Raw genomic sequence first — 288,358 nt, forward strand, 5'->3', positions numbered from 1 at the left:
TACTATTGTCCTTGCTTCATATTGACCCCGGCTTGCTGACTACTCTCCTGCTCTGCGTTTGGTACCTCGTACACTCCTGGTTTGACTCGGCTTGTTCTCTCCTCTTGTTGCTCACGGTGTTGCCGTGGGCAACTGCCCCTTGCTCCCCCTAGCTCTGTCTACCCTTGTCTGTTTGTCTTTCGTGCACTTATTGAGCGTAGGGACCGTCGCCCAGTTGTACCCCGTCGCCTAGGGCGGGTCGTTGCAAGTAGGCAGGGACTGAGTGGCGGGTAGATTAGGGCTCACTTGTCTGTCTCCCCACCCCTGTCATTACAGGTTTATAGTCACTTCAGGGATATATCAGCTACCATCCAACAAGCTAGACATACTACTATGTACTACGGTTATTAATGTAAAACATCTAGAAACATCTAAACAAACAATAAGACAAAATCAACTATTATATTTATTCCCTCTATATTTACACATGCTTTACAGTTACTGAAAAGAATTGTTATTTTGCTCCATCACTTTTAAAAAAAACAATCGAAAGCAAAATTATATGTATCAAAAGAGTGGATTTATAATATATCACTACGAACTTAGACCTTAAATTTTCCATGACGTATTAAAATTAAATTTGCAGTCGCGTGGCTTGGCTGCCGGAGTGAATGGCTGCTTGAGAGCTCGGCTCCTCGTTGCATCAGCGGCCCACAGCGACATACCACCGCCAAACACCCTACTGGCACCTACCTGTGCCCCTGATCGTATCCCACTACATCCAGGATGCCTAGGAAACAAAAATCGGCGGCCTAACCGGCCAAAATCCCGGACTTCTATCTCCCCCACAGCTGCCCAGTAGATCAAGATGGCGCTGGAGGGAGCCTGCGCGCAGGATCCCTGACGTCCGACCCGGGCTCACCATCCTCCCTCACCTCTGCTCCTCCTCGACGCAGTAGCTCGGTCCCTGCTCTGCCACTGACGGGAGCAGCAACAAGCCCGCAGAGCCCGACACAGCTTGCACAGGCGGACATCTCCGCGCCGGAGCTCCGGAGTCGCCATCTTGGCACAGCTACATGGGGCACCTCCTCACAGCCCTCCTCTCCTTGCAGCTCCAGACGCCCTGTAACATAGGCTCTGTGCCGATCTCCTCCTCTCCTCGTCAAGGACCAGGTAGGGCTTACTAGCACTGTGACACCTGACCCTCCAGCACCAGGAGACACACTTGCTAATGCACCCTCCTCCACTGACCCTATCACTGAGCACACGCTCAAAAGCATGTTGCAGGCCCTACAGCACTCCATGCATTCTGGGTTTGCCCAGCTGCTTAAACCCCTATCTGACTCACTGCAGGCAGTAGAAGACAGAGTCCAACATGTGGAATCGAAGATGGGGGTGCTCACTACATCCCATAACGAGCTCATTGATGCTCACTATTGATCTTGAAACAGATCTCTCTCATTTACAAGCTAAGGTAGCTGATTTGGAGGATAGATCACGTCGGAACAACGTTAAATTCAGAGGGGTTCCTGAGGACGTTGCTACCAAAGATTTAACCCCTTATATAAAGGATTTCATAAAAGCTCTACTTCCCGATTGCTCCCCCAGGGACCTTATCATTGATAGAGCACATAGGCTTCCAAAGCCGAAGCACTTGTCCGACAATGTACCGCGGGACGTGCTAGCCCGCTTTCATTTCTACCACATTAAGGACTCGTTCATGTCTGCATCTAGGAAGAAAGAAGCGTCCCCCGCGCAATACCGGATGGTCTCCGTCTATGCAGATCTTTCGGCGGCCACTCTGCAACTACGGCGGCAATTTGCGCCCATCACCTCTGCACTCAGAGATGATAAAATTCTCTACAGATGGGGATTTCCTGTACGCCTGCTCGTCCGCAAGAACGACTCCTTACACGTCATCAAATCCGTACAAGATGGCATCTCTCTTCTTCATCTGTGGAATATTCGGGTCATATTGATGGAGAATACGCCGAAAGCTGCTCCCCCTCCTGTTGCGGAGAAATGGCACATGGTTCGTTCACGCAATCGTCCATGGCATTGAGGTGGCTTGCTTACTAGGATGCACTGCCGTTCACTGTACCGGTCTTCAAGATGACTGTTTTCCCCCATTATTGTCCTGAACACAGCCGGTGTTCAGACACATTTCCTTTAATGTACATTTTTCTTTTGTTTTGGTTTGTCCTGTTTTGCCACATATATCTGCAGACCTGCCGAGGTAGCTATATGTTTTTCCATAATGTCTTTTCCTTGATGATATCTGAAATGCATTGGTATGTACTCCTGATCGGCCAATTCGATACACGGTTATTTTCATGTGTCCGCAGGCAACAGCACACCTTACATAGTCATGGCGCTTAAATTTGCTTCCATTAACGTTAATGGCTTGAATAACCCATATAAACGCTCTACTATGTGGAAAGAAGCCCTTAGACTCTCCTGTGACGTCCTCTGTGTTCAAGAGACGCATCTATTAAAAAAGGATGCCGTTCGCCTGAAACATCCTGCATTCCCCCACATTTTTCAATCTCATCACTCAACCAAAACTAGGGGTGTGCTGTTGGCTGTGAAAAATGCGGTCGCTTTCCAAATGTCTGAATTATTAACTGATCCCAATGGCCGATATATTATTTTGCGGTGTTCTATTAATAACGTCCAATATACCATAGTTACAATATACACCCCTAACCGTCACCAATTGAAGTTCTTACACAAGATGACACGCCTAATTTCTAAACACAAACAGGGTAGATTGATCTTGTGTGGGGACTTCAATTCTATAATGGACGCGGAGCTGGACTCCACCTCACAATCCCGTCATTCACATGCTGTCATAGGTGATTTGTTCTGGAAGGAAGAAATACACGACATTTGGCGCATGCAACACAGCTCGGAGAGGGATTTCACTCATCACTCTCATGTGCATAATAGCTATGCCAGATTAGACATGTTCCTAGTAGACAAGGAGTCTATCTTCCTAGTTGAGTCCACGACTATTGGTGACGTCTGCTGGTCAGACCACGCTCCTCTCACCCTGACTCTCAAAGAAGCACACAATGCCCCGCCTACATACCTGTGGAGGGCTAGCCCCTTTCTCCTCTCCCATCCCACACATAGAAAGACCGTGGGGACCGAACTGGCGGAGTATTTTGCAAATAATGACACACCAGACGTCGGAATTGCAGCCCTATGGAACGCTCACAAGGCCTATATTAGAGGCACCTTTATCAGATTGGGTCATATGGATAAAAAACAGAGGGTAGCGGAGATCTTGGGCCTGACGGAGGAAAACCGATGCTTAGACGCAAAAAACAAATCTGCTCCCACAGACGCCCAAGCTTCTCAGCTCCTACTTCTAAGACAACGTCTCAGATTGTGTCTGCTTTCAGAGTATGAAAAATCACTTAGAAAAACGAAGGCGAAATATTATTCCCAAAATAATAAGGCAGGGAAACTATTAGCGGCGCGCCTCAAACTCCAACAACAGAAATCCAGAATACCGTACCTCCTGAACCCTCAGTCTCAAGCTAAAATTGTAGATCCTAGGGACATAGCTGAACAGTTCCGTAAATACTACTCCTCCTTGTATAATATTAGAGATGACCCTTTTGTCGCGCGGCCAATCCCCTCTGATATACAGGGCTTCCTCCAATCTGCCTCTCTACCCAGTCTCTCTCCAGCGCAACTTCAGAAATTAAACGCCCCTATCACCGAACCGGAAATTTTAAAAATTATACAATCCCTTCCACAGGGGAAAGCCCCTGGTCCTGACGAACTCACTACCTTATATTATAAAAACTTTGCTACCCAACTGGTTCCATACTTGAGTAGATTTTTCCAACAAGCCATGGCCTGTGGTTCATTCCCTAGGGAAAATCAAGCGGCACTAATTGTTACACTACCCAAACCAGGGAAAGCCACTGACGCACCTCAAAACTTCCGGCCTATCTCATTGCTTAATGCCGATCTTAAACTCTACGCAAAGTTGATAGTCAATAGACTCACTCCTATGTTAGCCACCCTGATAAGCAGTGACCAAGTCGGTTTCATCAAAGGCAGACAAGCATCCGACAACACCCGTCGTGTCTTGAACCTATTACACCATCTTGAAACATCTAAAGAGCCGGCGACACTTTTAGCACTGGACGCGGAAAAGGCGTTTGACCGTATTAATTTGGCATATGCTTTTTCGACCTTACAAACAATGGGGTTGGATGGTGGCATCTTGACTGCTATTCAGGCTCTGTACTCTGCCCCGTCGGTCAGAGTGTACACCAATGGTGTCCTCTCTCGGGATTTTGATATCTCTAATGGCTCTCGTCAGGGCTGTCCCCTGTCCCCAATAATATTCATCCTCTCTATGGAACCCCTGGCTCAGCACATCAAAAAACATAGCTTAATTCATGGTATAATAGTAGTGCATACCATCTCACTGTATGCGGATGATATTATCTTGTCCCTTTCTCAGCCTGTTAGTTCACTTGAATCAGTTATGGATGTTATTAAATCCTTTGGTAAACTCTCCTATTATAAGCTGAACACCCAGAAATCCCAGATGCTACCCCTACACTTAGACTCCGATACATTGTACTTTCTGAAATCAAAATACCCATTTGACTAGAGAGTAGATGGTATTCAATACTTAGGCATTACCATCTCACCCTCCTTCCCCGACCTATACAAAGTCAACTATGAACCTCTACTTCAATCCATACATGCAGAATCTGACAGACTTCTCCAACACGACACGTCATGGATAGCATGCATAGCGGCGTATAAAATGCTTCTTTTACCTAGACTATTATACCTATTTTGCACCCTCCCAATCAGCTTGCCCTCCAAGTTCTTCGTGGCGGCACAAAAAACACTATCCCGCTTTGTTTGGTCTGGATGTAAACCCAGAACCTCCCGACACATCTTGTCTCGTGACAAAAAGTTAGGTGGACTGAGTGTCCCAAACATACATAGCTACTATACTGCCACCCTAGTGGCACAGATTATGGATTGGTGGCATGATGATCAAGATATCCATTGGCTCCAAATTGAATCATCATACATATCTCCGATAAGCTTAAAAACCGCCTTGTTTTTGACCTTCTGGGATATTCCGTCAATTCACTCAATATCTCCACTAACTCAGGCGACTCCACAGTGTTGGTCCTACTTGCACCGCACATCTACTGAACAAATCCCACTATTAAAGTCGTACATCCCCATTGATATTTTTTCACTGATTGTTCCCAACTTACCACTGTCTTCATGGTCCCTGAAAGGCATTACTACTGTATCTCACTTGTTTAAAGATAATTGCTTCGTGAGCTTTGAACATCTCGTGTCTCTATACGCTATTCCTGTCTCAGATTTCTTTAAATACCTCCAGATTAGAGATTGTGCTACGACTTATAATAATTTTGATGCTGTATGTCTTTTTAAAATGTTTGGGTATCTTTCTAAACGTAGCAAGGGCCTGAGATTTGTGTATAACTTACTACACTCACACTCACTCTTCCCCAAAACACATCCCATGCGGTCCTGGGAGAGAGAATTGAACTGCTCTTTTTCAGAAGAAGCCTGGGTGTCTGCGTTTAAATTAATTTACAAAGCATTACCCTGTATCTAACACATAGAAGCTGCTATGAAGACCTCACTACGGTGGTATTACACCCCTGATAGACTACACAAAATGTTCCCTGAGTCATCACCTTTATGTTGGAGAAGCTGTGGCCACATTGGCACTCTTTATCATACGCTGTGGGCATGCCCTACACTTATTCCGTATTGGTCTCAGGTTTTTGACCTTGTGTCCACAGTCTCCAAATGTCATATTACACAGTCCCCCCAGATGGCCCTGTTATTTATAGATATGGATTCAATACCTGTAGCGCTACGATGCTTGATTTGCAAAATCTTGGTCATGGCCAAACTGGTGGTGACTCGCCATTGGAAGGAGATCGCTGCCCCGCTATTAGGAGAACTGATTACACTTATCAATACGACATATGCATATGAAAAAATCATCTCCTTGGGTAACTCCTCGTTCCACAAATTCTCAACAATATGGAATCCATGGTCAACTAGTGTGTACTACAACGCATAACACGATTGTTCATTTGGCCTCGAGGTCACTTTCTCTCCCCAGTACGGGGTATCGAGATCTACCAAGATGATATATGTGGCTTACATGTTCTTCTTTGCCTGTTTATTCTTTTTCTGTTCTTTTTCATGTTATGATGCAATGACATCTCTCCAGTCACGACTGCCTGAACTCTTGCTCTCTTTGTAGAGATGATTGATTGTACCGATGATATCGCAATGTTTAAATGCGAAAATGTTGTTCTGTTTTCTTGCAAAAACGAATAAAAAACGATTGAAACTAAAATTTAATTTGCAAACATTTCTCATAGGGACAAATACGTATGTATATATACAGTGAAGGAAATAAGTATTTGATCCCTTGCTGATTTTGTAAGTTTGCCCACTGTCAAAGTCATGAACAGTCTAGAATGTTTAGGCTAGGTTAATTTTACCAGTGAGAGATAGATTATATTTAAAAAAAAACAGAAAATCACATAGTCAAAATTATATATATTTATTTGCATTTTGCACAGAGAAATAAGTATTTGATCCCCTACCAACCATTAAGAGTTCAGCCTCCTCCAGACCAGTTACACGCTCCAAATCAACTTGGTGCCTGCATTAAAGACAGCTGTCTTAAATGGTCACCTGTAAAAGACTCCTGTCCACAGACTCAATTAATCAGTCTGACTCTAACCTCTACAAAATGGGCAAGACCAAAGATCTTTCTTAGGCCTCATTTACACGAACGTATTATACGCGCGTGCGACGCGCGTGCTTTGCACGCATGTCGTACGCACCTATATTAGTCAATGGGGCTGTTTAGACGATGCGTGAATTGCGCTCATTGCGTGTGCGCAGAAAAAAACTCACGACATGTTCTATAATCGTGCGTTTTTCGCGCACTCACGCACCCATTGAAGTCAATGGGTGCGTGAAAACCACGCATGCCGCACGGAAGCACTTCCGTGCGAACTGCGTGATTCGCGCAAGAGCTGTCAAACTCCTGAATGTAAACAGAAAAGCACCACGTGCTTTTCTGTTTACAAACATCCAAACGGAGTGTCAAATTCGAGATGAGCGCCCCGAACTTCACCGGGTTCTGACAAACTCGTTTTGACCGAAACCGGTAAAAAATGTTCGGGTACGCGACGTCAGGAGACAGTCACTGTCCACGGTGCTGAAAGCGTTAAACTGGTTCAGCACCATGGACAGTGACTTCCGCTCCGAAAATCCATGAACCTGTAAAAAAAAAAAGACGTTCTGACTTACCGATAACTCCGGTCCGACCTCCCGGGATGACAGTTCAGTCAAAGTGACAGCTGCAGCCAATCACAGGCCAAGCACAGGCTGCAGCCAATCACAGGCTGCAGCGGTCTCATGGACTGCGGCGTCATCCTGGGAGGTGGGGCCGGATGACAAGAGAGGGACGCGTCACCAAGGCAACGGCCGGGAGCCCGGACTGGGGGAAGCAGGAAGTTCTTGGTAAGTATGAAAGTCTTTTTTTATTCACAGGTTGGTGTATATTGTGTTCGGCATTCACTGTCGAGGGTGCTGAAAGAGTTACTGCCGATCAGTTAACTCTTTCAGCACCTTGGACAGTGACGGGCGTCGACTAGCCTCATCAATATGATGGCGGCTGCGCGAAAATCACGCAGCCGCGCATCATACACGGATGACACACGGAGCTGCCAAGTGCCTTTTGCGCGCGCAAAACGCAGCGTTTTTTGCGCGCGCAAAACGCACACGCTCGTGTAAATGAGGCCTAAGGGTATGTTCACACGGCCTATTTACGGACGTAATTCGGCCGTTTTTGCCCCGAATTACGCCCGAAAATAGCGCCTCAATAGCGCTGACAAACATCTGCCCATTGAAAGCAATGGGCAGACGTTTGTCTGTTCACACGAGGCGTATATTTACGCGCCGCTGTCAAATGACGGCGCGTAAATAGACGCCCGCGTCAAAGAAGTGACCTGTCACTTCTTTGGCCGTAATTGGAGCCGCTATTCATTGACTCCAATGAATAGCAGCGCTAATTACGGCCGTAATTGACGCGGCGTTCAAGCGCCTGCACATGCCGGTACGGCTGAAATTACGGGGATGTTTTCAGGCTGAAACATCCCCGTAATTTCAGCCGTTACGGACCCCCGCCGTGTGAACATACCCTAAGGCCTCATTTACACGAGCGTAATATACGCGCGTGCGACGCACGTGCTTTTCACGCGTGTCGTACGCACCTATATTACTCTATGGGGCAGTGCAGACGATGCGTGAATTTTGTGCAGCGCGAGTGCGTTGCGTAAAACTCACGACATGTTCTATAATCGTGCGTTTTTCGCGCATCACGCACCCATTGAAGTCAATGGGTCCGTGAAAACCACGAAGGTCGCACGGAAGCACTTCCGTGCGAACTGCATGATTCGCGCAAGAGCTGTCAAACTGAATGTAAACAGAAAAGCACCACGTGCTTTTCTGTTTACAAACATCCGAACGGAGTGTCTTAGACATGAGCGAACCGAACTTTACCGGGTTCGGCCGAACTCGTTTTGACAGAACTCGGCAGGAGACAGTCACTGTGCAGGGTGCTGAAAGAGTTAAACTGGTTCAGCACCCTGGACAGTGAGTTCTGATTCCAATATACATGAACGTGTAAAAAAAAAAAAGTTCTGACTTACCGATAACTCCCGGCTTCTTCCTCCAGTCTGACCTCCCGGGATGACAATTCAGTCCAAGTAACAGCTGCAGCCAATCACAATCCAAGCATAGGCTGCAGCGGTCACATGGACTGCCGCGTCATCCAGGGAGGTGGGGCCAGATGTCAAGAGAGGCACGTCACCAAGGACGCGTCACCAAGGACGCGTCACCAAGATAACGGCCGGGAAGTTCCCGGTAAGTACGAACCTCTTTTTTTTCAAACAGTTTACTCGATATGGTGATCGGAATGCACTGTCGAGGGTGCTGAAAGAGTTACTGCCGATCAGTTAACTCTTTCAGCACCATGGACAGTGACTGACGTCGACTAGCCTCATCTCTATGATGGCGGCTGCGCGAAAATCACGCAGCCCCGCATCATACACGGATGACACACGGAGCTGTCAAGTGCCTTTTGCGCACGCAAAACGCTGCGTTTTTTGCGCGCGCAAAACGCACACGCTCGTGTAAATGAGGCCTAAGGATGTCAGGGACAAGATCATAGACCTGCACAAGGCTGGAATGGGCTACAAAACCATAAGTAAGATGCTGGCTGTTGGTGCAATAGTAAGAAAATGGAAGACATACAAAATGACTGTCAATCGACATCGATCTGGGGCTCCATGCAAAATCTCACCTCGTGGGGTATCCTTGATCCTGAGGAAGGTGAGAGCTCAGCCGAAAACTACACGGGGGGAACTTGTTAATGATCTCAAGGCAGCTGGGACCACAGTCACGAAGAAAACCATTGGTAACACATTACGCCGTAATGGATTAAAATCCTGCAGTGCCTTTGATAAAGAAAAAAAAAATCCTGCAGTGCCCGCAAGGTCCCCCTGCTCAAGAAGGCACATGTACAGGCCCGTCTGAAGTTTGCAAATGAACATCTGGATGATTCTGAGAGTGATTGGGAGAAGGTGCTGTGGTCAGATGAGACTAAAATTGAGCTCTTTGGCATTAACTCAACTCGCCGTATTTGGAGGAAGAGAAATGCTGCCTATGACCCAAAGAACACTGTCCCCACTGTCAAGCATGGAGGTGGAAACATTATGTTTTGGGGGTGTTTCTCTGCTAAGGGCACAGGACTACTTCACCGCATCAATGGGAGAATGGATGGAGCCATGTACCGTCAAATCCTGAGTGACAACCTCCTTCCCTCCACCAGGACATTAAAAATGGCTCGTGGCTGGGTCTTCCAGCATGACAATGACCCAAAACATAGAGCCAAGGCAACAAGGGAGTAGCTAAAAAAGAAGCACATTAAGGTCATGTAGTGGCCTAGCCAGTCTCCAGACCTTAATCCCATCGAAAACGTATGTAGGGATCTGAAGATCCGAGTTGCCAAGCGACAGCCTCGAAATCTTAATGATTTACAGATGATCTGCAAAGAGGAGTGGGCCAAAATTCCATCTAACATGTGTGCAAACCTCATCATCAACTACAAAAAACATCTGACTTCTGTGATTGCCAACAAGGGTTTTGCCACCAAGTATTAAGTCTTGTTTGCCAAAGGGGTCAAATACTTATTTCTCTGTGCACAATGCAAATAAATATATATAATTTTGACAATGTGATTTTCAGTTTTTTTTTTTTATATAATCTATCTCTCACTGGTAAAATTAACCTAGCCTAAAAATTCTAGACTGTTCATGTCTTTGACAGTGGGCAAACTTACAAAATCAGCAAGGGATCAAATACTTATTTCCTTCACTGTATTCACAAGTCACTTTCTCATAAACTCGTAGATGTCCTAGTTGACCCGGGTGGTCGGTATGTGTTTCTTAAATTGTCAATTCGGAATAAGCTGTTCACCTTGGCTAATTTGTACCTCCCCAATCAGGATCAGGCTCGGGTGTGCTGCGCGTATTTGTGGAAATTAAAGGAGTTCACGGAGGGAGTTTTAATTGTGGGCGGTGATTTTAACCTGACATTCGATTCCAGACTTGACACCTCCTCGGGCAGGTCTGCTGTTCCTAAGTCCCACTTGGGAGCCCTGAAGACTGTGATGCATTCCATGCAATTGATTGACGTGTGGAGGATTCTGCATCCTCAGGTAAGAGAATATACTTACTTCTCCCCGCTACACAATATGTACAGTCGGCTGGACGCCTTTCTTGTTAGCCACCATTTGCTTACCTGGCATCCTACTTCTGAAGTGGGCCCTATGGTTTGGTCGGATCATGCCCCCGTATTTCTGTCACTTACATTTCCTAGCTCGGTACCCAATTTCCAGTCTTGGAAACTTAATGATAATTTACTGCGTGACTCAGTGTGTGCGTGTCAGCCCTTAAGGACTCGCTTACCGGCTTTTTTGAGGTTCATGCGCATGAACCCACTCCATTACCATTACAGTGGGAGGCGCTGAAATGTGTGGTCAGAGGAGTCCTCATACAACATGGGGCATGTTTGAAGCGGGAAAAAGGGATAGCTATTGCGCGGCTCCTTACTCAGATACGGGAACTGGAATCCTGTCATAAGCGCGTTCTTTCCTCACAGATTTTTGCGGAACTTACTACAGCGAGAAAATCATTACGTTCTCTAATAGACCAGTCACACGCTCGGTTCAGGGACCGGATGCGAAAGCACTCTTACGAATTTGCTGACAAATGTGGCATGTCTCTTGCACGGATACTGCATACTCGCACACAGGTGTCGTACATCCCTAAAATTACATCTCCCTCGGGCGGTGAGGTTCATGATCCGGTGGGCATCACTGATTGCTTCAGACAATATTACTCGGCCTTGTATAATCTTAAAGGTCATTTTCAGGATATGCAGGCGGATGCGTTGCGGGATAAAATAGACCGTTATGTGCACGACACTGCGTTGCCGTCCTTGGGGGACGGGGAGGCTTTGGGACTTGAGGAGGATATTTTGGAAACGGAAGTGGAGCGTGCTATTGGAGACTCTCACTTGGGAAAAAGTCCAGGACCCGATGGGTTTAATAATAAATTCTACAAGACATTTAAAGATCAACTGGCTCCATTCTTGACGAAAGTTTTTAATTCCGTGTCTTCCTCGTGTCCCTTTGCACCTCAGTTCCTTGAGGCCCATATTACCCTTCTACCAAAACTGGGCAAGGATCCGACGTCGTGCGCAAATTTCCGACCAATAACGTTGATAAATGTGGAAGTTAAGATTTTCGCGAAGTTGCTTGCCTCTCGACTCTCGCCGTTCTTACCTGACCTGATCACGGATGACCAGGTGGGGTTTGAACGTGGTAGAGAAGCGCGGGATAACACTAATAAGACCCTTCTTTTAACATCATACTGCCAAACCCGTAAGATACCGATGTGTTTACTCTTGGTCGATGCTGAAAAGGCTTTTGACAGGGTGCATTGGGTGTTTCTCCGCAGTGTCCTGACACAGGTTGGCCTTGGCGCCACTATGGTGGATAGGATTATGGCATTATATCATGGGCCTACGGCCCGTGTTCAAGTTAATGGTTTGTTATCTGACTTTTTGTCTATTACTAATGGTACGAGGCAGGGGTGTCCACTCTCACCTCTACTTTATATTTTGGTCATGGAACACCTGGCCGTGGCACTGCGGAGCAACCCTAATATCAATGGCGTATGTGTAGGCGCACACCATCACAAACTGGCGCTTTATGCTGATGATCTCCTTGTGTTCATTACAACTCCCATGATTTCCTTGCCATCTTTGACTGGGGAATATGAGCGATTTGGTCATTTGAGTAATTTTAAAGTCAATTACTCTAAATCGGAGGCATTGAATATATCTCTCGATACTACTCTAGCCGCTCATCTCACTCGGGTCTTCCCGTTTAAGTGGCAATCTAAATCTCTAAAATATTTGGGGGTGTATATCCCCACACAACAACCGGATTTGTTTGCCTTGAATTACACGCCCATTCTGCAGCGTACCTTGAGGGATCTAATGTCGTATGGCGGGAACCGCATGTCGTGGTTTGGGCGCATTAACGCGGTTAAAATGGATATTCTGCCCAAATTCCTATACATATTCCAGACCGTCCCTATTATGGTACCCACGAGTTTCTTCCAAACCTTGCATAGGGCCATAACTAAATTTGTATGGGGCCCCTCTAAGCCTCGTATTCGTTTTGCTGTCCTTAGTCGGCCAAAAGTGGAGGGGGGCGCGGGTTTGTCGGATTTTAAACGCTACCATCAAGCTGCGGTCCTCATGCGATTGGTAGACTGGTTCCGCTCAGGTGCGGGTAAGCAATGGGTGCGCATTGAGAAGGCTATGTCTCCCCTAGCACTGTCGTCTCTGCCTTGGTTGTCTGTTCTCCAGCGACCTTCATCTTCTCTGCCTTCCCTCACACGTCAGTTTCTTGTAGTCTGGGAGCAGATCATTGCTACGTTGGACCTTGTTCACCGTCTAGGTCCTCTGACTCCTCTTTTTTGATGACCCTTCCTTCCCTCCGGCGGTGGGTGTGGACACATTCCTCTGTTGGGAGAGACAGGATGGTGGTTATTTGGCTAAGACTCTTACACCTGAGGATGCAATTTTGTCGCAGACTGTTGTCTCTGAGGCCTGCCCGGGGAGACGTTCAATATGGTGGTCCTATTTTCAGTTGCGCTCATATCTTTCTTCCATGGGCAATTGTCTTGTGTTGCTGCAGGATAAGACTCCTCTGGAACACTATTTGTTGTTGACTTCTGCTCCTTCTCATGTGCTGTCCTATTTACATGGGATCCTCCTACCTAAATACGATTGCTCTCAGTTGACATTCACTACAGCATGGGACGAGGAACTGGGGATTCGACATTCTGCAGAGGAGTGGGGCACTTCTTTCTTCCTGGCACACAAGTTACCGACCTCGTGTTTCGCTCAGGAAAAAAATTATAAGATACTCACCAGATGGCACCGCTGTCCTGCCTTGCTGCATAGGATATTTCCTAATGTATCTGATGAGTGTTGGAGGTGTGGGGAGGATCCTGGAACTATGCTGCACATTTGGTGGGACTGTCCCAAGCTCCGTCCCTTTTGGGAAACATTTTTTGATCTTGGTAACAAACTTTTTCATACTGAGGTCCAGACTTCGGCCTCCATTGGCTTACTTTCCATGGTTCCTGGATCACTCCCACACCTCAAAAAGGGTGTCTTTCGGAATTTTTGACCGCAGCAAGAACGGTGATCCCTCGTCATTGGAAGTCCAGTACTGTGCCTTCTTTGAAGGAATGGGTAACGGAGGTGAACGGGATTATGAGGATGGAGGAGTTGATGTCCGCTGATCGGGGCAAATCTGAGCTCTTTGTCCGCACTTGGGCAGTGTGGTCTGGATTCCGGGGTGGTACTGATCTACCTCTCTGTCTGGATGGCCTCTTTTAAAACGCTTATATAGCCAACTTTTGTGTGCTATGTCCGTATGTGTTTCCCTTTGTCGTCTTGTGTCTGTATAAGTCTTAAGTTGTAATGTGTACCTGTATGTGACAATTCTTAACCAATTGTGGGGACTGGTTTCCCTAAATATTGCACTAATTCTGTTACACACATGGTACTGTTATTCTCATTGCATCTCTTATTTAGCCTATATCTGCTGGCTGGGAGGCTACCTCCTACTGCTGTTTCTATGTTTCTGTAATTTTTATGCGATATTGAAGTTATTATATTGCATTGCGTGCAAAGTTTTGCAAATTTATGAAACAATGTGTATGCTATGTTATATTTTTATATTTTCAAAAAAAAAATCTTTGATAAAGAAAAAAAAAAAAAAAAAACTTCACACCCACCAGATACCCCAAAGGTGCCGATGGGCTGCCATAGGCATGTTGTGGTGCAGCCCTTTAAGGGTAAGGTAACATGTACTAATTGTCTAACAGAGGATATAGTGGTGCAACTGAGTGGGTAAGACGATAGTAAAAAAACATAAATAGATCTGGTACAAAGATAGAGATAAGAATAAGGGAATAGAATGCTAAACTGTAATGCTAGATATATAAAAAAATTGAAAAAAATACAGTTTCTACGAAACTTAATACAGAATAGAATACTTGTGTCTACAATGGGTGAGTCTTTTCCATCCAGTGAAATCTTTTCGCATAGATTTCTAAACAAAGAAGAAAAGTCGATTAGAAAAAAAATCATTCATATGTCAACATACGTCAAAACCTATGAGAGAAAAATGAGAACCCATAATAAGAACAACAGGGTAAGTCACCCAAACCCAGCACCACCCAGTTTGAAATCGGTATTCAGGCCATATGGTCTGATGGTATTTATTCTAAAGATCCATTGAAATTCTCTCTTTTTGAGAGAAGCCACACTATCTCCACCCTGTCTCAGTGGGGTATTGTAACCTATGATTCGGAAACTAAGTTATTTGTCTGTATGCCCTAGTTCAATTAAATGTTTAGGGCCAATCTCTAATTTCTGATAGTAAACCGATGGTTGTTAAGTCTGGTTTTGAGTTCAAGTGTAGTCTCCCCCACATAACAAAGTTTGCAGGGGCTTTCAAATAAGTAAATGACAAAAGAGTCACAGGTGAGATGGTGTTTAATGTGGAGCGCTCTACCTGTAATGGGCTGAGAGAAGGTGTTCTACCTAATAATAAAAGTGCAGTTGACGCAGGATAGACAAGGATAGCAGCCAGTCCTGTGTGTACCTATACGTTGCTGTCCTAAAGGTTTCCCAGATTCAATGGTCATTTAATCCAACTTGTCTCTGAGGTTTGTAGAACGTGAGTAGGAAAAAAATGGGGGAGTGCCAAATTCTCTGACATGTCTAAGATTACTGTGAATGATGGGCCAGTGTTTCCGAATGATCTGCAATACCTGAAGACTCTGTCCACTGTAGGTGGAAACGAAGGGAACTCTACTGTCAGTTGTAGTAGTGGTCGAATCCAATGAGGTGTTGGTGAGGAGTGTTTCTCTAGGTACATTCTTCACTCTTTTCAGATTGGAGTCAATGATTTGCCCTGGGTATCCTCCCTGTCTGAACCTGTTACCCATCTCCGTTAGTCTTAATTCTGATGTTGGTTTGTTATCTACTATATGTTTAACTCGTAATAATTGACTATACGGTAAGGAGCGCACCATGCTTCTGGGGCTGCAACTGTCAAATTTAAGTAAATTATTTACATCAGTGGCTTAGACAAAGAGATCGGTTAAGAGGCGTTAGACCTCTATCCGCACCGTGGTGTCCAGTAACACAATGGTCTTCTCAGTCCACAAGGGTGAATTTCACACTAGGGTATATGGTGTTGAGAAAGTCATGGAAGGCAGATAGTTCGCCTATGGAACCTGTCCAGATGAGGAAGATGTTGTCAATGTAACACCACCGTTTAAGTACCTTAACAAAGTAAGGAGACACATATAAGTGTTTAGACTCCAACACAGCCATGTAGGTGTTGGCATACATGGGCGCCACGTTGGAGCCCATCTCAGTGCCCCGTTGTTGCATTTAGAAGAGATCTCTGAAAATAAAATAGTTATAATAAAGTAATAGAGAAAGAAAAAAGAGACTGCATTCATCTGAATACTGACTATTATGTAGGCAGTGATCTATGGCATCCAGGCCCCTCTGATGGTCAATGGACGTATATAAGCTGACCACCTCAAAAGATGCTAGTATGGCCACTTGTGGAATAGTGACATCACAGAGCTTGGAGAGAAATTCTCCTGTGTCCCTAATGACCGATGGAGTGTCACGCTGCGGGGTGTGGATGTCACGATGCGGGGTGTGGACCCACTGGGCCGTACCGCGTAGCGGGGATGGCAGCTGGCCAAACCGGAAGGTACACAGTTCAATGGCTCAGCGAGAGTACCAGAGGCAATCGTAGGCAGTGGCGAGGCGGACACGTCCAGAACCAGGCGGTGGGAAGTCATTCGGTGAGGCGTAGCAGGGTAGCGTAGACTGTAGCACAGCACGGCAGGTAGCACAGCACGGCAATAGCACTAGGTAGCACGGAAACAGGATACGGGATACGGAATACAGGAATACAGGAGCAAGGTGCACTGGGAGGCTGGAAGACACTGGGAGACCATAAGCAAGACGAACAACAGGAAAACTAACAACGCTCTGGCAAAGGGCAAGAGGGCAGAGCCCTTTTTATAACCCAGGGCATCCTGGGCCAGATTACAGTTTTTACAAACCTTTAAGGCCGTGCACGCGCGGGAGCGCGCACCCACCGGAGACACTCGGAATCCGGAAGAGAGTGCCGGTGCCTGACTGGGGGACGACGCTGCAGGCAGGTAAGCTGTCCATGGCCACGGCCGTCGGGGTTAACGACCGATCGACGGGCCGTGGCCATAGACGTTACAGTATCCCCCCTCTTACGCCCCCTCTTCTTGGGACCAGAGCGAGAGAGAAACTTCCTCACAAGAACAGGGGCATCGATGTTCTCCTCTGGCTCCCAAGACCTCTCTTCTGGGCCGAACCCCCTCCAGTCCACCAAATAAAATGTCCTTCCTCCCACCTTCTTGGTAGCCAGAATCTCCTTTACCTCGAAAGTCCCAGATGGGCCGGCAGGAACCACTGTGGGACTAGGAGTCCTGGAGTAGCGGTTCAGGCCCACCGGTTTTAGCAGGGAGACGTGAAAGGAGTTAGGAATCCTGAGAGTGGGGGGGAGCCGCAGCTTGTAGGATACCGGGTTAATTTGTAGCAGGACTTCAAAGGGACCAAGGAACCTCGGGGCAAATTTGCATGACGGCACCTTCAGCCGGATATTCCTAGAGGACAGCCAGACTTTAGTCCCTGGAAGGAACTGCGGAGGCGCCCGTCTTCTTGTGTCTGCCTTTCTCTTCATGCGGTCCACCGCCAAGAGGATAGAAGAGCGGGTCTGTTGCCATATCTGTAGAAAGTCCCTGAAGGTGGAGTCGGCTGCAGGCACCTGGGACATTGTAGAAACAGGAAGAGGTATACGAGGATGTTGGCCGTAGATGATGAAAAATGGACTGGATGTGGTCGACTCACTGGTGTGGTTGTTATAGGAGAACTCTGCCCACGGGAGCAACTGCACCCAATCATCATGGCGCCTGGACACAAAGTGACGTAGGTAGTTCTCCATAATCTGGTTAACTCTCTCGACTTGCCCATTGGACTGGGGATGGTAGGCCGAAGAGAAGTCCAATTTCACACCAAGCAGCCCGCAGAGTGCTCTCCAAAACTTTGAGGTAAACTGGACACCTCTGTCCGAGACAATATGCAGGGGCAATCCGTGCAGACAGAAGATGTGCTGTATGAAGAGGTCAGCCAACCGCGTAGCAGACGGCAGAGCGGTCAACGGGATGAAGTGAGCCATTTTGGAAAATCGATCCACCACCACCCAGATCACACTGCAACTCGCAGAAGGAGGAAGATCCGTGACGAAGTCCATAGCGACATGTTGCCACGGGGCAACGGGCACAGGCAGTGGTTGGAGCAAGCCCGCAGGTCTGGAGTGAGCAACTTTATTTGCTGCACAGACTGTGCACGAGGAGACAAAGTCCATGACATCTTTGGGCAGCGTGGGCCACCAGAACTGACGGGTGATTAAATCTTGGGTCTTACGAGCACCCGCGTGACCTGCCAGCTTAGAGTTGTGACCCCAGTGAAGAATTCTTCCTCGGTCAGCCAGACGCACAAAAGTCCTACCCGGAGGAATGTCTCTGACTTGCAGGGGATTCACAGAGAAGATACAGGATGGGTCAATGATATTCTGTGGAGATTCCATGGCGTCCTCGGTTTCGAAAGATCTAGACAAGGCATCGGCCCTCACATTCTTGTCGGCGGGACGGTAGTGGAGTACGAACCGGAACCGAGCAAAGAACAACGACCACCTGGCTTGACGAGGATTCAACCGCTGGGCCGTCTGTATGTAGGTCAAATTCTTGTGATCCGTGAAGATCAGGATAGGGTGAACCGCGCCTTCCAGTAGGTGTCTCCACTTCTGCAGAGCCAGTTTGATGGCCAGTAACTCCCGGTCCCCAATCGAGTAGTTACGCTCTGCGGGAGAAAACAGCTTGGAATAGTAACCACATACCACGGCCTTGCCTTTCGGTCTTTTCTGGAACAACAGTGCACCAGCACCCACCGAGGAGGCGTCCACCTCTAACGAAAACTGTAAGGACACGTCCGGATGGTGCAGAATGGAGGCAGATGTGAAGGCTTTCTTTAAGGATTCAAATGCGGCTTCAGCCTCCGGGGTCCACAACTTGGCATTCATACCTTTCTTAGTGAGGGTGTTGAGATAGGTGCTGTCAAAGATGAGAAGTTGGGGATGAAGAGTCGGTAGAAGTTGGCGAATCCTAGAAAGCGTTGGATGGCCCTTAAGCCTTCGGGGCGTGGCCACTCCAGGACGGCCTTTACCTTCTGGGGATCCATCTTGAGACCCTGATCTGAGATAATATAGCCCAGGAAGGATAGAGACTTCTTCTCGAACACACACTTCTCCAATTTGGCGTAAAGTCGATTCTCTCTTAGACGGAGCAACACCTGGCGGACATGACTTCGATGAGTTACTGGGTCTGGGGAAAAAATCAGAATGTCATCGAGATACACCACAACACAAACATACAGGAGATCACGAAAAATGTCATTGACAAATTCTTGGAATACTGCGGGAGCGTTACACAGGCCGAAGGGCATGACTAAGTATTCGTAATGCCCATCACGAGTATTAAAGGCAGTCTTCCACTCGTCACCTTGACGAATCCGGATCAGATTATAGGCCCCCCGCAGGTCCAGTTTAGAAAAAAATTTTGCCCCCCGTATGCGATCAAACAGTTCCGAAATTAAAGGCAGAGGGTACCTGTTCTTCACCGTGATCTGGTTTAGGCCTCGGTAGTCGATACAAGGTCGTAATGATCCATCTTTCTTTTTAACAAAGAAGAACCCTGCTGCGGCCGGGGATGAAGATTTACGAATGAAACCCCTCTCCAGGTTCTCCTTGATGTAAGCCGACATGGATTGGGTCTCTGGCAAGGAGAGAGGATACACTCTACCACGAGGAGGAGACGATTCCGGAACCAGGTCGATTGGGCAGTCATATGCCCGGTGTGGCGGCAAGGTCTCGGCCTCCATTTTATTGAAGACATCGCCGAACATAGAGAAACAGAGGGGCAAACCTGCCAACGACTGAAGAGGAGCGGGCTGTGGCGACTGGATGTGACTCAGACAGCGGTCAAGACACTTCGGGCCCCACTGGAGAACCTCTCCAGAGTTCCAATCCAGGACGGGGGCATGCAGACGAAGCCAAGGTAACCCCAACAGCACGGGGTTGACGGCCTTGGATAGGACGAACAGAGAAATGATCTCAGCATGAAGGGCTCCCACTTGGAGTTTCAACGGCTTGGTTATGGACACAACTGGGTCTGGTAATGGCAGTCCATCTACCGAGGCAACGATCAACGGCCTTTCAAGCGGAATAGTGGGCAACTGTAGGAGATCCACAAGATCCTGGCAGATGAAGTTGGCTGCAGAGCCGGAGTCCAGATATGCGGAGACCTGATGAGACCTCTCGCCAGCAATAATGGTTACAGGAATAAATAGTTTGGAGGAGAGTTCTTGCTTTAATGTGTTGACGCCCAGGGTTGTCTCTCCAACCAAGCCTAGGCGCTGGGGTTTTTTAGCTTGTGAGGACACAGACGCACGACGTGGCCAGCGAGGCCGCAATATAAGCACAGTCCAGAGGTGCGCCTGCGCTGTTTCTCCTGGACCGATAATTTTAGTCGGTCAACTTGCATCGGAACCTCAGGCAAAGCGATAGAAGCAGGCAAGAGGGGTTGCTGAAAGTTGGGCGCCAGTCTAGGACGCCGGCGCTCCTGACGAACTTCATGGGATCTCTCCCTCAGCCTTATGTCAACCCGAGTGGCAAGCAGAATCAAGTCGTCCAACGCGGGAGGCAGGTCTCGAGCAGCCAGTTCGTCCTTGATCTCGGGCGACAGACCATGCCAATAGGATGCCACAAATGCCTCATTGTTCCAGGATAGCTCTCCTGCCAGAGTCCGGAACTGAATAGTATACTCGCCCACGGAGTTGTCCTCTTGGCGAAGGTTGAAGATGGCGGTGGCGGCTGATGAGACTCGTCCTGGTTCCTCAAAAACGGTTCGGAAAATTCGTGCGAACTCCTGAAAGTCTCGGGTCTCGGGTCCCTGACGTTCCCAGATAGGGTTAGCCCATGCCAGGGCCTTGCCGGTCAGGAGGGAGATGATAAATGCGATCTTGGCTCCATCTGACGGAAATGCCCGAGAGTGCAGGGTAAAATGAATGTGGCATTGGTTCAGGAACCCTCGACAAGCACTGGCGTCTCCATCGAACCGAGAGGGCAATGGCAGCGAGAACCGAGGGTCCGTACAGGAACTGCCAGGAGGAGCAACAGGAGGGTCGGCTTGAGGAACTTGCACAGAAGCAGGAATGGAGGCAACTAGCGTCCCTAGCTGCTGCGCCATAGAGTCCACGGCCACGAGGAGCTGGTCCTGCCTAGCTCGGAGATCCAGCAGATCCGCCTGCATGGCTTGGGAGGGTGACAAGCCCTTGAATTGGCCAGCGGGGTCCATGGCCAGAGCGTACTGTCACGCTGCGGGGTGTGGATGTCACGATGCGGGGTGTGGACCCACTGGGCCGTACCGCGTAGCGGGGATGGCAGCTGGCCAAACCGGAAGGTACACAGTTCAATGGTTCAGCGAGAGTACCTGAGGCAATCGTAGGCAGTGGCGAGGCGGACACGTCCAGAACCAGGCGGTGGGAAGTCGTTCGGTGAGGCGTAGCAGGGTAGCGTAGACTGTAGCACAGCACGGCAGGTAGCACAGCACGGCAATAGCACTAGGTAGCACGGAAACAGGATACGGGATACGGAATACAGGAGCAAGGTACACTGGGAGGCTGGAAGACACTGGGAGACCATAAGCAAGACGAACAACGGGAAAACTAACAACGCTCTGGCAAAGGGCAAGAGGGCAGAGCCCTTTTTATAGCCCAGGGCATCCTGGGCCAGATTACAGTTTTTACAAAAACGCGCGCACTGGCCCTTTAAGGCCGTGCACGCGGGGGCGCGCGCACCCGCCGGAGACACTCGGAATGCGGAAGAGAGTGCCGGCGCCTGACTGGGGGACGACGCTGCAGGCAGGTAAGCTGTCCATGGCCACGGCCGTCGGGGTTAACGACCGATCAACGGGCCGTGGCCATAGACGTTACATGGAGTATATGTGGCAAAATTCCTGAACTTCTTGTCCAGAAAGATCGCTACATTAGAAAAAAATCGAGCCCACCCCCGAAACAATTGGGCATCTTGGTTGTTTATCCAAGGTTTTGTGGATCTTGGGCAATACATATAGGGTTGTTGTCACCGGGTGATCTATTAGTAGGAATTTGAGTAAGGCGTCATCGATCAGATCTTCAGCCCTAGCTTTAGTCAAGACTGTTTTCTACTTTCTAGAAATGTCATATGACATATGGCCTGAATTTCAAATGTTGACATATGAGTGATTTCTCGTATGTTGACATATGAGTGATTTAAAAAAAAAATTAATCTTATTTTCTTCTCTCTTTTTTGTTTAGAAACATATACGAAAGGATTTCACTGGATGGAAAAGACTCCAATGGAGACACACGTAGTCTATTCTGTATGAAGTTTCGTAGTTACTTTTTTTTTCCTCAATTTTTTATGTCTAGCATTACAGTTTGGCATTCTATTCCTTTAGGCATCATGCACACGACCGTAGTGGTGTGCACGGCCGTGATTTTTGGCCTTGGACGGCCACAGAGGCAAGGAGCTGTTAATCAAAATTAAGGAGGCGGGGTTAACTCGAAAAGGCTTCAGGAATGAAGATATGACTCTTTTCAAACGAAGATATGACTCTTTTATGCTAATTAGCATACGGCACGGGAACACACAAAACTGAATACTAAAGGTACAGAGCCTACTTAGAAGATAGTTATAGGTTACATAAAAATGATTTTTCACCCACTTCTAACAGGAACTGCTGGTTTAATAGGTGAAATTCTGGTGACAGGTTTCCTCTAAGGCCATTAAGCCCAAGCAGATAGCCTTTGTATCAAGGAGGGGTGTCCTTGGTCCTGTGTCTGCCAGTCACCTGAACAAGCCAGTCACCTTGCCAGCCTGACCTGTAACTGATTCTGCGCCTCTCAGCAGTGAAAATAATTGTTAATACAGTAACTAAGTTGTGCCTCCCAGAGTGGGAAGAACTGTATCTATTGTGTATGGCCAAAGTTGTATATATTTGGAAGTACAAGTAAAGTTTGCAAGTTTAGCTCTCTAAAGTCTCTATTACACCGGCCGGTTACTCCGATTGCTCATCCCCATACATTACTATCATGTCGGCAGCGCGTCTCCCTGTTTACACAGGCGGATGTGCTACCGACAACGATAATATTTAACTTTTTCAAAACGATACGATCAGCAGATGAAAAAACAGATAGATCCTTCAAAATGAATGTTTGAATTGCACAACTGAGCTGCTATCAAAGAAATAAAAGACTAAATTGCATAAAAAAATTTGAAGTATCTCTCATATTAGCCTGGAAGGCAAATGCCTGGAATCAATGGAGTGCTGCCAATAATATGTGGTTTCTGTGGCAAAAACCACTGCCCTAAAAAGATATCTCAAAACAGCAGTGTAGTTAATGAGGTTTTATTAAATCCTGATTATAACACTGGGGATTATCCTGCGGCTAGACAAAGAACAATGCAAAGCAATTTTATGTCACTGATGTTTTCTCTAAACTCTTACGGGGTTTATTAAAAAAAAAGTAAATGGTAAAAGAGCATTTGTTAACTATTTTTGACAGCAAGCCGGTCAATTGTAACATAATAATCAGGGTTTAGGACAGCATCATATGAAGCACTCATGTGCCTTCTCTCAGATTCCAAAGTGTGCTGCTAACATCTTACATATTGGAGGAATTTATTAACATTTCTACCGCAGTTTTATGCAGATAGGTTACCTTTAAGATACAATGTACCATCACTTACAAGAAGGCTGTCCTTTAGGTTTAGTAAGCAGGGGCAGTACCCCGTGCATCCCGGGCCCCACACTTGCTGCCGTCATCTCAATATTCATAGCATCACTGCTTCTTTGGCTTCGGGCGCAGCTCTGAATCCTGACGCCGTTCAGTGTCAGGATGTTGTATTCACGGCGCAGGTAACGTTCTGACGCTAAATGGCTTCAGCACCCATGGCTGGGCCACCAGAGGCGAAGAGGACCCGACTAAGGAGAGGGGAGTGTAAGGGTATGTTCACAAGGGCTATGTAAAAGTCCCGAAAAACGGCTGAAAAATCGTATGCAGGACGCCTACAAACACCTGCCCATTAATTTCAATGGGAAATACTGCGTTCTGTTCCAACGGGGCATTATTTTATGCCTCTTTTTCAAATAACGGAGCGTAAAAAGATGCCCCGAAAAAAGAAGTGCAATAAATGCAAGTTGCTTAAAAAACGGCTGAAAATCAGGGGCTGTTTTCCCTTGAAAACAGCTCTGTATTTTCAGCCGTTTTTTGTTAAGCGTGTGAACATACCCTGAGGGTATGTTCACACGGGATATTTTCAGCCATTTTTTGGGCTGTAAACGCCCTGAAAAACTGCTAAAAATGCGGGGCTGAACGCCTCCAAACATCTGCCCATTGATTTCAACGGGAAAAACGGCATTCCTTTCCCACAGGGCATGTCACTTCTTGAGCCGTATTTGGAGCTGTTTTTCATTGACTCCATTGAAAAACTGCTCCAAAAACGTCCTTAAAAAACGCCGCAAAAAACGGCTGAAAATCAGGAGCTGTTTTCCCTTGAAAACAGCTCAATATTTTCTGCCGTTTTTTGTTAAGCGTGTGAACATACCCTAAGTATATGGGATCGTGCACATGACCTGGTTTTTGTGGCCGCATATTTATCTACATTTTTGTGTATAAATTGCAGACCCATTCATTTCAATGGCCCCATGCACACGACCGTGCTTTTATGAATCCGGGCTCAGGACAAGTCATTATATGGTCCGCAGTTGAGGCATTGATTTGCCAATAGAAGTCTATGGGACCGTGGAAATTGCGGATGGCATACGGGTTGCCGTCCGTGTGTATCCGCAATTGCGGATAGGTTGCCTAGCGACTCCAGAGACTTTCCCAGTTGTAGACATGAGGCTGAGGAGAATCATTTTATGCACAGCACAGAACAAACCACAGTGTAGAAGCATGTTACTGGCTGTTGTACAGGAAAAGCAGCTAATTAGCCTGGTGCATCACTGACCATGAATTTGGGACAAGCGCCATGGTGGTTACTCTATGAAGAGGAGTGGGAGAAGACGACAAGGGCACCATGAAAAATCATGTAACATGGTGCCCTTGTAAAGATGACAAGGGCACCATGTAAGTATCACCTGATACCTATGTCCCTTCACTCTTTGCAGCCTGTTGTTTTTTTAATGTGATTTTAATACTCTTTTTTTTTCCTCTAGTGGATGAAATAAAAACCAGATGCCGGCACCAGGTCTATTGCGAACTGAAGGAGAAGAGGAAGAGTAGGGACGGGTGCAAGGCAAAGCGCTTCTACCTGTACACCCAACATCTGATGTTCCTTACAGATGTTATGGAAGTTGGCCCGTAAGTATACATTACATATACTTGTCCAGTGACGAATGAGGCTATGCTATATACCAAGGGTCCCCCTGGTACCTCGTATACTTCCATCCATTTCTGCTATGTGGATTGTGTGTAGTTAGGGCCTATTGTGATGCATCGAGCTACGCTCCGTACCAGGGACCCCCCTGGTACCTAACATACTTCCATCCTTCTATTTCTGCTATGTGGATTGCTTGTAGTTAGGGCCTATTGTGACACATGGGACTATGATACATACCAGGGACATACATACAATGAACATAGCAGAAATAGAGGGATGGAAGTATGCTAGGTACCATTGGGGTCCCTGGTACTTAGCATAGCTCCATGCATCACAATAGGCCCTAACTACACATAATCCCCATAGCAGAAATAGTTCCTTGCATACGTTCATCCGTCTATTTCTGATATGTGGATTGTGTGTAGTTAGGGCCTATTGTGACACATGGGACTATGCTACGTACCAGGGACCCCCCCCCCCCTCCTACCTAGCATACTTCCATCTGTATATTTTTGCTATGTGGATTGTGTGTACTGAGGGCCTATTGTGATGCATGGAGCTATGCTACGTACCAGGGACCCCTCTGCTAACTAGCATACTTCTATCCGTCTATTTCTGCTATGTGGATTATGTGTAGTTAGGGCCTATTGTGATGCATGGAGCTATGCTAAGTACTAGGGACCCCAATGGTACCTAGCATACTTCCATCCCTCTATTTCTGCTATGTTCATTGTGTGTAGTTAGGGCCTACTTCAAGATCATATGTATCCAAGACAGGGTCCCGCTCCTGCCAGCGGTCTCCACCACCGGGTCCTGTACCTTGTTCCGCTGTCTCTTCCCCCACGAGGCCTCCGATGTCCTCTGATGTCTTCTGCTCGCGGCCACTGGATTCCTAGTGTGAGGATTGTGCTATGTGGATTGTGTGTAGTGAAGGCCTATTGTTGCTATGTACTAGGGACCCCTCTGCTAACTAGCATACTTCCATCCTTATAGTTCTGCTATGTGGATTGTGTGTAGTGAAGGTCTATTGTTGCTACGTACCAGGGACCCCTCTGCTAACTAGCATACTTCCATCCTTATATTTCTGCTATATGGATTGTGTGTAGTTAGGGCCTATTGTGACATATGGAGCTATGCTACGTACCAGGGACCCCAATGGTACATAGCATGCTTCCATCCGTCTAGTTCTGCTATGTTCATTGTGTGTAGTTAGGGCCTACTTCAAGATCATATGTATCCAAGACAAGGTTCCGCTCCTGCCAGCAGCCTTCACCTTCGGGTCCTGTACCTTGCTCGGCGGTCTCTTCCTCCACGAGGCCTCCGACGTCCTCTGCTCGCGGCCACCGGATCCCTAGTGCTTGCGCCCGGGCTGTGTCTTAAAGGGCTGGCGCTCCCAATAAAAAAATGACCCAATCACCCCTGCTGCTCCCCATGACTATTTAAGGCACCTCTACCATCTCCCAGGTGCCTGAGCAATTTTGGAACTTAGAGTTATCCTGCAAAGGTTCCTCCATGCACCTGATCCTGTCCGCTATTACTTTCAGTTATCAGTCTGTATCCAGTTGTTCGTTACCAGTCTGTATCCAGTGATCTGCTACGTCTGTATCCAGTGATCCACTATCAGTCTGTATCCAGTGAACCGCTATCATTCTGTATCCAGTGATCCACTACCAGTCTGTATCCAGTAGTCCGGCACCAGCCTGCATCCCCTGTCTGCCTGCTTCCAGTTACTTGCCACCTGCCTTTATCCAGCTGCCAGCTACCTGTGTTCCGCTGTCTGCATCCACCATCTACCTGTGCCTGTCTAGCACCTATCTTGCCATCAGCTACACCGTCGGGACCACCTCAAGAGGTAGCGACCTGGCAGTCTCCCTGCGAAGACCAAATCCCTGTATATGGGTTAAAGGGTGAAGACCCGGGAGGCTGCTTAGACAACACCCTTAGAGGTGGCTCTAAGCCAATCCGGCAGGGTAGCGCAGTGGATCCACAAACCTGCTGGTCATTACACAGAGTTTAGAAACATTAATTATTTTTATTTTTTCACTACATAAAACACAGGACAATCTTTAGCAGACAGAGGTGGCCGGGGTGAACCTAGCCCCTCTGCTGCCTGAGGCGAACTATAAAAAGGTGCCCCCCCCCCCAATCTATCAGAGTTTTCTCATTACTGGCTTTACACATCAAACACGCAATATATAAAAAAAATGTAAATAGGAAAACATTTGTTGTTTATTTGTAAAGTGCTGTTTAATGTATAGAAAAGATTTAAAGAACTCTTTTTACTATATTACTTTAGTATCATAGATCAGCAACGCAGCATTAACACTGAAAATGGTTTAACATCTTCTATGCCCCCTTTTTATTACCTAATTGACTTATGATTTTTAACCGAGTTCAGTGGCCCGGCGTGGACGGCATGATGCAGTGACGTCATCGTGCCGGGCAGTTGACATAATCAGCGTGCTCCCGATCTCTTGTAGGCCTCAGGCCTAAACCAGGCTGTGGCCTACAAGAGCAAACGGCGGAGCAGGGGTTTCTATTGTGGCAAATTATTTATTTTTTTACATTTTATACTGCTAACTTTTTTTTGGTGGGTTCCGCTGGACCGTTTGGACTACGTCGTAGATTCATTGGACTACTTCAATGATCTACTTTAAAAAAAAAAAATTGTGAAAGAGGGTTGCATGGGGTGGTTTTGATTTCAATAAAAAAAAATTCTTATGTCTGTTTTTTTTAAATACTTTATTATGGCCTTAGTAATGGTAGCTGTCTGATTGACAGCGTTCAATTACTAAGGCTGGGGCTTAGCATTAGCCAGTAAAAAGGCTATCACTAACCCCTATTATTACCCCGATTCCCACTGCCGCCAGGGATACCGGGAAGAGTCGAGTACGATTCAGTGCCCTTCCCACCCTGGGGATGCTAGGCTGCAGCTGCTTTATTGTATCTGACTGGTTATGAAAAATTGGGGAAACCCCTCGTCATTTTTTAAAAATAAATTGAAAAAATAATTACGTGAGATCCCCTCCATTTTTCATAGCCAGCCAGATACAATAAAGCAGCAGCAGCAGCCTAGCATTACCAGGGTGGGAAGGGCCATGGTTTTTGTCCCTTCCTAGCCTGATAGTACCAGCCTGCGGCCACCCAAGTACCCTTCACTTCAGATGGTCGGGTGCTGGATCGTACCCAGCTCTTCCCGATACTCCTGGTGGCGGTGGGTACCAGGGTAATAATAGGGGTTAGTGATGGCCTTATTACTGGCTAACACTAAGCCCCTTCTTAGTAATGAACACTCTCAATCAGACAGCAGCCATTACTAAGGCGGTAATGAAGTATTAAAAAACAGAGACATAAAGAAATGTATTTTATTGAAATGACAACACTTCCACCCAATCCATTTTAACCATTTTAATAAAAAAAAAAGAAAAAAAGCTTAAATCAGCGAAGTAGTCCAACGAATCTACGATGTAGTCCAAATGGTCCAGCGGAACCTGCAAAACAAAAATTAGCAGTATGAAAAATAAAAATAAAGTTGGCTGCCCCCACAGACATATGAATAAATAGCTACCTTCGGGAACATATTAAAATAATTAGAAAAATTAGACCCATAAAATAAAACATATCAAATAAAAAATAAATAATTATAACACCTTTCTTTTAAAGAGAACCTTTCACCTCCCCATACATGTACAGCTGAGTGCAGCATGTAATGGGGAGGGCCGCACAAACTCTGGGGCACTTTACATTTTTTTCCTAGCCTCCTTCGTTATTTAGATATCGGTGCTGTAATATTTGGCGCCCGATATTTAAATAACCCCCTGAACTGTCAATGGGGAGGTAATTGGCAAGGGGGCGTGTAACATCTCTGTGACACTGTACAATCACTACAGACAGTTTCAGAGCAAGAGCTGGACAGAGAGCGCGTGCGCGCAGCTCCGCCACCACTAAGGAACAGAAGAAGAGTGTGAATTCGTCTTCTTCTGTTTCATGGCATCGGAGCAGTGCGCGCACGCACGCTCTCACTCTTTAGCTCTCGGCAGACAAGGACGACAAGACTGATCTCTCACCTGAGATCACAGTCTTGTACTTGCCTGCCGAGAGCTGAAGAGTGAGAGCGTGTGCACGCGCACATGCTCTCCTCTCTCCAGCTCTTGTTGTTGACATTGTCCGTAGCTGATTGGACAGTGTCACAGCGATGTTACACGCCCCCTTGCCAATTACCGCCCCGTTGGCAGTTCATGGGGTTATTTAAATATCGGCGCCAAACATAACGGCACCGATATCTAAGTAAGGAAAGAGGGTAGGAAAAAAAATGTAAAGTGCCCCAGAGTTTGTGCAGCCCTGACCATTACATGCTGCACTCAAATGCAAATTTGTGGGCAGGTGAAAGATTCTCTTTAAAGTGTAACAACTTTTTAAAAAACTTTTGACATGTCAGACGTTTTGATCAGTGGGGTCCGAACACTGAGACCCCCCACTAGTCGCTAAAACGAAGCAGCAGAAGTGCTCGGGTGAGCAGTGTGCCGCTTCAATTCTGTTTGGCTTTCCTTGGAGCAGTGTACGGGCTCAATAGAAAGTCTAGGAGTCCGTACACCGCTCACTCAGCTGAAAGTCGATCATAAATGAAGCGGCACAGCGCTCACCCGAGCACTTCTGCTGCTTCGTTTTAGCGATCGGTGGGGGCCTCAGTGCTCGGTCCCCCACCGATGAAAACTTTGGACATGTCACTATGATATATAAAGATATCTATTAATGCGATTGGTGCAAGTTTTAATTACTTTTTATTGAAAATGATTTGTACTTTTTGAGATACAACTGCTTTGTATCCTGTATACAGAGCAGCTGTATATAACGCTGAGACCTGAATCCATTAGGTCGCCTATTACCGATCACATCTAAGTTATGAACTTAGATGTGATCGGTAACAGCCCGATCCTGCAGGACCCGCTGACCTGACGGATACATGATACAGCGCTATATACATTATATATTTATTTTAATTAGCGGGGGCAGGTTTATGGGGAAGGATTAGGGCCTGTTCACATCAGCGTTGGCTTTCCGTTCCGGGGTTCCGTGGGAGGTTTCCGTCGGGTGAACCTCGCAACGGAAAGTCAAACTGAAACCACAGCTTCCGTTTCAGTCACCATTGAAATCAATGGTGACGGAAACATTGCTAATGGTTTCCGTTCGTCACCATTCCGGCAGGTTTCAGTTTTTGTGACGGAATCAATAGCGCAGTCGACTGCGCTAATGGTGACGGAAACGGAAGCTGTGGTTTCAGTTTGACTTTCCGTTGCGGGGTTACCTCCGACGGAACCCCAGAACGGAAAGCCAATGCTGATGTGAACAGGCCCTAAGGCTTCTTTCACACTAGCATTAATATACGTTTACCGCTCTTCCGTCAGAGGAAGAGAGGATCAATACGTTAAACGGAAAGCAACGGCTCCATTAGAATTACCATTGCTTTCAATGGTAATTCTTTTGTATCAGTTGCTTTCTGTTTGTCTCCGTTCGCTAAGTTTCCGTTTTTTTTAAAAGAAACAAAAGTGAAGTCTGCAGAACTTTTATTTCCGTTCAAAAGAACGGAAACCTAGCGAACGGAGACAAACGGAAAGCAACTGATACAAAATAATTACCATTGAAAGCAATGGTAATTCTAATGGAGCCGTTGCTTTCCATTTAACGTATTGATCCTCTCTTCCTCTGACAGAAGAGAGGTAAACGTATATTAATGCTAGTGTGAACAAAGCCCAATACAAGTAAGATATTAATAATGAAAAAAAAAAACAAAAAAAAAAAACCCAGCTGTGCTTTGAACCTCCAACCTCCATATGTAAGGCAGACAAGCTAACCACTACACTATAGAAAGCTTCATAGTCAACACCTGTGAAACTGTAGTAGTTGAGGGTTTATTAAACGACAGGCACTATCACTCTATCCTGTTTCTCTGCTGCGTGTGTGTGTGGTGACTGGTCAGAGACTCACAGTCAGACTGAATGCCGCAGCTGCTGCATACAGTGTGCACTGGGAGTGACTGTGAGACTCACCAGTCACAGCTCTGCTTGTAGCTTTCCCACGCTAATTAAGCACAGGAAAGCTACAAAGCCAGGAGTATACTGCAGGGGGGGGGGGGTCTGGGCATTTTACTGACAGCAGAGGGCTCTATAGGGGGGAATTATCCCCCAACCATAGAGCCCTGACTAGTTACTCTATACTGAAAGGTTAGGGGGGTCTGAGCATCTGACTGACTGCTCTAAAGGGGGGGGCAGAATCCCCCCCTATAGAGCTCTCTGCAGTCAGACGCTCAGACCCTCCCCCACCTACACTAATCCTTCCATTATAGTGATTTGAGGGCTCTATGGGATGGATTATTGCAGCCCCATAGAGCCCTCTGCTGTTGGTAAAATCCCCAGACTCCCCCTTGCAGTATACTCACGTCACGGGTCCCTGTCCCAGCAAGGCAGGAACTTACCTCGTGCTGCTCGTCGCTCCTCCTGCAGACTTGCTCCTCTCTGGCTGCATGCGCTGTGTACAGCGTCACAGAGGAGGAGGAGTGTTTCAGACGTTCGGCACGTCTGCTATGTATGTGCGTCTGCATGGCCCCTCCCCCTGGTCCAGTCCGTCCCGGGCTGAAAATGCCGCCCCCCCCCCCCCGGTTTGGGTAGGTGGTGCCGCCTGAGGCCGTCGGCTCACCTGGCCTCATGGCAGATGCGGCACTGAGAGGTGGACTCGGACGAGACACAGCTGGAAGCTGGCTTATGAAGCCGCGATCTCCAACTACAGACTCCACACCTAGCAGCCTGCCATTGTCCACTGCAGAGATCAACCCTGCCTTCTTACATGAACCGGCAGATGATACACTGCCCTCGAGACCACCTGCGCGTTGCAGAGTTCGTAATGTGCCACCCACACATTCTCTCTGGATTCCAGTGTTCAGATCGACGCACAGGTGTTGGAACATGGCCCCTATGCTCACTACTCCGGCTACCTGCTCCCACAACATGCGCAGGGTTTGTTACGTGCCATTAATTTTTTGATTTATAAAAGAGTTTTATTTATTATATTATATTTTGTTTGAAAATAGTTTTTTCACATATAAAGCATAAAAATTATTTTTTCTCTTTTTTGGTGGGTGTGTAGATCTAGGACTTCCATACTGGTTCTGTTCCAGAGGGATGGTTGACATCAGCATGTACTGCTGCAGCTCACCGTCAAACAAAGCATCGTGAATCCAGCAGAAGTTGTGGAGGATGACACTGGCTTGTCCGTTATCCAGACTAATCTGCAGAGTGGACTGGAATACCCGCCACTTGCTGCTGAGAATGCCAAAGGCACACTCCACATGCAACGAAGAAAGATCTAGGCAGCACATCCGAAAAAAGGAGCTTTTTATTCAGCCATGCAACGTTTCAGCTCCTCACAGCTTTTCTCAAGCATAATACAATGCATCAAGTGACCACTATTTAAAGTGCATAACATCATTTGCAATTATCAAACAATTAATACATAAATAAGTGCAAATACAATAATATACTAAGAGATATTCCATACATTATATATCAAAATGTTTAAAATACAATGTATAATAGATACATACATGTGATATCAAAAAGGTGTCAATAATCAACGTGAGATATTAGGGATAGTATAAACGATCAATCCAAAACATATGTGTATTAATTAAAAAATTATTACATCCCGAAGGTCCGACTCACCCCTCGTGGTACCCAGCGTCCACACATTACTACTGCGCATGTCACAGGTACTGCAGCCCAATCAACGATTATGATGTGAGTGGGCATAGACGCAATGCCCATGCGCTAAAGACATCATGCACACATGCTCCATGTCGCCCAGAGTACTAAGGCTTCCGTATTGAGAAAGGGAAAAGCCCTTAACTTGATCGCTCCGTGGGATATATGCACCAAAGGATGAAAAAGTACCGCTTATTCAAAGCAGCAGCCTTAACACTACTAGTGATATTTATGGATCTGGTGATAGATTGATGACAAACCTATATACCAAGCCAACTGATTGCAACAACATTCTTCAGTTTGACATTCTACCACATGTTAGGCTTAGAAACAGGGCCCATGTGTGATACTGTGACACAGCGTCGTGATGTCATGACACGAGAAGACGTCAGGACACCCGTTGTGCTCGGGATCGAGGAGGGTAAGTAAATTGTTATTACTATAGTAACAGGGGCCTGTGTATTTTATTACATAGGCCCCAGTTACTATAGTAACTGTTTATAGTAGGGGGACCGCGGGCCCCCTAGCTTCGGGGCCCAGTCGCAATTGCGACCGCTGCGCCCCGTATAGCTCCATTATGTGGCATTCGCCCCGGGATCCGTGCCAAAGATCCGAGATTTGGGTCCCGAAAGCCGAGTGCTAGTGACGCCACAGCGTGGTGCCAATAGGCAAAGGGGACAACTACGGTTATACTATCTGTGCCAGGGAGATATAGTGGCAACAGGCAAAGGGAATAATTACGGTTATACTATCTGTACCAGGGTGACATGGTGGCAATAGGCAAAGGGGATAACTACAGTTATACTATCTGTACCACGGTGACATGGCAGAAATGGGCAAAGGGAATATTATGTGTTCTTACCTGAGGGTGACGATTAGCCGTTTCTCCGGAGTGCTGCACTGTCACATGATGGTGTCCTGGAAGTTGAATCCGGAACGCAGGTCTGACAGTAGACGGTCAAAGGCGGAGATTGACAGACGGAAGTAGCTGTGGAACTTGTCCGTGTGCTGCTGCAGGTCAGTGTAGAGGGTGTGGAAATTACCCTTCCTCCGCTGTTGGGAGATGATGGGGTGAACCCTATACCTCCTCCTCCTCCTTCTCTTCTTCTCCCAGCATTGGTGCTTGCTTTCTGAATCGTCAAGAGAGGAGCCACGACAGTAGATCATCAACCACAGGATCGCAGGTCATCTTTGCAGTGAAGGAATCGCCAGAAACCAGTTATATGAGCAGAGGAATCAGACAGAGCTGTCAACAAAGTAAAAACGCAAGAGAAAATGTTGCCACAGCGATCATGTGAACTACTCAGGGGGGTGGCACTACCAGTGACATCATTTCCAGCCTTCCGCAATTTTTGGCGAATCATTGAATACTGATGACACACGGATGGATAGCGGAAGGTTTTCCACAGACATTTGCTCTACGATCATGTGCATGGGGCCTATGTCGGCTGCGGCCTTGCATCTAATCCTATCACGTGTGATACTGTCTGCTGGGGCCCTGTATCTAAGCCTGTTATTTGTGATGCTGTCTGCTGGGGCCCTGTATCTAAGCCTATAATATGTGATACTGCCTGCTGGGTTAATGTATCTAAGCCTATCATGTGTGATAATGTCTTCTCTGCCCTGTATCTAAGCCTATCATGTGTGATACTGTCTACTGGGCCCTGTATCTAAGCCGATTATGTGTGATACTCTCGGCTGGTGTCCTGTATGTAAGCCTATCATGTGTGATGCTGTCTGCTGGGGCCCTGTATCTGAGCCTATCATATTTAATACATTCTGGATGTCTCATTTGATGTGATCACTAGGCCCGGATCATCTGAAATCACCTGTTAAAGGGTTTCACTCGTGCGGCAAATATTCCTTTTGCCCCTTGATGCCCACAGTCAAGAGGTTTACTAATCCTATTGATGGGAAGTCATATGACATTAAATAATTTCTTAACTGTCAAAGTAGTGGGGTCATATATGTGGTTAGATGTCCTTGCCCTAAACTATGTCGGTAAGACCTTGCAGGAACTGAGGAGGAGAGTGTCCAAACACCTGAGTACCATCAATCACAAGGAAGATACCACTCTCTCAAGACATATACATAGGTTTCATGATGGTAATCCAAAGTCGCTCGAATTTTGGGGTATTGCACAGATAAAGCTAGGTCCTAGGGCTGGTAATTTAGACCGCAAACTCCTACAGGAGGAGGCACGGTGGATTCACCGTTTGAGCACCATGACCCCCCTGGGGCTTAATGAAGGATTCACCTTCAGTGCTTTTCTATAACTTTATTGATCATCTCTTGTTCGCTATATATGGATTTCTAAAATTTATCTTGGAGTAATTCTCAGTTTCATCAATTGATCTGCCTTATATACCTATCTACTAATGCCTCTTATAATGGAGGGGCTGGACTTCGTTACATTACACCAGACATATATATTTACTAGTTCCTGATTTGACCATATTTTTAGCATGGCGGCTTTTTATCCTCATTTTCCTTCCCCCCTCTGTATAGGGTGTGGGTTTTATTCTATTTCATTTAATCATCTTTCTCTTTGGTATGGGGGTTGATGTGCCGGTTCTGTCTTTATATATACTTACCTTAGAACCATAGCGGTGGCTCGGGCTTGCACTAAGTCCAAAATTACGCTGACTGCGCCTGCGCCGAGACGTTCTGTCTCTGCTATACAGCAGATTTTTTCTAAGTTCTCCTTTTCCCGCTCTGCGCATGCGCGCATTTCCATCTATCTACCATTTAGACTATTTCCGTAATTGCTAACAGTACGCATGCGCGGTCCCTTACTCGTCATTGGCTTTTGCCACGCCATTCGCTATAGGACCATCCGTCTCTTCTGACGGCTGTACACTCTCGATCCATCCTATTGGCTGTTTGCTCCGACACACCCCCCTGCACTTACGTCATCATACACTCCCTTAAGAGGATTCGTTTTTTCGCCTCGCCGCCATTAGCCCCGTGTACCCCTGAGGACGCTACTAGTTAGCGAAACATGTCGGGGGGGCTCTGTTTGTTTTAATTCCTGCCTAAGCCGAATCTACTGCCTCATTACTTAGCCAATTTAACTTACTAATGCTACCTATTACGGCCCTCATGGTTGTTGACACAGTGCTGCATTTGTATCTGCAGTTCACATTCATGTCCGGCTTCTGGCAGTGACAATTTTGATAACATATATGTGGTCTGTCTTGTTCTGCTATACGTAGCATAATAAAATATAGTTCTTATTGTATTTTGGGGTAGTTGGGAAAAAAGGGTTTGTTTGCCTGCAGGCATTCTTTCTGTTCACTAGGCCCGGATGGCACCTAAAGAGAATAGAAAAAGGACGCACGCACAGATTTTGTGAAGGGAATATTGGTGACTCAGTAAAGACAAGGTAAGTTAAAAAATACCATGTCCTGGAGTGACACGCAGATATTTGTTGACTGCAGGAGGGGGGGCACCATTAACCCTTGCCCTGAGCCTCATAAAGTCTAAAGACAGCCCTACTTCCAAGTTATGATTCCCATCATGTTTTAATGCCATTCCAGGAATGCTTAGAACAAAACATATTCTAGATGCCCAGTTTAATGATTAGAAGGGAAGTACTGCAGAAGTTCAGCTGCGCCAAGACTGTGAGTATGACATGAATAAATGTCATACTGCAAAGTCATTGAAATCTAAACAGGACTTACGGTATCTCGCTTTTGATTTGTATGTATAATAGATCTCTCATTTCAACCAAACTATCAAATAAAAACTAGAGAAGTGACAGCTTAATCTCTCTGGAAACTGATGAAAAATATGATGAGCTTGATGGAAATAGGATGCCGGTACTAGTATTAATTTTCACCAGACAAATGCATGAATAATTATGCTTACAGTGATAAATGTGATATATTTTGGGATGTCCTTCAAAAAGAAACACACAGCTGTTATTTTAACCAATATACAGAATATAAACTAAATTGTAGGTTTAGGCCCCATGCACACAAACGTGTTTTTGCGGCCGCAATTCACCCACAAATCTGTGGGTGAATTGCGGTCCCATTCATTTTTATGGGCCCATGCACATGACCGTGGTTTCCACGGTCTGTGCATTGTCCAGGAGCCTGGACCGCAAAAAGATAGGACGTCTTATTACGGCTGTGTTTTGCAGTCCAGGCTCATAGAAATGAATGCACGCGGTCATATGCACGGCCCGAGATTTGCTGGCGGCCCGTGGGTGACACTCCGCAGCCGCCGGAGCCCAAAATCATGGCCGTGCACACCACTACAGTCGTGTGAATCATGGCCGTGCACACCTCTACAGTCGTGTGCATGAGGCCTTAGAATATTTTCCAGCCGAGTTGATTTGCTGCTTACAGTTGAATGGGCAAAGAAAAGTAGCTGTACATAACTGTATCAAGTGGGTAGTTTCTAGTATGTGGTCACTTTGAATTCTACATATCACAAACATGGTAGTACAGGGACTACAGGAAGACGAAGCATGACAGGGCATGATGAGAAATCTAATAAAGGGTACTTCTTTATATACATGATGAAGCAGTTGGAAACACCAGTTCTTAAAGGCTATGTAAATCTTTGAAGACTTTTTTTTTTAAATAAAACAATGTATCATAGTGTTTAGTGTAACTTTGTAATTGTTTCTTTTAAATAATTTTAACTTTTTCTGAATACAGATTCTACGTATGTATCCTGATTAGATAGAAGCTGTATCTTGCGCTGAAACCCGAATCCGTCAGGCCAGTGTGACTGACGACTTCGGTGACAGCGGGTTTCTGACACACAGGATACAGCCGCAGCATGTCAATTGTGGTTGCGGAATCGCCGCTATTTTGTTGCGGGTTTTCCCCATTGAATTCAACAACAGTCAGGTGCTGCGACTTTTGGAACGGAATCGCAGCGATTACGCCGCAAAAATCGAAGCTTAGAAAAACAACAATACCTTATACTTAACTATGACTTTCTGCAGGCCGGCCTCCTGGGATGATGTTTTATCCCATGTGACCGCCACTGCAGCCAATCACAGGCTGCACCAGCCTTCTGGGATGAAACATCAGTCCATGAGGCTAAATGCTGCAGTTTTCCGCAGCGGACATACCGGACGTAAAACTGCACCACAATTTAGTGCGGTTTTTCGCCTGGAATTCCATACGGCCACCAGGGCAGATACGCTGTGTACCCTTACACAGCGTATCTGCCCCGTGTGAACTTAGCATTATAGTTGGTTATTAAAGCTGATAAAAGGGGGCGCATGCGCGAAGCTCAAGAGACAGGACGCACCTGATGTGAGCTTCGCTCTGGCAGCACAGATAAAGCCGTCTCAGCGCTGTTTTCAACAGCTCCACAGCAGCTAAATTGTCCGGTAAGGCTCACTATGACCCGGGCGAACAGATCCAAGCCCAGAGGACCGGCGACTACAGCCCCTTCCCAAACAATACCGGAGATCTTCCGCACAACGAGGCAATCCATCATGGCCAACCAGGCCGCGGCTCATACCAGTGAGAGCCCTTCTCTGATGGAATCATCTCCAACCCCCTTGCCTCCAGCAGCAACGACCCACACTGACACGGATGATTTATTCAGCAATATTGCAAAAGTATTCCAAACTGAACTCTCACAAGCGGTGGCAGAATTTTCCCGCCAAATCCATGATGTGGGACAGAGAGTCTCTGACATGGAGACTAGAGCGGGCGACATGGCAGACGCTTTGAACTCAGACCGCAGGGATATAGACTCCCATGCTGCTCAATTGGAGACACTAGAACTTAAATTGGAGGATCTAGAGAATAGATCTTGGAGGGGGAACCTACGGGTCAGGGGACTGCCGGAGAACATTGTGGACTTGGAATCAACTCTTACCACACTTTTCCGCACTCTTGTGAGTCATGCTGACGCCGCACTATTTAGACTGGACAGGATCCACAGAGCCTTGACCCGACCGAGGAACCAAGGTCTGCCGAGAGATGTGATACTGAAGTTTCACTATCCAAAGGTCAGAGATAAAATCCTTATGGCAGCTCGGAAACCTTTCGCCTTTACCGGGAATGCCACCCTCTGTCCACCTATATGCAGATCTAGCACCCTCTACACTGCAACGTAGAAGAGACATGCGAGAAGTCACGCAAGCTCTACAAAAGGCACAAGTCCGATACCGGTGGGGCTTCCCTTTTTCGCTCAACTTTCAAGTGAACAACAGAACCTATGCCGTTAGTGGCAGAAGTGTGCACAGGAGCACTATCTGCTTACTGAATTCTCTAAAAAAATTTGTACACGTTACTTGTTTGCTAAGTTTCCCCCTTCACATTTCAGCCACAAAATTTTCAAGTCGCTTATACACAATCTACTGTATACCCAGTATATTTCATGTTTGTATACATACCTTGGAAGGTGCCACTCCTATCCTTATAGCACTTACCATTTCTCCATTATGTGTAGAGTACTAAGTACTAAGAGTACTAAGTCATAATGTTCGGGGACTTAACACCCCGCAAAAGAGGAGGAAAGCATTCCTTTCATATCTTAAGCAGAACCCCGATGTTATTAGTTTACAGGAATCCCACTTCACGCCCACTTCCCACCCCAAATTTTTTCATCCCAGGTATACCACTTTTTATTCCTCCACCTTCCTATCTAAGTCTCGGGGAGTGGTCACTTTAATTAGGAATACCTTCCCTTTCCAAGTGACTGAAACTAGACTTGATCCCCAAGGCAGGTTTGTGATCCTACTCGGATTGCTGTATGATACTGTATTATGTATTGTGAATTCATATGCTCCGAATGATGACCCAATTCTGTTTTTTTAATGTTTACATGATGTCTTACTCACACTACCGTACCAACATTTAATATGGAGTGGGGATTTTAACTTTGTATTAAACACCACACTGGATCGATCCTTGACTGCCCCCTACAGACGCCCACATCGTCAATCTGCTTTGCTTACTAAAGTTATGGGTTCTCTATCTATTGCTGATACTTGGAGGGAACATAACGGATCGAGGTGGGGTTATACCTATTTCTCCCCAGCCCATCGCCTATATATGATTTTTGCTGCTAACTCCCTTCCCTTCTTGGCTTACTCTAGACATGAACTATCTGCCTGGTCTGACCATGATATAGGCCTTGCAGAATTTGATTTCTCCAAAAGGGAGACTTAATGAATCCCTGTTATCCAACCCTACTATCCAGTCACAGATGCAGACTGAGCTCTCTCAATACTTTGTAGATAATGTCACTCCTGATGTTAATTCTCATACTGTATGGCTTGCTCATAAAGCATTTATAAGGGGTAAGATAATAGGATTAGCTTCTTAGTGTAAAAAAGAACGCTCGCAGGCTCAGACTGCCCTTGAAGCCAAGCTTGCCAGTTTAGTAACTGCCAACCAACGATGTCCCTCCTTTTATCTTATTCGTGTTATTAAAGATACCAAACTTCAGATTGATGTTATTAACCCACAGGGCAGAAAAGGCTCTTCGCTAGACACAATCGAAATACTACAAATGGACTAATAAACCTGATAAACTTATGGCCCAGCAACTAAAGACTCGACAAAGAATTAATCAGGTGTTTCGTATTCAGTCACGCCCAGGACAGACCACTTCTAATCCAGATCGTATCCACGCTGCCTTTGCCACTTTTTACCAATCTCTGTATGCTAATCCCTCTCCTCCTCTGAGACTGCGGTGGGGGATTTTCTGGCTGCTATCAATATCCCTCAACTGTCCCAAACCGATATTAATGCACTAAACATTGAGATTTCTATTGAGGAAATCGATGTCACAATTAAAGGGTTAAAATTAGGAAAAGCCCCGGGACCAGATGGGTTCACAGCTCTATACTATAAAAAAAATTCTCAACAGTTAGCTCCCCATATTTTGAATTATTGTACCGATTTAATGAGGGGCCAGCCCATGCCTACCGAGTTCCTCTCCGCGATGATAACAGTTATTCCAAAATCTAAAAAGGATCCCTTGATGCGGGGTAACTATAGACCGATCTCCCTACTCAAAATAGACAACAAAATATTCACTTCGATTCTGGCCCAGCGGTTGAACAGGTTTCTATCTCAACTAGTTCATAGAGAGCAGGTGGGTTTTATCCCGGAACGAGAACCCCTGATAATGTTAGGAGAATCCTTTACAACATTCACTCCGCTAATACCTCTAGGTCCCAAACAGTCCTTCTCGCTTTAGATATCGAAAAGGCATTTGATAGCCTTTCATGGGAATACCTCTTTAAAGTTTTGGAAAAAGTAGGTATCAAGGGTCTTCGTATAAATCAATCCAAGTCAGAGACCCTTTTTTGCAACGTCCCACCTTCTTAACGAAAACTCTTGGAACTAAATTTAGGTTTTCACACACAAAAATATTGCCTTCCCTACTTAGGTACAGTGAAGGAAATAAGTATTTGATCCCTTGCTGATTTTGTAAGTTTGCCCACTGTCAAAGTCATGAACAGTCTAGAATTTTTAGGCTAGGTTAATTTTACCAGTGAGAGATAGATTATATTTTTTAAAAAAAACAGAAAATCACATTGTCAAAATGATATATATTTATTTGCATTGTGCACAGAGAAATAAGTATTTGATCCCTTTGGCAAACAAGACTTAATACTTGGTGGCAAAACCCTTGTTGGCAAACACAACAGTCAGACGTTTTTTGTAGTTGATGATGAGGTTTGCACACATGTTAGATGTTTGCAGATCATCTGTAAATCATTAAGATTTCGAGGCTGTCGCTTGGCAACTCGGATCTTCAGCTTCCTCCATAAGTTTTCGATGGGATTAAGGTCTGGAGACTGGCTAGGCCACTCCATGACCTTAATGTGCTTCTTTTTGAGCCACTCCTTTGTTGCCTTGGCTGTATGTTTCGGGTCATTGTCATGCTGGAAGACCCAGCCACGAGCCATTTTTAATGTCCTGGTGGAGGGAAGGAGGTTGTCACTCAGGATTTGACTGTACATGGCTCCATCCATTCTCCCATTGATGCAGTGAAGTAGTCCAGTGCCCTTAGCAGAGAAACACCCCCAAAATATAACGTTTCCACCTCCATGCTTGACAGTGGGGACGGTGTTCTTTGGGTCATAGGCAGCATTTCTCTTCCTCCAAACACGGCGAGTTGAGTTAATGCCAAAGAGCTAAATTTTAGTCTCATCTGACCACAGCACCTTCTCCCAATCACTCTCAGAATCATCCAGATGTTCATTTGCAAACTTCAGATGGGCCTGTACATGTGCCTTCTTGAGCAGGGGGACCTTGCGGGCACTGCAGGATTTTAATCCATTACGGCGTAATGTGTTACCAATGGTTTTCTTGGTGACTGTGGTCCCAGCTGCCTTGAGATCATTAACAAGTTCCCCCGTGTAGTTTTTCGGCTGAGCTCTCACCTTCCTGAGGATCAAGGATACCCCACGAGGTGAGATTTTGCATGGAGCCCCAGATCGATGTCGATTGAAAGTCATTTTGTATGTCTTCCATTTTCTTACTATTGCACCAACAGTTGTCTCCTTCTCACCCAGCGTCTTACTTATGGTTTTGTAGCCCATTCCAGCCTTGTGCAGGTCTATTGATCTTGTCCCTGACATCCTTAGAAAGCTCTTTGGTCTTGCCCATGTTGTAGAGGTAAGGGTATGTTCACACGGCCAAATTTCAGACGTATACGAGGCGTATTATGCCTCGTTTTACGTCTGAAAATACGGCTCCAATACGTCGGCAAACATCTGCCCATTCATTTGAATGGGTATGCCGACGTACTGTGCAGACGACCTGTTATTTACGCGTCGTCGTTTGACAGCTGTCAAACGACGACGCGTAAAAATACAGCCTCGTCAAAAGAAGTGCAGGACACTTCTTTGGACGTTTTTGGAGCTGTTTTCTCATAGACTCCAATGAAAACAGCTCCAAAAACGGACGTGAAAAACGCCGCGAAAAATGCGAGTTGGTAAAAAAACGTCTGAAAAGCAGGGTCTGTTTTCCCTTGAAAACAGCTCTGGATTTTCAGACGTTTTTGTTGACTACGTGTGAACATACCCTTAGAGTCAGACTGATTAATTGAGTCTGTGGACAGGAGTCTTTTATACAGGTGACCATGTAAGACAGCTGTCTTTAATGCAGGCACCAAGTTGATTTGGAGCGTGTAACTGGTCTGGAGGAGGCTGAACTCTTAATGGTTGGTAGGGGATCAAATACTTATTTCTCTGTGCACAATGCAAATAAATATATATAATTTTGACTATGTTATTTTTTTTATATAATCTATCTCTCACTGGTAAAATTAACCTAGCCTAAAAATTCTAGACTGTTCATGACTTTGACAGTGGGCAAACTTACAAAATCAGCAAGGGATCAAATACTTATTTCCTTCACTGTATATCCCTAACTCCCACCCTTGATACCCTATATAAATGTAACTATCCTCCGTTGTTTAAGGCCATTAGGGCTGACCTAGCTAAGTGGGCCAAACTACCAATTTCCAGGGTAGGTAGAATTAACACCATTAAAATGGTTACCCTTCCCAGACTGCTTTATTTATTTAGATCCCTTCCCATCCCCTTCAGAAGGGAGAGCTACAGGCCCTGCAAAAGGACATTTTTAAAATTATATGCAACAATAAACGCCCCAGAATATCGACACATATAATGTTGTTCCATAGGAAATCTGGAGGTCTCTCAGTCTCCAATCTGCTCAAATATTATAAGGCAGCTAGAATAGCCCAACTATTGTTAACATATCTTCCCCCTGGTAAGGCGCCACTCTGGGTGTCCTTGGAAATGGCCCAATTTGCCCCATATTCTTGGGGAGCACTAATGTGGATGGTTTCACGCCTGCCGACTGCCCTGAAGAATCTTTCTCTCCTCTCATACCATTCTTTACTCCTATGGCGCCTGGTCAGATTTAAGCATAGTCTCCAATCCCGTCACTCCCTGATGACATCTGTATTTGGGAACCCAGGGTTCCCCTCAGGTCTGTAGTGCTCCAATTTTCACTGGTGGTCCTCTAAGCAACTGAACAGAGTTCATGACTTCGTTAGGGAGGGACTATTGATATCATACGCTAATTTTAACGCCACCTTTAACCCTCCGACATCTGAACAATACCGGGCCATCCAATTGTTCTCTTTTTTGCAACAGTTGGTTCCTGCCCAAGTAGATTTGTCCTACACCACTGTAGAAAAAACATTACTCTACTCACCCTCTCGAATAGGTTTATTGTCTATGTTATACAGTATTCTTAATACACCACCTCCCGATGCTAAACTAGCATATATGCAGAAATGGGAGGAAGACATGGGTGCCAGATTCTTCCCTGCACAATGGAGACAGTACTGTGACACGATAAGTAAGGGTAGCTGGCAGGTATCACTGGTAGAGACATCAATGAAATTGTTGCATAGGGCATATTATGTCCCAGCGCCTCCACGCCATCTATCCTACGATCTCTGCCGGTTGTTGTAGAGGCTGTACCTCTGAGGGTACTATGTACTACACATGGTGGTCCTGCCGCCGAGTATCAACCTTCAGGACAGAAGTCTGTACTTTAATCTCCGACATATGTCAGTTTACAGTCTCGAAAAACAACTACCCACGTGCTTATTGGGGGCTATCCCTCCCCGGATGCCTAACTCCAAATTTAAGGTTGCCCAATATATATTATTGGCAGCTCGAATTTACATAGCTTCGCAGTGGTATACTGTAGGTCTTGATTTCTCTGCGGTTATTAACAGAATTAATCGTATAGCTATATATCAGAAGTTAGAGGCTATAAGGATGGACTCATTTCAACTCTATCGTACGGTGTGGGACCCATGGCTTTCCTCCTCTCATGCACCTGACTTTCAATATACCATTACATTGTAAATATTTTGTTTCCTTATATCTTTATGCAAGTGTGATGTGATTTATTGATACAGAGATACTTGGTTCTTTCTGGATTTAAGTGACTACAAGTGGATGTTAATAACATGGCTCTGGTTTTATGTCATATTTTCTTGTCTATTTTTTATTCATATGTCCCTCCCCATCCCCTTTCCCCTGTATCACTACCCTCATTTTGTAACAACTCCACCTCATTCCATCCCCCTGATTAGGGACTGTTACTTTTTTTTTTGTTATGTTTGTATGCTTATTCTTTAACCCCTTCCCGCCGCAGCCCTTTTTCAGATTTTCATTTTCAATTTTTCCTCCGCACATTCCAAAAGCTATAACTTCTTAATTTTTCAGTCGATATAGTCCTATGAGGGCTTGATTTTTGCGGGACGAGTTGTAGTTTTTCGTAGCACCATTTATTTTGCCATATAATGAACTAGGAAACGGGAAAAAGTTATTTGTGGGTAGAAAATGAAAAAAACAGCGATTCCTCCATGGTTTTTTGTGCGCCGTTTTTACGGAATTCACTGTGCAATTACTCCTCACGGATTTAGATCTAGCCACTTGCCTGTCGAATTATCTTTCTATTACTTGGAAGCGATCGAAAAATCTGCGTGATCTTTTGACTTCTAGTCACTATATCTCTAAGACCCAAATGAGTCCATTTGGTAGTCATGGTCCACCCATGCACTTCTCCATGCTACTTCCTCCCATTACCCAAAGGTCAAGAGGGCAATTCCAACAGGCCAATTTTTAAGAGCTCGGCGTATCTGCTCTAACATGAGTAAATTTGAATATCAAGCTTCAGATATGTCAGCACGTTTTCGTGATCGTGGATATAATCAGAGGGATATAAGACGTGGGTATCTCAGAGCTAAACAAACACCACGTGAGGGATTACTGGTAAGTAAACCCAAGTCCAAAGAGATTTTTGATCATCATGTTAGATTTATTACAACTTTCAACTCTCAATGGGTTGAAATTCGTAAAATCATGCAGAAGCATTGGAACGTACTCCTCACGGATTTAGATCTAGCCACTTGCCTGTCAAATTATCCTTCTATTACTTGGAGGCGATCGAAAAATCTGCGTGATCTTTTGACTTCTAGTCACTATATCTCTAAGACCCAAATGAGTGCATTTGGTAGTCGTGGTCCACCCTGGGGATCATTTAATTGTGGCAGTTGTGCTGCCTGCAAATTTATTACACGCTCATCCTCTTTTTATGACTCCAAAAAAGATCGGGAATATAAGATTGTGTTTAACATAACCTGTAAAACGGAGGCCGTGATCTATTTTGCAACATGTCCTTGTGAATGACCAGCAGGCCTTTTAAGACACGTGTACTTGAGCATGTTAGTAAGATCCGTACAGCAAGTAATACCAAAGATGTTGACCAGCTACAACCGATTGCCAGACATTTCTATCTACACCATTCCTGTGACCCTAGTGGTATAAGATTTTGGGGGCATTGATAGGGTTAATTTGGGCTGTAGGGGTGGGGATATTCGCAAAGCCCTCCTGAAAAAAGAAATGAAGTGGATTACTTTGCTAAATACCACTACACCTTTTGTTCTCAATGAGGCCACTAGCTTCAAACCTTTTTTATGATTGTTACAAGTAGGGCGAATTTTAGTTTTGGGGGATTGTTTATGTACTGTTAATATTCTAATTCTATTTCTGTTATATTCTAGTGTCTCTGATGTTATTGTTTATCCTGTGTGATGTACGTCCTTCTTTATGAAGATTGCGAGTGACCATCATTCTTGGACATGCTGCTTAGTGCTGTGCTTTCTTTTTGTTTTTTGCTTTTTGTTCTGTTTTGGTTTTGTTTTTGTTTTTGTGTTTTGTTTGTTTGTTTTTTGTCTTATTATCTTTTATTTCTATTACTGTTTATTATTATTTTTTATTACCTTTCAATATTCACAATTTTTCATTTTTTGCTTGTTTTGTTTTATTTTATTTATTTATTTTTCTAAAATTTATAATCATTTTTTATTAATTTTATTATTTTTTCTATTAATTTATTTTATGTTTATATTTATTTTTATTTGTTTGTATATTATATATTTTTTACTTTCATATTTATGTATGCATTACATATATGTTTGTTTTGGCCCCCTTTAACGCCTCTTTTCAGGCGTTATCATATGTTTGTATATTTTAGAGCACTTTAATGCATTTCAGTAATTATTTATATTTTATTTCTATGTATATATATACATACATTTTTTCACTTATTTTCTCTGTCTATTTTTATTCAGTCTTATTGAATCATACATATCTTTTTGGTCACTTTTTATCGCACTTATATTATATTTTTTCACGTCTGTGTTCATATATTTATTTTGTGTCACACTTTGCATACATTCATATCTTGTGTATTTATTTATTTTAATTATTTATTTCATTATTTAAGTTTTATGCATTATATGTAACTTCAATATTGATCTATTATGTACTGACTAGATATTCTATCTACATATGTTCTATTGATTTAAATTTTTTTCATTATTTGATTATTCTATGTATGGCTTTTACTTTCATGTTATATATGTACTGTTGTATAAGTACTTTTATTTTTTATATTTATTAATATAAAATTATTTATTATTTTTGTTGGGTAATCCATCCACTATGCAGTATTATCCTATTCAGTGTGTATATATATACTACAGCTTTACCTATTCCTCGATGGTCCCTGCGCTCTATGTGCACAGACGCTCATTTGCGCATGCGCTGTGGGCACTGCATCCCGGAGTGCCAGATCTGGTTGTTCACGTTACTATGGTGACGTGCGTTTCAGCAAATGAGACGCATCGTCACGACGTGGACACTTTGGCGCTTCCTGGTGATGCAGTGTCTGCATCATGGCTACTGAGCGCCGCCCTGGACGTGCATTCCACAGGTGCCACCAATGAATCGGACATTGCTACTAATATATAAACCCCGTCGAGGTGTCTCTGTGCCATCTCTCCACGTCCCGTGCTTCCATCATGTCCATAGGTATATCTGCTCTCATATTCATCTGTTTTACGTATATCTGTGAATTGGTCTGCATATGCGCTGCTTATTTGTAGCGGTTATTTTTGCTATGCATATATTTGCATTGGGCAGCATTCCTGTCACAGATTTAACTTAATATATATATATTTCTTCCATATTCTATTGGTATTTATATTATACTTGTGTGCATGGCATGTTAGTATTGGGACGTGTTTTGAGTTTGGTTTTTTCCTGTTTTCCCTTATGGTATATTGTCATCTGTACCTGACTGCTATTCCTCCTGATATATGATCTAGTATTGTTGTTGTATGTATTATTACAATACCATGAATTGTTATTTAATAATAAAGATGTATACTTTTTACTATCCATGGTAGTTATTTTCATATTATACCGGGACGTTATGTCCCTTGCGCTTTGTAGGTTGCTCACTGTGCAATTAAAACAACATGTTAACTTTATTCTGTGGGTCAATATGATTACGGCGATACTAAATATACAGGGTGGGCCATTTATATGGATACACCTAAATAAAATGGGAATGGTTGGTGATATTAACTTCCTGTTTGTGGCCCATTAGTATATGGGAGGGGGGAAACTTTTCAAGCTGGGTGTTGACCATGGCGGCCATTTTGAAGTCAGACATTTTGGATCCAACTTTAGTTTTTTCAATGGGAAGAGGGTCATGTGACACATCAAACTTATCGAGAATTTCACAAGAAAAACAATGGTGTGCTTGGTTTTAACGTTACTTTATTCTTTCATGAGTTATTTACAAGTTTCTGACCACTTATAAAATGTGTTCAAAGTGCTGCCCATTGTGTTGGATTGTCAATGCAACCCTCTTCTCCCACTCTTCACATACTGATAACACTGCAGAAGAAATGCTAGCACAGGCTTCCAGTATCCGTAGTTTCAGTTCCTGCACATTTCGTATCTCCACAGCATAGACAATTGCCTTAAGATGACCCCAAAGATAAAAGTCTAAGGGGGTCAGATCGGGAGACCTAGGGGGCCATTCAACTGGCCCACGACGACCAATCCACTTTCCAGGAAACTGTTCATCTAGGAATGCTCGGACCTGACACCCATAATGACATAAATAACTAATGAAAGAATAAAGTAACGTTAAAACCAAGCACACCATTGTTTTTCTTGTGAAATTCTTGATAAGTTTGATGTGTCACATGACCCTCTTCCCATTGAAAAAACTAAAGTTGGATACAAAATGGCCGACTTCAAAATGGCCGCCATGGTTAACACCCAGCTTGAAAAGTTTCCCCCCTCCCATATACTAATGTGCCACAAACAGGAAGTTAATATCACCAACCATTCCCATTTTATTTAGGTGTATCCATATAAATGGCCCACCCTGTATATTGTTTTTTCTATATTTTACAACTTTTACAAGTAAAAACCTAAGTGTAAAAAAGAAAATTTATTTTGTGTCGCCAAATTCCGAGAGCTATAACTTTTTTATTTTTCAGTCGATTAAGTAGTATGAGGGATTATTTTTTGCGGGATAACCTGTAGTTTTTAGTAATACCATATTGGTGTACATGCGACATTTTCATTTCAGTAGTTTTTATTGATATTTGTAAGAAAACAAGATAACAATATTGCATACAAACATTGCAATGTCATCAGAACAGCAAAAACATCTCTACACAAAGAGTAAGGGCATGACCACACATGGCGGAATTCCTCCGCAACTGTCCGCATCAATGCCGCACCTAATCCGGGTTGCGGATTACGGCTGCGGATCTGCACAAAATGTGCAGAAAATTGATGCGGACTAGCTGCTGCGGACTGCGGGAAAAGTGCTTCCCTTCTCCCTATCAGTGCAGGATAGAGAGAAGGGACAGCACTTTCCCTAGTGAAAGTAAAAGAAATTCATACTTACCGGCCGTTGTCTTTATGACGCGTCCCTCCTTCGGCATCCAGCCCGACCTCCCTGGATGACGCTCCAGTCCATGTGACCGCTGCAGCCTGTGCTTGGCCTGTGATTGGCTGCAGCCGTCACTTACTCTGAAACGTCATCCTGGGAGGCCGGACTGGAGACAGAAACAGGGAGTTCTCGGTAAGTACGAACTTCATTTTTTTTTACAGATACATGTATATTGAGATCGGTAGTCACTGTCCCGGGTGCAGAAACAGTTACTGCCGATCGCTTAACTCTTTCAGCACCCTGGACAGTGACTATTTACTGACGTCTCCTAGCAACGCTCCCGTCATTACGGGAGCCCCATTGACTTCCTCAGTCTGGCTGTAGACCTAGAAATACATAGGTCCAGCCAGAATGAAGAAATGTCAAGTAAAAAAAGCAAGACGCATCCGCAGCACACATGACATGTGCATGACAGCTGCGGACTTCATTGCGGAACTTTGAATCTCCATTGAAGTCAATGGAGAAATTCCGCCATGAGTCCGCCACTGCTCCGCAACAGACAGAGCATGCTGCGGACACCAAATTCCGCTCCGCAGCCTATGCTCCGCAGCGGAATTGTACGCATCGTGTAAACGAACACTGCGAAATTAAAGTGAAAGTCAATGTAGAAACGGCTCCGCTGCGGATTAACGCTGCGGAGTGTCCGCAGCGGAATTTAAGTGCAATTCCGCCATGTGTGAACCCGCCCTAAGTGTTAAGGTAGTCGCGGTTGGAGAGACGTCATGGTATCACAACAAAGAAAAAGGAATAAATAAAAAGAAAACATTAATATCGACCTAGCAGACTGTCATTCCCCATACCGGGGAGTAATAGGGACTACATGCGACGTTTTGATCACTTTTTATCATTTTTTGTGGGAGATGAGGTGACCAAAAAAAAAATAGAGATTCTGGCGTTTACAATTTTTTTTTTTACGGCGTTCACCGTGCGGGTTAAATAATGACATATTGTAATAGTTCAGACTTTTACGGACACGGCGATACCAATTATTTTTATTTATTTACTATGCTCTAGGGGGAAAATGGGAAAAGGTTTTTTTTTTACTTTAAATTTTTTTTTTACATAAACAAAGAACTTTATTTAACTCATTTTTACTTTTTTTATTAGTCCCCCTAGGGGACTTCAACCAGTGATCGTTAGATCGCTTGCACGATATACTGCAATACTAATGTATTGCAGTATATCGTGATTCCAACAGGCATCTATGAAGCCCTGCCAGAGGCAGGGCTTAATAGGTGCACAAAGATGGCGGACCTGGGGGCCTTCATTAGGCACCCAGGCAGCCATAGCAACCATCGCCCCCCCCCCCGCGCGATTGCATTGCGGGGGGCGCGATGAGCTATTAGGGGGGTCGCTCCCCTCTTTCTAACGTTTTAAATACTGCGATCGCTATTGACCGCAGCATTTAACGAGTTAAACTAGCGGGATCACGCCCGAGCGCGATGCCGCTCGTTACTCTGAAGTGTCGGCTGTAACAAACAGCTGACACCGGCATCGTATGGAGCGGGTTCACTCCGTGAGCCCGTTCCATACATCCCCTACCCAACTTTGGCGTATGGATACGTCAAATGTCGGGAAGGTGCTAACTTTTTATACCAATAAATACCTTTTGAAACTAAAGCTGATAAAAACTTTGTTTTAGCTGATGAAAATACAATTTATCTAAACAGAAGTATCCGATTTACATATTGTTGCTTATTAGGACCTTGAACATTGCTTCCCGTCTTTTGTCTTTGTGACGCGGCCATATTTTTAGTTTTTTTCATCCCCTGTTTGGGCGGGTTCACACATAGCGGAATTTCACTTAAATTCCGCTGCGGACACTCCGCAGCGTTAATCCGCAGCGGAGCCGTTTCTCCATTGACTTTCACTTTAAATTAGCAGTGTTCGTTTACACGATGCGTACAATTCCGCTGCGGAGCATAGGCTGCGGAGCGGAATTTGGTGTCCGCAGCATGCTCTGTCTGTTGCGGAGCAGTGGCGGACTCATGGCGGAATTTCTCCATTGACTTCAATGGAGATTCAAAGTTCCGCAATGAAGTCCGCAGCTGTCATGCACATGTCATGTGTGCTGCGGATACGTCTTGCTTTTTTAACTTGACATTTCTTCATTCTGGCTGGACCTATGTATTTCTAGGTCTACAGCCAGACTGAGGAAGTCAATGGGGCTCCCGTAATGACGGGAGCGTTGCTAGGAGACGTCTGTAAATAGTCACTGTCCAGGGTGCTGAAAGAGTTAAGCGATCGGCAGTAACTGTTTCTGCACCCGGGACAGTGACTACCGATCCCAATATACATGTATCTGTAAAAAAACATATAAGTTCATACTTACCGAGAACTCCCTGCGTCTGTCTCCAGTCCGGCCTCCCAGGATGACGTTTCAGTGTAAGTGACGGCTGCAGCCAATCACAGGCAAAGCACAGGCTGCAGCGGTCACATGGACTGGCGCGTCATCCAGGGAGGTCGGGCTGGATGCCGAAAGAGGGACGCGTCACCAAGACAACGGCCGGTAAGTATGAAAATCGTTTCCTTTCACTAGGGAAAGTGCTGTCCCTTCTCTCTATCCTGCACTGATAGGGAGAAGGGAAGCACTTTTCCCGCAGTCTGCAGCAGCTAGTCCGCATCAATGTACTGCACATTTTGTGCAGATCCGCTGCAGAATCTGCAACGCAGATTCTGTGCGGCATCGATGCGGACAGTTGCGGAGGAATTCCGCCATGTGTGGTCATGCCCTTTCTGAGAGCTATAACTTTTTTATTTGTTCATTGACATAGCCATATTAGGGCTTGAGGTACATATAGCTTATTGCTTAACGTTTGATAACTCTTTCTGGGAGGAAAGGAAAGAAAATTTCCAGCCTTTCTACCATTTTTTTTTTTTGCGGTTTAAATTTACCAGTAAATCGTGCACCTTAAAAGAGTTAACTGTAGGTCGGTATGATTACGGCAATACCAAATATCTAGAGTTTTTTATGTCTTACTACTTAAAAAAATATAATTGGATATATAACGGAAAAAATAATTGTTTCTATGTTGTTGCATTCCAAGAGCCATAATGTTTTAATCCTTCTGTCAGTGTAGACGTATGTGGGCTTGTTGTTTGCGGAATGAGTCATTTTTAAAATAAAACTATTTTGGGGTACATAGAATTACAGTATGGGGGACATATTTTCTAAAGAGACACAATAATACACAGTGATAAAATCAGAGATCAATCAAGTAAAAGACTTCAATATTATGTTTATTCAAAATTAGCTTTTTTTTTTCTAGCTTGTGGTACAGCTGTGAGAGGTCTGCTGCAAGGTTGTCATCCAGCTAGGGTAACACCCTGGCACTTTTTTTGGTTGGCAAAGCCCTATTCCAAAAAGGCCCCCTGACAATTTAAACTGTATCCATGTCCTAAGTACGCGAATCCAGTTATACACTATGGCGGAGCAGAATGCTGATGGCTCCCTGCCCCGCCATTCGCTCTCGTAGGCCACTTCAGGAGAGTAGAGGCCTTTAGCCTGAGTTCATTTCATTGTGGAAACAAGGTCAGGTACTCATTTTATTTTTTGCGGGCACCCTTACTGTGTTGGGGCTTACTTAGGGAGTACTATTACTATATGTGGGAAGGGGCACTAGTATTGTGTTTGGTCTTACTTATGGGGCACAATTAATATGTGGGGGAATTAAAAGGACACTTCTACGGTGTTGGGGCTTACTTAGGGGGCACTGATACTAGGTAGGGGCACTAAAGGGACGATTCTACTATATGTAGAGCACTAAGGGGGCACTTTTACTAAGTATGGGTAGCTAAGTTGACACTTTTATTTAGTGGGGCAGTATTACTGTGTGTGGGACACTTTTACTAATAAACAGGGGGCACCATGACTGTTTAGGAGCAGTAAGGGGGCATTATTACTGTGTAGGGGCAATAGAGGTAATTACTGTGTAAGGGCAGTAAGGAAGCATTATTATTATGTGGGTGCACAACACGGCGCACTATTACTGTGTTGGGGCACTATAACTGTGTTGATGCCACAAAGGGGAACTATTACTGTATAGGACAACAAGATGGGTACATTACTGTCTACGGCACTATTACCGTCTGTATATTTCTGAAGAACAGTATTTGGGGGCACTTTACTACACAGCAGATACTGGGGAAGGCAGCAAGTTGTTACTGTAAAAGGGACAGCAGGATGGGAAGTTTGTGCAGAGGGTGGGGGAGCGTGCTGGAAAAGCGAGGAACCAAAAATAAGTTATAGTCAAAAGAAGTCATCAAGGAGATGTGTGCTGGATGGAGAAGAAAAGTAAACAACACCTGTGAGTCACTGGAAGTAGCTGTACTGTATTCACTTATATGATCTGCAGAGCGCCTGTGTAGAACTGGTATCTACCACTACAGTATATGGTCACTGTATGGTGGTAATATGGGTCTTTGTACAATGTTTTTTATTCAGTAACATTATGATGGTGTTATTATTCAGACACTATGTGGTGGTAATATTTGGTCATAATGTGGCAATATTATTTGGCCATTGTATGGTGGTATTTTATGGTAATTGTATTACTGTATTATTTAGAAGTATACTACCATACATAGATGAGATTTTCTGACAGGGGAAATTATTTGGAGTGAAGGACTGATGTATCTAAGGATACAGGTTTCAGGCCCCACAGAACTGATTTTCATTACAAAGTAATATCCAGGGATAGTTTACTACTGAGCCGGTGTATCAAACCTATCGTTTTATAAAAGTTGTCTTCGTTATATATCTTCAGACATTATAAAGTTGTCTTTGTTATATATCTTCAGACATTATAAGTTCTCTTCATGACACATCTTCAGACATTATATATAGCCCTGGTATTTTGTTTTAAAAATGTTTAGGTTGACATCCCTGGTATGCTGCATTATATCTACAAATCTCAGGCATACGGTTTACAAGGTTATAAAAGGAGACTGAGTGATCATTGATCTGATAACATTATGTTAAGTGAGTGAAGCAGTAAATGAACACAGATGGAAGCAAATGGATAGTTCAGTGAAGTCAGGTCCCTTTAGATTCCCGCTGCGAAAGTAGTGATGTTATTGATAATCAACTGACAAACTGGAGACTTCATTTATGTGGCATTTATTTTGTACTACCCTACACCAATGCATGGGCAAAAATGGAATATAAAACTTCTCATCATCGTTTTGCATTTCTATATTAAATTATTAAAAGATGTTCTTATCAACTTATTAGTGTCACTTACGCTATAAAGAGCATCTAGTACAGTGGTCTCAAGCACGCGGCCCGCGGGCCGCATGCGGCCCCTGGGGCTGTCATCTGCGGCCCGCGGAACACAGAGCCGCTAGTATCGGCTCTGCTCCGAGACTCTGGAATTCCCTGACATCGCTGTCCACATATAAACAGCGATGTCTGGGGCTTCCCCAGAGCCGGAGTCCCGAGCAGAGCGCTGGTGTCGGCTCTGCTCCGGGACTCTGTGGAATTCCCTGACATCGCTGCCCATATATGGACAGTGTGTCAGGGTCTTGCCCAGAGCGGAGCAGAGCGCTGGTGTCTGCTCTGCTCCTGGACTCTGTGGAATTCCCTGACATCGCTGTCCACATATGAACAGCGATGTCTGGGGCTTCCCCAGAGCCGGAGTCCCGAGCAGAGCGCTGGTGTCGGCTCTGCTCCAGGACTCTGTGGAATTCCCTGACATCGCTGCCCATATATGGACAGTGTGTCAGGGTCTTGCCCAGAGCGGAGCAGAGCGCTGGTGTCGGCTTTGCTCCTGGACTCTGTGGAATTCCCTGACATCGCTGTCCACATACGAACAGCGATGTCTGGGGCTTCCCCAGAGCCGGAGTCCCGAGCAGAGCGCTGTTGTCGGCTCTGCTCCGGGACTCTGTGGAATTCCCTGACATCGCTGCCCATATATGGACAGTGTGTCAGGGTCTTGCCCAGAGCGGAGCAGAGCGCTGGTGTCGGCTCTGCTCCTGGACTCTGCGGAATTCCCTGACATCGCTGTCCACATATGAACAGCGATGTCTGGGGCTTCCCCAGAGCCGGAGTCCCGAGCAGAGCGCTGGTGTCGGCTCTGCTCCAGGACTCTGTGGAATTCCCTGACATCGCTGCCCATATATGGACAGTGTGTCAGGGTCTTGCCCAGAGCGGAGCAGAGCGCTGGCGTCGGCTCTGCTCCTGGACTCTGTGGAATTCCCTGACATCGCTGTCCACATATGAACAGCGATGTCTGGGGCTTCCCCAGAGCCGGAGTCCCGAGCAGAGCGCTGGTGTCGGCTCTGCTCAGGGACACTGTGGAATTCCCTGACATCGCTGCCCATATATGGACAGTGTGTCAGGGTCTTCCCCAGAGCGGAGTCCCTGGCAGAGCGCTATTATCGGCTCTGCTCCGGGACTCTGGGGAAGCCTCTGACATCGCTGTCCATACATCGACAATGATGTCAGGGGCTTCCCCAGAGCAGGAGTCCCAGTGATGTCGGGAGCACAGCTGGAGTCCCATGAAGAGCCGACTAGCGCTCTGCCTGGGACTCCAGCTCTGGGCAAGCCCCTGACATCACTGGGGCAGCGTCTACAGAGGGCACTGGGGCAGCCTCTACAGAGGGCACTGGGGCAGCCTCTACGGAGGGCACTGGGGCAGCCTCTACGGAGGGCACTGGGGCAGCCTCTACGGAGGGCACTGGGGCAGCCTCTACAGAGGGCACTGGGGCAGCCTCTACAGAGGGCACTGGGGCAGCCTCTACAGAGGGCACTGGGGCAGCCTCTACAGAGGGCACTGTGGCAGTCTCTACAGAGGGCACTGTGGCAGCCTCTACAGAGGGCACTGTGGCAGTCTCTACAGAGGGCACTGTGGCAGCCTCTACAGAGGGCACTGTGGCAGCCTCTACTGAGGGCACTGTGGCAGCCTCTACTGAGGGCACTGTGGCAGCCTCTACAGAGGGCACTGTGGCAGCCTCTACAGAGGGCACTGTGGCAGCCTCTACAGAGGGCACTGTGGCAGCCTCTACAGAGGGCACTGTGGCAGCCTCTACAGAGGGCACTGTGGCAGCCTCTACAGAGGGCACTGTGGCGTTATCTACAAGTGGGTGTGTGACAGTATCTGAAGAGGACACTGGCATTATCTAGGGGTGTGTTGCATTATCTACAGAGGGCACTGTGGCCTTATCTACAGAGGGCACTGTGGCCTTATCTACAGAGGGCACTGTGGCCTTATCTACAGAGGGCACTGTGGCCTTATCTACAGCGGGCACTGTGGCCTTATATACAGAGGGCACTGTGGCCTTATCTAGGGGTGTGTTGCATTATCCACAGAGGGCACTTTGGCAGCCTCTACAGAGGGCACTTTGGCAGCCTCTACAGAGGGCACTTTGGCAGCCTCTACAGAGGGCACTGTGGCAGCCTCTACAGAGGGCACTGGGGCAGCCTCTACAGAGGGCACTGTGGCAGCCTCTACAGAGGGCACTGTGGCAGCCTCTACAGAGGGCACTGTGGCAGCCTCTATAGAGGGCACTGTGGTGTTATCTACAAGTGGGTGTGTGACAGTATCTGAAGAGGACACTGGCATTATCTAGGGGTGTGTTGCATTATCTACAGAGGGCACTGTGGCCTTATCTACAGAGGGCACTGTGGCCTTATCTACAGAGGGCACTGTGGCCTCATCTACAGAGGGCACTGTGGCCTTATCTACAGAGGGCTCTGTGGCCTTATCTACAGAGGGCACTGTGGCATTATCTACAGAGGGCACTGTGGCCTTATCTACAGAGGGCACTGTGGCCTTATCTAGGAGTGTGTTGCATTATCCACAGAGGGCACTGCGGCAGCATCCACAGAGGGCACTGCGGCACTATCTAAAAAGGGGCTGCCCAATCTTGACATGTGTGCTAACTGAGCCGCCGGACTGCATTTAGCGACACTTAAACTGGAAAGCTGGATTGTTGAAATAAGCACGTGGAGAAATATCTCAAATTTTAAACCTAGCGCTATTATTATAGTAATGTAGTATTATTATTATTATAGTAATATAGTGTTATAGTAGTTCAAATAACTAATTGATTAACAATAATTTTGTATTGTATCAAATTTGAAAGTAATGCGGCCCGTCAACTTCCCATTTTTTCTATATGCGGCCCACTTACCCGGCCGAGTTTGAGACCCCTGATCTAGTATATACACACCTAGTATGTATGCATCTGGACAGCATGGTGGCTCAGTGATTGGCACTATTGCCTTGCAGCGCTGGGGTCCTGGGGTCAAATCCAACCAAAAGACAACATCTCCATGGAGTTTGTATGTTCTCCCCATGCTTGTGTGGGTTTTCTCTGGGTACACTGGTTTCCTTCCAAAACCATACTGATAGGGAATTTAGATTGTGAGCCTCAATGGGGACAGTAAGTGAGGACCTCTGTGCAGGACATGTTGGTGCTATATAAGTAAAATATATAAATGTTGTAATGGTAATATTACATAGCTAGCGATGTCATGTACCCTGGATTGCTGAAGTGGCAGAATGAATAGTGTGTAATAGCTGCAATATAAAAAATTTTCAAAAACTATTTGGAATGGTGATTTCTTGTAAAACAGGATTTGCAATTATTTCATAAGGAAAACATTAATAATGGCCTAGCAATAGCCTTTCAATATGTCAATCATGATATACCTCACCATATGGGCTAATGTACTTGAGCATCAAAGTCATTTTTTAATGATGGATTTTCAATGGAGCTAAAGGTAAAATTGGAATCACCTCAGTGAATGACACTATGACAAGGGACGTAGGTGCCTTAAAGTTGTTGTGCAAACTTATTCAAAATCCCTACAATCACCGACTCTGGCAATGGATGATTTGGTAGCGAGGCTACAGAGGAACAGTCCCAAGGTGAGGGGATTGCCAGACTCTACCCCTTCCACCTATCTGAGACCCTCAAAGCCTTGTTTTCTCAAACTGAGCAACACAGAGCCTCCTAATATTATCATTGAGAACAATTTCTACATACCCAGAACAAGTATAGCAGACCCTAATAGGCACTGTAACATCATCTATAGACTACAGAATACTAAACTCAGAGACAAACTCTCGGTTGCAGCCTGGTCTTCTGATGCTATCACCTTACAGTGGAGCACAGTGTCCCTCTTTCCTAACTTGCCCAGGCAGATTCTACAACTTTGCTCAGATCTCAAGCCTCTACTTGCAAAGCTACAGTTGAAAGGTATTACCTATTAAAGGGGATCTCCATTTTCCCTAACTGCTACTTAAATTGTATGTCCCCCATACTACTTTTGACCTACAGGGATTCTGTTCAGAAATGAACCTTGCCTTACTGGTGCTCTTTAATAAACAATCTTGCCACTCCTTCATTGCTGTCCCCTGAGGACACCTGGACTGTGGAACTTCACCCATCTAACAGGGAATACTTCCCTGCATTGACAACCCTATATGGACCCTACCTTAAAGAGGCTCTGTCACCAGATTTTGCAACCCCTATCTGCTATTGCAGCAGATAGACGCTGCAATGTAGATTACAGTAACGTTTTTATTTTTAAAAAACGAGCATTTTTGGCCAAGTTATGACCATTTTTGTATTTATGCAAATGAAGCTTGCGAAAGTCCAAGTGGGCGTGTTTAAAGTAAAAGTCCAAGTGGGCGTGTATTATGTGCGTACATCGGGGCGTTTTTACTACTTTTACTAGCTGGGCGTTCTGACGAGAAGTATCATCCACTTCTCTTCAGAACGCCCAGCTTCTGGCAGTGCACAGACACACAGCGTGTTCTCGAGAGATCACGCTGTGACGTCACTCACAGGTCCTGCATCGTGTCGGCCACATTGGCACCAGAGGCTACAGTTGATTCTGCAGCAGCATCAGCGTTTGCAGGTAAGTAGCTACATCGACTTACCTACAAACGCTGATGCTGCTGCAGAATCAACTGTAGCCGATGTGGCCGACACGATGCAGGACCTGTGAGTGACGTCACAGCGTGATCTCTCGAGAACACGCTGTGTGTCTGTGCACTGCCAGAAGCTGGGCGTTCTGAAGAGAAGTGGATGATACTTCTCGTCAGAACGCCCAGCTAGTAAAAGTAGTAAAAACGCCCCGATGTACGCACATAATACACGCCCACTTGGACTTTTACTTTAAACACGCCCACTTGGACTTTTGCAAGCCTCATTTGCATAAATACAAAAATGGTCATAACTTGGCCAAAAATGCTTGTTTTTAAAAAATAAAAACGTTACTGTAATCTACATTGCAGCGCCGATCTGCTGCAATAGCAGATAGGGGTTGCAAAATCTGGTGACAGAGCCTCTTTAAGGGAGTGAATGCCTCTACCTGTTTACTGGTTTCTGATTTTATTACGAACTCACCTGCTTGTGCCTATATATGATGATATTCCGTTTTTTTCATGCCCGATAGATTGATATTTGCTTAGCGATGTGTGAGCTGCGCTATTATTCTCAAGATGCCACCTTCTATTGTCCCCCACGTAGGTCCCAAGAGATTTCTCTGCCTATGTGTATGCCGCATTTAGTTCCCCCATGCATATTGTTAGCTGATTTTTGAATGCTGTTGCCAATACTCAGACATTATTACCTAATATTATCATTGGCTCTATGTGGGCTGTTGACCTTTTTCGTTTTCTGTTGTCTTCAAGTAAAGGATGCTTTGTTAATGTATTTGATTTTTTGTTACCTTACCTGGGTACTCTGATATGTTGTCACAAGTATCTGCCTGTTTTTGCATGCTTATTTTTGATGTCCTAGCTTACTAAAAAATTTTTGTACTGCTTGGAAAACGTCAATAAAAACATAATAATAAAAAAAATAAATTATGGAGAGTATACACATGAATCATAATAAGTGTTTGTGGTGTGGCAAAGTTACATTCAGGTTTATTATCAGTTTAGTAGCTTTAAAGTAATGAGTACATTGTAATACAGCCCCCTAGTGTATTCAGATAAAAGAAACAATATGATTGGCTGCTTTAATATTTTAATAATTATATGACATTGTATTTTCTATGGCAATAGGAGTACCAAAACCTACAACAATAAAAAACAATAATACATGTGCTACAAAATATGTGAGATATCCTGTAACATATTAGCAGTTTTTTCATAGCATGGATACATGTATTATTAATAAGAATACCAAGCATAAAAAATATGGTTTAAAAATACCCCCATCCAATAATTAGTATGGTACATACAGATTGTGCCAATAAGCAGCCATGCATAGTGTGTATATAGCAGCCATTAAAATTCTACCATCACTTAATGATAATGATAACAGAATTCCAAATAAAACAGAAATAAAGGAAAGTATATTCCCTGTGCAGAACATTAGAAAGCATATGTGCAAACAGGAGTCACATAAATGGCCTGACATTTGTTTTCTTATGTACAATATAAATATATTTTAATGTTTGCTGAACCTTGCTGGTGCCTGCAAAGTTAGAGACCACTGTATGAGGAAGATGTCCTTCAAAGTTTGCAGAATTGCAAAATAAACGTGAGAATAATTATATTTAAAAAATGTTTGCTCGTTTCCCATGATGTTTATTTGAACAATTTTGTAAAAGAAAAAATGTTTTTGTAAAACAAACATAAAACCGTATCTGTCAAAACATACCCATTGCTTTCAAAGGGCCAAACATATGTCATTTTGGCATATGTTTTGTGCAATACAAGGCAATATAGTAGTGCTTTACACTATTGTTTAAGCTAAGATACATAGACACAACGTATATGTTTTTTTTAATGGAAGTTAATAGAAAATTTGCGGACCTATACTATACTTTCAAAAAGATTGTATGAGAGGGGCATAACAAAAAACTTTAATCTGCCTTTTTTCTCACAATCATAATAGCTATTTATTTTAACAAAAAAAATCTATGAATGTTACCACGTTACCGGCACTTAAAAAAATAAATAAAAGCCTTTTAGTAAGGGCCTGTTCACATCAGCGTTCAGGTTCCGTTCTCCTGTTCCGTTCAACCTTTCCATCAGAGGAACAGATGAACGGAAAGCCGAATGGAAACGAGTGCCTCCGTTTGCATTACCATTGATTTCAATGGTAATGATTCAGTTTTCCGTTCCGTAAAGTTTCGGTTTCTGTCACGGGAAAACTTGTGCAGTCGACAGCACTATTGTAGTGGTGAAAAAAACGGAAATTTACGGAACGGAAACAAACTAAAACTGAAGCATTAGGGCTTATTCACACGTAGAGGAATTGATGCATATTTTCAGTCCGGAATTGCGAACGGAAAATACGCAGCAGAATAAAGTAGCAGCAAAGTGGGTGAGATTTAACCAATCTCATCCATATGCTGCGTAAAATTTCCGACCAGAAATTGACCTGCGGCGCGTATTTTTCGGACCACAGCATGTCAATTCCTGATGCGGAAAGTGGACTGAATAGCTGCGTTTTTTTTAGAGGAGATGTCACTATTTCCTAGCTTTTTGAAAAAGGCAGGAAAATATGCACCATTTTCTTCAGTCAAAAACGCAGGAAATGGTGCATATTTGCTGCAGCGGAAAGTCTGTTACTTTCAACAAAATTGCTGCAGAAATGTGTGGACATGCCATTACCATTGAAATCAACAGTAATGCAAACGGAAGCAATAGTTTCCATTTATCTGACGGAAAGGTTGAAAGGAACAGATAAACGTAACCTGAACGCTGATGTGAACGGGGCCTAAGCCAGTAGAGTAAATAAGTACATGAGATGGTATGATATAATTTCCTAGTTAAAAACTACTGAAGGGGAAACCACTTATTTTAGAAAATGCAACATTCTGGCTGTTATGTGATAACATGATGTGAGGTAGTAAAGGCTGCTAACAAGATGTCATTATTGTATTACAATTAACCATATATCCATTGAAAATGTCTAATGAATGTAAATCTTATCAGATATGGCCCCAGGCAGGTGTGTCATAATTTGCATCCTGAGCCACCAGTAGTAATCCATGGGATTATAGCGAGTATATGGATTTGGGGCAGTGAGGGCATGGGTGACATCATTAATGACAGGGGAGGTGTCTGTTGAGCCACTATTACAATATGTATGCATCCTGGCAATTTTCTCATCAAAGTACTTTCTTCCATAATCATTCTTTACAGTTTCTGGCAAATCTTTCCACATTTTATCGCCAATTGCTTTAATTTTTTCTGGGCTGTATAGGCTGGTGGCTGCGATGAAATTCCCTGGTTCAACCACACTCACCTTCACTCCAAGGGGGTGCATCTCATAACGCAAACAATCAGAGAAAGCTTCTACCCCAAACTTGGTGATGCAATAAGGAGAACGAGCAGGGTTTGACATACGACCCAACATACTGCTTATATTGACTACACGGCCTGTAATAATACATGTTCAAAAAAATCATATTATAGTGAATTTCAACATGGAATCTTATTATTTTATATTAACTAGATGACAAACTGAATTGAACTCTGCACTGTATTGACTGTGGGTATTCATAGGCGACGACTAATACCATAACGGTGGAAATGGGCTTAAAATGTCTCTACTCTCCCTGGTAGTGCCACACAGCTCCTCCTCCCAGGAAGTGCCACACAGTCCTCTTCCCAGGTAGTGCGACACAGCCCATCCTCCCAGGTAGTGCCGCACAGCCCCTCCACCCAGGTAGTGCCACACAGTCCCTCCCCCCAGATAGTGCCACACAGCCCCCCCCCCTCCCTGGTAGTGCCACACAGCGCCCCTCCCTGTAGGTAGCGCCTTTGGGGCTCAATCTAGGAGTGGAATCCCCAACCAGAGCATTGTCGACGCTCTGGCCGGGGATTCCGCTGCAGGAGGAGCCCCTGGCGTCTCTGACCATATATGGGCAGTGATGCCAGGGGCAACCCCAGAGCCATAGTTCCGGGCAGAGCGCTACTAGCGCTGCTCCTGACATCACTGTCCATATATGGATAGTGATGTCAGGGGCAATACCAGAGCCAAAGTCCCGGGCAGAGCGCTACTAGAACTCTGCCTGGGACACTGCTCTGCTCCTGACATCACTGTCCATATATAGTGATGTCAGGGGCTTCCCCAGAGATAGGTTCCCGGAGCAGAGCCGCTTCTAGCGCTCTGCCTGGGGCTCTTTCTCTCCTCCTGGCATCACTGTCCATATATGGACAGTCATCACTGTCCATATACGGACAGTGATGTCCGGGGCAACCCCAGAGCCGGAGTACCGGGCAGAGCACTATTAGCACTCAGCCTGGGAGTATGTAGCCTAGTAAATGGCAGAGTAGGGAGCTACTCTGATCATAAAGTAATTGCACTTCCTAGCTATATGCCATCATTTTATAACATGGGAATAACCTTTTTAAGAAAGTAACAGGCAAAAATTTTTGGACCTAAAAACAACACGATTACATAGAAACATAGAGGTTAAAAACACTTTAGGAACACTAAACCTAGAAATTGATGATGACAGGAAACCATAGATATATTTGCCCCAAATGTATTTCAGTCTGCTGGATTTTCTACATATTCCTAAAACAAACAGTCTTGTAGAAATACTGCAGAGAACACAGGGGTTAGACACCTACTGAAAAAATACATTTTTAGCTGGGGAACGTCTGAGGTGGTGGGGCTTACTAAAGGGGCGGGACTTAACAATATTTTTGTCCTACTGCAGAGGGTAGAGGCTCCTGCTCCAGCCAGTAGTCTTACAGCCAGATACAGAACTGTGAGGAGGAAGGGGGGCACGGCTAATCTCCTGGGACACACAGAGGAGATTTCTTTAGCAGTACAATTCATAATGTCCCTAATGAAGTGTTACCTTTAGCTCTGCGAATGAGTGGGAGACAGGCTTTGGTAGTTCGGACAGTGCCCCATAGATTCACTTCAGCAACTTCTTTGTAGGTTTCCATACTGGTGAACTCTACTTCTCCAAATGTAGATATTCCAGCATTGTTTACAATGCCCCATAATCCTGAATAAAAGCAAATAAGATGTTTGACGTGCACAAGTAAATTCCTCAATCTCATATGTGCAGAGGGAGGATGATCTAAGAAAAACTAGGTCGTGAATTAATGTACACGCATTGCAAGGTATGGCCTAACAGAGACTCATACTTAATGGCTCTGGGGGCCTTTGTTAGCAGCAACCAATCAGATTGTTTCTTTCATTTTCAAAAGGCCCGCTGAAAAATTAGAGCTTGAACTTGATTGCTTCTTTCATTTTCAAAAGGCCCGCTGAAAAATGAGAGCTTGAACTTGATTGGTTATTATGGGCAACTTCTCCACTTTTCCTTTGCACCAGTTAAGATAAATCTCCCTCAAAGTCTTGATGGATACTATCTGGCCAGAAGATCCACTTCATTGACTATCAAATTAATGCAATTCTGTTTTTGATTGGAACTTCAACATTACAAGAATGTATATACTGTACTGTGTGCACTGTATATGTACATTATCATACACTCACCGTTTTCTGGGTCTTTTAAATTTTCTTTTATAATTTCCACAGCTTTATCTACTTCTTCCTGCTTCACAACATTCAACTGTACTGTCTTCATCCTGTTACTATTCATGTTGTCCAGCTCCTTTACACCAGCATCTCCCTTGTCCTATGGTTGCAATATTATGAGCTGCAGTTAGAACTAGGTACACTGGAGCTTCTTTATGAACACGAGAGTCAAAGAAAATCTGCAGGTGCTATACACGGCAACCAATCAGGACAAAGTTATTTGACATGCACTAAAAAGATGGTCTCTATAATTGAATTTTATCCTATGGAAAAACCTATCATTTTCTGTGCACTAGCATTTCTAAATAGCCATTAATTAATATTTTATGTATCCAAATTTACTATTGCTAATGAAAAAAATTTTTTTTTAAAAAGCACAATAAGCAGTAATTTTTGTAAGGGTGCGTTCACATATATCAGTTGCATCAGCATCAGTTTTTTTTTGTCTCTCAAGTGATTACAACTGATACAAAAATGTTTTACTTGCCATCAGGCTTTTTCACAATTTTTACTACAAAACCATGAGTTGTCGTCATCAGTTTTTACCATCCTTTTTTAACATCAGTTTTTACCACAGTGGTCCACCAAAAAGGTTGTCTTGGGTCTGTAAATGTGGCAATTTTATCAGAGTGGTGCATAGCTTGTGATAGATTGGATACATGATAGATTAGATACTTGTTGTGTACCATGTTAGGGCTCTCCTCTGCTACGGCCTCAGCGCTACACTGAAGTCTGACACGCACATTGTAATGTCACGTGTGTAATATTCAGTGCAGCGCCAGGGCCAGCGCCGAGACAGAGAGCCCAGAAGGCAGCTGCTGTCCACTGACCTCAGATCAGATCTTCGACGTAGCCTTGTGAGCCTGCAAAGATGCCAAAACACTAGCCCTAACTTCGGGGAGTAGCTAGTTTTTGGCGCTTTACAGCTACCCAATCCCATCCCACATTTCCTACCCACACCACACAGGGATTGTTGTTGTTTCTATTCACACAACGGCGTTCGGGTGTCGGCCATTAAAAACGGAAGTCTAGGTCAGTTTTTGACGGACGTTTTGCATTTGTTTTGTATCCATTCTGTGTTTTCCATTTCTACTAATTTTTAAAAACAGATGAATTTCAGGTGCCCTCTGTAGATAATGCCGCAGTGCCCTCTGTGTATAGTGCCACACACCCCCTGTAGATAATGCCACAGTGCCCTCTGTATATAGTGCCACACCCCCTATAGATAATGCCACAGTGCCCTCTTTAGATAGTGCCACACACCCCTATATATAGTGCCACAACCCCCTGTAGATAAGGCTGCAGTGCCCTCTGTAGATAATGCCGCAGTGCCCTCTGTATATAGTGCCACAGACCCCCTGTAGATAATGCCAGTGTCCTCTGTATAGTATATAGTGCCACACCCCCCTGAAGATAATGGCGCCGTGCCCTCTGCAGATACTAACACACAACCCCTGTAGATAATGCCGCAATGCCCTCTGTATATAATACCACAGTACCCACTGTAAATAATGTCACACAGCCCCCCAGTAGATTGTGCCACACAACGCCCCATGTAGATAGCGCCTCCCCCACTGTTTATAGCGCTACCCTCTTCCCCTGTAGATAGTGCTAACTGAAGCTTCCTCTAGCAGAAGATTCCCTGGCCAGAGCATTGCCCACGTTGTGGCCGGCGATTCCCTTCAGGAGAAGGCCCTGACGTCACTGTCCATATATGGACAGTGACGTCAGGGGCTCCTCCTGGAGGGAATCCCCGGCCACAGCGTCGGCAATCCAGTGGCCAGGGATTATGTTCAGGGAGTAACCCCTGACATCACTGTTCATTTATGGACGTTGGCGTTAGGGGTTACTCCCTGAAAATAATCCCCGGCCACAACATATATGCACAGTGACGTCGGTGGCTACTCCTAGAGCGGAATCCCGATGCCGACTCTGGCCTGGGATTCTGCTCTAGGAGGAGCCCTTGACGTCAATGTCCATATATGGACAATAACCTCAGGGGTTTCCTCTTGGAGCGGAATCCCCAGCCAGATCATCGGCAATGGGGATTCCGCTCAATCAGTAGCCACTGACGTCACTGCCCATATATGGACAGTGATGTCACGGGCTTCCCCGAGCACATCACTTAAAAATTAGCCGGAGGGAAACTGACGAAAAGGAAATTGACATGAGCAACGGACATATGTGAATGGCCCCTGTAAAAACACACATCAACAATGACATGTTAAATTGATAGTGACTAGTGACATTTTTAGATGTATAGAACAGTCACAGAAATTCCTGCAACAAATCTGCCATGTGTGAACATATCCTATGGCTGGATTTACGTATTGAGCATTTGTTGCAGATTTTGATGCAGTTTATTTTTAACCAAAGCCAGAAGTTTATCCAGGAGGAAGGAGAAGCATAAATTTTTCCTTTATATCTCCCACTGCTTTTGAAAACATCAAAATCTGCTACAAATACACTATGTGTGAATCCAGCCTTACTGTGACATACCTTTAAAAGACATCCTGCAAACACAGTGAATCCTTTGCCATGGAGATGCTTAGCCAATGAAAATCCAAATCCTGAATCACAGCCCGTGACCAACACTGACTTATTGCCCTGCAAAGATTAAATAAATATCCGCATGTAGAAATAGCCAACATCTTTCAGTTAACGTTGTGCCAGAAAAAACTAATATAAAATAATTGGAAATAAGTAAAAAGTCACAAATTAATCCAAACTCGAGTCAAATAACGGTAAAATTAGTATGCAGCTGACCACATGTTGACTGTGTGGAGAGTTTGTATTCTGTTCGATATTTTCAAATCAGTTGAAATTTCAAGTGCAGTAATATCTAAAATAATTTAGAATGCTACACGTTTTTCTGTTTCGTCATAGGAGGACAAAAACGAAATTCAATGTTGTTATGGATCCGACAAATGATGGACACCAACAGCGCTTGAAGGACCCCATTAACTTTAATGGGTTCTGTCATGGTGTTCGTCATTTTACGAGAAAATACAGCGCAGCATGTTGCATTATTTTTCCGTCATTTTTTATAGAATCTGCGAAGGAGGGTCTGTCACAGATGTGATCACAGCCTAAATACTATACACATAGTAAAAGTATAAATGAAGAACCTGGGACAATTCAGTCTATGAGTTATATAAAAAGAACAAAATGTGAAACAAACCACTTTTCTGGGAAACATAAAAGTAGAGGATATAGATATGTTACATAGTTAGTACATTTGAAAAAAGTCACATGTCCATCAAGTTCAACCAAGGGATGGGAAAAGGGAAGGTAATAATTTGTACACATAGGAGCTAATACTTTTTTGTTCTAGGAAATTATCTAACCCTTTTTTAAAGCCATCTACTGTCCCTGCTGTGACCAGCTCCTGCGGTGACTATTCCATAGATTCACCGTTCTCACGGTAAAGAAGGCTTGTCGCCTCTGCAGCTTGAACCTTTTTTTCTCCAGACGGAGGGAGTGCCCCCTTGTTTTTTGAGTGGGTTTTACATGGGACAGGATTTCACCATATTTTTTGTATGTGTCATTAATATATTTATATAAGTTAATCTTGTCCCTCCTTAGTCCTCTTTTTCAAGGCTAAATAGGTTTAATTATTTTAATCTTTCCTCATAACTTAAATTCTCCATGCCCCTTATTAGCTTCGTTGTTCTTCTTTTTTCCAACTCCTTTCTATGAACTGGAGCCCAGAACTGAACTGCATATTCTAGATGAGGCCTCACTAATGCTTTGTAAAGTGGTAATATTACATCCCTGTCCCGCGAGTCCATGCCTCTTTTAACCCATTCCCGACATTTGACGTATACATACGCCATAGTCGGGTAGGGGAAGTATGGAACGGGCTCACAGAGTATGTTACAGCCGACACTTCAGAGTAACGAGTGGGATAGCACTCGAGCGCGATCCCGCGGTCAATAGCGACCACGGCATTTAAATCGTTAGAAAGAGGGGGGCGACGCCCTCTAACAGCTCATCACGCCCCCTGCAATGAAATCGCAGGGTGGTGCCGATGGTTGCTATGGCTGCCTGGGGGCCTTCACCTTTGTGCACCTATTAAGCGCTTTATAGAAGTCTGTCAGAATCACGATATACTGCAATACATTAGTATTGCAATATATAGTACAAGTGATCTAACGATTGCTGGTTGAAGTCCCCTATGGGTACTAATAAAAAAAGTTAAATTTGTAAAGTAAAGTGTTTTTTATGTAAAAAAAAATATATATATATTAAAAGTGAAAAAAAACAAAAACCTTTTCCCATTTTCCCTAGAGCATGGTAAAAAAAATAAAATAAACATAATTGGTATTGCCGCATCCATAAAAGTCTTCACTATTACAATATATCATTATTTAACCCACACGGTGTACGCCATAAAAATAAATAAATATGGAGAACGCCAGAATCGCTATTTTTTGGTCACCTCAACTCCCACAAAAAGTGAAATAAAAAGTGATCAAAACGTTGCATTTACACCAAAATGGTATCATTAAAAACTACAGTTTATCCCGCAAAAAATAAGCCCTCATACCACTTAAATAAATAAAAAAGTTATGGCTCTCAGAATTTGGCGACACAAAATAAATGTTATTTTTTACACTTAGGTTTTTACTTGTAAGGGTATGTTCACACGGCTTAGCAAAATACATCTGAAAATACGGAGCTGTTTTCAGGCGAAAACAGCTCCTGATTTTCAGACGTTTTTGTAGCAACTCGCGTTTTTACGTATTTTACGGACGTTATTGGAGATGTTTTTAAATGGAGTCAATGAAAAACGGCTCCAAAAACGTCCCAAGAAGTGACATACACTTCTTTTTCACGTGCGTCTTTTTACGCGCCGTATTTTGACAGCGACGCGTAAAATAACACCTTGTGGGAACAGAACACCGTAAAACCCATTGAAATCAATGGGCATATGTTTGTAGGTGTTTGGAGCCGTTTTTTCAGGCGTAATTCGAGACGTAAAACGCCCGAATTACGTCTGAAAACAGTGCGTGTGAACATACCCTTAAAGTAGTAAAATATAGAAAAAACAATATATATTTGGTATCGCCTTAATCGTATTGACCCGCAGAATAAAGTTAACATGTTGTTTTATTTGCATGGAGGAATCGCAGTTTTTTTCATTTTCTACCCCACAAATAACTTTTTCCCGTTTTCTAGTACATTATATGGCATTATATGGCTACGAAAACCTACAACTCGTCCCGCAAAAATTAAGCCCTCATAGGACTATATCGACGGTAAAATAAAAAAGTTATGGCTTTTGGAAGGTGGGGAGGAAAAACGAAAATGAAAATCTGAAAAATGGCTGCGGAGGGAAGGGGTTAAAACACGACACTATCTTGCTGGCCTTTGAAGCAGCTGATTGACACTGCATGCTGTTATTTAGTTTATGATTTACAAGTACACCCAGATCCTTCTCAACAAGTGACTCCCCCAGTGTAGCTCCCCCTAGGACATATGATGCATGCAGGTTGTTCGTACCCAGGTGCATAACTTGACATTTATCTACATTAAACCTCATTTGCCAAGTGGACCCCCAAACACTTAGGGCTTATTTAGACGAACGTGTAATACGTCCGTTCAACGCCTTGCACGGACCTATGTTAGTCTATGGGGCTGTGCAGACTGTCTGTGAGTTTCACGTAGCGTGTGTCCGCTGCGTAAAACTCATGACATGTCCTATATTTGTGCATTGTTCGCGCATCACGCACCCATTGAAGTCAATGGGTGCGTGAAAATCACGAGCAGCACACGGAAGCACTTTCGTGTGACGCGCGTGATTCGCGCAACAGCAGTCAAAACTATGATTGAAAACAGAAAAGTACCGTATATGTCGGCGTATAAGACGACTGGGCGTATAAGACGACCCCCAACTTTTACCCTTAAAATATAGAATTTAAGATATACTCACCATTTCGTGCAGGAGCGCTTCACTATGGCCATCGGCGGCAGGACCCAGGACTCTCTGTCTCTTTGAACTCGCGCATGCGCAGATAGGCTGCTTCATCGCGCGAGATCTGAGAGGCAGGGAATGAGAGGAAAGGGCGGGCCAGAGGATCTTACAGAGATGTTCCCTGGCGGCTAATACCGGCTTCCCTCAGATCCGTGGCGGATTCCGTGCATCCCGGGAGCCTGTGTACCGGACTGCAGGCTCACAAGGTAACACACAACCTGTGTGTAGACAATATGTAGACTAGGGATGTAACGATACCAGAATTTGGACTTCGATACCGATACTTCGTTTAGTATTGCGATTTCGATACCAATTTCGATACTTTTGCCAACAGTAATAAAAAAAAAATTCTTCCGTTTTCTGATGTGAGGCGCGACGTGTGATGAATTTTGAACGCGCCTCACATTAATAGTAATTAATCCCATCATGTTTCTCAGTCATAATGGGTTAATGTGTGAGGTACATGATGGGGTTAATTACTATTAATGTGAGGAACATGGAGGGTAAATTCATCGCACCTCGCGCCTCACATTAATAAGTGAATGAAAGCCGTGTTTATTTCATTTTTTTACAGCGTACACATCATAAATGATGCAAAAACATTGTTGTCCGCGCCATTACTGAATGTGTGTATTTTATGTATTGAGACTTATTTTAATGTTTATTGTAAAAAAGGTGAAGGTGTATTTTTTTTTAAATTTAACAATACTTTGTTTTTACTTTATTTTTAAACTTTAATGTACTGACATATATCAGATATGTGCCAGTACATTAGCCTGTGGACAGATAGCACACAGGCAGTTGTTAGGACATACTTGGGTATGTCCTAACAACATGAAATATGGTAAGACAGCCCTGGGGTCCGTCAATAGACCCTGGGCTGTCTGCCCATATATGGTATGGCCCTCGATCGCGTCACAGGAATTCCCTGTGACGCGATCCAGGGGCATCCCCCCCTTCTCACTTTCCCCTGAATGCTGCAGTCAGCTGTGATCGCAGCATTCAGGGGAATAACGGCGGAGATGAGCGGTTTCTCTGATCTCCGCCGTTATAGAGCGGGGCTGCGGCTGTGTAATACAGCCATTGCCCCGCTCCTGACAGGAAGTGCGCGCGCGGTCAGCATGAGGTGATGCGGCCGGCGCTGCACTAATGAGCGGCAGTTCAGGCACTGAAGACAGAACATGGGGGTGTTTTGTAGCGCGCCCGCCATGTTCTGTCTCCAGTGCCGCCGCTCATTAGTGCAGCGCTGGCCGCATTGCATCATCCTGACCCCGCGAACTTATCATGACTCAGGAGCGGGGCTGTGGCTGCATTACACAGCCGCAGCCCCGCTCTCATAGTCATGTGTACTATACTGAGCTGTGCGGCTGCAACGTGCATCCCTAATGTAGACAATATCCGGCATATAAGACGACCCCACACTTTTGACATTTTTTTAAGGGTGTAAAAAGTCGTCTTGTACGCCGATATATACGGTACCATGTGCTTTTCTGTTTACAAACATACAAACAGAATGTCATAATGATGGCGGCTGCGCGAAAATCACGCAGCCACGCATCATACGAGGGTGACACACGGAGCTGTTAAGTACCTTTTGCGCGCGCAAAACGCACACGCTCGTGTAAATCTGGCCTTAGTTTGTTTAAATCAGCTTGCAATTCACAAACATCTTCCATAGTCTGAACTATATTGCATAGCTTGGTGTCATCTGCAAAAATAGAAATAGTGCTATTAATCCCATCCTCTATATCATTAAGTTGGATAATAGTGGACCCAGCACGGAACCCTGGGATACACCACTCATAACCGGGGACCATTCAGAGTAGGAATCATTGACCACAACTCTCTGGATACGGTCCTTGAGCCAATTCTCAATCCAATTACAAACTATACTATCTAAACCTATAGTCCTTAACCGGTTAAGGACTAGGCTGTTTTACAGCTAAATGACCAGAGCAAATTTCACAATTTTGCTATGCGCTTCTTTAGATGACTATAACTCTGCAGGTGAATAAAGTTCATCTTTGAATTTTACACTCTTTTTAAAGGACAGATAGGGCTTTGTTTTAGTGGCATTTGTCAGTATATATCATTTTTATTTTTTTCTCTAAAGTGGGCAAAATTGGAAAAAAATGCAAGAATTTAACAATTGCGTCAGTTTAGGCTAGTATTTTTCACACACGGTATAGACCACGGCCAAAATTCATCTCCTTTCACGTTCTTCCACTTCTCCCGTGCATGGGGATACCAAATATGTGTGCCTTATTCGCTGTGCGGGCATGTGCCAGGGCTTGGCATAAAAGGAGGCTTTTTGGCCTTTTCGGTCAAGGAATTTTGCATTTGATTTTATAGCAGCATACTGTTTTCTGGGGGGTGTAATGCTGCTGAAACATTAGAATCACCACATAAAATTACTTCATTCACACAAGTAGACCCCACAAGGTTTCCTTCAAGGGGTTTATCATATTTTTAGACAGTCCAGTTTTCTTCTGAAAGTTTCTTGAATAAGATGGAACAAAATAAAATTACCTTTTTTTTTTAACAAATGCGTCAGTTTATGCTAGCTTTTTCACACACAAAATGGACCACGGACAAAATTCATCGCATTTCACATTCTTCCACTTCTCCCGTGCATGGGGATACCAAATATGTGTGCTTTATTCACGGGCATGTGCCAGGGCTTGGCATAAAAGGAGGCTTTTTGGCCTTTTCGGTCCAGGAATTTTGCATTTGATTTTAGAGCCGCATACTGTTTTCTGGGGGGCGTAATGCTGCTGAAACATTAGAAACACCCCATAAATGACTTCATTCACACAAGTAGACCCCACAAGGTTTCCTTCAAGGGGTTTATCATATTTTTAGACAGTCCAGTTTTCTTCTGAAAGTTTCTTGAATAAGATGGATCAAAATAAAATTAGCAATTTTTTGGCAAATGCGTCAGTTTATACCAGCATTTTTCACACACAGCATAGACCACGGCCAAAATTAATCTCCGTTCACATTCTGCCACTTCTCCCGTGCACGGGGATACCAAATATGTGGCCTTATTTATCACATAGAGATGTAGGAGGGCGGAGGATAGAAGAAGATTATTTCACAAATCGCTTTTTTTCAAAGCTGGTTTTACAAAACTCAACAGAGTTTCTATAATACTTCCAAAATATCTGCTCTTGAAGCAGAAATCCCAAAATATTCATCTAGGGGTATAATGGGAATTTATTTTTTGGGGTTTTCTAAAATAAGAAATTTCAGGTTAATGCAAATGGAGCTCTCCAGCAGATGAACTTTAGAAAACATCAAACATGACATCCACGCCCCACCCATTCCCTCCCCCACCCTTGGAGTAAAATCAGGGGAAAAATAAAAACGTAATGTAGGGCAAATATATTTTCAACAAATTAACTAAAATCTAATAATTCAGAACAGTGTGGTATTTTTTAAAACATGGCTCAATGCACAGGCCTGGTTGCGAGGGACATGAGGGACAAAAATATCGGGAATCTTTGCGGTGCCCGTCTTTTCTGCAGACGCGGCACTTTTTCTGGGGGTTGCTTCTGGTTGCTGTTGGGGGAATCCGACTGATGAAGTGTCTTTCAGTCAGTCGCGTGACATCCTCAGACTGGGGGCATTCTCGGGTGTCCTGAACATCAAAAATGAGGCCTTCAATAATTTTTTCCTGGAAATCCAGGTATGTGTCTCTGCCTCTGTTTTTTTTATACAGCACAAATGAGTTGTGGATGGCCACCTGTAACAAATAAATGGCCACCTTTTTGTACCAGGTTTTAGTTTTGCGTTTTACTAAATAGGGCTGTAAAACCTGGTCGCTTAAATCCACCCCCCCCCCATGTACTTGTTATATTCGGACACGCTCACTGGTTTGTGCTTGTCCGATGTTGCCCCTCTTTCCCTCACTGCCACTGTTCCTGCGGTATGAATCGTGCTTAGCACATACACGTCTTTGCGATCCCTGAACTTGACCGCCAGCAATTCTTCAGATGCATAAGCACAGGAGTCCCCCTTTACCATGCGCTTCCCCACTAATTGCTGTGGAAAACCAATTCGGTTTTTGCGCATGGTACCACATGCCCCAGTCCTTGCAGCATGCAAATGCCTAAACAGGGGCACACTCGAATAAAAATTATCACAGTACAGGTGGTACCCCTTGTGAAGTAGAGGCTGCATTATCTCCCACACGATCTTACTGCTGGTGGAAAGATCAGGGGGGCATCCAGGAACATTTATTGTGCGGTCCCGCCCTTCATAAATTCTGAAGGCGGTGGTATATCCTGACCCGCTTTCACACAATTTGTAGAGCTTAACGCCATATCTTGCCCTTTTTGAAGGTAGATATTGGCGAAAGCTAAGTCTGCCATGAAAGTTGAGGAGGGATTCGTCCACACTTACATTCTGCTCAGGGGTGTAGAGTTGCAGAAATAAATTATTCAGGGAATTTATTAGCGGTCTTATTTTGAACAACCGATCCCGGTTTGCATCGGTACTTGGGGGGGCCTGTGCGTTGTCATTGAAGTGGAGGAACCTCATTATTGTCTCATAACGAGACCTAGGCATTACTGCAGAATATACTGGGGTGGCTTGGGCGGGTCTTGTTGACCAGTAAGACCTAATGGAGGGCTTTTTGACAATACCCATATTTAGTGTGAGCCCCAAAAAAATTTTTAATTCCTGCAAATTGGTGGGCGTCCAATCTCTGGCATGGGTGGATGAAGGTTTCTGCCTTATATATTGCGTGGCATATAAATTTGTTTCGTGGACAATCTGATTTAGGATGTCGTCCGTTATAAATAAATGGAAGTAATCCATTTGGACAAAATTTGTATTGTCCACGGTTATGCCAGGAGTGGCCGTAAATCCGTGGATTCTAGGCCCAAAAGATGGGGCAGGTGCCCATACAAGAGCCTGGACTGGAGGGACCAGGCTGTCCCGTGCTACAGCGCTACTTGGCCCTGCGCTTTCATGTTCTGCAGTTTCGACTGCATCAGGGACAACGTCCCCTGAAGATGAACCTGAAGTGACGCTGTCATCGTCACTACCTAAAACAGGTTCCATCTCGGACGCCATCTCTGATGCGGTCTCCGACTCAGACCACAGCATGGCGTATGCCTCCTCGGCGCTAAACAACTTCCTCGCCATAACGTAACTAACACTAACACAACAAATTTTTTTTTTTTTTATAAAACACACAAACTAACTGCTATATATATCTACACTACCGCTAACAAAAAAATAAACCGCTATTGCTATATATATTATATATATGTGGATATATATATAATTATATACTCCCTACCTGCCTATTCTAATAGAATAAAAGAAAGAAAGGTAGATAGATAGAAAAAAAGATAGATGGATAGATAGATTGTATAGATAGATAGAAATCTATCTATACAGAGAATGTTTTATGAGTGTAACTGTATTTTTTTGTAACTGTAACTGTAATCTTCTGGCAGCAATTCTCCCGAGTCTCTTCTTCTCCTCAAACTGAAACAATGTTTGAGGAGAAGAAAAGAGGCAGGAGATTTACTGCCAGAAAAGTCAAAATAAAACAAATGTGGTCGCTGTGATAGGTTTTCACAGCGACCACATGATCAGGGACCATCAGATTGGTCCCTGATACTCTGCCCAGTGCCCAGAGCTGTTGGTAACAGCGTGGGCACAGGGCTGTGTGCACGCGATCGCGTGCACACTGTTTTATAAGCAGGAATGCATGTGATCGCTGTGATTGGTTGTCACAGCGACCACATGTTCAGGGACCATCAGATTGGTCCCTGATACTCTGCCCAGTGCCCAGAGCTGTTGGTAACAGCGAGGGCACAGGGCTGTGTGCACGCGATCGCGTGCACACTGTTTTCTATGCAGAAATGCATGTGATCGCTGTGATTGGTTGTCACAGCGATCACATGTTCAGGGGCCAAAAGATTGACCCCTGACATTCTGCCCAGTGCCCATGGCTGTTAGCAACAGCCAGGGCATAGAGCTGTGTGCACGCGATCGCGCGTGCACAGTCTCTGAAGTGCAGCCGTATATATACTATACGCCGGACTTTAGAGACCCTGACCGCTGGCCGTATATTTACGGCCAGCGGTCGGGAACCTGTTAATTTACCCATTAGATGTCTATGAGGGACAGTCTCAAATGCCTTTGCAAAGTCCAAAAACACTATATCCACAGCGGCCCCTCTGTCTAGGCTTCTGCTCACCTCTTCATAAAAATATGTTTGACTTTATTTCGATGTACTATAAGAACATACCCATTCTGGTTGACTTGCATAGGAGCAGTTTGTAGATGTCACAACTGAAGACAACTTCTGCAGAAATCTGAAATTTAAAAAAGATACATTACTAGCATCCATAAAATACATTCAGGTGAAATACTAAAAATGTGCACAGGACCTTATTTTTTGCATGAAAAAATATAACTAGATCATTTAAATAGGATACTCTGGGTTTTTACATTTGTTTCACTAAATATATTTACATGACCTGTAAAATGTTTTTGTGTACAATTTTATGTTCTTTACCATAAATTTAAAGAAAACCTGTCGCAGCTGCATATCATTTTACTGGACACACATAACATAAATAAAGGCGGTGCTCACAGGTACAGTTAAAGAGGCTCTGTCACCAGATTTTGCAACCCCTATCTGCTATTGCAGCAGATAGGCGCCGCAATGTAGATTACAGTAACGTTTTTATTTTTAAAAAACGAGCATTTTTGGCCAAGTTATGACCATTTTTGTAGTTATGCAAATGAGGCTTGCAAAAGTCCAAGTGGGTGTGTTTAAAAGTAAAAGTCCAAGTGGGCGTGTATTATGTGCGTACATCGGGGCGTTTTTAATACTTTTACTAGCTGGGCGCTCTGAAGAGAAGTATCATCCACTTCTCTTCAGAACGCCCAGCTTCTGACAGTGCAGATCTGTGACGTCACTCACAGGTCCTGCATCTGCACTGTCAGAAGCTGGGCGTTCTGAAGAGAAGAGGATGATACTTCTCTTCAGAGCGCCCAGCTAGTAAAAGTATTAAACACGCCCCGATGTACGCACATAATACACGCCCACTTGGACTTTTACTTTTAAACACACCCACTTGGACTTTTGCAAGCCTCATTTGCATAACTACAAAAATGGTCATAACTTGGCCAAAAATGCTCGTTTTTTAAAAATAAAAACGTTACTGTAATCTACATTGCAGCGCCTATCTGCTGCAATAGCAGATAGGGGTTGCAAAATCTGGTGACAGAGCCTCTTTAAGCATTTGCTCATTCAGTCGGAGCACTTGCCGAGCTTGGGACTGCCCTCAAGGCACTTGCGAGCTCATTTGAATACACGTTCAAACTTTTTTTTCTCTGCACGGCTCAGGCTATATTCTCACGAGTCACAGATTTGCACACGTAAAAAACTAATTGATAATTGATGCATGAAACACGGCTGTGCATCGTGGTTTTCACACATTCATTGACTGCAATGAGTGACTAGGTGCGTGAAAACGCACCAATATATGACATGCAGTGACTTTTACGCAACGGATACTCGCTGCAAGAAAACTCACGCATGTGTGAATAGCCCCAGTGAAATCAATAGGTCCGTGTGCTGTGCGTTGTTTCAAAGCACAGCACACGGACGAGAATCACGCTCGCGTCTGAATGAGCCCTATGACTATCTGCGGCCACCAATGTTTGCACAAGTTTAAGTCCCCTAACCGGCGCTAGTATTGCTTAGAAGCGAGAAAGCATCTCACAGACTCCCTTTGAAGAGGAGCTGTCGTGTCCCCAGAAATGTTAATCTGCTGCCATACCTGTATTGCTCCATGTCCACTGATTCCAGCGCCGATTATTTGAAGGCTTCAGAGACAGCGGGTCCTGCATGGATCAAGCTGTCACTGAACCCGCCAGTGCCACTGACCTGATGTATACAGGTTTCATCACAGGATACAGCTGCTCTGTATGCAGAATACAAACCAGCTGTATCTGAAAAAGTAAAATACATTTTTATTAAAATGTAATTACAAAGTTGCACCAATCACACTGATACACATTTTTATTGAAAATAAATAAATATTGTTTTCAAAGGTGTACATAGCCTTTAAAGTTCATAGTCAAATATAAAATGTACTACATACACTGAACTTTGGTTTGAGGCGTTTTTGTTGCGTTTTATGGTCAGTACAGTTTTTTTCAAAATGGAGCATGTAGCATTTTTTCTGGTGGTTTTCCCAATAGGCTTCTATATAGAACTTTATCGCGGTTTTGTGCCGGTTCCGTCGCGTTTTTCACGTCAAAATCAGCGCCCAAAACAAGATACGGGAACTGGGCCTAAGCGAAAGACTACTATGTGTCCTCTCTTTTGTATCCACTTTTGTATTTGGCTAAAAAACAACTGCAATAAAATCTGCATGTGTGATTCTAGCCTAAAATTAATAGTGGTAGCTCATAGCATTAGGGAACCTGTGCACTCCCCAATGTGAATGGGGGAAAGTGGTGATGGGTCCTGTTTAAAAGTTATATAAGAAGGTCTAATAATTTGTTATCTACTGTTGTACAGATAGTTAAATAAACACATTAATATGTGAAAAGCTGAAGCATTAACACCATAGTTAGACATTATTCCAGGCTGTTCACCTACTGCTAGCTGCTAGGCAAACTGACCTTTGAATTGTATATTCTGTATTAGTTTACACATAAAGAAGCCAATAGATTCAACTCACGCAAGAGTTAGGGCACGTTCAGAAGTGGCAGAATTTTTCCGCTGCAAATGTCGGTGCAGATTCGGGGCATTTACACAAAGAATCTGCACCGACATTTGCATATTTGACAGGTAATTCAGACGTTGCAGATATCACAGCCAGAGATTTTGCATTGCAAAGGCTGAAATCTGCAGTGAAATTCCGCTTCTTCTCCGCAACATAATGTGCATGATAGGAGGGAAAATTCTGCGTGGCAGCCTAAATTCCGCACAGTCATCTCCGCAACGACTGAACTAAGTTTCCTAAAAATGTATAGAAACAAATGTAAAAAACGGCTGCTGCAGAATTCCACTGCCGACTGCCCGCAGCGGAATTCAATAACAATTCCGCCACGTCTGAATGTGCCCTTAGGGTATGTGCACACGTAGTGTTTTCAGCCGTTTTTCCCGAAAAACGGCTCTGAAAAATGGGAAGCAAAACGCCTACAAACATCTGCCCATTCATTTTAATGGGAAATATGGCGTTCTGTTCCGATGGGGCGTTTTTTTACACTTCGTTTTCCAAAAATGGCACGTAAAAAGACGCCAGCAAAGTACATGCCACTTCTTGGGACGTTTTTGGAGACGTATTTTCAGTCGTTTTTGGTAAAGCGTGTGAACATACCCTTAGGGTAAGTTCACACGGCTTATTTTCGGTCGTTTTTCGGGCCATAAACGACCGAAAAATCGGAACCGGAACACCTCCAAACATCTGCCCATTGATTTCAATGGGAAATACGGTGTTCTGGTCCGACGGGCCGTCTTTTTACGCAGCCGTTTTTAAGAATGGCTTCCCTTGAAAACATCTTCGTATTTTCAGACATTTTTTGAAAAGGCATGTGAACATAGCCATAGGGTATGTGCACACACAAAATCAAAAACGTCTGAGAATACAGAGCTGTTTTCAAGGGAAAACAGCTCCTTATTTCCATTCGTTTTTTAAGCCACTCGCGTCAATGAAAAACGGCTCCAAAAACGGCTCAAGTAACATGCACTTCTTTATCGCGGGCATCTTTTTACGCGCCGTTTCTTGAAATTGAGACGTAAAAAAATGCCCCGTCGGAAAAGAACGCCGTATTTCCCAGATGGGCAGATGTTTGTAGGCGTTCTGCTTCCATTTATTCTGGTTGTTTTTTGAAGCGTAAACGCCAAGAAATAAGCCTGAAAACTCTAAGGGTATGTTCACACGCCTTATTTTCGTCAGTTTTATGGGACGTAAACGCCCCGAAAAACGGCTAAAGAAACAGAAGTTGAACGCCTCCAAACATCTGCCTATTGATTTCAATGGGAAAAACGGCGTTTCGTTCAAACGGGGCATTTTTTTACGCGCCCATTTGAAAAAACGGTGCGTAAAAAAACGCCCTGTAAAAAGAAGTGCATATCACTTCTTGAGCCATTTTTAATTGGGTCAATAGAAAAACAACTCCAAAAATGGAGGGGCGTAATTGGAGCCAATTGACTCCAATAAAAACCAGCTCCAATTACGTTCGTAAAAGACGCCGCGAAAAACGCATGCACTTGTCAAAACGTCTGAAATTCAGGAGCTGTTTTCGCCTGAAAACAGCTCCGTAATTTCAGACGTAATTGGCGTTGCCGTGTGAACATACCCTAAAACTGCTGTCAATCATTATTTAAACCAGTGTCTGTTTCTTCACTGTTTCGGACCTGATGAAGATGCCGATTCGGCGTTGAAACGCGTAGTCCTTATCAATAAATAGATTTTTAAACAAAAAATTCTCCATGATCGCAGCATTTAAGGTGTTTGCAGGTCATCAGCACCCCAGCAAGGAAATTGCCAGGGTGCCGCTGGCTGCAATGGCAACCGGAGACCTAATAGTGGCCTCCCGATCTGCCTAGTACGGAAGCCTTTCAGGACCCACACGGAGGCGGGCCTAAAGGTTTCCGTAGCCGCCATCAGCGGTAGATGAAAGCTGCATGTTAAAGCTGACATCCACCTGTAACGGCAGGAACCGGAGCTAGCTCCGATTCTTGCCATTAACCCCTTAGATGGAGCGATCTTAGTGGTTGGCTGATCGGCAGCCCTGCGCTGCGATCTCAGGGCTGCGGACTGCTGCTATGGCAACAGGAGGCCTAACAATGGCCTCCTGTTTTGCAATTACGGAAGCCGATTAGGCCCCGCCCGGAGGCTTGCTGCCAGTGAATGACCGACAAGTCTAATACATTCCACTACATAGGTAATGCAATGTATTATAAAAAAAATCAGATAGTTGGACCTTCAAGTCCTCTAGTGGGACTAAAAAAAAAGTGTAAAAAAGTGTAAAAAAAAGTTGTAAAAAAATAACAAAACTTTCAAGTAATAAAATAAAACACCCTTTTGCTTAATAAAGTCATTTATTATTTAAAAAAGACACGCCAGGACCGTAATAGCCTGAACTCTAAAAATATTATGTTATTTCTTCCACGTGGTGAACGGCGTAAAAAAACCTTAAAAAACAATGCCAGAATTTCCATTTTTTGCTCTACAAAAATTGAAATAAAAAGTGATCAAAAAGTCGCTTGTATCCAAAAATGGTACCTATAAAATCTATAGCTCGTCTCGCAAAAAACAAGCCCTCATATAGCTGTGTCGACGAAAAAATGTAAAAGTTAGGGCATGACCAGACGTGGCGTATTTCTTCCGCCACTGTCCGCATCAATGCCGCACATAATCTGCGTTGCAGATTCTGTTGCGGCTCTGTCTAAAATGGGCATTAAATTGATGCGGACTAGTCGTTGCGTATTGTGGTGAAAGTACTTACCTTCTCTCTATCAGTGCAGGATAGAGAGAAGGGACAGACCTTTCCCTAGTAAAAGTAAAAGAAATTCATACTTACCCGGCTGTTGTCTTGGTCATGCGTCCCTCTTTCAACATCCAGCCCGACCTCCCTGGATGACGCAGCAGTCCATGTGACCGCTGCAGCCTGTGATTGGCTGTAGCCATCACTTGGACTGAAACGTCATCCCGGGAGGCCGGACTGGAGGAAGAAGCAGGGAGTTCTCGGTAATCTATATTGTGATCTATATTGTGATCGGTAGTCACTGTCCAGGGTGCTGAAACAGTTACTGCCGATCGTTTAACTCTTTCAGCACCCTGGACAGTGACTATCTCCTGACGTCGCCTAGCAACGCTCCCGTAATTACGGGTGCCCCATTGACTTCTATGGGCCTGCCCGTTCCGTAATAACGGCCCGTGATTACGGGCGTTTTTACGTTAGTGTGCATGGGGCCTCAGTCTGGCTGTAGACCTAGAAATAAATAGGTCCAGCCAGAATGAAGAAATATCATGTTCGTAAAACAAATACGCTACGCAACACACATAACATCTGCGTACTTCATTGCGGAATTTTGACTCTCAATTGAAGTCAATGGAGAAATTCTGCAATGAGTCTGCAACAAGTCCGCTACACGTCCGCAACAGCCAGTGTATGCTGCGGACACCAAATTCTGCACCGCAGCCTATGATCCGCAGCAGAGTTTTCCGCAACGTGTAAACGAACCTAGCTAAAAAGCTGTGGAAAGCAATGGAGAAACGTGTACTCTGCGGATTTCCGCAGCGGAATTCCAGAGCAATTCCGCCACGTCTGGTCATGCCCTTATGGTTCTCATAACATTGCGAAAGAAAAAATACATAATTTTTACAAAAGTAATTTTATTGTGCAAAAAGTTGTAAAACATAAAAAGGCGCTATAAATTTGGTAACACCGGAATCGTACTGACCCGCAGAATAAACTTAACATGTAATTCATAACGCATGGTGAACACTGTATATATATAAAAAAAAACTATGGCAGAATTGCTGTTTTTTGGTCACCTTTCCTCCCAAAATATAGGGTAAAAAGTGATCAAAAAGTCGCATGCAGCCCCAAAATGCTGCCAATAAAAACAGCCCTCATACCACTACGTCTATGAAAAAATAAAATTGGTTAACACTCCAATAAGTCAGGAAAGAAAAATATGCAGTAATGCCGGCCCGAGGGGAACATTGATTCTGTTTCAAGCGGCGATTTATCAAGGCCCTAAAATTAGGGAACCAGGAAGGGGAGGACTCAAACATATCTGCTGGAAGAGAGGGTGCCCGTATTATACCAGGAAAACATTCCCAGCAAAATTCCCCAAACTGCAAAGGAGCAGAGTGTGGACCAAAAGGGGGATAAGGAAGGACACCATTTATCAGTGCGACATCGGCCTGTGCAGAAATGATTGCTTCACAGCATAACAAATATCTATGGATTATTTTATTGTTTTTTTACCCCATTATTATACCACCTGACTATGCCCCTGATGAGCTCTGTCCAGTTTACATGTACCTGCACATTATAAACTAAATACCAGTAATACCGCAAACAAATCTACTACCAAGCAAAATCCATGCTCCAAAACCCAAATGGTGCTGCCTCCCAACTGAGTCTTACAGTGCGTCCAAAGAGCTGTTTACTTCCACATATACAGCATCGCCAAACCCGGGAGAACCCTTTTATAACATTTTGGGGCGTGTGTCTCCAGTGGCACAAGCTGGGCATAACATATTTGCCACTGAAATGGCAAATCTAGGGAAAAATTAAAATTTTTACTTTGCACCATCCGCAGCGCATTCATTTATGGAAAAGACCTGTGGGGTGAAAATGCTCACTACACCCCTTAATAAATGCCCTGAGGTGTAAAGCGGTCACTTCTCAGGGGTTTCTTTTATTATTTCACATCAGAGCCCTGCAATTGTGAACCAATATTTTGTAAATCGACAAATTAGGTCTCAATTTCACATGGTACTCTTTCACTCCTGAGCCCTGTCAAATGTCCAGGCAAAAATAGGGCCACATGTAGGGTGTTTCTAAAACCGGCAAACACCGCATAATAATTAGAGAGCTGTCTTGTTATGGTGGCACAAGCTGGGCACCGCATATCTATGGAAAAATTCCCATTTTCACTCTGCAACATCAATTGCAGACTAATTTCTGAAAAACACCTGCGGGGTTAACATGCGGGGTTAACATGCTCACTACAGGTGAATACCTTGAGGGGTGTCGTTTCCAGAATAGGGTCACTTCTGGGGGATTTCCACTGTTTTGGTCCCACAGGGGCTTTTCAAATGCGACACAGTGCCCAGAAACCAATTCTGCAAAATCTGCGCTCCAAAAGCCAAATGGCACTCCTTCCCTTCTGAGCCCTACTGTGTGCCCAAACAGCAGTTTATGGCCACATATGGGGTATTGCACGTCCAAATTCTAATAAAATCTATGAAACACCTGTGGGGTCAAAATGCTCACTACACCCCTAGACACATTCCTTGTGTGTGTAGTTTCCAAAATGGAGTCTTTTTTGGGGTGTTTCCTTTGTTTTGGCATGTAAATGTATTCTAATAAAAAGAAGGCCCCAAAATCCACTAGGTGCTCCTTTGCTTCTGAGGCCTGTGCCAGGGGCGTAGCTAGGGGGGGGGCAGGCGGGGCATGTGCCCCGGGCGCAACCCGGAGGATAGGGAAGGGGGGGCGCCGAAGAGCAGCTGATCGCTGCTGACAGGTGCCCCGTATGTCGGACACCTGCAGCAGCTTAGGAAGAGCCAGGACATTACGGCGTTCTGACTGGGGTCTGTGACGGCCAGGTAGTGGACCAGTCCAGTCACCTGACCTCACGTCAGTGACATGAGGTCAGATGACTCAGGTCAGGGGACAGGTCCACTCCCGTGCTGCAGCCTCCCTGCATCTGCTTCTACTCTGTGCTCTGCCGAGAAGCAGAGGAGGAAGCTCCGCCCACAGCCCGTCCTGACCTGTCAGCAAGGAGACATGGTGAGTGTGTGTGTAGTGTGTAATGTGTGTGTGTGTGTGTGTGTGTGTGTGTGTGTGTGTGTGTGCGTGCGTCTGTCTGTCTCTGTCTGTGTCTCTGCCTGTGTTTGTCTCTTACATCTACTACATTATCTGTACTCAGAGAGTTATCACTGTGTTATCTGTGGTTTTACATAGGACTGCAGGTAACATCTACTACATTATCTGTACTGTGTGCTAAATTACAATCTCAGCTCTGCTACACAGTACAGATAATGTAGTAGATGTTACCTGCAGTCCTATGTAACACCACAGATAACACATAGTGCTAAATTACAATCTCAGCTCTGCTACAATGTGTTATCCGTGGTGTTACATAGGACTGCAGGCAACAGCTACTACATTATCTGTACTCAGAGAGTTATCTCTGTGTTATCTGTGGTGTTACATAGGACTGCAGGTAACATCTACTACATTATCTGTACTGTGTGCTAAATTACAATATCAGCTCAGCTACACAGTACAGATAATGTAGTAGATGTTACCTGCAGTCCTATGTAACACCACAGATAACACAGAGATAACTCTCTGAGTACAGATAATGTAGTAGCTGTTGCCTGCAGTCCTATGTAACACCACGGATAACACATTGTAGTAGAGCTGAGATTGTAATTTAGCACAATGTGTTATCTGTGGTGTTACATAGGACTGCAGGCAACAGTTACTACATTATCTGTAATCAGTTGTCACTGTGTTATCTGTGGTGTTACATAGGACTGCAGGTAACATCTACTACATTATCTGTACTCAGAGAGTTATCACTGTGTTATCTGTGTTGTTACATAGGACTGCAGGTAACATCAACTACATTATCTGTACTCAGAGAGTTATCACTGTGTTATCTGTAGTGTTACATAGGACTGCAGGTAACATCTACTACATTATCTGTACTCAGAGAGTTATCACTGTGTTATCTGTGTTGTTACATAGGACTGCAGGTAACATCTACTACATTATCTGTGCTGTGTACATATGTGCCTGTGTGCGTATTTATGGGTCTGTTTGTGAATGTGTCTTTGTTCTTCTATATTTGTGCTTTTTATGTATTTGTATATGTTCCTGTCTGTGTATTTATCTGCCGGTGTGTGTGTGTGCATATATATATATATATGTATATATATATATATATATGTGTCTGTACGTCTATATATTTACCTGTATGTATATATTCCAGAATGTGTGTATGTATATTTGCATGTATGTCTAAATATCTGTCTTTATGTATGTACAGTATATATGTTCCAGCGTGTCCATATATGTGGTTCATTTTTGGTTTGTGCAGGGGGCGGCAATAGAGAGTCCCTCACAGGGCGCCATCCAACCTAAGGCCGGCCCTGGCTGTCACCGACCCTAGTCAGAAGAAACTCTGCCGCTGCCTGCGCCGCATGACCTCCTCGGCTCCTCCGGTAAGTCACACCAGGCAGAGCGGAGAGTGGTAGCGGTAGGCTACCGCTCACCTGTCTGTTCACAGTGTGGCGCTAAGTACAAGGGGTGGGAGTGTGGCGCTATGTAAAAGGGGGGGATGTGGCACTATTTACAAGGGGGGGGAGTGTGGCGCTATTTACAAAGGGGCAGCGGGCTGTGTGTGGCACTATCTACAAGGAGGGGGAGTGTGCTGCTATCTACAAGGGGGGAAGCCGGCTGTGTGTGGCACTATCTACAAGGGGGGGGAGTGTGCCGCTATCTACTAGGGGGAGGCGGGCTGTGTGTGGCACTATCTACAAGGGGGGCTGTGTGTGGCACTATCTACAAGGGGGGCTGTGTGTGGCACTATCTACAGGGGGCTGTGTGTGGCACTATCTACAAGAGAGGGACTGTGTGGCGCTATCTACAGGGGGCTGTGTGGCCTCTTTAATTTATTTTCTTTTAATTTATTTTTATGTTAATTACATTATAGAACTATATTGCTTGTAAAATGTAGAAATGCTTTTATACTCGAGTTACATTAAAAAAATTGTGAAAAAAAATTACATCTCATTGATTGGTAGGGATAGAAAACATGGCGAGGGGGAAGGAGATGTCGGGAAATAAGTTGGGGGGGGGGCGCCAATCTGAATCTTTGCCCTGGGTGCAGGAGAACCTAGCTACGCTTCTGCCTGTGCTTCAGTAAATTAGCACACTAGGGCCAAAAGTGGGATATTTCTAAAAACTGCAGAATCTGGGCAATAAATATTGAGTTGTGCTTCTCTGGTAAAACCTTCTGTGTTACAGAAAAAAAAATTGATTAAATATCAATTTCTGAAAAAAAATAATTTATTTGTAAATTTCACCTCCACTTTGCTTTAATTCTTGTGAAACGCCTAAAGGGTTAAGAAACTTTCTAAATGCTGTTTTGAATACTTTGAGGAATGCAGTTTGTAAAATGGGGTGACTTATGGGGGTTTGTATTGTATAGGCCCCTCAAAGTCACTTCCCAACTGAACTGTAAAAATAGCTTTTTGAAATTTTCTTGAAAATGTGAGAAATCTCAGCTGAAGTTCTAAACCTTGTAAGGTCCAAGAATAGGATGTTCAAAAAAACGATGCAAACATAAAGTAGACATATAGGAAATGTTAATTAGCAACTTTTTTTATGTGGTATTACTAATTTTTTACAAGCTGATGCATTTAAATTGAGAAAAATGCAAATTTTTGCAATTCTTCGCTAAATTTTGGTGTTTTTCACAATTAAATACCGAATGTATCGACCAAATTTTACCACCAACTTAAAGTACGATGTGTCACGAGAAAACAATCTCAGAATCTCTTGGATAGATAAAAGCATTCCAAAGTTATTACCACATAAATTGACCCGTCAGATTTGAAAAATAAGGCTCTGTCAGGAAGGCCAAAAGTGGAAGGGATTGAATGTGTTTAATTAATGTATAATATGTGACCTGATGAATAAATCAATAATAGCTATCCAAAAATCACTCAACGTTTGTGTATGTTATCTAGCTATCTATGTTATACAATTATCTATATGGTAAAGGAATTTTTCTCCTTGCATTTACTGTTACACTATAGGGTTGCACGATTCATCGAAACTTCGATATTGTTTCGGTGCTGTGCACCCTGAAACGGTTCAATACCGTTATTTCATGTATTTCGATACTAAGCTGTGTGGCCGCACAGCTTAGTATAGTAATACATGCATGTAGTTAGAGTGGGCTGTGGTTGTGTGGTACAGCCATTGCCCCGCTCCTGAGTCCTGATCAGTGTGATGTGACCAGCGCTGCACTAATGAGCGGCGGCACTAAAGACAGAACATGGCGGCCGCACACTGAAAAACACCCCCATGTTCTGTCTTCCGTGACTGCGCCGCTGCTCATTCCTCATCACCTCATGCTGACCGCATGTGCACTTGATGTCAGGAGCAGGGCAATGGCTGTATTACACAGTCGCAGTCCCGCTGTAAAGGCAGAGATCAGAGAAACCTCTCATCTCCGCCACCATTCCCCTGATGACCGCAACATTCAAGGGGTAAATGAGAAGGGGGGATGCCCTTTGGATCGCGTCACGGGGAATCCCTATGAGGCGATCGAGGGACATACCATATATGGGCAGACGGCCCAGGGTCCATTGAAGGACCCCAGGGCTGTCTGACCATATTTCCTGTTGTTAGGGCATACTGAGGTATGTCCTAACAGCTGCCTGTGTACTATCATTATATAGATATATACCAATACATTAAAGTTAAAAAAAATAAAAGTAAAAAAAATAATAATGTTAAATAAAAAAAACAACACATTTTTTACATAAAATATACACATAGGTTCTGTATCGTCGCGACCATAATAACACATTTATAGCGTCATTCATGTTTACTCTGTTATAAAATAAAAAAGGCATGAGGTATTATGAATTTTGAACCTCCATGTGCCTCACATTAATAGTAAGTAACCCCATCATGTTCCTCACACACTAACCTCAGATATGGACAGTGTTACAGCAAAAGCGAGCAGAGAGTGTGCGCGCCCGCGCGCACGCTCTCTCTCTTCAGCTGAACTGGCAAGGGGCGTGTCTCTGCTACGGACAGTGTAAGCGCTCTCCAGTTCTTTCACTGTCCGTAGCAGTGACACGCCCCCTTGCCAGTTCGGCAGACAAAGTACAAGACTGATCTCTCACAAGAGCTGAAGAGATGAGAGCGCGCATGCGCGCTCTCCTCTCCACAGCTCTTTACACTGTCCGTAGCAGTGACACACGCCCCCTTGGACAGTGTCACAGTGTCACAGCCATAGTAACACGCCCCCTTGACAGTACACGCCCCGTTGATTGTTCAGGGGGTTATTTAAATATCGGGCGCCAAATATAACGGCACCGATATGTAAATAACGGAGGGAGGTAGAATTTTTTTTTAAAGTGCCCCAGAGTTTGTGCAGCCACCCACATTACATGCTGCACTCAGCTGCACATGTATGGGGACGTGAAAGGTTCTCTTTAAATACAATCTAAATGTAATCTGTTAAAAGTGCAATGTAAGTTCTAATAAGCATTGACTTGCAGTTTCGAAGAACATGTCTTGAGAGTATTTTCCGTTTCACAGCAGAAAGCATGTGTATGGCCAGGTTAAATATTAGAAATTTACACCATTGCTGGCAGTAAAGTATTCTGTTACATACCTTGCATTATTAGCATAGTCCCTGAAGTGCAGTGTCCTTGTGGGAATATTGAAGCAGATCCTGGCAGACAGCATTCTCTATCAGTAACTTTCACCTTGACTCCTATAAAAGATATAAAGGCCTCTCCTTTATCTGATCTAGATACAGTTACTGCTCAGTAGCACATAGGTTCCAGCAAGAAGATTCTACTGAAGAGGCAATTCAGTCTATTAAGCTTATCATTGATCGATAATTATTTGATAAGTTCTCGTGCTGTGGTAGCGTTCACCTCAGCTTGTTAATATTATTATTTATCGATAATTATTTGATAGGTTCTCGTGCTGTGGTAACGTTCACCTCAGCTTGTTAATATTATTATTTATCGATAATTATTTAATAGGCTCTCGTGCTGTGGTAACGTTCACCTCAGCTTGTTAATATTATTATTTATCGATAATTATTTGATAGGTTCTCGTGCTGTGGTAACATTCACCTCAGCTTGTTAATATAATTATTTATCGATAATTATTTGATAGGTTCTCGTGCTGTGGTAACGTTCACCTCAGCTTGTTAATATTATTATTTATCGATAATTATTTGATAGGCTCTCGTGCTGTGGTAACGTTCACCTCAGCTTCTTAATATTATTATTTATCATTAATTATTTGATACGTTCTCGTGCTGTGGTAGCGTTCACCTCAGCTTGGTAATATTATTATTTATCATTAATTATTTGATAAGTTCTCGTGCTGTGGTAACGTTCACCTCAGCTTCTTAATATTATTATTTATCATTAATTATTTGATAAGTTCTCGTGCTGTGGTAACGTTCACCTCAGCTTGTTAATATTATTATTTATCATTAATTATTTGATAAGTTCTCGTGCTGTGGTAGCGTTCACCTCAGCTTAGTAATATTATTATTTATCGATAATTATTTAATAGGTTCTCGTGCTGTGGTAACGTTCACCTCAGCTTGTTAATATTATTATTTATAATTAATTATTTGATAGGTTCTCGCGCTGTGGTAGCGTTCACCTCAGCTTCTTAATATTATTATTTATCATTAATTATTTGATAAGGTCTCGTGCTGTGGTAACGTTCACCTCAGCTTGTTAATATTATTATTTATCATTAATTATTTGATAAGTTCTCGTGCTGTGGTAACGTTCACCTCAGCTTGTTAATATTATTATTTATCATTAATTATTTGATAAGTTCTCGTGCTATGGTAACGTTCACCTCAGCTTGTTAATATTATTATTTATCATTAATTATTTGATAAGTTCTCGTGCTGTGGTAGCGTTCACCTCAGCTTGGTAATATGATTATTTATCGATAATTATTTGATAGGTTCTCGTGCTGTGGTAACGTTCACCTCAGCTTGTTAATATTATTATTTATCATTAATTATTTGATAGGTTCTCGTGCTGTGGTAACGTTCACCTCAGCTTGTTAATATTATTATTTATCATTAATTATTTGATAAGTTCTCGTGCTATGGTAACGTTCACCTCAGCTTGTTAATATTATTATTTATCATTAATTATTTGATAAGTTCTCGTGCTGTGGTAGCGTTCACCTCAGCTTGGTAATATGATTATTTATCGATAATTATTTGATAGGTTCTCGTGCTGTGGTAACGTTCACCTCAGCTTCTTAATATTATTATTTATCATTAATTATTTGATAAGTTCTCGTGCTGTGGTAGCGTTCACCTCAGCTTGGTAATATTATTATTTATCGATAATTATTTAATAGGTTCTCGTGCTGTGGTAACGTTCACCTCAGCTTATTAATATTATTATTTATAATTAATTATTTGATAGGTTCTCGTGCTGTGGTAACGTTCACCTCAGCTTCTTAATATTATTATTTATCATTAATTATTTGATAAGGTCTCGTGCTGTGGTAACGTTCACCTCAGCTTGTTAATATTATTATTTATCATTAATTATTTGATAAGTTCTCATGCTATGGTAACGTTCACCTCAGCTTGTTAATATTATTATTTATCATTAATTATTTGATAAGTTCTCGTGCTGTGGTAGCGTTCACCTCAGCTTGGTAATATGATTATTTATCGATAATTATTTGATAGGTTCTCGTGCTGTGGTAACGTTCACCTCAGCTTGTTAATATTATTATTTATCGATAATTATTTGATAGGTTCTCGTGCTGTGGTAACGTTCACCTCAGCTTGTTAATATTATTATTTATCGATAATTATTTAATAGGCTCTCGTGCTATGGTAACGTTCACCTCAGCTTGTTAATATAATTAATCGATAATTATTTGATAGGTTCTCGTGCTGTGGTAACGTTCACCTCAGCTTGTTAATATTATTATTTATCGATAATTATTTAATAGGCTCTCGTGCTGTGGTAACGTTCACCTCAGCTTGTTAATATTATTATTTATCGATAATTATTTAATAGCCTCTCGTGCTGTGGTAACGTTTACCTCAGCTTGTTAATATTATTATTTATCATTAATTATTTGATAGGTTCTCGTGCTGTGGTAACGTTCACCTCAGCTTGTTAATATTATTATTTATCATTAATTATTTGATAGGCTCTCGTGCTATGGTAACGTTGACATCAGCTTGTTAATATTATTATTTATCATTAATTATTTGATAGGCTCTCGTGCTGTGGTAGCGTTCACCTCAGCTTGTTAATATTATTATTTATCGATAATTATTTAATAGTTTTAACCTATAGTAATTAGATTATCCCTAAAAGTGTTAGTATTATTTATTTTAAAAAAAAGAGAGATGAAAATCCCCTCAAGTTGACATGATGACTAAAATGCTAACAGTAAAAAGCATGAAGCAGCTGTGCCAGTTCTACGTGGTGAGGGTATATACTGTCATTTTATTGTATAGTTCAGTCAGCCAGTGGCCACTTCTCACATCATGTATGATTAAGGAATGGAAAGATCGATCACGGATCGCCAGCCACGTCGTGATACTGACCATGTGTAGGAATGCTACAAGAACCAGGAGGCTCAGTAATGGAGGCTTAGGAATGGAGGCTGCTGAAGTACAGTACATGTGTCATAAGTACAGTATATATCAATGCAGAGTTACCACACACCTAACATGGACGTATTACAGCCCTGCACCTAGAAGGTATATAGCGGGATGTACAGTTATGGATAGGTCTCCATACAAACCTGACCGTGCCAAGGCTGCAGCTTCAACCTGTCCTTGAAGTCCACAGTGGCGGGTGCCAGTTTTAGAGGAGAGGGGCAGCCCTCGGAAGTGATCTGCTGTGTCCCTGGCTCCTCCTCTCTGTATAATAAGCTCAGGCAGCAGCTACAGCCTGGATGTGAGAGGAAGACCAGAGAGATGGCACTGCCCGCTGCCAGCCTGAGGAAAGTCTTGTTAGTGCTTCTATCTCTGGGGCTCACGCTGGCTCTGGGTTTGCTGCTCCCACAGGCGCTAAAGCTGCTCTTCACATTTTTGGGGTTCCCCTGTGATAATGCCTCACATGCCATTGTCTTGGTGTACTTTGTGTTCTTGCTGTTTGTGGCCATGCCATCCTTACCAAGGGGCACTGTACCAGTGAGTAATACCATCACTCATATTGTTGTCTCCTATACAAGCAGCCAGTTTCTTCTCAGATTGTATATTGTGATGATTTAGTGGTGGGCTTTGTTTACAGAATACTTGGTACATGATCCATATATCTACAGAATACATACACAATTCTTGGGGATTACACTTATAGAACCTCTGTGTTGGTATCTGTATATAGTTAGATCTGTATGTGATGTGTTAAGTGTTCCTGGAAATGATATATATAGCAGTGAATAAATATATATATATATATATATCTATTGCTAGAGTTGTACAGTTCATACAATACGTAATGTCAATGCCAGGCATCATTTGTGATCAGATCTTTAGGATTAGAGTGGTATGCTCAGTTCTACATAGAGTGTGGGTGGCATGTGTCATCAGATTCGCTCATATGAACCGGACCAGGGTTAAATCGGTCTGTTATTGTAGATCAAAGTCCTCAAAGTGTCCTGCAAAATTGACAAAATGTGGTGCGCTATAAAAAAAGCTGTTTGGATGTAGCGCCAGTTTTGTCATTGCGCTTAATACCCTTTTTTTTTTTTGGAGTGCCACACATTGACATATATGCCCAAATGGTTTTAGTTGCAAAATTACATTTTCACATCAGGGATCACAAATTAATTCTCTGCGCTACGGTTGTATTTAGCTGGTCATGGACATGTCATTGACAACAGAAAAGTCAGCCATAAATTTGGCCAGTTTCTACAGTCCTACTGCGGACTCTGATCAGAAGTTATAAGAGAGTATCCACACGCTCATTATTTGTGTTTGGTTATATGTCAATTTATAGCTATCCACCGTCAGTACTATTTGTCCATCTGACCACTGTTTAAGGCTGGGTTCAGACACCCTATTTACGGACGTAATTCGGGTGTTTTAGCCGCGAATTACGTCCGAAAATACGGCTCCAAAGCGTCGGCACACATCTGCCCATTCATTTGAATGGGCTTTACGATGTTCTGTGCCGACGGTAATTTTTTTTACGCGCCGCTGTCAAAAGACGGCGCGTAAAAAAGGACGCCCGCGTCAAAGAAGTGCCTGTCACTTCTTGAGACGTAATTGGAGCCGTTTTCCATTGACTCCATGAAAAAACAGCTCCAATTATGTCCGTAATGGACGCAGCGAAAAGCGCCTGCACTTGCCATTACGTCTGAAATTCCGGAGCTGTTTTCTCCTGAAAACAGCTCCGTAATTTCAGCCGTAACGGAGGCTGTCGTGTGAATATACAACAGTGATTTGCTCAATTCAAATTAAAAACATGAAATATTCTATAAATATGCTCTTATAATTGTGGTGCCATTTTTTTAAGAGCTGGAGATGCTCACCTTTAGGCCTCATTCACACGACAGGGTTTCCCGGCCAGGTGCCGGCCGTTCATAAATCATCCGGCACCCGGCTGCATTAGGAATAATAGACCCCTAATGGGGCTATTCACACAACCGATTTTTTGACGGCCGGGAAAACCGGCCGTCAAAAAATAGGACAAGCTCTATTTTCGGCCGTTTACCCGGCCGCCCGGCTTCCATAGAAGTCTATGGGGCCGGGTAATACACGGCCATCACCGGAATGTGTCCCGAGTGATGGCCGGGTTTTCCGTCGCTTGCGCTCTATCTCCTGCTCCTCACAGTGCAGAGTGCATGTGAGGACGAGGAGTTTATGCCATTCGGACGAATGGCTGTACGCTGTACACTGTGTGGCAGGGCCGGGGTGTACAGCAGGTGGAGGGAGCACTGCGCTGGCTCCCTTCCCCTGCTTGTTTTAAAAGCGCCCTGGCCCGGCGACAACTTCCATGGCACCGCTAGCAGCTGCTGCTGCTACTACTGTAGCGACGCCACTATAGCAGAGCAGGGAGGTATCTCCCCGCTCTGCTATGTGCTAGCCCCACTTTAGCTCCTTGAAGGAGCGGAATCCCCGTGTTTTCGGGGATTCCGCTCCTGGACAGAGCGCTTGATGTCTCTGTCCATATCTGGGCAGTGACATCAGGGGAAACTGGTGAAGCGGAATCCCCGAACACATGGGGATTCCTCTTCAGGAGTTGCCACTGATGTCACTGTCCAGTTCTGCCCGGCCCGGAAGGGATGCAAAACTTTATGCAAACCGGCCGGGCAAAATGGCCGATTTTACCGGCCGACACTCGGGCTCGGGCGGGACCCTGTCGTGTGAACCCAGCCTTAGGACAAATTTACATGTCACAATATTTTCAACCCCCACCTGTTACAACCCTAAAACATTTAGGGCTTGTTCACACACAACGGAATTGTCAATTCCGTTAAAAAACGCAGACATTCCGCAGCGGTGTTTTTCACAATGTTAGGAGATGGAGATGTCTCCTCTGAAAAACGCAGCAATTCTGGCCACTTTCCGAAGCAGAAATTAACATGCTGCGATCCGAAAAATACACACTGCAGGTCAATTTCTGCTCAAAGTTTTTACACGGCATGTGGATTAGATTTGTTAAATCTCACCCACTATGCTGCTACTGTATTCTGCTGCGTTTTTTACGTCCGAAATTCTGCATCTTTGCCCTGGGGACGCTGCATATCCATACATTACATGGACAGCCCATTGAACACTTTCTGACAGGCTTCCTTACAGATTACAGTTATTTTCTGGGGTTCTCCACAGTGGGTCGCCCTGTGATAAACTCATAGGAAGCCAAAAATGTGGTTGTCACAGCACCGGAGAAAGATGTAAAAATACTGGGTGCAAGCTCAGAGGGACCCAATCCAAAGTCCCACAGCAGGTATCCACAGACAAAATAGAGACGAGGCAGCATTTAAAAATACATAGAGAAAGGTCTGACTGGACTGAAACGTTGCACTGGTGGGTGACTAAATCCCTATATATTTTGGAAGTGCTGCCTCGTCTCTATTTTGTCTGTGGAAACTCATAGGTAGGGGACCCTTAAAGCAAAAAGAGATTTTTCAAAGTGGACAACCCATTTAAGTAAAAGTGCGGGCAGCCAATAATATAGGGATCAATAATCTCTAAAAAGTTGTAGATTCAACAAAGATATGACTTACAGAAACTAGCTTCTTTAAAGAGGACCTGTCACTAGGTCATATAAGTTGAGCTTGTTTACTGACCTGAATAGCGTTGTCTCCCGGATTCCAGCGCTGTTTGTTTTTTTTCTTGGACCTCCTCCCCATTCCAGAGATATGGTCCACTGTTGTGTAGGCTCCCTATATGCTCATTTGCTGTAGTTAACCAACAGGGCATAAACTGCCTTCAAGCCACCTCGCGCTGATTGGTCAGCATCAGAGGCAGGGAAGCTAGCTCCACCCCGTTGGCTAACTACATCAAATTAGCATATAGAAAGTCAACAGAACAGTGGACTATATTTCTGGAACGGGGGTGTCCAGGAAAAAAAGAAAAACAGCCCTTTAACCAGAGAGACAGTGTGTCATGCCCATGGCCGCGGGCCGTCAGGCTCACTCACCTCCTGACACCTGCAGCCATGGAACTGTGAGCGCTAGTCCCCATCTCCTCCTCAGGAGACACCAGCGCTCACTTCCAATTCTTCCGGCCGGGTCGCGCACGCTCTTATAGGGTCAGCGCACACACCAGAAATTAGTACAAAATTAGCCCATGAGCACCCTGGACTATAAGAGGGGCCCGGCCCCTTCCTGCCTTGCCTGAGCCTTGTTGTCGATACCCTAGTCTGTCTATGCAAATGGCCTCCTAAGTGTTTTCCAGTTCCCAGTGTTTCCCGATCCTGCTACCTGTAACCTGTATCCCGTGTAATCCCGGTCAAGTGCCGTGCTGAGCTAAAGTCGTGCTGTGCTGAGTACCACGCCTGTCCTGCTACGCCACGCCTGGCGCCTGGCTGCTGCCTAGTCCCAATCCCAGAACTATAGACTGTGTCCTGTTGGCCAGCTACCATACCGTCAAGGCGGTACGGCCCAGTGGGTCCATGTACCCAACGTGACATAGTGCTATTCAGTTTGTATATATGTTTTAATGCCAGTGGCAGAGTGCAACGTTTTGGTCTAGGCGACCTTCTTCATCCTTGTCAAAGTAAGCGCCATGAGACAGCGGCCAACCGCTATTACTTTGACAAGCGCTCGTCCATGCAGTCTAACTAGCACGGCACTTAATGCCAGTGGCAGAGTGCAACGTTTTGGTCTAGGCGACCTTCTTCATCCTTGTCAAAGTAAGCGCCATGAGACAGCGGCCAACCGCTATTACTTTGACAAGCGCTCGTCCATGCAGTCTAACTAGCACGGCACAGTGCCTGAAGAAGGTTGCCTAGACCGAAACATTGCAATCTGCCACTGGCATTAAAAACAAAATAAAAATTACTTTTATTTCAAATTGGTGTTCCGGATACTCTTTTCTTACAGTGCTATTCAGGTCAGTTAATTAGTTCAACTTATATGACCTTGTGACAGGTCCTCTTTAACAATGAAGATAGGATATTTCACCATTTGTAAGCATGTTGGAAAATCATATCAATAGGCTCTGATCACATCTGCGACAGAGGCTCCATTAGGAGCCTCAGTCGTAGATACCGTCGCTTTGGCTGGACATAATAGCACAGCATGCTGTGCTATTTTGTCCGGCAAAATGGCAGACACCACGACATAAACCTAACAGAACCCATTAAAGTCTGGATTCTGATTGGTTTCCACAATGCAACGGATCCGGCAGCTCCGGTTTTTCGTTGTTCTGCTCCTGTGGCGGAGCAGAATAATTAAAAGCCCTGACGCAGATGTAAAAGACAAATTTTTGTCAGTTTTTTTTCACAATTCTTTTTCCATTCCTTATGGTCAATTACCAAAACAACACAGAAAAAAATTGTAAGAAAAATTTAATAAAAGCATCATTAATGATGCGATCAGAAAACAACCATGATAATTCTGTTTGCTGGAAAATCTTGCACCACGCATCAGGTCAGGATAGCTCAGAGTTTCTTTTCGTGAATGCATTTTGTATGCATTGTATACAGTAAATTACATGATCATTTGCTTTAAACTGTGTGTTCACTGCTATAGTATCATGGTATGATACTGATGTTATTTTCTCTTTGTGTCTCCCAGACTCAAGGCAAGGCGGTGATGATCACAGGCTGTGACTCAGGTTTTGGATTGGCCTTGGCAAAACATTTATATGAATTAGGGTTTATAGTATTTTCAGGTTGTTTATTAAAGGTGAGTTACTAACATCCTACGCTGAAATCTTGCAAAATTATTTATACAGTGAAACTGCCCCAGGAGACCACCTATTTATAAGAGGACCACCCCATAAAGACTGGATTTTTATGTGATGATTTAGCTATTATAGTATATGTATAGTGGCCCACTTTAAAAATACCTCCTTTCATTCTCTCTGTAGACCACATTTTTTGAAAAGGGAACCCTTTGTAAAGCTCGCATGCATTGCTTTCTTGACCCTTCTCCACGCTACTGGGCCATGAAATTAAATGCAACATAGGACAACATGGTACCAGCTATCTGGATCTGAATTACTTGCTTCCTCCCTACCACCAGTGTGTCCCCTGATTAAATGCAGCGCAGGGGAGCAGGTAAGCTGTATGTGCCGCTGACGACATGCAGTAGGTAATCAGAGCTCTGCCTGCCCATTAAGCTGCAGCACAGTCTGCCACTAGCTGTTGAGGAACAAGCCATCGTTTGGATTAAAACCAGTTAGCCATGTTGGGTAGATTGTAAATAAGAGGGGAGGCTATGCTAGGGACTGAGGACAGGGAAGCAAGCCATGCTGGGGACTGAGAAGGCGGTAGCCATTTTGCGGACTAAGAAGGGTGAAACCATGTTGGGGACTGAGAAGGGTGAAGTCATGCGGGGACTGGGAATGGTGAAGTCATGCTGGGGACTGAGAAGGGTGAAGTCATGCGGGGACTGGGAATGGTGAAGTCATGCTGGGGACAGAGAAGGGTGAAGTCATGCTGGGGACTGAGAAGGGGGAAGTCATGCTGGGGACTGATGAGCTGATACAGGACAATACTTTACAGATTCAGGGACTTCGCTACTGTATGCTATATGACATGATTTGGGGGTGTTTCATCATTTTGTGTGTTTTTTTATGTTTGCAGATTGAATGAAACACTTTAACCTACATTCTGTATACTTTTTTCTTTGAGAAGACCCAGGGCAATGGGGGAGATTTATTATGACTGGTGTTTCATTGGCCAGTCTTAATATAAAGATCAATGGAGTAAGATGCGCCTAGTTTATTAAGCGTCGCATGCCGCCTCTTAATAAATGAGGTGCATCTCTGGCCATTTGTGCGCTAGAAATTCAAACCTATTCCAGCTACCAGTCTCTAGTAAATTTGTCAGGCTGCGGTTGGCCCAGTCCCTTTCCGCTAAGTTAGGCCCAATTTTCAAAAAAGTTGCGTGAGCAGCAGAATTGGCACAAAATTGAAATTGCAACTATTGTGCCGTTTGCAACTTTTCTACGCCAGAATAAGTTAGTAAATTTCCCACATAATTTTGTGATTTTGTGATTGTCTCAACGAGATTTCACTGTATAATAAATACAGTATTATGGCACAGTGAACTTCTTTGTTCCTTTTGGCACTACTGGGTTCATGTCTCTTGTGGCATATCTAAATACTAAGTACCTTTGCAGATGTTTTGCCATATACGGGCTAGGGCAACTTGAGGAGTACTACTACATTGGCATTGTGCCACCTTGTCAAGCATGATACATACTCTATTGCGTCTTGCTATATATTTTCATTGTAAGTAGTGAGAGCAGAGTTCCATGGGAGATTAGTGTGTAGTATGTAGATTTTGTCATGCATCCATTTAATTAGACATCATAGACTTAACAATAGTTTGATGAGAAAACTGCTGGAGCAGCAAAAAATAACATGAGGCTTAGTAAAGTTGCTAGACTGGTAATCAGAAGAAGCTTTGTAAAGGCCTCAACACAGATTATTGCAATGTTTTCTGGGAATTATAAATCCTGCATTCGGTAGTGCTTATCCCTTTGCTTACCATAGGGCAAGTCTTTCATTTGGAGAAAATAAATGCTTATTTATAACCAGGGGAATATCTGAAATGTCATGAAACTTTTAGGGTAAAAGTAAATACTGCGGATTTTCCGCAACACATTTTATTGCGAAAAATCCGCAGCATAACACAGTAGCAGCAAAGTGGATGAGATTTGAAGAAATCTCATCCACAAGCTGTGTAAATGATGAGCGGAAAAAACGCTCAGGGATTGACCTGTGGGGAATTTTTTTAATCCGCAGCATGTCAATTGTATCTGTGTATTTGTGTTGCGGGTTTTCCCCGTTAAATTCAATGGGTATGTAAAACCCGCAACAAATAGCAGATGTTGCGTTTTTTTTGCGGCGAAAAAGCTAAGATTCTACCGCAAAATTCACAACTTAGAAAAAATTCTTATACTTACCCGGAATTCTGTGCTTCTTCGTCCAGGCCGGCCTCCTGGGTTGACGTTTCATCCAATGTGACCGCTACAGCCAAAAACAGGTTGCAGCGGTCACATGGTTAAAACGTCATCCTGGGATCCGGTCTGCAGGGTAAGCATGTGTTTTAGGATTTTTTTTAACGTGCAGTTTTCCACAGCGGACATTCCGGCCGAAAAACTGCATCACAATTTGGTGCGGTTTTTCGTCCGAAATTCCCTGCGCGCCGCCAGGGCGATACGCTGTGTACCTTTACGCAGCGTCTTGGCCGCCAATAGGACAGTATTAGGGGCCCGGCCACATGGCTGAAAAAAAGAGTCCCGTCCGACTCGCGATTTATCATCTATCTATCTATCATCTATATATTATCTATTTATCTATCTCATATAGATTGATAGATAGTATAGTTTTAGGCTGGGGCTACATGGCAACTTTGGCAGTGACACAGGCCAAATATTACTATGTTCTGTAAGTAACATAGTAATGGCAAGTAACGACAGTGAATGTGGTCAGTTTACTTGCGATGTAGGCTACTGGACAAGTCAATTTTTGGCCATGGTACCTGTGTCGTGGCCATAGTCGTCGTGCAGCCCTAGCCTAGAACTATACTGTATATCAATATATATATGAGATAGACAGATAGATAATAGATAGATATATATTCGTTAGATAGATAGATTATATATCTATTTAAATAGCGATTATTATTTTTTGTGTTTTACAAATAAAGATTATTATTATTTATATCTACCTATCTCTTTAGCTATCTCTTTCATATCATATATATTGATGTACTGTACAGTTTTAGACTGGGGCTCTCCAATCTCGCGAGATCACTCTGTGCAGTGAAAGAAGCTGGGCTGGAACAATGAGAAGTGTATGAAGCTGATTAGTCACTGATTGGTCAGCCTCATACACTCCTCTGTCTGTACAACACCCACTTGGTAATCAGTAAAAACACGCCCAGTTGTCTATTAAGAAACTAATTAGCATAAATCTAAAATTGCTCATAACTCAAAAATGATAGTTTTTCAAAATAAAAACCACTGTTGTTATCTACATTACAGCGCCGATCAGATTATGTAGGAGATAGGGCCCTTATAATCTGGTGACAGAGCCTCTTTAAGGACAGCATAGTGTATGGGCACGTCCACTCTACCAATAGCCCAAATAAGATAAACACATATTGTGCTGTCCAGCTAAAAGCAGCTAGCAAAGAATAAAGTACACTCTCAGTTATGAGTCCGCATTATTCATGAGGGAAACCTGAAGTTACCTGATTTTTTGTTTAGAAGTTATACTTAAATTTTGTGCCAACAGTGTTTATTTATTTTTTTATGCGTTTTGGGGCAACTGAGACCGCATGCAAAGCTATGTGCATGGAGCCTGTACAGTTGCACACAGAGTCCTGCATTTTGGAGCTGTATACTAGAGACAGAAATACATAAAGAAACCAGGTGACACACTAAGCTGGTTACAGCATGACAAAAGGTTTTTCAGTTTAACCTAGTATAAACCTAAAGTCTTTTTTTAATTAGTCTAGAAATACTAATGACAGCAGCACAGTAACTAACAGAATGCAAGGTGACACTTGAATTATATAATTTTTCAAATAGATTTTTATTTTATTTTTTTACAAAACATATGACAACAAAGCAATACAGTCCAACCCCCCTCCTAACCAGTCATGCCCATAGACCATGATGTATAACATCTATATAGACTTGCAGTCTAATGCTTTAATGGCTATGTACACATTTACATTTTTTTTTGTTTTGTCTTTTACTAAAACAATATATTATAGTGTTAAACCCCTTAAGGACAAAGACAATTTTTGTTTTTTCAATTTAGTTTTTTCTTACCCGCCTTCCAAAAGCCATAATGTTTTTCTTTTTTCGTCGACTTAGCCATATGAGGGCTTGTTCTTTTTGCAGGACAAGTTGTAGTTTTTCATGGCACTATTTACTATACATATAATGTACTAGGAAATGGGAAAAAATTATTCGTTGGGTAAAACTGGCAAAAAACAGTGATTATGCCATTTTGGGGGGGGGGGTAGTTTTTACGGCGTCCATCAGGCGGTAAAAACGACATGTTCACTTTATTCTATGGGGTTTAAGATTACGGCAATACCAAATTTATCTGTTTTTTAATGTTTTAACACTTTTATAAAAAACAAACTATTTGCTAGAAAAAATTATTCTGAACGCTATAACTTTTTTATTTTTCCGCTGATTGAGTGGTGTGCTGGCTAATTTTTTGCGGGTCAAGCTTTAGTTTTTACTGGTACCATTTTGGGGTACATGTGACTTTTTGATCACTTTTTATTCCATTTTGTTGGGGAGCTAATGTGACCAAAAAACATCAATTTGGATGCTTTATATGTTTCACCGTACGGGTTAAACAACGTTATATTGTAATAGTTCGTACTTTTACGGACGCGGCCCCACGAGTTCTGTTTACTTTTTTTTTTAACATTACTTTAGGAAAACTTTTAATTTATTTTTTTACTAAAATAGAGTGAAAAACACGGCGCCACATGTGCGTATCAAATGCGATATAAATTAGCAAAAATGCCCATAAATGCTCACCTATGAGGATGTGAATTACCAGCATGTAGTTGCAATACAAAGCTGCTGCCGAACCCAACGCAAATCTCCAAGGAGATGCCAAAAGTAACGATAAAAGATAAAACACGGGATATTGAGGCGCTGCTTAGTAAAATTAAAATAATACATTTATTTCAACAGTAGTAGAACAATTGCTACTACTGTTCAAATAAATTTATTATTTTCATTTTACTAAGCAGCGCCTCAATATCCCGTTTTTTATCTTTTATCGTTAATTAATTTTTTTGGAACATTAAAAAAACCTTTATTCAATAGTATTTTTTTTATTTTATTATTCCCCCGAGGGGACTTGAACCACGGATCGTTGGATTGCTTTGATTATATGCTGCAATACTAATGTATTGTAGTATATTGTGTTTCTAAGGGTATGTGCACACGATAACGACCATTACGTCTGAAATTACGGAGCTGTTTTCAGGAGAAAACCTCCTGCATTTCAGACGTAATTGCATGTACTCGCGTTTTGCAAGGCGTCAATTACGGCCGTAATTTGGAGCTGTTCTTCATTGGATTCAATGAAAAACGGCTCAAATTACACCCAAGAAGTGTCCTTCACTTCTTTGCCGAGGCAGTCATTTTACACGTCGTCTTTTGACAGCGACGCGTAAAATTAAAGGTAGTCGGCACAGTACGTCGGCAAACCCATTGAAAGCAATGGGCAGATGTTTGCAGACATATTGAAGCCGTCTTTTCAGGCGTAAATCGAGGCGTAAAACGCCTCGTTTACGCCTGAAAATAGGTCGTGTGAACCCAGCCTTACAGTCTACTATGAAGACCTACGGCAGGGCTTCACAGGAGTACAAAGTTGGCAGACCTGGGGGCTTTCACTAGGCCCCCAGGTTGCAATGAGGACCATCAGCACCACGCGACTGCATCGCAGGGGGCTGATAGCACGTGGGAGGGGGCAGCCCCTACATTCTAACGATGCAGATACCACGGTCACGATTGACCACGGCATCTAAGGGGTTAAATGTGTGGAATCAATATGATCTTTGATTCCGCCCATCGTTGTGAGGTGTCGGTTGTATTACACAACCGTCACCCGCTAAGGCCTCATTTACACGAGCGTGTGTGTTTTGCACACGCAAAAAACGCGGCGTTTTGCGCAAGCAAAAAACGCACCGTTTTGCGTGCGCAAAGGGCACTTAACAGCTGCGTGTGTCATTATGTTTGTAAACAGAAAAGCACGTGGTTCTTTTCTGTTTACATTCAGAGTTTGACAGCTGTTGCGCGAATCACGATGTTCGCACGGAAGCGCTTCTGTGTGACATGCATGGTTTTCACGCACCCATTGACTTCAATGGGTGCGTGATGCGCGAAAAACGGCGAATTATAGAACATGTCGTGAGTTTTACGCAGCGGACTCACGCTGCGCACAACTCACGGACTGTCTGCACTGCCCCATAGAGTAATATAGGTGCGTACGAGACGCGTGAAAAGCACGCGCGTATATTACGCTCGTGTAAATGATGCCTAAGTATGGAGCGAGCTCAGCCCGTGAGCCCGCTCCAACCTTCCCCTTGACGGCTGCCACGTAAATGTACGTGGCTTGTCGGTAAGGGGTTAATGCAACTTTGTCATTTTGTTTTATTTAAAAAAAATATATACTTTTTGAAATATAGCTTCTCAGTATACTGGACAGATAGAAGCTGTATCTTGTGCTGAAACCAGAATTCGTCCGTCAGTTAACTTAGATGTGATCGATAACAGCTGGACCCGCTGTTACAGAAGTCGTCAGTCCCGCTGACCTGACGGATTCACATAGAAGCTGTATCTCAAAATATAAATAAAAATTTAAAAAAAACAATTACAAAGTTGTACAAGACACTAATAAAAAATTTTTGCTGAAAAATAAAAATATTCTAATTTGTACACAGCCTTTATTATTCTAAGCGCATTTCTCAATCAAGAAAGATATAAAATCATCAGGAACATTGAAACAACTCCTTAGCCAATCAATACTGAGTACCCATCCTAACATCGTGCAAAACCTTTCATTTCTCAGGGTATACAGGAGACAAAGCGCAATCTCCACTCATGACTGTACATATCCACACGAGAGATCCATTTAATAAAAGTTACCTAATTCATTACATAGTAGCACTAGAAGAGGAGCCACCAGCCGGTAACATCCCACCCCTAATTGCTTCATAATAGTCTAGTTCTTGTAAGGAATCGTCCACACGCTGTGGAATTGCCGGCCGGAATTTCGTATGGAGAAAACGCAGCAGAATACAGTAGCAGCATAGTGGATGAGATTTAACAAATCTCATCCACATGCTGCGTAAAAATTCTGAGCAGAAATTGACCTGCGGTGTGGATTTTTCGTACCGCAGCATGTCAATTCGTGCTGCGGAAAATGGCTAGAATTGCTGCGTAATGTCTGCGTTTTCAACGGAATTGCTATAGAAATTTTCTGCAACAATTCCGTTGTGTGTGGACAAGCCCTTAGATTTAGGGGCGCTAAGGCTGAACTGTCAAACCAAGGTGACCATAGCTACTCAAATTGATGTACAATGTCCCTTTTCAAAAGAACATATTTTTTCAATCCTAATATGACATTAACTTTAGCCAAATATTTGGCCATTGTAGACGGATCAGGGGCCTGCCAGTGATATGGAATATGTTTACGTGCTTGATAGCATAGTCGTAGAATGGGCAGTAGGTAACTCTCCTGTACAGTCAGTTCGTTAGCATAACCTAGTAGACATCAATTGGATCAAGAAAGACATGACTTTTAGGGTATGTTCACACGAGGGCGTCCGTTACGGCTGAAATTACGGGGATGTTTCAGCCTGAAAACATCCCCGTAATTTCAGCCGTAACGGCATGTGCAGGCGCTTGAACGCCGCGTCAATTACGGTCGTAATTGGCGCTGCTATTCATTGGAGTCAATGAATAACGGCTCCAATTACGGCCAAAGAAGTGACAGGTCACTTCTTTGACGCGGGCGTCTATTTACGCGCCGTCATTTGACAGCGGCGCGTAAATTACACCTCGTGTGAACAGACAAACGTCTGCCCATTGCTTTCAATGGGCAGATGTTTGTCAGCGCTATTGAGGCGCTATTTTCGGACGTAATTCGGGGCAAAAACGCCCGAATTACGTCCGTAAATAGGCCGTGTGAACATACCCTAATAGTACGAATTTATGAGCTTCACATATTTCCTCCAAAACTTTCTTGTGGCATCACTGTCTAGTTTTTTCTTTTTATTATATGCACTTTTGTTATGTACTTATGATGGTCTTTTCAACATTTGTATTTCCAGGACAAAAATGGTGAAGGTGCTCAGGAGCTGGAAAGATTTCATTGTAATCGTATGAAAGTGCTACAGCTGAATGTCTGCAGTGAAGAAGAAGTTAACCAGGCTGTTGAGTTTGTGAAGAAAAACCTGGAAGACCCTAATAAAGGTACATTCAAATTTCTTAGCACAAACACTTTGGAGTACAGAGTATTTCTTGAACAGCAATCTTGTGTTCAGGCTGTATTTTTTACAGCGATGCATAGTCTGTATATAGCCTTCTGACTACAGACTACCATAAAATTGTCAGGTGCTGGAGTTTTGAAATTCAGTAGAACAGAAGATCACATTCCTTCAGATCATTTTATGTAATTAATGGGGTTCTCCCATAATCCACAGGATAGGTGATAAATATATCATATATAGGTCATTAAAAGCAAAAGAGGTCGTCTGCTAACACTCAAATAATACACCGCAAAACGATCCACCTTAGGGACTGTACTCCCTTCAACTCCAGCTTGCAGTAAAGGTGTAAGTGATCTTACTCTAGCAGTGCAGAGAAATATGTTTCTCAGGCCAAACCTCCTCCCACTGTTTTCTCCGTTCTGATAAAAACAACAACAACCGAGTCTGCCCGATTCCTTCAGCTCCACACTGTAGCCTCTCACTGCAACATAGTTTAAAATGGCCCAAACATAGTGTGACTCCGCAACTTCAGATGAAACAAGGCAGTTTCAATTATACTCACAAACATGAATAAAAACAGTGCTTTTTCATAACAATGTCAGCAGCACGCCTCACATGGACCCAACCCTGGGTTTTGCCTTAACAGCTTCCTTCTGGGGCATGCCACCTTGACACCTGATGAAAAACATGACTGATATATTTCATGTCAAAAGAGAAAAAAAGGGATTCATCATACCTGATCATAACGGATCACAACGGATTTCTCATACCGTAGCTACTGTAAAAACGGAAATCATTACGTAAGTGTGAACAGAGTTAGTTTGTCCAATTACGTTTAAGCCTGTGAAAAGGGGAGGACTATGTAAAGAAATGGATGTAATGCCATGAATTGCCAACGGTTCATGCAATATTTTTCCTAAACCCATTGAATTAAAGAGGTTGTCAGGGCATGGATCGGTTTTTCATACTGATGACCTATCCACAGAATCAGATATTACATGGTGACAAACTAAATACCAATTCAAACAAGAGGGATGAGGGCCCTGTTCACAAGAGCTTGCAATCTATGAAAGCTTGACCATAAAGTTCATTCTCAGCTTTATTTTATTTCTTTGCAGGATTGTGGGGTCTTGTCAATAATGCTGGTATCTCTACATTTGGAGACGTAGAATTCACAAGCCTAGACACGTATAAAGAAATAGCAGAAGTGAACCTGTGGGGAACAATAAGAGTCACAAAGGCATTCTTACCATTGGTGCGTCAACATAAAGGTAAGTCACAGCACACTGTCACCAACAGAAAGAGAAACCGAGTACTCTGCACCATCTGTTGTGTTTGGCACTCTACGTAAGGCCTTATTCACACGAACGTGTAATACGTCCGTGTGACGGCCGGTAAAACAACGGCCGTCACACGGACCTAGGTAATTCAAGGGGGCCGTTCACATGGCCGTTGTTTCAGCGGACCGTGTGAAGGGTTCGTGAGAAAATAGGACATGTCCTGTTTTTTTGAGCTTCACGCATCCCTGCATAGACTCTAGTCTGCAGCGTACAGCAACTATTACACAAAGAACTATTATACATCAAAGATCTGCCCATTTAACCCCTTAGTTCCTGAGGTGAATTGCGACTGCGGCATCTAAGGTGTTAGAATGAGGGAGCGGCTCCCTCTGACGTGCCATTGCCCCCCTCCCCCCGCAACGCGATCGTGCGATGAGGTTCTTAGCCCACATTTTGATCAAGCTCTGTGAGACCACCTGCCACGGTAGGTAGGTGCTTTTGACGGAAGACAGCATGGGCACTTTGACTAGTCTGCAGCTCTACAGGCCCCAAACACCACAAGCTGCAGTGCACTATGGGGGGAATTTAGCAATTTTTCTACGCCGGAAATCTGCTCCAGTTTTCACTCTGGCCAGGGACAGTCCATGGTCGAGCCAGGCCCCGTACCACTGTCCCCTCCCATGATCGGACATTAAAGTAAATGAAAAAACTAATTTACTCACCTCACCACTTTGCTTTTCCCCCAATCTCCTCAGGCTCCCACATTAGGCTGCAGTGCATACAAGGTCCTGACGCCAAGTAGTATCAGGGCCTTATATGCGACGCAGCACAAAACATCCTGAGGCTGAAGAGATATGGGAGGGAGAAGCAGAGCGGTAAGGTGAGTAATATTTTTTTATTTTATATTCGATCGAGGAAAGAGATGGGCCGAGCAGTGCGACCACGATTGCAAGGCAATCCGAAACACACGACACATTTATTAAAAGGCGTTTGCATCTTACTCCAGCAAACTGTATATCAAGACTGTCGTATAAAACGCCAGTCTTAATAAATCTGCCACATCTTTTTATACTATTGTTATTTTTGAGATTTCTGAATAAACATTTTGTATTTAGAGATTAAGAGGATTAACTTGCACTATTGATTTTGTGGACTATATCTCCTTGGTTATAGGATCTATACAGTTTGGGGTTGTAGTTTAATTTGTCACAAGTTTGTGCCAAATTTATAACGTGAGGGTGACTTTTTCTACTACAGACTACTGTAAATTATTATACTACATTATAATATTTTAGTTATTTTGTGCCATTTCTGCAACATTTCAGGGTCCATTGAAGCATGCTCTAACATATAGAACTTAAATACAATTGGCGCACCTCAGGTAGTCCACTTTTATATTTGTTGTAGGACTTATTTTAAATTTAGGACATGCATTTTTATATCATGGTGAGCCATTTTATGAAATTGAACATTTTTTTTCTTAGAAACAGTGAAAAGATCTGTACAATACATTCAGTGACATCAGTTACTGACTCTCGTGGGTTGACTGAAAGCGTATTTTAATCATCCCAGCTGGAAGTAAAAGGTTGGTGGGTGTAAGACATTTCGTTATAAAGAACATGCTTTCATCACAAACCTGTCTCCCAAAAATAGAACCATTACACAACCAAAGTATTTTAAGCCTTTAAATGTCAAGCTTTGTAAGATTTAAAGGATTAATTTATTCATAAGTTCTCTTAAGTTCATTATAAAATTAATAAAATTAGGTTGTGGATTAATCAAAGATAATATACAATTGGCCATGAAACATATTTGCTGGTGGAGTATTGGTAGTGTGTCTAAAAATTAGATGCCAGTGTGAAACCATTTTTTTAACCACTTAGAAATAAATATAGATGTGTACAATATATTATGTAACCATAGGTAATTTGAAAATCTGTTTCCTTTTATTTTCTAAACCTGTACCAAAGAAGGAATTGCACTTGCACAGCAAATTTTTTTAAAAATATATAAAAGCTTTATTTAGAGCCAAATATTTACACTTGTGTAGCATAAGAAATTTGAAAATATCTAAAACCAATATATAAATCTCTACATGAGGCCATCCATGGTGGGATGAAACCCTGATGGACACCGTTGTGCTTCCGTTTCCGTTCCGGGCCGTGTTTCCGTTTTTAACGGCCGATTTTGACTTGTTTTGCATCCGTTTTTTGCCCTGTCCATTTTAAAAGCGGATGAGTTTCAATTGTCAATCTTTTGCCACACACTGCCCTCTGTAGATAATGCCACACAGCCCCTTGTAGATACTGCCAAAGCCCCCTATAGATAATGCCACACACTGCCCTCTGTAGATACTGCCACAGCCCCCCTATAGATAATGCCATACACTGCCCTCTGTAGATAATGCCACACAGCCCCCTGTAGATACTGCCACAGCCCCTCTATAGATAATGCCACACACTGCCCTCTGTAGATAATGCCATACAGCCCCCTGTAGATATTGCCACAGCCCCCTGTAGATAACGCCACACACTGCCCTCTGTAGATAATGCCACAGCCGCCCCTAGATATTGCCACAGCCCCCCTGTAGATAATGCCACACACTGCCCTCTGTAAATAATGCCACACAACCCCTTGTAGAGATTGCCACAGCCACCCTGTAGATAATGCCACCCAGCACCCTGTCGGTAGGTCCACACAGCCCCCCTGTAGGTAGTGCCACACAGCCCCCCTGTAGGTAGTGCCACACAGCCCCCTGTACATAGAACCTCGTAGATGGCACCCCCCAATCCTGTAGATAGCGCCACTGTAGCAGTGACGTCAGGGACTTCTCCTGGAGAGGTCATCTACTCCTGAAGCGGAATCACTGGCCACAGTGGCCCGTCGGCCGGTGATACCACTCCAGAAGAAGTCCCTGACTTCACTGTCCATATATGGACAGTGAAGTCAGGGACTTCTCCTCGAGCGGAATCACTGGCCGCTGTGGCCGGGGATTCCGCTAAAGGAGTAGCGGACTGCTCCAGGAGAAGTCCCTGACATCACTGTCCATATATGGACCGTGACGTCAGGGACTTCTCCTGGAGCGGAATCCCCGGCCACAGCTTCGGCAATGCTGTGGACGGGGATTAGGGATTCCGCTCCTATAGGGAGCCAAAAATATCTCCTCCTCCTCCTCACATGCACTTCGCACTGTGTGGAGGAGAAGAGAGCGAGCGAGTGGAAGAAAGCACGGTCGACACTCGGATCACATCCAAGTAACAGCCGTGCTTTACACGGCCCCATAGACTTCTATGGGTGCTGTGCGGTCGGGAGAACGGCCCAAAATAGGGCATGTTCCGTTTTTTGACGGCCCAGTTTACCGTGCTCTCAAAAAATTGGCCTTGTGAATAGCCCCATTTGGGGTCTATTGTTCCTACTGTGGCTGTGCGACGGCCGTTCAAAAAACGTCCGTCAGACGGCCGAGAATCCCTGTAGTGTGAATAGGGTTTAAGAGATCACATCAATGGTAAATTTACACATTTTAGAAAGATGGCTAGTTTAAGACCATAGTATCTTAAGACCATATATCCAGAAGGTATTTTGGATTCCAAGACGAGCCCTTAAATACTTGTTTTCTTAATGTATACACGAGACAACCTGCAACATTTAGAAACCTCTTATTATCTATTACTAACTCCTTTAAATGGCTTATAATTTTAAAACTAGCTTCTAATATCTTTAAAGAGGTTGTCTCAAGAAGTTCACCCCTTCCTATATACCCTATTATACCCTGACATATTGACATCATAGAGGAGGGTCATCAGCTTGGGACCCACCATCTATTAGCCAGCAGAGGGCCGCTCCGAAAGAGCAGATTCCACAATGGCCTCCTGCAGATTTCCCCGGCAATATAATATAAAGCAGGGATGCACAAACTTTTCTGGTCTGATGGCCACATTATCAGATTGTACCATTCACAAGGACCGCACTTGGGAGTTCGGGTTACACTGATGGAACTCCCCGCTTTAGGCCATGTTGCAGAAACAGACGTGGGTTTCACAACTCCCGTATACTACAATGGAGACAGACACACACAAGTACTGCCACATTTCCAACTCCTCTCCTCTCTTTAGTGCCAATAAGTGCCTGATATATGGTGGTCCCAGTGATGGAATAAGACATTATGGCATAGACTCTGAATATGCCATAAATGTCTCAGGTGGGAATACCCCTTTAAAGGAGCACTCAGGGTGAAACTGATGCATTGTGAGAGGAAAGCGCATGGCACAGGCATTCAAAGAAAACTGAAGAGAGAATATCAGTCATACACTGCTCACTCAGGCCTGCACTAGACACGACGTAGTAACAGTTTTGCCTAGATTGCTTCTTTAAATTGATAAGAATAAAACTCGTACAGCCCCACATCAAAGTGCCAGACACACAGTGCCCCTTCATAACAGTGCCAGACACACAGTGCTCCACCATACAATACCAGCCACACAGCCTTCACTATTAATGGCAGCCAGACAGTACCCATTAGTACTTACCTGTCCCTGCTCCCGAGCTGGTGACGTTCCTCTTTTCTCTGACATGGGAAATACGTGAGCATTTATCAGACAAAAGCAAGCATGTTTGTGTCTCAAAGGTTGGGGGCCACACAAAATGGCACGAACCCCTGATATAGAGGTATTCATATGGAGGTGAAATGGCAAAGCTTCTAATGTAGTATTTAGGATAGATTGAAAGAAACCGTTTCCACACACAATATTTAAATAATAAATTCTGTTCACCAAGTTTTAGTCATTACTATGGGTAAAAGATACCAGCGTCTTATCAATTTATGACGGTTGTAAAAGTGCAGATTGCATTTCCGAGGATTTTCCTTGGGTATAGGAAGTATTTTACTAGAGGCTCGTTTACACTGGCCAAAGTTTCACTAGTTTCCAAGCATCGGGTAACGCCAGCAGCAGGTCCTGCTCCTGCCGGCGGTTCCTGTTGCCGGGTCTCATGCCTCCTCCGGTGGCCTGTCCCTCCCCTAGGCCACCAGCGTCTGCTGGTGTCCTCTGCTCGCGGCCTAATGTCCTTAATGCGCGCGCATTGCGGCCTTCTCTTAAAGGGCCACCGCGCAAAATTCTAAATTCATTTATCCAATCCCTGTTGCCATCCAGGACTATTTAAGGCACCTCCACTATCCACCTGGTGCCTGAGCAACATTGGAACAACCTAGTTGTATCCTGCGGAGGTTCCTGTGTGCATCTGATTCCAGTTCACTATTACTATCTGTTGTCAGCCTGTATCCAGTCAACTGCTGCTAGCCTGTTTCCAGTCCGCTATTGCTGCCTGTTGCAAGCCAAAATCCAGTCATCCCTTACCAGCCTGTAACCAGTCCGATATTGCTGCCTGTTGTCAGACAGTGTCCAGTTGTCCACTGTCTGCCAGTTTCCAGCTACCTGCCTGTGTCCGGCTGTCCGCTATCTGCCTGTGTCCAGTAATCTGCTATCAACCAGTGTCCAGCAATCTGCTATCAGCTTCCATTCAGCTGCCCGCTGTCAGTCTGCGTCCTGCTGTCGTTGTCAAGCCTGAAATTTCCACCCATCAAGTTACCATCTGCCAGTGCCGGTTCTAGTCCGCTTGGCCAGCAGCTACTCCGCCGGGACTACATGAAGCGAAGACCAGATCCCTATATAGGGGTTAAAGGGTGGACTGGGGAGGCTACTTAGATAACTCTCTTTAAGGGTCCACAACCTGCTGGTCATAACAAATCGTAACAATCATTGGCCAATTTAAATAAAGAAAAAGGTCAGTGATATATGATAAAACATTTTTTTATCATTGGTCTGTGAAACAGGTATAAACATTCCTCATGGTGTCTCATACATCGGGTCCTGGTGCAGCAATACTTCAGTAACAGGTCCATTTTCCTCACATTTCCCAGGAATTTCTTCAGAACTTCACAGATAAATAGTGTCCTTCAGTAGTCAAGTGATGGTATCCCAACTCTCCTATTCACTGGCCCATAGGATATGCTGCATTCAGCTTTTACATACATTTCAGATAGCTGTTGGACAAAATCCTCTGGCAGCAGCTTATCTTCTTGCAAACAAATGGATTCTAACAAACCAACCCTTCTCTCCCCACGTCATCAGGGGAGAGCTGGGACACCGCCATACACGTTAAATGGTCGACCAGTCTTGCCTAAATCAGCGGATTCCGCAGATCTTTGTGTTCTCAAACAATTGTTTATGCAAAACACAACACCATATAATATAATTAACGGCAAAATTAAACACTGACAATAATGCAACACCACTTTCAGACAACTGGAGGAGGTCATTTTTAACTTGCCATGTACCTGGCCATTCACCTTAGGGTCTATTCACTCTGCAGTGAGTAGTAGTGTGAATCAAATCTGTGCCACGTAACATTGACGTGAAAGGGGGAAAACACAGCAAAAATCTGACAACTAGGGCATGGTATGGTCTAAAATTTTAAAAAAACAACACATTTTTAAAGGGGTTTGCCCATCTTGGACATTTATGGCATATCCACAGGATGTTTTCGTAACTCCTGACCATCTAATGAGGAAGTGGCCAGGAGGCAGCGGGAGACGAGATATTTAAAACAGGGTTTAGGTGTCCCCGTTCTACAGATAGGTGTGGGTCCCATCGGTGGGTCCCGCCACTGGCGTAGCTATAGGGGTCACAGCGGTCGCAATTGCGACCGGGCCCCGAAGCCAGGGGGGCCCACAGCCCCCCGCACCACATCAATAAAAAGTTACTATAGTAACTCGGGCCGCGGGCCCCTGTTACTATAGTAACAGACTGTACTTACCCTCCTGGTTCCGGATCGCAGCGGAGGTCCTGACGTCAAGCGCTGTGCACAGCGCATGACGTCACAGCGCTATGCGCCGCGCACAGCATCGAGACGACAGAACTACTGCCGCGGCTGAAGAGGAAGGTAAGATTAGCCCTGACTGGTGGGGTCCGACTCCCGGGACCCGCCAGTCAGCTGTTTTGAAGGGGCCGCAGCACTCGTACGAGAGCTGCCCCCCTTCATTCCGGTCACATTGTGAATCGGTGTCGGCAATTCACAGTGTGAGCTAGTAGTGAAATAAAGGGGAAGCAGCTCTCGTACGAGTGCTGTGGCCCCTTCAAAACAGCTGATTGGCGGGTCCCAGGAGACGGACCCCGGACACATCAGCTATTGATGGCCTATCCTGAGGATAGGCCATCAATGTTTAGGGACTGCACAACCCCTAAGCCTACGATGTAGCAGGCTTAGGGGGTCCATGAGACAGGATCACAGATTGTGTGATGCTGTCTGCTGGGCCCTGTATCTAAGCCAATCACATGGTAGGCTTAGATACATGGCCCATGTGTGATCCTGTCTGATGGGCCCTGTATCTAAGCCTACCACACTGTAGGTTTAGATACAGGGCCCCAGCACACAGTAATCTTATACTGTATAAGATTACTGTCTGCTGGACCCTGTATCTAAGCCTACGTTGTGGTAGGCTTAGATACAGGGTCCCACAGACAGTATCACACATGGGCCCTGTATCTAAGCCTAACACATGTGTTACTAATCGTTTTTTTGGTGTGTTTTCTTACAGGTTCGGTCGTTGGACTACGTCGGATTCCAGGACTACTTCGATGACGGCTTTTTTTTTATTATCAATAAAATGGTTAATGAGGGTTGTGTGGGTTTTTTTTTTATTTCAATAAAATATTTTTTCTATGTCTTTGTGTTTTTTTTAAACTATATTACTACCGCCTTAGTAATGGCCGCCGGCTGATTGACAGCATCCATTGCTAAGGCGGGGCTTAGTGTTAGCCGGTGCAGAGGCTAACACTAACCCCCTTTATTACCCCGGTACCCACCGCCACCAGGGGTGCTGGGAAGAGCCGGGTACGATCCAGTACCTGACCATCTGTAGTGATGGCCGGCCACCGGGGCGGCCGCAGGCTGGTAGTATCAGGAGGGGAAAGGCCAGATACAGTGGCCCTTCCCACCCTGGTAATGCTAGGCTGCTGCTGCTTTATTGTATCTGGCTGGTTATGAAAAATGGGGGGGACCTCACGTAATTTAAAAAAAAATAATAATAATTTGAAAGAACAATGTGGGGTCCCCCCCAATTTTCATAACCAGCCAGATACAACACAGCAGCAGCAGGCAGCATTACCAGGGTGGGAAGGACCACTGTTTTTGGCCTTCTCCAGCCTAATACTACCAGCCTGCGGCCGCCCTGGTACCTGACCGTCACTACAGATGGTCGGGTACTGGTTCATACCCGTCTCTTCCCAGTACCCCTGGTGGCGGTGGGTACCGGGGTAATAATGGGGGTTAGTGTTGGCCTCTGCACCTGCTAACATTAAGCCCCACCTTAGTAATGGAGGTTGTCAATCAGCCAGCGGCCATTACTAAGGCGGTGATAATAAAGTTTAAAAAGATACAAGCACATAGAAAAAATATTTTATTGAAATAAAAAAACACAACCCTCATTAACCATTTTATTGAGAATAAAAAAAACGCCGTCATTGAAGTCCTCGAATCCGAAGTAGTCCAACAACCGAACCTGTAAAAAAAACACAAAGACACAAAAATAATCAGTAACACATAAAGAAGCAAAATTATTATTCTTACCTTTCCTGGGTCCAGCGCTGGAGCCGCAATGTCAGCGAGATGAGCCCTGTATCTAATCCAATCATGTGTGATACTGTCTGCTGGGTCCTGTATCTAATCCTATCATGTGTGATACTGTCTGCTGGGCCCTATATCTAATCCTATTATGTGTGATACTGTCTGCTGAGCCACTGTATCTAATCCTATCATGTGTGATACTGTCTGCTGGGCCCTATATCTAATCCAATCATGTGTGATACTGTCTGCTAAGGCACTGTATCTAATCCTATCATGTGTGATACTGTCTGCTGGGCCCTATATCTAATCCAATCATGTGTGATACTGTCTGCTGGGCCCTATCTCTTTTTTTTTAATCAAACAAGTTTTTATTGATAATACAACATCTGTTATACAGCCTTTACATTTATTACAGTACTTTACAGAAAACAAATAGAAATAACATAACATCACTTAAGTAATGCAAAATTTCTTCAAGTGCTTTATGGCATGTATACAACATCTTTGGTTACCCCGTCACCTATTTTTCCCCCCAACTGAACTACCCCCCTCCCTTGCAGTACCCCTTCTCTTTCCTAATTTTTCAACCACTCCTCCTCCATGTCATGGGTCCTATCTCTAATCCTATCATGTGTGATACTGTCTGCTGGGCCCTATATCTAATCCAATCATGTGTGATACTGTCTGCTAAGCCACTGTATCTAATCCTATCATGTGTGATACTGTCTGCTGGGCCCTATATCTAATCCAATCATGTGTGATACTGTCTGCTGGGCCCTATCTCTAATCCTATCATGTGTGATACTGTCTGCTGAGCCGCTGTATCTAATCCTATCATGTGTGATACTGCCTTCCGAGCCACTGTATCTAATCCGATCATGTGTGATACTGACTTCTCAGCCACTGTATCTAATCCTATCATGTGTGGTACTGTCTGCTGAGCCACTGTATCTAATCCTATCATGTGTGATACTGTCTGCTGAGTCATTGTATCTAATCCTATCATGTGTGATACTGTCTGCTGGGCCACTGCATCTAATCCTATCATGTGTGATACTGTCTGCTCAGCCACTGTATCTAATCCTATCATGTGTGATACTGTCTGCCCAGCCACTGTATCTAATCCTATCATGTGTGATACTGTCTGCTCAGCCACTGTATCTAATCCTATCATGTGTGATACTATCTGCTGAGCCAATGTATATAATCCTATCCATAGTTTATAGGGTCGTAGTGCTATAGATATGCTATGCTGTCTCCTATACACACTTTTTTTTTTTGGGCCGACACATATGTATTGGGGCTATTTCCCCTGACATTTTAAGCCCTGAGGGTATGTTCACACGGCAGCGTCCGTTACGGCTGAAATTACGGTACCTTTTGACAGCGGCGCGTAAAAAAAATGACCGTCGGCACAGAACATCGTAAAGCCTATTCAAATGAATGGGCTGATGTATGCCGACGCTTTTGAGCCGCATTTTAGGACGTCATTCAATGCTAAAACGCCCGAATTACGTCCGTAAATAGTGTGTGTGAACCCAGCATTAGTGACGCCCCGGCTGCTAGTGCTGCATTGTTGGGTCACTTAGGAGACCCAGCGATGCAGCTGAAAGCTGCGGACCGTCGGCCATGAGGAGTTTGCGGGGGGGGGACCAATAAGAACTTTAGCATTGGGGCCCATGAGCCTTTAGCTACGCCCCTGGGTCCCGCATCTATCTGACATTTAAGGCATAAACTGTGGATATGCCATAAATGTACTAGATGTGAAAACCCCTTTAAAAATGTGTTTTTTAGGATTTTTAACCATACCATGCCTTACTTGTCGCATTTTTGCTGTGTTTTTCCCCTTTTATCTCAATGTTATGTGGCACAGCTTTGATTCACACTACAAAGCTAGGTGTGAAAGCCTGAAAAGCATGTAGGGCAAGAAAATCCAACTCTGCAGACATATTTTCAGAATAGGTTGCAGTGAGGCGTGTGATGCATTAGCCATCTATAGTTGGATCCAATGCTTTATACCACTCTTCCCTGTTTGATCCTGGTTTTGCCAGAAATACACATGAAGCAAGCACATTGTTCTACACCACAACTGCTGGTGTGTGACTACGGCCGGATAAGGGCCATTCTGATGACCTTTATACTAACATTCAAATTAATGGCAATTTGCTTAGAATTTTGTGTCAGATTTTCGGTATCAGAAATAAGCTGTGTCAGTACAAGATTACTGACTTCACCAATGTGATCTTTTCACATGTATCTGCGACAAATCAGAAGATCGTTTTGACTGGATTTCTTCTTTAAACTCTATGTGCAACTGGGTATAAATGTACAGTCAGAGGCGAAACTAGGAAAGACTGGGACCCATAGCAAACTCTTGGCTGGACCCCACCCCCAGGTGCCACAAGCAGCCCCCCTTATAGATAGTGCCCCCTGTAGAATGTTCCATAGAGCCCCCCTGTAGACAGTGCTATACAGCCCGCCTATAGACAGTGTCACACCCCACTTGTAGATATCGCCCCTCACCTCCCCCTTGTAGATAGTGGCATACAGACCCCCCCTGTAGATATCACGATAAAGCCCCCCTGTATATAGCGCTATACAGCTCCCACTGTATATAGTACCACACAGCCCCCCTTAGTAGATAGTGCCGCACAGCCCCCCCTTAGTAGGTAGTGCCACACACGAACCCCTGTAGATTGCGCCACACACAGGCCCCTGTAGATATTTTTTTGACTGCTGGTCATGCATAATGTGTAGAGCCATCTTAAGCCCTTAACGACATCCAACGTATGGGTACGTCGTTGTCGCTAGGTACTTAACGCAATCCAACGTATGGGTACGTTGGAGCGTTAAGTGGTCACTGTGTCTAAAGACATGGTGACAGTGTAAAGATGGCTGCTGTCCCTGAACTGACCGACCAATCACATCGATCGCCGATGGCCCAGGGGGGTTGGCGCACCCCACCTCCCCGCATCAGCGATCGCTCTGATTGGTCGGTCAGTTCAGACCGGCCAATCGCGTCTTTTTGCTGCTATAACCTATCACTGTGCCGTAGGGCACAGTGATACGGTGGGGATTGGTGCTGTCTAGGACGGCACCAATCCCTGCCATGTACTTGTAAGGCAGTAGTGATGGTGCCACCCGATCGCTACCATTGGTTGGTCTGCAAAGACCGACCAATCATAGCCATGGCGGGCATTTCAAACACCCTGCACCAGCTCTGCCCACCTCATTCCGGTTTGGAATGGTGAGCAGAGCTGGTGTGTGAGTCTGTGAACCGAATACTTACCGTTGCTGAGGCCTTCTGTGCTGCGATCGTCATCTTCTTCATCTTGCTGTGTGATCACTCACTGTGATCATCATCATCAACTGTGCTGCTGCTGGTTTTTTTTTTAGCAGCAGCAACACTAGTGATTCCTGAATTTCCCTTTCCCAGTCCCTGTCCTAATTTTTTGACGCAGGTTTATTTCTAGTCCTATTTTTACTGCACCATCTTTTTATGTGCGCCCTGTATCCACTGAGTGCTGAGTCTATAATCAGCATCGGTGGTAATTTGTTGACGCAGGTTTTTTTGGGCCTTTTTTTATAGTAAAAAAGTATAAAAAAAAGTTAACCTCTTAATGCCGAAGGACGGATATATCCGTCCTCAGCAGCTGCTAGTTCGCGCAGGAGGACGGATATATCTGTCCTGTGATCGCGTGGGTACTGACAGTGTACACACGCGATCAGCGGCAGGAGCACGGCTGTTATACACAGCCTGGCTCCTGCTGCAACTGCCGGAATCGAAGCGCGCTCCGATTCCGGCAGTTTAACCCATTAAATGCCGCTGTCAATAGTGACAGCGGCATCTAATGTGTTTGACAGAGGGAGGGAGCTCCCTCTGTCACCCGATCGGCGCCCCCGCAAACAAATCGCGGGTCGCCGTCGGGTTTCCATGACAGCCGGGGGTCTAACAAAGACTCCCAGGTCTGTCTTCCGCAACTGCCTGTTAGGCGATGCCGTAGGCATGTCCTAACAGGTTGCCTGTCAGTTTTACACTGACAGGCAATAATGCTTTGGTATACTAAGTATACCAAAGAATTATATATGCGATCGGCACATCGCATAGTGAAGTCCCCTGGTGGGACTAAAAAAAAGTATGTCAATCAGTTAAATAAAGTTTGTTAAAAAAAAAAAATTACAGTGAAAATCAAATAAAACTACTTTTTTTGCCCAAAAAGTGGTTTTATTTAGTAAAAGTGTCAAAACAAATAACACATACACATATATGGTATCCCCGCGATCGTAACAACTTGACCAATAAAATGAACACATTAATTAAACCGCCGGATGAACGGCGTCCAAAAAAAACGCAAAAAAACAACGGCAAAATTCGCTCTTTTCTCCCATTCCTCCCATAAAATATTAAATAAAAATTAATCTATAAGTCCTATGTACCCCAAAATAGTACTAATGAAAACTACACATTGGCCCGCAAAAATCAAGCCCACATACGGACACATCAACGGAAAAATAAAAACGTTACGGCTCTTGGAATGCGGCGATGCAAAAACAAGTAATTTTTTTCTAAAAGGCTTTTTATTGTGCAAACGTAGAAAAAACATATAAAACCTTTACATATTTGGTATCCCCATAATCGTGCTGACCCATAGAATAAAGTTAACATGTTATTTACGCTGCATAGTAAACGGCGTAAATTTATAACGTGAAAATCAATGCTGGAATAGCTGCTTATTTTCAATACTCTCCTAAAATAAAGTTAATAAAAGTTAATCAATATGTTATAAGCATCTAAAAATGGTACAATTACAAAATACAACTCGTCCCGCAAAAAACAAGCCCTTATACGGCGATGTCGACGGAATAAAAAAAAAATTATGACCCTTGGAATGCGACCGTGAGAAAACAAAAAATAATCCTTGGTCATTAACGTGCAAAATGGCCCGGTCATTAAGGGGTTAAATAAAATATAGTTAGGTGTAGCTAGTACCTGCATAGGTAGAACGTTAGGGTAGCGGTAGCTTAGGTGTAGCTAGTACCTGCATAGGTAGGACGTTAAGGTAGCGGTAGTTTAGGGGTAGCTAGTACCTGCACAGGTAGGGCGTTAGGGTAGCGGACATATAGGTTAGCGTCCGTTTTATAATTTAAAAAATTACATAACATTTTAGGTAGTTTTAGCTATACAAATTGTCTAAAGGTAGTGTTAATTTCTTATACTACAGTTTCTTTTCTAAAATATAGTGCTACATTTAGTGTCAGTGGTTACTCTAGCTTTATAGTTTTAGTCTAAATTTACTGCAGTATAATTTTTATACTACAGTTTTTTTAGCACTAATATATAGCGTTATAGATTTAGCGTCAGTTAGTGACGGACATTCAGTTTTTCTTATTGAAGTTCGTTCACTAAATTTTAAATAGCGTAATTTTATAGTTTTAGTCTAAATTTACTGGCGTATACTTTTTATACTACAGTTTTCTCTAGCACTAATATATAGCGTTACAGATTTTTTAAAATCAAATACTTTTTATTGGTCATTTTCAACAAGTACAGTAACACACTAAAGTAACCTCCCACCAATGCCCCCCCCCCCCCCCACCCTCACTACTCAACCAAGCAGCCAGAAATAACAAGAAGGAAAGGACCATTACATGGACACAGGAAGTACTCACCACGCAGGGCAGATATATATACAGTTACAGTATGTATCACAAAACCATTAGCTCCACATTTGTCAGAGGGCAACTTAGCATATACCAGCATGGAGACATACCTTGCCCCAGAGATTCCTCCAAACAGCCATTTACGTTATTACCCATGAACACATTTACAGCAGGCCTCCATTATCCCCCTACACACTAGGAACCCTAAATACTAGGTTTAGGAACCCTAAATACTTAACAATAGAAATGTACCTCCCCAAGAATTTGGCATATACATAGCACATTACCCAACCTACCTAAACAACAAGGAAAGGAGCAGCAACAACCCCTCCTACCCCTTTGCCCCTCCTAGGAAAAAGACCCCAGAGGATCAAAAGGGAAAATACAACCACAGTACGTTGCACTGAAAATAAATCAAACAAACAAATGAAGGCAGTCAGACAGGCCAGAATTCACCAAATGCCGGATAAGAAAAATCACCCCAGGGACACATCTCAAGTGTCAGGAGGCACCATCTCGAAGCGAAGTTGTCCTTCATGTTGTTCCAGCCATTGCAAGGCATCTTTAGGATCCTCAGAGAAATGGGTACCGCCTGGAGCCGCCACTCGAAGTTTTGCGGGAAACAACATTGAGTAAACCACCTTAGATTTAGGCCTCGAATTACACCTGAAAAAACGCCCCTAATACGCCTACAAACATCTGCCCATTGCTTTCAATGGGCTTTACGCTGTTCTGCTCCCACGAGGTGTCATTTTACGCGTCGCTGTCAAAATACGGCGCGTAAAAAAAGACGCCCGCGAAAAAGAAGTGCATGTCACTAATTGAGCCGTTTTTGGAGCCATTTTTCATTGACTCCATTGAGAAACAGCTCCAAAAACGGCCGTAAAATACGCCGCGAAAAACGCGAGTTGATACAAAAACGTCTGAAAATCAGGAGCTGTTTTCGCCTGAAAACAGCTCTGTATTTTCAGACGTTTTTGGTCACTGCGTGTGAACATACCCTAAGCATGTCGTCCTCCAGGGTCGAGGTTCTAGCCTCCACCCCAGTGGTCCACTCAGAAATCTTGTGAACGTCCTGTCTGAGGACAGATAATTCTTGCCTCATTCCCCCCATCTGTATTGACTGTGGGCTGATGGCAGTATTACATTTAGAGATGGCTGTAATCACATCTCACAGCGTGGGCTCACCTGCAGCCACACCAGGGCTCACATGTTTCTCAGGGGATGAGTGTTGCAGAGGCAACGGCGCCATGACTGTATCAGCAGTGTCCTCCTCAGAAGACAGCTTTGCTGCGTTCGAGCCCCCCTGTAGGTTATTCTGGGGCCAGGCAGACGATCCCACTGCCTCCATGCTGCCAGTCCTGGCATATTTCTTCAAGCGGTCTGCGACATCCGCCCCTCTCTGCGCTGAGGTCCTTGACCTCCTTTCCCGCTCAGCGCCATCTTGAAAATCGGCCGTGAGCCCGGCTTTCATGGGGGTTTTAACTCCTTTCCGCGGCATACCGGAGAAACAAAAATATATGCCCAGGCTCAGCGTGTGCCAAGGGAGACCACTCTGTGCAAGAGAGGTACCGTTGTCGCCAATAATGCAGTTCAATTGTGGATAATTGTACGGAGTGGAGGCAGGAGATCAGAAGCGTGCGCCCTACTCCATGCACAGTGAGGCCACGCCACTAGCGTTACAGATTTAGCGTTAGTCAGTGACGGACATTCAGTTTGTTTTACTGAAGTTCGTTCACTAAATTTTACATAGCGTAGTTTTATAGTTTTAGCCTAAATTTACTGCAGTAGTTTTTATACTACTTTTTTTTTTTTTAGCAGATTCAACGTCACTAAATTTTAGTTAGTGTCATCTAGTCAGGAAATTCTTTACAGTTTTATAGTGCCATCATTTTTTGTTACTGAAGTTTGTTCAGTAAATTTTTTATAATTCCATTTTTTTTCTAAACTTTTATTTTCTTTCTTTCTGCTCTTTTTTTTTTTTTTATTCAGCAATTTTGAAATACACGTGTAAAAGCACAACACACACAAACCCCTGTGTAAAAATAAAGTCAGTGTTACATATGTTCAAGCACTACACACCCCATAATAAAAAATCTCAAAGGGTCTATTCAGCAGAGGAGGCATACGCCATCCTGGCCTCTGACACTGATTCCGCCAGCGAGGGAGAAGAGGAATTCGCCCCATACTTTTGTCCTCCTCATCATCATCCAGTGATGAGGAACCCCCGCAAAGGCGAGCCAGAACATCAGCTGAGGCAACCCCCAGATAAGTGAACCCGTGTGGGACCCACCCCCTGAGAATTATGAGCTTCAGATTCCCGAATTCATAGGCAGCTCAGGAACTCATTTTGAGACTGAAGGATTTAGTGAATTTAATGGTGGCCCAGACCAATTTATATGCCCAGTAATTTATTGCCCAGAACCCCACGTCATCATATGCTAGACCCTTTAAGTGGACCCCTGTAGATGCAGCGTTGATGCTCAAATTTTTGGGGCCTTGTGCTGCATATGGGGCTAGTCAAGAAGCCACAGATCAGGCAATACTGGAGTACAGATGTTTTGTACAACACCCCAATTTACCGCATGGCAATGCCCCGAACTTGCTTTGAAGCTATTCTTAAATTTTTGCATTATAATAATAATGATGCACAGTGCCTGCCCCGTGATGACCCCACATTTGACCGCCTATTCAAAATCAGGCCAGTAATTAACCATTTCTGCACCAAATTTCAAGAAGCGTATACCCCCCAAAAGAACATTGTAATAGACGAGTCCCTTGTACATTTTAAGGGTAGGCTAAAATTCCGCCAATACCTGCCCAGTAAGAGGGCAAGGTATTGGATAAAAATGTACAAACTGTGCAAGAGTAGCTCAGGGTGCACCTACAAACAGTGGCGTAACTACCGCCGTAGCAGCCGTAGCGGCTGCTACGGGGCCCGCGGCATGAGGGGGCCCGTGTCGCCCGCCGGCACGGGCCCCCACCATGGCCGGAGGCTCCGCTAGCAGCCGCTATGGCTGCTACAGCGCGACGCCACTGAACACTACGGCAGAGCAGGGAGGTATCTCCCCGCTCTGCCATTAAACAAAAGACATGTATCCCCTATCCACAGGATAGGGGATACATGAGTGATCGCTGCCAGCGATAGGGAGAACGGGGGACTGAAAGTCCCCTGAAGTTCTCCATCACAAACCTCGGACTTCCGGGGTCTGTGTCGGCAGCTCCGTAGAAATGAATGGAGCGCCGGTCGCGCTTGTGCGCATGCGTGACCAGCGCTCCTTTCATTTTTATTGAGCTGCGCAGACGCCGGAAGTCAGAGGTTAGTGATGGAGAACTTCAGGGGACTTTCGGTCCCCTGTTCTCCCTATCAATGCCAGCGATCGATCACACATGTATCCCCTATCCTGTGGATAGGGGATGCATGTTATTTGTAGGACACACTATAGGTTGCATTTTTTTGGGGGGTTGGGGACGCTGTATGGCGTTCCCTACAGGGGGGGCTGTATGGCGTTCCCTACAGGGGGGGCTGTATGGCGTTCCCTACAGGGGGGGCGCTGTATGGCGTTCCCTGCAGGGGGGGCTGTATGGCGTTCCCTACAGGGGGGGCTGTATGGCGTTCCCTGCAGGGGGGCTGTATGGCGTTCCCTGCAGGGGGGGCTGTATGGCGTTCCCTGCAGGGGGGGCTGTATGGCGTTCCCTGCAGGAGGGCTGTATGGCGTTCCCTGCAGGGGGGCTGTATGGCGTTCCCTGCAGGGGGGGGCTGTATGGCGTTCCCTGCAGGGGGGGGCTGTATGGTGTTTCCTACAGGGGGGCTGTATGGTGTTTCCTACAGGGGGGGCTGTATGGCGTTCCCTACAGGGGGGGGCTGTATGGCGTTTCCTACAGTGGGGGCTGTATGGCGTTCCATACAGTGGGGGCTGTATGGCGTTAGGGCCATACAGCCCCCACTGTAGATAGCGCCATACAGTCCCCTCTGTAGATAACATCACACAGCCCCCCCTGTAGATTACGCCATACAGCCCCCCTGTAGATAACGCCATACAGCCCCCCCTGTAGATAACGCCATACAGCCCCCCCTGTAGATAACGCCATACAGTCCTCCCTGTAGATAACGCCATTCAACCCCCCCTGCAGGGAACGCCATACAGTCCCCCCTGTAGATAACGCCATACAGCCCCCCCTGTTGATAACGCCATACAGCCCCCCTGTAGATAACGCCATACTGTCTTCCCTGTAGTTAACGCCATACAGCCCCCCCTGTAGATAACGCCATACAGTCCTCCCTGTAGCTAACGCCATACAGCCCCCCTTTAGATAACGCCATACAGCCCCCCTGTAGATAACGCCATACAGTCCCCCCTGTAGATAACGCCATACAGTCCTCCCTGTAGATAACGCCATACAGACCCCCTGTAGATAACGCCATACAGCCCCCACTGTAGATAACGCCATACAGCCCCCCCTGTAGATAACGACATACAGTCCCCCCTGTAGATAACGCCATACAGTCCCCACCAAAGGATAACGCCATACAGCCCCCTCTGTAGATATCTACAAAGGGGGCTGTATGGCGTTATCTACAGGGGGGGCTGTATGGCGCTATCTACAGTGGGGGCTGTATGGCGCTATCTACAGGGGGGCTGTATGGCGTTATCTACAGGGGGGGCTGTAAAAAAGGCACTATCTATAAGGGGGTGGGGTTGTGTGACACCCAAGGGAGTCAAAAGTTTGCTATGGGGCCCAGTCTTTCCTAGTTACGCCCCTGCCTACAAGTTTTGGGTTTATGAAGGGAAGGACTCCAGGATTGAACCCCCAGAATGCCCCCCTGTCCTGGGAGTTGGTGGGAAAATAGTGTGGGATTTGGTGCACCCACTGCTGGACCAGGGTTATCAACTTTACGTGGATAACTTCTACACCAGCATCCCACTATTTGAATGCCTCTCCAACAAAAATACTGCTGCCTGCGGCACGGTGCGCAAAAACCAGGGAGGCCTCCCTAAAACACTGCTTGGCCAACGTGTCAGAAGGGGTGAGAGCAGGGCATTATGTAGCGAGAACGTGTTGTTCGTCAAGTATAAGGACAAGAGTGGTCCTTCTCTTGACCACAATACATGGGAACGGCAGAGCCCCTGTCCCTGTACGAGGTACCACAATAGTGACCCACAAGCCAGATTGCATCGTGGGCTATAACAAGTACATGGGAGGGGTTGATCTCTCAGATCAAGTGCTAAAGCCCTATGGTGCCATGAGAAAAACAAGGGTGTGGTACAAAAAGGTGGCCGTGCACATGGTATAGATGGCAATGTATAACGCTTACATGCTATCGAAATGTGCAGGCCGGAAAGGGTCATTCCTTAATTTTCAGGAGGAGATTATGGAGGTGCTTGTGTTTGAAAACTAGGCAGGGGAGGGCCCAAGCACATCTGCTGAAAGTGAGGGCGGCCGTATTGTACCAGGGCAACACTTTGCCGGCATCGTTCCCCAAACTGCAAAGAAGGGAAGATCCCAAAAAAGGTGCAGAGTGTGTAGCAAAAGGGGCATAAGAAGTGACACCACTTATCAGTGCGACACCTGCCCCGAAAAACCTGGCCTGTGCATAAAGGATTGCTTCAAGGCTTACCACACATCTATGAATTATTAAATTTATTATTCATGTACCCTTTTATTATACTCTGATTTGTTCTTCACAACATACACATGCCCCCACATTATATATTGAAATATCAGTAAATATGGCCTAATTCAAATAAATTCAGACAAAAAACCTGTGGAGTCAAAATGCTAACTATACCCTTAGATAAGTTCCTTGAGGGGTATAGTCTCCTAAGTGGGATCAGTTTTGGGGTGTTCCCACTGTTTTGGTCCCTCAGGGGCAAACCATTCCAGCTAAATTTGAGCTCCAAAAGTCAAATGGTGCTCTTCCCCTTCTGAGACCTGCCGTGTGTCCAAACAGCCGTTTATGACCACATATGGATTATTGTTTTACTCAGGAGAAACTGCTCTACAAATGTTGTGGCACTTTTTCTGCTTTAGTTCTCGTGGAAATGAAAACATATTAGCTAAACCTACATTTTATTGAAAAAAATTTAGATTTTCATTTTCACGGCCTACTTCCAATAATTTCTGAAAAAAACCTGTGGGGTCAAAATGCTAACTATACCGTTAGATAAGTTCCTTGAGGGTGTAGTTTCCTAAATGAAGTCACTTTTGGGGGTTTCCACTGTTTTGTCCCCTCAGGGGCTTTGCAAATTCAACATGGCCTCAGCAAACCATTCCAGCTAAATTTGAGCTCCAAAAGTCAAATGGCGCTCTTCCCCTTCTGAGCCCTGCCGTGTGTCCAAATAGCCGTTTATGACCACATATGGATTATTGTTTTACTCAGGAGAAACTGCTCTACAAATGTTGTGGCACTTTTTCTGCTTTAGTTCTCGTGGAAATGAAAACATATTAGCTAAACCTACATTTTATTGAAAAAAAATTAGATTTTCATTTTCACGGCCTACTTCCAATAATTTCTGAAAAAAACCTGTGGGGTTAAAATGCTAACTATACCCTTAGATAATTTCCTTGAGGGGTGTAGCTTCCTAAATGGGGTCACTTTTGGGGGGTTTCAACCGTTTTGGCACCACAAGACCTCTTCAAACCTGACATGGTGCCTAAAATATATTCTAATAAAAAGGAGGCCCCTAAATCCACTAAGCGCTCTTTTGCTTCTGAGGCCTGTGCTTTAGTCCATTACCACTCTAGGGCCACATCTCAGAATCGCTTAGATAGGTGAAAGCATTCCGAAGTTATTACCACATAAAGTGACACGTTAGTTTTGAAAAAAAATGGCCTGGTCAATAAGGCGAAAACAGGCTGTGTCCTTAAGGGGTTAAAGGGAAGCTGTCATGATGAACTTATGGGTGGAATGTGTTTCTTTATGGGAAAAAAGTTGCACGTGACCTTGCGATCCTCACAAGTGGTCTTACATGGTCAGATTTCTTGGATTGGTCACAAGGTCACCTGCAACTTTTTTTCCCATTTGTAAAATGCAATAAAATTGCGGTGTAAGTAGCAGTAATTCCAAAATTTTATTGTGACTAGCAGCGTCGCAGTGGAACCCTAGCCTAATTGTAAACAGCACACTCTACTCTAAATAATGTTTAGGTATTGTGTAAATTGCATCAAATAACTTAAATATACATTTAGTTTAAAAAACAATTTAACTTATGCATAAAAACAGAAAAGTTTCAGCTTTACCTGTAGCCATAATGACTGTCATCAGATAGTCTGAATCCTGCAGGTGAAACATCAGTAAGGTGTAAATTGTATTGCAGTACTTTGGATATGACCTATTATGGGATGCAATTTCACAGTGTGATAACATGGCATCCTGCCACACAGCATATAACCCAAAATTAGCTTTAGTATATAAAAAGTTGGCATTTTAAATGTGTTACTTCCATCAACATAAAAGGCAACATCCAGATGATATAAGTCTCTAATAGAACTATGTGTGGTTGCCTTGTCAAGCAGAAACTAAAAAAGGTGCTTTAATTGATCCATCATTTTTCTTTTTTGTGACAAAAAATATTTGTTTATATCCCCTTTAAGGCAGAGTGGTATGCATGGCAAGCATGCTTGGAAGAATGGGTACTCCATCTCGATCTAGCTACTGTGTATCCAAATATGGAGTAGAAGCCTTTTCAGACTGCCTAAGACAAGAGATGTATAAGTGGGGAGTGAAAGTCATTACCATTGAGCCTGGAAACTTTGTAGCTGCTACTGGCATATTTACCAAAGAGGGAGTGGAAAGACGAGGACAAGACATGTGGGAGCAAGCTTCAGAAACTGTACAAGCCGATTATGGGAAAGGTAATTTTTCTCAGCAGGTTGCTAGAATGAAAGCCTTTGTCTGCTCTGGTGTGAAGGACATGACTCCTGTTGTTAATGTAATAACAGATGCTCTGAGTTCTAAATACCCATACACACGATACAATCCAATGGACACCTACTGCTGGATTAAGCTTCAGGTTATGTCTCACCTACCTGCTGCCATTGCAGACCGGATTTATATTTAATATCGAAGAAAAAAGAATTCAGGTATCAATTGTGCAAATGCAAGCTGCTGTCACAAGCAGGAACCTCTATTCTTTAAAGATACAACTGGTATGACAGTTGTCTTCTTAGCTTTGACATTCAATAGTGATCCAATGGTGTAGATATAAATACTTTACCAATTGATTCAAAATATCTATGTCCGCCAGTGAGGTACCTGATGGAAAACACTAACATTTAAAACGCAATGTATCATTATACAAATAATGAAGGGATTGTCCAGTATTGGAAAAAACATGGTTGCTTTCTTGCAGAAACAGCGCAGCACCTGTCCATGGGTTGTGTGTGGTATTGTAGCTCACCTCCATTGAAGTGAATGGGGCTGATCTGTAATATCACATACAACCTGTGGACAGGTGTGGCTTACTTTTTGGAAGCAAGTAGCCATGTTTTTTTTACAATTCTGACCAACCCCTTTAGCTGTAAAACTGTAAGGGTATGTTAACACGGCTTATTTTCGGCCATTTTTCACGCCGTAAGCGGCCGAAAAACTGACGAAATATCGGAAGCAGAACTTCTTCAAACATCTGCCCATTGATTTCAATGGGAAAAACGGCGTTCTGTTCTAACGGGGCGTTTTTTCACGCGGCCGTTTTGAAAATCGGCCAGCTTAAAAAACGCCCCAGAAAAAGAAGTGCATGTCACTTCTTGAGACGTTTTTGGAGCCGTTTTTCATTGACTCTATAGAAAAACAGCTGTAAAAAAACGCTAGTTAATTAAAAAACGGCTGAAAATCAGGAGCTGTTTTCCCTTGAAAACAGCTCCGTATTTTCAGACGTTTTTTGCTAAGCGTATGAACATACCCCTAGGGTATGTTCACACGGCTTATTTTCGGCTGTATTTCATGCCGTAAACGGCCGAAAAGTCGGAGGCAGAACTCCTCCAAACATCTGCCCATTGATTTCAATGGGAAAAACGTTCTGTTCTAAAGGGGAGTTTTTTTATGCGGCCGTTTGGAAAATCGGCCGCCTTAAAAAATGCCCCTGAAAATGAAGTGCATGTCACTTCTTGAGCCGTTTTTGGAGCCGTTTTTCATTGACTCTATAGAAAAACAGCTCCAAAAACGGCCGTAAAAAACGCTAGTTAATTAAAAAACAGCTGAAAATCAGGAGCTGTTTTCCCTTGAAAACAGCTCCGTATTTTCAGACGTTTTTTGCTAAGCGTATGAACACAGCTTATTTTCAGCTGTTTTTCGGGCCGTAAACGGCCGAAAAATCGGAGGCAGAACGCCACTAAACATCTGGCCATTCATTTCAATGGGAAAAATAGCGTTCTGTTCCGCCGGGGCATTTTTTTTAAAAACGGCCGTGTAAAAAAACGCCCGCAAAAAAGAAGTGCATGTCACTTCTTGAGCCGTTTTTGGAGCTGTTTTTCATTGTCTCCATTGTAAAACAGCTCCAAAAATGGCCGTAAAAAACGCAGCGAAAGACGCGAGTTGCTAAAAAAACGTCTGAAAATCAGGAGCTGTTTTCCCTTGAAAACAGCTCCGTATTTTCAGAAGTTTTTTGGTAAGTGTGTGAACATACCCTAATTGTCTCCAGCTACAGCATCTGCCTGGTAAGGCACATATCTCTATCATTACTGAGGCTTCCTATCGAATGTAAGGGGCCAACTAATTGTGAAATGTGAAATAGTAAAAGGTGGAGGAGCCATTAATCAAAGCACAAAAAATAATGTTTGCAGGACCTCTGCATTGATACAGGTGTACTCATGTACGAACCAAGTGACACTTTCCAAGTGCCCTTACTTATTTAGCAGGTTTACTAACAGGTGGAATGATCAGGATATTGTTTTTTGCTTTTTCACGTATGTAAAATGAATAGCAGGTTGAACCTGTTGGAACTTTTTTAACAACCTCACACAAATCTCAAGCCATATAATTTATTCTACATAAAATGTCATTAGAGATTTTAACAAATTTTGGTGTCTTTCAATAAAAAACAAATATATCAAGACAATCACTGGTGTTTATTATAGCAACCAACTGGATGTCACTTCAATCTGCTTCTGTGCCTTGTTTCTTATTGCTATATATTGTTATTGAATAGCCAACCACTTGATAATGATGAAATGTAAGTTTATTATACTGTATACATTTTATTTACCAGGATTTCGAAGATCATACCTAGTTTGAGCTAATAATCTTGGCCACCAGATGTATTTCAGATGCATCTTTGTGGGTTATAAAAGCATTATTAACCCCCTCACGACTGCCATACGGCTATATACGTTCTAACTGCCGATTCCCCGCGCAGTTAGCACGTGTATAAACGTTGACAGCCTGGAATGGGTTTAATGAGTGCGATGCTGCTTCAGTGTGAGCAGCGCTGCACTCTCATTTCGGCCGGGGCTTTGAGAGCCACGGAATACACCCCCCCCCCCACTGTACATAGTGCCACCCACAACCCCATTTAGGCAGCGCAAAACCCTCTGTAAATAGCGCCACCTAAGCTCTCTCCAGCATCGGAATCCCCACCTAGGGGGAGCCCCCGTCTTCTCTCCATCCCCACTGTAGATAGTGCCACCCCCCCCTGCAGATAGCAACCCCCCTCGCTGTAGATAGCATCACACCCCCCACTGTAGATAGCGCCACCTGAACTGACTCTAGGAGCGGAATCCCCGGTATCAGATCGCACTGGCCGGAGATTCCGCTTCTAGAGAGCCCCTGATGTTACTGTCCATTTGGACAGTGACGTTAGTGGCTCTCTCTAGGAGCGGAATAACCGGCCGGCACTCTACGGAATGAATAGCGTAGTCGATTACGCTATTGATTCTGTCAAAACGACGGAACCCTTGCACAACTGAAACAAACGGAAATCATTGGCACCGGATCCGTCACCATTGAAATCAATGGTGATGGAAACGGCAACCTGTGCTTTCATGTTGTGTCAGTCGCGGTACCGTTCCGATGGAAAGCTCAGACGCTAGTGCAGATGTGAACGAAGCCTAACAAGCACAGGAATATACTATAAATGTGTCTCTTCCCGTGGAAGTCTTCTTTCTTCTGATCTTCTCAGACTCTATGGGTCTCTGGTGCAGGGAAAGACGGGGGATATTTGTGCCCCTCAACTCCAATGATCTATTACCATGGTGACTTTACTACTTTCCCTGGTTGACAAAAGAACAGGCCCTAAAGAATAATCTGTCCCCGCCCCTTTAGAACTTTGGTGGTCTGTCAGTCCTTTCTCCGTATTCTGTATACCATACATCTCTCACATGGGATATTACCCTTGTTAGCTGGAAAAAAAAAAAATGTAAATAATTTGATAAAGATCTTCAGGATCCTCTTTTCCTATTAATTCATCAAGAACGTCACCATATACTACATAAATACAATGCATTCTGAAAGTCTTCAGACCCTTTAAATTTTTTCACATTTTGTTATGTTGAGCCCTTGTGCTAAAATTTAAAAAATTAAGTTTTTCCCCATCATTCTGCACTCAGTAGCCCATAATGACAAAGTGAAAACAGAATGTTAGTAATCTTTGCTCATTTATTGAAAAGGAAAAACTAAAATATTGCATTGACATTCAGTATTCAGACCGGGTATTCAGTACTTAGTTGAAGCACCTTTGGCAGCGATAACAGCCTTCAGTCCCCTTGGGTATGAAGCGACAAGATTTGCACACCTGCATTTGGGGATTTTGTGCCATTCTTCTCTGTAGAGTCTCTCAAGCTCTGTCAGGTAGGATGGGGACCACCTGTGGTCAGCCAGTATCAGGTCTCTCCAAAAATGTTCGAATGGGGTCGAGTCAGGGCTCTGGCTGGGCCACTCAAGGACATTCACAGAGTTGTTCCTAAGCCACTCCTGTGTTGTTTTGGATGTGTTCTTAGGGTCATTGTCACAGTCTGAGATCCAGGGCACTCTGGATCAGGTTTTCATTAAGAATATCTCTATACTTTGCTCCATTCATCTTTCCCTCAACCCGGACCAGTCTCCCTGTCCCAGCTACTGAAAAACACCCCCACAGCATGATGCTGCCACCACTATGCTTCACTGTAGGGATTGTATTCGGCAGGTGATGAGCAGTGATGGTTGACCTTCTGGAAGTTTCTCCCATCTGCACACATGATCTTTGGAGCAAAGCCGGAGTGACCATTGGGTTTTTGGTCACCTCTCTTACGAAGGCCCTTCTCCCCTGATTACTTAGTTTGCTCTTCCAGCTCTAGGAAGAGTCCTGGTTGTTCCAAACATCTTCCATTTAAGAATTATGGAGGCCTCTTGGCTCCTGGGAGCTGTTAGTGCAGCATACATTTTTTTGTACCCTTCTCCAGATCTGTGACTCTACGCACTCCTGTCTCTGAGCTCTACAGGCAGTTCTTTCCTCCTCATGGCTTGGTTTTGCTCTGATATGCATTGTCAGTTATAAGACCTTATATTGACAGGGGTGTGTCTTCCCAAATCATGTATAATCAAATGAATTTACCACTGGTGGACTCCAATCAAGGTGTAGAAACATTTCAAAGATGATCTAGAGAAATGGGAGGGCCCAAGAGCTAAATTTCAAGTGTCATAGCAAAGGGTCTGAATACCTATGTCCATACGAAATGTACGTTTTTCTCTTTTAATAAATTTGCAAACATTTCTAAAATTCTGTTTTCACTTTGTTATTATGGGTTATTGAGTGCAGAATGATGGGGAAAAACTTGAACTGTTTTTTATTCTAGCACAAGGCCTCAACATAACAAAGTGAAAAAAATGAAAGGGTCTGAAGACTTTCCGAATGCACTGCACATCAGATATAGGTACATGAACACAAATTACACTATACTAGCTTAAATCCTTCTCACTATCAGAACCCTTCCAATCGATCTTTCCAGTTTTCAGATGTAAGCATGGTTCTGACCTATGTTGATTCACATTTTTCTGTGTTCTGTTGGACCCTAAAGGCAGTCTACCTCAAATTCATTTGTGCTATGACTGCACCAGCACTCTCTTGGTTTTGAAACACTTAAATACAGACCCACTCCATGTTTGCCGCAGAAATACTTTTGAGAGATCCACATTGTGAAAGAAATTAACTAACTCCACCATTTTAACCGATGTTCTATCTTCCATTTTGACCTCAATATAAAATTGATGGTTAGTGTATTAATATGTTTTTGCTGTATAAGAGAATCTTTGCTGGATAACAAAAAAGTTTACTTGACAAGAATACGAGTCTCTTATTCCAAATAAGGAAAAAGCAGAGGACTCAAGACCACACATTCTACACCCCTCTATACAGAAGACAAAAGACAAGAAGAGATGACTACATAAAATTAAACCTAGATAATTAATTTCTAGAAAATATTGCAATGGCAAGAAAATATTCTGAATGTAATGTTTTTTGTTTTGAGCAAACTCAAGAGAAAATATGACAGCTGATACGTAAATGTCCATCCTAAAAATAATAATAAAGTGCCTCCTATTGCATGGAGGAGAGCATTTGCCATTACATCCAAAGTGACACCCTTATGTCACTTCTCTGTAAATCCTTTTCTTAAGAAAATAAATATAAATTAATCTGGAGCAATTGTTTGACATTAAATTATCCACAACAATTCTGGTGCCGAAGCCTGGGAACCGAAAGCGGCTGAAAAGAAACCAGAACGGGAACCAAGGACAGGAGACCGAACTGGCGCCATCAAACAGGTGAGAAACTTTTTTTCTCATTCTCTCTCTCTTCCTTTGGTCCCTAGTCCCTCTGTTCTCTGTCGTGAGTACAGTCCAGAAGAACCTCAAACCGTTGTTAAATGTACTAACCTCTTTTTGAGATGTATGTGTGAGTAAATGAGGATGTTAGTGCATGCCACATCAGAGTGAAAGAGGCCTTTATGGCGGAGTGATTGAAACTGCCTCAAGATGCACCTCTACGGAGAAAGCATGGTGGGGCAGTGCAGTGATAAGTAAGAGGACCCTTCCGTACCATTGGTATTCCAAAGAAAGGTGTATATCAAGAATGGCAGAGCCAAATGAGAAAGCAGTTTGGAGTAGAGTCTTTTAGGAGGCAACAAAGAGCCCAAGTTGTCTTTATAGTAGGGATCATAACAGAATAGATACTTTAACCCCTTAGTGACCAAGCTTGTTTGGACCTTAATGACCAAGCCAAATTTGTCAAATCTGGTATGTGTGACTTTATCAGAGAATAACTCTGTGAAAGTTTTGAATATCCAAGTAATTCTGACATTTTTTTCGTCACATGTTGTACTTTATTTTAGTGGTAAAAGTAGACTGATACGATTTGCGGAAATAACTTGAAAAATTTAAGAAATTTTGTAAAAATTATCATTTTTCCCTATTTTTAACTGCAATATGTCACATATGTACACACATACTGTACAATTTTTTTTATTAAATATATATTTCCATCTCTTTACTCTATTTTGGCAGCACTTTTGAAAAAAAATAATAATTTTTGAGCAATTTAGAGGACTTACAAGTTAAGTAATAATTTTATAAATTTTGTAGTACATTTTGTTTTCCTGCACCAAGCCAGGTTTTCATAGGCTCATAGGTGTCAGAATGGTGGAAACCCCCACAAGTGACCCCATTTTGAAAACTAGACCCCTTAAGGTATTTATTAAGGGGTGTTGTAAGTATTTTGACCCCACAGTTTTTTTGTAAGAATTCATGCAAAGCAGGCATAAAAAAATATAATTTAACTTTTTTCATAAAAGTATCACTTTGAAGACCGATTTCTTTGTAAAGCGACCATGAGAATGAAGAAACACACCCAAAAATCTATCACCCTGTTTCTCCTGTTTTCAAAAATGCCCCCATTGTGACCCTAATGCGTTGCCTGGACACACGACAGGGCCCGAAAGGGAGGGAGCACCCGGAGGCTTTCAGGACTCATATTTTGCTTGAAAATGTTTTAGGCCCCACTGTACATTTGGAGAGGTTTTGAACTACCAGAACGATAGAAACTCCCCATAAACGACCCCATTTAGAAAACTAGACCCCTTAAGGTATTTATCTAGGGGTGTAGTGAGTATTTTGACCCCACAGTTTTTTGCTAAATTTAATGCATAGCAGGTGAAAAAAAATAAAAATTCACTTTTGTAATAAAAGTATCACTTTGAAGACCGATTTCTGTGTAAAGCGACTATGAGAATGAAGAAACACACGCCAAAATCTATCACCCTGTTTCTCCTGTTTTTAAAAATGCCCCCATTGTGACCCTAATGCGTTGCCTGGACACACGACAGGGCCCGAAAGGGAGGGAGCACCCAGAGGCTTTCAGGACTCATATTTTGCTTGAAAATGTTTTAGGCCCCACTGTACATTTGGAGAGGTTTTGAACTACCAGAACGATAGAAACTCCCCATAAACGACCCCATTTAGAAAACTAGACCCCTTAAGGTATTTATCTAGGGGTGTAGTGAGTATTTTGACCCCACAGTTTTTTGCTAAATTTAATGCATAGCAGGTGAAAAAAAAATAGAAATTCACTTTTTTCATAAAAGTATCACTTTGAAGACCGATTTCTGTGTAAAGCGACCATAAGAATGAAGAAACACACCCCAAAATCTATCACCCTGTTTCTCCTGTTTTCAAAAATGCCCCCATTGTGACTCTAATGCATTGCCTGGACACACAGCAGGGCTTGAAAGGAAGGGAGCACCCAGAGGCTTTCAGAACTCATATTTTGCTTGAAAATGTTTTAGGCCCCACTGTATATTTGGAGAGGTTTTGAACTACCAGAACGATAGAAACTCCCCATAAACGACCCCATTTAGAAAACTAGACCCCTTAAGGTATTTATCTAGGGGTGTAGTGAGTATTTTGACCCCACAGTGTTTTGCTAAATTTAATGCATAGCAGGTGAAAAAAAATAAAAATTCACTTTTTTAATAAAAGTATCACTTTGAAGACCGATTTCTGTGTAAAGCGACTATAAGAATGAAGAAACACACGCCAAAATCTATCACCCTGTTTCTCCTGTTTTCAAAAATTCCCCCATTGTGACCCTAATGTGTTGCCTGGACACACAGCAGGGCCCGAAAGAAAGGGAGCACCCGGAGGCTTTCAGGACTCCTATTTTGCTTGAAAATGTTTTAGGCCCCACTGTACATTTGGAGAGGTTTTGAACTACCAGAACGATAGAAACTCCCCATAAACGACCCCATTTAGAAAACTAGACCCCTTAAGGTATTTATCTAGGGGTGTAGTGAGTATTTTGACCCCACAGTTTTTTGCTAAATTTAATGCATAGCAGGTGAAAAAAAATAAAAATTTACTTTTTTCATAAAAGTATCACTTTGAAGACCGATTTCTGTGTAAAGCGACCATAAGAATGAAGAAACACACCCCAAAATCTATCACCCTGTTTCTCCTGTTTTCAAAAATGCCCCCATTGTGACTCTAATGCATTGCCTGGACACACAGCAGGGCTTGAAAGGAAGGGAGCACCCAGAGGCTTTCAGGACTCATATTTTGCTTGAAAATGTTTTAGGCCCCACTGTATATTTGGAGAGGTTTTGAACTACCAGAACGATAGAAACTCCCCATAAACGACCCCATTTAGAAAACTAGACCCCTTAAGGTATTTATCTAGGGGTGTAGTGAGTATTTTGACCCCACAGTTTTTTGCTAAATTTAATGCATAGCAGGTGAAAAAAAATAAAAATTCCCTTTTTTAATAAAAGTATCACTTTGAAGACCGATTTCTGTGTAAAGCGATTATAAGAATGAAGAAACACACGCCAAAATCTATCACCCTGTTTCTCCTGTTTTCAAAAATGCCCCCATTGTGACCCTAATGTGTTGCCTGGACACACAGCAGGGCCCGAAAGAAAGGGAGCACCCGGTGGCTTTCAGGACTCCTATTTTGCTTGAAATTGTTTTAGGCCCCACTGTACATTTGGAGAGGTTTTGAACTACCAGAACGATAGAAACTCCCCATAAACGACCCCATTTAGAAAACTAGACCCCTTAAGGTATTTATCTAGCGGTGTAGTGAGTATTTTGACCCCACAGTTTTTTGCTAAATTTAATGCATAGCTGGTGAAATAAAATAAAAAAAACACTTTTTATATAAAAGTATCACTTTGAAGACCGATTTCTTTGTAAAGCGAACATGAAAATGAAGAAACACACCCCAAAATCTATCACCCTGTTTCTCCTGTTTTCAAAAATACTCTCATTGTTGCCATAATCTGCTTATTAGACCTGTGGCTGGGCCAAAAAGAGAGGGAGCACCCTTTGGCTTTCAGGGCACAATTGAATAAATTCTAGGCCCCATATCATGCATTTAGAGGCATTGAGCTGCCTGAACAAAAAAAAAACACGCAGAAATGACCCCATTTTAAAAACTAAACCCCTAAAGGTATTCATCTAGTGGTGTAGTGGGCATGCGGACCAAAAATTTTTTAAATGAGGAAATAATGGGTATCATTTCAGACACTATGGGTATATAATGTTTTCTTCAAGCTTTTATTACGTTTCCACATGAAATAGAGGAGACGTGGTAGAAGGTTATTTTGTTAGAAATACGCCACATTAATAAATTTGTGCGGCACAGAATAGAAGTGAAGCCGTGTATTCATAACGGATACATGTTGCTATAGACGTATTTGCCTGTACTTATGACTATGTCTTGCTGAAGAAGCAGTTGGTGCCATTATGATGTCATTGTGGACAGAATTCTGTCCTAATATAAAATCAGTCAGAGAGGAAAAAATAAACTGTACTGGAGTGACGGGCAATATCTTCAAACAAATGGAGGAAAATGTATCCAACTATGTTGCAAACTCGAGTCTGTTCACTAGATAGAAGAACACCTGCAGGGCTGTCATGACAAGGATTTTTTTTTTCAGTGACTGGTTGTACAACGTCTCTTTAGCTCCATCAATCCTTATGAGGGACGAATGTGCCAAGTGACGCGGTACACCATAACAGACCCCTGCCCGGCAAGGTAGGAACCGCTATGTGCACAAAACAACCAATCACCTACAGAATATATAAAAGGACAGTGTCCAAAACCATCTATAGGAACAGTAAAGGATCACTAATCCCCAAAATGATGTCAGTATTTCCAGAAGAACCGTAACAAAGCCCATGGTGTATTGATAAGGAACAGCTCAATTATTAGAGATCCTCCAAATAAAAAAAAAAGATCATGCCCGTATCACGGTACAGAATTAGGAATGTAACAGCTGTATGTGGCAGGACATAGTCATAAGAACAGTCAAAATAAAAAAATTGTGGATGTGGGATTTTGTACTGGACAATTAATTCCAGCACTTGATCACCCACAAATAAATAAAAAAAATCATAAGGGGTAAAATTAGTTTCACGGTCTGAAAAAAATGTGCTCTACAACCTCTCCCACAAGAAATAATCCCTACTTGGAAAGCCCACGAACTAAAAAGAAAATATAAAGAAATTGACTCCCTAAAAAGGCCCCCAACCCATTATTTTTTTTTGTGTTAAATTCTAGTAATTTGCAACCGTGTGAAAGGTTTCGAAACAGGGGTAGTTACAAAGGGCTGGTTTTGATGGACACATGGGGCAATAAAAGCGGGTATCCCTCCTCCTGCCATGCCTGCTACATACCCGACACCTTTTTTGGGGATATTTTTGGGTCTCAGTGGAGGGAATAGGGTGTAAAAAGTGGCGCTCTGAAAGCCTGCGCACATCCTCAGATTCGCAGGATTGTGCCGGTATAGTGGACTCAAAAAGGAGATGCTCAATGACCTTCTCCTGAAATTGAAGGAAAGTGAGCGTTCCTTGGGCTTTTTTGAAAATAACAAAACTGTTATAGGTAGCAACCTGGATGAGGTAGATTGCTACCTTTTTGTACCAGGCCTTATTTTTGCGCTTCACCAGGTAAGGCTGAAGCACCTGGTCGGAAAGGTCTACACCCCCCATAAATTTGTTGTAGTCTGTTACACAGACAGGTTTCTGCTTTGCAGTGGTAGCCCCCCTCTCCGTAATTGCCACAGTGGTGTCCGTGTGTACGGTGGACAGCATGTAGACATCCTTCTTGTCGGCCCACTTCACTGCAAGCAATTCCTGACTTGCAAGGGCCATGGATGTTCCCTTTCCCAAACGCCTGGACACCAACTGTTGTGGGAGTCCCACTCTGTTCTTCCGTACTGTCCCACAGGCCCCTGTATTTGCAGCATGGAGGGCTTTATAAAGGGCAACACTGGTATAAAAATTGTCTGTATAGACGTGGTACCCCTTGTGCAGAAATGGCTCCATTAGGTTCCACACAATTTTGCCAGAGGTGCCAATAGTTTCTGGGCAGCCTGGGGTATAAATTTGGCAGTCCCTGCCTTCATAGATTTTGAAACCGCAGGTGTAACCCGTTGTGCTCTCGCAAACTTTGTACAATTTCACCCCATATCTGGCTCGTTTGGAAGGGATGAATTGACGAAAGGAAAGACGCCCTTTGAAGCTCATGAGCGATTCATCTACTGACAAATTTTTGTCAGGGGTGTACAACTTTAAAAATAAATCATTTAGAAGGGTGATTAATGGCCTTAATTTATTAAGCCGATCATAAGCTGGGTCACTTCTTGGGGGGACTTGGGAATTATCAGTAAAATGCATGAATCGCATTAGGGCCTCATAGCGGTTTCTGGACATCACTGCTGCAAATACAGGGGTAGCGTGGACAGCACTACAAGTCCAGTAGGACCGGACAGAGGGTTTTTTAACCAAACCCATATTGAGGGTAATGCCTAAAATTTTTTTTATTTCTGGGACACTTGTGGGGCTCCACATTCTGGAGTACATAGATGCAGGCTTTTGTAGAACAAACTGCCTAGCATACAGATTAGTCTGCTGGACTATCAAGTCTAGGACCGTATCACATATAAATAAATTAAAAAAATTATAGGGGGTAAAATTTTGGACGTCGACACTAATTCCTGGGGTCGCTTCAAATTGGGGTACTTGGGGGGAAAATGATAGTGCAGGATCCCACATCACGGGAGGGACTGCAACACTCGGCCCTGCACTTGACACCTCTACAGCGACTGACGTATCCACCACCATAGGACTATGGGGTTCAGCGGTGGAATTAGAATCGTCACTGTCACTGTCTGGAACAAATTCTGAAGCGGTGTCTGTTTCGCTTTCAGAAGTGTCGGAACATAGCAAGGCGTAGGCTTGCTCCGCGCTGTACATACGCTGAGACATATTTATAGATGTGTATGTATATATATATATATATATATATATATATGCCCTATAAGTCCTAACCCTAAAGTAAACCTAAAATCCTAAAAACGACACCAATTTATTTATTTTTTTTATATATATATTTTTTTTATATTTTTTTTTTATATAACAGACGTAAAATTAATTCTAAACGGCCCTAAACACGAACGCTAAACTAGCCCTAACCCTAAAGTAACGCTAAACTAACGGTAAACTAGCACTAACGCTAAACTAGAACTAACGCTAAACTAGCACTAACGCTAAACTAGCGCTGACGCTAATATAGATTTGATATATTATATATATATATATGTATGTATAAGAACGATGATTTTTTATCACTTTTTTTCTTTCTTCACAGCACAGGACTTAGACTGATTTCTCTCTCCTCTCAGAACAACTACAATGGGAGGAGAGAGAAACACAGCCCATGTCCTGGCTGTGTTTTGAAAATAACTGTCAGTGATCTCTGTGATAGGTTTTATCACAGAGATCACCTGATCAGGGACCAGTCACAACGGTCCCTGATTGTTGCTGTGCCAGATGACGACACAGGTAAGTTATGCAAAGCGCACTCGGGCGCCATTTTGGGGGGGGGGGAATCGGACCGTGGGGGGGGGATCGGACCGGGGGGGGGGGATCGGACCGGGGGGGGGGATCGGACCGGGGGGGGGGATCGGACATGAAGGGGAATCGGACGGGGGGGGGGGCGCACTATTTACCCGTTCTCTCTCCTCTCTAAGGAGTTATTCCATGAGAGGAGAGAGAAATGGCGATTATCCGCCGGTTTAGCGTGAACGCCGTGAAATAGCGATTCACGGCGATCACGTGATCAGAGACCACTCGTTATGGTCTCTGGTCGTTGCCCCGAACTCTCAGCTACCTCCGGTAGCTGAGAGAACGGAGCCCCGATCTTTAATTTCGGCGCTACTTTAGGCTAATGCGATCACGTTAAAAGGCGTCGCATTAGCCTAAAGCCCATTAGTGAGGAACGTAAAAAGGCGTACTGTTGGTCACTAAGGGGTTAATAATCTCAGTTATTTTGTGTATTCATTAACTTCATTGAACTGTTTAGTATCTTTTAGTGACAAATGTATGTAACCATAATGCCCTGAAGTTAAATGCAGGTGGTTGTCAGAGGAAATTGATACTTTAAAAAGTAAAGTTTAAAGCAAAATTAGATGTCATTTAAAGAGGCTCTGTCACCAGTTTATTAAACCCTTCGGGACAAAGCCATTTTTTGAGTTTGACTTTTTCACTCCCCGCATTCCAAGAGCCATAACTTTTTTATTTTATCGTCAATAGAGTGGTGTGGGGGCTTATTTTTTTTCGGGAGGAGTTGTAGTTTATTTTGGTACCATTTATAGTTCCATATAATGTACTGGGAAACTGAAGAAAAAATTTTGCCGGCTGAAGTTGAAAAAACTGCGATTCCTCAATTGTTTTTTAAGTTTCGTTTAATTTATTTCACCGTGCAGTAAAAACTACAACTTATCTTTATTCTGTGACTCAATACAATTACGGTGATACCAAATTTATATAGTTTTTTAATATTTTACTACTTTTATTGATGATAAACTTTTTGTTAAAAAAAAAAATGTTTTGTGTCGCCACATTCTGAGAGCAATTTTTATTTTAATTTATTTTTTCACCGATTGAGCGGTGCGAGGGCATATTTTTTGCGGGACTAGCTGTAGTTTTTATTGGTACCATTTTTTGGTACGTAGAACTTTTTGATCCCATTTTATTAAAAAATGTTTGAGAACTAAGTTGACCAAAAAACTGCGAATTTGGCGTTTTCATTTTTTTTTTTACGGTGTTCACAGTGCGCATGAAATAATGCTAATAGTTCAGACATTTACAAGCCCAGCCATACCAATTTTGTAGACTTTTTTTAATTTTTTACATTACTTTAGGGGGAAAATGGGAAAAGGGGGGTTTTTGGAACTTTTAATTAAAAATGTATTTTTCACTACTAAAAAAATTTTCCCACTTTTATTTACACACTTCATTAGACCCCCTAGGGGACTTGAAAAAGGCGATCGTTAGATCGCTGGTACAACATACTGCAATATTAACGTATTGCAGTATATGGTCATTTTTACAGGCAGGGTGAAGGCAGCCCTGGGGGCCTTCATTAGGCCCCCAAGCTGCCAAAACAACCGTCGTCACCCCCGCCGATCTCACTGCAGCCGCCCCCTCTTTTCAATGCCTCAGATGCTGCGGTCATGATTGACCGCAGCATTTCAGGGGTTACATAGTTACATAGTTAGTATGGTTGAAAAAAGACACATGTCCATCAAGTTCAACCAAGGGATGCGAAAAGGGGAGGTAAAAATTTCTACACATAGGAGCTAATATTTTTTTGTTCTAGGAAATTATCTAACCCTTTTTTAAAGCCATCTACTGTCCCTGCTGTGACCAGCTCCTGCGGTAGACTATTCCATAGATTCACAGTTCTCACAGTAAAGAAGGCTTGTTGCCTCTGCAGGTTGAACCTTTTTTTCTCCAGACGGAGGGAGTGCCCCCTTGTTTTTTAAAGGGGGTCTTACATGGAACAGGATTTCACCATATTTTTTGTATGTGCCATTAATATATTTATATAAATCAATCATGTCCCCCCTTAGTCGTCTTCTTTCAAGGTTTAATTCTTTTAATCTTTCCTCATAACTTAGATTCTCCATGCCCCTTATTAGCTTCGTTTCTCTTCTTTGTATTTTTTCCAACTCCAGGGCATCCTTTCTATGAACTGGAGCCCAGAACTGAACTGCATATTCTAGATGAGGCCTCACTAATGCTTTGTAAAGTGGTAATATTACATCCCTGTCCCGCAAGTCCATTCTTCTTTTAATACACAACAATATCTTGCTGGCCTTTGAAGCAGCTGATTGACATTGCATGCTGTTATTTAGTTTATGATTTACAAGTACACCCAGATCCTTCTCAACAAGTGAATCCCCCAGTGTAGCTCCCCCTAGGACATATGATGCATGCAGGTTATTCGTACCCAGATGCATAACTTTACATTTATCTACATTAAACTTAATTTGCCAACTAGATGCCCAAACACTTTGTTTGTTTGTTTAAATCCGCTTGCAATTCACGAACATCTTCCATAGACTGAACTATATTACATTGCTTGGTGTCATCTGCAAAAATAGAAATAGTGCTATTAATCCCATCCTCTATATCATTAATAAATAAGTTGAATAATAGTGGTCCCAGCACTGAACCCTGGGGTACACCACTTATAACCGGGGACTCAGAGTAGGAATCATTGACCACAACTCTCTGGATACAGTCCTTGAGCCAATTCTGAATCCAATAACAAACTATACTATATAAACCTATAGTCCTTAATTTACCCATTTGACGTCTATGAGGGACAGTGTCAAATGCCTTTGCAAATTCCAAAACACTATATCCACAGCGGCCCCTCTGTCTAGGCTTCTGCTCACCTCTTCATAAAAACATATCAGGTTAATTTGACAACTTCTGTCCTTAGTAAAACCGTGCTGGCTGTCACTTATAACACAATTTTTTGTCACATAATCCTGTACATAGAGAGAAAAATAATTTTTGAAGCAGCACAAATCCCGAATCTGGTGCGGTGCACGCTGTCAAGCCAGGCAAACCCACTCCGGCATGATGTAAATTCCAAAAGAAATAGTAGGACAACAGCACACGTCTCCAAATCTTCAAAGTGGTTTTTATTGTCAAGACATCCACAATCGACAGGCAACGTTTCGACCCATAGTGAGTGAGGGGTCTTTGTCAAGCCTAACATTATGTCTAAAAACATCGTTTTAAATTGGTGAATACAAGTAATCACATGGTCCGTTTCAGCCAGTGAGAATCGTGAACCCGGTCTCCCAGGTGAAACATACATTAGTCTTAATGACAATCTTCAACTTGTTATATAATACTCCAAAAGTATAAAAATGCAACATACAATACATCTTCAATCCATCCTTAATATCAATACATCAATCATTATTTTTATAGTGGAAAGGGAGGGAAGTTCACCACACTCCAAGTTCCAGTTACGATCATAGAACGCTGCTGCGCAAGCTCCGCGATCAGTCGTCTCCGCGGCACAATGAAAACAAGCATTTGACCAAAAAGAATATCATAATCGAGTGTCTATAGATAAAAAAATATCCTCAATCACAACACCCATGGCGAGAATCCATCGATCCACATGGCGCAATTGTAATTATATACACATACAACTCGGGATGAAATCAATTCAGTTGTCAAGGACGCCGTCACTAAGTGACGATAAGTCACATGTGACTAGGTGTCCGAAGAATCAATGAAAAAAGGGAGAAAGGGCAGGTTATATCTGCCTCTTGTTAAGGATCTGCCAGGCACAGCTTCTGTATCCACGCCCATAGGTAATCAGTCTGCACCTGCTTCTATGTCTGTGAGACTGACTCCATCTTCCACCACTCAGGATGGCAGGCTTAGAAGTGGGAGAGCCTATCACAGCCTGGCCAGACGCAGCTAGCTCCCGCCCTCTGTCTATTTATACCTGCCTTTCCTGTTCCTCCTTTGCTTGTGATTCTTCTCTGCTGGTTTCCTGGCCCTGCTGCAGCTTCTGTACTATTTGACCGTGCTTCATATGACCCTGGCTTACTGACTACTCTTCTGCTCTGCGTTTGGTACCTTGTACACTCCTGGTTTGACTCGGCTCGTTTACTTCTCTTGTTGCTCACGGTGTTCCATCGGCAACTGCCCCGTTTCCCTTTGTTCTGTGTTTCCTTGTCTGGTTGTCTGTCGTGCACTTACTGAGTGTAGGGACCGTCGCCCAGTTGTACCCCGTCGCCTAGGGCGGGTCGTTGCAAGTAGGCAGGGACTGAGTGGTGGGTAGATTAGGGCTCACTTGTCTGTTTCCCTATTCCTGTCATTACATAATCACAAGCCTATATACCTACTCTACCCTGGTCCCTCACACCACTATGGACCCCCTTGAGACCCTGGTTCAGCAAATGCAGGGTCTCTCCCTACAGGTCCAGGCCCTGGCTCAGAGGGTCAACCAGCCTGATGCTACCATGGTAGTGCCCCTCACCTCACCTCTTGAACCCCACCTCAAGTTGCCTGACCGGTTCTCAGGGGACCGGGAGACTCTTCTCTCCTTTGGGGAGAGTTGTAGGCTCTATTTTCGTTTAAAGCCCCACTCCTCAGGTTCTGAGAGCCAGCGGGTGGGTATAATTATGTCCCAGCTCCAGGAAGGGCCCCAAGAATGGGCCTTCTCCTTGGCTCCTGACGCACCTGAACTTTCCTCCGTTGATCTTTTCTTTTCTGCTCTCGGACTCATTTATGACGAGACTGACAGGACTGCCTTTGCCGAGAGTCAGCTGGTGACCTTACGTCAGGGTAAGAGACCTGTTGAGGAGTATTGCTCTGACTTTAGGAAGTGGTGCGTAGCTTCTCGGTGGAATGGCCCTGCCTTAAGGTGCCAGTTTAGGTTGGGTCTGTCGAACGCCCTGAAAGACCTGCTAGTTAGCTATCCCTCTTCTGACTCCCTAGACCATGTTATGGCTTTAGCGGTACGACTTGACCGACGACTCAGGGAACGACAATGTGAACGTTTATGTGTTTTCTCCTCTGACTCCCCCATGATGCCTCCCGAGGTTCCATTGCTTCGTTCTTCCACGGAAGACTCGGAGGTACCCATGCAACTCGGGCCTCCGTGTCCCCCCAACAACGTAGAGAGTTCCGCAGGAAGGATGGTCTCTGCTTCTATTGTGGGGATGACAAGCATCAAGTGAACACCTGTCCTAGGCGTAAGAATAAGCAGCCGGAAAACTTCCGCGCCTAAGTGATCATCGGGGAGGTCACTTGGGCGCACAGGTATTTCCCGTAAATATGAAACATAATAAAATCTTGCTTCCCTTTCAGGTCTCTTTTGGTGGTAGGTCTGCTACCGGCAGTGCCTTCGTGGATTCAGGGTCCTCTGCTAATATCATGTCTGTGGAATTTGCTATGTCTCTAGCTATGCCTTTGATTGATTTGCCTAAACCTGTCCCGGTAGTGGGTATCGACTCCACTCCTCTTGCTAATGGTTATTTTACACAGCATACCCCTGTTTTTGAACTCCTTGTTGGCTCCATGCATTTGGAGCAGTGCTCTGTACTGGTGATGCAGGGATTATCGTCCGATTTGGTTTTAGGCCTTCCCTGGTTGCAGTTGCATAATCCCACGTTTGACTGGAATACTGGGGAGCTTACCAAATGGGGTAATGAATGTTTGACGTCATGTTTTTCTGTTAATTCTATTTCTCCCCCTGAGGAGGTGAACACGCTACCTGAGTTTGTTCTGGACTTCGCTGATGTTTTCTCTAAGGAGGCCTCCGAAGTGTTACCTCCTCATAGAGAATACGATTGCGCTATCGATTTGGTACCAGGAGCTAAGCTCCCTAAGGGTAGGATATTTAATCTTTCTTGTCCCGAACGTGAAGCCATGAGAGAGTATATCCAGGAATGCCTGGCCAAGGGTTACATTCGCCCCTCTACTTCTCCGGTAGGTGCTGGCTTCTTCTTCGTAGGGAAGAAGGATGGTGGTCTTAGGCCATGCATTGACTACCGTAACTTGAATAAGGTCACTGTAAGGAACCAGTTTCCCCTTCCTTTGATTCCTGATCTCTTTAATCAGGTTCAGGGGGCCCAATGGTTCTCTAAGTTTGATCTACGGGGGGCGTAAAACCTTAACCGCATCAAAGAGGGGGATGAGTGGAAGACTTCGTTTAACACGCCCGAAGGTCATTTCGAATACCTCGTCATGCCCTTTGGGTTGTGTAATGCTCCCGCGGTCTTCCAGAATTTCATAAATGAGATTTTAAGAGTTTACCTGGGGGTATTTCTTGTAGTGTACCTTGATGACATACTTGTGTTTTCCAAGGACTGGTCCTCCCACATTGAGCATGTCAGGAAGGTGCTCCAGGTCCTTCGGGAAAACAAACTGTTTGCGAAGACCGAAAAATGTGTGTTTGGGGTGCAGGAGATACCATTTTTGGGTCAAATCCTCACTCCTCATGAATTCCGCATGGACCCCGCCAAGGTCCAGGCTTTGGTGGAATGGGTCCAACCTGCCTTCCTGAAGGCGTTACAGTGCTTCTTGGGGTTCGCTAATTATTACAGCAGATTTATTGCTAACTTCTCGGTCATCGCTAAGCCTCTTACGGACCTCACTCGCAAGGGTGCTGATCTCCTCCACTGGCCTCCTGAGTCTGTCCAGGCTTTTGAGGCCCTTAAGAAGTGCTTTATTTCGGCCCCGGTGTTGGTTCAGACCAACCAAATGGAGCCATTTATCGTGGAGGTTGACGCGTCCGAGGTGGGAGTGTGGGCTGTCTTGTCCCAGGGTACCAGGTCCCTCACCCATCTCCGTCCCTGTGCCTACTTCTCCAGGAAGTTTTCGCCCACTGAGAGTAACTATGATATTGGCAACCGCGAACTCTTGGCCATTAAATGGGCATTTGAAGAGTGGCGCCACTTCCTGGAGGGGGCTAGGCACCAGGTAACGGTCCTTACCGACCACAAGAATCTGGTTTTCCTAGAATCGGCCCAGAGGCTAAACCCGAGACAAGCTCGATGGGCGTTATTTTTTACCAGATTCAATTTTTTGGTTACCTATAGGGCTGGGTCTAAAAATATTAAGGCTGATGCACTGTCGCGTAGCTTCATGGCCAGCCCTCCTTCGGAGGAAGATCCTGCTTGTATTTTGCCTCCAGGTATAATCATTTCCTCTATTGATTGTAATTTAGTCTCTGAAATTGCTGCTGATCAAGGTTCAGCTCCCGGGAACCTTCCTGGGAACAAGCTGTTTGTTCCCCTGCAATTCCGGCTAAGGGTACTTAGGGAAAATCATGACTCCGCACTATCTGGTCATCCAGGCATCCTGGGTACCAAGAACCTCATTGCCAGAAACTATTGGTGGCCTGGGTTGCCTAAAGACGTTAAGGCCTACGTCGCCGCTTGTTAGGTTTGTGCTAGGTCCAAGACTCCCAGGTCCCGACCAGCGGGCTTACTACGTTCTTTGCCCATTCCCCAGAGACCTTGGACCCATATCTCCATGGATTTTATCACCGATTTGCCTCCATCTCAAGGCAAGTCGGTGGTGTGGGTTGTAGTAGACCGCTTCAGTGAGATGTGCCACTTTGTGTCCCTCAAAAAACTACCCAATCCTAAGACGTTAGCTACCTTGTTTGTCAAACACATCCTCCGTCTCCATGGGGTCCCTGTCAATATTGTTTCTGACAGAGGGGTACAATTTGTTTCTTTGTTTTGGAGAGCCTTCTGTAAAAAGTTGGCGATTGATCTGTCCTTCTCCTCTGCCTTCCATCCTGAAACTAATGGCCAAACCGAGAGGACTTATCAGTCTCTAGAACAATATTTAAGGTGTTTTATCTCTGACTGTCAATATGATTGGGTCTCATTCATTCCCCTCGCCGAATTTTCCCTTAATAACCGGGTCAGTAACTCGTCAGGGGTCTCCCCCATTTTCTGTAATTTTGGGTTTAATCCACTGTTCTCCTCCGTTTCACCTGGTAGTTCCAACAATCCCGAGGTAGAGGTCGTTCATCGGGAACTGTGCACAGTCTGGGCCCAGGTTCAGAAGAACCTAGAGGCGTCCCAGAGCATACAAAAAACTCAGGCAGATAGAAGACGTTCTGCTAACCCCTTGTTTATGGTCGGGGATCTGGTGTCGCTATCGTCTAAGAACTTGCGCCTTAAAGTCCCATCCAAGAAGTTTGCTCCCCGGTTTATAGGGCCGTACAAGGTCATTGAAGTCCTCAATCCTGTCTCCTTCTGACTGGAGTTGCCCCCATCTTTTCGAGTACACGACGTGTTTCATGCCTCCCTCCTTAAACACTGCTTCCCGTCCTTGGCTCCCTCGAGATTGTTGGCAGCAAGATGGTCCAAGGCTCCCTCCAGTACCTGGTCCATTGGAGAGGATACGGGCCTGAGGAGAGGACTTGGGTACCCGCCCGGGATTTTCACGCTGGGGTATTGGTCAGGAGGTTCCACCTTCATTTCCCCAAAAAAACAGGTCCATCTAGAAAGGGTCCGGTGGCCCCTCATAAAAGGGGGGGTACTGTTAAGGATCTGCCAGGCACAGCTTCTGTATCCACGCCCATAGGTAATCAGTCTGCACCTGCTTCTATGTCTGTGAGACTGACTCCATCTTCCACCACTCAGGATGGCAGGCTTAGGAGTGGGAGAGCCTATCACAGCCTGGCCAGACGGAGCTAGCTCCCGCCCTCTGTCTATTTATACCTGCCTTTCCTGTTCCTCCTTTGCTTGTGATTCTTCTCTGCTGGTTTCCTGGCCCTGCTGCAGCTTCTGTACTATTTGACCCTGCTTCATATGACCCTGGCTTACTGACTACTCTTCTGCTCTGCGTTTGGTACCTCGTACACTCCTGGTTTGACTCGGCTTGTTCACTACTCTCCTGCTATGTGTTTGGCACCTCGTACTCTCCTGGTTTGACTCGGCTCGTTTACTTCTCTTGTTGCTCACGGTGTTGCCGTGGGCAACTACCCGTTTCCCTTTGTTCTGTGTTTCCTTGTCTGGTTGTCTGTCGCGCACTTACTGAGTGTAGGGACCGTCGCCCAGTTGTACCCTGTCGCCTAGGGCGGATCGTTGCAAGTAGGCAGTGACTGAGTGGCGGGTAGATTAGGGCTCACTTGTCTGTTTCCCTATCCCTGTCATTACACCAACGGTTGATGGCTTGAAGATTATACTGACTGTCATTTGCATCGACTATTTAGGAAAATCAGCGAAAAATAACATTTGCATAATAATTTGGAACGCGGTGTATGTTAGCACCGCTGTAAACAGTTTTACTGTTTAGAGGAGCTATAAAACTGACCTTCCTTTGAGCTCGTTGAGAATCTGGAGCATTACATTTGTGGGTTCGATTAAACTCTCAAAATGGCTAGAAAAAGAGAGCTTTCATGTGAAACTCGACAGTCTATTCTTGTTCTTAGAAATGAAGGCTATTCCATGCGAGAAATTGCCAAGAAACTGAAGATTTCCTACAACGGTGTGTACTACTCCCTCCAGAGGACAGCACAAACAGGATCTAACCAGAAAAGAAAGAGAAGTGGGAGGCCCCGCTGCACAACTGAGCTACAAGACAAGTACATTAGAGTCTCTAGTTTGAGAAATAGACGCCTCACAGGTCCTCAACTGGCAGCTTCATTAAATAGTACCCGCAAAACGCCAGTGTCAACGTCTACAGTGAAGAGGCGACTCCGGGATGCTGGCCTTCAGGGCAGAGTGGCAAAGAAAAAGCCATATCTGAGACTGGCTAATAAAAGGAAAAGATTTATATGGGCAAAAGCACACAGACATTGGACAGAGGAAGAACAACTGAAAAGATGCTGGAAGAGTGCCTGACGCCATCTGTCAAGCATGGTGGAGGTAATGTGATGGTCTGGGGTTGCTTTCGTGCTGGTAAAGTGGGAGATTTGTACAAGGTAAAAGGGATTTTTGAATAAGGAAGGCTATCACTCCATTTTGCAACACCATGCCATACCCTGTGGACAGCGCTTGATTGGAGCCAATTTCATCCTACAACAGGACAATGACCCAAAGCACACCTCCAAATTATGCAAGAACTATTTAGGGAAGAAGCAGGCAGGTGGTATTCTATCTGTAATGGAGTGGCCAGCGCAGTCACCAGATCTCAACCCCATAGAGCTGTTGTGGGAGCAGCTTGACCGTATGGTACGCAAGAAGTGCCCATCAAGCCAATCCAACTTGTGGGAGGGGCTTCTGGAAGCATGGGGTGAAATTTCTCCGGATTACCTCAGCAAATTAACAGCTAGAATGCCAAAGGTCTGCAATGCTGTAATTGCTGCAAATGGAGCATTCTTTGACGAAAGCAAAGTTTGAAGGAGAAAAATATTATTTCAAATAAAAATCATTATTTCTAACCTTGTCAATGTCTTGACTATATTTTCTAGTCATTTTGCAACTCATTTGATAAATATAAGTGTGAGTTTTCATGGAAAACAAAATTGTCTGGGTGACCCCAAACTTTTGAACGGTAGTGTATATATATATATATGTACTGAGTGTAGCGTCCATGGCCATGGGACGTCGACTTTACTGACCTCCCGATGCCCGCAGCCATGGATCCGTGAATGCTGGTCCCCATCTCCTTCCTAGGTGACGCCAGTGCTCACTTCCGCTCTTAAAGAGCCAGCGCCCGCACCTGTAAAACAATCATCATTATCAACCACATGATTTCCTGGTCTATAAGACGGCCCCAGCCCTTCTGATCCTTGCCTGAGCAGTTAGTTTATCCCAAGTCTGTCTTGCAAATGGTCCCTTAGTGTTTCCCGTTCCAGTAGTTACCCGTGCCCTGTTACCTGTTCCTGTATCCCATGCTGTTCTTGTTCCTCTATTGCACCTGCTGTCTTTTGCCATATCCAGTGTCTTCCGCCACGTCCAGTGTCTTCCACCATGTCCAGTGTCTTCTGCCACGTCCAGCGTCTTCTGCAACTTCCAGTGTCTTCTGCCACATCGGATACTGCCTGCCACATCTGGCGCTACCTTCTCCACTGACCTCCATCCATGCTGAAGCCGCAGCCAATGTCTGGACTAGTTCAGGTACCCAAGTGTTACGAACTGCTATAGAATTTTGTATAGACTGTGACCTGGTCAGCTGCCTCTCCGCTACGGCGGAGCGGCCTAGTGGGTCCACATACCCTGTGATCGTAAGAGTACGCTCAGGCCATGGAACCCGCTGGCCAGCCCAAGACCGCAGTCCAGAAGATACAGACGGAGATGCATGACCTACGCTCACGTCAGGATCAACTCCTTGAGGCTGTGAATTCTAACTTGGTCCATCTGGATCTACTCGCTGTTCCACCTCTGGTTCTTCCTCCTGAGACTGTTGCTGTGCCACTGCCCGTTGCTCCTCCTGTTTGTTCCGGATCCACAGTTCCTCTGCCTCTTGCTCCTCGCTACGACGGTGATCCAGAGCATGCAAAGGATTTATTAATCAATGCACTGTTCATTTTAGGCTAGGGGCTCATCTCTTCCCCTCCGAGGAGGCCAAGGTAGCATTTATCATCTCCCTTTTTGCTGGCAAGGCCCTCGCATGGGCGAACCCAATCTTGGAGCAACAAGGACCTGTATCCTCAGACCAAGCCTTGTTCCTGCAGTCCTTCCGTGCCGTGTTCAAGGAGCTTGGTCGAGCATCCTCTGCCGCATCTACTCTATTGACCCTCAAGCAAGAGGGTTCCACAGTAGGGGAGTATGCTATCTCCTTCTGTACCCTGGCAGCCGAGCTGGCATGGAACAATGAGGCGCTGGTAGCGACCTTCTGGCAGGGACTGTCCTCTCACATCAAGGACGAACTGGCAGCCCGCGACCTTCCTTCTACCTTGGATGCCCACATCCTGTTAGCCACCCGGGTTGATATGAGAATCCGGGAGCGCACTCAAGAGGTTCGACAGGAGAGCCGGGTCCACAGACCAGCACCCTCGGTCCAGAGACCACTATTGCCTTCCCCGAGTACGCTACCTGAAGAACCCATGCAGGTAGACAGAGTCCGGTTGTCTGAACAGGAGAAGCAGCATAGATGCTCCTCTGGACTATGTATGTATTGTGGCCTTAAGGGTCATTTTGTGCGCCAATGCCCACAGAAACCGGGAAACTCCAGTACCTAGGGTTGGTTGGAGAGGCAACTCTAGGTGGGACGTCTCCAAACGTTAAAACCTCTCCCAAATGATCGATTCCTGTGGCCATTGTCTCCGGGGGGGCATCACATCCCTCCTCCACCTATCTTGACTCCGGAGCAGCTGCTAATTTTATCCAGCAGGATCTAGTGGATCGTTTACATCTACCCACAGTTCTTCTGGAGAGACCCCTGGCTGTTGCCTCTATGAATGGTCTACCATTGCCCGATCCGATTTTGTTCATCACAGAGCCGTTCACACTACGGGTCGGAGCTCTTCCCTCGGAGCAGATCGCCTTCCTTGTAGTCCCTAAGGCTATCAATCCTATCCTGCTAGGACTGCCATGGCTTCGCCTACACGCCCCGGTTCTTGACTGGAGTTCCGGAGAAGTTCTTCAATGGGGTTCCAGATGCCATAGCCATTGCCTGTCACAAGTCCGTCCTGTTATGCCCCCTCTGCCTCAGTCACTCTTCGGTCTACCATCTCAGTATGCCAGTTTTGCGGATGTCTTCTGCAAGCGAGAGGCTGAGACGTTGCCTCCACATCGGAATTATGACTGTCCCATTGAACTGGTTTCAAATGCTTCTCTTCTCCGTGGACGGATATATCCTCTCTCCTTGCCAGAGACTTTACTTATGTCAGTCTATATCAAGGAGAATTTGGAGAGGGGTTTTATACGAAAATCTTCCTACCCGGCTGGGGCCGACTTTTTCTTCGTTAAGAGAGATGGATCTCTTTAACCCTGCATTGACTACCGTGGTGTCAACCAGATCACGGTCAAGAACAAATACCCGTTGCCACTTATATCCGAGCTGTTTGATCGCATACGAGGAGCCAACATTTTTTCTAAGCTAGACCTGCAGGGAGCTTATAACCTAATCCGGAGTCGCCGGGGTGACGAATGGAATACGGCATTAAACACCTGTGATGGGCACTACGAATACCTAGTGATGCCCTTCGGACTGTGTAACGCTCCTGCAGTATTTCAGGAACTCGTCAATTATATTTTCAGAGATCTCCTCTATATGTGTGTTGTAGTTTATCTTGATGATATTTAGATTTTCTCCCCAGATCTGATGACCCATTGGAGGCATGTCCATCTGCCTGTACCCAGTGCCCCCTGGCAGCACATTGCGATGGACTTTGTCACAGACCTTCCCCCCTCAGCAGGATGCAACACTGTCTGGGTGGTGGTGGACCGGTTCTCTAAGATGGCACATTTTATCCCGCTGACCGGCCTATCTTCTGCTCCCCGACTGGCGAGTCTCTTCATTCAACACATCTTTTGCTTGCATGGCTTACCTCTTTACATTGTGTCCGACCGGGGGGTTCCCTTTACCTCAAAGTTCTGGAGAGCTTTCTGTAAACTCCTGGATGTGAGATTGGACTTTTCATCAGCCTATCACCCCCAGTCCAATGGGCAAGTTGAGAGGATCAACCAGATCATGGAGAATTATCTCTGCCACTTCATCTCTTTACAGCACGATTACTGGGTACAACTTCTTCCATAGGCCGAGTTCTCTTACAACAACCACACAAGTGAATCCACCACTTTCACTCCATTTCACATTGTGTACAGTCAACATCCTAGAGTCCCTCTTCCATTGTCGACTACATCTCAGGTACCCGCTGCTGACTCTGCATATGGGGACTTTCTGCAAATCTGGCAACAGACCTGGTCCTCTATTTTTCTGGCAGTCGATCGCATGAAGCGAAAGGCAGATACTAAAAGAAAAGAGCCTCAGTATCTTCCGGGTACCAAAGTCTGGCTATCCTCTCGGAACATTAGTTTGAAGGTACCTTCATACAAGTTTGCTCCCAGGTTCCTTGTTCCTTTCGAAATTCTGCAACAAATAAACCCTGTCTCCTATAAGCTGCGGCTGCCTCCTACCCTCAAAATCCCCAACTCCTTTCTTGTGTCCCTTCTAAAACCAGTGGTCCTGAACTGCTACAGCAAGACTTCTAGTTCCACAGTTGCTCCCAGTGGTTCTTCTGATGTGTTTGAGGTGAGGGAGATCCTGGACTGCAAAAGGGTAGGAGGAAGGACTTTCTATTTGGTGGACTGGAGAGGGTTTGGTCCTGAGGAGAGGTCCTGGGAGCCGGAAGAGAACCTCAGTGCTCCTGCTCTCATTAATAAATTCCTCACCCGCTCTGGCCCCAAGATGAGGGGGCGTAAGAGGGGGGATACTGTAGCGTCCATGGCCACGGGCCGTCGGGTTTACTCACCTCCAGATGCCCGCAGCCATGGATCCGTGAGCGCTGGTCCCCATCTACTTCCTAGGAGAGGCTAGCGCTCACTTCTGCTCCGGTCTGCTGTGTCCCGTAGATAGTTTATCCCAAGTGTGTCTTGCAAATGGTCCCTTCGTGTTTCCCGTTCCAGTTGTTACCCGTGCCCTGTTAGCTGTTCCTGTATCCCTTGCTGTTATTGTTCCTGTGCCTACTAGTGTTGGAGTCGTGTCTACTGCACCCGCTGTCGTTTGCCACGTTCAGTGTCTTCTGCCACGTCCAGTGTCTTCCGCCACGTCCAGCGTCTTCCGCCACGTCCAGCGTCTTCCGCAACGTCCAGTGTCTTCTGCCACATTGGATACTGCCTGCTACGTCTGGCGCTACCTGCTCCACCGACCTCCATCCGTGCTGAAGCTGCAGCCACTGTCTGGACTAGTTCAGGTACCCAAGTGTTACGAACTGCTATAGACTTTTTTATAGACTTTGACCTGGTCAGCTGCCTCTCCGCTACGGCAGAGCGGCCTAGTGGGTCCACATACCCTGTGATCGTGACACTGAGCTTGGTTCTGGCACCGTATCTGTGCATTGGCCGGGAGATTTGTAGCTGCTTACTGAGCACGTTGCACTGTCCTCCACCCTTCTCACAGTGCACAGTCTAACTTAATGGGCTGAGGACACTAAGGATATTGAAAGTGCGCATATAGGTCTATACATAATGGGTGAGTTTAATATGACTGTGGGTAGGTAGGTGTGTAGGCGTGTGGAAATCCAGTTAAACATTCTGGATAGGGAATTTCTTTATTTAGAATCCACTTTAATATAGGGTGTATTTTAAATATCATAATTTTTATTTCATATTAGAACAAGCTGTGCCCGTGACTTCGTATGCGCAGACCACTGAAAAACGTACCGATGACATTTTTTTAGAAGTATACTCCTAGCCTTGTACCATACTCAAAACAAAGTGAAAAAAAACAAAGACAATAAACAAACTTCGATTAAAAATAGTTTTCTTTCAGGTTCTCTATGACAACGCTTCCCTGTAAACAATGTTAACAGTAGAGCCACCAGAGATGTGTGCATAAAGATTGGTGGAGTTGCTAACACGGGAGAGAGCCACATAGAGCTGGCCGTGCGCAAAGCAGCTGACACTGAGGTCCACGCCCGCAACGCGTAGCGTTTAGCCCTGCGCTTTGTTGACGGTGATAGCGTAATATAAGCTGACAGGAAACTGTACACATTTAAAACTGAAGGGAAAATTATTTGGAATGAGGGGGATTCGGGGTATAAAAACGCTATCACCTGCGCCGTATTTTGTTAAAATCTCAGCTTCTTTCACGTTTTGTTGTAGATTTGTGATTTTTAGTCGGGTGCCGTTACATAGTTTTGGTGGGCTTAAATTTCTAAGGAGAATTATGGGGACGCCGACTTTTAGATTCATTTTGTCTGACGGAGGAGCAGGTGCACTTAATTTAGAAACTCCACCGGATAGTTGGTAGCCTCTTCTTGTTCAATGACTCTGTTGATAGAGATATATTCTGCACTTTCCCCATGAACGCACGTCAATATTTCACCGTTTACTGCTGCTGCCTGGTCATTGTGAGGGGTCAAAATAGCTCTTTTCGCATAGCTAAGAGTTTTCATGATTTGTTATTTGTGTTGGATCACCAAACACAGAAGAAATGAAGCCTTGCAGTGATGGAACAGTACAACATAAATTATCAAGCAAAATAACTTTCCCTTCTTCTTGCGGATACGTGCCTTAATAAAGTAATAAATCTGAAAACTCTTGTGCATTTGGGTTGCCTCCTGTTCGCACCCGCATATTTATTGTTAAATAACATTGCGCCACAGACTTGAGCTCTTTAGGCAGGCTCTAATTTCATCTGCCCTCGTGGTTTGACTGGCAAAGTCTGCCTAAAATCGCACAGAAAAGCATTGTCATACCACCCATGGGCTGGTCATTTTGTCTGATATCTCGCAAATTTCTAACTACTGCTTCTACCGCTTTACGGTTTGCCATAGTGCACTCGTCCCATATTACTAAGCAGCAATCGCGTAGAACCCTTGCTTTGTCGCTGTTTCTAGAAACATTACACACTGGGCTTTCCGTAAGTTTTAAGTCAATCGGGATCTTGAACATTGTATGGGCGGTTTTGCCTTCGGGCAACAATGTGGCTGCTATGCCCGATGAAGTGACAGCAAGAGCAATTTTGCTTTGATTGCGTATTGGGCCAAGATGACTTTGGTGAGAAATGTTTTTCCCGTCCCACCGGGTGCATCTAAAAACAGGATTTCTCCCAAAGTACCATCTACGTTATGACACACGCGATCGAATATCATATTTCCGCTGTCCGACTCGAGACACCGTTTTGGAATGTTTTGGCCAGTTCCGCTGGATTATAGTTTATTTACGCCGCGTACTCCCTGTTAATGCATTCCCCGTCTAAAGCTGGTGAGGGCATACCATATTGAGAGACAGGATTACCCCCTATAGATGTAACTATGTCTTGAATAGTCAGAAAACATCGATTCATATTACTTTCACACAACGTGTAGTTCAGTTTGCCGTTATTGTTTAGTTGTGCATTCCTGAAAAAGTCTTCAACTAATTTTTCCTGATATTTTTGCCACAACTGTGAGGCATCCGAAAGTCCACAAAAAAACAGCAAAATGGCAAACAAATGATGCAAGCACTGTGGGCTATCGCTGACGCATGCTTCGGCCAATGCCCCATTCCAATGCTGATCACCATCTAGCAAGTGCGCACTCGGCAAGCAGCCTGGTAAGTAGGATATTCAATATCGTCAACCATTCGCAATTCGGCAAAAGAAGTAGGTCCTCGTACTGTATGTAGAAGTAAGCCTAAGTAATAGCAGTCGGAGTTGTTTGGATACACCATATAGACTCTTCCAATGACGTGTTCTTTTAAAATGCCGGGCTCACCATTCATAGCTGTTCCACGTCTTCTATGGTTGAAAACATCTTGCTGCCTATTATAAGTATAATATGACGGAACTTCGTTATATAACACTGTTTTTGCAAAATCATCTGTTTGACAAAGTTGAAAGTATGCCAGCAAAGTGGTTTGTCTCGGGTTTTCTAATCGCTCTGCCACATTTTCAGGGTTGAAGTACACTCGTTGCCCGCCTTCAAGGTGAACATCAAGATGCATCACTGGCGGAAGTCTCTCGTGAATGTGGAAGCTCAAAATGTGCCACACTGCCTCAGAAGAGCTTATATAATGGCCAGATTGGAATCTCGTGACTTCGTCGTATTCATTATTATTTCTCAATGCAAACGTGGCCTTGTTACTACCCTTGTTCACGTATTTACATATATATTTGATAGCTTTGACGCTGTTCCATATTTCGACGTTGATGTAAGCTTGAAATGTTCTGGATAACACCGGTGAATAGGGTACAACCCATCGATTGTCCAAAACAATTTCTTGACCATGTAACCTGACTGTAGCTGTGAAATCGACTTGTAGGGGAGATCTTCGATGATACAACGGATACCCGTTTTCCCCCGACATGATTTGTTCTAATAGCTCTCTAGTGTATCATTTAGAGCAGGGGTCTCAAGCACGCGGCCCGCGGGCCGCATGCGGCCCCTGGGGCTGTCATCTGCGGCCCGCGGGACACAGAGCCGCTAGTATCGGCTCTGCTCCGAGACTCTGGAATTCCCTGACATCGCTGTCCACATATGAACAGAGATGTCTGGGGCTTCCCCAGAGCCGGAGTCCCGGGCAGAGCGCTAGTACAGGCTCTGCTCCGGGACTCTGTGGAATTCCCTGACATCGCTGCCCATATATGGACAGTGTGTCAGGGTCTTGCCCAGAGCGGAGCAGAGCGCTGGTGTCGGCTCTGCTCCTGGACTCTGTGGAATTCCCTGACATCGCTGTCCACATATGAACAGCGATGTCTGGGGCTTCCCCAGAGCCGGAGTCCCGAGCAGAGCGCTGGTGTCGGCTCTGCTCCGGGACTCTGTGGAATTCCCTGACATCGCTGTCCACATATGAACAGTGATGTCTGGGGCTTCCCCAGAGCCGGAGTCCCGAGCAGAGCGCTGGTGTCAGCTCTGCTCCGGGACTCTGTGGAATTCCCTGACATCGCTGTCCACATATGAACAGCGATGTCTGGGGCTTTCCCAGAGCCGGAGTCCCGAGCAGAGCGCTGGTGTCGGCTCTGCTCCGGGACTCTGTGGAATTCACTGACATCGCTGTCCACATATGAACAGCGATGTCTGGGGCTTCCCCAGAGCCGGAGTCCCGAGCAGAGCGCTGGTGTCAGCTCTGCTCCGGGACTCTGTGGAATTCCCTGACATCGCTGTCCACATATGAACAGCGATGTCTGGGGCTTCCCCAGAGCCGGAGTCTCGAGCAGAGCGCTGGTGTCGGCTCTGCTCTGGGACTCTGTGGAATTCACTGACATCGCTGTCCACATATGAACAGCAATGTCTGGGGCTTCCCCAGAGCCGGAGTCCCGAGCAGAGCGCTGCTGTCGGCTCTGCTCCGGGACTCTGTGGAATTCCCTGACATCGCTGACCATATGTGGACAGTGTGTCAGGGTCTTCTCCAGAGCAGAGTCCCGGGAAGAGCGCTAGTATAGGCTCTGTTGCGGAATTCCCTGACATATCTGCCCATATATGGACAGTGTGTCAGGGTCTTCCCCAGAGCGGAGTCCCGGGAAGAGCGCTAGTATAGGCTCTGCTGCGGAATTCCCTGACATATCTGCCCATATATGGACAGTGTGTCAGGGTCTTCCCCAGAGCGGAGTCCCGGGCAGAGCGCTATTATCGGCTCTGCTCCGGGACTCTGGGGAAGCCTCTGAGATCGCTGTCCATACATCGACAATGATGTAAGGGACTTCCCCAGAACAGAAGTCCCAGTGATGTCAGGAGCACAGCTGGAGTCCCAGGAAGAGCCTACTAGCGCTCTGCCTGGGACTCCAGCTCTGGGGTTTCCCCTGACATCTCTGTCCATATATGGACAGTGATGTCAGGAGCAGAGCTGGAATCCCAGGCAGAGTGCCAGAAGCGGCTCTGCTCCGGGCCTCCATCTCTGGGCAAGCCCCTGACATCACTGTGGCAGCATCTGCGGAGGGCACTGCGGCAGCATCTGCAGAGATCACTGCGGCAGCATCTGCAGAGGGCACTGCATTCAGCATCTACGGAGGGCACTGCGGCAGAATGTACGGAGGGCACTGCGGCAGAATGTACGGAGGGCACTGCGGCAGAATGTACGGAGGGCATTGCGGCAGAATGTACGGAGGGCACTGCGGCAGCCTCTACAGAGGGCACTGCGGCAGGCTCTACAGAGGGCACTGCGGCAGCTTCTAGAGGGCACTGCGGCACTATCTAAAAAGGGGCTGCCCAATCTTGATATGTGTCTGCCAACTGAGCCGCCGGACTGCATTTAGCGACACTTAAACTGGAAAGCTGGATTGTTGAAATAAGCACGTGGAGAAATATCTCAAATTTTAAACCTAGCAGTATTATTATAGTAATATAGTGTTATAGTAGTTCAAATAACTAATTGATTAACAATAATTTTGTATTGTATCAAATATGAAAGTAATGCGGCCCGTCAACTTCCCATTTTTTCTATATGCGGCCCACTTACCCGGCCGAGTTTGAGACCCCTGATTTAGAGCAATGACCCTCCTGCATGCAAGGAGAGTTTCTATTTAAAGCCCCGCATGGCCCATGAATCATGCGCGTCTTTTTACAATCTCGTGCAATATTGGATCCTCGTTCCGGTCAGGAAACTCAGCACTTATGACCGTGTCAACAGCACCGTGACTATTTTTTTCTTGCAGCGACAGGAGAATGTGGGCGTGTGGCAAGCCACGCTTTTGCCACTCAATTCTGTACATGAAACAAAGAGCTGAACGAAAAACGTTTTGTTTTGTGATCAGGGCGTACATCAACTTTAGTTTTAAGTGGCAAACTCTGGCGATAATATCATGCCTATCATAAGACGCCTGTCTTGCGAGAAGTTCTTCGTAAATTTCGTACCACTTTGGATTAGTTGTGAACATTATGAAAAGGTCAGACCAGCCGTATTTTCGGACATAGCAGAAAGCATTTTGTGTACATTCATGAATGTAACGTGGACCACCGGTAAAACGAGATGTCAGGATTACTAATCGCCCTAAGTTTTCCACGTTATTATCTTGTTGCATGGCGTCTCGCAGATGCACGTAATCTTCAGCGCGTAAACGTATATGGTTAGTGCGTATGTACACTAAATGCTCCGTCTCTATTTTCGCATACATGTCGTTGCAAATGGATAAAACGATTGCTCCTTATCTGCTGCAGGTATGAATAAAATTGCTGGGGTGACAAATCTGTTCCATGGGTTGTGGACTTGTCCTAAATTATTTACATATTGGAAGGAGATAGTAGAGGTCATAAGGGATACATGGGGTTATCTCTTGATATGGAGCCGCTACCTCTTCTGTTTCACGTATCTCCTGTTCTCCCGAGCATTCCGGATGCTTTACATGCCTTCCTTCTAGTGGCCAAAAGATCCCTACTTGCCCTTTGGCTTAAACCGTCAATCATTGAGGTTATATCTCAAATGAAAAAGTGTATATACAGTGAAGGAAATAAGTATTTGATCCCTTGCTGATTTTGTAAGTTTGCCCACTGTCAAAGACATGAACAGTCTAGAATTTTTAGGCTAGGTTAATTTTACCAGTGAGAGATAGATTATATATAAAAAAAAAAAAGAAAATCACATTGTCAAAATTATATATATTTATTTGCATTGTGCACAGAGAAATAAGTATTTGATCCCTTTGGCAAACAAGACTTAATACTTGGTGGCAAAACCCTTGTTTTTGATGGGATTAAGGTCCGGAGAATGGCTAGGCCACTCCATGACCTTAATGTGCTTCTCTTTGAGCCACTCCTTTGTTGCCTTGGCTGTATGTTTCGGGTCATTGTCGTGCTGGAAGACCCAGCCACGAGCCATTTTTAATGTCCTGGTGGAGGAAAGGAGGTTGTCACTCAGGATTTGACGGTACATGGCTCCATCCATTCTCACATTTATGCGGTGTAGTAGTCCTGTGCCCTTAGCAGAGAAACACCCCCAAAACATAATGTTTCCACCTCCATGCTTGACAGTGGGGACGGTGTTCTTTGGGTCATAGGCAGCATTTCTCTTCCTCCAAACACGGCGAGTTGAGTTAATGCCAAAGAGCTCAATTTTAGTCTCATCTGACCACAGCACCTTCTCCCAATCACTCTCAGAATCATCCAGATGTTCATTTGCATACTTCAGACGGGCCTGTACATGTGCCTTCTTGAGCAGGGGGACCTTGCGGGCACTGCAGGATTTTAATCTATTACGGCGTAATGTGTTACCAATGGTTTTCTTGGTGACTGTGGTCCCAGCTGCCTTGAGATCATTAACAAGTTCCTCCCGTGTAGTTTTCGGCTGAGCTCTCACCTTCCTCAGGATCAAGGATACCCCACTAGGTGAGATTTTGCATGGACCCCCAGATCGATGTCGATTGACAGTCATTTTGTATGTCTTCCATTTTCTTACTATTGCACCAACAGTTGTCTCCTTCTCAGCCAGCGTCTTACTTATGGTTTTGTAGCCCATTCCAGCCTTGTGCAGGTCTATGATCTTGTCCCTGACATCCTTAGAAAGCTCTTTGGTCTTGCCCATGTTGTAGAGGTTAAAGTCAGACTGATTAATTGAGTTTGTGGACAGGAGTCTTATATACAGGTTACCATTTAAAGAGGCTCTGTCACCAGATTTTGCAACCCCTATCTGCTATTGCAGCAGATCGGCGCTGCAATGTAGATAAGAGTAACGTTTTTATTTTTAAAAAACGAGCATTTTTGGCCAAGTTATGACCATTTTTGTATTTATGCAAATGAGGCTTGCTAAAGTCCAACTGGGCGTGTTTAAAGTAAAAGTCCAACTGGGCGTGTATTATGTGTGTTACATCTGGGCGTGTTTACTACTTTTACTAGCTGGGCGTTCTGACGAGAAGTATCATCCACCTCTCTTCAGAACGCCCAGCTTCTGGCAGTGCAGACACAGCGTGTTTTCTTGAGAGATCACGCTGTGTCGTCACTCACTTCCTGCCCCAGGTCCTGCATCGTGTCGGACGAGCGAGGACACATCGGCACCAGAGGCTACAGTTGATTCTGCAGCAGCATCGGCGTTTGCAGGTAAGTCGATGTAGCTACTTACCTGCAAACGCTGATGCTGCTGCAGAATCAACTGTAGCCTCTGGTGCCGATGTGGCCGACACGATGCAGGACCTGGGGCAGGAAGTGAGTGACGTCACAGCGTGATCTCTCGAGAACACGCTGTGTGTCTGCACTGCCAGAAGCTGGGTGTTAACGAACAGAAGTGGATGATGCTGATTCGTCAGCATCATACACTCCCATTCCTAACGCCCAGCTAGTAAAAGAAGTAAAAACGCCCCGATGTACACACATAATACACGCCCAGTTGTACTTTTACTGTAAACACGCCCAGTTGTACTTTTGCAAGCCTCATTTGCATAAATACAAAAATGGCCATAACTTGGCCAAAAATGCTCGTTTTTTAAAAATAAAAACGTTACTGTAATCTACATTGCAGCGCCGATCTGCTGCAATAGCAGATAGGGGTTGCAAAATCTGGTGACAGAGCCTCTTTAAGACAGCTGTCTTTAATGCAGGCACCAAGTGGATTTGGAGCGTGTAACTGGTCTGGAGGAGGCTGAACTCTTAATGGTTGGTAGGGGATCAAATACTTATTTCTCTGTGCACAATGCAAATAAATATATATAATTTTGACTATGTGATTTTCTTTTTTTTTTTCTTATATAATCTATCTCTCACTGGTAAAATTAACCTAGCCTAAAAATTCTAGACTGTTCATGACTTTGACAGTGGGCAAACTTACAAAATCAGCAAGGGATCAAATACTTTTTCATTCACTGTATATGGATCGGCTGGAGATTGTACGTACTGCAGAATCTTGCTCCTCGAAGTTTTTCAAGAAATGGAAAACGTTTATATGCAAGCATTTCCAGCCCACTGAGATTAAGGACCTGATTACACCGTTCTATTATACTTCCTGGTACTTGACGAGGGCAGTGGCCGGGACATTGGGTGCTCTGAAGGAGTAAGCCGGGCCGCACTTGCAGGTAGTAATATCCTGGAGGTGATCTGAGTCTAAGTTACTTTTCTATACCTGTGCTTATTTCTTTTTCTCTTTATATAACCCTGAAATTGCAGTATCTGGATGTCAAGGGGCGGGGGAGGGTGGGATGTTCAATTTGTTAAATCTGTTATATTTGTTAAACTGCTTAGGCAAATTTGGTCATGGAACCATATTACATTCTTCTGTATGATATACAAGATATTATACTGACATTTCTGATTGTTTCATTATACTGTCAAATGTATTTGTTTTTTCTAGTTATTTTAAAAACCAATAAAACGATGTTATAAAAAAAAATAATTTCTGGGGTGATATATTTTTATGAAAATGTGTTACCCTAGTAGTAGGACTAACTTGGTAGAGCCAAAATTGTACCCATCTTCGCCGTGACAATAAATTAAAGGTTATTGCAGGGCGTCGTAAGCGCTGTTTCGAAAATGCGTTGCAGGCGATTGTCGTGAGTGCGCAACACGATGTCACGCCTATCACACTCCTGATCAACTAAAACCACTGCAACTTCATCTGTGACGGGGGCGTTATACCTCAGCAACAGGACGTCTATCTGCACTGATGATCATTTTGTAATCATTGCTTTGTCCTGGCAGAATAGACTGTAATGCAGGTTTTAAACTATGCACGTATGGATTCACCTGAAGCAGCATGTTTTGAAGTGGAGATATAAGGTTACTATTTAGTTGTGGAGAGTTTTGATTTCTGATATTGGCTTGTTCATTGTAATCTGCTACGAAATAAATCTGAAGAAATTTTGGCTCATCTTGTGGTAGCAAAGATCCGATGTGATGGTAAACTTGGCCTTACACCTTGAAGGTTGGCATGAATGGTCCCTCTGTAATGAGTTTTGCCCCAAAAGATGTCATTTGGAATGGGCTGTTATATAAACACATACTGTCTAAGAAGTGTTTTGATTGTGGATGGTCACCATTTAAAAGTTGTTTTATAAGCTCTGGAGGTTCTTGACATTTTTCAATGTGAACTTTACCACTTGAACAACAGATTCCATTTGGTTCTTTTCTCCATTTGAGAACACCGCAAAAATTGCAAATTACAACCATACCACCTACGGAAGCGAATTCAGCATAGTCAATCCTAGGGGAATACATAAAACCTGCTGTTTCCTTATTGACCCAAAGAACAACATTGTTTGCCGCCCCATACTACTGGGACTCATCTGAATCTTCTGATCAAATAGACATTCTATTAAGAGAGTGTCTAATTCGATCAGCCTCTAAGCAGGATTGACGTTGTTCCTCTGTTTCTGGCTGCCGTATTTCATCTACTCTTTCCCTTTCAGTCAATAAATAACTTTCATTATCTTGGCGCGTGCGTTCATAATTCTCTCTAGCTGATTCCAATCGTCGTTGATATTGGTCTTCGCTTTCGAGAGATGTGGCATAGTTGTGACGTTTGCGATTGGCGGTTAATCGCGCTTCATGTTCTTCACTACTTTTAAGCTCTCGAGAGGCCGATGTGCGAGCTCTCTGACAACTCAAGCGAGATTCTCTGTTGGTGAAAGTTTCAGACTCGCGTGACGATGTATTGTGCTGTCGGTCAGCAGATAGTCACGCTTTGCGTTCCTCGTTACTCTCCAGAGACCGAGAGGCCACCATGCGTGCACGCTGTGTACTTAGTCGAGACTCACGCTGGGTAGAAGTTTCTAATGCGCGAGTACTGGCCTGACATTCTTGAGCTGCAGTAAGTGTCGCCTCATGATCTTCTTCAGATTCTTGAGACCTAATTAGTCTCATTCTTTTTGCATTTCTGCTATATTGAGAAATATTTTATATTTTTCTGGAAGGCGTCTCTTGAGACCGAGAGGCCGCTGTCTGAGCCCTTTGAGACAACAAATCAGATTAGTTTTTTGAGGCAGCTAGGTGCATGAAAGCAGCGAGCGGATTGGTTGCTTTATCTCTCTTCTATGTGTAATATCCAATACAGACAAATGTTGGAACTGTTGTCCATAGCAACCAATCAGATTACAGTTTAGATTCTTATGAGGCAGCTAGGAGAATGAAAGCAGCAACTATCCGAATTGGGTCAGTAGTTTTTACGTGATGCGTGCACAAACAAACAGACAAAAATTCCAAAAATGATCTTAATGCATTCTATCACTTATCCTTCATCCCCCCAATTATTTTTTTTTGCAAATATTTTCAATGTACAGACACGCAAAGTTTACAGTTTTATTATATGTAGAGATTATTTTCCAAGGCACGATACACCGCAAAACACCACGACCCCCCAGCTCATATGTCTTTGTCCGCAAAACCCGGGAACCTGTTGTTAAAAATTTTAAACCACCCCTGAGTTGTTTTATAGTTGCAAAAGACCTAATTTCCAAAGCTGTATTATTTTGTAGTGATAAGACATGGGGGGAGGTGGAGAACAGCTGCTATTGTGATAAGAGATGTGATGTTGTTCTCGAAATGAATGGACACAAACATAAAATGCTCATATATCTATGTTGTATAACATTGTAAAACAGCTTTATGTCATTTGTAGATTGAATCAGGAAAAGTGCTAAATGTAAGACCCTCACACTGAGTTTTCGGACACGTTTTTTGACACGGAAACCGCTTTGGAAAACGTGCCAAAAAACGTCCGAAAATGCCTCCCATTGATTTCAATTGGAGGCGGGGTTGTTTTTTTCCCGCGAGCGGAAACACCGTCTCGCGGGAAAAAGAAGCGACATGCCCTATCTTCGGGCGTTTACGTCTCTGACCTCCCATTGACATCACGAGATCACGTGTGCTGTCATTCACAGAAACTTTACCGAAGTGTCAGGAGTGATGAATAGACATTGCGTCCTGGATGGAGGTGATGTCTATTCACTCCCAAGTTACTTTGGTAAAGTTAATATGGGAGTACGTGACTGCACAGCGTGATTTCGCGAGATCACGCTGTGTTGCGAGTACTGCTAAAAATGAATGGAGGAAAGTGTATGACGCTGATTGGTCAGCAACATACACTTCTCTTTACAACACCCGGTTGGTAAAAAAAGTAAAAACACGCCCAGTTGTCTATTAAGAAACTAATTAGCATAAATCTAAAATTGTGTATAACTTACTCAAAATGTATTGTTTTTCAAAATAAAAAACACTATTGTTATCTACATTACAGTGCCGATCACATTATGTAGGCAATAGTGCACTTATAATGTGGTGACAGAGCCTCTTTAACCCCTTAATGCTCAGCGACGTAATATTCCGTCGCCCTGACCGCCCCGTTCGCGCTCAGCGACGGAATATTATGTTGCGGGAGTAACGGCCATTTCGGCCTTCTTCCCGACACATGCAGGAGCTGTGACAGCTGCTGTCTCATACAGCAGTTGCCGCAGCTCCTACAGCAGTTGCCGCAGCTCCTACAGCGGGGACCGATCGCTGTGTCCCCGCTGATTAACCCCTTAAAAGCCGCGTTCAATAGCGTTTGCGGCTTTTTAGGTGTTAAGCTACCATCGCCGGCCTGCTACACGATAGCGGCCGGCGATGGTAACTATGGCAACCGGACACCTAACAATGGCGTCCGGCTATGCCATCGACGGAAGACTAGTGGGTCCTGACAAAGTCAGAACCCACTATGCTTGCTGTCAGTGAGTAGCTGACAGCTCTAATACACTGCACTACACATGTAGTGCAGTGTATTAGAATAGCGATCAGGGCCTCCTGCCCACAAGTCCCCTAGTGGGACAAAGTAATAAAGTAAAAAAAAGATGTGTAAAAATAAGAAAATAAAAGTGATAAAAGTAAAAATCCCTCTTTTTCCCTGATCAGTCCTTTATTATTAATAAAAATATATAAACAAACAAATAAACTACACATAATTGGTATCGCCGCGTCCATAACGGCCTGAACTACAAAATTATTTCATTATTTATCCCGCGCGGTGAACGCCGTAAAAGAAAATAATAATAAACCGTACCAGAATCACAATTGTTTGGTCACTTCACCTCCCAAAAAATGGAATAAAAAGAGATCAAAAAGTCGCATGCACCTAAAAATGGTAATGATCGAAACTACAGTTCGTTAGACAAAAAATAAGTCCTCGCACGGCTTTATTGATGGAAAAATAAAAAAGTTAATGGCTCTTAGAATAAGGTAACACAAAAAGTAAATGATTTTTTACAAAACGTATTTTATTGTGCAAACGCCATAAGACATAGAAAAACTATAAACATATGGTATCGCCGTAATCGTATCGCCCCGCAGAATAAAGTGAATATGTCATTTATAGCGCACGGTAAACGCTGTAAAAAAAATAGAATAAAAAATCAATAGTAGAATTGCTGTTTTTTAGTCACCACACCACTTAAAAATGGAATAAAAACTGATCAAAAAGCCGCATGCACCCCATGAAAACTACAATGAATTCCTCAAGGGGTCTAGTTTCTAAAATGGGGTCACTTTTTGGGGGTTTCCACTGTTTTGGCACCACAAGACCTCTTCAAACCGGACATGGTGCCTAATAAAAAGGAGGCCTCATAATCCTCTAGGTGCTCCTTTGTTTTGGAGGCCGGTGCTTCAGTCCATTAGTGCACTAGGGCCACATGTGGGATATTTGTCAAAACTGCAGAATCTGGGCAATAAATATTGAGTTGCGTTTCTCTGGTAAAACCTTTTGTGTTATAGGAAAAAATTGAATAAAAAGAATTTTCTGACAAAAAAAATAAATATGTAAATTTCACCTCTACTTTGCTCTAAATTCCTGTGAAACACCTAAAGGGTTCATAAACTTTCTAAATGCTGTTGTGAATACTTTGAGGGGTCTAGTTTCTAAAATGGGGTGTTTCATAGGGGTCTCTAATATATAGGCCCCTCAAAGCAACTGAACTGGAACTTAAAAAAAATAAATTAGACAATACTTCGCTTCTTAAATTATACTGATAATGAGCAGTGCCCACCTTGAGATGGCCCCAGTTTTGACCGTTTGTATAAACGGACCCCTATTAGACCGTTTCAGTGCCCAGTTTTACCAAGCATACACCCTCGAGAAGTGTATTTCTATTGATGAGTCCTTCGTAGATTTTAAAGGGAGGCTTCAATTCCGCCAGTACCTGCCGCGTAAGAGGGCAAGGTATGGTGTGAAGATGTATAAGCTGTGCGAGAGTGCATCAGGGTATACCTACAAATTTAGGATATATGAAGGGAAGGACAGCAGTATTCAGCCCCCAGAATGCCCCCCTTACTGGGAGTTAATGCAAAAATTGTGTGGGATTTGGTGCACCCACTGCTGGACCAGGGTTACCAACTCTACCTGGATAATTTTTATACCAGCGTCCCGCTCTTCAAGTGCCTCTCTTCCAGAAGTCCTGCGGCATGTGGCACTGCTAGAAGAAATCTGAGAGGCCTCCCTAAGACTCTGCTTGGGCAAACACTCAGAAGGGGTGAGAGCAGGGCACATTATACCAGCGACATATTGTGTGTCAAGCACAAGACAAGAGAGATGTCCTTGAATTGACAACAATACATGGCCAAACCAGTACCCTGTACGAGGTACCAGTACGGAGACCCCCCCAAACCAGACTGCAAACCGGACTACAGTAGGTACACGGGAGAGGTGGACTTGTCAGATAAAGTCCTGAAGCCCTACAGCGCCATACAGCTGGCTGTGCACATCATTACCTAATCTTTAGGGACCAAGAAGGGGGCACCCAGTACTTCTGGAAGCGAGGCCACACGCATCGTATCAGGGCAACACTTTCCAGAAGAAGTTCCCCAAACTGGCAAGAAGGGAAAAAGTCAAAAGAGGTGCAAAGTCTGCTATAAGAGGGGGATAAGGGAGGACACAATATATTAATGTGACACGTGTCCCGAAAAACCAGGGCTCTGTATGAAAGTGTTTTAAAATTTACCATACATTCCTTAGATTATTCATCTACCCTGATGCACTCCGCACAGCTTATCCCCCTCATCTTTCCCTTTTCAGTTATTCTATGGTATTTTCTTGCCCTACATACATACCTGTTTGTGTTTCGTGTTTTATATAATGTATGTATGTACTGCACAATAGTTTCTTACCCTACTATTCAGCACTTTTCAATGACGCACGCGGGGCGATGACGTTATCACGCCGCTTGCGTCGTTCAGCTCCAGCACACCTGCTCATTAGAGAGCAGGCCTGCGTTGCTAGAGGACGGTGCAGGAACGGGATAAGGTGAGTATGTAACGTTTGTTTTGTTTTTTTAGTTAAAGGGGTTGTCCACTACTGGACAACTGATGACCTATCCACCGAATAGGTCATCAGTATATCATCGGTGCGGGTCCGACATCCGGACCCTGCACCGATAAGTTGCTCCGGTTGCCTGTGGGCAATGGATGTTATTGTCCATTCTGCGATGTACGGAGCCGGAAGCAGTCGGCTCTGTACATAGCATAGTGGCCGTGCTGCAGCTCCTATTCATTTGAACTGTAATGCAGCTTGGCCGCTATTCCGTGGCTGGAGCTAACTGCTTCCGACATGTACGGCCGGTTCCCGGAGGCAGCCGAAGTGGCTTAATGGTGCGGGGTACGGATCCCCACAGATCATGTACTGATGACCTATCCGGTGGATAGGTCATCAGTTGTCTAGTAATGGACAATCCCTTTAACAGTTTGAGTGGCATTATCTACAGGGGCATCTATGGGGCAATATCTACAGTGTACAACCAATCTCTATAACCATAGTTCCAAAAATCAAATGATAACAAAATGAGAATATCAATATCTTTATTAATAATCCATTAAAAACAAGAACAGCTGTACACAGACAATTAAAATCAATAGAGTAGTGGGACAATAGGGGACACAGCAGGTTTGATATGTATGAATACAATGCCTGGGAGTATATACTGACACAAATACAAAAATAGATATATATCCCAAATATTATAGTACAAAAAAGAAGAGTAGGATTTAGGCTATACTTATGTATATAATAATACTCCAAAATTAATCATCACTGATGAGTATACACAATTAGTACCAAATTTCCCACACAATGGTGATTGGTCCAAATAATGTATATACTAACGAAACTCCTAACTATATAAGGCTTCTTTGACACTAGCGTTAGTATACGTTTACTTCTCTTCTGTCAGAGGAAGAGAGGATCGAAACATTAAACGGAAAGCAACGGTTCCATTAGAATTACCACTGATTTCAATGGTAATTCATTTGTTTCAGTTGCTTTCAGTTTGTCTCAGTTCGCTAGGTTTTCATTTTTTTGATGGACGTAAAAGTGAAGTAGGCAGAACTTTTGTTTCCGTGAAAAAAACGGAAACCTACTGAACGGGGACAAACGGAAAAAACCGAAACAAAATAATTACTATTGAAATCAATGGTAGTTTTAACGGCACCGTTGCTTTGCATTTTATATTTTACTACTTTTACAAAGAAAAAACGATGTCTTGAAAAAAAAAATTGTTTTTGTTTCACCACATTCCGAGTGCCATAACTTTTCTATTTTTTCGTAGATTGAGCGGTGTGGGGGCTTTTTTTTTTATTATTCATACCATTTTTTGGTACATACAACTTTTTGATCACTTTTAATTACATTTTTTTTTAGGGCTAAGTTGACCAAAAAACAGCAATTTTGGCGTTTTAAATTCCTTATTTTTTATTAAATAATGGTATATTGTAATAATTCAGATTTTTACAGACGCAGCGATACCAATATATATTTTTTTACATTACTTTAGAAGAAAAATGAGAGAAAAAAGCATTTTTTTTAACTTTTAAATTTTTTTTCACTACTAATAATACTTTCTTAACTTTTTTTTACAAGTTTTACTAGTCCACCTAGGGGACTTGAACTAGCGATCGTTAGATCGCTGATACAACACACTGCAATACTGTTGTATTGCAGTATATTGTCATTTTTAAAGGCTTCTGTAACAGCGTGATCACTTTTCCTGTTCGGTCAAAAACAAATACCCTTTGCCACTGATCTCGGAACTATTTTATCGCATACGAGGAGCCAAGATCTTCTCAAAACTAGACTTGGGTGGGACCTACAACTTAATCCGAATCCGTCAAGGTGACGAATGGAAGACGGCATTTAACACTCGAGATGAGCACTATGAATATCTGGTGATGCCCTTCTGGCTGTTTAACGCTCCTGCGGTCTTCCAAGAATTTGTGAATATCTTCAGAGATCTCCTCAATCCTAAAGTCTAAATCTAAGTCTGCCAGTAAATTCACTAATTTTCATTACATTGTTGTGAGAGACAAAAGGCAATTCAGAAAACAAACTCGGTAAAGTATCAGCACACTGTCTCTCATCGTCAGAAAGGGAACCAGGCATGCTGAAACCCAAAGAGCCAATGGCTACAGGAATTTATTTTCTTTATCAGCATTCCGTGTCTGATCATACCTTTTATGCAAATTACATTTTCTTACTGATTTAAATAAATCTATTTCAAAATCGAAAAAGGATCAAATGGCTCAAACAAACAAATATTCAGGCCCCTCGATAGAATCGAGAGGGAGTCCTCATCTAGTGGAACTTCAGTCAGATTGACTATATTGCATATTCCCTTTTTAGTGGTTATTACTGTCTCCAAGACACTTGTTTCCTTCTTTGGCCCATCGTGGAATTCCTCCTTCCACTTTCGCCCCCCCCCCTCTCCGAATGCGTCTTCTAAAGGGACGTCCGTAAACTCAGTAGATGTATCATACTTGGCAAGTTGTTGCTGTCGAGGTGGCATGGATTCTTCTGATTGACTGGAGTCAGAATCAGTGGTCCAGTAATTCATATATCTCCCCGGATTAGAAGAATGATTTTTCCCTTTTGGTGCACTTCTGTTCTAGAGAAGCTTCAAAGAAAAGGCAGTAGTGTGTCGCTATTACTCTAGACTTTTTCTTTTTCAAAATCGCGCTTGTCTTGCAAAAATGTATCACGTTCGTGTTCCTTGATGTCTGCCTGGTTGAGACCACGGTAGTCAATGCAGGGTCGAAGGGATCCGTCTTCTATCCTTACAAAGAAGAACCAGGCACGGCCGGGGGGGGGGGGGGGTTAATATAAAACCCCTCTCCAGATTCTCCTTTATATAGGCCGACATGGACTGAGTCTCTGGCAAGGAGAGGGAGTATACCCGTCCACGGGCCGGTGAAGCATTAGGAACCAGTTAAATCGGGCAGTCGTATGCCCGGTGTGGGGGAAGCATCTCAGCCTCCTTCTTGCAAAACACGTCCCCAAACTGTGCAAAATGAGTGGGTAATCCTGTAAACGACTGCGACATAGGAGGCAGGACAGGCTGAATCTGTAACAAGCAGCGCTGGAGACATTTGGAAAACTTCTCCGGAACCCCAGTCCAGGCCTGGGGCATGAAGCTGGAGCCAAGGCAGACCCAGCAACACCGGATTGACGGCTTTGGGCAAGATGAGGAAAGTAATCTGCTTGGTATGAACGGCTCCCACTTGGAGCTTTTGTGGCTGGGTCTCAGACACGATGGGATCGGGCAGAGGAAGTCCATTTACCGAGGCAACAGCCATGGGTGTCTCCAAGGGAACCGTCGGCAACTGGAGCTGATCCACTAAGTCCTGTTGGATAAAATTCACAGCCGACCCGGAGTCCAGGTAGGCAAGGACCCGATGCGTCTTCTCACCGGACACTATGGTCACAGGAATGGACAATTTGAAAGAGAATTGGGGATTTGGTCAGGATTAATGGTGTCCCCAATGCTCAGAAATACCGGCAGATACTTATCCATCATGCAATACCATAAGGGAGGCGTCTGACTGGCTCCAAATTAAGTCTGCAGCAGGACAACAACCCAAAAAACCCAACAAATACAGCCAATGTCATTAAGAACTATCTTCAGCATAAGGAAGAACAAGGAGCCCTGGAAGTGATGATATGGCCCCCACAGAGCCCTGATCTCAACATCATCAAGTCTGTCTGGGATTACATGAAGAGACAGAAGGACTTGAGCAAGCCTACCTACATACATCCACACAAGATCTGTGGTTAGTTCTACAATATGTTTGGAACAACCTCCTGGCCGAGTTCCTTCAAAAACTGTGTGCAAGTGTACCTAGAAGAATTGATATGGTTTTGAAGACAAAGGGTAATCACACCAAATATTGATTTGATTTAGATTTCTCTTCATTCACTTTGCATTTTGTTAATTGATTCCACAACTACCTAAAACTTTTGCACAGTACTGTATGCAATACAATGAGAGACGTCATATCCATGACGTCTGTATCAGCAGGCAGCGGCACATTATCAGCAACAGGATTAATATTATTGAACAAGAGTTGTGAATGATATGATGAAGATTGCTGACTTATGTAGTGCAGTGTATTATAACTGTCAGTTTTACACTGAAAGACAGCCTATTAAGAGTCAGAGCACCCAGGGGCGTAACTAGGAAAGACTGGGCCCCATAGCAAACTTTTGACTGGGGCCCCCCCCCCCCCCTCTGCTGGGTATCACACAACCCCCACCCTCCTTGTAGATAGTGCCTCCCTATAGATTCCACCACACAGCGCCCCCCTATAGATAGCACCATACACAGCCCCCTGTAGATAACGCCATACAGCCCCCTCTGTAGATAACGCCATACAGACCCCCTCTGTAGATAACGCCATACAGCTCCCTCTGTAGATTACGCCATACAGACCCCCCCCCCCAAAAAAAAAACGGCCTATAGTTTGTCCTACAAAAGACATGCATCTGGCTCCTATCCTGTGGATAGGGGATACATGTGTGATCGCTGGCAGCGATAAGGAGAACGGGGGACCGAAAGTCCCCCGAAGTTCTCCATGACTAACCTCGGACTTCCGGCGTCTGCGCAGTTCAATAAAAATGAAAGGAGCGCTGGTCACGCATGCGCACAAGCACGACCGGTGCGCAAGTCATTTCCATGGAGCTGCAGACAGACTACGGAAGTCCGAGGTTTGTCATGGAGAACTTAGGGGGGACTTTCGGTCCCCCGTTCTCCTCATCGCTGGGCGTCCCAGCGATCCCACATGTATCCCCTATCCTGTGGTTAGGGGATGCAGGTCTTTTGTAGGAACAACCCCTTCAGTGGCGTCGCGCTGTAGCAGCCATAGCGGCTGCTAGCGGAGCCTGCGGCCATGGGAGGGGCCGTGCCGGCGGGTGGCACGGGCCCCCTCATGCTGCAGGCCCCGTAGAAGTCGCTACGGCTGCTATAGCGGTAGTTACGCCACTGCGCATAGGTTTGTACGGCGTAAAACTACAGCTCCCAGCATGGCCGAAACAATGATAAGGATATGCTGGGAGATGCGGTTTCACAAAAAAAAATCATACCACCATCATCTCGCTGCAGATCATACAGTGACTACAATACTGATTAGAGGCAGAATAAACATTTACATTAAGTGACTCACCGGTGACGTCTCAGATTCTAGTTCTTTTCTTCTCCCTCCGGTTCAGACATCTATGATGGATTTCTCCCGGCCATGACCCATTTCTGCAGTTTTCCGTTTAGATGTCTTCAGCTTCTCACTTTTAAAACATTTCTGCACCTGTAATCAAAGTTAAAATTCTCAACACATCTAAATATAACTGTCACACACACACACACACACACCGTGCCCCCTGTAGATAGTGACCTACATAGAAGCCCCTGTAGATAGTGCCCACATATGGACTCCAGAGCTGCAAGGCAATAGTGCTAACCACTGAGCCACTGTGCTGCCCTACATATAGCTTCCCCTATAGTTAGTGCTCCACGTATAGCCCACCTCTGTAGATATTGTCCCACATATAGCCCACCCCTGTAGACTGTGCACTACATATAGCCACCCTGTTGCTAGTGCCCCACAGGTAACCCACCCCTGTATATAGTGTCCCACACATAGCCCACCCCTATAGAAAGTACCCAAAAAAATAGCTCCCCTATAGATAGTGCTCTACATATAGCCCACCCCTGTATAGTGTCTCACATATACTGCCCCACATATAGACCCCCCTGTAGATAGTGGCCCACATCCCCACATACAGACCTCCCCTGTAGCTAGTGCCCCACATATAGACCCCCCCTGTATATAGTGGCCCACATATAGACCCCCCTGTAGATAGTGGCCCACATCCCCACATACAGACCTCCCCTGTAGCTAGTGCCCCACATATAGACCCCCCCCTGTATATAGTGGCCCACATATAGACCCCCCTGTATATAGTGGCCCACACCCCCATATAGACCCCCCTGTAGCTACTGCCCCACATATAGACCCCCCTGTAGCTACTGCCCCACATATAGACCCCCCTATATATAATAGCCCACGTAAAAACGACCCCCCCCTGTAGATAGACCCCCCCACTATAGATAATGCCATTCACATTTTTATGAGGAAAAAAATATATAAAGTTGACATACTCACATTCTCCGGTTCCCACGCTGTTCACTGGCGATGCAGACATGCTCTCTTCTGAGCATGTCTGCAGGAGCTGAATGAGCGTCCTTCAATGACGCTGATTGGCGGGGCAGAATGACTTGCCCCGCCAATCAGCACCTTCCAAGCATGGAAGCGGCGCGATGATGTCATCGCGCCGCTAGCCAATCAGTGTCATTGTAAGGCACTGGATGGTCAGGCACGGAACATGCCCGGCCATTCAGTGCTAATACATGTATTTGGCTGCCGCTAGCACCGGGGCCCCCTCCGGTGCTAGCGACACCTACAGGCATGAGAGTGCCTGTGTAAGGCTCGGTGGCGCGGGCCCCACAGTAGCGGTGCTACCCCTGTAGCAGCCATAACGGCTGCTAGCGGCGCCACCGGGCATTTGGGAGGGCATGTCGGCTGGCGGCACGGGCCCCCTCAAGCCCCGGGCCCCGTAGCAGCCGCTACTGCTGCTACCGCGGTAGTTACGCCACTGAGAGCACCTTAGGCTTCTATGGAGCACTAACTTCCGCTTTTGTAAACTGCGGGAAGTACGAGTGTTGCGTCCGTAATACAGGTGCAAAAAAAGTACTTGTATAACGCTCATGTAAAAGCGACCTACGTGGCAGTTGCCTATTGATTTTTAAGCTTTCTATTTGAATTTCTTGTAGTCTAGAACTATTCTGTACTTGTAATGGAATTCTGCACTACATACATGAATCTGTTGAGCTTGAGTTTATACACAGCAGGAAATCTGAAGCAGAGCTGCAGTGGGGAAGGGGTTCAGGCTACTACAAACTCACTTAGACAATGCCTTTAAAGCGTACATAACTTTTCAAAATATTCTGTCATATGTGTGTACATGAGGAATTACACTATTTTGGCCATTATATGTCTTGTACTCTAAATTATTTAGCAGTTTTCCCCTCTGCAGGCACTTTCTCTAATTTTCAGTTGTCTCTTAAGTAGTGCGCAGAGCCTAACTGCTATCATGTCTCCCATACACTGCACACATAGAAGAGGAGAATCCTGCTCTCCCATATCTATCTATCACTTATATAAACAGCAGCAGAATGGAGAAGAATATACAGCAGTATTGAGCAGTGTAGCTGAAAATCCAGCACTGGGGTGACATAGAAACCTCATGAGCAGCCTGTGTCTCCTCTCTCTGCTCCCTCTTCCCTCTCTATAGATCTCCGCATCTCCGGCAGCTGAAACTAGGAAGATACAGGTGGCCCCACTGCTGCACGAGAAATGTTGTGATACTGTGATACATTTATCCCATTCAAATTAATGTGCAACTATATAATTTATGGTCACCTTGATTCCTTTAGAGCAAAAGTTTCTATTTCCAGCAGTTCTCTACACTGGTTTATAGAGGGTGTCGTAAGCTGCACTGTGATTGGTTGCTATGGGCAACAAGGCGAGCTTTTCTCGGTCGGTTTTGATAAATGGCACCCTAGGGGTGGAATTTATTAACTTTTCTGCAAGTGTTTTGTGGCATAGAAAAGTGCAAACGGTACAAGTCGCAATATGCAAGAAAAAATTCAACTTTCGCGCCATTTCCACCACTCACGGCACTTTCCTAAAAAGTAGGTGGATTGGCAGGGACACCCACAACCCAATCACTGCGATCATGCAGTAAAGAGGAACAAGGGTTGGGACCCCAGTACTAGTGATTGGTGGGGTCCCAGTGGTAGGGCCCCCAGCGATCATTTGTCACCTATCCTGTGGATAGGTGATACATTTGCTTAGTGGTAAATCCCTATAAGGTAAAACCGGAGACTGTGAGTATTCATGTCAGGAGTAAAGTAGGACGAACATTCCCCGAAATGGACACCTGTAGTAGTTACAGCACGCCCCCTCCTCCTCCTTTAGACTTGAGGTGAGTTTCCCGCGCTTTCTTCCTACAGAAATTGAACTCTCCCACCAAGTGAAAAGCAGAAGCGACATACCCGCTTCAATTGTACTTAAATATCACATATGGTTTCCATGGGAACCACATAGCGCGGCAGATCGACTGCTGGTTATAACCTCCTCGGTGTTACGACGGAAATGACGTCAGGTAAGCCGCCGCTGATGACGTAGCAGGCGGTGACAGGGTGGAAGCGCGGCCGGTGCTGGCTGGGCGTGTTTTCGCACCGGGAGTCTGCTGCGGCACATAGAATGGAGGAGCAAACACACAGGCCTGTTAAAGGCATTCTAAAGAAGAAGGCTTCAACGGCCACTGGCGTTCATGTGGTCAGCAAAGCGGAACTGAGCCGGGACAGAGATGACGACGACGACGACGACCAGAGGTGGGAGTGGTCCTGAACTGGAGAAGGGGGCTCAGGGGACTGCTGGGGGGAGGAGCGGGGGCAGCAGCAACTGAGGAGTGACAGGTCCCAGCCTTGTGGAACGTTTATCTGCTCAGCTGCTGGAAGTTTTCATGTACCTAATATAGTGCGCACGAAGTTTCAGCGCTCCGCTCCTCTGATAGTGACCTCGGCTACTTTCTATATGAGACGCATTAGTGGCCTCTATATGTAGAAAACTAGTAGGACTTTTGAGCATAGCATAGTACGACTCTAGAGTGTCACATGGTGCTAATGTCAGTGGCTTGTTAGGAGGGAATGTCATCACGTTGGGTCATTAGTGCAGACATAGTATCAGTGTTGCCCATAGTAACCAATCAGAATCTAGCTTTTGTTTTTTAAGTGTAAATTAAAAAGAAAATGGTAATCTGGTTGTCAACAAATCAAGCGGCAAAACTAGTTTGGCTCACATTTACTTTCCAAAGCCTGCCCGCTCCCCTGACTTGCCTTTATAAGGAAATACTTGTGTTTCTTATGACATAACAATTTTGGAGCATCTCTTCTTCAAACTGTCAAGCTTGTTCCTCTGTTATTCCTCCTTGAAATGTATTAGTATGTTGACAACTGGGTGTTACAAGTTGTGGGTGTGGTACATAGCCTGATAATGTTGATCAGTGCTGACCGTGAGATAGAAGGGACATGGTAACACCCAATTGTTAATAGATTCAGATATTTCTAGGAGGAATAACAGAGAGAAATGGCGTAGGCAGAGCTCTAAGAAAATGTTGTCCAGAATTGTTATATTATTGGGAACATAAGTATTAACTAAATTTACACATATAAGCAGAGATAACAAGTCCTCTTCAACTCCTTCCCGCTGCAGCCATTTTTCAGACTTTCACTTTTTCCTCCCCACCATCCAAAAGCCATGCCCTTCTTTTTTTTCTTTTTTTTTCTTCACTGTCGCTTATAATCCTAAAAGGGCTTGATTTTTGTGGGAGAAGTGAGTTTTTTGTGGCGCCATTTATTATATCATAGAATGTACTATAAAATAGGAAAAAAATATTTGTGGGTGGAAGATGAAAAAAAAAACCAGCGATTTCTCCATTTGTTTTTTTTTGCGCTTAGATTTTACGGAATTCACCGTGCAATTAAAACAACATGTTGACTTTATTCTGTGGATCAATATGATTGTGAAGAGAATATATACCGTATTTTTCGGACTATAAGACTAAGTTTTTTGCACAAATAAATCTTGCTAAAATGTCTCTGCGTCTTATAGTCCGCAGTCAAGGGACCCGGTTAACCCCTTCCCGACTCATGACGTTCCCAGCACATCATGGGGTGGGGGGGGGGGATGATGTATGGAGCGGGCTTACGCGCTGAGCCCACTCCATACACTGCAGGTGTCAGCAGCTGACATGCTGCTCACGGCCAGGAACAGCAATTTCGCTGTTCCTGGAAGTTTAAAGGGGTTGTGCCATAAAACACATGTATCCACAGGATAGGGGATACATGTGTGATCGCTGGGGGTCCGACCCCCAGCAATAAGGAGAACGGGGACCGAAACTCACCAAGAGCGCTACATGAGAAGCTTTGACTTCTGCGTTCTGTGTCCGGCAGCTTCATAGAGATTAATGGGATTCTTCTGCGCATGCGCGAGTGGCTCTCCATTGATCTCTATGGAGCTGCAGAACAAATAAGCCGTACACAGAACCCGGAAGTTCAGGCTTCTCATGTAGTTCTCTGGGTGACTTCAGTCCACTGTTCTCCTTATCGCTGGGGGTCCCAGTGGTCGGACCCCCAGCGATCCCACATGTAGCCTCTATCCTGTGGATAGTGGATACATGTGTTTGATGGCAAACCCCTTTAACTAGTTAAATGCTGCAGTCAATAGCGACCGCAGCATTTATAGGGGTTTTTCTATGAAGGACATTTGACGTATCCACAGGATATGTCATAAATGTCAGGTAGATGCGGGTCCCACCTCTAGGACCCACACCTATCTGTAGAACGGGGCCCCCTAAACCCCGTTCTAGCTTTCTGTGCTCTCCTGTAGTAGTTACAGGAACAGCGTAGCTCGCATGCTACGCTGCTTCCGTAACTGCTATTCACTACTATGAGAGTTAGGGAAACGGCGTAGCTCAGCTCAGGAAGTCACGTCACAGCGTGATCTCACGATATCACGCTGTGCAGTGAAACAAGCTGGGCTGGAATGAAGAGAAGTGTATGACGCTGATTGGTCAACGTCATACACTTCTCTTTACAAGACCCACTTTGTAAAAAGTAGAAAAACGGCCAGTTGGTCATTAATAACTAATTCGCATGAATCTAGAATTGCTCGTAACTTGCTCAAAAATAGTTTTTCAAAATAAAAACCACTGCTGTTATCTACATTACAGCGCCGATCGGATTAGATAGGAGATAAAGCACTTATAATCTGGTGACAGCCTCTTTAAGCTGCTCTGGAAAAAATTAAAGCTGCATGGTTGCTATGGGCAATGAGGCCAATATTTTCTGTTAGGTACTATTGATAAATATGGTTTATTGTGCGTTTTTTCTCGGATCTACGGCCACAAAATAAGGGGACTGCTTCTGCTACTTGCAGTTTAAGCAGCATCTAGGTCCAACATGAAAATTGTAGTAGTCTTGAAAATCTGTATGTAGTGACAATCCATTGGTCTCTTATTTTCAGTTTCCAGCAAATTTACTGTTCAAATACACACAACATAAGCATGAATCACATTAGCTCTGATCTCCATAAGGGATGATGTAACTCTAATGTCCAGAACCATTACCAAGCCTGCAATATTTTTAAGTGTCAAGACATCGGACACCATGTAGTAGCTGCGTTATTTCTTATTTTGTCCCTAGGAGCACAAATGCATCAGTTATGTCACTATCCAGCACTAAAACAGCAGATGCAATTTTATTGCTACAGGGATTTCAACATGCTAGTTTTTCAAGTCTTTGTCACTTGAATTAGCATGAGCTGCAGTACCAGAGAAAGCTGCACGTAGATGTGCTCCTTTGCGCAACTAAACGTTAAACTGGTGGTCACTGGAGCGCCATAGCCCCTTAGTTCAGATGATTGGTGAAGGTCTCTGGAGTTGGACCCCATCTGATCACAGATTGCAGGCCTTTCCTCTACGGACAAGGTAAATTCTGGAAATCACACTATAAAGGAACGCTCCAGTGAATATATATATATATAATTTATATCGTGATCCCTGCTTTGAATGTACACCTGGTAAAAGGTAGCGCAGGGCATCCTCTTACCTGTCAATTTGCTGGGGAACTATCTCTTCCGATTCTGCCGCCGTTATGTCATGTGACTGCAATGTGACTATCTGATTCCTACAGCATCTTCTGTGTGGACAGGAAGTCTTTTACTATGCGTTCCTAATAGATGCTCAAAGTAAATCTCCTAGAAATGCATAGTGAAAGACTTCCGGTCCACACAGCAGACGCTGTAGAAATCAGGCAGTCATGTGACATAACGGTGGCCCGAGAACGGAGCATATAGTTCGGCAACAAAGCGCCCGGTTAGGCCCGAAGCACACGACCGTAAAAATCGTCTGCAATTATGGACCCATTCACTTCTATTGTCCACGGACACTTACCCGTATGTTTACGGGAAGGCGTCCGTGCTGTAGAAACCTTCCGCAAAAGATAGGACATGTCCTATCTTCTGCTTTTTACGGACCGTGCTCCCATACTTTATAATGGGAGCATGGCCCGCAAATGCGGTCGACTGTCTGCGACCGGCAGTGCCCATAATTACGGACCGTGATTACGGGCACGGTTGTGTGCATGGGGCCCAAGAGGATGACCTGCACTTCCTCTTACCAAGAGTACTTTCCAAATGGGGATGATAAAAACAAAAATTCACTGGAGTGTTCATTTGAATATACAGTTCCTGCATGGCGCTGTCCTTCTGTTTTAGTGGAAAGGATTTACTTCTTTTCATTGAGGACATTGAAAAATTAGTTTTCCACCCTCTGACGACAACTGATGGCCTATCCACCGGATAGGTCATCAGTATATCATCAGTGCGGGTCCGACACCCGCACCCCGCACTGTTAAGCCGCTCAGGTGGCCTGCGGGCAACGGATGTTGTGGCCACATAACGCTTTGTAAAGAGCCTGGAAGCAGTTGGCTCCGTACATGGCATAGCGGCCGTGCTGCAGAACTACAGGTCTGCTCCTATTCTCTTGAATAGGAGCAGTACTGCAGCTCGGCCACTATTCCGTGGCCGGAGCCAACTGCTTCCAGCATGCACGTCTAGTGCACGGAGGTACCGGACCAGCTGATCTGTGCGGTGGATAGGTCATCAGTTTTCAGAAGGTAGAAAACCCCTTTAAGAATATTTTTACTTGTGGCTCAAACCTATTTAGTTTAGGGTTGGTTCACATCTGCGTTCCATCGTTCTGCTCAGTCATAGGAGAATTGACTTCAATGGGTTCTGTCGGGTCTCTGTCATTTTGCCGGACATAGTAGCGCAGCATGCTGCGCTATTTTGCCCACAGAAACGGAATCTGATGGAAGCCCCTAACGGAGCTTTCAACGCAGATGTGAACAGCCCCTTTAGAAGCTATGGCATTTGCTAGTCCTTCTCAATGCACGTACTTGTTTATGGTTCTTGGTCTCCAAGGAGAATAACTGATGATGGGGAAGCCTTTATGGAGAGCTATCTGTGAAATACAATAAGCATAGACCTCCATTAGTTACTTGACTTCTTTCTATTAGGCCATAAATAATTGATAAACCAGCTTTCAAAGTATCATCTCATTTTTATTACTTAGAAATCTTGTTCTGGGGTAATTTTTCTTCCCTTCTGTTTTCCCAGTGTCAGAAACCAGTACCGCTTTTTTTTTTATTTTTTATTTTTTTTTTTTTGTGTGGTTTTTCTGTTTTTTTTTTTTATTTTATATATCTTGTCTTTGACAAAGTAATGGCTTGAAGATCATTCTTGCACTCGTTTGATATGTGGTTAAATTTGTACTTCCTTTTTTTTTTTGCAGTAAGAAGTCGCAGAAGTGGGATGAGATGAATATTCTTGCTACTTATCATCCTTCTGATAAGGACTATGGCTTAATGAAAATAGATGAACCAAGTACTCCCTACCACAGGTAGTAATAATAATAATGTCTTTTAGTAATAGGGTGTCTGTGGTTTTCTTTTTCAGACCGCAAACTATGGATCTGTGTCCATACATATTATCAGAAATCATCAATAATCTATCCCTTTAATGTCCCAATCGTAATACGGATAGATTTTTTTCAGATCCATATAACTGATGCAAATATTTTGTGTCTCCATTGACGTCTATGTGGGTTTCTCTGCTTCAAATTGGCACCCAATAATGCATGCTATTTCTATGGCATCCGACTGCGTATTTTCATGTAACTTCAGTAATTTACTATTATAGGGTCAGTGTGCAAACAGTATTGCACTTTTTTTTTTTTACTAGGATACCACATAGAGGCAGAAAAAAACTGTTGTGTGAATTAGCTCTAGTACTGTATTTCAGGGGAAAACAAAAAAGCTAAAAATTTGAATATAAAACAAACTGTACCCTCAAAGTCCTATTCATACTACATTATCGTTTCTTTAAGGGCTCTGTTACCAGATTGTGCCCTATCTCCTACATAATCTGATTGGCGCTGTCATGTAGATAACAGCAGTGGTTTTTATTTTGAAAAACGTTAATTTTTTAGCAAGTTATGAGCAATTTTAGATTTATTCTAATTCGTTTTTTAATAGACAACTGGGCGTGTTTTTACTTTTTACCAACTGGGCGTTGTACAGAGAAGTGTATGACGCTCACCAATTCAACAACATTGAATGCCCCAGAGCTCCGTAGCTCTTTGGCATGAACAAACGTACAGCTAATTTCATTCTCCCATTAAAACTTTTTAGATACTTCACTATTTGGTTTGTTGTCATGTTTATGTCCTCTCACTTTACATTGAAATAGACACTTTTTTTTTTTTTGTAGACCGGATAATACGTATGATTATGGTGTGGTGGGTTGAATGGAACAATGGTAAATCAAAGTACGAACATTTTGTATTTTTTTTCTTTCCTTTCCAGAATGGTTGGCGACGATGACGATGATGAAGGAGCAATGAGTGATTCAGAGTGTAACGAAGCATTAACCGCTGATGTCTTGGCTCAAAAGTAAGTATAGCTCCTAGGTCTGTTTGAAAGTGTGTAGGATATATAGGTACTTTCCATAGACTGTTTACAGCTTCTGTTTTCATCACGGAGTTCAGTTAAATGGGTTTCCTAATAACAGTCATTTATCACCTATTCACAGGCTAGGTAATAAACGTTAGATCGCTGAAAATGCTGCAATGTAGATTACAGTAACGTTTTTATTTTTAAAAAACGAGCATTTTTGGCCAAGTTATGACCATTTTTGTAGTTATGCAAATGAGGCTTGCAAAAGTCCAAGTGGGCGTGTATTATGTGCGTACATCGGGGCGTTTTTATTACTTTTACTAGCTGCGCGTTCTGAAGAGAAGTATCATCCACTTCTCTTCAGAACGCCCAGCTTCTGCCAGATCACGCTGTGACGTCACTCACAGGTCCTGCATCGTGTCAGACGAGCGAGGACACATCGGCACCAGAGGCTACAGTTGATTCTGCAGCAGCATCAGCGTTTGCAGGTAAGTAGCTACATCGACTTACCTGCTAACTTGGACTTTTGCAAGCCTCATTTGCATAACAACAAAAATGGTCATAACTTGGCCAAAAATGCTCGTTTTTTCAAAATAAAAACGTTACTGTAATCTACATTGCAGCGCCGATCTGCTGCAATAGCAGATAGGGGTTGCAAAATCTGGTGACAGAGCCTCTGTAACATCAAGATCTTATCTGCTGAAACTGGGGTCTACTCGTAGATTGCGATCTACTATTTGCCGACTACTGACGTATAAACATGGACACGTTAGGCTCTGTTAACTTCACATTTGGGCTCTAGGTTCAACGTGTACATCAGGAAATGCTCTTCAAGGGAGTATGTCAGTACTTTTGTCCCCCACTTCCCAGTAGACCGGTGTAGAGGAAACACAAGTTTAGGCATACCTATGTCAGCGATGTGGCTGAAATACTCATTCTAGAAAAGGAGTTTTAATCTCCATGCGCTGAATAGGAAGTGTCCGGCTCCCTGCTGTAACCCCTCCCCTCTGCTCTTGAGTGACAGCTTTACTGGTCCTCCGCCTCATATGCTGTGCGATCCAAGAGCTGTCACTCAAGCGGAGAGGGGTTGGGGAGGAGTTACAGTGTGGAGCTGAACACTTCCTATTCAGGGTGCAAAAGATGAAAACTTCTTTTCCTGGGTGAGGATTTCAGCCACAATGCCTAACTTTTCTCAAAAGTTGTGACCAAATATATATATATAGTTGGCCAGATATACGGCAAGTGTCCTTTTGACATAAATTCGGCCATTATACATCGGTATGCGAATATTCAAAGTGAAAGCTAAGAAATAAAATATACAGTAATATTATTGGTAACATGTCTGACAGATTTTTCTAAAGCGTTATTCCCACAATCGTTTGTTTTTTTAAAAAAGGTCAGTACCATTATAACCTGTGTAAATGTACTTCTCCTTGCTAAAATAAACTTACTTGGCCCAGCAGTTCTGTGTGTATATAGCTCCACTTTCTTCCTTGTATTCTGTCTTCTTCATCCAGCCTAATGGGCGGTCCGGATCCTAATGTCACGTGACTGCTGGGAAATGCATTTCACAGCAGCACACAGCATCTCCTCTGTGCTGCAAGCACCTCCCTCTTCTGTGTATGTTCAGTTGCGCATGCACGGCTCCAGCTGACAGCGGCGCTTAGTGGAAGCGGAAACCAGAACAAAACTAGTATCCTAGTCTAATCCAGCTGCAATACTGTCTGTACACTGACCCTATAATAATAATAAAAAATCTATTCAGGTGGCATAAAAATGCAGCATGCAGTAGTGGATGCAGATTTATTATAAGGATCGGAAAAAAAAACCCTCCATATTAGATCTATTATTACAGTTAAGACCATAATCGGAGGGTTGTATTTTTGATTTTCTAAGCATATATGTACGTTAAAAAAAAAAAACTGTCCAACACACACGGCCGTAATACGGACAACGTTTTCTGGACGTAATATGGAGGTTATTTTTATGGTCGTGTAAATATGACCTAAGGCTACATTCACATGAGTGTGACCGCTTTACGCACGTAAAATCTGTGCGTTACGTTTTGCAACAGTGTGCTTTGCGAGTAGCATGTGGTTTTTTTCCACCCACTTGAAAGGAATTTTATTTTTATTTTTTCAATGGAATTGGGGCGTAAAACACGGACAGCATGTGCGGAAACTCGCTGCATGAAAACTCACGCATGTGTGAATAGCCCCATTGAAATCAATGGGGTCGTGTTCTGTGCGTTTCAACGCACAGCACACGGGCGAGAATCACGCTTTTGTGAATGAGCCCCAAGGATAATGTAATTGACATTACACAATGAGACACAATTTAATTTCTATTGTCTGCTTTCATAACGTTTTTACAATTGTAAGTTTGTAAATGGCTTGTTTGTGTTTAGGTTGGAAGAAGCAGAAGGAAAAGATCCTAAATTCTTGGCACAAGAAGAAAGTAGTGAAGAAGAAGATGATGAGGAGCTGACACCGGAGGAGAGAGGTACTATCAAGTAATTTCTTCTAGTGTGGCGAGATCCATAGATTCTAGTTAGTTCATGCTAACCCCTTAGTGACCAGCCTATTTTAGGCCTTAATGACCGAGCAATTTTTTTTCTCATGTAAAGAGCTCTAATTTTACCTTTAGGCCCCATGCACACGAACATGCTTTTGCAGCTGCCATTCCCCCGAAAATCCACGGGAGAATAGCAGCACCATTCATTCCTATGGGGCCATGCACACGACCATGGTTTTCACGGTCCGTGCATGGCCCGGGAGCCTGGACCGCAGAAAGAACAGACATGTCTTGTTACGGCCGTGTTCTGCGGTCCAGGCTCATTGAAAATAATGGTCGCAGCCACGTGCGCTGACAGTCCGCTGCCGGCCGACCCGAAAATCACGGCTGTGCACATGGCTACGGTCGTGTGCATGAGGCCTTATTCTATGGGCCGGTACGATTACGACGATACCACATACGCCTCGTCTCTTTCCAAGAGCCATCATTTTCTTTGTTTTCCGTCAATGTAGTTATTTGGGTTTGTGGGTTTAATTTTTTATTTTATTTTACACTTCTACTAAATCCAACACTTTTTAATGGATAAATGGTTTTATCATTTTTTATTTTTTTTAACTGTAATCTTTATTAATAATTTTTAACTTTTAATTCCTTATTTTATTAATCCCACTAGGCGGCTTCACTATGCGATCTTTTGATCGTATATTTAGTTTACTAAAGCACTACTGCCTGTCAGTGTAGGGGCGCTTTCTCCCTCTGTAAACCACTTAAATGCCACGGTTGCTATTGACCGCAGCATTTAAGGAGTTAAACGGCCGCAATCTAAGTAAACTTCGATTGCTATCGTTGAAGAAGGAGCCCGGCTGTCATCAGACAGCTGACCACCTGCTCCAGCCTGCATGGGACACCCATGCAGGACTTAGACTAGGCTGCCGGAAAAAGGCGGCGGCCTAGCCTAAGGCCCCTTAGTGACCGCCCTGAAAAGGTATATTGGTGACCACTAAGGGGTTAAAAAGATTTTCTGGTTTTATTAAAATAAAGGCTAATCATTGTATAAATTAAAAGTTCTAAAAATTTCTAATAGACTATAGGAGATTTATTGCTGCAAAGAAAAATTGGGGTTGCTGCCCATAGCAACCAGATTGCTTATTTCATTTTCAAAAGGGCATCTAAAATGAGTTTAAACCTGATTGGTTTAATAAATCTCCTGTTTTCAAGATCTTTGCTTGCTGTCAATGAATAATAATAGTCTTGTTTACATTCACAGGCTGAAAACATGTACATGCCTAGCCCTGCTCTAAGCTAAGATTCAGTCTAAGGCTGGGTTCACACGACCTATTTTCAGATGTAAACGAGGCGTATTATGCCTCGTTTTACGTCTGAAAATAGGGCTACAATACGTCGGCAAACATCTGCCCATTCATTTGAATGGGTTTGCCGACGTACTGTGCAGACAACCTGTCATTTACGCGTCGTCGTTTGACAGCTGTCAAACGACGATGCGTAAAAATACAGCCTCGTCAAAGAAGTGCAGGACACTTCTTTCAGACGTAATTTGAGCTGTTCTTCATTGAACTCAATGAAGCACAGCTCAAAATTTACGGCTGTCAGAGAAGCCTCGCAAAATGCGAGGAGGAGCTTTTACGTCTGAAACGAGACAGCTGTTTTCTCCTGAAAACAGTCTGTCTTTTCAGACGTAAAAGCCTGCTACCGTGTGCACACACCCTTATGCTTAATGTGACCATGTATTTGCGTGTGCAATTTATCCACATTTTTGCGAATAAATTGCTCACCAATTAATTTCTATGGCCCCATGCACACAACCGTGATTTTTACTGATTCCGTGATAGGGCCGGACTGCAAAAGCTCAGGACATGTCATTTTACGGCTCTGATTTATAGGCTCACACCACTGGGGAGATTGTTGTGAATCCTGATGACACACTGATGCATAATAAAGGTTTTTTTGTGGTCCGATGGACCGCAAAACCAGGTAGTGTGCATGAGGCCTAAGCAATTCTTTGAGCTAAAACATGTCTACAACTGCTACACAAATCTGTTAGTTTACTACGATTTATGTCTGGAGAGCTGAGCGAATGAGCAGGCATTTACAGTATTCTCATTCACTGAGATCAAGCAAATATGTTTAAAGGGGTTGTCCGAGATCCCAAAATTTTTTCAAAAACTCTGTCATACATTACCCCTTATACAGACAACCTAAATAAAGCATGCTTTTAAAAAAAAATTCTACTTAGCACATTTCTTCTTTGAATTCAGCACAGCTTGTTTACATGCAGTTCAGCTCTGGTTTGTTGATCTTTCCTTGTGATGAAACTTTTTTCACGTGCACGCTCATTGCAGGCTGCAATGAGCGTGCACGTACCTTCCAAGAGTTCATGTGAGCTGTCCTTGCTCCTCCCGCTGACCTCCTTCACTGGACTGGTCTCCTTGCTGACATTCTTGAAGGATGATGAGCAAATGTTCTCCCCCCATTATGTTTTTCACATTTATGTTTTATTTCTCTTTTCAGGTCTATAAACCTCTTCGTGTCTACTCTAAGGGTATGTTCACACGCACTAATTACGGACATAATTCGGGCGTTTTTGCCCCAAATTACGTCCGAAAATAGCGCCTCAATAGCGTTGACAAACATCTGCCCATTGAAAGCAATGGGCAGACGTTTGTCTGTTCACACGAGGCGTATATTTACGCGCCGCTGTCAAATGACGGCGCGTAAATAGACGCCCGCGTCAAAGAAGTGACCTGTCACTTCTTTGGGCATAATTGGAGCCGTTACTCATTGACTCCAATGAATAGCAGCGCCAATTTGGCCCGTAATGGACGCGGCGTTCAAGCGCCTGCACATGCCGTTACGGCTGAAATTACGGTGATGTTTTCAGGCTGAAACATCCCCGTAATTTCAGCCGTTACGGACGCCCTCGTGTGAACATACCCTAACCCTTGTCCGCCCTCCTCTATCTCATGCCTCTCTCCACTAAGGCTATGTTCACACACAGTTTTTTGGCAGGAACAATATCTGCCTCAAAATTCCATCTTGAAGTTTGCGGCAGATTTACCTCTCCCTGCACGTTGTTTTTTGCGTCGTTTTTTGTGCGCTGTTTGCGTTTTTATTTGCCGATTTTTTTTTTTCGTTGCGTTTTTCGCTTACTTTATCTTGGCGTCTTTTGCTTGTTTGCGTCTTTTTTTGCGATGTTTTCCGTTTCGTTTATCGTATCCTTTTTTTCGCGTCGTTTATCGTTTCTTTTTTTGAGTCGTTGTTTTCGGAAATTTTTTTTATGCGTTTTTCATTGCGTCTTTCGTGTCTTTTTCCCCGTTTTTTTTTCGCAGCCTTCTTTGCCTCTTTGTTTGCGTTTTTTTTTTTCGCGTCATTTTCCGCGATCTTTTTTTCGGCGTTTTGCGTGTCGTTTATCATAGCCTTTTTTCCGTCGTTTTTCGCGTTTTTTTTCTGCGTTTTTCGTTGCGTCTTTCGTGGCGTTTTTCGCAGCGTTCTTTGCCTCTGTTTGCGGCTTTTTTCGCGTCATTTTCCGCAATGTTTTCCGTGGCGTTTATTATATTCTTTTTTTGCTTCGCTTTTCGCGTCTTTTTTTGTGGGCGGTTTTTTTTTTCTGCGTTTTTCGTTGCGTCTTTCGTGGCGTTTTTCCTGTCGTTCCCTGTCGATATCTACAAAGGGGGCTGTATGGCGTTATCAAAAGGGGGGGGGGTTTGTAAAAAAAGGCACTATCTGCACCCGGGGGAGGGGGGGCCCCAGTCAAAAGTTTGCTATGGGGCCCAGTCTTTCCTAGTTACACCCCTGCCAGTACCCCTGGTGGCGGAGGGTACCAGGGTCATAGTGATGGTTAGCGTTCGTCCAGCCCCGTCTTATGCCTCATGCACACTTGCGTGTAAGGTTGACGCCCGTGAGAAACGCATATGAATCGGGTCAGTTTGTGTGCGTTATGCATCAGTGTGGTTAGCAAGTGGCATGCGTTATTCATGCACTCAGAAAGGCCATTTTTTTGTTACACCAAATTGCAGCATAAATCACGCACCAAACACGCTTGTTTGGTGCATCGTTTTCACGCACGCACTGACTTCAATGTGAGTGTAGGTGCATGATAACGCAACAATAGAGGACATGCAGTATGTTTCACGCAGCGGACTCTCGCTGCGTGAAAACAGGCCAATTTAAAATAATGGGTCGCGTGTGCTGTGCGTGGTTTTCACGATCAGCACACGGGCGAGATTCACCCTGTTGAGAATGGGGCCTTAGGCACGATTTACACAAGCGTGAATCACGTCCGTGTGCTGTGCTTTGAAAAAACGCACAACACACGCGACCCATTTATTTCAATGGGGCCGTTGACACATGCGTGGCTTTTCACGCAGCGAGAGTCCGCTGCGTGAAACATACTGCATGTCCTCTATTGGTGCGTTATCATGCACCTACACTCACATTGAAGTCAATGCATGCGTGAAAACCACGCACCGCACACACGTGTTTGGTGTGTGATTTACACAATTTGTTCGAAGAAAAAAATGGGCTGGCTTTGTGAGTGTGTGAATAACACATGACAATCGAAAAGCACACTGATGCATAAGGGCGGATTTACACGAGCGTGTGCGTTTTGCGCACGCAAATACAGTGGCGTTTTGCGTGCACAAAATGCACTTGACGGCTCCGTGTCATGTTGACATGGATGCGCGGCTGCGTGCTTTTCGCGCAGCCGCCATCATTATGACACTACGTTTGGATGTTTGTAAACAGAAAAGAACGTGGTGCTTTTCTGTTTACATTCATACTTTTTACTGCTGTTGCGCGAATCACGCACGTCCCACGGAAGTGCTTCTGTGTGGTGCGCGTGATTTTCACGCACCCATTGACTTCAATGGGTGCGTGATGCTCGAAAAACGCAGAAATATAGAACATGTCGCGAGTTTTACGCAGCGTACTTACGCTGGGCAAAACTCACGGACAGTCTGCATGCCCCCATAGACTTGCATAGGTCCGTGCGTCCCGCGTGAAAACCACGCGGGTTGCACGGACGTATAGCACGTTCGTGTAAATCCGCCGTAACGCACACACAGACATGATTGACGCAAGTTTTTCACGCGTGTAAAATACACACGCTCGTGTGCATGAAGCCTTACTAATGGACGCTGTTAGACAGCAATGAACTAGTAAGGCCTCATTCACACGGCAGGGTTTCCCGGCCGGGTGCCGGCCGTTCATAAATCGGCCGGCACCCGGCTGCATTAGGAATAATAGACCCCTAATGGGGCTATTCACACGACCGATTTTTTTGACGGCCGTCAAAAAATAGGACATGCTCTATCTTCGCCCGGGTACCCGGCCGCCCGGCTCCCATAGAAGTCTATGGGGCCGGGTATTACACGGCCATCACCGGAATGTGTTCCGAGTGATGGCCGGGTTTCCCGGAGCTTGCGCTCTATCTCCTCCTCCTCACAGCGCAGAGTGCATGTGAGGAGGAGGAGTTGATGCCATTCTGACGAATGGCATCGCTGTACACTGTGTGGCAGGGCCGGGGTGTACAGCAGGTGGAAGGGAGCGCTGGCTCCCGTCCCCTGCTTGTTTTCCTGGCCCGGCGACACCTTCGATGGCTGCTACTGTAGCGACGCCACTACAGCAGAGCAGGGAGGTATCTCACCGCTCTGCCATGTGCTAGCCGCACTTTAGCTCCTTGAAGGAGCGGAATCCCCGTGTTTTCGGGGATTCCGCTCCTGGACAGAGCGCTTGATGTCTATGTCTATATCTGGGCAGTGACATCAGGGGAAACTCCTGAAGCGGAATCCCCGAACACATGGGGATTCCCCTTCAGGAGTTGCCGCTGATGTCACTGTCCGGATCTGCCCGGCCCGGAACGGATGCAAAACTTTATGCACACCGGCCGGGCAGAATGGCCGATTTTACCGGCCGGCACTCGGGCTCGGGAACGACCCGTTCGTGTGAATCCCACCTAACAAATTTTAAAATAAATGAGGACATAGAAAAAAATTTGTAATGAAATAACACACACAACACTGGTTAACGATTTTATTAAAAATAAAAAAGGGTGTCATTGAAGTAGTCCTTGAACTTGATGTAGTACCAAGGACCCAACCTGTAAAAAAACACATAACTAAGAAAAAAAAGTGATGCTTAGATACACTGCTCATGTGTGATACTGTCTGTTTGACCATGTATCTAAGCCTACCACAAGGTAGCCTTAGATACATTACCCAAGCAGACAGTGTCACACATGGGCCATGTATCTAAGAATACATGTTAGGCTTAGATACAGGGCCCCAAAACACAAATCTTATACAGGAATAAAAAGAATGTCATCTGGGGTCCTGTATCTAAGCCTACATTGTGTTAGGCTTAGATACAGGCTCCATGTGTGACAATTTTTTTTAGCCCCTGTATCTAAGCCTAACAATGTAGGCTTAGATACAGGACCCCAGAAGATCTTATACAGTTTAATATTATACGCTCTTCTCCGGGACTCGCCTGACATCGTAGTAGAGCCTATAATAGAGTAGTGCGGCTCCTCCTTGGGCCTGCTCGGTGCTACGGCGCAACGGTGTCCCGCGGGCCGCAGATAACAGCCTCAAGGGCTGCATGCGACCCGTGTGCTGCATCGTGTTGTCTGATCCCCTATCAAAGCCTACTATGTGTAGGCTTTGATAGGGGAAGAACTAAAAGTACAGAGGTCACTGTACCTCTCTAGTCCGCAGGTGCCGTCCCTCTTCACTTTTTTCACTGTGAACACGCATAGGCGCGCTCACAGTGAAAAAAAGCTGCATAGGCTGGGCGGGAACCCGCAGAAACGACACATCTCCAGTGACGTGTCATGTCCCATCCGAGGTCTCGCTGGGGCGAGACCATGTGATCGGGATACGACACGACAGTGGAGGAGGAAGAAAACGTGACGTCAGAAGACAGGTGATCGGAAGAAAAGAGCTGCCAGAACGGAGAACAGAAGCAAGAGTGCACAGGTAAGTATATTAGGGAATATTTAATGTGTGTATTGTGTGTTTCTAATATATAAGGCCCTAAAATCCACTTCACAATTGAACAGGTCCCTGTAAAAATAGCCTATAGAAATTTTCTTGAAAATGTGAGAAATTGCTGCTAAAGTTCTAAGCCTTGTGATGTCATAGAAAAATAAAAGGATGTTCAAAAAACTATGCTAATCTAAAGTAGACATATGGGTGATGTGAATTAGCAACAATTTTGTGTGGTATTACCATCTGTCTTACAAGCTGATACATATAAATTTAGAAAAATGCTAATTTTTGCAATTTTTCGCAAAATTGTGGTGTTTTTCACAATTAAATACTTTGTTACTGGCAAAATTTGCTCGATACATTAAGTCCAATGTGTCACGAGAAAACAGTCTCAGAATCGCTTGGATAGGTAAAAGCATTCCGGAGTTATTACCACATAAAGTGAAACATGTCAGATTTGAAAAAATTGGCTGTGTCCTGAAGGCCAAAACAGGCTGTGTCTTGAAGGGGTTAAGCATTCCGAAGTGATTACCACATAAAGTGAAATATGTCAGATTTTGAAAAATGGGCTCTGAGCCTTAAGGCCCAAACTAGGCTGCGTCCTTATTAAAGGATGGATCATTTTGTTGCTAAAAACCTACTTCTATTTGGTCGAAATCTCCACTGATACTTCTGTATACCGGTTGAATGTTAAAACTAACTTCTTCTTTGGGACTTATTTATTCATTCTGTTCATCTTTCAGAAAAGAAAAGGGAGTTTGAAACGAAACGAAAACACCATTATAACGAAGGCATGAATATCAAACTGGCCAGGCAGTTAATAGCAAAAGAGCTTGCAGGGGAAGACTACGAGGATGAAGAAGATGAAGAGATGCAAGATATAACAGACTCCGACAGTAAATCAGATTTCATTTATGTCACAAACTGGTCATCTTGAAAACAAACGAGTGCAGGGCTTGAAGGGGGAGGTGCATGACAGGGATTTTCACTATGGTGTCCTTTGAATCCATATATCGTGCTCTGCTTCCAAAGGCTCTTCCCTTGGCATAACAAAAATGTAAAGGCTTTACACAGTTTGTTTAATTATTGTTGGCTGTTCTTTTTAATTGTCAAGACGATGTACATGTAGAACTTGGTATATAACATGACCAGATTTTTGTATGTGTAGATGATAACTAAGGACCCCAGAAGTTGCTGTACCATATATTTATAATAAAGTCCCTATTGTAGTTTAACTAAACATCCCCTTCGCTGGTTTTTTTCTTTCCCTGTTGATCAGTTTGTGATACGCTATATAAGCTAATGCGACACTAACCAAGTATTCTATTTAACCCCTTTCCGCAGAATAATGTACATGTACGTCCTAATTTGCCTTTAGTTAGTTTGCCTTTTATCATACGGGGATGACACACGGAGCTGATAAGTGCCTTTTGCGCGCACAAAACGCACACGCTCGTGTGAATCCGGCCTAATAGCCTCCCATGTTTATTCAAGGCTGTGAAGTTGGTAAGCCAGTTTTCGAACTTCTATATTTTTCCACTCTCCGATTTTCACAAATGGTTCATTTATTATAACCAATTTACTGGAGTAAAATGGTAACCTTATGTGGAAATCTAGGCCAGCTAGCAGTTTCTGCTGCAAGAATAGCCAGAAAAATGCAACAAATTTATAGAGAGACATGCGCCAGTCTAAGTAAATCTCCATTGTGTCCTGTATGTAATTTGCAAAAATGGCCTTTAATCCAGCTGTTAACTTAAAACACACAGAGGAGTCCAAGCTCATTATTGTATTTCCTTTTCCAGCTCATCCCGACCAACTGCAGAGTAATAAACAAGTACTATAGAGGAAACGTTATTTGCACCGCTTGCTGAAGGTCTATTGCCACGCCACGCCACTGCACAAGCACTGATCCGCAGACCTATGGACTAAAGGCAGAAGGATGCTTTTCTGTTGCCAAAGTTATGTTGTGGGACCCTTAATTAATAAGCCAATTCTCATTAATGATTTACAAGCTTGTCCGGCATATTCTGTTTCCAAGATTGGCGAAGAAAGATGCAAGTATTGGTTTACGCTCCAGGCAGTTACATGCCATATGATTATTTGAAAGATTTTTGTGTGGCTTCCTGCATGTGGGTGCCTTGGTTAAAGGTTTTCCAAATGTTTTTTGTTCTATTATGGACTATTAGAAAAGAAGGCCGCATTGAGGCACAGAAAAGTCTCAATTTTTATTGTATTCAGACAGGTGAGATGTTTGGATCTTCTAATGGTCGCAACTGTACAACACTTGCTGAAAACAATCTTGTGTTTTATTTTGTCAGGAGATTATATTCTACTGATTCCATGAAGGGCAAAAAAAAAAAAAAAATTTTTATCCAGAATTTTGCTTTTCTTTAGCTTTAATGGGCTTCTGTAACTGTGAACAAGTAAGTCTTGATGGATCAGGGTGAGAAGTTCTGTAATCAATCCTTATAAAAGTGTTTAATACAAGTGCTGTAGGCATGTAATGTCGGAGGGCTGTCAGATGGACTGGAACGTGGTATCATCCGTTATGTCTGTATGACTTTCAGTTTATTCACTTCAAAGCTGTATCTAATCCATCAGAAATCTGTACTGACTTTTAAACAGTCGGCTTATGAATAAAGTTGTGGGACAGGAGTATCAAAAAATGAACTGAAAGTTTAGAGAAATGTGTGTTTTGAATAGAAAGCTATATACAACATATCCTAAAATGAATGTGATTCAGATAGTTTACAATGAAAACAGCCATGTTTAAGCCATTCACCAACACTGTTGCTAGTGTAATAGATCTGTGCGACGGCCGTTGAACGGACCTATATAATTCAATGCGGCCGTTTCAATGGAGTGTGTGAACGGTCCGTGAGAAAATAGGACGGGTCCTATATTTTTTTGCGCTTCACGCATCCCTCCATAGACGCTAGTCTACGGGGAATGCGTCATAACGCAGCCTGCAGCGTACAGCACGGATGCGCTTCAGATGTGCAAAACCTCAGTTTTTCACATCCGAGGTTCGCAACGTTCGTGTGAATCTGGCCTAAGTCAAAGTGTAGCTTGTCATACTCCCAGGGGTCCAGAAAGTTGCTGGTGGGCTTGTTTTTTTGTTTTGTTTCTCTTCCTTCATCTGTCCCTTTTTAAAAAGAAGGTACTGGTTCAGCAGTGCAAAAATGTGTGTTTTTGTTTTTTTTAAACGCTGCAGAGCTGCTACTTTGTCAGGCTACACGCACTGGAAACTGCATAACCGTTCTGCTTTTATTTAAAAATAAATACATTACTGTGCTGCATATAAAAACTGCAATGAAGTTATTGGGGAAAAGTGCTCAGTTTTCCACCACTCACTGTAAATGGGATTTGTTTAACATTCCATCTAGGAAAAAAAGGCGCAGCGGCATAACCATCAGCACCCTAGTGTGCGCTCCCTGCCAAACAACTTATATGTCTGCAGTCTGAAATTCTGTAAGTGTAAGGGCTTGGCAGAAATTCCCCTGCCAAAAAACGCACCATTTCCTGCGGTTTTTTACTGCAGAAAATGGTTCAGATTTTGCTTTTGCAATTCAGTCCGCTTTCCGCAGCAGGAATTGATATGCTGCCGTGTGAAAAATACGCATCGCAGGTGAGTTTCTGCTTGTAAATTTTACTCAGCGTGTGGATGAGATTTGTTAAATCTCACCCGCTTTGCTGCTATTGTATTCTGCGTATTTTCAATCTGTAATTCTGGGTGGAAAATACGCAGCAATTACGTTGTGTGGACGAGCCCTAATATGGAAAGGAGGAGCACCCACTGTGCAAAAACTGCATTTTATGTAAACCATAAGGACAAAGCATCTGTGCAGTCATGTGACATGCAGTCCTAATCCTGAAACGGCTTTATCTTTTGGCTCTGGCTCTGGCGCTGTATGCAGTTTATGGCCTGGTAAACCTGAAAGCAGTCACCCCTAAACTTTCGATATTAAGCTTTTATTCTGAGTAATTTCACAGAGGTTTTTTTTAACAGCTATAAGCGCAACACATTAAACAATATTCCGATTCTTTTCCTAAACAGACAATTCAAGTATTAAATCACGGTTTTCCTTGCTTTATAGGGCATTTCTAGTCTTGATTTGTTATTTTCATGTTCACATACAAGTTTGGTTAAAGATTTTATCTTCACTTTAATCACCGTTTCCTTTTTTTTTTTTCTTTCTCTTCTTCCCCTCCCCTCTTTATCCACAAAGGGCTCTATATTTAAAAACTAGTGCTCTTGAAATGTTTTTATTGTTGCCTATAGCAACTGGTCAGATCACATTTTGTTCCATTTTCTAGCCAGCACTGAAACAATGAAAGCCTGGTTCTTAAAGGCAACACTGCCTTTTTTGTTTGGACTATATAGAGAGTTTAGGCCTAATGTATACACACACTGATGCAAACTGTTAACTCTTAGGGTATGTTCATACTGCCTATTTTTAGCCGTTTGTCGGGCCCTAGATCCGAAAAACGGCTAAAAATGCAGGGGCTGAACGCCTCCAAACATCTGGCCGTTGATTTCAATTGGAAAAACATTGTTCCGTTCCCGTAAGGTATTTTTTACATGGCCGTTTTTATAAATGGACGCGTAAAAAAAACGCCTCGTAAAAAGTACATGTTACTTCTTGAGCCATTTTTGGAGTAGTTTTTCATTGACTCAATAGAAAATCGGCTCCAAAAATGGCCCTAAAAAAAGCTGCAAAAAAACGGCTGACAATCGGAGGCGGTTTTCCCTTGAAAACAGCTCTGTATTTTCAGACGTTTTTTTTGTTAAGCGTGTGGACATAGCCTTACTGCAAATATCCTACTCAGGTAGGGATGCATAGTTAAGAACTTCTAACCAACCTGAGACTGGAGCCTGTATATTATGTGTATCAATAAAAGAGAAGATGGGGTGTTGTGGCAGTTTGTTTATTGTGTACAGCTGATGGTTTACTATGTTGGTAACATTATCGTCTGGTTCAAACTTTTCATTTAAACTAGAAAATTTACAAAAAAGCTGGATTTCTGCTCTGTTCACATTCGACCTATGCATTTGAGGTATACCTTTTTAATAGACCGTCAAAGAAAACACACTTTAAGGGTCAGTTCACATGTTGCGTAAATACTGCAGTTTTTCCGCAACGGAATCCGTTGCGGAAAAGCCGCAGTAAATACAGTAGCAGCAAAGTGAATGAGAGAAGACAAATTTCATCCACACGCTGTGTAAATAGTAAGCGGAAACCCCGCACAGAAATTGATCTGCGGTGCAGAATTTTATTCCACAGCATGTCAATTGTATTTGAGGAAAGGCTTATTTGTTGCGGATTTTCCGCATTGAATTCAATATGTAGGTAAATCCTGCATTAAATAGCAGTTGTTGCATTTATTGTGGCGGGTTCGCAGCGATTCTGGCACAAAAAAAATAAAATCTCATGCTTACCCAGAAGTCTGTGTATGACGCCTCCCTCCAGCGTGTCCTCCTGGGATGACGGTTTATCCCACGTGACTACCGCTGCAGTGGTCTAGAATGAAACTAGTTTTCCGCAGCGGACGTTCCAGGCGAAAAAGGGCACTTTTTTTGCCCGGAATTCCATCTGGTGCACAGGGTGGATACGCTGCATGCTTTTACGCAGCGTAACCACCCCGTGTGAACTCAGCCTAAAGGGGTTGTCTGAGACTAGAAATTAAAGGGGTATTCCAATCTTATTCATTTATATTCCTCAATCATGGGACCATTGTTCCTTCAATAGGTGAAACCTGCACCTATCATGCATTTGCGGCATATCCACAGAAGGGGTGGATAAACCTGTAAGATAGGAATATCCCTTTAACCCCTTCCCGTCGTAAACAACTTTCAGATTTTCATTTTTGGTTTTTCCTCCCCACCTTCCAGAAGCAATAACGTCTTTATTTTTCCGTCGCTATAGTACTATGAGGGCTTGATTTTTGCGAGACGAGTTGTAGTAATTTGTGTCGCCAAATTCCGAGAGCCATAGCTTTTTTTAGTTTTCCGTCGATTTAAGTGGTATGAGAGCTTATTTTTTGCGGGATAAGCTGTAGTTTTTAATCTTACCATTTTGGTGTACATGCGACGGATTGATCACTTTTTATTTCATTTTTTGTGGGAGATTAGGTGACCAAAAAAATAGACATTCTGGCGTTTACAAGAGGGCTTAATAGGTGTACAAAGATGGCGGACCTGGGGGTCCTCATTAGGACCCCAGGCAGCCACAGCAACCATCACCCCCCCCCCCCCCCCCCACGATTGCATTGCGGGGGGTGTGATGAGCTGTTAGAGGGGGCCGGCCCCCCTCTTTCTAACGATTTAAATGCTGTGGTCTGTATTGACCGCGGCATTTAATGAGTTAAACTAGCGGGATCGAGCGCAATGCCGCTAGTTACTCTGAAGTGTCGGCTGTAACATACAGCCGACACCACCATCGTATGGAGCACGTTCACTCTGTGAGCCTGCTCCATACTTCCCCCTACCCGGCTATGACGTATATCATATGTCGGGAAGGGGTTAAGGGTCTGCTTCCTACCTGCCCTCAAAGATAGCGGCATTCCTGTCCATGGACTGTCTGGTTTTGAAGTAAATTGGGGGTAAAGGTACTCCAATTCACGCATTAAAAGCTTGCTTGAAAATATGAAATTACCATGTTCTCAACCTGTGTTGTGTACGCTAGGTGCTATATGCCATATAGCGAAGGAGTGCTCGCACTATCTTTTTCTGCCTCACACCTGCCTTTATTAATAATTAAAATCTTATGAGAAGTATGCATTGCTCACTCCCAGGGTGATTGTGGGTATGTGTGCTTTCCAAAGTCAATATAAGGCCCTGTTCACACAGAGGTTTTTGAACTTCGCAGGCAAGAAACGCTGCGAAAAATGCTTTCTCTGCCTCCCACTGACTTCAATAGGAGGTCAGAAGTGTAACCATGGTGTGGTGGAACAGGAGTGGTGTTCTGGCACCAAGTGTCAGATAATGTCAGTCTTTCCCACCTGTACCGCCTTTAGACAGTTGTTCTTAAATGAAGCCTGGTGATCGGCCCCTGTATCGTCCCTTTATTGCCCTCTATTTCCCCTCCTGGATTCTCCCATTATTCCCCTCATAGAATTTCCCCTTTTGGACTGTTCTGTGTGCAGGAGGCGTGGCTGTTGTTGCATGAAAGTTGGTATGAAAAAGCAGTTGGAGGTTGGAGTCAGTTTTTTTAAAGAGGCTCTGTCACCAGATTCTCAAATCCCTATCTCCTATTGCATGTGATCGGCGCTGCAATGTAGATAACCGTAACGTGTTGTTTTTTTAAAAAAACTTTAATTTTTGGCCAAGTTATGAGCTATTTTATATATATGCAAATGAGGTTTGAACTGGGCGTTTTTTTTTATGTCATGTCCAACTGGGCGTGTATTGTGTTTTTAACTGGGCGTGTTTACGTGTATGATGCTGACCAATCAGTGACCAGTCAGCATCACACACTCATCTCCATTGATTTACACAGCAGCGATGTGCAGCCACATAAACAGAGATTAACGTTACTGCAGTGTCCTGATAATGAATACACATGATCATCCAGCCTGGACGTCATGTGTATTCAGAATCCTGACACTTCTGAATCTTTTCTGTGAGACTCCGGCAAGGGAAGCGAAATCTCGCGAGATTTCAGAGATAAACGAGATTTTGTTTCCCTTGCTGCAAATCTCACAGAAAAGATTCAGAAGTGTCCTGATAATGAATACACATGACGTCCAGGCTGGATGATCATGTGTATTCATTATCAGGACACTTCTGAATCTTTTCTGTGAGATTTGCAGCAAGGGAAACGAAATCTCGTTTATCTCTGAAATCTCGCGAGATTTCGCTTCCCTTGCCGGAGTCTCACAGAAAAGATTCAGAAGTGTCAGGATTCTGAATACACATGACGTCCAGGCTGGATGATCATGTGTATTCATTATCAGGACACTGCAGTAACGTTAATCTCTGTTTATGTGGCTGCACATCGCTGCTGTGTAAATCAATGGAGATGAGTGTATGATGCGGACTGGTCACTGATTGGTCAGCATCATACATGTAAACACGCCCAGTTAAAAACCCAATACACGCCCAGTTGAACATGACGAAGAAAAAACGCCCAGTTGTCCATTTCAAACCTTATTTGCATATATATAAAATAGCTCATAACTTGGCCAAAAATGAATGTTTTAAAAAAAACGTTACTGTAATCTACATTGCAGCGCCGATCACATGCAATAGGAGATAGGGGTTTCAGAATCTGGTGACAGAGCCTCTTTAAGGATGAGGTCTCCAGGGTCCGGAGTAAAGAAAGAAAGCAGAGTATTTACCATCAACCAATAGACTTTATCACAGCAAGTGTGTGTACTATGCCCCTGTGTCTCCTTCAAATGAACACGCTGGTTTAACTGTAAGGGTATGTGCACACGAGAACTGCATTTACGTCTGAAATTACGGAGGTGTTTTTAGGAGAAAACAGCTCCTGAATTTCAGATGTAATTGCATGTACTCGCGTTTTGTGGGGTGTCCATTACGGACGTAATTTGGAGCTGTTCTTCATTGGATTCAATGAAAAACGGCTCCAATTACGTCCCAAGAAGTGTCCTTCACTTCTTTGACGAGGCTGTTATTTTACGCGCCGTCTTTTGACAGCGACGCGTAAAATTACAGGTCGTCGGCACAGTACATCGTAAGACCCATTGAAATGAATGGGCAGATGTTTGCCAATGTATTGGAGCCGTGTTGTCAGGCGTAATTTGAGGCGTAAAACGCCTCCATTACGCCTGAAAATAGGTAGTGTGAACCCAGCCTTAGGCCCCATGCACACGACTGTAGCCATGTACACGGCCGTGATTTTCGGGTCGGTTGGCAGCGGACTGTCAGCTGCAAGTCGCCCGCAAATCGCGGGCCATGCACATGGCCGCGGCCATTATTTTCAATGAGCCCGGACCGCAGAACACGGCCGTAATAAGACATGTCCGTTCTTTCTGCGGTGCGGGCTCCTGGGCCATGCACGGACTGTAAAAACTACGGTCGTGTACATGGCCCCATAGAAATGAATGGGGCTGAAATTCTACCGTGGATTTTCGGGGGAATTGCGGCCGTAAAAGCAGGTTTGTGTACAATGAGGCCTTAGGGTATGTTCACTCTGAGTTTTTTGCAGGCAGAAAATTCTGCCTGGAAAAATCAACTCCGGTTTTTTGAAGTGGTTTTGCACCACATGCGTTTTTTTTGCTGCGATTTTTGAGGCTTTTTTTTTTAGCTATTTGTTCAACAGAAGAATGGAATAACCACAAGTGGTTTTTGTCGAAAAATGCATCAAAAATCGTGGCAAAAAAACTTGTTTATTTCCGTCTCCCATTGATGTCAATGGAGTTTTTGAGGTGGAAAAGTCCTCAATATAGGGCATGTTGCTTTTTACCGCGAGCGGGTTTTTTTTGCTTACGGTAAAAAAAACACCTCCATCTCCCATTGAAATCAATGGGAGTCAATTTTGGTTCAAAAACTGCGGCAAAAAAAACTCAGTGTGAATAGGGCCTTAAACTATTTTTTGCATCCGTCTGGCTTATTTTACCCACAATGGCGATACTAAACTCCTGGTATGACCACATTTGGTGGCAGCTGTCGGATAACAATCGAGCCCGTACAACGGGGAAGCGACAGGGGACAGGTATTCCCGATACCAGCCAGTGCTTCGCGGCCAGAGTCAAATACAGCAGAGGACGTGCACACGGGCTACGACGCCTGCTTTGACCCCAGAAATGTCTTCTGACAGCCAAGGTGTTCCGGTGGACCCCAACAGCAACTCCTACCTCAAAAACACAAAAAGGACATTGCAGGAGCTTTGCCAAGTTCGAGGGATCGTGTTAGGGTATGCCTGTTTTTGGAGCTGTTTTCAATAGAGTCAATGAAAAACGGCTCCAAAAACGTCCTAAGAAGTGACATGCACTTCTTTTTTGCGGCCGTTTTTTTACGTGTCTTATTTTGACAGCGACGCGTAAAATTATGCCTCGTGGGAACAGAACATCGTAAAACCCATTGCAAGCAATGGGCAGATGTTTGTAGGCGTATTAGGGGCGTTTTTTCAGGCGTAATTCGTGGTGTAAAACGCCCGAATTACGTCCGTAAATAGGGTGTGTGAACCCAGCCTTAGAGTCGACTGAGGTAAAGGCCGTGCTGGCAAGCAAGCTCATTGTGTGGGACAGAGCGCACCACGAGTTGAGTGACGAAGAGAAAGAGGGGAACGGCCCCAGCGACCGATCTGACAGTCGGGGGTCCCTCCTCCTTGGCCACCGCCACTCTCATAGGTGAGATGTTCGCTGCCCTGGGCCCTAATTGAACTGAGCACGAGAGAGCCTGCATAATGGAGTCGGTGCTCCGGATCCCTGTGCGAATCCCCATCCCAAAGAGTGCACCAGGCACCCAGCGGCTACGGGGGGGGCCACACCTGCAGCTCAGCTACGTACCCGCCTTTAACGAGGCCACCACGGACATTGACACGCACCTCCATGTATTTGAGTCTATGATGGAGGTGCATACCAAAGTATGCGGGCCTCACCCTAATGGGTAAAGCCTCGGAAGTTTATCGAGCACTAAGTATGGAGGACTGCCGTGACTATTCCCGCCTGAAGGAGGCCCTGCTCCAGCGCTTTGCCATCACCCCAGAGACCTACCAAGTCAAGTTCCGGACCATGGGGTGCCTGGCCCACAGCACCTATGCATAGTTTGCTACCCAGCTACAGCAGAGCTGCACTAAGTGGCTGAGGGTAAAACAGGCGAACAGCGCAGAAGCTATTGAGAGTCACTTCATCCTGGAGCAGCTCCTCCTGAAGATGGACCCCGAGATTCGTGAGTGGGTCGCTGACCGGAGCCCAGACACCCCAACGCAAGCAGCTACCCTGGCGGACCAGCTCATTGCCAACCGGCCCAGATGGAGAGGTACCAGCCGTCCTGACCCTCGACCTACTCAGCATCCTCCACCCTGTCCCGAGGGGCCATCTCGACTGCCACTGAATCGTCCCTCCTTCCGTCCCGAGCCAGCCGTAGTCCCTCCAAGGGGACTGGACCTTCCGGAGATCCGTCGCTGCTTCCGCTGCAACCAAGCTGGGCACATGCAGCGCAACTGCCTGCGGAACCGAGCCCCGCTCCCAGGGCCACGTCAGGCCCCACACCATGTTAGCTCACCTCCAAGAGATGGATGATCCCCTTTGTGAGCACAACTACCTCTTAGATGCATCTAAGGTGGAGGAGGTAGCCTTGCATGTTGCAGGCCATGTGAATCAAGATACCCCAACCAACATGCTAAGCCATTTCCAGCCAATTGTGGAGGGTCATCAGGTCGTCCAGGGGATCAGCCAGTTCGTGGCCACAGTTACCCGCAGCTGGTCGCAGCAATCCCGCTCCCAGAACCACCGGTGGTAAGTGAACCAACCTCTGACTTTGCAAACACGACAGATGAGCCTGACTGTCAGGTAGACTTGGTGGAGTTGGATAGAGCAGAGTTCTGGACTGCTCAGGCGACTGACCCCTCCTTAGCTCCAGCGCGTAGCGCTGCAGATCAAGCCCCTGTAGAAGCCCAAGAGCAGTACAAATGGGAGAATGGATTATTATAATCGCATAAAACCCATGACATCACCCGAGGCCCCATGAACAGCCACTAAGCAACTGATGCCCTTGCGCTACCTTTCCCACTTGCTCTCCCTGGCCCATGATATCCCAGTGGCAGGCCACGCCGGCAATCTGAAAACCGGAACCCGGCTCCAGCGAAACTTCGTTTGGCTAGGGATGACAGGACGTACGGCGGTACCGAGCCCCATGCCCCGAATGTCAACGGTTAGGTGGAGCACCTTGCAGAGTTCCACTCCAGTCCATGCCCATTATCGGGGAAGCCTTCCAGCGGGTAGCCATAGATCAGATAGGGCCACTACCCGCCCCCACCCGTAGTGGGAAGAGCTACATATTAACGCTGGTAGATTTCGCTACTCGCTACCCAGACGCCGTGGCTCTCTCATTCCTGAATGCGGAGCATGTCGCCCAAGGCCTGATGGACATATTCAGTAGGGTAGGTTTCCCGCAGGAGGTGCTGACCGACCAAGGCTCCCAATTCCAAGGGGAACTGATGCAGTCCCTCTGGAATAGTTTCGGGGTATGTCCAATAAGGACTACCGCCTATCACACCCAAATGAATGGACTGTGCGAAAGGTTCAATGGAACCCTCAAGCAATTGCTGCTCCGGTATGTCCATGCGGCAGGGAAGGACTGGGAACGCTCTCTGCAACCGCATCTCTTTGCTTATAGAGAGGTGCTGCAGGAGTCTACCGGGTTCTCCCCGTTCGAGTTGATATACGCGAGGAAGGTTCTTGGGCCCTTGGACTTAGTCCGGGAAGGTTGGGAGGGATCTTTCTCAAGCCCGGAGGCCCCAGTAGTAGAATATGTGCACAATCTGCGGAAACGCCTGGCCAAATTGCTGGATTTGGCCCATGAGAATTTACGTGTCGCTCAGGGACGCCAGAGGCGAGGTTACGAACAGCGAGCCAGGCCCCGCGAGTTAGAAGTGGGAATGAAGGTATTAGTTCTGGTGTCCGGAAAGCGTAACAAGCTGCAAGCCAACTGGGCAGGACCCTTCACAGTAGTTGGACGGCACGGGGATCTAACTACTCAGTAGCCCTAGACAAAGAAAGGACCAGGATATGCCTGTATCATGTTAACAGATTAAAAGCCTACTTGGAGCGGGAAGTCACTGCCAATGTCCGTCTGTTGTCCGCCCATGGATGACCCCGATGCCGATCGCATCTCTGACCTGCTAGCCGAAGCCTGACAAGGTCAGGGAATAGCAGGAGTACAGCTAGGGTCACAATTGTCCCCCGCTCCGAGCAGACAGATGGGGTAGGTGTTGGATGCGCAGGAACCCCTGTTCACCACGCGTCCAGGCCGTACCTCCTTGGTCTCACATCAGGTTAACACTGGGGGAGCCCGGTCTATGAGGGAGCCATCATATCGCGTGGCTCCCGCAGTGTTAAACATGATGTGAAAGGAGATGGATGAAATGCTGGAGATGGGGATCATTGTACCATCTCACAGCCCTTGGGCAGCTGGCGTCAAGGCTGGTCCCCAAGAAGGACAAAACCACGAGGTTCTGTGTTGACTATCGGAGGCTGAACGAGGTAACCGTTACGGATGCCTATCCCATGCCCCGGATTGACGAGCTGTTTGATAGGCTGTGGGGGGGGCACGCTACGTGTCTACTCTGGACCTCAGCAAGGGCTACTGGCAGATTCCCCTGACCAGAGAGGCCCAAGAGCGCTCCGCCTTCATCACCCCATTTGGCCTGTTCGAATTTACGGGCATGCCGTTTGGGATGAAGAATGCGTCCGCGACATTCCAGAGAATGGTCGAACGGATTCTCATGGGGTGTCAAGATTATGCCCAGGCGTACCTGGACGACATAGCCATCTTCAGTGAGACCTGGAAGGAACACTTGGCTCATGTGGCACAAATTTTAGAGAGCATCAGGCTCGCAGGCCTGACCATTCGCCCTGACAAATTCCAAATGGGGATTGCTGAGGTTTCCTATTTAGGTCACCGGGTAGGAAGTGGGCACCTCTGCCCTGAGCCGGACAAAGTGGAAGCCATTCTCCAGTGGCCCCGGCCAACTAACCAGAAACAGGTCAGGGCATTCCCAGGGACTACAGCTCCCTGGCCAAACCCCTGACACACCTCACAGCCAAAAGGTTCAACAAGAATATGCCCTGGACCCCTGACTGTGACCAGGCCTTTGAGAGTCTTAAGGCCGCCCTGGCATCATCCCCTACATTGGCCACCCCTGACTTCCACCGGCGGTTCCTAGTACAAACAGATGCCTCCGATGTTGAACTGGGAGCAGTACTAAGCCAGGTTGACCAAGCCGGTCACGAGCACCCCATTGCCTACCTCTCCCGAAAGTTGCTGGACCGAGAGCGGGCTTATGCGACAATTGAGAAAGAATGCCTGGCCAGTGTGTGGGCCCTAAAAAAACTGCAACTCTACGTTTATGGTTCGGAATTCACCGTCATTACGGATCATAGTCCTCTTAGTTGGCTGCACCGGACTGCAGGAGATAATGCTCGGTTGTTGCGATGGAGTTTGGCTCTGCAATCCTATAATTTTGTTGTTTCCCACAAGAAGGGCCGAGACCACGGAAACGCCGACACTAATAGGCGTAGAACCTCATTATCGGGCCCCCAGGTCACCGTCGGCCCACCAGAGGGCCAATCGGACTCCCTGTGGATTTAAGAAGGGGGAGGTATGTGGCGGAATGGGAGTGGTGTTCTGGCACCAAGTGTCAGATCATGTCAGTCTTTCCCACCTGTACCGCCTTTAGACAGTTGTTCTTAAATGAAGCCTAGTGATCGGCCCATGTATCGTCCCTTTATTCCCCTCTATTTCCCCTCCTGGACTATTTACCATCAACCAATAGACTTTATCACAGCGAGTGCTATGTGTACTGTGCCCCTCTGTGTCTCCCTCAAATAAACACGCTGTTTTAACTGTTAAACTATTTTCTGCGTCCATCTGGATTATTTCACCCACAACGGCAATACCAAACACCCGGTATCACCACACATGGCAAGCAAGAGCATTCTGCTTTGTTTTTTTTTGTTTTTTTAACCACGAGCGGCTAAAAGCCACCTCAGAAAAAAAATGCCTCCGCCTCCCATTGAAATTAATCGGAGGTGGTTTCGAAAGTTTTTTGGCGCCGATTCCAAAACTGTTTCCGCATTTAAAAAAACTCTGAACTGGGCCTAAGGCCTGGTTTACACGAGCGTGTGCGTTTTGCGCACGCAAAAACCACTGCGTTTTGCGTGCGCAAAAGGCACTTAACAGCTCCGTGTGTCATCACCGTATGATGCGCGGCCGCCATCATTATGACACTCCGTTTGGATGTTTGTAAACAGAAAAGCACGTGGTACTTTTCTGTTTACATTCAGAGTTTGACAGCTGTTCGCACGGAAGTGCTTCCGTGTGACCTGCGTGATTTTCACGCACCCATTGACTTCAATGGGTGCGTGATGCGCGAACAGCGCACAAATATAGGACGTCGTGAGCAAAACTCACGGACTGTCTGCATGCCCCCATAGACTTACATAGGTCCGTATGACACGCGTGAAAAGCACGCGCGTCGCACGGACGTATATCACGCTTGTGTAAACGAGGCCTAATAGTGCTTTTCCCCTTCTGTACTAGTCAAAGTTGATGGACAAGCTAGTGGAGTATGGGGGAGGAGGGATGTGTCTATATACCCCTATGTGAATGGGTGACAACAGACCATAAATCGTAGCCTATGGCACCGTTCACATGTGTCAGATTTGGCATGGATTCCATGTCAAAATCGTATGACAATCCGCATTCCATTTGAATGTTTTTTCTCTCCGTAAAAGGAAAAAATTATCCGTGGAAATAAGTAGCATGCGGATTCTGCAAGGAAAAGTCAAGGATTAGCCCCTTTGAAAGACTATGGGGTAATCTTCATGTGAAATCTGCACGACCGTAGCACCTCTGCGGTAGAAATCCGAGTATGGCACATATTTCTGATGTGGAAATAAATGTCTGATTTCAAAGCAAGGTGTGAACGGGGCCTATGAATGAAACTTTCAGTAAAAGAAGCTCTGGACCACAAACAACTGAAATTCCGTGCCTACTAAGGCCTCAATCAGATGGTGCTATTTTGCCCATATTTAACGGTCTGTATTCTGCATGCAGCACCCGGACTTACAGGATCTGTCACTAGTTTAGTAATGCCCAACCTCATAGCTAACATAATAGGCGGTCACACTGATAATGCTAGAGAAAATTGTGTCCCAAAACTTCTATTATTTTAAAAGTTAGGAGCTTTCTTCCAAATACACAAATGAGGCTATACTTGATAAGTGGGTGTCAACACCAGCGATTCTCCTGAGGTGGCGCTACCTCACAGCCTCTGATGCTGTCCTATCAGCATGAAACTGCTTCACATAGTGTGAGAGACTGAGGCTGGAGGGAAGGAGGATCACTTCAAATAGCCATAGTTCCGGCTGTGGACCACCTAGAACAGAGGTTGTGGTGGCATATGAAAGAGGAGATTCTAATCTTTCATATGTCATCAGGATCGCAGTGTAAAACTGTGAAAGAACCGGAGGTAACACCAAGTGAAAACATAGTCGAGAATGGAAGCTGTATACTGTATGATCACGCTGGGCTGGGAAGGGGGAGAAGCTGTATGCTAATTGGACAGCGTCCAACAAAACATTACACCGCCCAGAGATAAAAGTAAAAATAACCAAATTTGGCTATTAGAGCCAAATTAGCATATTTATAAAAATTCACAAACTTTGCAAATAATAAAAGCTTTTGAAAAAAAATTACACTGTAGTTATCAGCATCATAGCGCCTATTAGATTACTTAGGGGATAGCACATTAATAAACTAGTGACAGATCCTCTTTAACCCCTTGAGTACCCAGCTCATTTTGGCCTTGAGGACCAGACCAATTTTTTCAAATCTGACATGTATCACTTTATGTGGTAATAACTCCGGAATGCTTTTACCTATCCAATTGATTCTGAGATTGTTTTCTCGTGACATATTGTACTTTAGTTTAGTGCAAAAATTTTTTCAGGGACGAGTTCAGTTCTGAAGTGGTTTTGAGTGCCCTATATATTAGAAACCCCCATAAAACACTCCATTTTGAAAACTGCACCCCTCAAAGTATCCAAAACAGCATTCAGAAAGTGTTTCAACCCTTTAGGCGTTTTACAGGAATTGAAGGAAAGTAGAGCTGAAATTTTCAAATTTCATTTTTTTTACAAAATTCATATGTAATACATTTTCTTCTGTACCACAGAAGGTTTTACCTGAGAAACGCAACTCAATATTTATTGCCCAGATTCTGCAGTTTTTAGAAATATCCCACATGTGGCCCTAGTGCGCTAATGGACTGAAACACAGGCCTCAGAAGCAAAGGAGCACCTCTTGGATTTTGGGGCCTCCTTTTTTCAGAATATATTTTAGGCACCATGTCAGGTTTCAAGAGGTCTTGTGGTGCCAAAACAGTGGAAACCCCCAAAAGTGACCCCCATTTTTTAAACTACACCCCTCAGGGAATTTATCTAGGGGTATAGTTACCATTTTGACCCCACAGGTATTTTGCTATATTTTCTGGAGTTAGTCTGTGAAAATGAAAATCTACTTTTTTTCTGGAAAAACGTAAAAATTTCTAATTTTTGCAAGAAATAAAGGAGAGAAAGCACCCCAACATTTGTAAAGCAATTTCTCGCGATTACGGAAATACCCCATATGTGGTAATAAACTGCTGTTTAGACCCACAGCAGGGCTCAGAAGGGAAGGACCCCCATTTGGATTTTGGAGCTCTGATTTTACTGGAATGGTTTTCAGTGCCGTGTCACGTTTGCAACGCCCTGGAGGGACCTAAACAGTGGAATCCCCCCAAAAGTGACCCCATTTTGGAAACTATACCCCTCAAGGAATTTTTCTAGTGGTATAGTTATCATTTTGACCCCACAGGTTTTTTGCTGAATTTATTGGAATTAGTCTGTGAAGATGAAAAGAGACTTTTTTTGGGAAAAAACACAGAATTTTCTAATTTTTATAAGGAATAAAGGAGAAAAAGCACCTCAACATTTGTAAAGCAATTTCTCCTGATTACGGAAATACCCCATTATGTGGTAATAAACTGCTGTTTGGACCCATGGCAGGGCTCAGAAGGGACGGAGCACCATTTGGATTTTGCAGCTCAGATTTTGCTGAATTGGTTTCTGGGGGCCATGTCGCATTTGCAGAGTCCCTGAAGTACCAGTACAGTAGAAATTCCCCAGATGTGATCCCAATTTGGAGACTATACCCCTGAAAGAATTAAATAAGAGGTGTAGTGAGCATTTTGAGCCCTCAGGTGTTTTATAGATTTTATTAGAATTGGTCTGTGAAAATGAAAATTTTTTTTTTTCCAATAACCTGTAGCTTTAGCTCAGAATTTTTCATTTCCACAAGGAATACAGGAGAAAAGACACCCCAAAATGTGTTACACAATTTCTCCTGATTACGGAAATACCCCATATGTGGTTGTAAACGGCTATTTGGACATACGGCAAGGGTCTAAACGGAAAAAGTGCAATTTCGTTTTTGGAGTGGAGATTTTACAAAATTTGTTTTTGACGCCATGTTGCATTGCGCTGAGGTACGAGTACAGTGAAAACTCCCGAGAAGTGACCCCATTTAGGAAACTACACCCCTCAAGGAATTCATCTAGAAGTGTAGTGAGCATTTTGACCCCCAAAGGTTTTGCAGAAATTAGTGCACAGTGGATGTTGCAGATTGAAAATTGACATTTTCCACATATATGCTATTTCAGTGCCCAATGCGTTGGGCCCAGCTTGTACCACTGGAGACATACGCCCCATAAATTGTTAAGCGGTTCTCCAGAGTACAGTAATACCCCATATGTGGTCATAAACCGCTGTTTGGGCACACTGCCAGGCCCAGAAGGAGCGCCATTTGGCTTTTGGAGCGCAGATTTTGCTTGGTAGTAGTTTTGTTTAGTGTTTTACTGGTGTTTCAGTTTATAATGTGGGGGCATATGTAATCTGTGCGGAGTACATACATTTTTTGCGTGACACACTGTCGTTTTTATTGGTACCATGTTTGGCTACGCGCGACTTTTTGATCACTTTTTATTCCATTTTTTTGGAAACAACGTGACCAAAAAAGGAAATTCTGCCATTGTTTTTTATGGTATTTTTTTTACGGTGTTCACCGTGCGGGATAAATAATATGATATTTTTTTAGGTCAGGCCGATACGAACGCGGCGATACCTATTATGTCTAGTTTTTGTCTTTTTTTTTCATTTTTTTTCTAATTATAAAGGGCTTGATCAGGGAAACAAGGCGATTATTATTTTTATTACGTAAAACTTGTATTTATTTATTTATCTAAAACTTTTTTTTTACTTTTTATTTTACACATACTAGGGGACTGGAAGATCTGATCTTCTGATCCCCTGCACAATACACTGCACTACTTCTGTATGTACTGATGTAGTGCAGTGTATTGTAACTGTCACTTTACAACTGACAGTTGAGCCTATTACGTCCTGCCTTGGGCAGGACCTAATAGGCTCCCGTACCTGGCAACCAGGAAGCCATTGCTAGGCTTCCTGGTTGCCATTGCAACCATCAGAACCCCGCGATTTTTCGCGGGGGGGCAATGGGGTGCAGAGGGAGCCCCCTCCCTCTGTATCAATCACTTAAATGCCGCTGTCGCTATTGACAGCGGCATTTAAGGGGTTAAACTACAGCGATCGGAGAGGACAGTGATCGCTGTAGTTGCAGTGGGATGTCGGCTGTATATTACAGCCGACATCCGATGAAGATGGAGCGAGCACAGCTCCTGTGCCCGCTTCATCCTCAGGGCGTTACTATACGCCCATTTTCGGGAAGGGGTTAATAAAAATAGTGTTGTTTTTTTTTACACCGCTTTCTCTGATCTCCTCACGTATCTCACAGAAGTGAGGAGATCAGAGAAAGTGACAGGAGCTTTCTCCTGCAGACGACGTCACAGACGGCTGTGATTGGTCAGTCTTCAGAGACTGACCAATCACAGCAATCGCCGGCATTGGGGACTGCTAATTGGTCCCCAGGCCGGTAGCAGAGACGGTTAGCTGTCAATGACAGCTGCCGCCGCTGTTCTGTCACTATGTGATTTCACATAGTGACAGTTTATTCCTGCGCCGTAATAGTACATCGAAGGTACGCTGGAATAAGCGGCCAGCGACGTACTATTACGTCGAAGGTACGCAAGGGGTTAAAGCTGTTCTACTGAACCAAACTTACGCATCATAGGGATCAAAGTTGGCTAACAATTATAATATGCTGCTCTAGTTAAGGGCATATTATGAGCATAGGTTCGCTATTTATCTGCACTAAGGATAATGAATTTGTAAACTATTTCTATAGGTCCTCCGGGTCAGAGTTCGATCTATTTTGATGTAAATTGATCTTTTAATTATTAGAATATACTGCAAGCCTTGAAAAATGATGTTTAGTCCAAAGACTTGCCATATGAAGTAATTTGCGTTGGACATGCAAGGAGAAAATAAACATTTTCCATTCTGTTCATGCTATGGACCTGAGTGTCCGTTGTGCAGTAGTATTTTTCTGTAATTTTTCCGCTGTTTAGGGCCCATTCTGTGTATGACCCTGTTATTCGGGGTTCTGCTTCCCTTGAAATTAGTCCCAGCGTTTTTGACGCATCTGTCGAAAATTAGACTGATTCCATTTGCAGACATGGAGAGATCTGTATGATACAATCTGTGTATAGCACTACAAAATACACAGTGGTGTAACATTATTATGACCACCAGCTATCCAGAGTAACCGCCGTGTGCAGCATGGACAGCAGCCAGACGGGATTGACTCAAGGTGCTGGTAGGTTGTCTCAGGTATCTAGAGCCATGCTGACTGCAGTGCATCCCACATTTGCTGGAGGGTGCGTGGGGGAGGATCCATAGAGCGAACAAGACTATTGAGGTGGACCCACAATTGGGTTAAAAAAAACTGTGTTAAATATTGGGTTAAAGCCGGGCGAATTAGTGGGCCAGGGAAGGACTTGGAAGACTTGGTCGTGCGCTTCCAACCACTGTTGGACATTTCTAGCCATGTGACATGTCGCATTGTCTTGCTGGAAAATTCCATCTGCCCCAGGGAAGACAAACAGCATGTATGGGTGGACGTGATTTGCAACGATGGATTCATACCCAAATCGGTTCAGAGTGCCTTCCACATGGGTGAGTGGGCTCAGAGAATGCCATGAAAATGTTACATACACCATAACACTGCCGCCACCAGTTTGTGTTCTGCCAGCAACGGTTGCAGGGTGTTTGTTCTTTGATGTTTCCCGCTTGACACACCAACGTCCATCCGTTCGATGAAGCAGAAAACGTGACTCATCGGAGAAGGCAATCATCGGTGGTCCAATTCCGATACTGCTGTGCAAATTGAAGCCTTTTTTTTCCAATGCACCTTTGTTAGCATAGGAGCAGTGACCATCCGTCTGCTTCGGAGCCCCATATGCAGTAGGGTTCATAGAACTGTTGTTTTAGACACGTCTAGTAGCCCTCTGGTTGATTTTCACGGTGAACTGCTCCACTGTAGCGTGTCATTTGGCCCTTGTGCACCTTCGTAGCCGACGTTCACCTCTCACATCAATGGCCCACGGTGCTCTGCAGTTTCCACGTCCGTTACTCCCAATGGTGCCATTTGTCCACTCGCAATATACTTTTCATCACAGCAGACGCAAACAGTTCACAAACTGCGCTGCTTGAGAAATACTGCCACCCTTGGCCCGAAAGCCATTAATCCTCCCTTTTCGCAACTCTGATAAATTTCCCCTTTTACCCATGTCAACAAGTGATATGTGTTCAGACAGCCTCTCACACACCTTATTTACCCACCAAGCCAGCCCACGACACATCACTTCCTTCATGGGCAACGTGTTACCGACGTCAAAAGTAGGAGGTGGTCATAATAATGTGACTCGACTGTGTATACTCACACTATGTAAGAAATAGGCATGGACGTAACTATAGGCATAGCAGCCTGCTATGGGCCCAAAGGCAGTGGGAGACCACTCAGGTGCAGCAAGGGTATATTCACACGAAGCTAATTTGTTGCTGAATTTTTTTGCGACTATCCTATTCTTCTAAATGGGCCTTACTTAAATCCATGCACCTGCTGCAGAAACAACCCCATTCAGTTGCAGAAATTTCTGCAATAAATCTGCCCAGGGTAAACATGCCCTGACAGTGTTCTTTTTTGTGAGTGAAAGAAGATGGCAGTGGTTTTCTCCAAGTACTACTTCTTGTTTTTCTTGGGTTCTTGTTTATGCAGAAGATGTGCTATATTGCAAAACTATCCATGTACTACAAATAGTTAGGTGGCTGCCAACTATTCTGTCTTACCCTGACTTTACTATGAGGACCTTTGATTTCTAGTTGTGCACCTGGTAACTGGAAATATTGCTTTGTAGCTGACAAAACAAGCATAAACATTGCAATAGTAATGCACTGCAACTAGTTGTTTGTGGTATTCTATTTAGAGCTTATTGGTTACTTCGTTAATATGACCGTTTAGGGTGTATTCATACTGTGCAGTTTTGCCGCGTGGCCATAAAACGCATGAGTTTTTAATGCGATTTGCCACGGTTTCTGGGCTAACTGCAAAACTGCGGCATATCGTGGTAAAAAAGCATGCATTTTTTCAGTGCGCTTTTCGGCCACGCGACAAAAAAAAGTGGCAAACGGCACCGTGTGAATGCACCCTAATGCAGAATTAACACGAGCATGTTCGGTCCATGATATACGGTCGTATGTCGGCCGCATTTCCCGGGCCGAACACACTGCAGGGATCCGGGCTCCTAGCATCATAGTTATCTATGACGCTAGGTGTCACTGCCTCCCCGCAGAACTACCGCCCTGTACTGAATACATGATTACAGTACGGGACAGTTTTCCTGCAGCGAGGCAGTGACACCTGGGTAAATATAAGAAATGCAATATCTGCTATTTGTTTTGTTGGTTTTACCTCCCCATTGAATTCAATGGAGAAAACCCACAACAAAAAAGCAGTGATCACGCAAATACAATTGACATGCTGTGGATAAAAAAAACGCGCCACAGGTAAATTTCTGAGCGTTTTTTCCGTTTATCTTTTACGCAGTGTGTGGATGAGATCTTGTACTCTGCTGATACCGCGTCGCAAAACTCGGCAAAAACGGCCCGAGAACGCCTCCCATTGATTTCAATGGGAGGCGTCGGCGTCTTTTTCCCGCGAGCAGTAAAACTGCCTCGCGGGAAAAAGAAGCGACATGCCCTATCTTCGGGCGCTTCCGCCTCTGACCTCCCATTGACTTCAATGGGAGGCAGAGAAAGCGTATTTCGCACTGTTTTATGCCGCGAAAATCAGTGTGCAGGGAGAGGAATATCTGCCTCAAAGTTCCAAACGGAATTTTGAGGCAGATATTCCTCCCCCAAAATACTCTGTGTGAACATAGCCTAAATAGGCTATGTTCACACGGGGTATTTTGCCGAGTTTTTTGACGCGGAAACCGCGTCGCAAAACTCGGCAGAAACGGCCCGAGAACGCCTCCCATTGATTTCAATGGGAGGCGTCGGCGTCTTTTTCCCGCGAGCAGTAAAACTGCCTCGCGGGAAAAAGAAGCGACATGCCCTATCTTCGGGCGCTTCCGCCTCCGACCTCCCATTGACTTCAATGGGAGGCAGGAGAAAGCGTATATCTCGCTGTTTTATGCCTGCGGCGCTCAATGGCCGCGGGCGAAAAACGGCGCGATAATTGCCGCGAAAATCGGCGTGCAGGGAGAGGAATATCTGCCTCAAAGTTCCAAACGGAATTTTGAGGCAGATATTCCTCCCCCAAAATACTCTGTGTGAACACTGATTTCAAGGCGTTTTTGAAACTGAAAAGGAAGCTTTTTTTTTAATTTAAAAGCTTATTTTGAGGCTTTTATTGAGAGTTTTTTTTTCAGGGTCAATGGAAATTTAGCCCCAAAAAAATGCCCCAAGAAGTGACATGCTGCTTCTTTTTACTAGGTTTCTTTTTACGAGGCATTTTTTTAAATTCAGCAGCGTAACAATAAGGCTGGGTTCACACGACCTATTTTCAGACGTAAACGAGGCGTATTATGCCTCGTTTTACATCTGAAAATACGGCTACAATACGTCGGCAAACAATTGCCCATTCATTTGAATGGGTTTGCCGACGTACTGTGCCGACGACCTGTCATTTACGCGTCGTCGTTTGACAGATGTCAAACAACGACGCGTAAATTGACTGCCTCGGCAAAGAAGTGCAGGACACTTCTTTGCAACGTAATTTGAGCCATTCTTCATTGAAGTCAATGAAGAGCAGCTCAAGATTACGGGCGTCAAAGACCCCTCGCATAATGCGAGGAGGAGCTTTTACGTCTGAAACGACGCAGCTGTTTACTCCTGAAAACAGTCTGTCTTTTCAGACGTAAAAGCCACTTCTCGTGTGCACATACCCTAAGGGTATGTTCACACGAGGTCATTACGTCCGTAATTGACGGACGTATTTCGGCCGCAAGTACCGGACCGAACACAGTGCAGGGAGCCGGGCTCCTAGCATCATACTTATGTACGACGCTAGGAGTCCCTGCCTCGCTGCCGGACAACTGTCCCGTACTGTAATCATGTTTTCAGTACGAGACAGTTGTATGTGCACACGTAGTGACCAAAAACGTCTCAAAATACCGAGCTGTTTTCAAGGGAAAACAGCCCCTGATGTTCAGAAGTTTTTTGAGCAACTCGCGGAGTTTTTCGCTGCGTGTTTTACGTCTGTTTTTGGAGCTGTTTTCATTGGAGTCTATGAGAAAACGGCTCCAAAAACGTCCAAAGAAGTGTCAAACGACGACGCGTAAATTACAGGTCGTCGGCACTGTACGTCGGCAAACCCATTCAAATGAATGGGCAGATGTTTGCCGACGTATTGGAGCCGTATTTTCAGGCGTAAATCGAGGCATAATACGCCTCGTTTACGCCTGAAAATATGTTGTGTGAACCCAGCCTATGCCTCATGTGAACAGCACAGTGTTTCCCATTTATTTCAATGGGAAACTGTAGGCGTTTTGCTATTCTTTTTCCCAAGGCTCATTTCAAGGCGTTTACGCTCGGAAATACGCCTGGAAAAACTATGTGTTCACATGGCTAAGGGTATGTTCACACGGCCTATTTACGGACGTAATTCGGGCGTTTTTGCCCCGAATTACTTCCGAAAATAGCGCCTCAATAGCGTTGACAAACATCTGCCCATTGAAAGCAATGGGCAAACGTTTGTCTGTTCACACAAGGCGTAATTTACGCGCCGCTGTCAAATGACGGCGCGTAAATAGACGCCCGCGTCAAAGAAGTGACCTGTCACTTCTTTGGGCGTAATTGGAGCCGTTACTCATTGGCTCCAATGAATAGCAGCGCCAATTACGTCCGTAATGGACGCGGCGTTCAAGCGCCTGCACATGCCGTTACGGCTGAAATTACGGGGATGTTTTCAGGCTGAAACATCCCCGTAATTTCAGCCGTTACGGACGCCCTCGTGTGAACATACCCTTATTTTTACGCTGAGTTTGGAGCATAAACGCCTCATTTAAGGGTATGTGCACACGTAGTGACCAAAAACGTCTGAAAATACAGCGCTGTTTTCAAGGGAAAACAGCCTCTGATTTTCAGACGTTTTTTGAGCAACTCGCATTTTTCGATGCGTTTTTCGGGCCGTTTTCGCAGCGTTTTTTACGTCCGTTTTTTGGAGCTGTTTTCATTGGAGTCTATGAGAAAACAGCTCCAAAAACGTCCAAAGAAGTGTCCTGCACTTCTTTGAAGAGGCAGTCATTTTACAGCTGTCAAACGACGACGCGTAAATTACAGGTCGTCGGCACAGTACGTCGGCAAACCCATTCAAATGAATGGGCAGATGTTTGCCGACGTATTGGAGCCGTATTTTCAGGCGTAAATCGAGGCATAATACGCCTCGTTTACGCCTGAAAATAGGTCGTGTGAACCCAGCCTCACACTCCGAAATACACTTGAAATAAGCCTGCAAATAGTTTCCCATTGATTTCAATAGGAAATACACTGTGCTGTTCACATGAGGTGTATTTTTACACTGCTGAATTAAAAAGCCGCCTGCTAAAAAGAAGCCTCGTAAAAAGAAGCAGCATGTCACTTCTTGCAGCGTTTTTAGAGCTGATTTTCCATTGACACTATGAGGGTAGTCAACCAAAACGTCTGAAAATCCAGAGTTGTTTTCAAGTGAAAACAGACCCTGCTTTTCAGACGTTTTTTTACCAACTCGCATTTTTCGCGGCGTTTTTCGCGGCGTTTTCGCGGCGTTTTTTACGTCCGTTTTTGGAGCTGTTTTCATTGGAGTCTATTACAGCCTCTCAAAAGAAGTGCAGGACACTTCTTGGGACGTTTTTGGAGCTGTTTTCTCATAGACTCTATTGAAAACAGCTCCAAAAACGGCCAAGAAAACGGCGCGAAAAACGCCACGAAAAACGTGAGTTGCTCAAAAAACTTCTGAAAATCAGGGTCTGTTTTCCCTTGAAAACAGCTCCGTATTATCAGACGTTTTTGGCTCAGCGTGTGAACATACCCTTAGGCCTCATTCACACGACAGGGTCCGAGTGTCGGCCGGGAAAATCGGCCGTTTTTGGCCGATATTCCCGGCCGGTTTGCATCCGTTTTGCATCCGTTCCGATTCCGTTCCGGGCCGAGTTGCCGTTTTTACCGGCCGATTTGGACCCGATTTGAATCCGTTTTTTTCCCTGTCCGTTTTAAAATCGGATGAATTTCATTTAAAATTTGTTGCCACACACAGCCCTTTGTAGATAATGCCACAGCCCCCCTGGTAGGTAATGCCACCTAGCCCCCTGTAGGTAATGCCACACAGCCCCCTGTAGGTGATGCCACACAGCCCCCTGTAGGTGATGCCACACAGCCCCCTGCAGGCGATGCCACACAGCCCCCTGCAGGCGATGCCACACAGCCCCCTGCAGGCGATGCCACCCTGTCCCCTGTAGGTAATGCCACCCAGCTCCCTGTAGGTAATGGCACCATGCCCCCTGTAAGTAATGCCACCAAGTCCCCTGTAGGTAATGCCACCAAGTCCCCTGTAGGTAATGCCACCAAGCCCCCTGTAGGTAATGCCACCAAGCCCCCTGTAGGTAATGCCACCAAGCCCCCTGTAGGTGATGCCACCAAGCCCCCTGTAGGAGATGCCACACAGCCACCTGTAGGCGATGCCACACAGCCCCCTGTAGGTGATACCACACAGCCCCCTATAGGTGATGCCACACAGCCCCCTGTAGGCGATGCCACCCTGCCCCCTGTAGGCGATGCCACCCTGCCCCCTGTAGGTGATGCCACCCACCCTGCCCCCTGTAGGTGATGCCACCCTGCCCCCTGTAGGTGATGCCACCCTGCCCCCTGTAGGTGATGCCACCCACCCTGCCCCCTGTAGGTGATGCCACCCACCCTGCCCCCTGTAGGTGATGCCACACAGTCCCCTGTAGGTTGCACCCATCCCCCCCCCCTTTCCAGGAGAAGTCACTGACTTCAATGTCCATATATGGACAGTGTAGTCACTGACTTCTCCTGAAGAGGAATTCCCTGCCACAGGTCGGGAATTCCGCTTCAGAAGTGAGTGAAGTCACTGTGTCCATATATGGACAGTGTAGTCACTCACTTCTCCTGTAGCTGAATCCCCGGCCATAGAGTCGGGGATTTCGCTGCAGAAGTGAGTCACTTCGCTGTGTCCATATATGGACAGTGTAGTCACTCACTTCTCCTGTAGCGGCATCCCCGGCCATAGAGTCGGGGATTCCGCTGCAGAAGTGTGTGACTTCGCTGTGTCCATATATGGACAGTGTAGTCACTCACTTCTACTGTAGCGGCATCCCCGGCCATAGAGTCGGGGATTCCGCTGCAGAAGTGCGTGACTTCGCTGTGTCCATATATGGACAGTGTAGTCACTCACTTCTCCTGTAGCGGCATCCCCGGCCATAGAGTCGGGGATTCCGCTGCAGAAGTGTGTGACTTCGCTGTGTCCATATATGGACAGTGTAGTCACTCACTTCTCCTGTAGCGGCATCCCCGGCCATAGAGTCGGGGATTCCGCTGCAGAAGTGCGTGACTTCGCTGTGTCCATATATGGACAGTGCAGTCACGCACTTCTCCTGTAGCGGAATCCCCAATCCCCAGCCGGGGATTGGGGATTCCGACTCCTACAGCGAGCAATAAAAGATCCTCCTCCTCACATGCACTCTGCGCTGTGAGGAGGAGGAGATAGAGCACGAGCGACGGTAGACCCGGCCATCACTCGGGACACATTCCGGTGATGGCCGTGTATTACCCGGCCCCATAGACTTCTATGGGAGCCGGGCGGCCGGGCACCCGGCTGAAAATAGAGCATGTCCTATTTTTTGACAGGCGGTTTTCCCGGCCGTCAAAAAATCGGTCGTGTGAATAGCCCCATTAGGGGTCTATTATTCCTAATGCAGCCGGGTGCCGGCCGATTTATGAACGGCCGTCACCCGGCCGGGAATCCCTGTCGTGTGAATTCCGCCTTACGCGTCGTCGTTTGACAGCTCTGGATTTTCAGACGTTTTTGTTGACTACGTGTGAACAACAAAAACGTCTGAAAATCCAGAGCTGTAGCCCTATTTTCATACGTAAAACGAGGCATAATACGCCTCGTATACGTCTGAAATTTGGCCGTGTGAACATACCCCCAGGCTGGGTTCACACGACCTATTTTCAGACGTAAACGAGGCGTATTATGCCTCGTTTTACGTCTGAAAATAGGGCTACAATACGTCGGCAAACATCTGCCCATTCATTTGAATGGGTTTGCCGACGTACTGTGCAGACAACCTGTCATTTACGCGTCGTCGTTTGACAGCTGTCAAACGACGACTCGTAAAAATACAGCCTTGTCAAAAGAAGTGCAGGACACTTCTTTGGACGTTTTTGGAGCTGTTTTCTCATAGACTCCAATGAAAACAGCTCCAAAAACGGACGTAAAAAACGCCGCGAAAACGGCGCGAAAAACGCCGCGAAAAATGCGAGTTGATCAAAAAACGTCTGAAAAGCAGGGTCTGTTTCCCCTAAGGGTATGTTCACACGGCCAAATTTCAGACGTATACGAGGCGTATTATGCCTCGTTTTACGTCTGAAAATACGGCTCCAATACGTCGGCAAACATCTGCCCATTCATTTGAATGGGTTTGCCGACGTACTGTGCAGACGACCTGTTATTTACGCGTCGTCGTTTGACAGCTGTCAAACGACGACGCGTAAAAATACAGCCTCGTCAAAAGAAGTGCAGGACACTTCTTTGGACGTTTTTGGAGCTGTTTTCTCATAGACTCCAATGAAAACAGCTCCAAAAACGGACGTAAAAAACGCCTCGAAAACGGCTCGAAAAACGCCGCGAAAAATGCGAGTTGGTAAAATAACGTCTGAAAAGCAGGGTCTGTTTGCTCTAGATTTTCAGACGTTTTTGTTGTTCACACGTAGTCAACAAAAACGTCTGAAAATCCAGAGCTGTTTTCAAGGGAAAACAGACCCTGCTTTTCAGACGTTTTTTTACCAACTCGCATTTTTCGCGGCGTTTTCACGCCGTTTTCGCGCGTTTTTTACATCCCCGTAATTTCAGCCGTAACGGCATGTGCAGGCGCTTGAACGCCGCGTCCATTACGGCCGTAATCAGCGCTGCTATTCATTGGAGTCAATTAATAACGGCTCCAATTACGGCCAAAGAAGTGACAGGTCACTTCTTTGACGCGGGCGTCTATTTACGCGCCGTCTTTTGACAGCGGCGCGTAAATTACGCCTCGTGTGAACAGACAAACGTCTGCCCATTGCTTTCAATGTGCAGATGTTTGTCAACGCTATTGAGGCGCTATTTTCAGACGTAATTCGGGGCAAAAACGCCCGAATTCCGTCCGTAAATAGGACGTGTGAACATACCCTAAGCTTCAAAAACGCCTTGAAATCAGAGGCTGTTTTCCCTTGAAAACAGCTCCATAGTTTTCAGACGTTTTTATTGTGCGTGTGAACATACCCTTAACAGTATGTTCACACGCTTACTAAAAATCGTCTGAAAATATGGAGCTGTTTTCAAGGGAAAACAGCTCATGAATTTCAGCCGTTTTTTTTAGCAACTTGTGTTTTTCACTGCCGTTTTTGGAGCTGTTTTTCTATAGAGTCAATGAAAAACGGCTCCAAAAACGTCTCAAGAAGTGACATGCACTTCTTTTTCGCTGCCGCATAAAAAAAAACAGCCCGTCAGAACAGAGCAGTGTTTTTCCCAGCAGAAACAGCCGAAAATAAGCCGTGTGCACATACCCTCAGAGTTTCTAGTCAACTTCTGAAAATTTCCCTTAAATGATCTGTTGGTGGCAGTAGAGGTTTACAAAAAATGTGCTTTCTTAGATCTTGAATGCTGATGTCTGTTTTCTTATTGCAGTAGATAGTATTTGCGACAGCATCCACAGTGTCGTTGTAGGCTACTTTCACTTATTTCTTTGAATGTTAGTAACATTAAATAACAGAATTAAAGGGGTTTTCCCAACAATTGGCATTTATCACCTATGAGTGTGATGGGGGCAATCAACAATTTGTCAAGTAGTTCAAAGCCCGTGCTTAGCCTGTTGAGACACTTAGTATTGTTGTGCATGAAATATAACATAAATTTCAGGGCTGAACATGTACCAGGGGTGAACAATGCCATTGCGGATACTCTCTCCAGGGGGAAGTGGGAAACTTTCTTTAGTTTAGTGCCCAATACACAGAAATATGGGGAAGTGTGTCCTAACGATCTTTGACAGATTATGACCCAATTTTAGAACAACTCATCAAAAATTCATTGGCGCCTAGTACCTGGCGAGCATACAGAGGAGCATGGAGAAGATGGGAGGAATTCATCAGCAGTAAACGTTTTGGGAACACGGTATGGAGCATGTGGAAAATGCTTGGTAAGATGAAGCGAGAAGGAGCGTCAAAAGGTAAGGCCATGACAATCGTGGCGGAAGTCCCGTTCTTCACGAAGTTAAGATGGAAGGAAGATCCCACTAGGGCGTTTGTAGTGAGAAGAGTGCTGAAAAGTTGGGCTAGGAGTGAGATCAAAAGAAAGGATCGGAGGGAACCGGTGGACTCGGCGCGGCCGAGTGAACTGGTTAAGGCATTGGAGAAAATATGCAAGGGTAGGCGGGAAACAAGGTTGTTCCAGACAGGGTTCGTGTTAGCGTTCAAAGGGGATTTCAGGATAGGGGCGATAGTGTCGGCTAACAGAAAAGGGGAGGCGCCTTTTGTTAGAGAATATAAGGGTAACGGGGGGCGGTGGCGTGTTTTATTAAAAAAAATATGAGACAGATAAGAAGGAGGTTGGCACCTGGATAGCAATGAAGGCAAGGGAAGGGGACTTGTGCCCAGTTGAGTGGGTATAGATCTTCTTGGTAGACAGGGGTTCAGCACTGGGGATTATCCTGAGACATAAAGATGGGAGCGCTTTATCCAGGTTTCAGTTTTGAGAGGTTCTAAAGCGGACAGCTGAGAAGGTAGGGATAGACATTAGGAAAATAGGGTACCACTTGTTTCGTATAGGTGCGGCATCAGAGGCAGCAGCAATGGGGCAGGGAGCAGAGTCAATAATGAGGTTAGGAAGGTGGAAATCGATGGCATTCAAGCAGTATGTGCGACCAATACTGAACCAATGCTAACAATAATTGTTTTGTCTACTGCAGGAGTGCCTGGATCATTCCTTTGTGTACTGGGCTGTTGAGAGGGCGAAAATGAGGCCATACGGCCTGCAACTGGGAATGTCGGCGAGCAGGATTAAAGCTAGGTGGCATGGAAAGTGGGGTCTTCAGTGGTCACAGATGAAGCATCTCATCGAGGAGATGACTAAAGACGACAGCAGACCAGATGCGATGATGCTATATGCAGGCGGCAATGACCACACAAGCTCAAAGACATTGGATTTGGTATAGGAAATTAAGCGGTGGTGGTGGACAGTTTAACACGGTCGCCGTATTTCAAGGTGTTATGGTCAGAAATCATACAGCTGAGAATATGGACATAAGCAAGGTCTACAGTGGCCATCAAGAAAGTGAGGAAGATGGTGAACAAAGCGATGAGAGACTTTATAAGTCACGAGGACATTGAGTTCAGCTGCGAAGGACTATATAGGTCAGACGGTGTACACCTTTTGGACATAGGTTTGGACATTTTTAATAACACCTGTAATGAATCAGGGTGGGGTGACGACAGATGAGCCCTAATCTACCCGCAACTCAGTCCCTGCCTACTTGAACGGCCCGTCCTAAGTGACGGCATACAACTGGGCGACGATCCCTACGTTCAGTACGTGCAAGACAGACAACACAAGACAAGGGCACACAGAAGCAAAGGGGAAGTAGGGTCAGTTGCCCACGGAAAACCGTGAGCAACAGGCAGTGGTGAACGAGCTGAGTCAAACCAGGAGAGTACGTAGTAGCAAAACGGAGCAGGAGAATAGTTAGGCAAGCCAGGGTCAAAAAGGTTACAGTGGTCAATCAGGTAAATAGCAGGAATAGCAGAGCCAGGAAAACAGAGAATCACAAGCAAGGAACATGCTGCAAGAGAGGGTATAAATAGACAAACAAGGTAGCTAACGTCTTGGCATTGGGTAGTTTCTTGAGGGGTACAAAGTGGCACATCTTACTGAAGCGATCTACTACAACCCACACCACCGACTTGCCTTGGGATGGAGGCAGATCGGGGATAAAATCCATGGAGATATGGGTCCAAGGTCTCTGGGGAATGGGCAAAGAACATAGTAAGCCCGCAGGTCGGAACCTGGGAGTCTTGGACCTAGCACAAATTTCACAAGCGGTGACGTAGGCCTTAACGTCTTTAAGCAACCCAGGACACCAATAGGTTCTGGAAAGGAGGTGCTTGGTACCCAGGATGCCTGGATGGCCAGATAGTGCAGAGTCATGATTCTCCCTGAGAAACCTTAGCCGGAATTGCGGGGGAACAAACAGCTTGTTCTCAGGAAGGTTCTTGGGAGCAGAACCTTGATCAGCCGCAATCTCGGAGGCGAAGTCTGAATCCACAGAGGATATGATTATACCTGGGGCAAAATACAAGCGGGATCCTCCTCAGGAGGAGGACTGGCCATGAAGCTACGCGACAGAGCATCAGCTTTGATATTTTTTGACCCAGCCCTAAAGGTAACCACAAAGTTGAATCTCGTAAAAAACAACGCCCATCGAGCTTGTCTCGGGTTTAGCCTCCGGGCAGATTCTAGGAACACCAGATTCTTGTGGTCAGTAAGAACCGTTACCTGGTGCCTAGCCCCTCCAGGAAGTGGCGCCATTCTTCAAATGCCCATTTAATGGCTAAGAGTTCGCGGTTGCCAACGTCATAGTTTCTCTCAGTGGAGGAGAACTTCCTGGAGAAGTAGGCACAGGGACAGAGATGGGTGAGAGACCTAGTACCCTGGGACAAGACAGCACCCACTCCCACCTCGGAGGCGTCAACCTCCACGATGAATGGCTCCATTTGGTTAGGCTTAATTCAGCACTGGGGCAGAGACAAAGCACCTCTTAAGGATCTCAAAAGCCTGGACCGCCTCCGGAGGCCAGTGGAGGAGATCAGCACCTTTACGAGTGAGGTCCGTAAGAGGCTTAGCGATGACCGAGAAGTTAGTAATAAATCTCCTGTAATAATTAGCAAACCCCAGGAAACACTGTAAGGCCTTCAGGGAGGCAGGGCGGACCCATTCTGCCACAGCCTTAACCTTGGCAGGATCCATGCGGAATTCGTTAGGAGTGAGGATTTGACCCAAAAATGGTATTTGACTCAAAAAGTTTACAGCGGTCAATCAGGTAAATAGCAGGAATAGCAGAGCCAGGAAAAGAGAGAATCACAGGCAAGGAACATGCTGCAAGTAGACCAAGGGCGGGAGCTAGAACCGTCAGGCCAGGCTGTGATAGGTTCTCCCTCTCCTCAGCCTGCAAGCCTGAGTGGTAACAGATCGCGTCACTCTAGCAGACCTTGGAACTGATGAAGGCTGATTAACCCCGGGCGTCGACACAGAATCTGTGTCAGGCAAAGCCTTTACACACCTTGCAGGAACACATAGATGATTTGGTTGGCCACAGTGAACAAGCCACGAGCCGTACGACAGAGCAACCTTGCTAGTAGCGGAACACGAGCTCTACGACAGGTTCCCAAGTAAGAATGCGGCCCGGGTATGCGGTAACTACGAAGGTTAGCTGGGTCGCCTGACAGCTGCCCGGCAGATGGACCTGGTCGGTCTTACGGTAGTGTGTCCCGGCTCATAGAGAGTGGTGTCGTAAATGGTCGGGCTCCCCTTATCACTGTATATTGTTGTAATAAAATGGGCTGATAGCCAAAGTTTTTTGCCAAAAACGACGAGTGGTGTGGTTACTGTTGGGAGTTGGTCAAAGGGCTTGGGGAGGTAGCATATGCGCTCCTTATATCTATAGGTATCATTACCATACACCAAGATCTGGCAGTAGCAATCTTTGAAGCTAGAAAGATATTATGAATGCGTTTGCGTGAATACTTAGATATGTGCGGTAAAGGACCATTTTAGTAGTGTTTTTTAAAATATAACCACAAATGTTTTTAATACTGGACAAAGATCTGGCTCCATGTGAAGTGCGCTTAATGTAAACATAAGGACCTAACAAGCAATTAATAAAGGCTCTCATTAGGAGGACTGCCCATTACAGCTTTCTTTACTACTGCCAGGTACAGCTTAGGTCTGTATCGATCCCGCCCATTGAACCCCTCAGATGCTTATGAGAGGTTTTAGAGGGAGGGTGTTCCCTCTCTCACCCCACCGGCACACCCACGATGCGATCGCAGGCTCCTGGTGGTTTCTATGGCAGCCGGGGGCCAAACAAAGGCCCACAGGTCTGCCTCTAGTTAATGCTTGTTAGGCCATGCCAGAGGCATGGCCTAACAGATGCCTGTCAGTTTTACACTGACAGGCTGTAATACACTGCAACACAGAAGTATTGCTGTGTATTATAAAAGCGATCAAATAATCGCATAGTGAAGTCCCCTATTGGGACTAAAAAGAAGTTTAAAAAAAGTTTAACAAAGTCTATAATAATTAAATAAAAATACCAAGTAAAAAAAAAATAAAAACCCACTTTTTCCCCTTACAAAATGCTTTATTATGAAAAAACAAACAAAAAGTAAAAAAGTTGCACAAATTTTGTATCGCAGCGTCCGTAACCACCCCAACTATAAAGCTATTACATTATTTAACCCACATGGTAAATGCCGTAAAAAAATAAAGAACGCTGCCAGAATTGCTGTTTTCTGTTCATCCTGCTTTCTAAATTTTTTTAATAAAAATTGATCAAAAAGTCGCATGTACTCCAAAATTGTACTAATAAAAACTACAAGTCGTCCCGCAAAACAAAAGCTCTCATACAGCTGCATCGGTGGGAAAATAAAAAAGTTATGGCTCCTAAAATATGGCGACACGAAAACAAATATTTAAAAATAAAAGTAGTAAAACATAAGAAAACCATATAAATTTGGTATAGTCGCAATGGTAACGACCCGTTGAATAAAGTTATTATGTTAGTTATACCACACGGTAAACGACGTAAATTTAGGACGCAAAAAAGAGTGGCAAAATTTCTGGGTCTTTTTCTATTCCCCCTCAAAAAAGTTAATCAATAAACTATATGTGCCCCAAAATGGTGCTATCAAAAAATACAACTTGTCCCGCAAAAAACAAGACCTTATACAGCTATGTCGACGCATAAATAAAAAAGTTATAGCTCTTTGATGGAAAAATATAGAAAATAGCTAGGTCATTAAGGCTTAAAGGGTAACTAAACGTTTGACAAACTTCTGACATGTCATAGTAACATGTCAGAAGTTTTGATTGGTGGGGGTCCGAGCACTGAGGCTCCCACCAATCGCTCAAACAAAGTGGCACATTGTGACTGTTCGGCTTTCTCCGGAAAGCCGATGTATCGGAGTACGGGCTCAAAGACTTTCTTACATTGATTTCCGGAAAAAGCCGAACATACACGAAGCGGCTGCGCGCTTCTGCCGCGTCGTTTGAGCGATTGGTGGGGGTCTGTCAAACGAACCCTTTAACATAGACTGGTCACTAAGGGGTTAATAAGCAATTAAACTAAAAATAATTTTTGCAACTATAGAAAGTTCATTGCACCCTTTATTCCTGGTGATACCTACTAATGGCGAGCTGGTTTTGCCCTTTTTTTTCTTTTTGTTGTGTCTGGCTATGTAAAGATGGATGCATTTCCAAAATGTAGAAACAAGCATATACATGTACATGATTGTAACATCAATGCTTTTGTCTTTTAAGACACAAATTTAATGATAAATGCGCATTGAATGGGATAAAGTATACATACTTTGTGTAGAAATAAAGGTAACATAACAACAATGTATGCAAATACAAGGTGCCATAGGGATTAAAGTATTATTTTCTCTAATCTCCGTCCCGACACTCCGACACATAGGAACTGGATGAAAGAATGTTATTACGTGAAAATTCCCAACACTGAGTATTAAGAAATTTCAGTCTAGTTTAGGTATGAATTTAGTTTACTGTCGTGATATTTTTAGGAACATCTTCATCCACATTAAACAACATTAGAAATGTATAAATGCTTACAAGTTACATCTTAGAATAATTCTTTACAAACTCAAGTTTATATTTATTCAATAAACACATACATTCCTTATAGTGAGCAGGGAGTATTGGTCTGTGGAGTGCTATATCCATATTATCTTTAAAAGTTTATGGTAGCAAATAATGTTCCCACAGTTAAAGGACGAGTGTCGCAAAAAAAATTTTTTTATATCAATTTGCTTTTAGTGCTTTATTAAAAAAAAATGTATTTATTTGTGTGTTTGTGTTTTACTTTTTTTTATTTTTTAACTTTTTCTTGTCTATGGGGGCTGCCATTTTTTTTTTCCATCTCTGTATGTGTCGATTAACGACACATACAGACATGGAATACGGCACATACAGCCCCATAGTGAATGCGAACGGGACCCGTTCCATCCACTATGCTGTACGCCGCTCCCACACAGTCCAAATTGAAGGTCTTCGGCCGAGCGATGTCCGGCGCCATTTTCTTGTGGACCGGAAGCCGCGGCCGGACAGTAAGATTACTACTTCCGGTCGCGGCTTCCGAACTTGTGTTCTGAAGCAAGCACTTGGAGCGGAGGGAGCGGACGGACCGGAGGGAGCGGCGGCGGCAGGAGCAGATAAGTTATTTCTGTGTATGTACGTGTTTTAGTGTGTGATTACTACTGTATGTAAACCTACTACACTGTGTGTTCGCTCAAAAAATGGCGACACACAGTGTAGGCGGTTTGAACGTTCAATCCCCTCCTTTCTCGTGGCACTAGCCAGGATAAAGGAGGGGGGATTCTATGAGCTCACTAGAGCGAGTGTGTTTTCTCAAATTTTGCAGCATAAAGCAATGTGGTTGCTTTACCACATGCCAATGCTGCAATTTTGGGAATTGCTCCATCTAGTGACCAGCACTGGGAAATGTTATAAATTAGAATCTAATTTATAATATTTCCTGACTTGTGAAAAAATTAAAAAAATTAGAACAATGTTTAATTATTTATACACTAACTGTTTAACTAAAAAAAAATATATATATAATTTTCTAGCGAAACATTCCCTTTAAGCCAAATTCCCCTTACTAGGTTTTGCATTCTTTTAAAGATTCCAGTTTGATAGACGTTCACAAGAAAAAGGGTTGCTGGTGTTTTATCTTACATTCCATATACCCTGGTGTAATAACTTTATCTACAACCACAGTGATGGTCGTAGTCTTCGGCCTCCTATTGCCTTCACTTATACTAATGAGTAACACATGTTAACATCCATCTGTAGTCAACCATTCTATGTATTATTAATGTCAAAATACCAAAGCCTGTGTAGGTAGAAATATCATTTCTCTGTAGGATTTTCTGCTGACTCTGGCTTGCCTTAGATCACATTACCAATGTCTGCATATTAACTCTCTAAATTTATGCTGGAGTTATATACATTAGCAGTTTCTGCATTTTACTGTTATTACTTTGCAGTCACAGAAAAAAAATGGAAAGATTTTTGTGAACCGAAAATATATATTTACAATTAAACAAATGTATATTCTGTGGTAAGGGAATATGATGTTTGGGAAAGATCAGGGAAATGCAGGGAAAATATAAGAAAATACAGCGCAGCGCTAGCACATTAAATGGATTGTAGCTTAAAGATATCTGTATTGAAGGATGTCAAAAAGCTGTGCACAGGGCAAAAACTATTTGTGAACACAGGCCACTTGTGTGTGTATAATAATAACATATTTATATATATATATATATATATATATATATATATAGCACCAAAATATTCCGCAGCACATTACAATTGAGAAATATCAAACAAATAACAACTGGTGGGAAGTGAACATTAACCCTTTCCCGACATTTGTCGTAAGTATACGTCATGGAAAGCCAGTGCTTCACGCAAAATGTCGTATACTTACGACAAACGGATGGCACTGGCTCAGAAGCTGAGTCGGTGCCATCATCCCCGGATGTCAGCTGCATCTTACAGCTGACACCCTGCTGTAATGGCGGGGACCGAAGTTAGCTTTGATCCCCACCGATAACCCCTTAAATGCAGCGGTCAAAAGCGATCGCTGCATTTAAGGTGTTTGCAGTTCATCTGCACCCCTGCCGGGGTGTCGGTGGCTGCAATGGCAACCGGAGGCCTAATAGTGGCCTCCCGTTCTCCTAGTATGGAAAACTTCCAGCCTGGAGGCGGGTCCTAAAAGGCTTCTGTAGCCGTCGGCAAGATGGTGCCGGCTCAGGGGTAAGCCGGCGTCATCAGCGGTGGATATCAGCTGTATGTTACAGCTGACATCCGCCTGTAAAGGCAGGAACCGGAGCTAGCTCCGATCCCTGCCATTAACCCCTTAGATGCAGCGATTGAAAGCGATCGCTGAAACTTTGTGGTTGACTGCTACTATGGCAACAGGAGACCTAACAATGGCCTCCTGCTCTGCTATTACGGAAGCTTATTAGGCCCCGCCCGGAGGTGAGGCCTAATCGGCTTGCTGTCAGTGAATGACTGACAGATCTAATACATTGCACTACATAGGTAGTGAAATGTATTAGAAAAAAAAACTGACAGTTGGACCTTCAAGTCCCCTAGTGGGACTAAAGAAAAGTGTAAAAAAAGTGAAAAATTTGTAAAAAATATAATAAAAGTTTCAAGTAATAAAATAAAACACAATCACCTTTTTTTCCCTTATCAAGTCCCTTATTATTGGAAAAAAATGCAGTGAACATCGTAAAAAAAAAACCATGCCAGAATTTCTGTTTTTTGGTCACTTTGCCCTACAAAAATTTCAATAAAAAGTGATCAAAAAGTCGCATGTATCCAAAAATGGTACCTATAAAAACTATAGCTCACCTCGCAAAAAACAAGCCCTCATACAGCGCCGTAAGAATTTAAAAGTTATGGTTCTAAAAACATGGCGACAGAAAAAATACATTCTTTTTACAAAAGTAATTTTATTGTGCAAAAAGTTGTAAAACATAAAAAAGTGCTATAAAATAGGTATCGCTGGAATCGTATTGACCCGCAGAATAAAGTTAACATGTAAATTATAACGCATGGTGTACGCTGCATAAAAAAAACTATGCCAGAATTGCTGTTTTTTGGTCACCTTGCCTCCCAAAAAATAGGATAAAAAGTGATCAAAGAGTCGCATGTACCCCAAAAGGGTACCAATAATAATTACAGCTCATCCCTCAAAAATTCAGCCCTCATATCACTACGTCTATGAAAAAAATAAAATTAGTTAAAGGAACAGTGTCATCACAAATTATTTTTTTATATGTTAAAGATGTTAGTGCTTTATTAAAAACGTTTATATTCATTTGTGTGTTTGTGTTTTACTTTTTCTTATTTTTACACTTTTTCTTCCCTATGGGGGCTGCCATTTTTTGTTCCATTTCTGTATGTGTCGATTAACGACACATACAGACATGGAATACGGCAGCCACAGTCCCAGCCACAGTCCCAGTCAGTGTACGGCGTCTGTGTGGGAACTGCGCATGCGCCGCTCCCACACAGTCCAATTCGAAATTGGCGCCGTCCGGCGCCATTTTCCTGTGGACCGGAAGTCGCGGCCGGACAGTAATATTACTACTTCCGGTCGCGGCTTCCGGATTTGTGCACTTGGACCAGCGGCAGCAAACGGAGCGGACGGGCCGGAGGGAGCCGCGGCGGCAGGAGCAGGTAAGAGATTTCAATGTATGTTCGTGTTTGTGTGTGTTTACTACTGTATGTAAACCTACTACACTGTGTGTTAGCTCAAAAAATGGCGACACACAGTGTAGGAGGTTACACCGTTCAAACCCCTCGTTTATCCCGGCACTAGCCAGGATAAAGGAGGGGGGGATGCTGAGAGCTCACTAGAGCGAGGGCTTTTTACCCAATTTTGCAATGCTGCAATTTTGGGAATAGCTCCATCTAGTGACCAAAAATGGGTAGTATTATAAATTAGAATTAATTTATAATATTTCCTGACTCGTGAAAAAAATAAAAAAAATTTGAACAATGTTTAATCACCCACACACTAAATGTTTAATTTAAAAAAAAACAACATGTTTTTCTGGCAACACATTCCCTTTAAGGCTCCAATAAGACAGGAAATAAAAATATGAGGTTGTGCAGGCCCGAGGGGAACATTTCTTCTGTTTCAAGAAGCGATTTATCGAGGCCCTAAAATCAGGCAACTAGGACGGGTAGGGCCCAAACATATCTGCTGGAAGCAAGGGTGCCCGTATTATACCAGGACAACACTTCTCAGCAAAACTCCCCAAACTGCAACGGTGCCGAGTGTAGACCCAAAAGGGGATAAGAAAGGACATCATTTATCAGTGCGACACTGGCCTGTGTATAAAGGATTGCCTCACAGCGTAACAAATATCTATGGATTATTTTATTGTTTTTTTTTTACCCCATTATTATACCACCTGACTATGCCCCTGATGCACTCTGCCCAGCTTACATATACTCACACATTATAAACTACAATACCAGTAACACTCCAAACAAAACTACTACCAAGCAAAATCTACGCTTCAAAAGCCAAATGGTGCTCCCTCCATTCTGAGCCCTACAGCGTGCCCAAACAGCAGTTTCCTTCCACATATATGGCATGGCCATACCCGGGAGAACCCTTTTAACAATTTTTGGGGTGTGTGTCTCCAGTGGCATAAGCTGGGCATGACATATTTGCAACTGAAATGGCATATCTAGGGAAAATGTTAAATTTTTACTTTGCACCATCTGCAGCGCAATCATTTATGGAAAAGACATGTGGGGTGAAAATGCTCACTACACCTCTTAATAAATGCCTAGAGGGGTGTAGTCTCCAAAATGAGGTCACTTCTCAGGGGTTTCTTTTATTATTTCACATCAGAGCCTCTGCAATTGTGAACCAATACTTTGTAAATCGCCAAATTAGGCCTCAATTTTACATGGTACTCTTTCACTCCTGAGCCCTGTCGAATGTCCAGGCAAAAGATTATGGCTACATGTAGGGTGTTTCTAAAACCGGGAAACACAGCATAATAATTAGAGAGCTGTCTTGATATGGTGGCACAAGCTGGGCACCACGTATTGGCATACAGTATCTATGGAGAAAAAAAACAATTTCTCACTCTGCAACATCGAGTGCACACTAATTTCTGCAAAACACCTGTTGGGTTAACATGCTCACAACACTCCTAGGTGAATACCTTGAGGGGCGTAGTTTCCAAAATGGGGTCACTTCTGGGGGGTTTCCACTGTTTTGTCCTACAGGGGCTTTGCAAATGCTACATAGCGACCAGAAACCAATCCAGCAAAATCTGCACTCCAAAAGTGAAATGGCGCTTCTTCCCTTCTGAGCCCTGCCGTGTGCCCAAAAAGCAGTTTATGACCACATATGGGGTATTGCCGTATTCGGGAGAAATTGTTTTACAAATGATGGGGTGCTTTTGTCTCCTTTATTTTTTGAGAAAATGAAAAATTTGGAGCTAAAATGCTACGTCTAATTGGAAAAAAATTTAATTTTTATTTTCACTGCCCAATTCAAATAAATTCTATGAAACAACTGTGGGGTCAAAATGCTAACTACACCCCTAGATTAATTCCTCAAGGGGTGTAGTATCCCAAATGTAGTCACTTTTGGATAGTTTCCACATGCGACATGGTGTCAAGAAACCAATCCAGCAAAATCTGTACTCCAAAAGCCAAATGGCGCTCCTTCTCTTCTGATCCTTGCCGTGTGCCCAAACAGCAGTTCATGACCACATATGGGGTATTTCCGTACTCCAGAGAATTTGTTTTACAAATTTTGGGTTTCTTTTTTTCCTTTATTTGTTCAGAAAATTAAAAATTTTGAGCTAAAGCTACGTCTTATTGAACAAAAATTATTGTTTTTATTTTCACTGCCCAATTCTAATAAAATCTATAAAACACCTGTTGGGTCAAAATGCACATTACACCCCTAGATAAATTTCTCAAGCGGTGTAGTTTCCTAAATGTAGTCACTTTTTGGGCGTTTTCACTGTTTTGGTCCCTCAGGGGCTTTGCAAATGCGACATGGCCTCCGCAAATCATTCCTGCTAAATTTGAGCTCCAAAAGCCAAATGGCGCTCTTTTCATTCTAAGCCCTGTCCTGTGTCCAAACAGCCGTTTATGACCACATTTGGGGTATTGTTTTACTCAAGAGAAATTGCTTTACAAATGTTGTGGTGCTTTTTCTCCTTTAGTCCTTGTGGAAATGAGAAAAAATTAGCTAAAACTACATTTTCTTTGAAAGAATGTAGATTTTCATTTTCACGGCCTATTTCCAATAATTTCTGCAATAAACCTGTAGGGTCAAAATGCTCACTATACCCCTAGATAATTTCCTTGAGGGGTGTAGTTTCACAAATGGGATCACTTTTGGGGAATTTCCACTGTTTTGGCACCGCAAGAGCCCTTCAAACCTGACATGGTGCCTAAAATATATTTTAATAAAAAGGAGGCCCAAAATCCACTAGGTGCTACTTTGCTTCTGAGGCCGGTGCTTCAGTCCATAAACACTCTAGGGCCACATGTGGGATATTTCTGAAAACTTCAGAATCTGGGCAATAAATATTGAGTTGCGTTTCTCTGGTAAAATTTTATGTTACAAAAAAAATTGATGGAATTCCTGCAAAAAAAAAATGACATTTGTAAATTTCACCTCTACTATGCTTTAATTCCTGTGAAACATCTAAAGGGTTAAGAAACTTTCTAAATGTTGTTCTGAATACTTTGAGGGGTGAAGTTTTTAAAATGGGGTGACTTATTGGGGGTTTCTAATATATAAGGCCCTAAAAGCCACTTCACATCTAAACTGGTCCCTGAAAAAATAGCCTTTTGAAATTTTCTTGAAAATGTGAGAAATTGCTGCTAGAGTTCTAAGCCTTGTAACGTCCTAAAAAAATAAAATGTTGTTCAAAAAATGATGCCAATCTAAAGTAGACATATGGAGGATGATATTCAGCAACAATTTTGTGTGGTATAACTGCCTAATTTACAAGCAGATACATTTAAATTTAGAAAAATGCAATTTTTTACAAAATTTGGGTGTTTTGCACAATTAAATACTAAATGTACCGATGAAATTTTAACAGTAACATAAAGTCCAATGTGTCACAAGAAAAAGCGTTCCAACGTTATTACCACATAAAGTGAAACATGTCAGATTGAAAAATGAGACTCTGTCAGGAAAGTCAAAAGCGGGTTAAACAATAAGATGAATGTAGCAAGGCACCTGCACATAGGAAAGCAAGAACTAAGGGCCCATTTACATGGGCAATTAATCGTTCCCAATCATTTCCCTGTGCAAATAGGGCAGCGATTTGCCGACTTGCGTTCGTCAGCTGTTTTAATCTTTTATGTAGCATCTCCCTGTGTAAATAGGGTATGTGCTGCCAACATTATAAACACTGTATGGGGACCGAACGATTGTATTAATGTTCGTTCGTCCCCATACAGTTTCCATTGGCTTATGTAAAGGGCCTTTTAATGAGCGCCGATCAACTGGTAATTATTGGCGCTCGTTATGGGCACATATCTGCCCGTATAATCCTAGCTTAAGTTCAAAGATTTACCCCCTTCCCTTCCACATCGTCTTCTTTCCCTTAGTTGTACTTTCAACCATACTATATAACTATGACTTAGGTTGGACATACAGATTGCAGACATACCACATCTGTAATGTGATGGCCGGAAGTCAAGGACTGCCAAAATCTTACGTTAGATACACGATAGGAAATTAACTCTTCAACAATGTAAAATGTAAAATGTAAAATGTAAAATGTATTTAAATGGTTTGTGAAAAATATTTCCTAGTCCTATTGAAGCCTATGATGATTTGCTATCTCCACTATTCTTCTCCTACCCCCCCCCCCCCCCGCCCCTTTAGACAACCTACATAAAAGAGCAGCAACCCTAAATGTTTTTCCTTGCTTCCATATTGAAACTTTTTTTTAGTTTGGATAGGTCTTTCCAATATGGTTTTAAAGGGAATATATCGTCAGAAAATGGGCAATTTTTATGTTAAACATATGTTGTTTTTTTCCCCATATCCCAATCTATTTAAGAGAAAAAAATACTGAAATCTTGCAATTTTAACTCTGGCTACTGAGGCCCTGTCCATATCATGTTAATGGCCTCCGTTTAGCGTGTGCACTGGGAAAGGCCAAAGAGTGTTCTTTTGGCCTCCGTCGGGCTGTTATATGTAAACGTGTACAGTATATCACAAAAAAATAAAGTATAAATTAGCGTAGAAGACTAGACTATTCCAATCTTCCATACAAGTGGATTTAGTAAAAAAATGTATATATGCGCGGTATATGTATTTTTTTTTATGGGCTCCTATGAGTGACATATCCCACATTATGCCTATATACGCCGGGATACCTCACAGGGATCCGTTGGAGGTATAATTCAGGTGATCCTCCAGACGTGTACTGTACCTGTGATAGGTTTATGCAGAGAGCATGGCACCAGGTTGAAGGCACATCAAGGAGCCCCTCTCTATGCTCACCAGTGCAGCCGGTAGCAGGGGCTGAAGGACGCAGTGCAGGCGACTTCTCACTCGGAACTGCAGCTGCTCTCTCTTGATGTCTCTGTTCTGCATGTTCTTGGCAGCAGCTCTCAGCGCTCCTGTCTTGTCCACGCTGCGGCGCTTGACTATCGTGTGGGTGTTGTGGGGCAACAGTCAAAGCTGAAGGAGGCCAGGGATCCGCAGGCACCTAAAAGAGAAGTCTGTGGGAGGAGGGGACTCTGGTGCCTGTGCTAGATAATGGAGGACTTCAATGACACTACCATACTCTTTCTCATTGGAGCGACGATAACGTTTCTATTGTCATCATTGGACTAAAAGGTAAAGGTGCGCTCCATCCATGTCCCATGAACCAGTGCACTTCATGTCGCTTCCTGTAATTTTATTACCTGGGACAGTGTAGAGCAGGCTGGGGCTCTCCTTCCTGTCCCCTCAAAGACTGACAAATGAGAGAGAGTAGCCGGGTAGATGACTGTGCTGTGAGGAGGGACAGTATTGCTAAAGAGCCTTTAGGCGACGCATCCCATTGTATGTCTATATAGTGGGATACGTCGCAGCCTTCATTCGAGGGGAATATTTCATGAGTCTTTCCGACATATACCTCTAACGGAGTGCTCACAGTGTGATGTAAACAAGGCCTTGAGGCCCATTTACAAATCGGTCAGATTCTAATAATTATCACTTAATGTGAATAGGTGTAGCGACTGAACGACAAAAGATAGGACGCTTGTTGATCGTACAAGTGATCATTTATGTTAAACATAAAAATAATCATTGGTCGTTCTGATATTTTGGTATGTAAACTTGAATTGTTTGATAGCAGATATGTGACGTTTAAATAGGCGACCAAAATATACATTTTCTAACATTTATTGAGACCAGGGGCGTAACTAGGAAAGACTGGGCCCCATAGCAAACTTTTGACTGGGCCCCCCCTCCCCTGGGTGTCACACAACCCCCCTTGTAGATAGTGCCTTTTTTACAGCCCCCCTGTAGATAACGCCATACAGCCCCACCTGTAGATAACGCCATACAGCCCCCCTGCAGATAACGCCATACAGCCCCCCTGTAGATAACGCCATACAGCCCCCTGTAGATAACGCCATACAGCCCCCTGTAGAAAACGCCATACAGACCCCTTTGTAAATTGCGCCATACAGCCCCCCCTGTAGATAACGCCATACAGCCTCCTCTGTAGATAACGCCATACAGTCCCCCTGTAGATAACGCCATACAGCCCCCCTGTAGATAGCGCCATACAGCCCCCCTGTAGATAGCGCCATACAGCCCCCCTGTAGGTAGCGCCATACAGCCCCCCCTGTAGATAGCGCCATACAGCCCCCCTGTAGGTAGCGCCATACAGCCACCCCTGTAGATAACGCCATACAGCCCCCCTATAGATAGCGCCATACAGCCACCCCTGTAGAGAACGCCATACAGCCCCCCCTGTAGGTAACGCCATACAGCCCCCCTGTAGATAACGCCATACAGCCCCCTCTGTAGATAACATCATACAGCCCCCCCCTGTAGATAACGCCATACAGCCCCCCCTTGTAGATAACGCCATACAGCCCCTCTGTAGATAACGCCATACAGCCCCCCCTGTAGGTAACTCCATACAGCCCCCTCTGTAGATAACGCCATACCGCCCCCTGTAGATAGCGCCATACAGCCACCCCTGTAGGTAACGCCATACAGTCCCCCCTGTAGGTAACGCTATTACAGCCCCCCCTGTAGGTAACGCCATACAGTCCCCTCTGTAGATAACATCACACAGCCCCCCCTGTAGATAACGCCATACAGCCCCCCTGTAGATAACGCCATACAGCCCCCTCTGTAGATAACATCATACAGCCCCCCTGTAGATAACACCATACAGCCCCCCCTGTAGGTAACACCATACAGCCCCCCTGTAGGTAACGCCATACAGCCCCCCCTGTAGGTAACGCTATACAGCTTCCCTGTAGGTAACGCTAGCACGGGCCCCCTCATGCCGCGGGCCCCGTAACAGCCGCTACGGCTGCTATAGCGGTAGTTACGCCACTGATTGAGACCATAACTTAGTGTGTAAATACTTGTCTGTAATTGAATATTTGATCGCCAGTACCAATCTATTGAGGATCGCTCATATGAATATCTGCTTGTGTAAATGGCCGGCACTTTCTGTTCTGTAAGAAGTCACTTCTCAGAAGTCATCTGATTATCATCACTGTCAGGATTACAAAAAAGGCAACACCTCTATTATAAAGCTGGAGGCAGATGACACAGGATCCACCATTAACAATAGATGATTGACACAATCACCTCCTCCCACTCCCTGCACAGTGATCTCTGCACATTTCTCAGAGCATGCCTAGAACACTATTCCATAGAAGTCATCAGAACGTCTTCTGACTTAGTTTGCTAATGTGTGTGCCTGTTGTAAAACAAATTTCTGAACTGCAGTTCACAGCTCGGAGCAGCAGTTCAGGTAAGAAAATCATGATTAGAAAATAGAAATAAAAATATGCAGTCTAAAAAATGTTGTTTTAGTATCTAGTTTTAATTAGTAAAAAAAAAATATAGGTGATACGTTCCCTATAATTGTCCTCTCGCCATCTCTAAACATCATCACTTAAATATAAAATGTCAAATATTAAAGGCTATGCAAACCTTTGAAAGCGATTTGCTTTCATAAAAAGTTCAATTAGTGTGTTTTGTACACCTTTATAAAAAGTATCAATCAGTGTGTTTGGTGCAACTTTATAATTACTTTTTATTAAAAATTATTTTTACTTTTTTAGATACAGCTGCTTTGTATTCCGTATATAGAGCAACTTTATCTTACCCTGAATCCTGAATCCTGTACCTGTCAGTGACAGCGGCTCCTACGCAGGTCCGAGATGTTACCAATCACATCTAAGTTCATAACTTAGATGTGATCGATTACAGGTGGATCCTGCGTGTCAGAGACATGCAAGACCCGCTGACACTGATTCAGGTCTTTGCGCACAATACAGCTGCTCTATACAGAATACAGAGCAGCTGTATCTCAAAAAGTTAAAATCATTTTTAATAAAAAGTAATTATAGACTTCCGGTTCCGGCGCTGGGGATGCAGGACGCGAGTGACTGAGCTCCCGCTCCCGTCCAGCCTGTAAGCTCGCAATAGTCGCTACGGCGACGATAATCAGCGGGGAAGTCACCAGCCTTGCACACGGCAACATCATCGGTGGTGCCTGTATGGACAGGTACCTCCTCAGAAGCGCGCAGAAGCCAGCCATGGAGGAATCAGCCGCGGCCGTGGTAAAGGGAGGTAAGATGGCGGCGCTTCCCGCCACTGCGACCCTGCTATACACACAGGAAGATGAGCTGCAGCACCATCAGTCCTAGCTTTCAAGCCCGGCAGAGCATGTACTGTCCGCTCTTCCAGTAGCCATTGACTATGTAACCCTGGCCCGTGAAGTAGCCAAACAGATAGCGCCAGACCTGCAAAAGGCGCTGGAAAAAACGGTGCAAGATTCTCTAAACCGCGTGCATGCGGAGCTGGCACAAGTCACTATCAGAGCTGATGAGTTAGAACAGCGTATGACGCTGCTGGAGGATGAAAATGAACGCCTGCAATCCAAACTCAAAGGGGTGCTGTCTGTTACTGCGCAGTTGGGGGACAAGGTGGAGAATCTGGAAAACCGCTCCAGGAGGAGCAACCTGCGACTGGTGGGGCTGAAAGAAGCGGTGATATCTGCTGATTTGCAACGAGTGTGTGAGAGGACATTGCCGGAAGCCTTAGGTCTCCCCCGTCCATGCCGGGTGGAGAGGGCGCATAGAGTGGGGCCGGACCCCAGAAACCTTCCAGCAACAGCTGACCACAATTCACATCGTCCCAGACAAGTGATCTTCAAACTGTTGGATTACAATGACAAGGTGGCACTCATGAAAGCTTTCCGCAGCAGATCGCGTCCTTTGGAAATAATGGGCATGAAAGTGCTACTATTTGAGGATTTCTCGGCGGAGGTTGCAAAACGAAGGCGGGCTTTCAGCAAGATCTGCACCACGCTGTTCCAAGCGAGAATACGCTTTAGCCTGCAGTACCAAGCCATCCTGCGGGTGTTTCAAGAGAACGGGCGGAACAAGGTTTTCACCACTCCACAGGAAGCGGAGGACGCACTTGCGGAGCTTTGTGGGAACAGATCACAGCAAGAGGAGCGTCACAGTCCAGTACATAGTCCGCAGCGCAAGTCAAGAGAAGACAAAAGGAACCGGCTAAATATGGAGCGTACCTGGGCAGAAGCCTTAATGCCCACACCTGGAAGATCCCGGGGGGGTCGAGCCGGAAATAGAGGGGACTCTCCGAAGCCGCAGAGGCGAACACGGGACCGCACCCGATCCACGTCTCCTGATTGACGGACGAAGTCCTTTTTTGGCGCATTTTATTTAAGCTGTTGTGATGATGATTTTGTGGACGCTGTAGACCAATTGCAGATTCCGACCAGATACAGATAAGTTTACAGATAATCTGAAAGTTATTGAGGGGGATATTTTGCAGTCTTATACAGCACTATGTATCGGTCAATAGTTGACCTATTGTTACAATGTTATCAAGGTTGAAGTATATGCATTCTGATATTTCCCTGCTTTTTCACTGCAAGATATTTGTGAGGGAGTTAGATCAGGATCTGAGATTGTCCCTGGTGGGCGGGATTGAACGGGAGTGATACAATGCCTCCCCCACGCAAGGGATTAGTGTTATCTGTTACAATGGCAGACTGAGGGAAATTGTGGTAGGAGATAGGGGACACGGAGGTAGGGAAACCTTGAAGCGAAGCAAGGTTCATAGGGAAATGTGAGGATGCAATCCTAACGGACTCTAGGCTGTTAAAGTAATGATAAGGGAATGTACATAAGGGTGCGCAGGTGACAAAGAGGTACTGAGGGGGCAAAGGCAGGTGTTACTTCCTCATGGAAGGAGCCATATAGGCAGGCTGGGGGGGGAGGGGGAGGGAGGGGCGCGTTCTGGTATAACAGAAAAAAGTGAAGTCACATACACCAGTGGGTATTAAGGGACTGCTAACCCTTGCCGCAGGTGATTTTATGATTTTGTTAGGTAAGGGATGGTTGGCCTTGTTGGTTCTGGCTTACAAGCCAGGGTTTGGTTATGATAATGTTAATGTTTGTACATGGCTCTTGGGAAAAGACGGATCTGACTCCCTGGACTCCACACGACTTTTAGGCATTTTAGCTCATCTTAAACACGGTCCAATAACATGAAAATAGTCTCTTGGAACGTTAAAGGGCTGAGATCCCCACAGAAACGGACCAAACTTTTAAGGCACATGAAACGATTGCATCCTGATGTGGCCCTATTGCAGGAAACTCACCTTACCGAGCCGGAGTTTAAGTATTTGCAAAAGTTCTGGGTGGGTCAGGTTTTTGGCTCGTCGGCAAGGGAGGGTAAGGCGGGAGTTATAATTCTGGTACATAAAAACTTTGCGTTTACGCTGGTGTCCCAGGAGCGGGATGACGAGGGCCGTTGGATCCATCTAGTGATGGAGCATGCAGGGGAAACCATCAGTATTCATAATGTGTATGGCCCAAATACGGTTAACACTGTTTTTTTTGGTCACTTGGAAACCCAACTCCAGCAGGATCGCACTAGGTTTTTGATTTTAGGGGGAGACCTTAACACTGTAAGGTCTTCAAAGGAGGATAGGAGCGCAGGGACTAGTTCGCAGAGCAATAGAGATAGGATCCTGCCCGACTTTTTAAGACACACGGCCCTAATAGATGCGTGGAGGAGTTTACACCCAGATGCGCGGGAATATACACATTTCTCTCATGTTCATCAGTCATGGTCGCGTATTGATTATTTGTTAGTTAGTGACGCAATGGCGCGACGTTTACGTGAAGCGGCAATTGAAGATTTAGTTATTTCGGACCATGCTCCGGTTACCATTACATTGGCTGACACAGTAGCTAGAGGAACGGATTTTATCTGGAGGTTTCCCGCTTTTCTGGCAAAGGATGAGGGCTTTACACAGAAGCTTAAGGGGTGGTGGATGGAATTCGATGGGGATAATGTAGCGCATCGCTCGGAACCGTCATTGTATTGGCGTACAGCCAAGGCGGTAATAAGAGGGAAAATCATGCAGTATATGTCTAATCTTAAACGTAAGACGACCGAAGGATACAAGGCAGCGAGCGACAGATTACGGCGTGCGTACACAGCATTCCTACATTCACCATCAATGCTATTGGGGGAGGAATGGAAGGAAGCCAAGCGACAGTTTGATCAATGGTTAGACAAAAGAGAGAGTATTTACCGGTCCCAATTTGATGCTGATTTAATGCATTTTGGCAATAAGGCGGGCAAATTATTAGCGCGGTTAGCAAAGGGGAGGTATGCACCGGCACATATTTCAACACTTAAAGAATCAAACGGAACTCCTACCTCGGACCCAAAAAAAATCAATACCATATTAAGTAAATATTACCAAGCCCTTTACTCAGAAACACCCATAGATCTCCAAAAAGGGAGGGAATTTTTGGAGAAGGTGAAGTTGCCAGGGCTCACCCAGGAGCAGAATGGTCATTTGAGCGCGGAGATTACACTAGAGGAAGTTTGGAGCGCCATTAAAACATTATCTAACGGAAAGGCCCCGGGTCCGGATGGATTCACAGGGGAGTTTTTCAAATCTCTGAGAGAAGAAATCAGCCCTACCTTGGTGGCATATTATAATACTTTACTAGGAACAGGAGCTTTACCAGCAGAGGCTAAGGTAGCGCATATAAAGGTGTTACCCAAGAAGGGGAAGAATCCTCTTGACCCGGGGTCGTACCGCCCCATCTCGCTGATAGATCAAGATCAGAAATTGCTCACAAAAATTTTGGCCAATCGACTGGCTATGTATCTACCCATACTGGTGGGAAAATCTCAGGTAGGCTTTGTAAAGGGCAGGGCTGCAGTGACAAATTTACGCAAGGTATTGACGGTGCTAGAAACAGTCAGGCACGATCCCCAGCCAGGTACCAGGCCGGCACTTTTAGCGCTAGACGCAGAGAAAGCCTTTGATAACATACAATGGGTATGGCTGGGGATGGTGCTAGACAAAATGAACATTCAGGGAGATTTCCGGGTCTTCCTGAAGGGAGTCTACACTAGCCCGCAAGCACGCGTTCACTCCTCGGGGTTCCTATCAGATCCCTTCCAATTACATAAAGGAACACGACAGGGTTGCCCCTTGTCGCCCCTGCTATTCAATCTAGCACTGGAACCTATGGCCAGATTCTTGGAGGAATCGGATATGTTCAGAGGCATTCAAGTGGGATCTTGTGCAGTGAAATTAGCCCTGTTCGCTGATGATGTCATACTTTTTATGTCAAACCCTCAGGAGCATTTAGGGAAGGTTTTTCAATTTTTGCAGGAATTTGGGCAATGCTCGGGATACAAAGTCAATATAGCTAAGAGCGAACTGCTGGAGTTGGGCAGGCCATTGCCAAAGACCTTTTGGCAATCCTTGGGTTGCGGGATATCACCGGTGGAACACTGCATTACCTATCTGGGTATCAAAATAGGGAGGGTACCAGACACTCTGTATGGCCTAAATTATCCCCCGTTAATTAAAAAAATACAAGCGGAACTCACTAGATGGGGCCAATTGCCGTTGTCCCTCTTGGGAAGATGTCATCTGATCAAGATGGTTAGTTTTCCTAGATTGCTATACCCCTTTCAAACGCTACCTCTCTTATTGAAGCATGTGGATGTCTCGAAATTGACGGCTTCATTCACTAAATTTATATGGGCAGGAAAAAGGCCGCGCATAGCACTCACCAAGTTCATGATGGGTAAACAAGAAGGGGGTGTGAACTTCCCGAATGTCAGGGGTTATAACGTGGTCTGTCTTATGCGTCATGTAGTAGATTGGCTTCATGAAACAAGTAATTATTCCAATTTAGATCTGGAAGGGGAGTATGCTTCACCTTGGAACCTGAAAGCTTTGTTACATTGTAGAATCGCTTCTCTTCCGTGCCGTCTCAAAACCTCCATTGTATTGAGAGATACAGTTCTAGCTTGGAAAGTGGTACGTAAGCAGTTTGGGTTACCCCACCTGGTATCGAAGTATATGCCGTTGAGCGGTCATCCGGAGTTTTTACCGGGAATGGACAAGGGGGACGGAATTGCCTCATGGGGGAGGGTAGGCATTGGTAGCGCAGGGGATCTTATGCATACAGAGGAAAAGAGGTGGTTAACTGTGGAGGAAATCACCGCTAAACTCAGACCCATAGTAGATAGAGTCAATTTTTTGCAAGTACTTCAGGTACGAACATTTTGTACCTCCAGGCTCAGGGATTTGAGTAAGGAAGCTACTACGCACACTCTGGATGAGGTCATAGGTCCAACAACTGGGCGGGCGACCATTTCAGGAATGTATAGAGCATTGAGAGAGGGTTTTGTTCGTCCGCAATTAAGGATTAGTTTTAAAAGCTGGGAACGGTGGACTCAGGATCCAGATATAGGAGAGACCATACTGGGGGGTTGGGAGACGGTACGGAAGAGTGTGATAAATGAGAGCTGGAGGGAAACCTATTTCAAGTTGATGCATACAGCTATATATGGCTTTAATATCTTGCCCTCACAATCTTTCCCTGATCGCATTACAAGTTGTCCCAAGTGCAATACGCCACTGACGAATTTGTGGCATGGAGTGTGGGGGTGTGTACATACGAAACGATTTTGGGGGATGGTACAGAAATATATTAAGGACCATTGGAAAACGAATCTCCCAATGACGCCTCAAGCGCTACTATTCCATCAGGCGTGGCCGCCAGAGGAAGAGGGTGCTCGAGGAGTAAGATCACCTCCCGTGTTGGTGCACACGATTTTACTGGTAGCTTTGAGATGCCTCCTGAGTCACTGGTTAGAGGCAGACACGCCGGGGTTAGAATTGATTGTGTCACGGCTGAAACAGTTATTGGTTCTTGAGAGGGTGGAGGTGGAAAGGCGGAAGGAAACGGGAACCAAGAAGCTATTTGATAAGTGGCAAGTATTTATAGAAACGCAATGTACAACAGCCGAAATAGCGGAAATTGTTAGGCCTTTCCAGTACACAAAGTGGTACTGCACGCAGCTCTTGGCAGGCGTTTTAGGGAGGATGCAACTGTGAACCAGCTGGGGGAGAAAGGATGAGTGGAAACTCATTGATGATCTAGGTGGTGTTGGAGTTGGGGGAGTCATGTTTGTTTGGTCCATCTGAAGATCGACAATTATGCCATGTTTCTATGTTGGTGTGTTTATATGTTATGTTGAATTTAATTTAAAAGTTAATCCCATGACAGTTGAGTGCTGCGCACTCATGATGTAACTCTTACGTGAAATGTTTGTAAGAAAATGTGAAAACTGACAATAAAAAGGATATTTAAAAAAAAAAAAAAAAAAAAGTAATTATAAAGTTGCACCAAACACACTGATTGACCTTTTTATTAAACATAAATAAATAAATCTCTTTAGAAGGTGTAAATAGCCTTTAACCCCTTAGTGACCAACAGTACGCCTTTTTACGTTCCTCACTAATGGGCTTTAGGCTAATGCGACGCCTTTTAACGTGATCGCATTAGCCTAAAGTAGCGCCGAAATTAAAGATCGGGGCTCCGTTCTCTCAGCTACCGGAGGTAGCTGAGAGTTCGGGGCAACGACCAGAGACCATAACGAGTGGTCTCTGGTCACGTGATCGCCGTGAATCGCTATTTCACGGCGTTCACGCTAAACCGGCGGATAATCGCCATTTCTCTCTCCTCTCATGGAATAACTCCTTAGAGAGGAGAGAGAACGGGTAAATAGTGCGCCCCCCCCCCCGTCCGATTCCCCTTCATGTCCGATCCCCCCCCCCCCCGGTCCGATCCCCCCCCCCCGTCCGATCCCCCCCCCACGGTCCGATTCCCCCCCCCCCAAAATGGCGCCCGAGTGCGCTTTGCATAACTTACCTGTGTCGTCATCTGGCACAGCAACAATCAGGGACCGTTGTGACTGGTCCCTGATCAGGTGATCTCTGTGATAAAACCTATCACAGAGATCACTGACAGTTATTTTCAAAACACAGCCAGGACATGGGCTGTGTTTCTCTCTCCTCCCATTGTAGTTGTTCTGAGAGGAGAGAGAAATCAGTCTAAGTCCTGTGCTGTGAAGAAAGAAAAAAAGTGATAAAAAATCATCGTTCTTATACATACATATATATATATATAATATATCAAATCTATATTAGCGTCAGCGCTAGATTAGCGTCAGCGCTAGTTTAGCGTTAGTGCTAGTTTAGCGTTAGTTCTAGTTTAGCGTTAGTGCTAGTTTACCGTTAGTTTAGCGTTACTTTAGGGTTAGGGCTAGTTTAGCGTTCGTGTTTAGGGCCGTTTAGAATTAATTTTACGTCTGTTATATAAAAAAAAAATAAATATAAAAAAAATATATATATAAAAAAAAAAAATAAATTGGTGTCGTTTTTAGGATTTTAGGTTTACTTTAGGGTTAGGACTTAAAGGGCATATATATATATATATATATACATACACATCTATAAATATGTCTCAGCGTATGTACAGCGCGGAGCAAGCCTACGCCTTGCTATGTTCCGACACTTCTGAAAGCGAAACAGACACCGCTTCAGAATTTGTTCCAGACAGTGACAGTGACGATTCTAATTCCACCGCTGAACCCCATAGTCCTATGGTGGTGGATACGTCAGTCGCTGTAGAGGTGTCAAGTGCAGGGCCGAGTGTTGCAGTCCCTCCCGTGATGTGGGATCCTGCACTATCATTTTCCCCCCAAGTACCCCAATTTGAAGCGACCCCAGGAATTAGTGTCGACGTCCAAAATTTTACCCCCTATAATTTTTTTAATTTATTTATATGTGATACGGTCCTAGACTTGATAGTCCAGCAGACTAATCTGTATGCTAGGCAGTTTGTTCTACAAAAGCCTGCATCTATGTACTCCAGAATGTGGAGCCCCACAAGTGTCCCAGAAATAAAAAATTTTTTAGGCATTACCCTCAATATGGGTTTGGTTAAAAAACCCTCTGTCCGGTCCTACTGGACTTGTAGTGCTGTCCACGCTACCCCTGTATTTGCAGCAGTGATGTCCAGAAACCGCTATGAGGCCCTAATGCGATTCATGCATTTTACTGATAATTCCCAAGTCCCCCCAAGAAGTGACCCAGCTTATGATCGGCTTAATAAATTAAGGCCATTAATCACCCTTCTAAATGATTTATTTTTAAAGTTGTACACCCCTGACAAAAATTTGTCAGTAGATGAATCGCTCATGAGCTTCAAAGGGCGTCTTTCCTTTCGTCAATTCATCCCTTCCAAACGAGCCAGATATGGGGTGAAATTGTACAAAGTTTGCGAGAGCACAACGGGTTACACCTGCGGTTTCAAAATCTATGAAGGCAGGGACTGCCAAATTTATACCCCAGGCTGCCCAGAAACTATTGGCACCTCTGGCAAAATTGTGTGGAACCTAATGGAGCCATTTCTGCACAAGGGGTACCACGTCTATACAGACAATTTTTATACCAGCGTTGCCCTTTATAAAGCCCTCCATGCTGCAAATACAGGGGCCTGTGGGACAGTACGGAAGAACAGAGTGGGACTCCCACAACAGTTGGTGTCCAGGCGTTTGGGAAAGGGAACATCCATGGCCCTTGCAAGTCAGGAATTGCTTGCAGTGAAGTGGGCCGACAAGAAGGATGTCTACATGCTGTCCACCGTACACACGGACACCACTGTGGCAATTACGGAGAGGGGGGCTACCACTGCAAAGCAGAAACCTGTCTGTGTAACAGACTACAACAAATTTATGGGGGGTGTAGACCTTTCCGACCAGGTGCTTCAGCCTTACCTGGTGAAGCGCAAAAATAAGGCCTGGTACAAAAAGGTAGCAATCTACCTCATCCAGGTTGCTACCTATAACAGTTTTGTTATTTTCAAAAAAGCCCAAGGAACGCTCACTTTCCTTCAATTTCAGGAGAAGGTCATTGAGCATCTCCTTTTTGAGTCCACTATACCGGCACAATCCTGCGAATCTGAGGATGTGCGCAGGCTTTCAGAGCGCCACTTTTTACACCCTATTCCCTCCACTGAGACCCAAAAATATCCCCAAAAAAGGTGTCGGGTATGTAGCAGGCATGGCAGGAGGAGGGATACCCGCTTTTATTGCCCCATGTGTCCATCAAAACCAGCCCTTTGTAACTATCCCTGTTTCGAAACCTTTCACACGGTTGCAAATTACTAGAATTTAACACAAAAAAAAATAATGGGTTGGGGGCCTTTTTAGGGAGTCAATTTCTTTATATTTTCTTTTTAGTTCGTGGGCTTTCCAAGTAGGGATTATTTCTTGTGGGAGAGGTTGTAGAGCACATTTTTTTCAGACCGTGAAACTAATTTTACCCCTTATGATTTTTTTTATTTATTTGTGGGTGATCAAGTGCTGGAATTAATTGTCCAGTACAAAATCCCACATCCACAATTTTTTTATTTTGACTGTTCTTATGACTATGTCCTGCCACATACAGCTGTTACATTCCTAATTCTGTACCGTGATACGGGCATGATCTTTTTTTTTTATTTGGAGGATCTCTAATAATTGAGCTGTTCCTTATCAATACACCATGGGCTTTGTTACGGTTCTTCTGGAAATACTGACATCATTTTGGGGATTAGTGATCCTTTACTGTTCCTATAGATGGTTTTGGACACTGTCCTTTTATATATTCTGTAGGTGATTGGTTGTTTTGTGCACATAGCGGTTCCTACCTTGCCGGGCAGGGGTCTGTTATGGTGTACCGCGTCACTTGGCACATTCGTCCCTCATAAGGATTGATGGAGCTAAAGAGACGTTGTACAACCAGTCACTGAAAAAAAAAATCCTTGTCATGACAGCCCTGCAGGTGTTCTTCTATCTAGTGAACAGACTCGAGTTTGCAACATAGTTGGATACATTTTCCTCCATTTGTTTGAAGATATTGCCCGTCACTCCAGTACAGTTTATTTTTTCCTCTCTGACTGATTTTATATTAGGACAGAATTCTGTCCACAATGACATCATAATGGCACCAACTGCTTCTTCAGCAAGACATAGTCATAAGTACAGGCAAATACGTCTATAGCAACATGTATCCGTTATGAATACACGGCTTCACTTCTATTCTGTGCCGCACAAATTTATTAATGTGGCGTATTTCTAACAAAATAACCTTCTACCACGTCTCCTCTATTTCATGTGGAAACGTAATAAAAGCTTGAAGAAAACATTATATACCCATAGTGTCTGAAATGATACCCATTATTTCCTCATTTAAAACATTTTTGGTCCGCATGCTCACTACACCACTAGATGAATACCTTTAGGGGTTTAGTTTTTAAAATGGGGTCATTTCTGCGTGGTTTTTTTTTGTTCAGGCAGCTCAATGCCTCTAAATGCATGATATGGGGCCTAGAATTTATTCAATTGTGCCCTGAAAGCCAAAGGGTGCTCCCTCTCTTTTTGGCCCAGCCACAGGTCTAATAAGCAGATTATGGCAACAATGAGAGTATTTTTGAAAACAGGAGAAACAGGGTGATAGATTTTGGGGTGTGTTTCTTCATTTTCATGTTCGCTTTACAAAGAAATCGGTCTTCAAAGTGATACTTTTATATAAAAAGTGTTTTTTTTTATTTTATTTCACCAGCTATGCATTAAATTTAGCAAAAAACTGTGGGGTCAAAATACTCACTACACCCCTAGATAAATACCTTAAGGGGTCTAGTTTTCTAAATGGGGTCGTTTATGGGGAGTTTCTATCGTTCTGGTAGTTCAAAACCTCTCCAAATGTACAGTGGGGCCTAAAACAATTTCAAGCAAAATAGGAGTCCTGAAAGCCACCGGGTGCTCCCTTTCTTTCGGGCCCTGCTGTGTGTCCAGGCAACACATTAGGGTCACAATGGGGGCATTTTTGAAAACAGGAGAAACAGGGTGATAGATTTTGGCGTGTGTTTCTTCATTCTTATAGTCGCTTTACACAGAAATCGGTCTTCAAAGTGATACTTTTATTAAAAAAGTGAATTTTTATTTTTTTTCACCTGCTATGCATTAAATTTAGCAAAAAACTCTGGGGTCAAAATACTCACTACACCCCTAGATAAATACCTTAAGGGGGTCTAGTTTTCTAAATGGGGTCGTTTATGGGGAGTTTCTATCGTTCTGGTAGTTCAAAACCTCTCCAAATATACAGTGGGGCCTAAAACATTTTCAAGCAAAATATGAGTCCTGAAAGCCTCTGGGTGCTCCCTTCCTTTCAAGCCCTGCTGTGTGTTCAGGCAATGCATTAGAGTCACAATGGGGGCATTTTTGAAAACAGGAGAAACAGGGTGATAGATTTTGGGGTGTGTTTCTTCATTCTTATGGTCGCTTTACACAGAAATCGGTCTTCAAAGTGATACTTTTATGAAAAAAGTGAATTTTTTTTTTTTTTCACCTGCTATGCATTAAATTTAGCAAAAAACTGTGGGGTCAAAATACTCACTACACCCCTAGATAAATACCTTAAGGGGTCTAGTTTTCTAAATGGGGTCGTTTATGGGGAGTTTCTATCGTTCTGGTAGTTCAAAACCTCTCCAAATGTACAGTGGGGCCTAAAACATTTTCAAGCAAAATAGGAGTCCTGAAAGCCTCCGGGTGCTCCCTTTCTTTCGGGCCCTGCTGTGTGTCCAGGCAACACATTAGGGTCACAATGGGGGAATTTTTGAAAACAGGAGAAACAGGGTGATAGATTTTGGCGTGTGTTTCTTCATTCTTATAGTCGCTTTACACAGAAATTGGTCTTCAAAGTGATACTTTTATTAAAAAAGTGAATTTTTATTTTTTTTCACCTGCTATGCATTAAATTTAGCAAAACACTGTGGGGTCAAAATACTCACTACACCCCTAGATAAATACCTTAAGGGGTCTAGTTTTCTAAATGGGGTCGTTTATGGGGAGTTTCTATCGTTCTGGTAGTTCAAAACCTCTCCAAATATACAGTGGGGCCTAAAACATTTTCAAGCAAAATATGAGTTCTGAAAGCCTCTGGGTGCTCCCTTCCTTTCAAGCCCTGCTGTGTGTCCAGGCAATGCATTAGAGTCACAATGGGGGCATTTTTGAAAACAGGAGAAACAGGGTGATAGATTTTGGGGTGTGTTTCTTCATTCTTATGGTCGCTTTACACAGAAATCGGTCTTCAAAGTGATACTTTTATGAAAAAAGTGAATTTCTATTTTTTTTTCACCTGCTATGCATTAAATTTAGCAAAAAACTGTGGGGTCAAAATACTCACTACACCCCTAGATAAATACCTTAAGGGGTCTAGTTTTCTAAATGGGGTCGTTTACGGGGAGTTTCTATCGTTCTGGTAGTTCAAAACCTCTCCAAATGTACAGTGGGGCCTAAAACATTTTCAAGCAAAATATGAGTCCTGAAAGCCTCTGGGTGCTCCCTCCCTTTCGGGCCCTGTCGTGTGTCCAGGCAACGCATTAGGGTCACAATGGGGGCATTTTTAAAAACAGGAGAAACAGGGTGATAGATTTTGGCGTGTGTTTCTTCATTCTTATAGTCGCTTTACACAGAAATCGGTCTTCAAAGTGATACTTTTATTACAAAAGTGAATTTTTATTTTTTTTCACCTGCTATGCATTAAATTTAGCAAAAAACTGTGGGGTCAAAATACTCACTACACCCCTAGATAAATACCTTAAGGGGTCTAGTTTTCTAAATGGGGTCGTTTATGGGGAGTTTCTATCGTTCTGGTAGTTCAAAACCTCTCCAAATGTACAGTGGGGCCTAAAACATTTTCAAGCAAAATATGAGTCCTGAAAGCCTCCGGGTGCTCCCTCCCTTTCGGGCCCTGTCGTGTGTCCAGGCAACGCATTAGGGTCACAATGGGGGCATTTTTGAAAACAGGAGAAACAGGGTGATAGATTTTTGGGTGTGTTTCTTCATTCTCATGGTCGCTTTACAAAGAAATCGCTCTTCAAAGTGATACTTTTATGAAAAAAGTTAAATTATATTTTTTTATGCCTGCTTTGCATGAATTCTTACAAAAAAACTGTGGGGTCAAAATACTTACAACACCCCTTAATAAATACCTTAAGGGGTCTAGTTTTCAAAATGGGGTCACTTGTGGGGGTTTCCACCATTCTGACACCTATGAGCCTATGAAAACCTGGCTTGGTGCAGGAAAACAAAATGTACTACAAAATTTATAAAATTATTACTTAACTTGTAAGTCCTCTAAATTGCTCAAAAATTATTTTTTTTTTTCAAAAGTGCTGCCAAAATAGAGTAAAGAGATGGAAATATATATTTAATAAAAAAAATTGTACAGTATGTGTGTACATATGTGACATATTGCAGTTAAAAATAGGGAAAAATGATAATTTTTACAAAATTTCTTCAATTTTTCTATTTTTTAAGTTATTTCCGCAAATCGTATCAGTCTACTTTTACCACTAAAATAAAGTACAACATGTGACGAAAAAACAATGTCAGAATTACTTGGATATTCAAAACTTTCACAGAGTTATTCTCTGATAAAGTCACACATACCAGATTTGACAAATTTGGCTTGGTCATTAAGGTCCAAACAAGCTTGGTCACTAAGGGGTTAATGCAAGCGAGACGACTATCCAAATCCACAGTTATTATGTCAGTCAAGATAGAGTGATTTAAAGGCACTATTGGGAAACTTGTTGACACAGTATGAACTGATCACCTTCAGATTTGAAACGTTCTCTTGAGAAGGGTCACTGATAACTATAATGAGGTGTTTACTCAACCTTTAGGGTATGGACACAAGCAGCGTAAACAATGCGGATTTTCCGCCACGGATTTCATTGCAGAAAATCTGCAGTGTAGTACAGTAGCAGCAGAGTGGATGAGACTTGAACAAATCTCATCCAGACACTGTGGAAAAAATCCGCAGAGAAACCGTCTATAAATTGATCTGCAGTGCGTTTTTTTTAATCCACAGCATGTAAATTTATGCTGCAGAATCGCTGCTATTTTGTTGGGTTTTTCAATGGGGAGGTAAAACCTGCAACAAATAGGCAAATGTTGCAATTTTGCAGCGGAAAAGCTGTTTTTCTGCAGTAGAAATCGCAAAGCAGTAAAAAACAAAAATAACCTTTTTTTGGTTTCAAAATAATAAAAAGGTTCATACTTACCCCTGGCCATTGTCATAGCGGCGCGATCAATAGCATACTAGCGGGGGGAGGGGGCAGGGGGTGCGGTGGCACCGGGCCCACTGAGATGGTGGGGCCCACTCACTGTGATGGTGGGGCCCTCCACTCCGCTCCTGCCGCTCTGCTCTTCTCCCGACGCTCCACTCTTCTCTCGCCACTCCCGTTGCTCTCACCGTGACTGTGCACAGCCACACAGTCATTCAAGCTAGCAGACGTGCGCGCACGCTAGGCACGTCTGCTAGTGCACACTTCTAACGCTGCCCGCCACGAACAGAAGAAGCCTGCCTGCGTGTGAGGAGAGGGTGAGCAAGCACCCCTTCGCAATGTATTCCGTTCTGATATTATACAGGGATAATGGCTGCTTTAAACAGGGATGATGAGGGTTAATACAGGGATGATGGCTGGACTATCCATCATCCCTGTATATAACCCCCATCATTCCTGTATATATCAACCATCATCCCTGCATATAACTGTATATAACCCCCATCATCACTGTATATAACCCCCATCACACCTGTATATACCAGTCTGGCTGGTATATACAAGTATGATGGAGGTTATATACATTGATGGCATTATATACAGGGATGATGGTTGATATATACAGGGATGATGGGGGTTATATATGGGGATGATAGCTGGAGCAGCCATCATCCATGTATATAACCCTCATCATCTCTGTACACAACCTCCTATCATCCCTGTATATACCAGCCATCATCCCTGTATATAACCCCCATCATCACTGTATGTAACATCCAGGGGCGTAGCTAAAGGCTCATGGGCCCCGATGCAAAAGTTCTTATTCCCCCCCCCCCCCCCCCCCGCAAACTTCTCATGGCCGACGGTCCGCAGCTTTCATCTGCATCGCTGGGTCTCCTAAGTGACCCAAGAATGCAGAACTAGCAGCCGAGGACGTCACTAAGGACTTAAAATGTCAGGGGAAATAGCCCCAATACATATTTGTCTCCCCCCCAAAAAAATGTATGTGTGTATATGAGACAGCATAGCATATCTATAGCACTACGACCCTATCAACTATAGATAGGATTAGATACAGTGGCTCAGCAGACAGTATCACACATGATAGGATTAGATACAATGGCTCAGCAGACAGAATCACACATGATAGGATTAGATACAATGGCTCAGGAGACAGTATCACACATGATAGGGTTAGATACAATGGCTCAGCAGACAGTATCACACATGATAGGATTAGATATAAGGCCCAGCAGATAGTATCACACGATAGGATTAGATACAGTGGCTCAGAAGACAGTATCACACATGATAGGATTAGATACAGGACTCAGCTCGCTGACATTGCAGCTTCAGCGCTGGACCCAGGAAAGGTAATAATAATTTTGCTTCTTTATGTGTTACTGATTATTTTTGTGTGTTTGTGTTTTTTTAGAGGTTCGGTTGTTGGACTTCGGATTCGTGGACAACTTCAATGACAGCGTTTTTTTATTGTCAATAAAATGGTTAATGGGGGTTGTTTTTTTATTTCCATAAAATATTTTTTCTATGTGCTTGTATCTTTTTAAACTTTATTATCACCGCCTTAGTAATGATTGGCAACCTCCATTACTAAGGCGGGGCTTAATGTTAGCCGGTGCAAAGGCCAACACTAACCCCCATTATTACCCCGGTACCCACCGCCACCAGGGGTACTGGAAAGAGCCGGGTACGAACCAGCACCCGACCATCTGTAGTGACGGGCAGGCACCAAGCCGGCCGCAGGCTGGTAGTATTAGGCTTGGGAAGGCCAAAACCAGTGGCACCTACCACCCTGGTAATGCTGCCTGCTGCTGCTGTGTTGTATCTGGCTGGTTATGAAAATTGGGGGGGGGGGACCCCACATCGTTCTTTCCAATTATTTTTTATTTTATTTTTTAAAATGATGTGGGGTCCCCCCCCATTTTTCATAACCAGCCAGATACAATAAAGCAGCAGCAGCCTAGCATCACCAGGGTGGGAAAGGCCACTGTTTTTGGCCTTTTCCCTCCTGATAATACCAGCCTGCGGCCGCCCCATTGGCCGACCATCACTACAGATGGTCAAGTACTGGATGGTACCCGGCTCTTTCCAGCACCCCTGGTGGCGGTGGGTACCGGGGTAATAAAGGAGGTTAGTGTTAGCATATGCATCCGGCTAACACTAAGCCCCGCCTTAGCAATGGATGCTGTCAATCAGACGGTGGCCATTACTAAGGCGGCCACAAAGACATAGAAAAAATATTTTATTGAAATAAAAAAAAACACACACAACCCTCATTAACCATTTTATTGATAATAAAAAAAGCCGTCATCGAAGTAGTCCTGGAATCCGACGTAGTCCAACGACCGAACCTGTAAGAAAACACACAAAAAAAAACGATTAGTAACACATGTGTTAGGCTTAGATACAGGGCCCATGTGTGATACGGTCTGTGGGATCCTGTATCTAAGCCTACCACAAGGTAGGCTTAGATACAGAGTCCAACAGACAGTAATCTTATACAGTATAAGATTACTGTGTTGTAAAGGATCTGCCAGGCACAGCTTCGGGGTTAACGCCCATAGATAATCAGTCTGCACCTGCTTCTATGTCTGTGAGACTGACTCCATCTTCCACCACTCAGTGTGGCAGGCTTAGGAGTGGGAGAACCTATCACAGCCTGGCCAGACGGAGCTAGCTCCCACCCTCTGTCTATTTATACCTGCCTTTCCTGTTCCTCCTTTGCTTGTGATTTCTTCTCGTTTGGTTTCCTGGCCCTGCTGCAGCTTCTTGTACGATTGTCCTTGCTTCTTATTGACCCCGGGTTGCTGACTACTCTCCTGCTCTGCGTTTGGCACCTCGTACTCTCCTGGTTTGACTCGGCTTGTTCACTTCTCTTGTTGCTCACGATGTTGCCGTGGGCAACTGCCCTTTCTCCCCCTAGCTCTGTGTACCCTTGTCTGTTTGTCTGTCGTGCACTTATTGAGCGTAGGGACCGTTGCCCAGTTGTACCCCGTCGTCTAGGGCGGGTCGTTGCAAGTAGGCAGGGACAGAGTGGTGGGTAGATTAGGGCTCACTTGTCTGTCTCCCCACCCCCGTCATTACATAATCACAAGCCCATATACCTAGTCTACCCTGGTCCCTCTCACTACTATGGACCCCCTTGAGACCCTGGCTCAGCAAATGCAGGGTCTCTCCCTACAGGTCCAGGCCCTGTCTCAGAGGGTCAACCAGCCTGATGCTACCATGGTAGTCCCCCTCACCTCATCTCTTGAACCCCACCTCAAGTTGCCCGACCGGTTCTCAGGGGACCGGAAGACTTTTCTCTCCTTTCGGGAGAGTTGTAGGCTCTATTTTCGTTTAAAGCCCCACTCCTCAGGTTCTGAGAGCCAGCGGGGGGGTATAATTATGTCCCGGCTCCAGGAAGGGCCCCAAGAATGGGCCTTCTCCTTGGCTCCTGACGCCCGTAAACTTTCCTCCGTTTATCTTTTCTTTTTTGCTCTCGGACTCATCTATGACGAGACTGACAAGACTGCTTTTGCCGAGAGTCAGCTGGTGACCTTACGTCAGGGTAAGAGACCTGTTGAGTAGTATTGCTCTGACTTTAGGAAGTGGTGCGTAGCTTCTCGGTGGAATGACCCTGCCTTAAGGTGCCAGTTTAGGTTGGGTCTGTCGAACGCCCTGAAAGATCTGCTACCGTGTTTCCCCGAAAGTAAGACAGTGTCTTACTTTCTTTTTATCCCCAAAAGCCCCACTATGTCTTACTTTCGGGGTATGTCTTATATTGGAAAAAAAAGAAAAGACGTTCATACTTACCAAGAACTTCCTGCTTCCTCCAGTCCGGTCTCCCGGCCGTTGCCTTGGTGACGCGTCCCTCTCGACATCCGGCCTGACATCCCTGGATGACGTTTCAGGCCATGTGACCGCTGCAGCCAATCACAGGTCAATCACAGGCTGCAGCGGTCACATGGACTGCCGCGTCATCCAGGGATGTCGGGCTGGATGTGAAGAGAGGGACGCGTCACCAAGACAACGGCCGGGTAAGTATGAATTTCTTTAACTTTTATCCTGCATTACCGTATTTCGGCGCGGTGACGTATGGAGAGGGGGGCGGCGCGGAAGTGGGCAGGAGGCGGCAATACCCCCGTGTTTCCCCGAAAGTAAGACATATGTCTTACTTTCGGGGTACGGCTTATATTAGCCGACCCCCCTGAAACCCCCGATACGTCTTACAATCGGGGGTGTCTTACTATCGGGGAAACACGGTAGTTAGTTATCCCTCTTCTGACTCCCTAGACCAGGTTATGGCTTTAGCGGTATGACTTGACCGACGTCTCAGGGAACGACGACTTGAACGTCTTGATGTTTTCTCCTCTGACTCCCCAATGATGCCTCCCGAGGTTCCGTTGCTTCGTTCCTCCCCGGAAGACTCGGAGGTACCTATGCAACTCGGGGCCTACGTGTTCCCCCAACAACGTAGAGATTTCCGCAGGAAGAATGGTCTCTGCTTCTACTGTGGGGATGACAAGCATCAAGTGAACAACTGTCCTAAGCGTAAGAATGCAGCCGGAGAACTTCCGCGCCTAAGTGATCATCGGGTAGGTCACTTGGGCGCACAGGTATTTCCCGTAAATATGAAACGTAATAAAATCTTGCTTCCCTTTCAGGTCTCTTTTGGTGGTAGGTCTGCTACCGGCAGTGCCTTCATGGATTCAGGGTCTTCTGCTAATATCATGTCTGTGGAATTTGCTATGTCTCTAGCTATGCCTTTGATTGATTTGCCTAAACCTGTCCCGGTAGTGGGTATCGACTCCACTAGTCTTGCTAATGGTTATTTTACACAGCATACCCCTGTTTTTGAACTCCTTGTTGGCTCCATGCATTTGGAGCAGTGCTCTGTACTGTTAATGCAGGGATTATCGTCCGATTTGGTTTTAGGCCTTCCCTGGATGCAGTTGCATAATCCCACGTTTGACTGGAATTCTGGGGACCTTACCAAGTGGGGTAATGAATGCTTGACGTCATGTTTTTCTGTTAATTCTATTTCTCCCCCTGAGGTGGTGAACACGTTACCTGAATTTGTTCAGGACTTCGCCGATGTTTTCTCTAAGGAGGCGTTACCTCCTCATAGAGAATATGATTGCGCAATCAATTTGGTACCAGGAGCTAAGCTCCCTAAGGGTAGGATATTTAATCTCTCTTGTCCCGAACGTGAAGCCATGAGAGAGTATATCCAGGAATGCCTGGCCAAGGGTTACATTCGCCCCTCTACTTCTCCGGTAGGTGCTGGCTTCTTCTTCGTAGGGAAGAAGGATGGTGGTCTTAGGCCATGCATTGACTACCGAAGCTTGAATAAGGTCACTGTAAGGAACCAGTATCCCCTTCCTCTGATTCCTGATCTCTTTAATCAGGTTCAGGGGGCCCAATGGTTCTCTAAGTTTGATCTACGGGGGGCGTATAACCTTATCCGCATCAAAGAGGGGGATGAGTGGAAGACTGCGTTTAACACGCCCGAAGGTCATTTCGAATACCTCGTCATGCCCTTTGGGTTGTGTAATGCTCCCGCGGTCTTCCAGAATTTCATAAATGAGATTTTAAGAGACTACCTGGGGTTATTTCTTGTAGTGTACCTTGATGACATACTTGTGTTTTCCAAGGACTGGTCCTCCCACATTGAGCATGTCAGGAAGGTGCTCCAGGTCCTTCGAGAAAACAAACTGTTTGCAAAGACCGAAAAATGTGTGTTTGGGGTGCAGGAGATACCATTTTTGGGCCAAATCCTCACTCCTCATGAATTCCGCATGGACCCCGCCAAGGTCCAGGCTGTGGCGGAATGGGTCCAACCTGCCTCCCTGAAGGCGTTACAGTGCTTCCTGGGGTTCGCTAATTATTACAGGAGGTTTATTGCTAACTTCTCGGTCATCGCTAAGCCTCTTACGGATCTCACTCGCAAAGGTGCTGATCTCCTCCACTGGCCTCCTGAGGCTGTCCAGGCTTTTGAGGTCCTTAAGAAGTGCTTTATCTCGGCCCCGGTGCTGATTCAGCCCAACCAAATGGAGCCATTTATCGTGGAGGTTGACGCATCCGAGGTGGGAGTGGGGGCTGTCTTGTCCCAGGGTACCAGGTCCCTCACCCATCTCCGTCCCTGTGCCTACTTCTCCACGAAGTTTTCACCCACTGAGAGTAACTATGATATTGGCAACCGCGAACTCTTAGCCATTAAATGGGCATTTGAAGAGTGGTGCCACATCCTGGAGGGGGCTAGGCACCAGGTAACGGTCCTTACCGACCACAAGAATCTGGTTTTCCTAGAATCTGCCCGGAGGTAAAACCCGAGACAAGCTCGTTGGGCGTTATTTTTTACCAGATTCAACTTTGTGGTTACTTATAGGGCTGGGTGTAAAAATGTTAAGGCTGATGCACTGTCACGTAGCTTCATGGCCAGCCCTCCTTCGGAGGAAGATCCTGCTTGTATTTTGCCTCCAGGTATAATCATTTCCGCTATTGATTCTGATTTAGTCTCTGAAATTTCGGCTGATCAAGGTTCAGCTCCCGGGAGCCTTCCTGAGAACAAGCTGTTTGTTCCCCTGCAATTCCGGCTAAGGGTACTTAGGGAAAATCATGACTCTGCACTATCTGGCCATCCAGGCATCCTGGGTACCAAGCACCTCATTGGCAGAAACTATTGGTGGCCTGGGTTGCCTAAAGACGTTAAGGCTTACGTCGCCGCTTGTGAAGTTTGTGCTAGGTCTAAGACTCCCAGGTCCCGACCAGCGGGCTTACTATGTTCTTTGCCCATTCCCCAGAGACCTTGGACCCATATCTCCATGGATTTTATCACCGATTTGCCTCCATCTCAAGGCAAGTTGGTGGTGTGGGTTGTAGTAGACCGCTTCAGTAAGATGTGCCACTTTGTGCCCCTCAAAAAACTACCCAATGCTAAGACGTTAGCTACCTTGTTTGTCAAACACATCCTGCGTCTCCATGGGGTTCCTGTCAATATTGTTTCTGATAGAGGGGTACAATTTGTTTCATTGTTTTGGAGAGCCTTCTGTAAAAAGTTGGAGATTGATCTGTCCTTCTCCTCTGCCTTCCATCCTGAAACTAATGGCCAAACTGGTGTTTTATCTCTGACTGTCAATATGATTGGGTCTCATTCATTCCCCTCGCGGAATTTTCCCTTAATAACCGGGTCAGTAACTCGTCAGGGGTCTCCCCCTTTTTCTGTAATTTTGGGTTTAATCCACGGTTCTCTTCCGTTTCACCTGGTAGTTCCAACAATCCCGAGGTAGAGGTCGTTCGAGAACTGTGCACAGTCTGGGCTCAGGTTCAGAAGAACCTAGAGGCGTCCCAGAGCATACATAAAACTCAGGCAGATAGAAAACGTTCTGCTAACCCCTTGTTTATGGTCGGGGATCTGGTGTGGCTATCGTCTAAAAATTTGCGTCTTAAGGTCCCGTCCAAGAAGTTTGCTCCCTGGTTTATAGGGCCGTACAAGGTCATTGAAGTCCTCAATCCTGTCTCCTTCCGACTGGAGTTGCCCCCATCTTTTCGAGTACACTACGTGTTCCATGCCTCCCTCCTTAAACGCTGCTCCCCATCCTTGGCTCCCTCGAGGAAACCTCCGGTCCCTGTTCTCACCCCTGAGGGGGCAGAATTCGAGGTGGCCAAGATTGTGGACAGCAGGATGGTCCAAGGCTCCCTCCAGTACCTGGTCCATTGGAGAGGATACGGGCCTGAGGAGAGGACTTGGGTACCCGCTCGGGATGTTCACGCTGGGATATTGGTCAGGAGGTTTCACCTTCATTTCCCCAGTAAACCAGGTCCACTTAGAAAGGGTCCGGTGGCCCCTCATAAAAGGGGGGGGGTACTGTAATGGATCTGCCAGGCACAGCTTCGGGGTTAACGCCCATAGATAATCAGTCTGCACCTGCTTCTATGTCTGTGAGACTGACTCCATCTTCCACCACTCAGGGTGGCATGCTTAGGAGTGGGAGTACCTATCACAGCCTGGCCAGATGGAGCTAGCTCCTGCCCTCTGTCTATTTATACCTGCCTTTCCTGTTCCTCCTTTGCTTGTGTTTTCTTCTCGTTTGGTTTCCTGGCCCTGCTGTAGCTTCTTGTACCATTGTCCTTGCTTCTTATTGACCCCGGCTTGCTGACTACTCTCCTGCTCTGCGTTTGGTACCTCGTACACTCCTGGTTTGACTCGGCTTGTTTATTACTCTTCTGCTCTGCGTTTGGCACCTCGTACTCTCCTGGTTTGACTCGGCTTGTTCACTTCTCTTGTTGCTCACGGTGTTGCCGTGGGCAACTGCCCTTTCTCCCCCTAGCTCTGTGTACCCTTGTCTGTTTGTCTGTCGTGCACTTATTGAGCGTAGGGACCGTCGCCCAGTTGTACCCCGTCGCCTAGGGCGGGTCGTTGCAAGTAGGCAGGGACTGAGTGGTGAGTAGATTAGGGCTCACTTGTCTGTCTCCCTGTATATAAGCCTACCACACTGTAGGTTTAGATACAGGGCCCCGTCATTACATGTGTGCTGGGGCCCTGTATCTAAACCTACAGTGTGGTAGGCTTATATACAGGGCCCATCAGACAGGATCACACATGGGCCATGTATCTAAGCCTACCATGTGATTGGCTTAGATACAGGGCCCAGCAGACAGCATCACACAATCTGTGATCCTGTCTCATGGGCCCTCTAAGCCTGCTACATCGTAGGCTTAAAGGGGTTGTCCAGTCCCTAAACATTGATGGCCTATCCTCAGGATAGGCCATCAATAGCTGATGTGTCGGGGTCCGACTCCCGGGACCCGCCAATCAGCTGTTTTGAAGGGGCCGCAGCACTCGTACGAGAGCTGCTTCCCCTTCATTTCACTTACTCGCTCACACTGTGAATCACCGACACCGATTCACAGTGTGACCGGAATGAAGGGGAAGCAGCTGTCGTACGAGTGCTGCGGCCCCTTCAAAACAGCTGATTGGCGGGTCCCGGGAGTCGGACCTCGCCAGTCAGCTTTAGCAGTCAGGGCTACTAATCTTACCTTCCTCTTCAGTCGCGGCGGAGGTCCTGTCCTCTCGATGTTGTGCGTGGCGCATAGCGCTGTGACGTCATGCGCTGCGCACATCGCTTGACGTCAGGACCTCCGCTGCGATCCGGATCCAGGAAGGTAAGTACAGTCTGTTACTATAGTAACAGGGGCCCGCGGCCCGAGTTACTATAGTAACTTTTTATTAATGTGGTGCGGGGGGCCGTGGGCCCCCTGGCTTCGGGGCCCGGTCGCAATTGCGACCTTTATAGCTACGCCACTGGTAACACCCATAATCCCTGTATATACCAGCCTGGGATGATATGTACAGGGATGATGGAGGTTATATACAGGAATGATGGCTGGTATATACAGGGATGATGGTTGATATATACAGGGATGATTGGGGTTATATACAGGGATGATAGCTGAAGCAGACATAATCCATGTATATAACCCCCATCATCCCTGTACAATACTCCCTATCATCCCTGTATATATCGAATAACATGTTTTTTAAGTGTATTTTATATGAGTATATTAAAGTGTTTTTCTATCTGAATTATAATAGTTGCATACTGTAGGCCTAATTGTGAATGTACTTGTAGCCGCTCATCTGCTCTGCTTCTGGGATTTGTATATGATAAGGTTTATGTGATGGATTAGAGCCGATGTTCTCCTTGCTTATATTTGGCTAGTCTACTGCTTTCAAGTATCAAGTTGGCTTGGATGTGTATCCCCTTTTGATATAACGCTGACCTGGTATTATAGTCGGCTATTAAACTTCTATAGATTAGGATGTTTCACTGATATGAGATGGCTGCTGTGTCTTCTCCTGTTAATCATTCTTAGGCTGGGTTCACACGACCATGTTACGTCCGTAATGTACGGAACGTATTTCGGCCGGAAGACCCGGACCGAACACACTGCAGGGGGCCGGGCTCCTAGCATCATAGTGATGTACGATGCTAGGAGTCCCTGCCTCGCTGCAGGACAACTGTCCCGTACTGTAATCATGATTACAGTACGGGACAGTTGTCCTGCAGTAAGGCAGGGACTCCTAGCATCGCACATCACTATGATGCTAGGAACCCGGCCCCCTGCAGTGTGTTCGGTCCGGGTCTTCCGGCCGAAATACGTTCCGTACATTACGGACGTAACATGGTTGTGTGAACCCAGCCTTAATGTAATAGTCCCCTTCTTTTCTACTGTTTTACATAATGTAGTAGATAGCATATAAACGAGGCTATACATGTGTAATGTACTTAAGCCTTTTATACTGCTCTCAAACTTTTAATTATCATGGATAATATAGCAACGTATACAGTACAGCACTCCTGCTCATTCAGAATGATAATCACTATGATTAGGTTGCGCCTCTACAATTGTAAAAATGCATTGGGGTGGCCTACTGGGTTGGGGCCCACTCAGATATGTCTGTCGTCCCCCCCGCCCCCCCCTGTGCTAAACCCCTAGCTAAGCCTCTGGGCGCGATCCTCTGTTTTGAGTGCAGCCCGGCCTCCTGTGATAACGTTTCATCCCATGTGTCTGCTGCAGCCAATCACAGGCTGCAGCGGTCACATGGACTGCAGCGTCATTCCACGAGGCTTGGCTGTACTCGGAGTAGAGGGACACATTGATATGACAACAGAGAACTGGATAAGTAGGAACTTTTTTTTTTCTAGAAGTATTTCTGCAGCTGAGATTTCGTCCGAAAAACAGCACCACAATTAGGTGCGTTTTTTCAGGCAGAATTCCCTGCGGCTTCCAAGATGGAAACGCTGTGTGCTTTTACTCTGCGTATTCGCTTTGTGTACACTTACCCTTAGAATAAAAACATGACAATTCATGGGATGTGAAAAACAAATCTGATTTATTATCCCTTAGGCTATGTTCACTTGCTTAACAAAAAAAGGCTGTAAATACGGAGCTGTTTTCAAGGGAAAACAGCCCCTGATTTTCAGCCGTTTTTTAGGGTATGTCGACACGGCTTAACCAAAAAGTCTGACAATACGGAGCTGATTTTCAGCCGTTTTTTAAAATTACCTCGCGCTGTTTGCGTCGTTGTTTACGGCCGTTTTTCTAGAGGCAATGAAAAACGGCTCCAAAAATGGCTCAAGAAATGCCATGCACTTCTTTTTCGCGGGTGTTTTTTTACGTGGCCATTTTTCAAAACGGCCCCGTAAAAAAATGGCACGTCGGAAAAAAACTCAGTATTTCCCATGAAAATCAACGGGCAGATGTTTGGAGGCGTTCTGCTTCCAAAATAAGCCGTGTGAACATACCCTTAAGCAACAAGCGTTTTTTGCTGTGTTTTTTACGGCCATTTTTGGAGCTGTTTTTCTATTGAGACAAAGAAAAACTACTCCAAGAACGGCTCAAGAACTGATACTTTGTATGAGAGCGCGGCCCGAAAATGCAGGTGGCAGTCAGTGGCTGGTCGTGCCCGCAATCGCGGGCCGTGATTGCAGGCACGGTCGTGTGCATGGGGCCTAAGGGTACGGCCACATGGAGCAGCCCTGACACGGTCGAACGCGGCCAACAACCAACTATGTAGGAGCGGCTGTCAAATACCTCGTTAAGGGGTATTCCGGTTTACATGCGCATGCGCACGGCCGCTCCATTCATTCTCTATGGGAGCGCCGGAGATAGCCTAGTGATGTGTTCGGCTTTATTCGGCGCTGCCATAGAGAATGAATAGGGGGTAAGTTGTAATTTGCAAAATCGTGCGGCCATAAAGGGTGTATTAATTCATGGCCGCACGATTTTGCAGATAAAGGGACGGTTTATCCACGTTAACATGCGGCCACTAACAGGCTGTTTGACAGCCGCATCAAACATGGTGCCGATGCGGTTGTTAGCCGCGTTGTGACAGTGTCAGGGCCGCTCCATGTGGCTTTACCCTAATACATGTGCAAATTTATTTAGGAGTTTTTTTTCTTGTTGTGGACTTTTGTCATGTGGTTTGGATGTCTAAAATATATTGCTGCATATAAGCCGGTCTGTTTATTCTTTTTGATGTTCTGTAGTGCACAGCTGTTGAATACTTGTCTATTTTTATAGCGTTCAGAAGAGAAATTGGCCAGTTCTGTGCACAAGAGACTAGTAGAATTACTATGATCTGATTACTTAGTTATCTCCTCAAATAGATCTGCAGACTTTACTTCATTCATTTCCTTGACATATGGTGATTCTTGTGGTAGTATGAACAGTGTTTTTATATACTACTCTAGCCCAAGTTTTTTTTTATAAGTTTAGGTATTTTCAAATATTAAATTTTATATTTTGAGAAGTTTTATCACAGAGCTGAATGTACACTGGATGGAGAGGTCCTGGGAGATGAGCTGGAATAGTTTTTAGCAAAATGTTAAAGGGAGTCACTAGAAATTAGCCTATCAAAGCAGCAGGACAGTATTATAGAATAGCCCCTCCTGAATATAACGTCCCCCTTTCTAACGATTTAAATGCTCTGGTCGCTATTGACCGTGGCATTTAACGGGTTAAACGAGCGGGATCGCACTCAAGCACGATCCCGCATTGTATGGGGCTGCATACTTCCCCTACCCGGCTATGACGTAGCCATACGTCAAATGTCGGGAAGGGGTTAATTGAGAGGGCCAGGCAGTGTAGAAACCGTGAGCTGTTTGGAGCAACAGTGACGCCATCATTGCTCCAAAAAGCTAATTTGCATATGAAGAATAAAGTTATTTTCGCTGCAACGGAGCCACTCATCTGAAAAATTAAAATAGCGTTATATGCAAGTGAGGCTACACTACTAGTCCTTCTCAATGAATTGGAATATCATCAAAAAGTTAATTTATTTCAGTAATTCAATTAAAAAAGTTAAACTCATATTATATAGACTCATTACATACAGTGTGATCTATTTCCAGCATTTTTTTATTTTATTGTTGATGATTATGGCGAACAGTTAATGAAAACCCAAAATTTTGTCTCTCAGAAAATTTGTATATTAAATAAGCCCAATTTCAAAAATGATTTTTAATACCGAAATGTTGGCCTACTAAAAAGTATGTACAGTATATGCCCTCAATACTTGGTCGGGCTCCTTTTGCATGAATTACTGCATCCATGCAGCGCGGCATGGAGGCGATCAGCCTGTGGCACTGCTGAGGTGTTATGGAAGCCCAGGTTGCTTTGATAGCAACCTTCAACTCGTCTGCTTTGTTGGGTCTGGTGTCTCTTATCTTCCTCTTGACAATACTCTATGTCAAGTTTGCAGGTAAGTCGATGTAGCTACTTACCTGCAAACGCTGATGCTGCTGCAGAATCAACTGTAGCCTCTGGTGCCGATGTGTCCTCGCTCGTCCGACACGATGCAGGACCTGGGACAGGAAGTGACGTCACAGCGTGATCTCTCGAGAACACGCTGTGTGTCTGTGCACTGCCAGAAGCTGGGTGGTAACGAAGAGAAGTGGATGAGGCCGATTCGTCAGCATCATACACTTCTATTCACAAAGCCCTGCTAGTAAAAGAAGTAAAAACGCCCAGATATACATACACAATACACGCCCAGTTGTACTTTAACTTTAAACACGCCCAGTTGTACTTTAGAAAGCCTCATTTGCATAAATATAAAAATGGTCATAACTTGGCCAAAAATGTTCGTTTTTAAAAAAACAAAACGTTACTCTTATCTACATAGCAGCGCCGATCTGCTGCAATAGGAGATAGGGGTTGCAAAATCTGGTGACAGAGCCTCTTTAAATACAGTAGTGTAAATGCATGAAAAGTACATATGCTGAAGTGATATAATCATATAATCATTCAAAAACACCACATAGGTGGGGGTCGAAAACACGCTGTACGTAGCGATCTACGGACAGCACTCAAAAGTGGCGTCCCTGGTGTCATGGCAACCACAGAGTTATGGTGGCCGAGAAGGGCCAAAAGTTGATAATCAAAGGGAAGCAGCGAACCACTCGGAAAAGGTAAGAGAGGATAAATGATATAAAAGGGGTTAAAGTAGTAAACTGTACAGGGTTGTAAGGAAAAATGTGTATATTCGAGGTCTGACAGAGTGAAATAGATGAAAATGATAAAAATAATGATGGAAAACAATAATAATGAGTGATGCATATTTGCACAGAAGAATTGATAGAAGGTGATGATGATGATGATGATAATGAAAAAGGAAATAGGGAAATAAATAAATGGAAGAATAAATGGGATAATGGGATATGCATAAATATATATATGTATATATATATATATATATATATATATATATATATATAATGAGAATATATATTGATAATGAAAAATAAAAATAAATAATAATGGTAATAAAATCAAAAAGATATAAATAAATGAGAACAAAAACACAATGCACAATATACTGATACTAATCTAATGCAGATTCGGATAGGTCATTCAAGCCATTGGGGTGCAGGGTCCCAAGTTTGTATATCCAAAAATGTTCCCTCTGTTTTAATCTGATGAATCTATTCGGTATATCTGCAGGAATGCTTTCTATTGGAGTAACTAAAATGTTATCAAAATTAGAACCATGTTTATACGCACAGTGCCTGGAAACACTCTGCTTTAGGAATCCCGTCTTAACGTTAAATCTGTTTGTTTAATCTGTTCCTTAACCCCTTCGCGCTCAGCGACGTAATAATCCGTCGCGCTAACTGTATCGTTAGCGCTCAGCGACGGATTATTACGTTGCGGGGATAACGGCCATTTCGGCGGTCCTCCCGACACATGCAGGAGCTGTGACAGCTGCTGTCTCGTACAGCAGCTGTCACAGCTCCTACAGCGGGGACCGATCGCTGTGTCTCCACTGATTAACCCCTTAAAAGCCGTGTTCAATAGTGATCACGGCTTTTTAGGGGTTAAGCTACAATCGCCAGCCTGCTACGCGATAGCGGCTGGCGATGGTGGCTATGGCAACCGGACACCAAACAATGGCGTCCGGCTCTACCATCGACGGAAGCCTAGTGGGTCCCCACTATGCTTGCTGTCAGTGAGTAGCTGACAGTTCTAATACACTGCACTACGCATGTAGTGCAGTGTATTAGAATAGCGATCAGGGTCTCCTGCCCTCAAGTCCCCTAGTGGGACAAAGTAATAAAGTTAAAAAAAAGTTAAAAAAAGATGTGTAAAAATAAGAAAATAAAAGTTTTAAAAGTAATAAAAGTAAAAATCCCCCTTTTTCCCTTATCAGTCCTTTATTATTAACCCCTTCCCTCTTTGGCCACTTTTGACCTTCCTGACCGAGCCTCATTTTTCAAATCGGACATGTTTCACTTTATGTGGTAATAACTCCGGAATGCTTTTACCTATCCAAGCGATTCTGAGATTGTTTTCTCGTAACACATTGGACTTTATGTTACTGGCAAAATTTGCCCGATACATTCAGTATTTAATTGTGAAAAACACCAAAATTTAGCGAAAAATTGCAAAAATTAGCATTTTTCTCAATTTAAATGTATCTGCTTGTAAGACAGGCAGTTATACCACACAAAAATGTTGCTAACTAACATCCCCCATATGTCTACTTTATATTGGCATCGTATTTTGATCATCATTTTATTTTTCTAGGACGTTACAAGGCTTAGAACTTTAGCAGCAATTTCTCACATTTTCAAGAAAATTTCAAAATGCTATTTTTACAGGGGCCAGTTCAGTTGTGAAGTGGCTTTGAGGTCCTTAGATATTAGAAACCCCCAATAAGTCACCCCATTTTAAAAACTGCACCCCTCAAAGTATTCAAAACAGCATTTAGAAAATTTCTTAACCCTTTAGACATTGCGCAGGAATTAAGGCAAAGTAGAGGTGAAATTTACAAAGTTCATTATTTTTTTCCAGAAATTCATTTTGAATCCATTTTTTTTGTACCACAGAATGTTTTACCCAAGAAATGCAACTCAATATTTATTGCCCAGGTTCTGCAGTTTTAGGAAATATCCCACATATGGCCCTAGTGTGCTACTGGACTGAAACACCGGCCTCAGAAGCAAAGGAGCACCTGGTGGATTTTGGGCCTCCTTTTTATTAGAATATATTTTAGGCACCATATCCGCTTTGAACAGGTCTAGTGGAACTAAAACAGTGGAAACCCCCCAAAAGTGACCCCATTTTGGAAACTACACCCCTCGAGGAATTTATCTAGGGGTGTAGCAAGCATTTTGACCGGCCAGTTTTTTTACAGAACTTATTGTAAGTAGGCCGTAAAAATGAAAATCTACATTTTTTCTAAGAAAATGTAGGTTTAGGTGACAAAACAGTGGAAACCCCCAACAAGTGACCCCATTTTGGAAACTATACCCCTCGAGGAATTTATCTAGGGGTGTAGCAAGCATTTTGACCGGCCAGTTTTTTTGCAAACATTTTTGGAACTAGGTCATGAAAATGAAAATCTACATTTTTTCAAATAAAATGTAGGTTTAGCTAATTTTTTTTAATTTCCAAGAGAACTAAAGTAGAAAAAGCACAACAACATTTGTAAAGAAATTTCTCCCGAGTAAAACAATACCCCACATGTGGTAATAAACGGTTGTTTGGACACACGGCAGGGCTTAGAAGGGAAAGAGCGCCATTTGGCTTTTGGAACTCAAATTTAGCAGGAATGGTTTGCGGAGGCCATGTCGCATTTGCAAAGCCCCCGAGGGGACAAAACAGTGGAAACCCCCAACAAGTGACCCCATTTTGGAAACTACACCCCATGAGGAAATTATCTAGGGGTGTAGCAAGCATTTTGACCAGCCAGTTTTTTTACAGAACTTATTGTAAGTAGGCCGTAAAAATGAAAATCTACATTTTTTCTAAGAAAATGTAGGTTTAGGTATTTTTTTTTCATTTCCACAAGGACTGAAGGAGAAAAAGCACAGCAACATTTGTAAAGCAACTTCTCCCGAGTAAAACAATACCCCACATGTGGTCACAAACATCTGTTTGGACACACGGTAGGGCTCAGAATGGAAGGAGCACCATTTGGATTTTGGAATGGTTTCTGGGTGTCATGTCATATTTGCTGAGCCCCTGTAGTACTAGTACAGTGGAAACACCCCAAAAGTGACTCCATTTGGGAAACTGCACCCCCTGAGGAATCATCTAGGGGTATAGTGAAAATTTTGATCCCAAAGGTTTTTTGCTGAATTAATTAGAATTAAGCCATGAAAATGAAAAATAATTTTTTTTTCCAACAAGATGTCGTTTTAGATATACATTTTTCATTTTTGCAAGGAATAGAGAAGAAAAAGCACCCCAACATTTGTAAAGTAATTTCTCCCGAGTACAGTAACGCCCCATATGTGGTTATAATCGGCTGTTTACGTATATGGGAGCATTCAGAAGAAAAGGAGCGGTATTTATCTTTTGGAGCGTAGATTTTGCTGGAATGGTTTGCGGACGCCATGTTGCATTTGCAAAACCCCTGATGTACCAAACAAAAGTGACCCCGTTTTAGAAACTACACCCCTAAAGGCATTTATCAAGGGATGTAGTGAGAATTTAGACTCCACAGGTGTTTTTCAGAAATGAATACGCAGTGGATTGTGCAAAGTGAAAATTGCAATTTCTCCACTGATCTGCCCATTCACCGCACAAGATGTTGTGCCCCTAGAGAATCTTACCCCATAAATTGTTAAGCGGGTTCTCCCGGGTATGGTAATGCCTTACTTGTGGACATAAATTGCTGTTTGGGCACACTGTAGGGCTAAGAAGGGAAAGACCACCATTTTGAGCATAGATTTTGCTTGGTAATAGTTCTGTTCGGTGTTTTGCTGGTATTTCAGTTTATAATGTGGTGGCATATGTAATCTGTGCGGAGTACATAAGGGGTATATGTAATCTGTGCGGAGAACATCAGGGCATAATAAGAGGGTATAATAATGGGGTAAATAATACAATTATCCATAGATGTGTGTTACGCTGTGAAGCGATCCGTTATGCACAGGCCGGCGTCACACTGATAAACGGTTTTCTTTCTTATCCCCCTTCTGTAACGCTCTGCACCTTTTGGGGACTTTTTCTCCTTCGTAGTTTGGGAAATATTACTGGGAAAGTTTTGCGCTGGTATAATACGGGCGCCCTCGCTTCCAGCGGATGTGCGATGTCCCTTCCCTTTCCTAGTTCCTAAATACTAGGGCCCTGAAACTGAAGGAATATTCCCCTCCGGCCTGCGCATTGAGATGTTTTTTCATCATTACATTACTAGTGCCGTAACTTTTTTATTTTTCAGTTGATTGAGCGGTGTGCGGGCTTGTTTTTTGCGAGACGGGCTGTAGATTTTATTGGTACCATTGTAGAACACATACGACTTTTTGATCACTTTTTATTTCATTTTTTGGTAAAGGAAATTACCAAAAACAAGCAATTCTGGAATAGTTTTTTATTGTTTTTTTTATCGGCATCCACAGTGCGCCCTAACTTACATGTTAGCTTTATTCTGCGGGTCGATACGATTACGGCGATACCAAATTTATATAGTTTTTTTTATGTATTGCAGCTTTTGCACAATAAAATCACTTTTTTTATAAAATCATTTATTTTCTGTGTCGACATTCTAAGACCCATAACTTTATTATTTTTGCGTGCACAAAGCGGTGTCAGGGATTATTTTTTGCGGGACGGATTGCCGTTTTTATTAGTACTATTTTGCAGTAAATGTGACTTTTTGATCACTTTTTATAGCATTTTTTGGAAGGAGATGTGACCTAAAAACAAATATTCTGGCGCTGTTTTTCATGTTTTTTTTTTACCGCGTTCACCGTGCGGGATAAATTACATAATAGTTTTGTAGTTTGGGTCGTTACGGACGCGGCGATACCAATTAATGTATAGTTTTTTTTATTTTTACGGTTTTTCCCATAATAAAAGACTTACTATGGGAAAAAAGTCAGTTTAGCTTTATTTTTTATTTGAAATGTGTGTGTTTTTATTGTTTTACCACATTTTTATTTACTTTTTTTTACTTGTCCCACTAGGGGACATGAGGGCCTGATTCCCCGATCGCTACTCTAATACACTGCACTACATACCTAGTGCAGTGTATTAGCGCTGTCAGTTATTCACTGACAGCAAGCCTATGAGGACACGCCGCAGGCGGGTCCTCATCGGCTCCCGTACAAGTCAGACTCGGACGCCAGTTTCTGGCGTCCGATTGCCACAGCAACCCAGCGATTGCGTCACTGGGTTGCCGATCGGGTGAAAACCTATCAGATGCTGCGCTCTATTGAGCGCAGCATCTGAGGGGTTAATCTGCCGGATCGGAGAATAGCTCCAGTCCTGGCAGTTACAGGAGGGTGCCAGCTGTATAATACAGCTGTCACCCCGCGGTGATGGTGCCGGCTCTGCTTCTGAGCCCGCACCATCACTGCGCCGTATATATACGGCGCTTTGCGGAAAGCATCTCCCGACAGCGCCGTATATATACGGCGGATGTCGGGAAGGGGTTAATAAAAATATATAAACAAACAAATAAACTATACATAATTGGTATCGCCGCGTCCGTAACGGCCTGAATTACAAAATTATTTTTTTATTTATCCCGCGCGGTGAACGCCGTAAAAGAAAATAATAATAAACCGTACCAGAATCACAATTGTTTGGTCACTTCACCTCCCAAAAAATTGAATAAAAAGAGATCAAAAAGTCGCATGTACCGAAAAATGCTCCTGATCGAAACTACAGTTCGTTACGCAAAAAATAATTTATTGATGGAAAAATAAAACCGTTCTGGCTCTTAGAATAAGGTAACACAAAAAGTGAATGATTGTTTACAAAACGTATTTTATTGTGCAAACGCCATAAGACATAAAAAAAAACTATAAACATCTGGTATCGCCGTAATCGTATCGCCCCGCAGAATAAAGTGAATGTGTCAATTATAGCGCACGGTGAACGCTGTAAAAAAAATAGATTAAAAAAACAATAGTAGAATTGCTGTTTTTTAGTCACCACGCCACCTAAAAATAGAATAAAAACTGATCAAAAAGTCGCATGCACCCCAAGAAAACTACAATGGATTCCTCAAGGGGTCTAGTTTTCAAAATGGGGTCACTTTTGGGCGTTTTCCACTGTTTTGGCACCACAAGACCTCTTCAAACCGGACATGGTGCCTAATAAAAAGGAGGCCCCAAAATCCTCTAGGTGCTCCTTTGCTTCGGAGGCCGGGGCTTCAGTCCATTACCGCACAAGGGCCACATGTGGGATATTTCTCAAAACTGCAGAATCTGGGCAATACGTATTAAGTTGCGTTTCTCTGGTAAAACCTTTTGTGTTATAAAAAAAATTGTATAAAGAGGATTTTCTGACAAAAAATTTTTTTTAATTTCACCTCTACTTTGCTCTAAATTCCTGTGAAACACCTAAAGGGTTCATAAACTTTTTAAATGCTGTTGTGAATACTTTGAGGGGTCTAGTTTCTAAAATGGGGTGTTTGATAGGGGTTTCTAATATATAGGTCCATCAAAGCAACTTCAGAACTGAACTGGAACCTAAAAAAATAAATAAATGAGGCAATACTTTGCTTCTTACATTATACTGATAATGAGCCGTGCCCACCCCGAGATGACCCCAGTTTTGACCGTTTGTATAAACGGAGACCCCTATTAGACCGTTTCAGTGCCCGGTTTTCCCAAGCATACACCCCCGAGAAGTGTATTTCTATTGATGAGTCCTTGGTGGATTTTAAAGGGAGGGTTCAATTCCGCGAGTACCTGCCGGGTAAGAAGGCAAGGTATGGCGTGAAGATGTATGAGTAGTGCGAGAGTGCATCAGGGTATACCTACAGGTTTAGGATATATGAAGGGAAGGACACCAGTGCTCAGCCCCCCAGAATGCCCCCCCTTACTGGGAGTTAATGCAAAAATTGTGTGGGATTTGGTGCACCCACTGCTGGACCAGGGTCACCACCTCTACCTGGATAATTTTTATACCGGCGTCCCACTCTTCAACTGCCTCGCTTCCAGTCCTGTGGCATGCGGCACTGCTAGAAGAAATCTGAGAGGCCTCCCTAAGACTCTGCAGGGCAAACAAGAAGGGGTGAGCACAGGGCACATTCTAGCAGCAACATATTGTGTGTCAAGTACAAGGACAAGAGAGATGTCACACCAGTACCCATGTACCTGTACGAGGTACCAGTACAGAGACCCCTAAACCAGACTGCATCCTGGACTACAATAGGTACATGGGAGGGGTGGACTTGTCAGATCAAGTCCTGAAGCCCTACAGCGCCATGCGGTGTGGTATAAGAAGCTGGCCGGGCACATCATACAGATGGCATTGTACAATGTGTACGTGCTACATCGATGTACAGGCCAGACAGGAACTTTCCTGGAATTTCAAGAGGTGATTATCAAGAACCTAATCTTTAGGGACCAGGAACGGGGGGGCACCCAGTACTTCTGGAAGCGAGGCCACACGCATCGTACCAGGGCAACACTTTCCAGGAGAAGTTCCCCAAACTGGCAAAAAGGGAAAAAGTCAAAAGAGGTGCAAAGTCTGCTATAAGAGGGCGATAAGGGATGACACAATATATCAATGTGACACATGTCCCGAAAAACCAGAGCTCTGTATGAAAGAGTGTTTTAAAATTTATCATACATCCCTTGTTTTATAATTTACCCCAATTCTACTTACCCTGATGTACTCCACACAGCTTATCCCCCCTTATCTTTCCCTTCTGAGCCCTGCTGTGTGCCCAAGCAGCTGATAACAGCCACATTGAGGGTATTGCCATACCCGGGAGAACCCACATTACAGTTTATGGGGTGTATGTCTCCGGTCAAAATGCTCACTACACCTCTAGATGAATGCCTAGAGTTGTACTGGTACCTCAGGGGCTTCTGCATACATGACTTTGCACGAGAAAATCCCCAGTAGGCCAAATGGTGGTCCTTTCGTTCTGAGCCCTCCCATGGGCCCAAACGGCAGTTTATCACCACAAATGGGGTATTGCTGCACTCAGGACAAATTGCGCAACAGAATGGGGTATTTTATTTCTTGTGAAAATAAGAAATTTTCAGCCAAAACTACATATTATTGGAAAAAATTAATTTTGTTTTAATTCCAAGCCCAATTCAAATAAGTTCTGTGAAAAAACTATGGGGTCAAAATGGTCACAACACCCATAAATGAATTCCTTGAGGGGTGTAGTTTCCAAAATGGGGTCACTTCTGGTGGGTTTCCATTGCTTTGTTACCTCTGGGGCTCTGCAAATGCGACATGGCACCCGAAAACCAAACCAGCAAAATCTGCACTCCAAAGAACACATAGCGCTCCTTTCCTTCTGAGCCCTCCCATGGGCCCAAACGGCAGTTTATTGCCACAAATGGGGTATTGCCGCACTCAGGACAAATTGGGCAACAAAATGTAGTATTTTATTTCTTGTGAAAATAAGAATTTTTGAGCTAAAACGACATATTATTGGAAAAAATATTATTTTTTTTAATTCCCAGCCCAATTCAAATAAGTTCTGTGAAGAAACTATGGGGTCTAAATGGTCACAACACCCATAAATGAATTCCTTGAGGGGTGTAGTTTCCAAAATGGGGTCAGTTCTGGTGGGTTTCCATTGCTTTGATACCTCTGGGGCTCTGCAAATGCGAGATGGCACCCGAAAACCAAACCAGCAAAATCTGCACTCCAAAGAACACACAGCGCTACTTCACTTCTGAGGCCTCCCATGGGCCCAAACTGCAGTTTATCGCCACAAATGGGGTATTGCTGCACTCAGGAGAAATTGGGCAACAAAATGGGGTATTTTGTTCCCTGTGAAAATAAGAAATTTTGATAAAAAATGACATCTTATTGGAAAAAATGTAATTTTTTTTCATTTCACAGCCCAATTCAAATAGGTGCTGTGAAAAAAACTGTGCGGTCAAAATGGTAACAACAACCATAAATGAATTCCTTGAGGGGTGTAGTTTCCAAAATGGGGTCACTATTCAGGGATTCCTACTGTTTTGGCACCTCAACACCTCTTCAAACCTGGCATGCTGCCTAAAATATATTCTAATAAAAAAGAGGACTCAAAATGCACTAGGTGCTTCTTTGCTTCTAGGGCTTGTGTTTTAGTCCACGAGCGCAGTAGAGCCACATGTGGGACATTTCTAAAAACTGCAGAATCTGGACAATACATATTTAGTAGTGTTTCTCTGGTAAAACCTTCGGTGTTACAGAAAAAAAAATGAATAAAATTGAAATTCAGCAAGAAAAATGAAATTTGCAAATTTCACCTCCACTTTGCTTTAATTCTTGTGAAATGCCTGAAGGGTTAAAAAACTTTCTAAATGCTGTTTTGAATACTTTGAGGGGTCTAGTTTTTAAAATGGGGTGTTTTATCAGGGTTTCTAATACATAGGCCCCTCAAAGCCTCTTCAGAACTGAAGAAGTACCTTAAAAAAAAGGCTTTTGAAATTTTCTTAAAAATATGATAAATTGCTGTTTATGTTCTAAGCCTTGTAACGTCCAAGAAAAATAAAAGAATGTTCAAAAAATGATGCCAATCTAAAGTAGACATATGGGAAATGTGAACTAGTAACTATTTTGGGTGGTATAACCGTCTGTTTTACAAGCAGATGCATTAAAATTCTGAAAAATGCTATTTTTTCCAAATTTTCTCTAAATTTTTCAATTTTTCACCAATAAACACTGAATATATCGACCAAATTTTACCACGAACATGAAGCAAAATGTGTCACGAGAAAACAATCTCAGAATCGCTTGGATAGGTTTAAGCATTCCGACGTTATTACCACATAAAGTGAAATATGTCAGATTTGAAAAATGGGCTCCAATAAGACAGGAAATAAAAATATGAGGTTGTGCAGGCCCGAGGGGAACATTTCTTCTGTTTCAAGAAGCGAAACTAGGCCAAAACTAGGCTGCGTCCTTAAGGGGTTAATGTTTGGGTTGTGCGTCCCACATACTGTAAATTACACGTGCATAGCAGTAGATAAATTACAAAGCTGCTCCCGCAGTTGAGGGAACTCTTGATTGGAAAGATTTCATGTGTTGTGCTGGAACAAAATTCGGTCATTTTGTTTGTGATGCTCAGCATTTTGCATGACCACAGCGGAAAGAGCCATTTTTCGCTGCGAATGTTTTTTTGAGTATTCAAATGGATGCTCTGTAATTTACTTGGTGCTATTAAATTTTTTATAGTCTTGGCTCTTCTATATGTAATTTTAGGTTTAGATGGGAGAAGTATTTTCATAAAAGGATCATTTTTAAGAATATGCCAGTGTTTATGAAGTATTGATGTGATTAAATTTACTTCCATTATTAAAAGAGGTGATGAAATAGTATTTTTGGTCTATTGGGTTACCCTTTTTTGTGCTTGTAGCTAAAGGATTAATGCACTCTAGTTGTGTTAGGCCCTGCCCACACAGATATTTTTGACGAGTTTTTTTGCGCGGAAACCGCTCCGCAAAACTCGTCAAAAAAGGCCCGAAAATGCCTCCCATTGATTTCAATGGTAGGCGGACGAGTTTTTTTACCGCCAGCGGAAAAACTGCGTCACGGTAAAGAGAAGCGACACAACCTATCTTGAGGCGGTTTCCGCCTCCAAAACCCCATTTCAATCACGACGAGTTTTTGTCAAACCATTGTGCAAAAAACATCTGGAGCAGTTTTTGAAGGAGGAATTTTCCTTTTGCAAAAAACTCAGTGTGAACACAGCCTTAGGCTCCTAGCTTTGGATTCAGCACCTTTAGGCTATGTTCACACGGAGTATTTTGGGGGAGGAATATCTGCCTCAAAGCTCCAAACGGAATTTTGAGGCAGATATTCCTCCCCCAAAATACTCCGTGTGAATAGCAATTATCGCGCCGTTTTTCGCCCGCGGCCATTGAGCGCCGCGGGCATAAAACACGCTTTCTCCTGCCTCCCATTGAAGTCAATGGGAGGTCGGACGCGGAAGCGCCCGAAGATAGGGCATGTCGCTTCTTTTTCCCGCGAGGCAGTTTTACTGCTCGCGGGAAAAAGACGCCGACGCCTCCCATTGAAATCAATGGGAGGCGTTCTCGGGCCGTTTCTGCCGAGTTTTGCGACGCGGTTTCCGCGTCAAAAAACTCGGCAAAAGACCCCGTGTGAACATAGCCTTAATCAAACTAGTAGGAAACTTCTTCTCTTTGAATCTCTTCCTCAAGAGGTCACACTCCTTCAAAAAATCCATGTCCATGGAACAATTTTTGCGTATCTTCCTGAACTGGCCAAAAGGTAAAATTTTCAGCCATGGTGGATAATGAGCACTCTTGAAATCCAAGTACCTACTGTTTTGAAATGCGTTTTTGTTGAGAGCGATTGGCCATTCCTCTCTATTGTAAGGTCAATATAATCAATCGTACTATTAGAGAACGTATGTGTGAAGGAAAGACCAAAAGTGTTATTATTTAAATGTTTATAAATGCAGTAGCAGTGGATTTATCCCCCTTGCAAACAAAAATTAGATCATCAAAATAGCCTTTATAAAGAATAATATCATTTTTGTAACTATGTTCACCATAGATGTAAAAATCTTCAAACACGCCCATGTATAGATTGGCGTACGATGGGGCGAATCTTGACCCCATCGAACAGCCCTTAACTTGTTCATGAAAACTGCCTTCGAAAGTAAAAACATTATAAGTTAAAACGAATTCGATAGAGTTCATTAAAAAAATTATCTGCTTATTCGGAAAACGGGGGTCTGATACAAAAAAAGAGGTGGCGGCTTGTATACCATGGTCATGAGGAATATTCGTATACAGAGATGATACATCTGCAGTTAGAAAACTTGTGTCAGTCAAATCATGAATGGATGTTAGATGTTGTAACTCTCTGATAAGATGCGTGGAGTTTTTTTTAAAAAAGAGGGTAGTCTAGAAACAAAGGGCTGAAGGTGCATATCAATAAAATGTGAAAGGTTGCTTGTTAATGACCCAATGCCCGTTATGATCGGTCGACCAAGGGGGGTGGATAGTGACTTATGGATCTTGGGTAAATGGTACATGAAGGGGACAGTGGAAAAAGGAACAGTTAAGAACAATTTTTCTTTTTTGCTTAAAATATTTTCTAAAAATGCCGATTCGATCAGGGATTTGTACTCAATTTCAAATGAAGGGATAGGATTAGATTGCAATCTCTTGTAAAACATTGTCTGATAAAAGTCTGTGAGCCTCATTGGTATAATCATCTCTGTCTTGTATGATGATCCCACCACCCTTATCTGCTGAGCGAATAACAATTTGATGATTTTTCTGTAGGCTTTTCAGGGCTCTACGTTCAGATATAGTGAGATTATCTGAAAAAGATGTTCATTTGTTTTAAAATCATTAATTACTAAATTAAAAAAAGTTTCCAAAGCTCGTCCCCGGTGATGCAGGGGATAGAAAGTGGATTTGGGGTATACATCCACTCTAACGGGCATAGGGGTTGGAACTGATGTTTGAAGAACAGGTATAATTGGAGCAGGGGAGATTTCGAAGTGACATAATGTTAATTTATGCATGAATTTGTTTAGATCCATGATGTAATGGATTTGCCTGACACAGCTTCTTTGTCGACGCCCGTGGTTAATCAGCCTGCATCTGTGCCTAGGTCTGTTAGAGTGACTCGATCTGCTACCACTCAGGCTGTGAGGCTGAGGAGTGGGAGAACCTATCACAGCCTGGCCAGACGGAGCTAGCTCCCGCCCTCTGTCTATTTATACCTTCATTTCCTGCTCCTCCAGTGCCTGTGATTCTTTCCTGTTTCCTGGCTCTGCTGCTCCTGCTATCTTTATTGACCTTGCTTCATTTGGACCCTGGCTTTACTGACTACGCTTCTGCTCTGCGTTTGGTACCTCGTACATTCCTGGTTTGACTCGGCTCGTTCACTACTCCTGTTGCTCACGGTGTTGCCGTGGGTAACTGCCCCCTTTCCCTTAGCTTCTGTGTACCCTTGTCTGCTTGTCTGTCGTACACATATTGAGCGTAGGGACCGTCGCCCAGTTGTACGCCATCGCCTAGGACGGGCCGTGCAAGTAGGCAGGGACTGAGTGGCGGGTAGATTAGGGCTCACCTGTCTGTCTCCCTACCCCGTCATTACATAATCACAGGCCCATATACCTTTTCTACCCTGGTCCCTGACACAACTATGGACCCCCTTGAGACCCTGGCTCAGCAAATGCAGGGCCTCTCCCTACAGGTCCAAGCCCTGGCTCAGAGGGGCAACCAGCGTGATGCAACCCTGGTAGTGCCCCCCACCTCACCTCTTGAACCCCACCTCAAGTTGTCTGACCGGTTCTCAGGGGACCGGAAGACTTTTTTCTCCTTTCGGGAGAGTTGTAGGCTCTATTTCCGTCTAAGGCCCCACTCCTCAGGTTCTGAGAGCCAGCGAGTGGGTATAATTATGTCCCGGCTCCAGGACGGGCCCCAAGAATGGGCCTTCTCCTTGGCTCGTGACGCTCCTGAACTTTCCTCTGTTGATCTTTTTTTTCTGCTCTCGGCCTCATATATGACGAGACTGACAAGATTGCCTTTGCCGAGAGTCAGCTGGTGACCTTACGTCAGGGTAAGAGACCCGTTGAGGAGTACTGTTCTGACTTTAGGAAGTGGTGTGTAGCTTCTCGGTGGAATGACCCTGCCTTGAGGTGCCAGTTTAGATTGGGTCTGTCGAACGCCCTGAAAGACCTGTTAGTTAGCTATCCCTCTTCAGACTCTCTAGATCAGGTTATGGCTTTAGCGTTACGTCTTTACCGACATCTCAGGGAACGACGACTTGAACGTTTTTGTGCTTTCTCCTCTGGCTCCCCCATGATGGCTCCCAAGGTTCCGTTGCTTCGTTCTTCCACGGAAAACTCGGATGAACCAATACAACTCGGGGCCTCCGTGTCTCCCCAACAACGTAGAGAGCTCCGCAGGAAGAATGGTCTCTGCTTCTACTGTGGGGATGACAAGCATCAAGTGAACAACTGTCCTAGGCATAAGAATAAGCAGCCGGAAGGACTTCCGCCCCTAAGTGACCATCGGGAAGGTCACTTGGGCGCACAGGTATTTCCCAGTAAATATGAAACCTAATAAAATCTTGCTTCCCTTTCAGGTCTCTTTTGAGGGTAGGTCTGCCTCCGGCAGTGCCTTCGTGGACTCAGGGTCTTCTGCTAATATCATGTCTGTGGAATTTGCTATGTCTCTAGCTATGCATTTGATTGATTTGCCTAAACCTGTCCCGGTATTGGGTATCGACTCCACTCCTCTTGCTAATGGTTATTTTACGCAGCATACCCCTGTTTTTGAACTCCTTGTTGGCTCCATGCATTTGGAGCAGTGCTCTGTACTGTTGATGCAGGGATTATCGTCCGATTTGGTTTTAGGCCTTCCTTGGGTGCAGATGCATAATCCCACGTTTAACTGGAATACTGGGGATCTTACTAAATGGGGTAATGAATGCATGACTTCCTGTTTTTCTATTAATTTGGTTTCTCTCGCTGAAGAGGTGAACACTCTACCTGAGTTTATTCAGGACTTCGCTGATGTTTTTTCTAAAAAGGCCTCCGAAGAGTTACCTCCTCATAGAGTACGATTGCGCTATCGATTTGGTACCAGGAGCTAAGCTCCCTAAAGGTAGGATATTTAATCTCTCTTGTCCCGAACGTG

At 44.4% G+C, this 288,358-nt stretch overlaps 3 protein-coding genes and 1 long non-coding RNA gene across 5 annotated transcripts; 2 read left to right on the forward strand and 2 right to left on the reverse strand.

Moving 5' to 3' along the window:
- Positions 1–60,728: 60,728 nt before the first annotated feature.
- BDH1 (3-hydroxybutyrate dehydrogenase 1) lies at positions 60,729–93,867 on the reverse strand. 2 transcript variants are annotated; one of them, XM_075861743.1, is made up of 7 exons: positions 93,624–93,867; positions 90,464–90,565; positions 77,579–77,645; positions 67,833–67,940; positions 65,292–65,433; positions 64,645–64,797; positions 60,729–63,211 (listed from the first exon to the last, which is right to left on the reverse strand). In XM_075861743.1, the coding sequence occupies exons 2-7, from the start codon at positions 90,535–90,537 to the stop codon at positions 62,742–62,744; spliced, it is 1,014 nt and encodes a 337-aa protein (XP_075717858.1). In that variant the 5' UTR covers positions 90,538–90,565; positions 93,624–93,867; the 3' UTR covers positions 60,729–62,741. The 2 variants fall into 2 exon arrangements, with proteins under 2 accessions (XP_075717858.1, XP_075717857.1); XM_075861742.1 differs by having other exon boundaries at positions 93,619–93,867.
- Positions 93,699–133,095, forward strand: LOC142759502 (D-beta-hydroxybutyrate dehydrogenase, mitochondrial-like). The gene is made up of 5 exons (XM_075861741.1): positions 93,699–94,009; positions 99,067–99,177; positions 107,322–107,463; positions 108,599–108,751; positions 130,637–133,095. Exons 1-5 carry the CDS (start codon positions 93,794–93,796, stop codon positions 131,101–131,103), a joined length of 1,089 nt encoding a protein of 362 aa, XP_075717856.1. The 5' UTR covers positions 93,699–93,793; the 3' UTR covers positions 131,104–133,095.
- Positions 133,096–133,737: 642 nt separating this feature from the next.
- LOC142759505 (uncharacterized) lies at positions 133,738–181,774 on the reverse strand. Its single transcript, XR_012883144.1, has 4 exons — positions 181,692–181,774; positions 178,744–178,881; positions 154,417–154,517; positions 133,738–134,377 (listed from the first exon to the last, which is right to left on the reverse strand). It is a non-coding gene; the product is annotated as an uncharacterized LOC142759505 (long non-coding RNA).
- On the forward strand, positions 181,708–202,654 carry PPP1R2 (protein phosphatase 1 regulatory inhibitor subunit 2). The gene is made up of 6 exons (XM_075861744.1): positions 181,708–182,033; positions 187,055–187,162; positions 188,127–188,213; positions 190,624–190,718; positions 198,481–198,633; positions 199,540–202,654. The coding sequence occupies exons 1-6, from the start codon at positions 181,903–181,905 to the stop codon at positions 199,578–199,580; spliced, it is 615 nt and encodes a 204-aa protein (XP_075717859.1). The 5' UTR covers positions 181,708–181,902; the 3' UTR covers positions 199,581–202,654.
- Positions 202,655–288,358: the final 85,704 nt, after the last annotated feature.

The sequence above is a fragment of the Rhinoderma darwinii genome, chromosome 4, assembly GCF_050947455.1.
Source record: "Rhinoderma darwinii isolate aRhiDar2 chromosome 4, aRhiDar2.hap1, whole genome shotgun sequence".
NCBI lineage: Eukaryota > Metazoa > Chordata > Amphibia > Anura > Rhinodermatidae > Rhinoderma > Rhinoderma darwinii.

Excerpts from the sequence above, each read along its gene's own strand:
- PPP1R2 (XM_075861744.1), top strand. The coding sequence starts at position 181,903 with ATGGAGGAGCAAACACACAGGCCTGTTAAAGGCATTCTAAAGAAGAAG. Across the intron at positions 187,163-188,126 it reads CCAAGTACTCCCTACCACAG|AATGGTTGGCGACGATGACG; the intron begins GTAGTAATAATA and ends TTTCCTTTCCAG. Across the intron at positions 188,214-190,623 it reads GCTGATGTCTTGGCTCAAAA|GTTGGAAGAAGCAGAAGGAA; the intron begins GTAAGTATAGCT and ends GTTTGTGTTTAG.
- LOC142759502 (XM_075861741.1), top strand. The coding sequence starts at position 93,794 with ATGGCACTGCCCGCTGCCAGCCTGAGGAAAGTCTTGTTAGTGCTTCTA. Across the intron at positions 107,464-108,598 it reads CCTGGAAGACCCTAATAAAG|GATTGTGGGGTCTTGTCAAT; the intron begins GTACATTCAAAT and ends ATTTCTTTGCAG. Across the intron at positions 108,752-130,636 it reads ATTGGTGCGTCAACATAAAG|GCAGAGTGGTATGCATGGCA; the intron begins GTAAGTCACAGC and ends ATCCCCTTTAAG.
- BDH1 (XM_075861743.1), bottom strand. The coding sequence starts at position 90,537 with ATGCTGTCTGCCAGGATCTGCTTCAATATTCCCACAAGGACACTGCAC. Across the intron at positions 77,646-90,463 it reads GACTATGCTAATAATGCAAG|ATTTCTGCAGAAGTTGTCTT; the intron begins GTATGTAACAGA and ends TTTAAATTTCAG. Across the intron at positions 67,941-77,578 it reads ATGCAAGTCAACCAGAATGG|GGCAATAAGTCAGTGTTGGT; the intron begins GTATGTTCTTAT and ends TAATCTTTGCAG.